General features: G+C 51.0%; 1 protein-coding gene and 1 non-coding gene across 6 annotated transcripts; both read right to left on the bottom strand.

Moving 5' to 3' along the window:
- Positions 1-5,181: 5,181 nt before the first annotated feature.
- Positions 5,182-229,785, bottom strand: GRK5 (G protein-coupled receptor kinase 5). 5 transcript variants are annotated; one of them, XM_067709251.1, is made up of 17 exons: positions 229,499-229,785; positions 125,371-125,466; positions 73,237-73,293; positions 71,917-72,029; positions 60,076-60,153; positions 35,870-35,970; positions 34,085-34,177; positions 27,993-28,056; positions 26,954-27,094; positions 25,207-25,397; positions 22,472-22,509; positions 20,675-20,764; positions 18,860-19,068; positions 14,097-14,234; positions 13,143-13,280; positions 12,418-12,549; positions 5,182-9,729 (listed from the first exon to the last, which is right to left on the bottom strand). In XM_067709251.1, exons 1-17 carry the CDS (start codon positions 229,548-229,550, stop codon positions 9,631-9,633), a joined length of 1,830 nt encoding a protein of 609 aa, XP_067565352.1. In that variant the 5' UTR covers positions 229,551-229,785; the 3' UTR covers positions 5,182-9,630. The 5 variants fall into 5 exon arrangements, with proteins under 5 accessions (XP_067565352.1, XP_067565355.1, XP_067565353.1 ...); XM_067709254.1 differs by lacking the exons at positions 73,237-73,293; positions 229,499-229,785 and adding exons at positions 74,912-74,970; positions 164,959-165,279; XM_067709252.1 differs by lacking the exon at positions 73,237-73,293 and having other exon boundaries at positions 229,499-229,784.
- Positions 199,514-199,586, bottom strand: TRNAR-UCG (transfer RNA arginine (anticodon UCG)). Its single transcript has one exon. It is a non-coding gene; the product is annotated as a tRNA-Arg (tRNA).
- Positions 229,786-235,799: the final 6,014 nt, after the last annotated feature.

The raw sequence follows: 235,799 nt of genomic DNA on the forward strand, positions 1-235,799 counted from the left end.
AGATGGGAAAGCGAGGAAAATAATTTTTAAAAAAATGTCTCCTGGATGCCAGGCGCATTATCAGATGAGTGAGAACATTCTCATGCTTGAAGTGGTGTGAGGTTTTTCTGTAAAGTAACATGGACAAGACATCGAAGATTCAATGAGCCTCAGGCCCTGGCATTTCCTGTCTGAGCTTTTGTCTCTCTGAAGTCTTTGCCTTTGGCTGGGCAAAGCAAAGAGTGTCTTCATTATAGCAGTTGTATGACCCAGTGGCCAAGCATACAAGTTCTGGAGCCCAATGGCCTGGTTCAGGTCCCAGCACCTCTATTTATGTAGCTGGGAGAGCTTGGTTAAATTATTCTCTCAAGGCCTCGGTTTCCTAATTTGTAAATGGGCATCATAAGAGTATTCAACCCTTTCTAGGTGGCTGAGAGAGAGAATGCGGGACATAAAGTCTATATCAATGCATTCCTGGCATAAACTCTATTGGACGATAAATGGGACTTGATTCTTTTCCATTATTTATTAGTTTTCCAAAAAATGTATTAGTTCTCTAGAATCCTCCAAATGTGACTGATGGGGAGTTCCCTGGCGGCCCAGTGGTTAGGACTCCACACTTTCACTGCGGAGGCCGTGGGTTCAATCCCTGGTTGGGGAACTAACATTCCACAAGCCGTGCAGCTAAAAAAAAAAAGACTGATGATGTTTTTCTTTAAAAAAAAATTATTGAATATTATTATAAACTCCTGGATTTCAACATGTTTGATTGTTTTAATCTGTCGTTCTTACTAATATTCCAGTTATCCCCTATTTGGCCACTGGGAACTCCTTCAAGTTGCTCCTGAGTACTTTGGACACAACCCTAGCAGTCTTTGATAAATTCCTTGTTTTCTGGGACAACAAGATACTCCAGGTTTCTCCTGGGCCTTTTCTCCCCCAGCCTTGGAGTCGGCCATTTCCCCAGGAGCCCTGGGTCCTTTTAGTGGGAAATGGTATTTGGAGGCCACGGTCTGGGTCCCACAGGACTCCCTGCTGTGGTCAAACCCAGGTTTGTGTGCCCGACGCACAGTGAGGCCAAACAACCAAAATGTCAGAATCTGGACAGAAAGGTTTACTTCGGGGCCGAGCAAAGGGAACAGGCGGCTGGTGCTCAAAAAACCCAAATTCCCGGCGGCTTTTAGGGAAGACTTTTAATTAATTAGTTTATTTTTTTCAGCCGTACGCGGGCCTCTCACTGTTGTGGCCCCTCCCATTGCGGAGCACAGGCTCCGGATGCGCAGGCTCAGCGGCCATGGCTCACGGGCCCAGCCGCTCCGCGGCATGTGGGATCTTCCCGGACCGGGGCACGAACACCCGCGTCCCCTGCATCGGCAGGCGGACTCTCAGCCACTGCGCCACCAGGGAAGCCCAGGGAAGACTTTTTAAAGGTAAAATTTGGGGTGGTGGCTGCAGGGCGTGTGACGTTCTTCTGATTGGTTGGTGGTAACAGGGTGATGTCCCCAGAATCTCAACCTTCTGGTTCCAGCCAGTCTGGGGTCTGCGTGCTTGTGGTCAGCGTGTAGTCACCATCCTCCCCTTGGGTGGGTGTCTTAGTTTCTGCAGAAAAACTCAAATATGTTCTAGATTGTTATCTACATCCCTTCAGGGGAACCCAAAGTCCTGTGACTCCGTCCTTTTAACTGCCTGAGCTGCTCTCTGGAGCTTGGGGAAGGCCTAGGAGACTAAAGCCTTTTTTCTGCAAACAGGGGACATGGAGGGGCTTTTGTAGCTGGGAGGGCCCCACGGGGTCCTGTTCGGTTTCAAAGTCACAGGAGCGTTCTCTGTGTGATTACGCCACCAGCTGCGTACCCAGATAGGTTTGTTTTGTCTTTTGATTTTTAGGGAATGCTTTTAAAGATATTAGTTTTGTTTTATAATCATCTAAAGCGTTTACAGGTGACAGTGTTGAATTTTATCTGAGCCCCTGGGCTCTTGCAAAACAGTGACTTTAAAGAAATTAACCCCTCACCCTTTTGAGTTCCGGAAAAAAAAAAAAAAAAACAGCTCACTGCAAAGAACCTCCCTTTCCATATGACTTGGATAAGACCCATGGATGTCCCCCTCGTTTGCCTAGGACAAGGCCAGATACAGACCCTCCAAATTCCCACCCTTTGCCTCCTAAATGAATAGTTGAACTGTCGGTCCTCACTGGCCCGTCGGAACGGGCCAAATGCTTGTCAACCCGGCTTTGGTTACGTTTGTCTCCTTCCTCCAGACCCGGAACTCTGTCCCGCCCTCAGCCTGAGCCAGCACGCAGCCCCTTGGACAATACGCTGGCCTCTATAGTGTTCTCTTCTGGAAAGAACGAGGGTGGGGAAGTGGGATGGGAGGCGGCGTGTTTACTCTCCTCCAGAACGAAAACCCCTGAGTCCTTGCAGATCTCAGGGTCAAAGCGGCCTCTCTTCTGCGATATTCTCCATCCCCCTGTTGGCAATAACCCCTTCTTTCCTCCTTGGCAAGAATCCTTTTGAATAAAAATCTCCCCTGAGTTCAGATTTATTTTATGTTTGACCCGTAGCTTTCAAAGTCAAATCTACGAGACAGGCACATTCAAAGAAATCTGCCTTTTATATCTGTTCCCCCACCCCACGTCCCTGTTGGCTACTTCTCCCTCTAGGTAATTTTTTCTCTCTTTTAGTGTTTGGCTTATCCTTTCATTTTTAAAGAGATAAGGCAGTACGACCACATGTTACATCCTCGCTCTCATTTTTGAGGAACGAGGGCAGCCAACCACACTCACCTTCTCCCACTTATAGGTATGAACCTCACCCACGTGAACCCTCCACCGTCTCAGCTTAACAAGCTGTCCACAGGGAGACCGTGGGCTTCAACAAGATTTTAAGGAGATGAAAGCACTTTGTAAATCAGCCTCCCGCAAACTTGAGTGTGCCCCCGAATCACCTGGAGGGCCTGTTACCAGGTCCCACCCAGAGTTTCTGATTCAGTGGGCCTGGGGTCAGGGTGAGGATTTGCACGAGCTCCCAGGGAGGCTCCTGCTGCGGGTCCGGGGACCAGACATTGAGAACCACTAGCTTGAGCCCCTCTGAGGGCAGGGCAGACACACTCGAGTGCTCCTAAGATATCTGTACCTCTGAATGCAGGGCCTGAAGGGGACAGCAGTGGGAACGCAGGCCCTGGCTTGGCCAGAGACCTTGGCCTGACTTCCCAGTTTGAGGTTCTCTCCTCAAAGATAGCCCGTGGGCCAGCAGCCGTTCCAGGGAGCTTGTTAGGAATGCAGACCCTGACCCAGGCCTAGTGAATCAGAATCTGTAGTTTACAAAGCTCCAGGTGAGGCTATGCTCCCTAAGTGTGAGAGGCACTGGCCTGAGTCTCCACAACCCCTGGTTTATCTGTGTGTGTGGGGAACTGATGCCCCTGGAATACAAGCTGGACAGGCAGGGCCTTTATCTGATTTATGGCTGAGAGGGGGGAGCCCTCGAGCCAAGTGAACGGCCTCCTTCCTATAGTTCTGCCCGCCCTGTCCCCCCCGCCGACAGCCAACCTGGCCTGGCAGTGCTTGGCTTGAGGGACAGCCAAAGTGGTACCAGGAGCCCTGACCTGCTACGGCTCGAGTGCCCATCCCCGAGGGTCCCTTGTCTCCTTCCTCTTCACAGTCTCCAGGGGTGGCAGGTAGACCCCGCCCCCCCGATAGGCCCCCTGCCAGACGGATAGCGTCCTGAGGCTCTTTGGTGTCCTGGGGGTGCCCACGCTGAGCCTCGCTGAAAATAAGTCAGTTGGAGGCCATTTCAGCCCCCACTTACCACGTCTACGGCTGTCCATAGTGAGAGGAGGTCAGGGAGGGGCCGCCTGCCCCTGGCCCGCCCCTTCTGCCTGGGAAGGGGCCCAGAGGTATCAGGGGCGGGTGGCCGATGTGCGGGGCTGGAGTTTCTCCCTTGGCCCCTCTGTCCCAGGAGGACGGAGGCTCTGTCTGCCTGGGGGGCCGGCTCAGGTGGCGGAGGGTCCTGGGACGGTGGGAGAAGGTCCCAGAGAAAGCGCTGGGGCCACCGAGATAACAGCCCCTGTGATGGGACCCCTGTCCAGAGGCTCAGAGCACTCCTCCCACCCCTCCTTTTTCTCCAGGAGAAGTCCCCCTCAGGCCCTCAGACAAGCAGGTCCCCACGCCATCCCCATTGCTCACCAGCCCCCCTCCCTCGAGCCCCTCAGTGAGCAGACTCCTCCTCAGTCCTCCAACGTCGTTAGGAAAGACACCTGCTCCGGGAGCCACGGGGCGACACGATTCCAGTTCCTACCTTCCCTGTGAGGTGGGCGGCTCCAGCCTCGACTCCCAGCTCAGGGCCTCCCTTGCCAGGGGCTAGGACTGCCGCCAGCTCCCGGGCTGGGCCCAGGGGCCGATGTGTGTGGGTCTAGGACCCCTGCCCTGTCAAGGCTCAAAAGGGGTCCAAAGACAGCCAGGGCGACAGTGTCCTCCATGGCAAAGGCCTCTGTGCTGGGCATCACACGTGTCCCCCTGAATCTTCCAGGAGAACCCGCACCCCGCACCGTACAGGTGTTACCCCACTGTACACACGAAGCCACTAAGGCTCAGGGTTAAGTGGCCGCTCAAACTCACACAGATTGTCAGGAAGGGGTTGTTTGAGCCCAGAGCCCTATTCATTGTCCCACTAAGCCAGGCAGGTGAAGGCGGACTGGTCGGGTCTCGGGTCCTAGACTGGGACTCCAGGTCCTGAGGCCATCCTGCCGTGCTGGTGAGCACTTCTAACATGTGGCTCCGTGAAGGCTGGACAGCCAGAAGAGGCCCTCTCTGTGGAGCCCACATCCGAGTTGTGGCCTCTGTCAGGTAAAACCTGCCAGGTGGAGGTGCCCCCTCTGATCTGGGTGCCAGCACCCACTCAGGCCCCTCGCCCCACTCCTGCATGGTACCTTGTGGCAGGAACACTTCTGGAGCCGTCTGCTGGCTCTGCGATCAGAAGCCCATCAACCTGGAAAGGGCTCAGGTGGTCTCCTTAGACCCTGCCCCCTGGAGCTGGGCCAGGGCAGGTCGGGTGGTCAACATGGGGGCCAGCATTGGGTGGGGCTGAACCGTCCACCTGAGGAAAGGTTAACTCAAAGACTGAAGCAGCACGTCCTGGCATCTTGGGGGCAGCTGGCATTGGCAGAAGAAATAGAACAGCTCAGCAGAAGGGAAGAAGTGCAGCCGTATTTTCATTAAGGAATTTATTTCTCTTAAAAAAACAACAACAGTGGTTCGATCTAGATACAGCAGCACTGTGACATATCGAGGGAACATACAAAGATTCAAGAGCAGCAGGAGAACAGAAGCCGTTATCCTCGGGAATGACTCCAGAATGGAACTATTTTTACTCATCAATGTTAAAATTTCCCTGAAAAAAAAATAGCAACCTTTGGATACTAGAAGGATTGTTATTTTAACACTAATTATTTTAACAGCCACTAAGCTCTTCTAATTGAGAACATTTGCTTTTGATCTATTACAAAAATGACTTAGTGATGGACCAGGGAAAGACATCTAGATTCTTCTTTTGGGGAGTGTCTTTCCCTCCTAAGGAGAGCTAGTGTTTCAAAGGTTTTAGCCACTGTCCACAGCACAAGCCTTTAAAGTTAGACCAGACGAGGTACCTGCACCTGAGCAGGGTCTGACCCCTACACGTTGGAGCTTCAAAAGCTGGGCTGGTTGGTCCTAAAAGTAGGTACAGAAGGTGCCTAGGGGGACGAGGTGTCACCATGTGGTCTGTTGTGATCAGAAAGCGAGCTCTCTGCCGTTCGTGACTCACAGCTCTGCGCTTGGAAATGCACAAAGATTTCACACTCTTTCCATAGAAAGGCTAAAAAGTTAGGAGGTCCTACCTCAGAGTGTGGAGCTAGAGAACAGGAGACAACCAGAGGGGTTGCCCATGGATACGCAAGCACACAGCAGCCCCAGAGGAGAGCTGGGTGTCACCCCGACTGGCGTTTCCTCTTCATCTCGGGGGACTTGGTGGTCCGCAAGGCCGCTGTTCCCTTCGGCAAGGCCTGGGCTACCAGGCTCAAGGAGGCTGCAGTGCTCCCTCTGTATTGAGGTCTGGGTCAGCAGTTTGCATGAGAAAGTTAGTGGGAAAAGTCTGGGGGAAAGGGCAGGGGTGTAGAAGGATAGGGGGAAGCTTCCACGGAGGGCTGGGCTCCTTGACCCCTGGCCTCTCGGAGGCCAGGCCCTCAGCATCACCAAGGATTGCTAGATTCAAGGGCAGGCAGCCGCATCTCACTTGTGCTTTCAATGCCAAGGCCACGTCCACATACGTGTCCCCAGAACTCACTGCCATTTGCCCCCGTGGGCTGCCTGAGAAGCGTGCATACCCCAGGCCACACCGCTTGCTTCCGTGCTGCATGGCCTCCAAGACTGAGCGCTCCCCTTTGTTAAGAGCAGTGCATTTCGGGCAACAAGCCCTCCTGGGGCGGCTCAAGACAGGGCAGCCCTTAGCTACTGTGCAAGTCAGCCGCCCTCGCGAGAAGCCTCGTGGTTTAAAGAGCGATGTTCCCGGCCTAGAAAGATCAGAGGATGAGTTGATGTGGGAGGTGGTGCCATCCTCCGTGAAGGTGGGGTTGGGTCTTTGTGATCTTGTGGGTGATAATCATGGGAGCCGCCCAGGGGGCTTGAGAAACACTCACAGGTCATGGTGATCACGGCAGAGACCACCCCCGTTTCACTGGGGACAGCGGCTTGGCTCCGGAACAGGGGAAGCAGAGGTGCTTCTGCAAGACCCTGCGTCTCACCTCAAAGGCACGAAGTCAGAGAAGGTCCGGTGAGAAAAACGTCATGCTTGGAGGAAGAAAGTCTCTTCCGTGAAGAGTTCAAATGCAGTAAAAAGATTTAAATCCACTGGCTGCCCAAATAGGCCTCCTCCTGGACAGGTAGATGGTGGGAAGGTTTGTTTTTTTTTTTAAGTTAAAAAATCTTTTTAAAAACGCAGCCATAGAAAACAAGCTGGAGTAGAGGTTGGCGGCGGGGCGGGGGGTCCAGGGACAGGACCTGTGGCAACTGGGGACCCAGAGGGGAGGGGGCTGGCTTTCAGGCACTGTTCCAAATGAAGACGCCCCTTCTCTGTACAAAGCAATGGACCGAAAGGAAAAGGAGGATTGCAAAGGCCAGTGACTCTGACCCTGTACACTTTGGGGCGCTCAGGGGACAGGTGGCGAGGGTGAAGGAAGACTCCCGTTATCCTGAGAGCCACGCAAAGTCCTGTGCTTCTGTGCTCTCACGATGTAGAAACACACTGAGCAGATGTATGTTTTCTTTCTTGCTTCTTGATGATTCTCTACCGCAAACGGACAGTGCGTTGGCTTTGAGGTGTAAAGAGACTGGTTGCTCCCCACCAGTCCGTTTGGAAAGGTTTGAGTTGCTGTGAATCGGGCAAAATGAATGAAATTTCTGGACAGGAGGGTGGTGGCGTGGACTACTGACTGTCCCAGGAAGATGACTGTCCTTTTCATTGAGGAGGGTCAGTAAGAGCGTGAGGATCTTAAAATACTGGTCAAAGAGCTTTCCACTTCCTCAGCAAACACTGAACACGGCTGTTTGTATTAATCTTGTACTCAGCTCCAGAGAGGTAACGGAAGCAGCCTCGGAGACGAGAGCTGGTCTTGAAGAAAATAATACTGCACGTTAAAGGGATCTAAGGGAGGCCCAACTGTTTCTTTTCTTCTCTTTCCTTGTAAAATGACCTCAAAATGGTCAGTTGCAACGGTCAGGCCTCTGTCTAGCCTCAGGACCCAATGGCAAAGTTTGGGGAAGGAGCATGGAAATTGGGACACAGGCTGACACGCTGGCTTCTCTCTCCTCCCTAAAAGCTCAGGCTCCAAAGTTGCCTGGTCACCTAGAGAAATAAGTTTGGGAGGATCACATCAAAAGCCCCACCGATGGCCTAAGGCAGTGGTTCTCACACTCCAGGGTGCATCAGAATGACCTGGCGTGCTTTATAGAGATACAGATTCCTGGGCCCTACTCCCAGGGAATCCCATTCCGTAGGTTTGGGGTGGAGCCCAGAATCTGTATTTTAACAGGAGATGCTGCTGCAGGAAGTGCAGGGCCCGCGCCGGGAGAAACCCTGGCAGCTGCCCAGTGGCTGAGACCAGGTCTGACTGAGGGTGACCTGGCAAGCAGGGGAGCCGGGAATTCAACTGTTCACCCCGTCCCGGAGGGGAGGCAAAGGCAGCTTTGCTCCCTGTCACCTTGTGAAGGCGGCAGGGGGGAGGCTGGCCGCTCCCTGGGGCTGGAGAGCCCTGCTCAAAGGGCCTGGGGGCTGCCTTTAGAGACCCTGGTCTGGCAAAGCCACCAAGTTCTCCTGGGGCTACTTGTGCCTGGAGCTTTGAGATGCCCGATGAGAGCTTGCCTCTGCTTCACCTCTCCCGGAAGGGACAGTGAGTTTTTCTTGAGCTTCTGTGGGTGGCCCGGCCTCTCCCATTTGCTTGGAGAGCCAACCTCAGGCATCCATGCCACCTGAGCCAATGAATCTGCGGGGCCCCAGGAAGCTCTCAAGGCCCTATGACCCCGTAAACACTCAAGGGACATGCCCAGAGATCCTGGAGAGCCACCTTCTCCTCTACAAGCCCAAGACCTCCGCTCCCTGATGTTTCTATGGGCTGTAAGCATTTGGGACTCTTGGGGTTCCATGACTACTCCTCATCGTTGCTATGCGTCTCTTAAAACTAGAATAAAACAATCCCCAAATGCAAGCCTCTTGAAAACATACTGGCTTTAGCAGTCAGAACCTACTCAGAAAGAAAGAGGCCTAGACACCCTTGAGCTGAAGACCCTCAGCTCCACGTACCGGCCGCCTTCCAGAAGGAAGAGGAGGCCAAGGCCAAAGCAACAGTGGCATCGTGTGCCCCCAAAGGAAAAGTGCACATCTTGACGGAGTTGGGCCCAGGCAACTCCATGGACCCCAACGGAAGACATCCTGGCTGGGGGTGAAGTCCCAGTCGGTCTTTGAGCATTTAATTCAGAGAGTTACAAGCCAACAGAACGGTGATACCAATGCGAGGGAGGGAAAGGTTATAGAGATGGATACACTCAATCCTTTAAAGGTGAAATGGGAATCATTTTCTACATTTAATAAAAACATTTTCTCATTTGAGGCTCTGGAAGTCTTGAGTCACATTTTTTTTTTTTACACCCTTCCCCGCCCGCCACCCCTCTAAAATGTCTTAAAACACATGGCTTAACAGTGGCTGCACAGAAAATATACACCCTCAAAGTCTGACTTTCATTTAAATACAAATATACAAAATGTAAACTGAAACAATAGAGAAATTTACAAAACTTTTCTTTAAAAATAATAAAGACAAAATTCAGTTCTAGTTATGACGCTGTTAAAACACGTGCAAGTTGTATCCAATTGGATTTCTATTGCAATGTTCGACAGAGACACAGCCAATCCACCTTGGCTTGAGGGCCGCCTCCGAACACAGACCTGAGTGGAAATCTCTTTGAGGAACCTGGAGGCTCCCCATCTCGGGGCTGGACGGCCTCCTTCCCCGGCTCCTGGAGGGCTCCCCCGCCTGCCCGCCAGGGCGGAAGCTCCACCGGTCACAAGTCCGCTTCTAAGGAGGAGGGTCTAGGCTGGTCCCACCGTGGGCTTCAGGCCAGAGCTGCAGCTAGCTGCTTCCGGTGGAGTTTGAACTGACATGGTTTGAATTTATGTGATGGTTAAAACTGGTCTTGGAACTGGCTGAACTCTTGGAATTGTTCTGATGCTGGGAGGGGGGTGAGCAGGGAGGAGAGAAAGAGGGAGAGAGAAGGTCAGTCATCGCAGAGTCGAGCCCTGGGGACCTTGCATCACAGGGGCCTCTGAATCTGAACTGGAGGGGAGCTCAGCTGACCGGCTCCCCGCCTTGCTTTCTGCGGCCTTCTGTTCTCCCCCTGCAGACCCAGGTCCGGAGGCCACCCCTTGGGGCAGAGGGCTTTACCTGATTAACAGACGCCCAAGGCAGAGAGGAGGTGGTCCCTCCTATAATATCTATCTACATGGTTAGGCCTGCAGGCCCAGAGTTAGGCTGCCGGGTTCGAATCCTAAATCCGCCACTGCTTAGCTGAGTGACCTTGAGAAAGTGTCTGACTCCCTTGGTTGCCTGGCCCGTGATGTGGGTTAGGAGCCACTTCTGCGCAGGGCTGTTGGGAGACGGAAACAAGGCTGTGTGTGCAAAGGGCTCTAGCAGGTGCCCGGCTTGGGAACCACGAGCTGCTCGCCCTCAGTATCTCTGGCACCCTCTTGGCACCCCCATAGGCGCGGGCCCCTCATGTCGCAGAAGAGAGCTGGCGTGTCTGCTCCCTTGGTGGCAGTCGTGGTGCCAGGCACTGTGCTGAGGTCACTGTCCTCCACCTCACTCACCCTGGGCAGCCGGCATCTCCATCCTGATTTTTCATGTGGGCAAACAGAGGCTGGGGCGGGGGTTGGGTTCAATACGCTGCCACCCAACCGAGAAGGGTCAGGGCTGGATTTGAACCTGGGCCGTGAGCTTCCACAGCAAACGCTTGTCCCAGGATCCCGGGCCGTCCTGGGGGGCTTGGCCACTTCGGGGGTGGAGGTCTTTTCTTTCTGGAACTTCAATTTTACTTAATGGAAGCATTTGAAAATTTTATATATATATATATATATATTTTTTTTTTTTTTTTTTTTGCGGTACGCGGGCCTCTCACTGTTGTGGCCTCTCCCGTTGCGGAGCACAGGCTCCAGACGCGCTGGCTCAGCGGCCATGGCTCACGGACCCAGCCGCTCTGCGGTATGTGGGATCTTCCCGGACTGGGGCATGAACCCGCGTCCCCTGCATCGGCAGGCGGACTCTCAACCACTGCGCCACCAGGAAAGCCCGAAAATTATATTTTTATAGTAGATGGATATGAGTATATTATGGAATAGGAGGTGAAACTCACATGAAGTTTTTAGATAAAACCGCAAACTCAGGCCTCAGTCTGCATTTTCTCTCAGTGTGCCTGATCCGTGCTGCCCGCCCTGTTAGCCCAGATCCTCCGCAAGGGCTCACTCACTGGCTGTGTGACCTTGAGCAAGTCCCTTAACTCCTCTCAGCCTCAGTTTCCTCATCTGTGAAATGGGCTAATGGGAGCACATCCTGGGCTCACACTTCACTAAGATGCCCCAAAGGAGGGATGCAGTGTTGCTTGCTGATGCATCTTAAGTCCTCAGGTAACAGTCTAGCATGGAGTAGGTGCTCAATACATATTGGTGGAATGAGTAGTTGAATGAAGGCCTGGGGTTTTGTGAAGATTAAATAAGAGACGCCTTCAAAAAGCACCCAGCACAGTGCCTGGCCCACAGTGGAGTGCCACGAACAGCCACCTCTTCCCTGTTATCTAAGCAGGAGGGAGCTGGGATGCCCGGGGCCTGGGTACAGAGCTGCTGCTACTCCCTTGGGGGGAGGAGGAAAGTAAGGAACCAGGGGCCTCCCAGGCCTCAGGATGGGGCCCTGCCTTCTTGAAGGGCCAGGCCAGGAGGCGGCACTATTGTGGCCATCTTCTTGGTGGCAGGGATGAGGTTAGGGGTCTCTCACTCTAGAAAGCCTGCCGGGTCCTTCCTGGGACATTTCTCCCACGTGGCCCACAGCAACCCTTGATCCAGGGACAGGCTCTGAGGGAAGAATACCTTTTCCTGAGGGCCAAAGTCTCCTCTGGCTGCCAGCTGCAGGGCACAGCATCAAACTACGGGAGCCATGAGGTTCTTTGGGGATCAGCACCAGATCCCCCTGTTCTTTGTCAAATCTTTACCTACATAACTTGCGTCGTCTTTACAATGGCTCTCGACTAGGGGCGTTTTGTCCCCAGGGCCATTAGGCAGCATCTGGAGACATTTTTTTTGGGGGTGGTGGTACGCGGCCTCTCACTGTTGTGGCCTCTCCCGTTGCGGAGCACAGGCTCTGGACGCGCAGGCTCGGTGGCCATGGCTCACGGGCCCAGCCGATCTGCGGCATGTGGGATCTTCCCGGACCGGGGCACGAACCCATGTCCCCTGCATCGGCAGGCGGACTCTCAACCACTGCGCCACCAGGGAAGTCCTGAGACATTTTTGATTGACACACGGCAGTGGGTGCTACTGCCATCTACTGGGCGGAGGCTAGGGATGCTGCTAAGTTCCCTCAACGCATAAGTCCCCGTGACAATGAATTAACCCAAAGCATCAGCAGCACCGAGGCTGAGGAACCCTGACGACCGGTTAACTTTGGGCTGGCCCTGCCCCTTCTGCTCTGGGGACCCCATCAGCCAGTGGGTCTCAAGGCACTTCAGACAGGCTGCCTCTCCCTTCCAGGCTGCTGCTGCCCCCAGTCTCCCCAGCCTGCAAGTTGGTCTCAGTTGTCTGGAAGGCTAAGACCTGGGGGGTTCCCAGAGCTGAGGCCAGGACAGCAGGGTTGAGGTGGGAGTGAGGGTCTCACCTGACGCTTGAAGAGCCTCTGGAGCAGCCCTTTCTTCGGCGGTTCTGGAGGGTGGCTTCTGTTCAGGTCCGGCGAGAGGGTACCGTTAGGTCCAAACACATTCAGTTCCTTAAAGCACTCTGTTTCGATCATCTGGAGAAGCCGTCAAAACACGGGTGGTGTCAGGGGCTGCGCTGGTCATCTTGGGTGGACAGGAATCCCAGCAGCCCAGCCCTGGGCGACACTGCCCCGAGCCCGGTCCTGCCAGGCTCTCCGCCCGCCCTCCATCTCACAGGGCAGAGAGCCAGGCAGCAAGGCCCGCCCACCGCCTCTCCCTGACGGCCCTGCAAGCCGCCCTCTCCGAGAAGACAGTAGCCGGCCATGGAGGGCAGCGGCAGGGAAGCGCTCATCTCCCAGCCACGGGACTCACCCCCAGCGCTCCGGACCCTCCCCCTTCCAGCGCTGCAGGCCCACTGCCCCATCACTGCCATCTCACTCGAACCAGCTCGAACTTGCCCCACCTCCAGCCCCCCCGTGCCTCCCACTGCTGCCCCATTTCTCCTGTTTCCCAGCCACGCTTCTCCAGAGAGCCATTGAGACAGGCCTCCTCTTCCCGCCCAGCCAGCTCCTGACCCAGCACCACACCACGCCCCAGTCTGCCCACAGGGACGCCCACCCAGCTGTCCCTCTTCTGCCCTCGTTGCACCCTCCCCTCAGGGTGAAGCTGAGGGCCCCGCCGTGCTCACCTCGCTTTGCCAAGGGATGGGTACGGAGCCCGTGGAGAACTTGGAGTAGAAGTCGTCGTCTGTGTGGTCCAGGTTGACGCCCTTCACGGTGGAGAACTGCTCGATGTCCAGCACGTCCTTGCAGTACACGGCCCGGGGCTGGGAGGGCAGGGCGCTGGTCACCAGGAGCCCTGCCTGTGGCTCTGGTGGGCCCCAGCCAGGCCCGGAGGGTTTTGATGGAGAGCAGCGGGGGTCTCCCAGGGCCACCCCCGCTGCGGGAACCCGGGCTGCCCTTCGCTCAGAGGGGCCAAGGGGCCCCCAGCTGGGGTGAGGAGAGCTCAGGGCCCCTTCCTGCCATCACTGCCCCGCACAGTATGCAACGGGGCGATGTGCCAGGAGGACCTCCCTGGCCCTTCTCGCATCGGAGGCCCGTCAGGGGTGGTAGGTCAGCACACAGGCTCGGCAGCCACACAGACCTGGGCTGGGGTCCCAGCTGTAGTGCTTAGGTGCTCTGTTAAAGTTACATATCCCCTGGAGGCCTCAGTTTCCTCACCTGCAAAATGGGGCAGTCGAGGCACCAGGCCACGGGGCTGTCGTCAGTGCTGCTCTGGCCCCGGCGCCGTAACCATAGTGATCTCTCTCATCTCATCCACCAAACATGCTCTGGGGCAGCCGTGCGGGGACTCACAGAGACAAACCCGCGCCCTGCCCTCTGGGGATTCTAGGTCAGTGGGGGAGGCCTCCCAGGGGCTCTGGGAGCCTGGGATTCTGGAGATGAGGACTTCATAGAGGTGATGATGCCAGGGTGGGTACAGAGAGACCCCCAGACCGGGCAACACCCTGCTACTGGAAGACGGGGGCCACCCCTTGCCCACAGGTCTCAGCCTCTGACCCGGGGCCCAGCACAGGTGTTTAGTGAAGTCGAAGGTCATAAATCAATGCACAGGCTCAGTCTAGGCTGGGGAGGCTACTTACATCTGGAATGAAGGGAGGGTCCAACATCCCGGCTTCTAAGCGCTTGAAATTCATGTTCCTGAAGAAGGGGTGTCTCTTGACCTCTGCTGCCCCTTCCTCCTGGCAGCCCAGCCTCTGCTTTGCATCTTTGGTGAGCAGCTGTGACAGGAGAGCCCCATGAGGACTTGCCCGGGGGACTTTTCCTCCTGCCCAGAGGCCCGAGGGGCAGAGGGGCTTCGGAGAGCTTGTGGTCACCTCCCTTTCACACGAGTGTCCCTGAGCCCTCCCGAACGTCCCTCCTCTCTCCTCCGCAGTGCCTGCGCTACCCCAGGTACCCAGCGGACACTGCCTGCTCAGGCCTCAATTCAGGGTGGCCTCCTGAACCACAGTGTGCTTTGTGGTCCCATGTTCCCAGCATGCTCAGATGCCCGGAACCCCCAGGAGAGCAGGAATCCTGTCTGCTTCTCCAACCCAGCATGCACTAATGTTTGTTGAATTGGTGTTAACTCTTCTGCTCCAGGTAAGCTACAAAGGGCAAGGGCTGGTCAGTGGGTTCTTTCATTCATTTACTCCGTTCATAAGTACATTGTAGACTTGTACCCAGTAGGTCCCGAGAGAGGATGCTAAGGGTCTGGCCTCAGGAAATTCATGTTCAGAGGACCCATCAAGGCAATGCAGATATGACACCATGGTGACAGAGGAACAAGAACTGGCTGCCAGCTGAGGCATCGGGAGGTGTCCTGGGGAAGGGGCGTCTGCGACAGGCTTTCAAAGGTGGGAGCAGATATCGGAGGGACCTGTGGCATCATGAGCAGGGCGGCAGGGACACTCAGGGCGTGTTTGGGGAACACCTGTCTTTGAGTCTGAGAGAAGGATGAGGGAGGTGGGTCGGGGGAAGGGGACTGGTTGGGGAGAGTGATGGACGGTCCTGAAGGGCAGGTCCAGAGGTAGGATTTTAATACAGGTGTAGTGGGGAGACAAGGATGGTTGGGGTAGAGGACTGTCCTCATCACAACCAAAAGGCAGGATGGTTAATAGGAGAGGAAGGGGCTGCAGGAGCAGAGACAGCTGGACGGGAGGAAGGTGTGAATGAAAGAGAGGAAGGGGGGAAGGGGAGGGGCAGGCCCCGGCTGAAGATGGGGCAGGGCCGCCACGTGACCGCAGGGCATCAGTCCCTCCCCACAGTCCCAGTGTCCCCACCCCACTGAGCACTGCACCATAGACGCAGCTGGAATCTACTGTCTGCTTTGAGACTAAAATCAAAGTGGGTGGTCTGCACCTTGGAGGGAGTCCAGCCCTTTCCTTTACCAATACCCTGGCGACCTCTGCATGTGCTCATTTAATCCACATTTATGGCTGCCCTGAGAGCCAGAGGGCAGGGGGGCCTCCTGGGGCCCAGAGTCTGGAGGGGAGGCTTGCTGGGACTGCCCACCCCCCCCAAAACTAAGGAATGAAAGGTGGCAGTGGGGCAAGCACCAGGTCACAGCCTTGAAGGGACTAAGCGATGAGATAGCCACTCACAATGTCACCCTTTGGTCCACCGACCACCCAAGAGTGTTTTGCCCAGTGGGCTGGTGGCTCGGAGCCTCAGCTGCTCTTCTCCTGGGGCTTTGCTCTGCTCTGAGTAATCCCAAGAGGCTGCAGACCCCAAAGCCTGCAGGGGCTGGCCAGACAGATGGCACAAGTGAGAGCAATAAGGTGAGGGGTGGGCTGGGCTGGGTGGGCCGTGCCAGGATGCCCGTCAGCTCCTGCCAGGCAGGGATGCTGGCCAGTGTCCAGGGCTTCTGCTTTTTTTGAGAAGCCAGAAAATCCAGGTTTTTACGTGAATTTGCCCCATTTAAAAATCTTGGCAAGTAACCCACTATTCACCTCTCTCTAAGACACTGTGCAGGCTGAAATAAACACCCATCTACATGCTGCCTGTCTGCAACCTGGGCATCAGGTAGAGAGTTTACACATGTAATATCAGTATAAACCAGAAGTGAGGGGGAGAGATAGTGTGAGCTGAGGTGGATGGGGCAGGCAGAGAGGGCTTCCTGGAGGAGGAAGACTAGCAATGGGCTGGAAGGACCGGAGAGACTGAGAGGGCTACAGGGCCAGTGGGGAAGAACCAGTGCTGGGACTCAGCAGGGGCCTCAGAAAGGTGGGGGCTGAGGTCTGGGCCTAGGTACGACTGGACCCAGGGGACAAGGCAATGAGATACATGCATTTCTGGACACCAGGGGCAGTGAAGAGGGTCTTGTGGCTGCCAAGATGGAATGAGGGACAGAACCTGGGGGCCAGGGACCAGCTTCCTTGCTGTTTGTAGAGAGACTTTCCTCGGCAGGTGGGGCTGGAGCTGCCCCGGGCCTCCATGGTCTCCTTACGGTCAGGCCCTGCTGTGTCCTGAGCTGGTGTCCCTTGGTGGTGGCAGCCTGGCTGCCAGACCAGATGGGCTGTGGTTAAGGGCTCAGAAGAAGCCCAAGACCAGAATTCCAAGACCCCAGGGTAAGGAGGCAGAGGAAGGCCAGAGAGCTCCAAAGGTTCTTCTAGCTGAGAGAGACAGGAGACCTTGGTTTGACACGTACACCTACGGACCCAGGTCTGCCTGGAGCCCCAGGCTCAGATGCCACCTTTCCTTCAGTGGCCACCAGGGGACAGCAGAGGAACAGCAGTGCCCCCGGTCCTGGGGCCCCAAAGCCGGGCGCCAAAGCCGATGACTGTGGGCAGGGAGGGGGCGCTCTGTGCCTCTCTGTCCTCTCAGCACATCCCATGCTGCTGCTGGACGTTTCTCAAGACCTGCTTCTCTGAATTCCCTGACCTAGGACATTTGGTGATGCTGTGACCTCCTTCTTCCCTTGTCCAGTTGGCTCCCTCTGGACAGATACCTGACTGTGACACAACTAAGTATCCTTGGCACCCCCCAGCCCCCGGCTGTCAATCATCCCTAGGACCCCACATTTCCACATACCTGCCTTTTGCTGCCCTGCTCCTCTTGCCCCCCGACCCCAGCTCTGGCTGCCGTGACTACCTGTTTTCTTGGAGGTCCCCCAGCCACAGGCTGGCCCAGGCCTGTGGTCCGGGCGTGTGTTTGCTTGTGTACACACCACACCTCCCTGTCTCTCACACATGCCAATGGCAGATCTATGGTTCCTCTTCCTTTGGAAGTGGTCAGATGGCAGCTCTAGCCCAAATCCTTCTTCCCATGCCTCTGTGACGTCAGACCGAGGCTGGTAAGAGGAAGCGGTCACCCAGCAGGCGGACGGCTCCAGGAGGGTGGCCTTCTGGGGGTGGGAACTATGCCAGATGGTTTCTGGGCCCCTAGCAGTGCAGCCTCAGGTTTTCTAGAAGTGGAAACTCTGCTACTTTTCATCAGCTCTCCGGGCCTGCCCTTCTCTGCACTCAAGCCTGGTTTACGCCCATGATTCAGATCTGAGGGTCCGCCGGCCTGTCCGCTGCTCCAGGCGCAGCGCGCTGCAGGGAGAGGAAGGGGATCTGTGGATCCCCGGTGCCCAGAGCCAAGCGCTCAGGCCCCTCCTGTCTCCGAGTGGCTGGTATAAGAGGGCAGCTGCCTGCAGTGGAGGTGCTAGCACAGCTGGGCTAGCACCAGAGGGAGGAGGGCCCTGGGGGGCACAGGTGGGCCTTGGGAGCCTACGAGCCAGGCAGGAAAGGAAGCGGGCCCACCTGGGCCGAGAGGAAGGGCCGCGGTCCAGGGGCGGACTCTCTCCAGCTCCACTTTTTTTTTTTTTTTTTGCGGTACACGGGCCTCTCACTGTTGTGGCCTCTCCCGTTGCGGAGCACAGGCTCCGGACGCGCAGGCTCAGCGGCCATGGCTCACGGGCCCAGCCGCTCCGCGGCATGTGGGACCTTCCCGGACCGGGGCATGAACCCGTGTCCCCTGCATCGGCAGGCGGACTCTCAACCACTGCGCCACCAGGGAAGCCCCCACTTTTTTTTTCTTTAAGATTTTTTTTTGATGTGGACCATTTCTGAAGTCTTCATTGAATTTGTTACAACATTGTTTCTGTTTCATGTTTTGGTTTTCTGGCCGCGAGGCATGTGGGATCCTAGCTCCCCGACCAGGGATCGAACCCGCACCCCCTGCACCGGCAGGCAAAGTCTTAACCACTGCACCGCCAGGGAAGTCCCCCAGCTCCACTTTTGATGGCTCCTGTCACTCCTTCCTCTATCTGGCTTCCAGCCCCCGAGTCTGGCCCCGTCCACCCAGCCTATGTAAAGGTCATTCCCCGAGTGCGCCCTGCCTGTGGCCAGGTCAAGTTCACTATCCATGGATGCTGTCACACAGGGCCCCAGCAAGTGTGACCAACATTCCATACAGTGGGTGGAAAACTCGAGTATAAGAAACTATCACCACCCCCCACCTGCAGGCCCTGGCCTCAAGCCAGCACCCAGGGGTCCAGAGCTGGAGAGACAGCAGGAGGCCCAAGGTCAAGGGTAGGGGCTGCCTGGATCCCTCTGTGTCTTGGGGGCGAGCCAGGATCAGCCCCTTTCTCCCCATGCTAGCTTCCCCCACAGAGCTGGACGTGAGGGTGTCTCCCATTGTCACGCAGCCCCCTCCCTTATCACAGAGCCGCCTTGCTCCACCCCAGGCTCCCTCCTGGAAGCCTTCACCGCCCGCCCCAGTCCACAGCCTGCTCCTCCAGCCTGGTGGCTTCATCGCCCACACCCTAGAGTGCCCCGATCCTGTCCCCTTCAGCCCATTTGCTGTTCTCGGCTAAGGGCCGGGAGGGGAGCCAGCACTGGACACCAGACCCGGGGCAGCGTCTGGCTCACCGGGAGCTCACCATTTTGCAGATGCACTTGGCCTCCTCGGAGAACTTGTGCGAATATACCTCCTCGGTCTCCAGGACCCGGCGGTCCACCTCCTCCCTCTTCACCTTCTCCTTGCGGCCGCGGAAGGGCGACTGGCCCTCGATCATCTCATAGATGAGGCAGCCCAGACCCCAGTAGTCGGGGCTCAGGCCGTACCTCTGGTTGTTCAGGACCTCTGGAGCTGGGGGCAGAGCAGGGAAGCGAGGAGAGGTGAGAGACAGCTGGTGGCAGGTCAGAGCCCGGGCAGACGGGGCCAGGACTGCGATGTCAACGGGGCCTCGGGACGTCCTGCAGCCAGGAGTGCTGCTGCTGCTCACAGAAGGCCTGGAGCTTGATGGCTCAGACCTCTTCCCTCTGCCAACCCTGGTCTACCAACTGCTGTAAATACCACCTCTTCCTGGGAGCCTGCCCTGGTTGCTCTTTGCTGTGCTCCCAGGACCCTGACTGTGGCTTCAGAAGCCTGACCACAGTGGATGGAAACAACCTGTTCCCTTGATGTCTCCCCCACTAGACTGTGAGCCACCTTATTCCCTGCTGTGTCCGGTGACAGGTACGACGCCTGACACACAGTAGGTGCTGCACACATATTTGTTACAATGAATGGTGTGTCCACCCAAAGTAAAACGATTTTAAATTTAGCTGGAATTCAAATAGCTTCTCTAACATTTTGATAAAATGAATTATAGATTCACCATAGAAATGCAAAAAAGATAGTTTCAGGTCATCAGGCAGGCCACATTCATCCAGGGAGGCAAACGCATCCACACATGTGCTGGTATGCACACAACACTATGTGCTGTGCAGACACTCTGTGCAAGAGGAGAAGACGCAGATGCACAGGCAGACACACACAAAGGTGCACAGATGGACCTATCTACCCATCACCCATCTATCATGCATCCACCCATTTATCTATCCACCCATCCATCCATCTATCCACCCATTTATTAATCCATCCATCCATCCATCATCCATCTGTCATCTATCTATCTATCTATCTATCTATCTACCTATCATCTGTCCATCCATCCCTCAGCATTCACATGGGTAAACATACCCCCAACATACACACAGATATACACCCCAGAGGTCCTCCAATGTCGTGCAACCTGAAAAGGACCCTCGAGCACCAGAGACCAAGTCTAGAACCCTAAGCATGTGTCACTGGCAACAGCCCGGTAGAGGAAAACAAGGTTCCCACACCCCCAGAGCTTTCAGGAGTCCTCTACCTCCTGGTGTGAGTGGGCTTATGAGTGGGAGGTGTGCAGAAGGAAGCCCAGGGAATATCCCTTATTGGCAGGAGCATTCCAGGGGTCGGTGTAGCTCTGGGGCTCTTCCCCGTAGCTCCCGGGATGATGGTCTCAGAGAAGCCTCAGGGGATGCAGCGCAGGGAGCCCGAGGCTGGTCTCTCCTTAGAATGGTACTTGTGACACAGTAGGTGGGGTGCTCCTCTCCTTTCTGGACCCTTCCTAATGATCTCCCCCCTCTCGAGGTCACCCTGAAAGGCTGTCTGCCAACTCAGCAGACCCCTACTCCACCCACCCCCAGGCAGCGCTGCTTGTCAGCTCTGCCACTGACCTTGGGAGGGGCTTGCCCTCCCAAGAGATGTAGCTGGGGCTAGGGGTGGGAGCTGCAGAGCTTAGTGAAGTCAAGTTGCGCCCTGGTGCCCCAATGCTCCCCGAACCCTGGCTAAGACCTCCCACCTCCCAGCATGACTACTTCTAGTTGCACTAAGAGGCCAGTGGCTCTGAGGGTGGGGCTTGGTGAGAGGCCGTGCCTACACTTACCCATGTAGCCGACAGTGCCCACCCGGCCGCGGATCAGGTCTCCCTCTGGGATCTTCACAGCTAGGCCCAGGTCCGAGATCCTAATGTGGCCTGAGGGAGAACAACAGAGTCAATAAGTCCCTGGGATGGTCATGTGGACATCTGGTCTACCCTGGGCAGGGCCCTAGACTTGCCATGGGCCCCTGGCATTTCATCTGTCCTAGAAAGAGTGGTACCAAACCTACCATGGCAGGGTGACTGCAGACCCTTGGGAGAGTCCAGGTGTCAGAGGACAGGGGTAAAGTATTACTTTTTCGGAGAAAAACTTAACGATGAAAAGGATGCCTGGATTTGGTTAGACGATTACAGACCTGCCTCATAAAATGCCCTAATGGGCTTCTTGGAAGGCTGATGTCACAAAGTTTAAAATGCCTTGGCCGGATTCTGGGATTGCTTCATGGGAAAACGTAAGAGTCTCCTGACATTTTGCAACAATTTGCTTAAGGGGAAAAATCATAAAGCAATTTGGGAAGCAACTCCCTGTGCTGCCTTTTTGGTCTTTGGGGGTTGTTTTCTCCCTTTGGAGACACTGACACCCAGGCTTAGCAGAGACTGTGGGGAGGCACTGGAGCTCCTGGACCAGGACCGACCCCCAAAGGCAGAGACAACGTGGTGCTGAGAGCTCGCCTCAGTGCTGTCTCTCCTAGTGGCCCAGCTGGCAGGGTCGTGGCCTCATCTGACCCTGCAGGGAGGAACACTACCCTCCTTCCCAGCCTGGACCTCAGCAACGCCCAATGCCAGAGACCCCGCTAGGCTGCAGCTGAGTGGATTCCCCTGGCTCAGTGGCCCCTGACAAAGGCAGGAACGGTAGGGGGCAGGGGAGAGAGCACACAGATTCCAGCCACTGGGCCACAAATCAGTGGTGGGCACAGTTCTGGAACCAGCAAGACCCCCTGCGGGCACTGGGCGCATCCAAAGAGGGGCGGTGGGCCCTGAGCCCACGACAGTATCACACGACAGTATCACAATCAAACCTCTTCGCTTGGCCACGAACAACCTCCCTCCCTCCCTTCCCTCTCTCTCTCCCATCAGCCTGGGGCTGCCTGACGTCTGGGGCGTGCTGGCAGGGAGAACTGGTTTCTGGTCTCAACTCCCCACTGATATTGCTGGGTGAGTGACCCTGGCAGGCTGGCTCCTCTGAGCCTCAATCTTATCATCTGTAAAATGGGCACAGGGGTGTCGGCCCTGCCCCCTCTGTAGAGATGAGAAGATCTAGTTAGACAGAAGATGTGACAACCCCTTCCCAGGCACGAGAGGCTGAAGGGTCATGAGGGGCTGCTGTGGTGGCTCCTGTTATCCGTGCATGCGCGCAAACACACAAGGAAATCACAAGGTGACAGACAAGTAATAACGCCCAACACATTCATAGCTGGCTACAGTTGATAAAGCAACTTCTCCTCAAGCTATCCTGTCAGAACCTCACCACCACCCTCCACCGTCTGAAGCAGGCAGGGCAGGACCCACTGTTTCTGTTTCACAAACAAGGAAGATGAGGCGCAGGGAAGCTGGGTGAGAGTTAAGTACTGGCCCAGAGCCTCTGGAATTCTCGACTCCTCACTCACTGCTCGCTCTCTCCCTCTCCTCCCTCTCGGCTGCTTCTTTGCCGGGTGGGAGCTCTGTCCACGCCCTCTGCCCTCCCGTGGACCCCGGGTCAGTGTCTCTGAGTCTCCACTGGGGGAACCCCTGCTCCCTTTGGGTTGCGACGCTCACCTCAGCTGCAGAGCAGGAGAAGGATCCCCGGGCCGCTGCCTGACTTACCGTAATCGTCTAACAGGATATTTTCAGGTTTCAAATCTCTGAAAGGGAAAGATCACCAGCAAGTGAGTGCGGCTGTTCTGGGAGGCAAGGGCACACCAGCATCTGGGTGGGCCCCTCGGGCCAACCTGGCCTGAGTGTTTCCTTCCCGACTCTGGGCTCAGGAGGTCTGGTCTCTCTCTGGGTCAAGACAACCTTGTGCTAACTTCTCTCCCTCCAGTAATTTAAAACAAATGCTGCTTTTTGCCATAGGTGCCTTCCTGACCCTGGAGAGTGACTGAAAAGGAAGTTAGGCAAAGGCTAGTCCTGGCACCTGTCCACACACTGATGGCCCCAGGGCTAAGAACACTTCTGGCTAGAGTGGTGACAGACTCCTCCAGGCCTGAGAAGACCCTGAGGTCTCAGGATGCCTTGAAGGCAGAGCAGGGTCTGGGAATGAAAGAAGTTATTGAGGACAAAGAACCAGCCGCAGGATTGGGGCAGAGGATTGTAAGGGAGAGAACGGTAACCTCCAGGACAAACACCCCCTTTGGGAGGGGGCCCCCAGGAGCCTGGCACATCTCCCAACTCCAGCTGAGCCACAGCCTGGGAGAGAGCACCGCCGGAAGGCACGGCTGTAGACACAGCCACCTCCTCCTGTCCCTAACATCTCTCTTCTCTTTGATGAAATGATCGTGCTCATGTGAAAGGGAACCTCTCCACTCCCACTGTGGGGGGGGGGGGAGGCAGCAGAAGTGTCTGTTTTTATTTTAATTAATTAATTAATTAATTAATTTTTGGCCACGTTGGGTCTTCATTGTGCTGCGCGCAGGCTTTCTCTAGTTGCGGCGAGTGGGGGCTACTCTTCGTTGCAGTGCGCGGGCCACTCATTGCAGTGGCTTCTCTTGTTGCGGAGCACGGGCTCTAGAGCGCAGGCTCAGTAGCTGTGGTGCACGGGCTTAGTTGCTACGCGGCATGTGGGATCTTCCCGGACCAGGGCTCGAACCCGTGTCCCCTGCATTGCCAGGTGGATTCTTAACCACTGCGCCACCAGGGAAGCCCTGGTTTTATTAATAAAAGGTTTTCTCCACGAGTTAAAGAATAACAGGATAGTGTGTGCAACTCAGTTCAGCCATCGGGCAGACGATACATGGCATCTAGATCGAGGATTCGGTTCAGCTGGCTTTGTTCATCAAACGGAGGGCAGCTCTCCTCGTGGGGAGCAGTTCCTGTGCCCAAATCCAGTGGTGCAGCGTCACAAAGTGATAACTGGTGTTTGCATGTAGTTATTTATTACGACATACTTTTGTTGCTGTTGTTAACTTGCATGCTTTTGGTGTGTTAACCATTCCAAATAGGGGCAGGAGTCATCACTGCAATTAATCAGCCCCCACCGACCACCGGGTTGGAAAGACAGCTGGCTAGTGGGCACAAACCCACACCCCCAGAGAGGCTCTGGCAAGTGGTCGGGGCCGGGGAGGCACCATGGTTCCCTTCCTCCATAGAAGAAGGGCTAGAATTTGGAGGGATGCCTTTTTTCTTTTTTTAAGAGAAAAGCAATCAAGTGGAGGATTCTTTTTTCAACCCTCAGGGAACATTTTCTGACTCCCTTCCCACTTGAATGAAAACAAAACAAAAGCATAAACTGGGAGATGGTGTGGGGGGAAGGGCACGTCATCAAGACCATTCCTCTTGCTTTCAAAACCTTCTCGGGCTCCCAAGATAATCTCCGACAAGAGCCCCATGGCAAAGGTCTTCAAACTGGGGTGTGTGTCCCCAGCGGCTGGGGGGCGGGGGTCCCCCACGTGCTGGTGGCTTCAGTTGACAGAAGGAGAGCAGGTTCCTCCCCACTCCTAAATGTGACTATGGCTCTGGAGCCAGTCACCATAGATCCCAATTAGAGGTGGAATCTAGTAATAATAATTATAAGGTCAACTCAACAGAATATATTATCTTAACACTTAGAGCCTTATGGTCAAAGGAAATTTTAAAAAAATCTTACATACATCCACATATTTCAGAGTGGAATGCTAATCGATAACTTTTATGCAAAAAAATATTACATTATAATAACTATTCTGTCGGGGTGGAGGGGAGTAGAGAAGAAAATGATAGAAAACTCCTCACCATTAAGGAGTTTTCATGCACTTTTTTAGCTGCACGATGGTGGAAATCAATTTGCTACAGCAATCAGATTCCACTGGATACTTTTAGAAATGTGATGTCACTTTAGCTCCATTTCAAAATATCAACATTAGCCACTCTTTTAACATATGATGGACAATTTCAGATGTCTACTTAAAATGTATGAGGGCACACAGATTTTCAAAATTCTGTGAGGAGGCCTGTGAGGAGAGTCTGAGGGCCACCGCGCACACAGAACCTGGACACCTGGTCCTAAAAAGCTGGATGGTGTGGGAGGGAACGGGGTCCATTCTGATGCCTGCTGCGGTGGTGATCCTACTAAAGTCTTCCTGGGGTTTGTTCCGGATCAGGCCACCAGGCCCCACTGAGCTTCGCAGGCACTGGTTGGGAAGGGAACAGTGGCCCAACCTCATCAACTCTTGAGGGAACACTTGGCCTCCCTCCCTTACTCGGTTCCTGGGCAGGAGCCTGTCTGACTCAAGGGCAATGCCCAGGCCTCGACTCCCAGGGTGGGGTCGAGCATCCAGTCCAGGGCATGGAAGGGTCAGCCTCACCTGCTCAGACTCAGATGGGGGGACCGGGGTTGCGGGGCGCTGGGAGGGGAGCCCACTCACCTGTAGACGATGTTCTCACGGTGGAGGTCCTCCAGGCCGCACAGGATCTCTGCCGCATAGAACAGGGCACGCTCCTCCTCGAAGCCCGGGTTCCCCATGTTGTAGATGTGGAACTTCAGGTCCCCCCCATTCATGATGGTCAGTACCAAGCACAGCGCATCCTTGGTCTCGTAGGCGTAGGCCAGGTTGACCTGGGAGCACAAGACAGCCCTGCGGTGGGGTTCCGGGGACCCTCTGACCACGTCCACTCCTCGTCCCGGGCCTTGAAGCTGGGCGGGAGGGCTAGGGTGCAGGAGCTGCAGCAGCTTCACGCCACCCCCTGCGCCCTGACAGCCTCCTGGTGCCCCTGCTGCTGCCCCTCCATCAGATTCAGTGGTTCTAGGTGAGGGGGCAAAGCCGGAAGGGGCAGGCCAGCACCTTTCAGGGGTCCCAACAGGACGGTGTCTGCATTTTTACGTCACAAAACATGTGTGTGCATCAGGTGGTTAAAACTTCTGCCCCCTTTGGGTATCACCTCGTAAAGCCCAGCCCACTCTGGGGGATGACAGTAGCACCACGTGGATGGCGTGGCCCGCCCTCACGCAGAGCTGGTGGGAGTGAAACTGGGGGCCGTGCACACACCCTCTGACACAGCAATTCCTCCACTAGGAGTCCATCCCACGGACACCCTCACAGAAATAGGCCAAAGGGATGCTGAAGGATGGACACGGTAGCCTTATTCGTTGCGGTGGCTTCAAAACCAGGAACAACTTCTATCGTGGGGACGGGCTGCACAGGTCGTGGCCTAGCTCTTCCCTGTGCATCTGGGGAACGGTGCACAGCTTTAAAAAAGAGGTGCAGCTGTTGGTCTGTTGTAGGAAAAGCTCTACAATTTAAGGGGGAAAACACTGCAGCCTAAGATTTGTAGTAAGATCGCGTTGGCTAAAAGTAATAAAATCTGTACATGAATCAAACACGTCTGGAATGGTTACTTAGAGAGGGAGGCTTTTATGTTTACTTTGCGCCCATCTGTGCTGTTTGACTTTTTACCGGAGCATATATTATTTTTTATAATAACAAGTGGCAGTGACACTGAGAGCCGGCCAAATACCCAAGTCCTCCTCCACATTTCCCAGCCTCCCCTGCGGTTGGCTGGTCCCTGGCCATGACCGGTTCTGGCTGAGGACTGTGGGTGGAAGTGAGGGGTGTCACTGCAGCCGAGGCAGTGCAGAGCCCCCAGCACTCACTCTCCACACTCCCGGGAAGGGTGTGGCTGGAAGATGAAGGAAGGTGGTCTGATCTGATGGGATTTGGGGTGAGAAAAAGGACAGCCTTTGCCATTTTCAGCTACTTCAAGTTGGGGTTGATTTGTTACCGCAGCAGAGCCTAGCCTGGATGCAGTAACACACGAATATAAACCAGACGGGCCTCTCTAGGATCCTGACACTTCGGTCTCCTGTGATGAAACCAGCCTACAGGGGTCTGTGGAAACAAAGCTCCTTGGCCGGGCCCCGCGTGGGCCTCTTTCGTCCACGGAGGCGCTCAGAGAAGCCTGGTCTCACGCCCAGAGGGGAGCCAGGCTAGCTTGGTGACCACTGTCAGCCCCAACTGACCCCCAGGTGCCTCGTGATGGAGCGAGTGTCGGGCTCCTTTCTGCAGCCCCCCCCCCACTGCATCCCATGCCCTGGGGGATGGGGACCTGTCACACTTAAGGGACAGAAGTCCCAGTCACCAGGAGAGGGCCTGTCCCTGGGGCCCTGACACTCACCACAAACCGACTGTTGACCTTCTCCAGGATCTGCTTCTCATTCAGCGCCATGGACTCCCCTTTCCGCTTTTTGATCCTCTTCTTCTCCAGGCGCTTGCAGGCATACATTTTACCCGTGGCCCGAACCTGGCAGGCACAGACCTGAGGGGCAAGAAGGAAGCCAAGGGCACACGGCACGTGAAACAGGGCCAGTGTGAAGCTCCCTCAAGGCCAGGATGCTGTGTCTCTGGGGCTTGGAGGATGCCTGGCCGTGGACCCACTGCTCCCAGGGCCCTGCCCTTGAGATCTGGCTTTGGCGGCACCTTAGGCAAATCCTAGCCCTTGGAGGTGCAGAATCAGCCACTTACACCAATGCTTAGATGGCTGGCTGAGGCCTAAAGAACTGTTCCTCTCTCAGGGGCAACTAGATCTGCTCTGTCCCAAGCTTCCAGCCAGATGTAGCCATTGATAACTGGGGACTTGCAAGCACCAGCTGCTGGTAGGAGAGGCTTGTTTCGGGGGGGGAGTGATGGGAGACCCCTGCGAACCCTGACTGTATAATTCAGAGGAATGGAAACCAGGACATTTGGGTCTGGTCTTAGTTCTGCCCCTATTCAGCTGTGTGACCTTGCCTGGGTCACCTAGCCATTGTGAACTTCAGCTTTCCTCATCTCTAAAGTGGGAATAACAAGGCTTGGGAAGGTCAGATTAAGTACAACAGCGCATACTAACAGCATGGTGTGGCCAGGATGCTTAAGCCCCTCACGTCCTCCCTTCTCCCTCCAAACACAATCAAGAGGGCCCGTTTCTCCTCTCCAGACGTGACTCCTGCCTGAGGCTGGCTCCAGCTCAGCTGCCCTGCCACAGACACCCTCCTTCCTCACCTCAGACACAGCAGACCTTCTCAAGGCCCCGGCCTCACCCTTCTTCTCCATCGGGGGCGCGTGACCAAGCCATTCGCTCGGAAGCCATGCTTAGAACACTTCAGGCCAAGCCCGAAGGGACAGAAATGGTGACAAGAGTCCAGAAACTTTTCACGAATACGTGGATATTCACTTACCTCCCCAAAGCCCCCTTTTCCTAGTACTCGGTACTGCCTGAAAGTGTTTTTGGTTACCGGTTGCCTGGAAAAAAAGCAAAAATCCAACATGGGACTTGTAGTATTAAGATGCAGAATCCAGAAGAAACAGACAAGGGCAGCATTGAAAAGAGCCAGCGCCAGGCACAAACGGCCAGACCAGGCCCCGGGGACCCCCTGGAACCATCACTGCAGACGGGACCCTCGAGGACTTGCTCTGGGGCTGGGGCCGGGTGTTCAAATCCCAGGCTGCCGCCCTCAGGACGGCACTGGGAGGGAAGAGCTGAGCGGAGGCTGTTTCACCACACTTTCCCTGTGGTTCCCCTCTCTCTCCCAAATGCAAATCATGCGGCTAAACTCAGGAGGAAGCTGTGTCCTCAGTGCAGGGAGAGGGGAGGGGGCCAGGAGCCACAGAGGCTTGGTGTCCCACGGAGGCCACAAAGGAAACCGCAGCCCTCCCTCCCACACCTGCAGGCAGGACGGCAGGAGGGCAGGACGGCTGCACCTCCCGTCCTGGGGCGCCCGAGCTATTCCTTCCTGCAGACTTGCCCCGGGAAGACCCGGCCTCCTGTGGGCAGAGACTGCTGGTCCCCAGGTCCAGTCTGGTTACTCTCTCACGGCAGTTCCCAGGCTTCCCGCCACCGAGGGCGCTGTGCTATATGTAACCCCCCTGAGCCCCAGAACACGAGAAGATCCTGTCTGCCAAAAGCCGTATTTATGACTAATCTTTTTGTGTCTCCCGACTCCCCATTTTAATTAGCCAAAGCCATTCTTTAAAAAATATTTATTTATTTTTGGCTGCGTTGGGTCTTCACTGCTGCGCACGGGCTTTCTCTAGTTGCGGCGAGCAGGGGGCTACTCTTCGTTGCGGTGCGCGGGCTTCTCTCGTTGCAGAGCATGGGCTCTAGGCGCGTGGGCTTCAGTAGTTGTGGCACGCAGGCTTAGTAGTTGTGGCACGCGGGCTCAGTAGTTGTGGCTCGCGGGCTCTAGATTGCAGGCTCAGTAGTTATGGCGTATGGGCTTAGTTGTCCCGCGGCATGTGGGATCTTTCCCGACCAGGGCTCGAACCCGTGTCCCCTGCATTGGCAGGCAGATTCTCAACCACTGCGCCACCAGGGAAGTCCCACCAAAGCCATTTATAATGTCTAATGAGACAAACCTCTGATCGGGAGCCAAGGATGGGACTTGTGGGGTAAATAAGTAAATGGCCATTTAGTTGCAGCAAAGGACTCCACCTTGCAGACAGTGTGTGCTTTTTCATCGCTGGCCTGTTTGGCTAAGGAAAATCAGGTTTTCCCCCTCTTCTTTTCGGCTTTAGTGAGGTATAATTGACAAAGAGTGTACAACTTGATGTTTTGATATATGTATACATTGTGAAATCATTACCCAATCAAGCTAATTAACATTCTGTCACCTCACAAAATTAACATTCCCCCCTCCCTCCCTTTTTTCCGTACTTTCTTCCTTCCTTCCTTCCTTCCTTCCAAGAACACTTAAGATCTACCCACTTAGCAAATTTTAAGTAAATAATACAGTACCGTTAACTACTGTCCCCATGTTGTAAAGGAGATCCCCAGAACTTATTCATCTTGCATAACTGAAACCTTGTGCCCTGGACCAACATCTCCCATTTCTCCAAGCCCTCCCCACCCCTGACAGCCACCACTCTGCTCTCTACTTCTATGGGTCTGAATAGCTTAGATCCCACATGTAAGTGAGGTCATGCAGTACTCGTGTTTTGTGTCTGGCTTATTTCACTTTAGCACAACGACCTCCAGGTCCATCCACGTTGTCATTAAATGGCAGGACTTCCTTCTTTTTTAGGCTGAGTAATGGCCCATTTATAAACGTTAAATATTTTACTCCTACATTCATTGCAGAATTATTCACAATAGCCAAGACATGGAAACAACCTAAATGTTCATCAGTTGATTCATGGATAAGAACAAGCAGCTTTTACGACGTTAAAATTGGTTCTTGGCTCTCTAGGACTTTTTTTTTTTTTTTTTTTTGCGGTACGCGGGCCTTTCACTGTTGTGGCCTCTCCTGTTGCGGAGCACAGGTTCCAGACACGCAGGGTCAGCGGCCATGGCTCACGGGCCTAGCCGCTCTGTGGCATGTGGGATCTTCCCGGACCGGGGCACGAACCCGTGTCCCCTGCATCGGCAGAAGGACTCTCACCCACTGCTCCACCGGGGAAGCCCCTCTAGGACTATTTTTGAGCATGCCCCAACCCCACCCCAAGAGTCTTAACCAGGGCGGGGATTGGTGTGAGACTGAATTGGGCCAAAGAACTGGTTTTGCTCGAGAAAGAGCAGTGAGCCTCTGGTCGCCCAGCAGCTGTTGAATGAATCTTCCGTGGAAACTCTTCTCGCTGCTGGGTCCTGAAGAGGATTTGGGATTCACCAGAAATCACAGCTTCGGCACCACTCTGTTCTCTTAGGACAGCCCTGAAACCTCCGGAGCACTCCCTGGCACGCCTGTCTCGAATTCATGTGCTTCGACTCACTCTCTCTTCTCCGGTGTTTCTTTAGGAAGCGGGGCCCAGGCTGCCCCTGGGCAGAACTCCCCCTTGCTCTGCACCTTACACATGAGTAGCCGGCCTAGAGCAAACCTGCCATGCGCCTGCATCTGCCATGTGGCCCTGGGAAGCGTTTCTTCCAGCTGCCCTCGAAACCACATGAAGGCGTCCAGGCCTAACAGTTTACGATACGCGGAGAACAAACAGTCGGTCGACATTACCGCAGAGCTCCTCTGCTGGGGGAAATGAGTGTAATACAATTTCCGAGGAATTTCTTGGTTAACCTTGGGAGGGAAAAAAAATCCCTTTAATATTTCAACAGTACAGCACCAACAGGCCATGATCTTTTTAGCAAGAAAAAAAAGGGAGGGGGGGGAAGGCGGGGTGCTGTCAGTCACTTAGGGCATTTCTAGGCCAGGGTCCTGCCCTGCTGGCTTCAACAGCTTAACGCCCTCAAAAGGGCATAACTTCTTTGAAGTCAGCACACAGATTTTAAAAGTCCATTTCTCCATCTCATGTGTTTGGTACCGACAAGTAAAGTGAAAGCCAGTGGCCACAGCTAAAGGCTTCCATTGGAACAGGGGTGCTGGGTGGGCTAAGAGTGAAGGACTTGAGTGAGGGACCTGGGCTTCAGGCTCCACCCTTGCCAGGCCATTGCTGTGTGACCCAGGGCCAACCCATCAACCTCTCTGAGCTTTGCATCTTCAGTAAAAGGGTATATGCATCTGAAGGCTTTTTGTAAGCTGCTGAGTGTCAGATGTCATTATTAGAACTCTTGGGATAAAGGACACAGCCCCTTCTGGGGGTCTCTATGGTAACAATCCCCATTGCTTGAAGCAGCTTATACATAGACTCATGTAATCCTCACACCAGCCTCAGGAGGTGAGACTATTACTGTCCTCATTCTGCAGATGAGAACGCTTAGGCTTTGAGAGGTGAAATGAGATTCCCAAGGTCACGGCTGGTAAGTAGCTGGGTTGGAAGTGGAGTCCAGGAAGCCTGCTGCAGAGCCCACTTTCGGTGTCCTGACTCTGCCACCCCAGGAAGGTGGGGTTGTGTTACACAGCCCAGGGCTCCAGAGTGGCAGGTGGGGCAAGATGAATACCTCCCCACCAGACTGTCCTCCGCAAGGGTCAGCTGCTCCCTCCAATATCAGAAGGGGGAGGAGACGGCAATGGTGATGCCAATGTGCTCAGTGACGACTCATCCCAACAATTACATTCAGCAGTTTACTTCCCAAGGCCCAAAGGCTGGCTTTGTTGATGTGTGCGGTGCTATCTCACCTCACCCTCACCCCATGCCTATAAGGCAGGCAGTGTTATTATCCCCACATTACAGGTGAGGAAACCAAGATGTGGAGAGCATCCCTCCCCCAGCCCCTAGGGAGGAGGCAGAGCTGGGACTCAGACCCAGGCTGTGGGCCCCTGGTGGCCCACGCTTGGCTTTTCCATCTCCTGGAGGCATGACGTGCACGGGCAAGGCGGCCAGTGGCAGGCAGTGCACCAACAGAGAAGACCGTCCACTGCTCTCTCTGTCACCCCCATGGGTCAGGGTGGAGAGAGACGTCCCCCAGAGACTACAGGGCAGGGTGTTTCCTCAGGGCTTCCTGAAGTGCGCAGGGAGTGCTGTGAATTCGGCTTTTCGGGGGTTCATGTCCCACAGGTATGTGTCCTAAGCGTCTGCAGGGGACTTGGCCAGCACAGATGCCGATATACATGCAGGAGCAGAAGGGCTCCTTGCTTTCTGACCACAGCCCAGATACGCAGATGGCAGTGAGTGCCAGGCCCCTGGGGCACAGGAACCTTGGGCAGTGGGAGGGGAAACTCCCACCCTCACCTACCAGCTAACCCAGCATGGATTTAATGTAAGCATTGCCCTCTCCTGCAAATCCTGGGACGCTGTGGTGGGCAGAGCACCGCTCTGAGGGTCCTGGGCCAGGGTCCCCTCCTTGGCTGCACTAATCCCTGCCGGGTGACCCAGCAAGCCACATCCTCCCTGCCTCTCCTTCCTTGTCAGTCACACGGAGGTCACCTCTGCCTGGCCAAGTCATCACCGTGTGTGTGAGAGCACTTTGCAGAGAATAAGGCGGCAAATGGAACACATGAAAAGATGCTCGGTCTCACCCGTGATTAGAGGTGAAGAGATAAACAAGAAGGAAACCCGGCTCTCACGCACGAAGAGGAGTGTTGCTGAATCTGAGGACAAGCGAGCGCCCAGGCACCGGCAGGACTGGGAATCGGGCAGCAGTTTGGGAGGGCAATCTAGCAGTCCCTCACAGCGGAAAACCTTGCCCCTGGAATTCCTCTGCTAGGAATTTCTTTCTTTCTTTTTTTTTTTTTTTTTCTTTTGTGGCCACGCTGAGTGGCTTGAGGGATCTTAGTTCCCCGACCAGGGCTTGAACCCAGACCCCAGCAGTGAAAGCACCGAGTTCTAACCACTGGACCGCCAGGGAATTCCCATCTGCTAGGAATTTCTATGGATGTATTTGCAAAAATAAAGACGTATGTACAAAGTTATTCACTACTTCGGGAAGGCTGCACACAAAATTGAGGGAAACCTCCATGTCCATCAATAGGGGGCTGGGTTACATGAGGGATGTGCAAATCTTTCTAAGAACATGGCAGCTCCCATCATCAGATGAATGGATACAGAAGATGTGGCACATATATACAATGGAATATTACTCAGCCATAAAAAGAAATGAAATTGAGCTATTTGTAATGAGGTGGATAGGCCTAGAGTCTGTCATACAGAGTGAAGTAAGTCAGAAAGAGAAAGACAAATACCGTATGCTAACACATATATATGGAATTTAAGAAAAAAAAATGTCATGAAGAACCTAGGGGTAAGACAGGAATAAAGACACAGACCTACTGGAGAACGGACTTGAGGATACGGGGAGGGGGAAGGGTGAGCTGTGACAAAGCGGGAGAGAGGCACGGACATATATACACTACCAAACGTAAGGTAGATAGCTAGTGGGAAGCAGCCGCGTAGCACAGGGAGATCAGCTCTGTGCTTTGTGACCGCCTAGAGGGGTGGGATAGGGAGGGTGGGAGGGAGGGAGACGCAAGAGGGAAGAGATATGGGAACATATGTATATGTGTAACTGATTCACTTTGTTATAAAGCAGAAGCTAACACACCGTTGTAGAGCAATTATACCCCAATAAAGATGTTAAAAAAGAAAAAAAAAAGAATATGGCAGCTCTTTATTTGCTGTCAGAGAAAGAATTCCCGAAGACGGTGACCCCAAAAAGTAAGAACAGGAGGCTGAGTGTATGCGTGTGTCTGCACGAGCGTGTGTGTGTGTGATGTTAATAAGCATACAGCATTTCTAGAATACACAAGAACTTAATTAACAGGCAGAGAACGCTGAATTTTATCTGAACCATGGGCCCATGGGACGTAACAGACTTCTACAGGACTTAGGTGAAAAACCAATACCCCCCGCGCGCGCGCGCACACACACACGCACACACACAATGGCACACACTCGTGTGTGTGTGTGTGTGTGTGTGTGTGTTGGGGGGCTGTGCCCAGGGAGCACTCACCTTTCCAACCACTTCCACTGGAGAAACCGATCAAAATACATGCCGTCCAGGTACTCGTGGAAGGGTTCTCCCCTCAGGTAGTCGTGGACAGACCTAGCTCAGAGGGAACAAACAGATGAACATTTTACAACCCTGACCTTGGAGCAGGTGGGCAGAGCCATAACCAGCAGCTTATAGCCTGGCCTCATCCACTTCCAGACTTTGGAAATGCAAATACACAGGGGCCTCCGACAGATGCAGCAGGAGTGGAGAGAGGCTCCACCATTCTACAAAGGTTGTTTGAGATTGACCGACCCTGCAAACCTTTAGTAAGCAGTTGCCTTGGGGGTTTGCTCTAGTTCCGGGATACAGCAGGGAGCATGATGGGGGACACACACGGCAAATAACAAACAAACAAACGACCCCTGGGGCATGTTATCGTGAAGTGGGGTAAGCGAGGTCCCGGGGGGTGTCTGGGAGATCTCTCTGAAGAAGGGACAGGAGCTGAGATGAGAACAGAGGAATATTTAACTATGTGCAATGGAGGGATTGGGTGTCTTGGGAAGGGGCAGAGGGGCGCAGGCCCTAGATTTGGTCGGGACCAGAGAAGACCCTGGGAGGTTTTCAACCCCGCAGCAGAATTTACTGGTCACCTGCTGTGGGCCAGGCTCTAGGCCAGGCCCTGGAGGGCTCTGAACTGGGCTTCCTCCCTTTAAAAAGCGGCCACGCTGACCAATCGAGCCTAGACACTTGGGACCCGGGGAAGGGAGGCGACACGCAGAGCTGGGGCTCGTTGGAGGCTGTGCCCTGCCAAACCTGAACAGGGGCTGGCGTCGGGGGCCAGGACGGCCACTCCCTCAAGGTCAGGGGGCAGCCCAGGGACCTCACCCGCCGTCAGAGCTGACCCTCGGACATCTCCAGGAGGGCAGCAACCAGGCTTGTTTCTGCTCACGGTGGGCCCTCTCCAGCACCTGCCACAGGGCTGGGCCCCACGTTGGCGCCCCTGAATGTCCCAGCTCTTCCCATGGTGAGCTCATGGGGCGCTGGCAATACGCCGTGGAGGCAGGACTGGGTTCTTGCTCGCAAGGCCTCCCCTACGCAGCGTCGTGCCAGGCACACAGCAGGCGCTCAACTAATGTCTGGGGTGCAGAGTCTGAACACGGTGCCGTCACTCCAGCTGTGATCTTGGCACGTACGTATGTTCGTGCGGCTGCACGTCAGCCTACAGGGAGGGTGCGTGTGTGGGCGCAGGAACGGGTGTGAGCCTAGCTGCCTAAGCCTTCATGGTGGCGCTTAATGGGTGCACGGCTCGCCCCACACCCACTGACTTGTCTCACGTCCCATTATGGTTGCCGTACAGCCTGCAACAAGGTGATGGGGTGTGGCTGAGAGGGCAGCCTGCAGCCCAGCTCCTGCAGCAGCGCTGGTGGGTGGCAGTGATGGGGGCAGGAGTGGGTGTGGGGGGGACCTGGGAAGGATTTCCAAACCACCCAGACTGGGTCAGATCCGTGCACATTCCTCTGTCTCCACAGCCTGGAGACCTACTTGCTTTCGACACCATCTGAAGCAGATGTTCTCTTTGGACTTGGCACCCTGGTATCTTTTCCCTTCATGAGAAGTGTACAAGCGCTGGGTGGCTTGGCTGGGCCCTCAGGCACTGAAGACCTGCCCCGGGTGCCCAGCGCTCTGGTGGAGGCTAGAGGCAGCCCCTTGCCTGGTGACTGTGTGGCAGCCCGAGGGGAGGTGGAGGGGCCTGATGCCCCGGGCCGGGAAGCAGGGAGGGAGGCCGGCGGCCGGAGCACTTACTGCACACAGGCAGAAAAGAGTTCTTTGCAGGGTTTCTGAAGGAGCTTCTCCTCCGTCTGGGAGACCAGGTCCCGGCCAACTTGGGCGATGAAAACTGGGGACTGCAGGGAGGAAGAGGAGAGGAGGTATCAGTGAGGGAGGGGGCAGGGCGCCAGGTGGCCTCGGGGGCCCCTCCTACCCACACCTGGTCCTGGGCCCCTGCACCGTGGTAGGCGGTCTGGCAAGGTGGCTGGGCTGGAAGGTGGTGAACCAGCCGGGACTCAGGGTCAGATTTCGGGCTCTGCCCCGGACACCGCATGTGACCTCGTAAGGCTACGTGGCTCCTCTGAGCCCCGCTCTGCAGAACATGGATCACGACATCCCTGCGTCCTGGACTGCGGTCAGAACCGAGTGGGAGGTGTCAGCCTCACAGTGTAGGGAGCCCCTCGGAGCTGCCCCAGTCCCTTAGCCACTGGGGTGGGGGCTGCGTCTCCAGAGGGCAGACATGAGACGGCCCCCTGCCCGGCCTCGAGGCCATGTGTGAAAGGGTCTGGACTAGGCAAAGGGGCAGGTGGACGGACGGCTCAGCGGCGAGGGGAGGGATGTGACACCGGCACGGCCTCGGCGTTGGTAGGTCTGCGTGCCGCTCCCACATCTGCCGCTGTAGCTCTGGGACCCTGGTCTTGGTACAGCCTGGCTGTTATCAGGAGGATGGTCAGTAATAATTGTTCCTCCAGGAATGAATCAATGAAGCCTTTGGGTCAAGCATTTGGCCCGGATCCTGGCAGGCAGCAGAAAGCGTGCAATAGATGTCAGCACTGTCATTTCGTTCTCCTTCCAGTTAAGCTGCCTGGCCTGAATGTTTCAAGTTCGAAGGGACAGTTCCAAGAGGTTCTGGTCCTACCCAGGAGCGGCAGCCCCCTTGGGAAGGTGCAGAGACAGCCAGAGGCAGCCCGGCCACCCCTCCCCTTCCCCGCTTCATTCACCGTCTGCCGGCTCTTTACTCACCAGGTGGGTCTTTAATCAACTACAGGGATAACAGAGAAAACTGCCAGGAGTGGGCTCCAAAGCACAGGATGTAGACACATCTTTCTCCCCCTAAAGATGCTGAAATCTGAAAGGCTTGCTTTCTCTTCCCAGCTATTGAACTGTAACTTGGGGGCTGATTAAGCCCACCGGGTGGTGTCTCTGGGGGGTTTGATTCTGGGGCTGGAGGGGGTGCCCACAGCAGCCTGGCATGGCTCTGGTGAATGAAATCTCCCCAGTGTTCTGAATGCCCCCATTCCTGAGTTCTTTCCTTCTTCCTTTCTCCCCTAGCCTGGTCCTCTCCTCTCTGGTCCTCTCTGCAGGCTTTCACCTAGCCCCTGAGCGGGGGAGGCCTCAGGTGTGTGTGTTGGGGGCGGCCGCTGTGCCAGTATATGCCGCCTGCACACCCAAGCACAGGCAAAGCCCATCACACGACCCCACAGACTCAGAGCGCATCTCCCCAGGGCTGCTGTCGCCAATCCTGGGGGGCGGCACCTTCGCCCCACCTTCCATCCCACTTTGCCCTGGACCATCCCCCTCTCCCCACACTAAAAACTCAATGAACGAGGGCTTCCCTGGTGGGGCAGGGGTTGAGAGTCCACCTGCCGATGCAGGGGACGCGGGTTCGTGCCCCGGTCCGGGAGGATCCCACGTGCCGCGGAGCGGTTGGGCCCGTGAGCCATGGCCGCGGAGCCTGCGCGTCCGGAGCTTGTGCTCCGCAACGGGAGAGGCCACAACAGTGAGAGGCCCGCGTACCGCAAAACAACAACAACAACAACAACAAAACTCAATGAACGAGACATCAGGAGAGCGACAAGCAGAGCGCTGGCTTCTGGAGCAGCTGCTGCGCGTTTTGCAGAACGGATGCGCACTGCTGGGGAAGAAGTCCCGAGCTCTGCTCTGCCCTCTGCCCTTGGCCATTTCATGCCTCCACCTCCTCCTCTGTAACAGGAGGGAACAGCTCCAGAGATGCCCTACAGGCCCTTCAAGATTTGACAATTGGGGGTTGGTCATTTTTGCTTCTGAGACTTGGGGAACTTGCTTCGAATCCTGGCAGCTGTCTCTTGGGGATCAACGATTCCAGGCTACTTCAAAGCAATCAAATATTAGCACAAGCCACCGAGGCCACGGGTGAACTGGCTTCAGGAAGAGACCTGACGGCTGGGGCAGTTTTGGTTTGAAGGGCCCCGTGCCTGGCACAGAATTGGTGCCCCGCATATATCTGTTAGTAAGCAAGATGAAACACAGTATGCCAGGGTGTGGCCTTAACCCTGCCGTGAGTCAGCAAAGCGCAGAGACGCTGGGTGGGCGTGCCATGGGGAGAAACAGAACCATTTCTGGGACCTCAGAAAGGCACCCGAGTTGCCACCTGTATGCACTCAGACGCACACTTTGTCATGGAGTTCAGCCAGGGAGGACCCACCCTCACGCGCAGTGGCCCGGCCTGGTGTTGGGCACATGCAAGGGGAGGGGTGTTAAAATGTGAACCCAGGTGACCTCAAAGCACTTTTTCTCCAGTAAGACATAAATAAGGTCATATCCACACAGAAGAGTTCCTTTGCCTCTTTTGGCTACAGGTGATGTATAAAATGAGCTGGATGGATGGAACTCAATGGCTCTCAAACTTTTTTATCAGCAAATTTCTTTTCTCCTCCACCAAATGAAATGTTTCTATAGGCCCCATATTTAAAACCAATATAAGTAATATAATGGGTAGCAACGGTTTCCATCTATTGAGGCCAACACATCCTTTCATTCAATATTCCTTCTGGCTCTGTGAGGTGGATACTATTATGATGTTCATTTCACAGATGAGGAAACTGAGGTTCAGCAAGGTTAAGACATTTGCCCAAGGTCACCCAGCCAACAAGCGGCAGAGAGGGGATTTACACCAGGTTGGGTGGGTCTAGAGTAAGTACAGTTGGAGGTGGTGGGGTGTCTGGGCCACCTGTGCTGCCGTCACCCACCCCCATCTCCCAGGAGTCCCCTGAGGTGTGACCCTAGCCGTGGGCTGACCTGGCACCTGCCTCCAGCAGAGGCAGATAGAACTTATATAGGAGATTTTGCAGCTCAGGGCCGTGAGCCACTGGGCTCAGAGAGGGGGGGATCATTGCTGGGGGGCAGGGGTCATCTGGGAAACCTTCCCAGAGGATGGGGTCAGAGGCAAAGCAGAACATGGCCTCAGACCACCCACCCCTTCTGGGCCCTCCCATCAGCCAGCGGGGCTCCCTGTCAGCCACACTCCTAAGCAGATGGGAGGGGCTTCCAGGGTCTGGGGGCAGCCCAGCTGTGCATGAAGTTGCAGCACTCTCAATCCTTGGGGCTGGCTGGCAGGAGGGCTCTGGGGAAGCTGCCCACACTCAAAGTCCTGAGGGGAGTCAATAACGCGTTTGGTTTAATGACCACGGGTTTAAACTCAGTCTTTGGCTCGACATGAAGAAACTAAGTGATTCCAACCAAACCTTCTCTCAAGTGACTCCGAGAAGTGACACCTTTGCCAATAAGAAGGGAATAAGAAGCTGTTGGCCGGTTTAAGTTGGGACCTGACACTCAAACCTGCCAGGAGGGTGGGCAGAGCCGCTGCTCAAACGGACATTTGCTATTTGCATCAGTGGAATCTGAGGGTATTGGTCCTTCTCCTCCAGTTCAGAGAAGTCGATTTCAAAGGCAGACCCACAGAGAAGGCTCTCCCCAGTCCACAGGTAAGGTCTGATGCGTCACGTAAGAAAAAGGGCCCTCAGACACTGAGAAGGCTCTGGGGTCCCGGTAACCACAGTCCATCCTCTGTGGCTTGAAGGCAGAAGAATTCCACAGTTTCAGATCTCTTTCCAGGAAACTAATCCCTTCTGGTCCCAGGAGGCCTGTGAGGCCAGCTGGGGAAGGGAGAGGGGTGTATCCTACAGGCCAGGTGGGCTCTGGCCAGGAATGTCACCCTCGCTGCACTGAAGCCTCCGAAACGCCAGGAGAGCTACGGTGGGCAGCGCTGTGGCTCTTTCTAGCGGGGACTGTCCCTCTGGGATGAAGCTGAGGGTCAGCATGGGGAGGAAGGATTGGGGTCATTCTCCTCCATGTCAAAGACGTTCCCCTAATTTCTAACCAAACAGAAAGGACCTCAAGGCCCTCAGATATTTGCAGGACTGAAAGCAGCCCGGAGAAGGGGTGTTGGTGGAGGTGGCCGGTAAAATTCCCCCTGGGGCCTGGGAACCCCTCAGGCCAGCCGTGGTTTGAAGTGACAGTTTCTTTGGTCGCTGCTCCCGCCTGCAGGCCCAGACTTAACACAAGAGTGTGAATTTAGGCACCGAGTTTCCTTTGAAATGTGTGCTGGTGTTGCTTTGGACGAGGCCCCACTGGGAACACTTGGCTTCCTGATGGCCCAGGGCAGCTGAAGCCAATGGCTGGTCAACCTCCATGTGACCAGTGTGCCTGGCCCCGCCAAGAGGTCCACTCTGCTGGCAGTCGGGATGAGCCCCAACTGCCCGTAAGGAGGGTTCTACGGCCAACTCCAGGAGAGCTTAAAACAGCAAGACGTGCCTCTGGGACACGGCTATGTACGCCCTGGGCTGCTAACCACAGAGCTCTCTCCCCTCCAGGCTGATGAGATGGGACTTGGTTCCCTGAGGAACTGTAGGCTCAGGGCCACCTGTCCTGCCCCTGAAATCACACATGGAGCAAGGGAATAAACCTCCCCCTCCTCTTTGGCTAAGACTCCTCCCCATTTCTTCTCCCTTGAGTCTGGCAGTGGGAACAGACGTGGCATTAAAGCTCGGGTGTGCTTTATCCACTCTCTGTGGGTCTGTGCCTCTGGATAAAAGCCCCTGTCACCAGAGGGAAAAGAACGGGCTCCAACCCTCCCTGTGGAGCATGAAATTGACCTTGAATCTGGTACCAGAAGAACTTGGGGCTGCACTTGGATGGGGCCAGGTGGCCAGCAGGCCCAGATGGTAGGACAGACTCAGCACACTTGCCCCTTTGTACCTCCAGCCCCCCTATGGCCCAGACTCACTCTGCTGTTGCTGATGCGTGTGCCACAGGTTCTAGGCGTCCTGCTACGTGTTAGCCAGAAGGCACACTGTAGGCAGCGAGCGGTGAAGGCTGCGTGGGTGTTTTTCTGGGCACCAGAGCACACTGAGAAGAGCCCTTTGTGTTGCTCTGAATGTGAATGGGGCAGGCCAGTGAACTGGGTGCAGGGGCCCAATGGGCTTTGCACCTTCACTCCTCCCTAAGTCCTCTCCTCCCTTTTGTCCCCACTCCCCTGTTAAGTTCTCAGTGCCCTCATGCTGCCTCACTGCCTATGACCCTAAACTTCAACAAGTGGCCTAGGCCAGACTTCTCATCCTCTGCTCCATCAACACGGAAACCTCTGCAATAGTCAGGCGTGGACGGTATTGATGGCCAGTAATGATTCAGTGCACTGGGGTTTCTAAAGAGGAGAGAGTTGGCTGGAGGACTGTGGGTGGGAGGGCGTCTGCTTAGTCAGAAGAGCTAGGACTTGTCCTGAAGCTGCATCTGCATGGCAATGGATTAAGAGGGAGCATGTGCTGGGTCTGGGGTGACATACCGGCTAACAGAGATTACCGGGGTGCTTCAGGGACCAAGGCTGGGGAGCAAGGGATGGTGGTGGGGAAGGCATGGGCCTGGTCCAGGCACGAAGCCTCCCGTGGGTGCTTCACTCAGCACTCTGCCTGCCCCAGAGAACTCCAGCGAGAGGGACGCAGCCCCAGAGGCAGGCCAACAGCCCAAGCCCAGCTCGGCCTCCACAGGTCATCCAGCCTGGGCCGGGCCAGCTGTTGGTCCACCAGGTGGCACTATGGAGCCCCTTGCTGCAGACACCCCCCAGAGGACCAGCCTCCCTGACCTCTAGAGTCGGGAGCGACTGATTACCAAGTGCTGCATCTCAGACCTGAGGAGGGCGGCCTTTGCAATAAGAATTTCGGGTTCGGGGGGAAATGAGAGAGCAGGTTGGGAGGGAGCCTTCCCTGGGGAGGGAAGACTGGAACTGGACCTTGAGGGAGAGGCGGGATGTACACCAGGGGAGGGGGGCCATGCGGGCAAAGGGTGCTGCCCCGAGTGCGGAGGACTCATCCAGATACGGTTAAGTAAGCGGGGCGGCTGACAGGATCAGGTCTTGCCAGGCTGGTTCTCACCGGCTGCTGAGTCACCAGCCCGATGGCATCATGAGGGTGAGGGCGGCTGCTCTGCTCTCCCTGGCACCACTGCTCCGAGGGGACCAGGAAGATGAAGGGACCTCATTTCCTGCATCGGAGAGAAACTCCACGTGTCTGAGGACCTTATTCCCGAAGCATCTCCTGGCTCCCAAGTCCCTTGTTTCAAGATGTCAGAGTGGAAATGGGATCCACTGTATGTGGCCAGCGCCCCTGGCAGCGCCCACGGATCGAGGCACGGTTGGGCCTCCACACCTCCTCAGTAGCCAAGACTCCTGAAGCAAGCACCTCTGCTGTCGCCCTTGGAGCCTCCTGGAAACACACGCCCTACATTTGCTCAGAGGTTCAGGACCGAGAGGAAGCAGGAGGAAAACACAGAGGGCTCTTCTGGGAACACCCCCGGGGCCTCACTGATCCAACCCACTCCTGGCACCGATGGGCAACCAAGAGAACGGACCCCTACGAGTCACAGTGCTGGCCAGGGTCAAGCCGGACCGACACCGGAGGGGCTCTGTAGCGGGCAGAGTTCGGGGAGTGGATCCAAGCTGCATGGGCTCTAACCAGCTGTCCTAAGCCAGCTCTACGGAAAGGACACAGCCTTGGCCTCCCTGGCCCCACTCGAAACCAGCTTTTCCCCCACTTCACAGACGGGGACAGGCACACACGGCTATCTTAGCTCTGCTATGTCACCCACCCAACCCCTCTCCATCCCACTGCCCTGGTTTCAAGAATTCTCTTCTATCGCCTGGACTAGCCAGTACGCCCCTCACGAATCTCTGCAACCACTTGCTCTTATGTTGACACAACGGCCTCCAAGGGAGTTTTCCGAGAGCACACAGCGGAAGTGATCTCCACGGCCAGAGGACCAAAATCCAGTGCCTTCTCGACCTGCTTCCCCATCATGCCCTCTGCTCGCCAGGGCTCTCACCCCATACTTGTGATTTCCTGGGCGAGCTCCGGCTTTCCAGCTGCTGAGCCTTTGCTACTGGAAGGAGCCCTTTTGGCCCCCTCACAGCACGCTGTCCGAACCCTACCCCCTCTTCAGGACCTGTTTCCAATACAACCTCATCCAAGATGAATCTTTGAGCAGGCAGGGCCTTTCACCCAATCCCACCTCCCAGTGACAACTGTGGTCACCATTGCTACTTCTTGAGCACCTAATATATGTTAAGTCCTAGGAGCTTTACGTGGGGTTATCTTTTTTAATCCTCTCAAAGTAGGTTTTATTATCTCCATCTTATAGATGCAGAAATAGGCCCCAAGAAGTTAAGTAACTTGCCCAAGATCACACAGTGGGAGCATAGACAGGATTCAAACCCAGGCAATCTGGTCAGAGAGCCTTATCCCTAAGCACCATCAGGTCCTCCAAGGACGCCACAGTCTTTCTCGAATAGTGAAGAGGAGGTGACTTTTGGCCTTTGGAGGCTGGATAACGAGGTGAAGTGGACTCTGCATGTTTCGGCAAGTGCTATTTGTATAGCGTTGCCACACGTATCTCACACACACACACACACACACACACACACAGGCTAGTGGCCAGCTTATGCTTCGCTTCAACATATGAAACCATCCCTCCGAGGAGCTCCGCACTCATTAGCAGCAGTTCCATCAGTGAACAAAAGGTCAGCCCAGGAGACTGTCCGCTCTATCTCCAGACGCAAGCACTTAGGACTTAATGATGTGTATATTTTCATACGTGGGCAGCTGACATTCCCCATGTAAACTATTTGCAATTTCTCAGTGTGGACAGACTAGACCTTCAGGAAAAGCTGAGCAGGAGAGAGGCAAGACACTCTGGAAACAGGGCTTCCGGGGGGTCTCCTTCCTTCCAAACAAGGGGCTTACTGGGGGTTTGCCTGTCCCACCCATACCAGGGTGGAGGCAGCTGTTTCTTGGGGGGCCACCCCGTTTCTCCTCCAGAACAGGAACCGGGAGGGGCACTCCCACAGCTGTACCCTGGCCACCCTTTGACCCTTGGTGAGGGGATCTGTGTCAGCTGCAGGAACTCTGCACACGGGGCTGCCAAGGCCTGGCTGGGGGCAGGGGTGGGAATCAGCCTCCAGCAGGATCCAGGGCCAGAGGCATCGTGGGACCCTGGGAGAGGGGCTGGCTGATAGTCACTGGCCCCTCCATGTGAGTTTTCCTACAAATTCATACTTCTGTTGCTCCCCGGAACGATGCCATAGGTGGGGCTTGTTCCAAGGTCACAAATGTCGACGCTGAGCCTTAGAGAGCTCTTTGAGGGGCAGGAATGTTGTTCATTCCTGTCTCATCAGAACTAAGTACAGCGCTTGGTGAGCAGCTAGTACTCCGTACATGCCCCTAGACACAATAATTAGTAAACAGAGGACCTGAGATTCAAATCCAGGCCTGCCCGGCTCCAAAATCTGTAATCTCTCCACTCTGCTTGGCTGATATGAACTTACGATGTGCCCTGCATGTAGTAGGTGCTCAATATGTTTGTTGAACCAATGTGTGTGCACATGCCTCTTCATAGCAGAAGAACCTTCATGAGGTCATCTGGTCTACCCCCTGCCTTTGGGACATCAGGGCCAATCAGTTCTTTGGGATTTTCTTAGTTACAACTAGTTGGAGTGCTTGTCTGGGGCAGAAACTGTGGGCTGGAGGCTTGGGGGTGGCTGGGGGAGGACCTGGAGCTGCCTTGAGTAAAGCGTCCTGGCGCCAGGGGTTCCTGAGCCCACGTACAGCCGTGTCTCTCTCACGGTTTCATTTAATCGTATCCCCCACCCCTCCAATACATTCCTCCTTTGTTTGAGCAACTGGGAGTTAAGTATCTGCCACTTGATGCCAAGAATCCAGACAAATGCACCATCTGTAAACTCAGGAGCTGGGCCAGGTGGCGAGGAGGACCCTCTAGAGGCGTCCCCTCCACTCGCTTTTCTCTCCCCCGGCTCAAGTTGGCCGGTTCCGAGTTCCGTAAACTAACTCAGCCCAGCCCGCCAGACTCTAGGAACAGGAACTGGGTGAAGAAAGCAGGACAGGCAGGAGGTGGGCAAAGGAGGGTGCTCATTCCAACCCCAAATCCTGGCTTGAAATGAAACCTGCTTGTACAATCACAACTGGCAGACAAAGGAGAGCATTTACTGGACGGCAGCGTTGGACAGCATTTCCTCACTCCAGGGTTGACTTAAGGTCTGGCTGACAGGAAGAAAAAGAGCCATTCTTCCACCTTTTAATCAAAACCTTCAGTGCCGTGTGGCAAAGCCACGGCCACGCAGCCTGGGTCCATCTGGAGCAGCTCGTCTTCCACATCAACCAGGCAGCAGGCACAGTCCACAGGCCCCAGGCGAGAACAGAAACAGAGGAAAAAGCAGGGTTTTGTTATCTTGGTCACTGGGGAAAAGTCAGTCAGCCAAGTCAAGCGCTCGCGAGCAAAGGGGCTCCGGCTCCTGCTACGCTGGGCCCATGTCTGGGTCCTGCAGCTCTCGGCCCGAACGCCAACGCCTCCCTGAGCGTCCACGTGGTCAGCAAGGCTGCTGGACTGCACGGCCTGAGCACAGTGCCACATGCAGACCCCTTGGGCAGAGACACATGCTGGACAGGCAGCTGGTTGCTGGAGGTCCTTGGGGTAGAAGCTGGGAAAACGACAAGTCTCATGGCACCTGACTCAAGCTCTAAGGAAATGTGGTGCTCACCGGCAGGTACCCAGTCAGAAGCAACTCACCCTGAAGCAGAGGAAGCTGAAGCTTTGGGGCCCTTTACTTGCAGTCCTAGGAGCTACAGAGTTTTCTAGGTGAGAGAGGAAGCATTTCCGCACAAGCACTTCCAGTAAATTGAGATCTCAGGTGAAAAAGACCGAATCTCCAAGGCTCCAGGCATTGGTTGTGGTTTCTTTTCTCATTCTCAGGAAATACTTTTGTACCTAATGTTCTGTTCGTTCTTCTTAAACAGCATACTTCCCATGCTACTTAAGCTTCAACCCCTACAAAACCTGGATCTTCCCTTGTCTCTGACAGACAGCACTCGGTCTTGAAGGGGCCTTCTCTAGGGGGACATCCAGGGGTCCACCTCCTGCCCGACTGCCACTCTGCACCTTTATCTTTTTGTGATGAACAGCCAGAGACCCAGAGTCCAAGGGACTCCCGGGGCTCTCTGGGGCTTCTCATGGTAGGAGAAGGTGAGGAAGGCCATTGCCCTGACACTGTGCTGGGAAGCAGCCTGGTGTCCTATGTAAGGCCCACGGTTCCATTATGACGCAGACACACACGGCCACCCTGGTGATCTCCTTAAGTCTTTGGGCAACGATCTCTTACACCAATTCGGGGGTGACCCTGGGGATAGCGGGTTACTCTGCCAGGCCTGGAAGACACCGCAGAGCACAGAGCTGCCTTTGTGAGCTGACCCAGAGGTGGTACCACTGCTGTGACCAGTCGGAGAGCAAGGAGCTGCTTCTCCCGCTGGGGCCCGAGCTGATCCAGTCTGTCAGCTACAACAGGGTCTCTGAGTGTCCACTCTATGCCCAGGTCATGAGCTCCACCCCAGTGACCTCATAAACAGACTCTCTTGGCCAATGGCAGGAGTTCAAGGCTGGTGGGGACTGAGGGTGGCCGAGTGTGGAGCGGCCTTTCAGCCCCTAGAAGGGCAAGCTCAGACAGGTGGCCTCATGGCTGAGGTGAGGTCTGATCAAGGCTCAGAGGACGAAGGGCGTTTGGCTAGGCCATGAGGAGGACCCTCCAGGTATCTGTACCCTGGCAAGTATTCTGAGAAGACCAGGGCTCTGAAAGAATCAACTTTATCCTATGGCAAATCGACACTTGTCTGGACAAATTTAAGATGGCAGAGAGCAGGTTCACAGAGACCATCAACTGCGTGAGGGGCCACAGGGCCAGGCAGTCTTCTGAGCAAGCCTGCTCTACAGGGGGTTCCAGCCCTTTCCAAGGGTGCCCCTGCTGACTGGGCCACCCCGGGTCACAAGGTATCACATTCCCTGGGTCAGCAAAGTGGAGAAGCACAGCCCTTGAGACATAGCCACGACCCTCCAAGAAGGGAAAAGCAGATAGGGACTGAAAGGGTCTTGTCCCTTACTTCCTCTGTTCAAGTGGCTTCGCAGAAATCAGGACGAAGGATTTTTAGGGGTCAGGAAGTGAGAGAGAACATTTTTAAACACTAGCAGAATTTAGCCAGAGGCCCTGAGAGCTGGGCAACTTGAATGAGAAAGAAAGGAAAACATACAAGTGGCCCTGACCCAGACCATGACTCTTTACGTCAAAAGCAAAAAAGGATAATTAACAAAACAAAATCTGCCTGGACGTGGAGTGAGAGGCCAGCCGGGCTCTGTCAACTTGATAATCTCCGGTCAAGACCTGTGGGCCCAGAGTGTGCGATGGGAGAAGACTCGCTGTTTACACAGGCGGTCCTGGCTCTCAGGACCCAGAGAGGCAGGGTTTTTCCTGGCAAGCGGTTTGAATTCGGCCAACTCTGCTCTGGGTCAGGGCGGCCACGTGCAGGTAATTCACGGGTAGAACTTGGGTCCTAAGGGGCTGAGGTGCAGAACGCTCACGGCCGGGAGTGTCCCTCGTTCCTCGTGCATGAGAGGTGAGAGCACAGCAAGCTGACTCCCCACCTTCCAGAACACCCTCCCGGTCCACAGCCTCCAGACCGGCTTCAATTTGAAGCCGTGTTGGAAATACCTTGGCACGGGAAGATTTTTCTCCAGTCAAGATTTCATTCCACGCGGCTTGGGAATGAAGGAGGGGCAGGAATCTCCTAAGATCCAGGGAATTCGACTGAAACCCCCATGATGTCATTTCTCTGCCCAAGGCCCACGGTCAGGGAGGGCCTGTCAGGCCACACGGATTCAGCCGAGCACAGGCACCACAGAGACCTACCCAGGGCTGCCTACCCAGGGCAAGGCTGAGGGGAGGCTGTCCTCAGGAAGCCTGTGGCTGGTTTCTCTATCTCCAGACACTCTAAAAAGAGGAATCCTGGTCAGGAAACACTACACACACACACACAGGAATGGGGGTCAGAGGTAGCGCCGGCTCCACTGGCATCGAAGGAACATCCAACTTTCCGACCTGGAAGGTCACAAGAAAGGAAGAGGGACCCCAATGGGCATGCTCCGGCCTGCTCTGGGGAGCCCCGGCTGGCAGAGCAGCCTCAAGGATGTCAAGAGGGGCCCAAAGACATCAGTCAAAGAGGATGTGTTTTCCAGGAAAGGTTGGGGGAGCGAAATAAATGTATCTATTTGAAGGACAATTACACAGTCTTTAAAAATGTTGTGCAGGGAGATTGTGACATGGGAAAAGCTAATGACACGGCGCAAAGGTTTGGAGCCAGAAGGTGGACCCGGCACAGGAGGGACCAGCCAGTGTGCACATCCTCCAATCCACCTGCCCTCCCGGACTTGCTACTTCGTACAGCAGCTGGGAAGGTGATTCGGGGGGGTTTTGTCTTTGGTTAACCTCTGAGAAGAAGACACAGTGGAAAAGAAAGACCCCAGGTTCTAGAATCGGACAGACCGAGGTTATATCTCATCATCACCTTTCTTCTGTTGTTGTTCTTTTTCTTTTATTGTGGTAAAATAGACATAACAGAAAAATGGCCATTTTAACCACTTGTAAGCGGACGATTCCACAGCATTAATTACATTCATAATGTCCACTATCACCACCATCTTTTCCCACATTTTTTCCATCATCCCAAACAGAAACTCTATACCCATTAAGCAATAACTCCCCATCCCTCCCTCCAACAAGTCCCTGGTAAGCTCTAATTTACTTTCTGTCTCACTGAATTTGCCTATTCTAGACATTTCAGAAAAGTGGAATCACACAATACGTGGCCTTTTATGTCTGGCTTCTTTCACTTAGCATAATGTTTTCAAGATTCATTCATGCCATAGCATGTATCAAGACTTATTCCTATTTATGGCTGAATAATATTCCACTGTGTCGTTACACCACATTCTGCTTATCCTTTCATCCGTCAATGGACACTTGAGTTGTTTCTACTTTTCGGCTATTGTGAATAATGCTGCTATGGATGTTTGCATACAAGTATCTGTGTCAGTCCCTGTTTTCAATTCTCCCAGCTTTCACTCTTAACAGCTGAAGGCCTTTACCCAAGGTAGAACAGGGACAAATGTGTCTACTACAAATGAATGTCATGAAGACAGGATGCGATAAAGATGTAAAGCACACAGCATACAGTAGGTGCTAAAATCATGTCACTTTGCCCCACCTCCCCCTTTAACACCCACCCTTAGTAAAGGAGTGTGAGAGGGTTAGATTCAGTGATGCCCCTCAAGGGCATCTCCATTTAAAAAGTGTGGATACTTAAATGGTAGAACTTTCGGCACCAGCAGCCTTCTCTGCTTTGTTGGCACACTACCAATGTCTCAGCATCTAGACAAATACTGACGCAAAGAATAAGAGCCTCGGGGGAATTCAGGCCCAGCTGCAGGCCAACCAGGGTGGGAGGTGGCGAATGGAGTCAGGAAGCACTCCTTTTCGTGCCTTTGCGCCACACTTGCAGCACAGGGGTGTGGAAAGCCCAGTGAGGAACGTTCCATTCTCCTCCTCCAGCTGTACGACCCTTCAGGGCTCCAGCTCCTCTTTGAGCCTCAGTTCCCTCATCTAGGAAAGGAGGAGTTTGGCTTAGCCCAGTAGTTTTAAAACTGGGTTCCAAGGAGCCACAAGTGTTCTTCTCAAAGCCAGGGCCCAGGACGGGGAAGGGAGCAAAGGGGGCCCTGCCCTAAGCTAGTCGACCACAGCAGACCTGCGTGTCTTTGCATCTGGAAATCTACAGCTAAAACTGCATGCAAAGCCTTGGACCGGGTGGCCCCTGAGATCCCCTGGGTGCTGTAGCCTACTCTCGGTGGTGTCCTCTTTCCCCTTGGGATGAACTAGAGGAACAGTCCCTGAGGATGGGCTATGGAGTCATCTCCCAACGTACCAGGATTGCTGGCTCAAGCAGCAGGGGCACTCCATGGGGAGCCATGTAGTGCTGGGTGCTGGGGGCAAAACTTGAAGTGACCCAGGAGCCCTGCTGCTCTCCAAACGGCACTGGTTTGCCAGTCTCCAAAGGACTGGTCATTAACAGTCCTTCAATCAAGAAGAGATGTGAGTGGAGCTCAAGGCAGGGAGCCAGGTTAGGTTATCTTAGGAGAGCAGGATGGGGAAGGGTCAAGAGCACAGACCCCGAAGTCTCAGCTTCCTCCATCCCAGCTGTGTGACCTTGAGCAAGTTACTTAACCTCTCTGTGTCTTCACCTCCTTATCTTGAAAATGGAGATAATAATCTATGGGGTAGATATGAGGATTAAGTGAGTTATTTAAAGCCCTGAGAACAGTGTTTGGCACACAGTAAGAGCTGTTCCCAGGAAGTTCCTTTCTTAAGTTTTCTTTTCAACCCTCTTCCAGCCTTGAGACGTCTTGCAGTGCTGTGGCAGGAAGTGGGAAAACCTGGGGTCCATGCCCCACAGGTCCTTCCAGCCAGACCCTGCCCAGGAGGGGTTCAAGCAAAGGTGGATTCTGAGCTCACCAGATTCACTGACAACAGGATGGAGATGCCGTTTGGGCTGCAGGGAGGCAGACAAGAGCCAGGTGATCTTAGCAGAGATGAACAGCTGGCTCTGGGGCCAGAGCAGGGAGCTCAGACCCCTGGAGGGCAGGCCAGGCACGTGGAAGGGAGGCATTACCCGGGCCACCCGTATTCCATGGCCTTGGGTCCCTGGAGACCAAGTGTTGGTTAGATGGTTAGATGGATGCTAAGCTAGCTCCTCAGGGCCCCAGATCCCAGGAAGGGAGATCCAGGAGCGAGCCTCAGTCCTAGTGCCCTTTGCTTTAGGTCATGCTGTCTCTTCCAACAACAAGCCAGCATTTCTAAAATGCATCATAGCTGGGAAGTAAACAGCCCAGCATTTTCTAAAGATGATGAAGTGGTCTTAGCCTCGAGGTACAGGGACACAATTAAATAATACTGAATCACTCAGTGAAAAAAGTATTCCCTTTTCAATTTTCTTTCAAGTCTCCCATCATCAAGAAGAAAGTCTCAGTGTGATGCTACCTACCATCTTGCTAACCTGTCTCTAATACTCGCTACTTGCCCTTCAGAAACAAAGAGAAAGGAGGTTCCGAGCATTAGGTAAGCAAAAGAGTACCCAGCTAGGATAACTTTTCCAGTTATCTTTATGTACAGCAAATCAATACTGTCTTTCCAGGTAATTCCTGATAACAAAGTTTCCTTTTGAAACTCATTTATTTCAAGTTAAAAGATGAGTTGATTTAAAGAAAAATGAGCCCATTTGAGCACCACTGTTATCATCCCCATACTCAGATGGGGAAACTGAGGCTCTAAGCATGCCCCACTGGAAAGTGGTAGAACTGGGCTCCATGTGCCCCTGAAGACAAAGATTGAAGCCTCTGACTGCCCCAGAGGCCGAGGAGCTGTCCCCTTTCGAGAAACCAGCTGTTTGGTTTAGCTCAGATCCTATGCCACTGCCTGGGTGGGGTAGGGGGAGGTGTCAGTGAAGTGAGGCTGTGACCGGGGGCCAGAGAAAGAGGAACTTGGAATAATTATTATTTCCTTTCATTCAAGCTCCTTACTTTTTGAAAAGTAGATGTTTCCCGGAGAGCCAAACAAGCACTAGGAATAGATTTCTTTTGTGCAGAAACTCAGGTTGATGGGTAGTTTCCCCCTTAACAAGAACAAACTTCCCTGCCCTAGCCTACCATTGTTTTCAGAAACAAAGAGGCCCGCATCTCTGGAGGGCCCAGAGAACGCCATCCTGCCAGTGGACCTCCGGCAAGAAATGCCCTCCAAGAGCTGCCTGCTCTGGGGCATTCCCAGGATCCCACAGAGGATGCCAGGCGGGTTCACGTCAGAAGCCTGTCCCAACCCACCCGCCCACCTCATTGTCGGAAGAAGCCCACGCAGGCCCTTTCAACAGGACCCTCTGCCAGGTCTGAGCTTCCGCCTGGCATCCACTGACACTTCCTAGCAAAACCACATTGAAACTGGGTGCCACCTGCCAGGCCTTAGTGATTGGAGTGGAGACCTGGCAGAGCTGCTGATGGGCACAATGAAAATGAACAGAGCAAGATGTCCTACAAAGCACACTGCCGAAGCAGGACACTAAGAAGCTCCTTTAAAGCCCCGCCTCCGCTATTCTAAGCCAGCCTCTTCCCTTCCCAAACCTCAGGTGCCTGATCTGTAAAACAGACGCACTAATACCCATCTTGGGGAGTTGCTAGGAAGATCCAAGAGCAGGTCGTTGCAGTGCTAGACCCGGACAACAGCCTAAAGAATGTGGTCATGTCAACCAGGAGAAGGCGTGGAATATTGGTGGAGGACCAGACCTGGCCCTGCCCTTTACCACAGGCGATGGGGCTTTGGTTTTGCAGAGGAAGAGAGATTTATGGGCCTAACGTGTCTAACAGGCCTATTTATGGGCCTAACAAAAATGAGTCCGAATGTCATCAAAATGAAAAATCTTTGTGTTTCAAAGGACACCATCAAGAAAGTAAAGAGACAACCCACAGACTGAGAGAAAGTATCTGCAAATCACATATCTGATAAAGGACTTGTACCTAGAACATAAAAAGAACGCTTAGGGGCTTCCCTGGTGGTGCAGTGGATAAGAATCTGCCTGCCAATGCAGGGGACGTGGGTTCGATCCCTGGTCCGGGAAGATCCCACATGACTCAGAGCAACTAAGCCTGTGAGCCACAACGACTGAGCCTGCGCTCTAGAGCCCGCGAGCCACAACTACGGAAGCCCCTGCACCTAGAGCCCGTGCTCTGTAACAAGAGAAGCCCCTGCAATGAGAAGCCCACACCGCAAGGAAGAGTAAGCCCCCGTGCAGCAACGAAGACCCAACACAGCCAAAAAAAAAAAAAAAAAAAAGAACCCTTAGGATTCAACATTAACAAGATAAACGACCCAATTTAAAAACGGGCAAAGGATTTGAATAGACTTTTCTCCAAAGACGATATACAAATGGCCAATAAGCATATGAAAAGGTGCTCAACATCATAAGTCATTAGGGAAATGCAAATCAAAACCACAATGAGATACCACTTCACACCCACTAGGATGAAAAAAGAAGAGGGAATATGCCAAGCGTTGGAGAGGATGTGGAGAGATTGGAACCTTCATACACTGCTGGTAGGAATGTCAAATGGTGCTGCCACTTTGAAAACAGCCTGGCCATTCCTCAACTGATTAAATATCAAGTTACCATGTGACCCAGCAATTCCACTCCTAAGTATATACCCAAGAGAAATTTAAAAATATGCCCATGCAAAAACTTGTGCATGGATGTTCATGGCAGCATTATTCATAATAGCCCAAAAGCAGAAACATCCAAGTGTCTATCAATTGATGAGAAGATAAATAAAATGTGGTTTATCCATTAAAATGGAATATTATCCAGCCATAAAAAGGAATGAAATACTGATACCTGCTACCACATGGAGGAACCTTGAAAACATGCTAAGTGAAAGAAGTGAGTCACAAAAGTCCACATACTGTATGATTCTACTTATATGAAATGCCCAGAACTGGCAAACCCATAGAGACAGAAAGTAGATTAGCGGTTGCCTGGGGTGGGAAGAAAAGGAAATAGGGAGTGATGGTGATGAGTACGGGGTTTCTACTCAGGGAGATAAAATGTCCTGGAATCAGAGAGTGGTGATAGTTGCACAATTCTGTGACTATTTTTTTTTCCTTTTTTTTTTTCTGTGACTATTTTAAAAACCATTGAACTGTGGACTTTAAAAGAGTAAATTTTATGATATGTGAATTATAGCTCCATAAGCTAATATTTTATTTTATTTTTTTAAACTTCATTTTTTTTTTTATTTGTTGACTGCATTGGGTCTTAGTTGTGGTGCACGGGCTCTTCGTTGCAGTGTTTGCACTTCTCTCTAGCTGCGGCGCGTGGGCTTAGTTGCCCCGCGGCATGTGGGATCTTAGTTCCCCGACCAGGGATCGAACTGGCGTGCCCTGCATTGCAAGATGGATTCTCAACCACTGGACCACCAGGGAAGTCCCCATGAGCTAGTATTTTAAAAATGATGTCTGTAGTGATGAATGATATATAATACTGTTTTCAGGATCATCCATTATTATTATTTATTATAATTAGGAATATTTCCTGGTCCATCTCCAGCTCAGAGCAATCCTGCACCTGAATACCTGCCACCTGTATCACCTCTGATCTGTAGGTACCTGGAAAGTGAGCTGCCCAGATCTCTACAGAGCCCAGCACACATGTCTGATTCGACCAGCTTCTGAGCAGCTTCTCTGAGCTGTCTCACCAGCCCTAGAAATTAGCCTGCCAAACAGACAATGTTTTCAGCTTGGGGTTGAGGAAACGTAGGCAGGAAGCAATTTTCCATATGCTCCCCTGAATCCCCCAGGCTTCCTTGCTGGTCAGTGGACAGAGAGAAAGTGATGTGTCACATCGGGACCAAGGCAGTTAAAGCTCATGTCCGTCTTTCACTCCTCTCTTCCCCTTTGGTGGCGGAGACACCAAAGCAGCCAGGACCCCTGATCTTCATCCAGAAGAGACCCAGGCAGAGCATGCATGAGAAAGAAAGAAATTTCTGGTGTGTGAAGCCCCTGAGATTTGGGGTTTGTTTGTTGTGGCAGCTAGCATTAATCATCCTGACCAATGCATTACTGTTGGCCAGTCTCTCTGGCCAGCCCTCTGAGGCCGAGGACCCTGTGGACCCCTCCTTGGCCTCTCACAACTCCACAGCTGGAGTTCATGTCTGAATGATTTCCTCATTCAACGGCCTGAATTTGAAAACACAGACTAGGAAGAGGGAAAGTCAGATGAGAGCCCCTGCTTAGGGAGAGTCTTATTCGTACCAGCTCCTGGGCTCTGTCCTGCTGGTATTTATGACCCTCGCCCACTGGACAGAGGAGCAGCCTGAGGTTCCGGGAGGTTAAGTAACTTTCCCAAGGCCACTCAGCTAAAAGAGGCCAAGCCTGGCTTCCAACCCGAGTCTACCAGGTCCTAAAACTCACGTCCTCACAGCACTCCGCTGCCTTTGTGTCACATCTCAACAGCTTTCAGCCCACCCCAAAGCCCACCCCGGGCTGCTGTCCTCTAACTGCCCCCAGAGCAAGGCTGGCCGTGTACGGGCAACTGATGCAGGATTCTGGGCAGTGTCCAAAGAGAGGACTTGGTCTCTGAGATGGATGCCTTCAAGCCAGGGTTTGGAGAGCATCATCGCACGGGGAGCGAGAATCCGGCTCCGGGCATGAGCTTTGACTTTGAGCAGGATTTTCAGCCAGACTCTCAGCAAACACACTCTGTCAGACACTGGGGGACACAGGCCAGCCACGTGTCAGCTCGCCAGAAAGAGACTTCAGGTGGGAGAGGGAAGGGGCCCATAGAGGGAAGCTTCCCAGGGTCCCTCATTGTCTCATTCAAACCAACGCACAATGAATGAGAGCCATGTGTCCAACACTGTGCACGGGGCAGGGGACACAGAGAACAGATGCCATCATATCTGCCCAGTGAGCTACTAGCCTGGCCACCTATAGCAATGGCTCTCATCCTGGGTACCGTGCCTTTCCTGGGGGCACCTGCACCCGCTCAGTGACTTGAGATGGAAACCAGAGAGTCACTTGGGATTCCTCTTGTTCCCTTTCCTCATGCCCCACACCTGCCACCACCCCCCCCCCCCCGAGAGCTCCTTCCCCCAACATTTCCCAAGGCCCTTGTGTCTTCCCCCTCCGGTTCCCCCCCCTCCTGCCCCAGCTGCGGCAGCAGCTCCCGGGATGGCCTCCTGCCTCCAGCCCTCCCCCTCCCCTTTCTCCTCTGCGTTGGGAGAGAGACCATCCTAAACTGCAAATGGCATTCAGAGCCCTAGGGGCTCCCCACTGCCCTTAGGATGGTGTCAGACTCCCCACCATGGTTTTCCAGGTCCTGCCACCCAGAGGGCCCCTGTAACACTGACCTCTCCCCCGCACACACACCCTTTCCCACCTCTGCACCAAGGCCTCTCACCCTCAGCGCTTCTGACATTTGGGGCCAGATAACTCTTCGTGGTGGGGGCCATCCTTGCATCGCAGGATGCTCAGCTGTACCCCTGCCCATGTGCGTTAGATGCCGGTAGCACATACCCCCAGTTGTGTCCACCAAAATGATCTCCAGATACAGCCAAATGTCCCCGGGGCGGGGCGCGGGGGAGGGCAAAACGTCCCCAGGTGAGAGCCCCTGCTCTAGACCTTTGCGCATGAAAGGCCCTTCTCCTTTCCTTTCACTTGCACCTGGCTTCCCCTCAACATCACATTGAAATTCGATTCAGCTGCATCCACTCCCAGACGGCTCCCTGGCTCGCCCAGGCCGGTCTAGGACAGCCTCCGCAGACCTTCCCACCCTCACACTTCCCTGTGCACCGTCAGCCACTGCTCCCATCACACTGCATTCCACCGATCTGTTGACGTGCTGTCACCCCCTTTGGAAGGTGGGGTCCTCAGGAGCCACCTTCTCCAGGGCGTGGAAGCACTGACCCCACGGACCTGCAGAGGCACGACAGAGGGGCGAGCTGGGAGACCACCCAGGTGGGAGCGATGGCTTCTGACCAGAGGCAGAAGAGGCTCTGTGCGGAGAAGCAGAGACACAGCGGCAGAAAGACGGGGTGGGGTGTGGGGGGCAGAAAGACGGTGGGGGGGTGGCAGCTCCTTCCGGGTGCGGGGCCTTGCAGGGAACAGATGGACAAGGGTGACGAGACGGGGACATCAAGATGAGGCTGGGAGGTGGCGTGGCTGGAGCCCAGCGTGGGGCCTTTGGGAGAGGAAACTGGAGGCCAGGTCGTGAAGACCCCTGCATGTGTTCTGCAGCCCAAGATGTATTGAGCAGGATGTGAAATTGAAAAAAAGAAAAAGTTTGGGAAATGCTTTATTAGCAGTTAAGCAGGTTTCTTTACTGAGGGACTTCTCAGAGCCTTTAACATGCTCACAGGCTGGGCGAATCTTTACACGGGAGAGACCCGGCGAGCAGTGCTGCCCACAGGTAATTGTCCTGTGTTTTTTTTCCCAGAGCCTCTCGAATGGCCAGTGTTCCACCTTCTACCCTTTGGAAAATGCCGCCTGGAGCCGAGACACATGAGCTGCACCTTGAGGAGTGGGTACAAGGTGAGGACTACCTGGGTTTGGGGACAGGGGTCCTGGGCGTCATTCGAAGGCCTCAGAGCCAGTGCTGGGGCCTCAGCCACGTGGCTCCTCTCCCAGCGCTCGCTCCCCAGCACCCGGGGTATCCGCAGCGCTGAGAAGTAACACAGGCTCCTGGGAGAGTGACTGCAGGAAGGACTAGGAAGGCAGCGCAACACTTATTATTGGAAAACAGTCAACTCACGGGACCGCTTCGACCACCTTCCCCAGGCCCCTGGGCCATAACATATGCTGTGGTTTAAATTTTTTAAATTGAGGAACTTAAGGAAAAAATGCTGGCAAGCTCTGAGGCACCTGTAAAACGGTCTGAGCTGCCGGGGAGGCTGGGCCCCACCCCTCCAGGAGATAGAGGCAGCGCTGAGCAGGGGTAGGGAGGGGTCCCGACTGGGGTCTGTGAGAAGAGGCTTCTGGTCAAGGTCGGCCGGCGGGGGGAGAGGGAAATGGCCCCTGCAGCAGCCCTTGGATAGGCCAAGCGAGGCAGCAAGGCCAGGCAAAGGCACAACCTCATCCTCACCACAGATCCTGGCCAGGCCAGCAGATGCGCGGGGGCGGGCGGTGGACACAGTGCAGCACAGGGCCAAAGCCAGAGGCTCTGGGATCACCGCGACCTGGGCTCAACTCCCAGCTGTCGCCTGGGACAGCGACAGCACCTCCTGAGGCTCCGTGTCCGCACAAGACGGAGCCAATAGAATCACATCACACGGTTGACAGCCAGACTAGGTGAGACTGTGCCTGCACACACTGGGTCCTCAGTATATGTTAGCTGCCACTGTTTGAGAGGGAACCCCAGCAGGTGGGCAGCCCGAAAGGGGGGCGCAGATGGAGAACCGGACGGACAAAGCTGAGCCACTGTGGAAACCACCTTGGCCGAGGGCAGCAAGAGTCTATCAGCTGCGCGGCCGTAGCAGGTCACTCTCTGCTCTGGGCCCCGGCAGCCGCCTGTAAACAGGGCTGTCTATCCACCTCTCATCTCGTGAAGGCCGGAACCGTCACAGATAGCGTCTAGTTGGTGTCTGGCTTGCTTTAGGTGCTCAGCACTGAACTGTTCTCTTCCCCCGGGTGTGTTTACGCCCCTCAGGCCTGTTATGCCCGGAGTGGACTCCCTGTGTCAAGTGGTGGCCAGGAGACCGAAAACATCCCTGCAGCCTCTCAACAGGTCAGCGACTGCGACTGCGGGCAAAGGGGGACCCTGCTCAGACACGTCTCCTCCTTGACCATTTTCAACCTAAAGACTTTCAGGCCCGTACCTGGAACAAAGCGAGGCCACGCAGCCTGGTGGCCCTGCAGATGGAGAGGGCAGCCAGGTGTGCCCAGGCCCACGCCTTGTGCAGAGCGAGCCAGCCCTGTCCAGCGTCTGGAGGAGTTTATGAACATGAATCCACTCGCTTCTGAAAAGTGCAAAGGCCCTGGGGTTGCCCGCCATTCCATTAAGAGATGTGTATGATTACGACGGCAGCAGAAGCAGAAAAGGGAAGCAACTGGGGGTGGTGTCTCAGCAGGAGCAGGGGAAAGGGACACGGAGACGCCTGTGGGGTGAGGCTGGGCTGGCCACCGGCAGGCGATGGAGGCGAGCACACCTGCTACAGAGCAAGGCTCAGTGTGGCCTGGGTGGTCCTCGTCACGCACTCAGGCCCCTGGGACCTCCCTAACATCCCAGGGGGCAGCGAGGGTGTGAGGTGGGAGCAGAGCTGCCAAGGACCTGTGACCCCTGCTGAGAACGACAAGGTGACTCAAGGGACTTCCGTGCCATGTGAATAAAATATATAAGACTGTGCAGAGGGGCTTCCCTGGCGGCGCAGTGGTTGAGAATCCGCCTGCCAATGCAGGGTACACAGGTTCGAGCCCTGGTCTGGGAGGATCCCACATGCCGCGGAGCAACTACGCCCGTGAGCCACAACTACTGAGCCTGCGCGTCTGGAGCCCGTGCTCCGCAACAAGAGAGGCCGCGACAGTGAGAGGCCCGCGCACCGCGATGAAGAGTGGCCCCCGCTCGCCACAACTAGAGAAAGCCCTCGCACAGAAACGAAGAACCAACACGGCCAAAAATAAATAAATAAATAAATTTTTTCTTTTAAATGAAGCTAATTAAAATGAAGCTTTAAAAAACAAAACAACAAAAAAAAAAACTGTGCAGAAACCATCCATATGTACAGGGAGAGGAGAAGGCCTGGCTGTAAACTCGGAAGGAGCTACTGTGGGTTCAATCCCCTCGTGTCACCCTGGATGCCTTCAGCAGCCCACCTGCTGCTGGAGGAGCTGGTGTGTGTGAGCTGGACTCCTTGTGTCCACAGTCCCGCCTCTGACTCCTGAGTGGAACTCAAGCTGAGGAGCCGTAGCATCCATGTTTAACTGCATCCAGCGCCCGTGCCACCGTGAGTGCACACAGGCCACGGGGGGGACCCCAGTCCTGAGGCCCTTGAGCGTCCTCCAGAACACTTCAGAGTACGCTGCACCCTGCTGTGTGTTCAGCTGACTTTGCCTCTGCCGGCGCGGCTTCAGCCAGCCCCTTTCCTTCCCATCAGCCCTGGCCCCTTCCTGTCACGCTGACCTCTCAGAGCCACCCCTGCTGTGCCCTTTCTTCTGGGCACTCTGATCCCTGCCTCAGCCGAGCCTCCACCTGTCCTGCCGCAAACGCCTGGGTGTGAACAGTGGGAAGTATGAGGGCCCCTGGAGGGGACTGGGCCCCCAAGCAGCGGGCCTCCCCACCCCAGGCCTGGTGTGGCCTGGACCACTGCCTTGGCCTGGCCAGGCTTGGGTGCCTCTGGAGGAGGATGAGAATTCTGGATCTGGAGACCAACGGCACCAGCGGCTGGGCACTCCTCACATGGCCTGGCACAAACCTGGGGGCCCATATTCCTCCTGCTTTGGGGTTTGGGCAGCCTCTTACCTTTGGGGTGAGGTACTTGGTCATAATTTCCTTCCCTTTTTCTCCCAGTTTTTCATCCGGAGTAACTTCATATTCTGCCTAAAACAGAAGAAGGAAAAGAACAATAATAGACTTGTTCACGACCTTCTCATAGTTGTAGAACCTTAGAGGCCCCTGGAGAAGACACCCTGGAGGTCACGTGATCAACCCCCTCCTTCTACAGGGCAGGGACTGAGGCCCAGAGAGGGGAGGAGCCCTGACGTCCAGTCCAGCCCACGCTGCTCCACCGTGGACACATGCTCAGAACTGGGGCGGCACATAAGAATCACGGGGGAGCCAACGATGGTGCTCGGGCCCCGCCCCATGCCCATGGAGTCAGACCCTCTGGCGATGGAGGCCGGGCACCCAGGCAGCTGGGGTTGAGAACCACCGGCTTAGGAAAATCAAAGGAAGCTGCTGGAAAGTAACTGGGGCCACCAACCTGGAAGATCCTCGAGAGAGGCTGCCTGAGGTCACACACCTTACGAGCCATGTGACCTCGGACTGTTTCCTCGACCTCTATACAGTGCAGATGGAAAAAGCACCTACGTGTAGGGTGATTGTGCAGAGAGAACGTGACAGAGACGGGCACATAATCAATACTCATTGTAATGACTACATCTTGCAAGAGAAGACAATAATATGCACTCCGTAGCTTTTCAGTTTACAAAGGGAACATGCAGAGAGATTTCAAATGCTCTTATATGAACCTAAAAGGAGCCCAGGTAGTGACACAGGAGGGCAGGGGCTGCTGTCACACCCCTCCATCTGCAAACAAAGAGCAGAAGGTTCAGCAGAGTCGCCCAGGGTCACTGGGAGGTGGGCGGGGGCGGGGGGCAGGGGCGGGGGCTGCAGCGAGGCGGCAGGGCTGGGACTTGGACCTCCAAGCCCAGACCTCTTTCTCAACAACACCAAGGAACTTAGGACCCTGATGGCTGGCCAGGCCAGTGGGACCCGGGCTCTAAAGAAAGAAGTGAGGCCTCATAAGACAGACCGTGTTATCTTCCTTGACCCGAGAGAGGCTCCTTCACTGGCATCTGACCCACTTGCTAAGTGGGTAAAAGGCCTCCTCGAGTTAAGGAAGAGCTTGGGTGAGCTTGCCCTTCTCATTTAAACAAGGGAACTAATTGCAAATTGTTTATAACCATTTCAAAATCCACCACCCAAGGACTTGTCAGCCTCCGTCCAAAAGTACAGCTATTTCAAAAGAGACAGGAAATGACATCAGCACAGAGGGACTGAAACTCCTTTCCCAGCCACTCGCTGTGAAGTCAGACCCCAACCTCCGCCCCCCACCCCCTGGCCTGGTTCAAAGCAACCTCTCAATCCAGTGTCTAGGGTCCAATTTCTCCCCAGCCCAGCCCGGAAGACCCTCCCGGGCTGGAGCTGCAACTCTAAAGGGGCTGAGGGTTCTAGAGTACAACTGCCCCCCTATTTTCCAGCGGGGAGAAGAGAAGCTCCCAGTGTCCAGCCACCCTGGAAACCCCTCCTGGTGGTCTGGCGCTATGGGAATTTACCCAGACTGCTTTGCAGGGCCCAGGCCACAGGCAAATGCCCGACTACCTTTTGGGGGTAACTCAATCCCATGCAGAACCCTGGATTTGCACCGTCCCAAAACACATCTGTGAGGAAGGCTCTATTTAACCAAATGGAGGCCTAAGGCTCACTAATCAGCCTCAGTAACCAGCTGAAAATATTATTGCTCTGGGTACTAAAACCCACGTTAAAAAAATAACATCCCTTTCAGGTCAGCTCCCTCCCAGCAGAGGCCCGGCTGGGCAGCTGGGCGCCACAGTTCCACAGGGCGGCAGCCGGGAGCACGCGGGGACAGGCATCCCCGGCCCGGCATCAAAAGGCCTTTCTTTGAGAGTCCATGTCAGGTCGCCACCACTTGAAGAGCATTTGTGTTGGGAGGCAGAAAACCAACAGAAGGCTTCCAGCTGGGCTTTCCACACCGATTAAGTCACCTGGAGTGACAGGCCAAGTCTCCACGGTGACCTCCGAGAGGGGCTCACGGGGGACCCGTCCTGAGAGGCCACCTACAGAGAAAAAGCACCATGGCAGCTCGGCTGGGCAGGGCTCAGGCCGATCACACAACCAGAGGCGGGGGACCACCCGGGAACCCGCTGCTACGGGAACACCCTTGCCCAGGTAGTCGGCCAAAGCTGCTGAAATCAGCTTCAACCAGAAAACATAGACAGCGAATAAGAGGCTGGGCTGGGCCAGCAGCCTAGAATTTTACTATTAGAGTGGGCTCTGGAAGCGGCAGCCCGACAATGACTTCAACGAACAGAGAGGTGAACCACATGCCAGGATGCCCCCGTGACCTCCATCCGTGAGAATTCCCTCCAACCAGGGAGGGTGGTGGGCTTGTCCCCTCCTCCCAACAGAGGGGACACACACTGTCCTCCCTGCCGTGTTGCCCATCTGAAACCTTCTCCTGCCCAGAGCTCAACCCTAACAGCCAGAGCGCCAAAGAGCTCCTGTGCCAGTCCACGCGGAGGGTATTTCTCTTCCCCAGATACATCCATGGTGCCAACGGAGGCAGGCATTTAATGAGCCTTCTCTTTGCACGGTGATTTATGCCAAACACAGGAATGGCCTTTGGGGAGGAGATGCTGTAACACAAAGAGCAGAACACTGCATTGAGTTTAAGGCGAAAAGAATTATTTACGTATCTGTACTTGCCAAAGAGTATAAACATCTGTGTACATCCTAGTTTATAAACCTAATATTTCATTCTCTCTCTTGGCTGGCTCTAATTGCATCATCCATCTCAGAAAATGCTAATAAAAATACGTCCTCTATTAAAACACATTTCCCTCAGATGAGTTTTTAAAAACATGAAGACTGCAAACCGGTGCAAGGGGCCCTGCCACGTTTCCACAGAAGCCGGCACTGCTTTACAGAGCAAGTCTGAGCTGAATTCCTCTCGGCCTCTGACCAACTCGAGATGTCACCTCCTCGTCCCGGGAGACCTTCTCCTGCCCTGGCAGGAAGATGAAATCAGAGAGGCTGAGGTCTCGCCACCTCCGGCTTCTGTAATTACCGATGTGGTCAGCTTTTCCAGAGTCCTCGCGGCAGGGACAAGTGACACGCCCGGCTGGCAGGGCTGCTCCCCATGGCTCTTTCTGGAGAAACACCCGGCTCCTCCCACCTTGGCCTCAGCGTCTTGCTGGTGCCCGACCATGGGGGTGGGGGTCTCCGTTTGCCCCTCTGGAGTCACTCCCCACCCTGCGGGCTCCCTCGCCGCCTGGGCACCCGGGTTCCTGGACCCCCTTCTGAAGACCCAGCTCCTGCAGCTGCCTTCTCCCACTCCTTCCTGTATCGGCCCCTCCCCTGTCCCTGCAGAGCTGCAGGTGTGTACATCAGCCAGTACTGCTTTCCCTGCTCTGCCCAGCACTCTGTCAACCGTCCTCATTAAACTCTAGTTCATTCACACATGAGCGAGCCATCCATCTCCGGCCAGGCCCCTCACTGATGCCTGAACAATCCTTCAGATGGCTGGCATCGCCTACCCCCTCCCAGCGCCCCCAGCGAGAATGAAGAATGGGGGTGAGACTGCAGATGGGGGTGTCCCCCCGGGGCCCCAGCATCAGATGGGTCTGGTCAGTTCCACAGCCTGTGCCCACCTGGGCAGACAGAGTGTTCTCTGGTCTCTGGCCGCCATGTGAGGAGCCCTCGGGCCTGGGTCAGGAAGGGATTCCATGGCCCAGGTTTCAATGGGATGGGCCCAGAGAAAGAAGGGAGGAAGGAGAGGACCCCTGGCCACGCGGGGTACAGACAGAATGGTAGGAGTGACCCCAAGTGGGCGGCACCACGGCCACCAGCTTGAGAGACATATCTTGGCGGAGGCAAACTCAGAAAAGAAGTTAGGAGGAAAGGGTGCTGACCCTCTCTCGGGGCAGGGGTCGGCGGGAGGTGACAGATTTACCAGCCGCTGTCAGAGAGCACAGAGGGGCTGTGCTCTCACCTGCTGTGTGCCCATCATTCAGAGAGCCTCCGCCCAGAGTGGCTCTGTGCCACCCCCGCACCGCCCAGCTGGTCCTCCTCCTGCAGCCCCTGGAGTTATTTCTCTGTCCTTACTCCCTCCCATGCTCATAAGGCCACCGTGCAAAGGTCTTTGGCTCTCCCTGTTACTCTTTCAATTCTAAGTGAAAAGAATCCCAACCTAGCCTAATTCAGGCAAAACCGTATTCTCTGGGCTCCTGGAATCCAAGGATGGGTTGAACAACCAAATTGTGGGGAAAATGGAAATGCAGCCTGGCCCAGAGCACCAGGAACCAGGGACATGAGCACTTCTGGAACCCACTCTCACCAGGGGTGCGTGTGTGTGCGTGTGCGTGTGCGTGTGTGTGTGTGTGTGTGTCTGTGTGTGTGTGTGTCTGTGTGTGTGTGTGTGTGTGTGTCTGTGTCTGTGTGTGTGTGTGTCTGTGTGTGTCTGTGTGTGTGTGTGTGTGTGTCTGTGTGTGTGTGTGTGTGTGTCTGTGTGTGTGTGTGTGTGTCTGTGTGTGTGTGTCTGTGTGTGTTGGCCTCATTCTCCCTCAGTGCTGCCTGGCTTGCTCCAGTGGTACAAAACCTAGCAGCCAGGTTTTTTTTATTCTAAGCCTCCTCTACCAGAGAAGGACTTCCCCTCAAATCTATAAACCCCAGAGAAAGGACTCATTGATCTGCACTGGCTCACAGACTCATCCCTGCTCCAATCAGCTGTGGTTTTCAGGCAGCAGCATTAAGAACATGGCAGCTTCTACGACAGCCATGTTGTCTGGGAGTACAGGTGGGACACCCAGGAGACTGGACAATCCCACAGATGTCCAGTATATGAACCTACTTTTTTTACAAGTGGTACTTTTTCAAGATGACCCTGCTCCCAGGCTTTACCAACTGCTCTGAGGGTCTTTATGTCCACCTGAAGAATGATTACCACCCTCCACCCTCCCTCTTTTGGGAGATCACAGCAGTGATAGAAAGACAAAAATAAATACTGGGTATGATTCAAAAATAAGAGAAGCAGAATATTTAGTTCCGCTGGTGAGGCATTTCAATTCATTTTACAACAAAATTCCAGGATAACCGGACATATCTGAAACCAGGTGATAGCCCACTAATTTCACATGCCATAGTTCTGGGCTAGAGTGACTTTTAGCATTTCCTGATGTGAGACTCCATTTGTAGTCCATTTGTAGTCAGTCATATTTGTAGTTGCCAGTCTCCAAAATGCACACTTTAACAATCCTCACATCCTGCTATTCATGTTCTTGAGAAGGTTCTCTCCATACTGAACAGAGGGCTAACCCCCGTAACCACTACAGTATCAGGGATATGGCAGTATGGAACCTCTGAGACCAGGTTACAAAAGACACTGCAGCTTCTACCATGCTCTCTTGGATCACATGCTCTGGGGAAAGCCAGCCATGTTGTGAGGACACTCAAGCAGTCCATGGAGAGGCTCCCATGGAAGACAGCTGAGGCCTCCAGCCAACATCCAGCACCAACCTGCCAGCCATGTGTGCAAGCGTGGAAACAGATCAAGCTTTCAGATGACTGCAGCCCCAGCCAATATCTTGATGTAACCTTTAGAGAGACCATAAGCCAGTAGCACCTCAGTTAACCACTTCCAAATCCTTGACCCATAGAAACTATGAGATGATAAATGTTTATTGTTGCTTCAAGCTGTTAAGTTTTAGGTAATTTCTTACCCAGCAATAGATAACAAATACTTGACAGGTGTCTGAACTTATAGCTAGTATCTCTTAGTTCATTAAAAAATGCTCTTTCTTTCTTTTTCAATCTTGCATTTAATCAGAAAGCAAGCTCCATGAGGGCAGGAACTTACTTCTCCTGCTCACTCTGTAGTTTCCAACTGCTAGAACAGAGTGTGACACATTGGAGACATCTCATAAATGTGTATTGAGTAAATCTGGTTGAGTATCTGCCAAACCTCCCCTAATCCCAAAGAGAAGAGACCTGAAAACTTTAAGTTGCACCCACGCTTGGGGACGGGAGGGTTCCAAATGAGCTGAGATGCCATCAAGGCTCCCAGAAAACAATTTAGAGAAGTACGTCAGTCTTTAAGAGGTCCATGGCCAGACCCTATTGGCCTGTGGAGGTTGACATGAGCCTGGAAGCCCTTCCAATCCCCTGACCCGCTAGGCAAATCTTCTTGGCCCTCCAGAAGCCAAATCTACTCAAGGCCTTGACTTGGGTCACTGACTCCATTTCCCTGGAAGGGAGGGCAATGGGGGAGTCCTTCTCAGGCTCCCAGAAGCTGCTCGACAACCCAGACTAAGGGCCGAATTGCCCCTGCAGTCTGATGAATGATGCACAAACAGCTCTGCTGCCCCCAAATCACCCAGGCCCCATTTTAAAACAGCCGATGTCTTCTGCTTGACTCGAGAAACTCCGTCTTCAGGACTGTGCAGGGGAGCAGCCTTTCCTGGGGGCTACGTCAGAGCCGATGAAGACGGGTTAGTTTTAAAAAACTCCACTTGGTAGAAATTCAGCACAGAGGTGGGAACGGTGTGTATGGCTGTGACTGAGCCAGGGGCACTGGAGCGGCATGCAACACCAAGGATGCCGCCACCTCCTCCCTCCTCGGAGTTCCAGTCAGGATGGAAGAAAAAAGGTATTTCAGACGAGCCTTGCGCCAGCCTTGGAAAACTCAGTAAAGTCTTCATGCGTAAAAGAGGTGTTCCAAAGCCTGTTCATTTGACACGTCAGGATGGGCAATGAAAGGCCTTGCTAATTCCCAGAGATGCAGACAGAAACGCGAGGGGATGGGGTGAGCCTCTCCTGAGGGGCGGCGGCGTTAAGGCATATGTAAGGAGCATCTGACGCGTCGACACAGGGAGCCAGACTCACATTTCCTTTCCAAAAGAGAGATCTTGGTACAGGCCCAGCAAAAGAGAACGTCTGCAGGACCAGAATGAAAATAGGCATCCACTGGATTTTTTTTCCTTCTTCTTTTCAAACTGACTATAAACGTCTAATAAGACACGTGGCTGGAAAATTCCACTGGCTCCTGGGTTTAGCCTTGCCCTGCCCTGCCTCATCGACTCCCCAGACAGGTCCCAAAGCTGCCGATGCCTCATCTTTTCCAAATGGGGAGGAGCCTTTGTCCAGGGCTCAGACTTTGATCCTCAGCTTCTCCATCCACGTTCACCTCCTTGGTGAGCTCATCCAGCCCGTGGCTCCAAGTACCAGCTACATGCTGACAACTCCCAATCTGCTATTTCCAGCCCAGACCACTCTCACAAACTCTGGATTCTGACACCCACCTCCACATGGACATCTCCACTGGGCCATCTGGTAGACGTCGGAAGCTGAGTGTGCCCCAGGTGAAGATCCTGACCTCCCCACAAACCAACCTCCCACAGCCCTACCCGCATTCCATCCTTCCACTGGTTCAGGTCAACACTCTGAAGTCATCACCGACTCTTCTCTCTCACCCCCAGGGCATCAGAAAATACTGTGAGCTCTGGTTCAAAACATGCCCCCAATCCTACCACTTGTCCCCATGGCCGGCTGCTTCCACCCTGGCTTGAGCAACTACCCGCTCTCACCCATCAGAGCTCCCCACTCTGACCCTTGCCCCCCCCCATAGCCTTTTCCCAACACAGGAGCCAGAGGGATCCTTTAAAAACCTAAATCAGACCATGGCATTGCTCTGCTCCAAACCCTCCAGTGGCTCCCCTGCTTCACTCAAAGTCAGAGTTCTCTAATGGCACAAGGTCTTGGATGGTTGTCACCTCTCCTAGACCCCTCTGCCCTGGCTCCCTCCACTCCAGCCATGGACACCAGCTCCCAGTGAGTCCTGAGCATTGATCACCTGTCAGATTCAGTGTTGTGAGGATTCAGAGATGATGAGCTATGTCTGTGCCACCCAGAGACTTCCAGTTAGTGGAGGAGAAAGGCACACAAATAGAGCCCTACTGGCTACATTCATCAGGCGTCTGTGACATGCCGGACACTGCCCTGAGTGGCGTGAACTCATTCAATCTCTCCTCAACACGTCCACCACCATCAGGTACAACTACGGCCCCGCTTACAGATGAGATATGGGGCACAGAGGGGTCAAGCACCTGCCCACGGTCTCCCTGGCAGCTGAGGTGGCACCAGCATTGCCTCAAGGTCTGTCTCAGGGGTCTGCACCCCCTCCCCAATGCGCCATTCTGCCAGCACCGTGCAGTAATGAGGCTCAGGTGTGTGAGGCTCAGGTGTGTGTCGAGGCCTGGAGCAGAGGGCACGTGGGGAGAGAGGGCGGATGGGGAACGCTTCTGAGAGCAGAGTGCAGGGGGATGAGCTGGCACTCACCAGGCAGAGGGGGCCCGGGAGGCATTTCGAGTAGTGAGAGGGAGGGAGTCGGGGCTGACAGGCTTTAACCAGCCTGGCCAGTCAAAGCCTGGGTGGGCAGGGGCCTGCTGGTGGAAGGTCTAGGAGGGCAGCCTCAGAACTTGGACTTCTCTCTGGATGTCAGTGTTTCCCAACTCTGGACATACACACAGTACAGTCCTGAGAGATGTGAAAACTGCCAATGTCTGCTACAAACAGTGGCCAATCCAGTGGGAGGTAATGAACACCCCTAGTGCCAAACTGTAGTCTCTAAGTACCATTGCCCAGTAAAAGGAACCAGGGCTTCTTGGAGAAATGACAAACTCTAGGTGGAGGGCAGGAAACAAACAAGATGAGGCCGGAACACTGCATCACACCAGACAGCAAGGAGGCTGCCAATGACCACTGGGGTCCTCTCAAGGGCCCAAAAGCCAACCTGAAGGGCTCCACAGACCAACAATGAAACCACGGAGCACCAATGCATCAAAATGCCCCATGTTTATCGTTGGAGGATGCTAGTGAACCAATTTGGTACTTTGAAAACATAAACATGGGGAAAGAATCAAGCAATTCCTATATGAACTTTACCATTGGGTAACCAAACAGTAATTGAAAGGAAGTGTTTCCCAGTTAGCAAATGAAGAAGGAATGACAGAATGTCGCCATGTCACAACCCCTAATTAATCAATAGATTTGGGTATTGAATATCTATGGCTGCTGCCATCTCAAAAAGACAGACACCAAATATTATACGTCCCCTAGCAGGGACTTCCCTGGTGGCGCAGTGGTTAGGAATCAGCAGGGACTTCCCTGGCGGCACAGTGGTTAGGAATCTATCTTCCAATGCAGGGGACACGGGTTGGATCCCTGGTCTGGGAACTAGGTTCCTACATGCGGCGGGGCAACTAAGCCCGCGTGCCGCAACTAGAGAGAAGCCAGCGCACCGCAACGAGGAGCCCACACGCCACAATGAAGGAGCCTGTGTGCCGCAGCTAAGACCTGACACAGCCAAAAATAAAATAAATATTTTTTTAAAAAGTCCCCTAGCAGAAGAGCCTGAAACCACTTATGAAGTCAGTCCCCTACCACCACCAGATTGAAACTAAATCTGACCAAGTTTCTAGATTCAATGAGCAATTTACAAGAAGTACAGAGGAACTTATTAAACGACACATGGGGGTGAGAACACAACACTCAGACTGTGGGACACTCTTGGAGAGGGTTATAAACTGTTAAGACATGCATTTACAGAAAGCATGAGAATATCAGAAATTTGAACGCTGATGATATTTGATTATTAACACTGATTATGTGATGAGAGTAATAAATTATTTTTTTTAGCTGTGATAATGGTATTGTGGTTTTTTGGTTGAAGAGCCGTCATCATTTAGATATACATGCTGACATGTTCACAGATACAATGACATAAGTGAGGTCAGCTGCAAAATGTGCCGGAGGGGAGGATGTGGGTGAAACAAGGTTGGCCTTGAACCCATAACTGTTGGAGCAGGGTGCATGGGGGTTCATTATGCTATTCTGTAGACTTTTACTTTTTATAGTTTGAAATTTTCCATAATAAAACGTTATGAAAATACCAGGCCCCATCCCCAGAGATTGAAATTAATGAGTCTGGGCTTCAGCTCAGGCATTGGTATCCTTTTTAAGGCTCCCCAGGTGTTTCTACTGCTCAGCTGAGGTTGAGATCTATGGTAATCACTTGTATGCGTCATGCGAGAGCCTGCGTGGAGACCAGGAGAGAGGTTGTAGAGGGAAGGGAACTGGGCTAGGAGGAGTCAGGAGCCAGGTACATGGTCCTTGATCCGGTTGGGTGAGGAATGACGAGAGGCAGGGGTCAAGAACAATGCAAAGATTTCAGGGGTGGGTGATGGAGGCGTGCTGGTCACTGGAATAGGGAACATGTCAGGGCTGGTAGCCGTGGGGAGCTGGGGGAGGGTGCTGAGTTTGTTAAGGATGACTTCAAGGGGCCCATGTGACTTCCGGTGGAGAAGTTCAGGGGACAGTTTGGCCAGTGGGTCTAGAGATCCACCTTGAGACCCTGAAGCAGACACAGAAGGTTGGGCCCCATAGGGCTGTCCCCCACACCAAGCTGGAGGTCAGGATGGCTGCAGCCAATGATGGCATTAGGGCCTCTAGGAAACAACAGCACCTTGGCCCCCTGCCTTGGAAAGGGGGGGCCCAAATGACCCCATCCTTTCACGACTGACCGTGATTCATCTTTCACCTCCCCACTCCTTCTCTACCTTCCTTGGACAGACACCCAAAGGGCAGTAGGCCAGGCTGAGGTGTCCTGTCCTCCTAAGCAAGTGTTGAGGAACTCCTGTGCGTTCCTACGTCCTGTCCTAAAAGCCCACACAGGTCAATCAGCATTTGTTTTTCGGTTTTTTTTTAAATTGACGTATAGGCGATTTACGTTTCAGGCATATAGCAAAATGATTCAGTTATATATATGCACACATATATATTCTTTTTCAGATTCTTTTCCATTATAGGTTATTACAAGGTATTAAATATAGTTCCCTGTGCTATACAGTAGGTCCTTGTTGTTTATCTGTTTTATATATAGTACTGTGTATCTGTTAATCCCAAATTCCCAATTTATCCCTTCCCCTCCCTTTCCCCTTCAGTAACCTTAAGTTTGTTTTCTATGTCTGCAAGTCTATTTTCGTTTTGTAAATAAGTTCATTTGTATTATTTTTTTACATTCCACATATAAGTGATATCATATGATATTTATCTTTCTCTGACCTACTTCACTTAGTATGATCATCTCTAGGTCCATCCATGTTGCTGCAAATGGCATGATTTCATTCTTTTTTATGGGTGAGTAATATAGCATTTGTTAAACAAATGAACGACCAGTACATCTGAAGGAAGTCCCCGTGGTGTCAGTCACAGCTGTGTATGCCAGCAGCCAGCGCAGCGCAGCCAGCAGCTGTCAGATTGCCTTGAAATGGCCAACACGTGTTCCTCCCACAAACATTTACTGAATGCCGGTATGGGCTGGGCACAATGCCAGGCAGAGGTGAACTGGAAGCCCAGGGCCCTGGCCTCAGGGAGCTTGCATTCTAGTGGGGAAGCAGACAGTAAACAAGCACACAAAGAAACACAAGCTTTGGAATTTTAGAAAACGGGTTCTCAGCTGGAAGAAGGGGGCTGGGAATCCAACACCTTGGGGTGTTGGGAAAACCACCCAACTTCCTAGGTACTACTTCACAATAACCCAGGCTCCCAGAATCAGAGAACTGACAGAACCTCGTGTTAAAGCAGCGGCAACCGAGGCCCAGAGTGGGAGCTGGCCCCGCAGGTCATGCAGCAGGTGGTGACCTGGAGACGAGTCTGCACCGGCAGTCTCTTAAGCAACAAGTTTGTTCTGTATCCATGTAAGCCACGTGGTCTATCTTTTGCTTTGGACAAAAACGATCGCTGATCACAAAGGACCAAAGGGCTCTTCCCCCCAGCGAAGGGACTTACCACTGAGTCCAGGAACTGAATGTAAGACTCCAGCCCAGGTCTGGTTTCGCAGAACTGCCGGAAAAGCAGCCTCCCAATTGGCTGCTTGTCACATAAACTGCAGTAATCTCTCTCTAGAGGTAAGAAAAGAAGAATATGGTGAGACCCCAGAAAGGGCCAGACAGAGCCACCAACCCACACCTGGGTTCTTGCCTCAGACAGATGGAGCAAGGTGATCGGCAAACTCCCAGGACCCTTTATCCACCTCCAGGCTCTGCAGACTCAGAAGAGTCAAGGTCAGTGTAGAAAGAGGAGCCAGTTATGACCTTGCCTCTACTCCCCAGCCCACTCCCTTTCCAGTGTCCTGATTTCTGTACGGAGATGCTAGCAGCTCTGGGGACTAAGGCTCTGCCCCTGACTGCCTGATCCGCATGTCACATTCCGTGGTTACAGGGACTGACTGGATAAGGGTGGTGGGCATGTAACCCAAGCCAGTAAAATCAGCACGAACCACAGACGTCGCCTGGGCACGCTAAGCCAAGGTGCTCCCTCCTCCTCTGGTACTGGGGTGCATGGGTGTGAGGCCAGGGTCTACTGCAGTGTTCTTGACACCACACAGCAAGCTGCTGGGAGGATAAGGTTGACAGACAGAGGAAGTCAGAGCTGGGAAAATTATGAGTAGGTGCTCTGGTGAAGTTATGAACCTCTGGATCACACTATGCCTGCAGTCCAAACCACATCTGAAAGGCTTATTTATGAGCATTATTTAGGGCAATTTGAAAAAACTTTAAAATGACTTGTAATTCAAATATTCTAATGAATACAGTAAACAAAATTTCATATTTGCCCAATTGGAGCAAAGCCCAGTCTTAGAATGCTTCAAACTATGAAAACCCTGTATTTTCCAGCTGAGGAGCTAGAGGCATAGAGACAGGATGTGACCAGACCTCAGCCACTCAGTAGCCAAGAGAGTTCTGAAGAGGAAATAACAGTGCAAGACTCAAAGCACAGAGGCCTAGAGACCAGGGTTCTAGCTAATGACCTGCTGTGTGACTTCAAGCAACACACTTGCCCTCTCTGGGCCTTACTCTTCCTCTCGATAATGAAGATGCATGTTGGAGGTAAGATGGGAGGGTCCCTTCTGCTTCTTCCTGCAATGACTCTGCAAGAGGCTTTCTCTGGGCAGAAAGATGCTCAAAGGTCTGCCTGAGACTTGTTGCCTCAGACCCTCCAGAGCACTGAAAATTAGCCCTTTGATTTTGTGGCTGCACCAGGAAAACTCAGGTGACTTCGTGGGGAAACCAGGAAGAGGGTGAGGCAGACCTCAGTTAGAAGAGCTACCTGGGAGGATGGAATGACTGTATCCTTGCCAACTGTAGAGGAGCCAGGAACCGCCCCCTGGAGATACGGAAAACAAGGAGACAGGAACAGAACCATCACGCCCACTCATTTTCATACCCAAAGAGTTTATCCACAGAGGTACAGCCATTACTTGTAGGGAGGGTGGTGGCTGTGAGCAAGGAAGGGCTCTGGAGCTAAACTCAGATTCAGATCCCAGCCTCACTACTCACTGCCTGTGTGCCCCAGGGCAACTGACCTGACACATTATCCCTCAGTTTCCTCATCTGTAAACCAGGAACAGTCATCGTACTATCTCTTAGGAGCAGTGAGAGCCTGGCACAAAGGAATTGCTTAATAAACGCCATCTGTTATCATCGTGGAAGTGGGGATTTTGGTCTGTTCCATCTCCCTTCCTTTGGGGAACCTCCTCTCTGTAAGTCTGTAAAATACCATCATAGGGTCCTAAGGGAGCAACTCCTCCCAAGCCCCAGGGGTGGGCACGTGACTCAGTCCTGGCCAATCAGAGCCCTCTGTTTCATGGCCACAATGATTGGTTCAGGGCAGGTGACCCAGGGGGCCTTAGAGTCCTTCCAGGGTTTTTGGTAGAACTTCCAGAAAAGACACTTGTTCCTCTCTGGGATGACAAGGCCTTAGGACTGGTCAGCCAAGAGTTGCCACAACTGACTTTCCCACCAGCAAGAGCCCATGGAGAATGAAGCCAGTGCAAGGGAAGGACAGCTGAGTGAGGAAGAGAAGCCTGGAGCTGTGAATATCACAGGAGTCCCAGAAAGGCAGCCTACTGAGGCCCGCCCAGTGCCTGCACCTTTAGCCATCTGTCTTTGCTTAAGCCAGTTGGTGTTGGGTTTTTGTCTCTTGCAACTGAAAGAACAACTGACTGGGGCTGGAAAGTTTTATAGCCCATTTCTCCTTTCATGGGTAAACTGCTTGAGGGCAAGAATGGTTTTTGTAGGAATCCACCAGTGGTAAGTACACCTTGTATCAGAAGGCACTCACAAATTTCTCATTCTCTCTTGAGAGGATACTTCAGTCAAGTGGATGAGGCACCTTGCAAGTCTCCCCTTGGCCCGCTCCTCAACTGGTTTGGGGGCTGAAACTAGCCTTGAACTATTGCCTTAACTCAGCTTACCTTTCCATGCACAGATTGTTCGGGAATAGCCACTCCAACAAGCATTTAACTCACCTCATTGTGTGCCAGGATTGGTGGGGGTCGGGAGTGGGGGGAATGGGACATGGTCCCAGCCCTCAGCGATCTTGGATTCTGTTGGAAAGGGGGTGTGTGGGGAGGTGAGCAGACAAGATCCCAAGTGACAGTAATAAAATGTCAAGTTGTCATCAGCCACAGGAGGGAGTCTGGGTTGGAAGGAGCCAGGAGGGTGACAGGTCTGGAGCCCGCACCTGTTAGCACGATGCCCTACAGACACAGCCTGCGTTCTCACCACCTCCCACTCAGCCTGATCCCCCAAGGAGAGGAAAACAAACTTCCCTGTCCTTCCCCCGTCAGCTGAGCTTCCCCAGCACAAACACAGAACAAAGGAAATTACCTTGTGTGAAACTCCCGTTTTATTCAATTATGGCAGAGAGCGCCACATTGCTTATGTGATTTGAGCAAGGGGCCCTCCCCCATTTCCAAAAGCAATTATGAGATTTCATGTACCATATTGTGATTCCTCAAGGGTTCATCTGACAGGATTTTTTCTCTCCATATGGCGTGTGCTGTCAGTATGGAAACAAAGCCGTTATAAACTCACAGCACAGTAAACACCATGTGATTCCAACACAAGCTGTCAGCACCTCAGTTCTGTGCCTCTCCCAGCTGTACAGAGGATCCCAGGCAAGAAAGCCATGCGTTGGAAGCCCAGGAAGAAAGAAGAGGATCAGTAATCATCTATTTGGATGGCTTCTCAGCTTTAAATAAAGATAAATGGGCTTATCCTCTGAGGAAGCACCACCACCACTAAAATCAAAGTGCAAAGTCTGCAATTCCTTTAGAAATGGAGAACGAGGCCACAGAAGAAAGAATGTGAATTTGGGATTTGACCAAGGTGACAGGAAAAGGCGCAGATTCAAAGTTCTTAATGCGTCAAGGGCAAGTCTGAGGGGCAGGTCACTTCGGGAAAGTCAGAGGACACTGAAATTGAAAGCACAAGTTGCTCTGTAATACATCTTCAGAGCAGATCCTTTCTAGTCGGTTTCTAAGGAAGCCAGCCATGCTGTAGAAATACAGCTTGGAAGTGCCCTGCCCACAGCCCGTCTCCCAAGGGTGTCCTGTTTGGGTTAGTGGGGAGGAGTACCCAACACAGAGGGGCAGGGCTCTCCCTGTCTCTGAATCTCTCTCTCAGGCTGGGAGGCCCCTGGGATGCTGTGTACACAGGCACACATGCACGGTCTACACACAAACATACACACCAGCTCTTCTGAATGTGAAAATCCTGCTTCTGGCCACATCCTTCATTGATCTTTCCTTCCAAGCCAGAAAGAGTCTGTCGTTATGTAAGATATGAGGGGCATCAGGCTCCCTGCCCCCAAAGTATTCACCAATCATCAAATCATTCTAGCCTTATTCTTTTGGATCCTTCATTCATTCAACAAACTCTGTTCCAAGGTCTCTTGCTTTTTGATACTAGAAGGTTCCTTCCATTTTCAGACTCTCTTATTGAATTGAACAACTGGGGGGGGGGTTGTGGATGAGTGGGTGGGAGGAGACACACCTCATACCCATTGGCAGGTTAATGATCCAGAAACAGGCTTGGAGTTAACAGCTGGCGGTCAGCTGAGACCAAGAATAGGGGTGTGGTCTTTGTGATGTGACATTTGACCTTGGCTGCAGTAACATTGGTCTGGTGGACACAAAACTGAAGCATGTCCAGAGGAAGGTGATGGAAAAGGGGGTCCAGAAAGCCCATTATAAGCTCTGAACTTATAGTGCCCTGGATCAAGGGGCAGGCTGCCCCAGGGAGGGCTAGGGCCCACCAGCACCCAGGAGGATGGGGGGGCAGATGTGCTGGAGAGGCAGCTGGGCTCAGACAGGAAAGGGCTGGACTCCAAGGCCAAGGAGACTGGAATGGATTCACTGTCCCACTGGGGCATCAATAATTTTAGAGCACAAATGATTCAAGTGCAGTGCATGGGAAGGTGGACAAAAATGGGGTGGAAGTCACGAGCCTGAGACATTTACGGAGGAGGTCACTGGTTTGGGAGCCATTCCCACCTGTGGTTCAAGCCCTGGCCTTTGGGCAGGGAGGGCGCAGCCCCTGTGGTTGTGATCCTGCTTTGGTGAGAAGCCGAACTGAACTGGCTTTAAGGAAACCACATGTCGTTTGCTTCTTCGAGGGCTTGACGCCTCCCAAGCACGCCCACGGCTGGCCCAGGAAGACAGGACTGCCACTCCTTCCCGCAGCACACCGAACTCCTGCCATGCCTCAGACAGAACCAACGTCCCCTTAGCAAGTTCACAGACACTGGCTGAGCCCCTTCTGGGCACTTCATTCCAGGCCCTGTCGCAGGGGGGTGGGAGGGGCACCCCTTAAAGGAGACAGGCTCCGCAGGCTTTGTCTTTGTCCCAGCAGTTTGCTTACCAGCCCAGGCAGGAGGGAGGCACATTCACAGACAGAGCTGGGCAGGGCAGCCACAAACAAAGCTGCACACGCAGGGCTGCCAGAAATGCCCCGGCTGCAGGGGCACACACGCTGCTCTCCTGGTTTGGATGGGTTTCAGGGGAGGTGCCCAGGGGAGGTGCCCAGGGGAGGGCTCGCTGGCGCATGGGAATGGGAGTGATGGGCTCGCCAAAGGCAATGCAAATTGTCAGCAGGGGAGAGGCTGAGTGCTGGGGAAGGAGGAGAAGGTCAAAGCCAGAGAAATAGGGCCAGAGGCTGGAGAGAGGGGCAGGGAGAAGCCACAGGGCAGGGACGAGCCTAGGACAAGTGTGTTAGGGCAAGAATTCAGGGCTAGATCTGCAACCACTGCAGGAAAGCTTCAAGAACGGCTTCAAGTATACGGAGGTTCCTCAAAAAATTAATACGATCCAGCAATTCCACTGCTGGGTATTTATCCAAAAGAATTAAAATCAGTATTTCAAAGAGGTATTAGTACTCCCATGTTCACTGCGACACTATTCATAACAGCCAAGATGTGGCAACAAACGTAAATGTCCATTGACCAATGAATGGATTTTTAAAATGTGGTATATACATACAGTGGAATGTTATTCAGTCTTAAAAAGGAAGGAAATCATGTCACGTGACAACATGCGTTAGTCTTGATGACACTATGCTAATTGAAATAAGCCTGTCACAGAAGGGCAAATTCTGCATGACGCCACCTTTATGAGGTATGTAAAAGAGTCAAACTTGGACTTCCCTGGTAGCCTAGTGGTCAGGATTCCGGGTTTTCACTGCAGTGGCATGGGTTTAATCCCTGGTTGGGGAATATCCCGCAAGCCGCGTGTTGTGGCCAAAAAAAAAAAAGAAAAAAATTTTTGAATAAAATAGTCAAACTCATAGAAACAGTAAAACAGTGGTTGCCAGGGATTGGGGGTGGGGGAAATTGGGAGCTACTGTCCAATGGATATAGAGTTTCAGTTATGCAAGATGATTAAGTTCTAGACATCTGCTGTACAACACTGTGTCTGTAGTTAACAACACTGTATTGTGCACTTAAAAATTATTAAGAGGGTAGATCGCATGTTAAATGTTCTTACCACAGTAATTAAAAAAAAAAGAGAATGGCTTATAAAACACAATGAAATATTGCCACTTGCAGCAACGTGGATGGACCTAGAGAATATTATACGTAGTGAAGTGAATCAGACAGAAAGACAAATACTGTATGATATCACTCATATGTGGACTCTAAAAAATAATACAAATGAATCTATATACAAAACAGAAACAGATTCACAGACACAGTGTAACAGGGAAGAGCTAAATCGGACTCCATGTTTGATCTGTTTGACTTTAACCTTTGCTTTCCACTGCTTTTGTTATTATAATAATACATAATGGCCTGCCTCAGGGAACCCTGCCCCTCTGTCTGAGATGTTAAACCAAAGTGCCTCTGTTCAGCTCTCAGGAAGACAATCTGACTCCGCCCACCTGCGGATGGCTGCAAGAAAGAAGAAATTAACACATCCCCTCCCCCCACCCTACCCCACCCCCGCCCCCAGGCTGGCCATTCCAGGGGATATTTGCAAAACTTATGGCCTTTTTACTTTCCTACCCCATCTCCTCCCCATCTCTGTGCTATAAAAGAAAGTGGCATGCAAAGCCCGAGAAGATGGTTTATCGGAGACCCTAGTCTGCCATCTTCTTGGTCTGTCGGCTTTCCGAAGAAAGTCGTATTCCTTGTCTCAACACCTTGTCTCTGATTCATTGGCCTGTCATGCGGTGAGCACAGCGAGCTTGGACTCGTTAACAACATGAAACAAATTTATGGTTACCAAAGGGGAGAGGGAGAGAGGGAGGGACAAATTAGGAGTATGGGATTAACAGATACAAACTACTACACATAAAATAGATCAGCAACAAGGCTGTACTGTAGAGCACAGGGAATTATATTCAATAGCTTCTAATAACCTATAATGGAATATAATCTGAAAAAATATATGTAACTGAATCACTTTGCTGTATACCTGAAACTAACATAATATTGTAAATCTGTTATACTTCAATTTAAAAAAAAAAAGAGAGAGAGAGAACGGCTTAAAGAAAATGGACAGAAACTGATAGCTTGCTTGGGGACAGGAGGTGAGGCACAAAGGGACACAAATCAGCACAGTGTTATCTGAGGGGTTGGCAAGTAAATTTACTTGGTAATGAAGGTAACTGCCTGAGAATACACATGCAAAGCATGCCAACATATGCATTTTTGCAACACACATGTCCTGAAGTTTTTAGGCACAGCCAAGCCTACCTTAAAGGTCAGGCACGACACTTAACAAGTTGTCAACCAACAGAGGGCACAACAAGACAAGGAGCCCTGTTCTTACCACCACCTTGTGATGTTTGGGTGTTTGCCAAGAGCTTCCTCTTGTCTCCTATCCTGTTCTTGTAATAAGCCATTGACAGTACCCACACCTCAGGACCGTTGTGAAGGACACCTGCTATACACTAAATGTGTCTCCCCCCCAGATTCATTAGAAACCTAATGTGCATTGTGATGGTATTAGGAGGTAAGGCCTGAGAGGTGATTAGGTCATGAGGGTGGAGCCCTTGTGTATGGGATTAGTGCCCTTTTAAAAGAGGCCCCAGAGAGCTCCCTTGCCCTTTCTGCTATGTGAGAACACAGAGAGAAGATGGTCATTTATGAAGTGGCACCTGGACTTCCAGCCTCCAGAACTGTGAGAAATAAATTTCTGTTATTCTTTTAAAAATAAATTTATTTTTGGCTGTGTTCGGTCTTCGTTGCTGCACGTGGGCTTTTTCTAGTTGTGGTGAGTGGGGACTACTCTTTGTTGTGGTGTGTGGGCTTCTCATTGCGGTGGCTTCTCTTGCTGCAGAGCACAGGCCCTAGGCGTGTGGGCTTCAGAAGTTGTGGCACACGGGCTCAGTATTTGTTGCTCGCAGGCTCTAGAACGCAGGCTCAGTAGTTGTGGCGCACAGGCTTAGCTGCTCGGCGGCACGTGGAATCTTCCCAGACCAGGGCTCGAACCCGTGTCCCTTACATTGGTAGGTGGATTCTTAACCACTGCGCCACCAGGGAAGCCCCAGTTTCTGTTCTTTATAAATCCACCCAGGCTGTGGTATTCTCTTGCAGCAGCCCAAATGGACTAACATGTTATCTAGTCTTGGGCACATCCCTTAACCTGAGGCCCAGGTCCTCACGCATCACACGGGCAATCAGAGTATCAGCAACACACGTGAGTGCCCAGGCCAGTGTCAGCACATAGTGGGTCCTAAACAAATGGTAGCCATTCGGACATCCCCTCTCCTCTATAAGACTCCTCTATAAGACTCTCTGAAGATTCAGAAAAGAAATGGGATGTAGCCGGTGAGAGGGGGACAACTCTGTATCAGCACCAAAGAAGGCAAAGCAAAGGCCACTCCTCCCGGCGAGAGCCATTGACTCTGAGCTCCAGAAGGGCAGAGGGCAGGGCTCTGCGGCCCTTCTCCCCCTCGCTCTGAGCCTCTCTCTCAGAGAGAAGACACATGTATCCCCACAGCACATGGCTGGGGTTAAAATCTCACAACCCACAGTCAATTCCTTCAAGACTCATAACCCCCAGTGGAATTAGAAACAGGAATGATATTGATAGTGAAGATAAATAAATGCTGTCACTGTTTTCATTCTTTTCGAGTGACATGAAATGGGAACATACTTTCTTAATTAAGAGCCTTTGGTATGCGGATGCTTGGAGGGTCACCAGACTTTCCCAACTGAAAGCCAGAACTCAGGCAGCGGGGACAGCATGGCTCCCCTCATGGCTACAAACCCAAGCGAGGGAGGTCGCCACCCCTCCCTCCCTCCCCCTCCCTCCCCATCCCTCCCCATCTGGCGTCAATCCCCAGAGGATAGGAAGCAAGAAGTCCCGGCTCTGGGGGAGGGGGTGTCGACCACCTACCACCGAGATCTGCTTGGGACCGGTTTTTCATTGTTGCCCCTAGGCACTCCTTGAACTTGGGCCAATGAAAATGCACATTCCATTTCAGAAGTAGGAGCAAGAAAGGCAGCTTCCTGAGGAAATGGAAATGCTAACACGGGAGCCCTTGTTTATTGTACACGGAGGGCGGGTGGGAGAGCTAATCCAAAAGTGATTCCTGATTCCTGATTCCATCTCTCTACCAACAGGAGCTTTCTTTTCTTTTCTTTCATTTTATCTTATTTAACACCGTTTCACCAAAATACCAGGTTTTGTTGTTTTTTCTCATTGGGGGCAGGGGTGCTTATAGGTCCTGAGGCAACTGAGGAAAACAGATTGGAGGAGACTGGATTAGACTGAGGCCTGGAGCCCCCCCCCCCCCTTTGCTGTACTCCAGGTCTAAGACAGAGACAGAAAAGGGATTTGAAAACAGCTTTCTCTCAAAAATTCCTGCCAAAGCTGGAAGAAACATCCTGGCGTTTGCTCTGAGGAAAAGGCTCTCTGAAAGGCAAGATAGCATCACGGATAAGGGCAATTCTTCATAGCCCGCCTCTTGGAAGGAGCAGGAGAGGAAAAAGGAAACATTTGGTATTTGGTTCGCAACAGCCGAGTGGGTTCCTATTGCTTCAAGAAAGATGTTTTTATGTGAATAAAAATGACATGTGGCACATTACACGAACACACCCAAACCGAGCCCCATCTTCCTGTGCTTTTTGTTGCCCTCCTGCTGGTCTCGGGTTTTACTGAATGTCTTGTACTTGTCATGTGTCTCTGTAGGATCAAAACTATTAAGCCTGAGTCTTACAAAGGTTAGTGACACCTGGACAAGTCACATGTAAAAACCACTGAGCTGTAGGGTGTTTGGGCCTGGGCTGCCAGGTGGGGGAAGTGGGGACAGGGGTGGGAAAGGGGGAGGAAAGGAGGGTCCGGTCTGTGGATCTGTGAAAGGAAGAGGGGTGGGTGGAAGTCTACTTGTCGGGGGGCCCATGCAGCCGCCCGAATGAGCCCCACCTCTTTGTGAGGGTTCAGGTCTCTGCCCTGAATCCACTGGGTGCAGTCAAAGCCCAGGAGATACCTGGAGCCTAGGAACGGCCTGGGGGCTGAGCTGGAAAGGATGTCAAGCCTCCGCTGTCACCACGGGCCCCTCTGGGCAGTGATGGGGCCCCAGAGTTAGGCAGTGACCTCTCTCTTATCCTTGCAGCCAAGAAAAGCGAAGAATTTAGATATTCCCTTGCAGTGAGAATGGCATGAAGAATCGGGTGGGTAAATGGAGGGGTGGGGTGACGGAGGTGGACCCAGGGAATGGCCAGGGAGGCACGGACACTGTGGGGCAGTGGCTGGGATGCCCGGCACGGTGGAAGAGCTGGGGACAGAACTGGGACCTGGGTTCCAGGCCTGGCTCTTTTACCGGCCATCTCTACTGGCCGGTAGAGACCACTGGGCTCTCAGCCCTCTCCCGGGCTGAAAGTCCCCACTCTGTGACTATAAGCATTCCCTCCACGCGAGCACAGAAGGAGCATGACAGCCACAAGGCATCAGTAGAAAAGGCACCTGGTTCATCACCAGTGGAGGATTTTGAAAATGCCAGGCAAAAAGGAGACGACTGATGTGTGTGACCTGTGGTAGTTTCTATTTCTTAAGATTTTAAATCTTTACAGATGAGGGGAAAACAACTATTCTAAAAGTCTGGCTGTAGAATCACTGAGATTAAGAAGTCCCTGGCAAGCAAAGGAGCTGTGGCCGCCAGACATGTCCCCCTTGGGGGGCAGGGCCTGGGTCACAGGCGGGTGCTCAGAGCCCCGTTTCACCCTGCTGGGCCTGCAGCAGAGCCTTCCGGGAGCTGGAACCCGGCACTGTGGTGCGGCACCTGGGAAAGCCTGGTGGCTGGTGAATGACCCGGGGCCTCCCTTCACTCGGGCTCTGCTCACAACCATCCGCTTAGAGCCACATCCTTTCTACAAGCTTTTTTCCTCCTTGAAAAGAAATTTCCATGTGGATACAGGCAATTTTAGAAATTGAAACACGCAGGCCACACCCAGGCCAACTGTATCAAATTTCTGGAGATGGCGTCAGTAGTGTTTAAAGCTCCCTGGGAGATTCCAAGGTCTAGTTCATCATTTTATCCCCAGCATCTGGAACAGTGCCTGGCCAAGCAAGAGCGCAGGTGTATACGTAAAACAAATGAAGATAAAACAAAACAAATGAACAAATCAGTGTGAAGTGGAGACCATAAGCCTCCAAGCTGGGGAGTAGAAATCCCAGGCCCACACCCCCCCCGACACCTCCCCCCGCCACTGAGTGATTAATCTGCCAGAAATGAAGGTCTCCCCGAAAAAACTAGATGATGAAGAGTTGTCCCTAGCAGGGCTTCCATCTAAGGTTAACAAAAGAACCCGTGAGGCTTGCAGGGCTCTGGGTACCCAGGCCGAGGCGAGGCTGGGCCAGGCCGTCTGCTGCAGCTGTGGTGGGCCTCGCCTCCAGAAGCGAGAAGGGCCTGAACACAGGCCCTGCCTGACTCACTGTCTTCAAAGCTCAGCCAGGGCCATGGGGCTGGGGCCAGGGGACTGGACTCTGCCTCCAGCTTCTCCTCTGACCCATGTATGACTTCAGACCCATCATTCTGCTCTCTGGACCTCGGTTTCCCCTTTTACAAAATGAAGCTGATGAACTAGGGGAGCGTAAATGTCCCCGCCTCCCAGTTGGGTGCGTCCACAGGCAGGAGCCTGGTGGGGATGGAGAGACCAGAGGGCATGGCCTTTCTCCAGCATCAGAGCCCCAAGCAGAGTTCACGACTGTTGGGGTCTTTAAGGCCACCCGGCTGCGGCCCCTCCTGCACCTGCACTGTGGCCAGAGCGGGAGCAGAGCAAGCGGGAGCTTAACAGCAGCATCTCCCCAGGGCCGGGGAAGCGCGCTGCTCCGTGGGCTGGGTCCCCGGCTTCCACTGCAGCCCTGCCGGTTTGCTGCGGGACCCCGGCACCGTGACCCCCGCTCTCTATGCGTCAGTCTTTCTCGAGCGTTTTTCCAGTTTAAGCCTGGATGACAGCGCCTGACGCACCCTTACTGTGGGCTGCCCTAGCCTGCCCGGGAGGAGAGCAGGGAGGCGTGCAGGCTCTGCAGCCTCGGAGGCTGTGCCCACTGTGCCATCCAGGGCCCCGGGGCCTGGCTTCACCTGGAGCTCTGAGCTAATGAAGCAAAAGCCACAGGAGGGCAGGGCCAGGAAGTGGCTGGGCAAGCAGGGGCCAAGGCAAACAGCAACCTCCATGCAGAGGCAGTCCTGCTTCTTCCTGGGCCAGTGGCCAGGGCCTAGCGAGGCTCACGGTTGTGCTGGTCAAAAGCGGCTTAAGAAGTGAATGCCTGGGAAGATGGAAGCAACTGATGGTCTCCCCAAAGTCCTGATGTCTCAGGTTCCAAAGACCCCCCCAACCCCCATCCTCTGGGTATGATCCCCATTAGTGGCTTAGCCAGCCTTAACTTGTGCCATTCCAGGGACAGTAAGCGCTTCACCTACAAGGTGTCCGGTACTCTTTATCAGCACCATGTTAAAAGTCATTCTTATTTTGAGACCAAACCTTTCTGGAATACCTGTCCCTTAGTCCTTATTCCTGAGATAGGGAGGGCAAATATTTGGTGGCAGTGTTTCTGTGTTCCTGGAGGCCTCTCTCAGATACACGTCCAGTTCCGCCAGCTGCCTCATCACGGCTCCTACAAGACTGGCCACGTGATACACCTGCACTCTGCTTCCTCAAGGAACAGCGTATGGAGGGCTTGGCCCACTGGTACCTGATCCAGGTCTCTGGTAATTAAATATGACAGCATGTCAACTCCTTCCTTCAAGCCACCTTTGCTTAGCTTAGCCCCAGACCCAAGAGGGGCTAGAGTCGGGAAGAGACGAACATATTCCCAGGCACACAGTTCACCCGGTACCTACGCTGCAGATGAGAAACAGGGGAGATGCTTCAGCAGAAACCAACAGAGAGAGGTGGAGCCTCAATCCAGACTCACTTAGCAGAGTTACAGCCCAGGGTGGGTCGGGATTTTAGACATGAATTTTCATAGAGTTCAGCTAAGCTAGTTTTCAGAAAGACATGACTTTTGGATCAGACGGTGACCTTCCGACTTCGCCACCTGACGTGTCATAATAATAACTGAACGATAGCAGTTAACACGAATGGGGCACCTGCTGTATACCAGGCACCGTGCGACACACTTCACATGCTTTTCTCTTGCATCTACGAAACAGACGCTATTAACAGCCTATTTTTCAGATGTCAAAAAATGAGGCACTGAGAAGGAATTAGCATAAGGTCCCAGAGCTAGCAAGAGGTGGAGATGAGATCTGAACTTATCTCTTCCTGAAAAGAGAACAGCTCTTCTGCATTTCTTAGCTTCTAGGGAATCCGCAGCGGCAGCAGGTGAGGAACTGGAACCCTGAGAGGTGGATGGCGTCACAGCAGTGGCATCATTTGGCAGACTCCGGGAGTCCACAGGGGAGAGAGTCACCCTGGTAACCTGGACGCACCCATGACCTGTCATTCCAGTCTCACGGGCCCAGGACTGCTCTGCATACAGAGTCCAGGGCTCAGCCTCCAGAGACTAAGGCCTGGGAAAACCGTGGCAGCTCAGGGGCTGGCTGCCAGCTGGACCGGCAAAGGAGAATGGTATAGAATACCCTTCTCTCCCCTTCTCCTCCGGAACGCGCCCTCCCTGGAGCTCCTTCAGCTCTGCGGCCAGCACCACACCTGTGATCAAGTAACGTTCGTGCTGTCTCATTCCTTCGGCCACTGTCCTCAGAGTTGGCCTTCACACTCACTCACACTCTCACACACACACACACACACACACACACATCCATCCATCCCCAGCTGAGCTGTAAATTCTCTGCATCCCCGGCAGAGCCTAGGACAGTCTGGACACTTAAGAGATCACCAATAAATATACAATCGATTAAAGCAGGAGCAGCCATGAGAAATATTATTCACTAGACTCCTGTTTACACTTCCTTTGTCAAAACAAATCCCTTGTTCTTTGAAGGAAGAAATCTTAAAGTCCTGGGTGTCCAAAAGTAAATGCTTGGCTTTAAACAGGCCGTTAGAACTGCACTTCACATCTCATTCCTGTGCTAGGACCGACATAGAGGCAAGTCCTTAAGCCAACAGGAGGGGAATCCAAACGGGACTAGACCCCACCTGGAGCAGGCGGGGCCCAGGCTGCCTGGTTCCCTGCACACCCAGCTCCCCATTCAGAGCCTGGCATAGAGCTGGCACAGTAATATTTGAGTGCACAAGTATGAATGAATGAATGGATTAACGACCTATCTCATCAATTTGCTAGCTGTTGGCTACATTCTAATTTGTCCCTGGGCTGCGTCAAGTTAATGAATGGATCTGCCACGTGGGAAAGGGAGCCTCTTCCCAACACTGGCATCCTCATTCTTTATAACGCAATCATAGGACAGAGCAAGGGCGTGCCGGAGGGAGCAGGGACACAGACCCTGAAGAACATCCGAAGGAAAGCCAGTGTGATGCCCTCATTGCTCAGACGGAGAAACTGAGGCCCGGGTAGGGGCAGGTCTGGTTTTGTTCCTCACCGCGGGGCTTGCTTAGCCGCTCAGCTGCTCTAAGGCCCTGGCTCAGCGTGAACAGGGAGGGGAAGTTCTTGATTAAAATTCAAAGACCCTCACCCTAGGGTCCCACCCAGGTCTGGCACAGAGACTCCCGGTCAAGCCTGTCAAAACTCCCTCCCAGGACCTGGCATTTTGAACACCGTGCAGGGTAGCTGCTTCTGTCAGCCTGAAGGCTGGTGCTGGATGCCACACAGGTGTCTCATATAAATCCTCAGGGGCCATCTCTGCCTGGAGCCAAGTAGGCGCTTTTAATCATCAAGAGGGAAAAGAAGCAAAACGCCTCCTGCATTTTCATCTCAGTAAAAGAGCGCAATCAATTTGTCAGCAGGCAGTAACACTTCTTGCCAAATACCACTTATCGCAAACTAAAGCCTTCTCAGCTATACAGCTACAGAATAGCAGCACGCAGAACCCAAGACACATGTTTTCCTTTCTTCCCTTCTTTCTTTTCTAAGAGTTCCACATATCTTATAACTGTCTAGACCTCGTAAGCTCCGTCTCAGCCTGAACATCGCTCTCTGGGAACACTTTTTCTCTTCCCTCTGACTGCCAGGCTCCGAACAGACGTTCTGACAGACACTTAACTGAGGCTAACCGGTATCCTCTTCAGTTACTCAGCACAAGAAAGACAACTGCGAAAAAGACCAAAAAACCATTGGGATGATCAAAGAATACCCTCTGTGGCTAAATGGTCTCAAAACGTGACCTATAATGGCTGTTTGTTTTCAATCATTCCTTGCCAAGAACAATGTTCAAATGATTGAAAAATTCCACGCTGGAACATCGGATGCTCACTGATTTTTCCCTTCTGAGCACCTGCATGGAGAGAAGCTCTGTTCAGAAGGTGTAACTAATAACAGGGACCGGAGAGCTCTCAGCTCCCCACATTCAGTGTGTCGTCTCAGAAAGCCCTCCAAGGACTTCGGAACGGGGCCTGGGTTCTGAGAGGTTGTTCTAGCTGAGTCAGGGCCAGTTCGAGCAGGCAGCTGGAGCACAGAGGGAGAGAGGCAGAGGCCCTTCCTCGCAAACCAGGGGCCAGCAGTTGACAAACCCAGACCTCCATGTGGCCAGAAAAGAATCAGGAATGTACAGGGCACAGCCCAAGAGACCACCGCTAGGGGAGAAGCCACTCAAAGCGGCCAGTTCCTCCCAAAGCAGGCACGGAGTCGAATTTCCAGTCTGGAACCACAGCTCATAGATGTCTTCAAAGTTGGGGTTAAGCCAGGGCAGCCAACAGGATACCCTGAACCTCTCTGTGGTCCCAACCAAAGCAGCTGGGAGCTCCACCCTGCAAGGGAATCCTTCTAGGCCCAGCTGCCTCCTGGCAGTTGGTCACTGCAGTTTCCAGCCCCCTTATAATTCACATCCAGATGCGCCCATCATATTTAGCTGGGGCTGGATCTGGTAGGTCAGGTCCCTCTCTACTGCTCTCCCTTTAAGATTGATTTACTGAGCACCTACTTGTTGCCCTGCGCTGTGCTCCCCCAGAGGATCAAGGGATCGGCAGAAACACCCACCACCGTAAGCACCCGAGGAGCTGACGGTCCAGCTCTGGGCTCCTTTCCTTGGAGCTGACCTTGAACTCCTCGGAGATGAGAGGTGGTGGACAGGTAAGGGACATGAACTCTGTGCACCACCTAGACTCATCCCAGTCACCTAATGTCCATTCATCGTGTTTTCTGTTGTAATAGATCTCCCACTTTTAGCCAGGCACACGGCCACCCAAAAGAAAGACTACATTTCCCAACAACATTTGCAGCTAGGTGTGGCTATATGACCAAGTTTTGGCCAATAGAACATGAGCAGAAAGGTCCCAGTTATCTGGGTTACGTCCTTAGGAGAAAGGGCATGTCCCCCTTCCCGCATTCTAGACTAGAATGCAGACATGTGGGGTGCCATCTTGGACCATGTAGATGCAGGCAACATCCTAAGGACAGAAGAGACTGGGAACTAAACAGCCACAAAGATAGAACTTCCACAGCAGCCCCAAACCCCTACCCGAGCACTGTTCCATGAGAGAGAAAGAAGCTTCTACCTTGTTTAAACCAGCGTTTGGGTGGGTCTTTGTTACAGCAGCCGAACCTATACTCTGCTTGATCCAACCACATACTAGCTGTATGAGCTTTTCTGAGACTCGCTTTCCTGGACCTAAAATAGAGATAATAACAATACGACCTACCTCATAGGGACAGATCAACCAAGGGGTTTATTAGCGCAGTGCCTGTCAGAGGGAAGGCCCTCAGTAAGTATCAATACTGTCTATCCATCATTATTATAAGGAGCAGTCACTGGAGATTCCTGCCAATTCCCCAAACCCACCCCCTTCACTGCCCAACCAGGGGAGAGCTGAGCACACACAGCCAATGAGGGATTAATTGTGGAACTGATGTTCACCCACCTGAACCTCATCTACTAAATCAGGCAGTTTCAGATGCTCCTTTGCCACTGAGAGGGAGGCCGAGGTGTCCCTTCAAATGCGATGTACCCACCCGACCTCCCTTGGCATGATCCATGGTGCTGTGATAAGGCTCCCAGGGTCCCATGGTCCTCGAGCAGCCCTTGGACTTAAGCAAATAGAGAACTGCTTCCCTGGTGGAATTAAGGTACCCAAATCTCAAAAAGCATGTGTTCAGTTCTAAAAATTGTGACCTGGAGGCCTCCCTGGTGGCGCAGTGGTTGAGAATCTGCCTGCCAATGCAGGGGACATGGGTTCAAAGCCCTAGTCCGGGAAGATCCCACATGCCATGGAGCAACTAAGCCCGTGCACCACAACTACTGAGCCTGCGTGCCACAACTACTGAAACCCACACGCCTAGAGCCCGTGCTCCTCAACAAGAGAAGCCACCGCAATGAGAAGCCCGTGCACTGCAACGAAGAGTAGCCCCCACTCGCCACAACTAAAGAAAGCCCGCGCACAGCAACGAAGACCCAATGCAGCCAAAAATAAATAAATAGATGAAAAAAAAATCCCCTTAAAAATGGTGACTTGTACAATGGGTATCATCAGAAAATCTACAAACAACAAAGGCTGGAGAGGGTGTGGAGAAAAGGGAACCTCTTGCACTGTTGGTGGGAATGTAAATTGATACAGCCACTATGGAGAACAGTATGGAGGTTCCCTAAAAAACTAAAAATAGAACTACCATATGACCCAGCAATCCCACTACTGGGCATATACCCAGAGAAAACCATAATTCAAAAAGACACATGCACCCCAATGTTCATTGAAGCTCTATTTACAATAGCCAGGACATGGAAGCAACCTAAATGTCCATTGACAGATGAATGGATAAAGAAGATGTGGCACATGTATACAATGGAATATTACTCAGCCATAAAAAGGAACGAAATTGGGTCATTTGTAGAGATGTGGATGCATCTAGAGACTGTCATACAGAGTGAAGTAAGTCAGAAAGAGAAAAACAAATACCGTATATTAACGCATATATGTGGAACCTGGAAAATGGTACAGATGAACCGGTTCGCAGAGCAGAAATCGAGACACAGAAGTAGAGAAAAAACGTGTGGACACCAAGGGGGGAAAGCGGCGGGGTGGTGGGGGTGGTGTGATGAATTGGGAGATTGGGATTGACATGTATACACTGATGTGTATAAAATGGATGACTAATAAGAACCTGCTGTATAAAAAAATAAATAAAATTTTTTTTAAAAAACGGTGACCTGAAATGGAGAGTATTTTCTCTCCCTGTCAAACACAATTTAGCTTTCTGTCCCTGTGATATCCCGGGTAATCCACATTTTATCCACTGGATAAAAAATCCAGTATTTTAATAAGTTATAGTTTGGAAGCCACAAGGTTCTGAAGTCACTAGAACTGTTTTTGCTGTATATTACACAAAACAAACACTCTGGTTCCAGGAACTCAAGGCAGCACACTGGGAACCACATTCGTTTTCCCAAGATACAGGCGCTGTGCGAACTGCCTCGTCCCGGTCACATCAGGCTCAAGTGTCTCTGGGGTTCCTGAAGCGCATGGGCAAGGAGCAGCCCCCAGATGGCCATACCAGCACCTGGGATGGCACCACCTCTCTTACAAGGGCCAGGAAGGTGGGGGATGTTCGTGCACTCAAGGGGCAGACATCCAGGTGGCCTCTGGCCCCCGGCTACAAGTAACTGGCTAAACACAAGATTGTATACAGGGCTACTAAGAGCTTCCTAAGAACTGACATTCCTTTTTTTTTAAATATTGACTTTGACCTTGCAGTCTGATTGCCTCTGATGGTCACAGAGCCCAGAGTGGGAACAGCCTACAGCTGGTGCCCACACTTTCTAAAGGCAAGGGCTGCCTTGCAACTCTGAGTCCCCTTAAGCCTCACCCAGAGCTGGGCCCCTGTCACCCCTCCTCTCTGGCACTCAATACAGGTGACCTTTAAAATCTGCTTGGCGGACTTCCCTGGCTGTCCAGTGGTTAAGACTCCGCACTCCCAATGCAGGGGGCATAGGTTCGATCCCTGGCCAGGGAACTAAGATCCCATATGCCCCAAGGTGCAGCCAAAAAAAAAAAAAAAAAATCTGCTTGGGTGGTTGCTTGGTTAGTGTCCCTCCCCAGCTTCAGTCTGGAAATAAGGAGCCAGCCCTGCTATCTTATTTCTGGTTGTGGTCCCCAGTACTCAGAGCAAGGCCTGGTACAGGGCAGGTTCTCAGAAACAGGAGAATGGATGAATGAATGAATGGACGAGGGCTAGGGCTTGCTAAATAGGGATTTTTTTTTTTTTTAATTTGGTTGCGCCAGGTCTTAGTTGCAGCAGGCGGGCTCCTTAGTTGTGCCTCGCTGGCTCCTAATTGTGGCATGTGAACTCTTAATTGTGGCGTGCATGTGGGATCTAGTTCCCTGACCAGGGATCAAACCCGGGCCCCCTGCATTGGGAGCATGGAGTCTTACCCACTGCACCACCAGGGAAGTCCCCAAGGGAATGGTTTTAATCATGACGATGAGGCCTTCCCACGTAGGCAGTCAGAGAGCAGCCAGGGCCAGATTGATAAATGGGAGACGGGCATCAGCTCACATCCCCCACGCGGGCAGGGACCACTCACACGGGAGCTCTTGCACATGCGCTCAGCACCCACAGAGCCCCAGGCTTGAAGACTCCATTCTCGCTCTTAATGCCACCCTGGGGGATTGAGACTTCTCCCCCAGCACTGAACAGAAAACCACACATCACTGGTCTAAGGAACTCGCTGAGGTCATACAGCGGCAGTGGAGGAACTGGGGCCTGAGTCCAGGTCTTTTTGGTTCCTAAGGCCCTATGCTCCCAGCGAGCACTGGGGGGAAGGAGGCTTCCCAGGAGGCCCCTCTGCTGTCCCAGAGAGACTCACCCTTGGGAATCGGAGGAAGGGAGGACAGCAAATTGCTCCTCCCTCAAGAGGAAGCCACCACTTCCCACCAGAGAAGCGATGGGCCTCCCTCAGGGAGGAAGGGAGGGGAGTGTCACCCAAGCAAAGGTCCCTGGGCCAGGTGCAGAGGAAGGAGAGAAAGGGTGGGAGACAGGGGAGGGTAGATACTCCATCTTCTTTTTTTTTTTTTTTTTGTGGTACGCAGGCCTCTCACTGTTGTGGCCTCTCCCATTGTGGAACACAGGCTCCGGACGCACAGGCTCAGCGGCCATGGCTCACGGGCCCAGCCGCTCCGCGGCATGTGGGATCCTCCCGGACCGGGGCATGAACCCGTGTCCCCTGCCTCCGCAGGCGGACTCTCAACCACTGCGCCACCAGGGAAGCCCAAGGGGAGAGTAGATACTCCATCTTCTTAATTAACGGGGTTGCGAAAGCTTCAAGCACTTTCACATGGAGCAGCAAGAGGGGGCTCTTCCCTCTCACACGGGCTGTGGCTTAAGCTCCAAGAAGCAAATCAACACCTTCAGAGCCCGGCTAGGGCCAAGGTGTGCTAAGCTGAGGCACAGACATAAGAGAAGCCAAAGACACCCAGAATGGACAGGCTCACACTCTGCTTTGGGGCAGGGCTGGCACTGTGGTCTTCATAGAGGAAACGTGAGAAACAGGAAGTTCCACTGAAAGAGCAGAGTCCCTCGGCCTCCCTCGGCCTCCTCGACCTCCTCAGCACTCTTTCCAGCCTCTTGACTGAGTACCTACTACAACCCCACACAGAACCCATATCTGCTCCGGACTCCACACAGGACCTGGTGCATGAACCCAAGCCTCTGTCCTGGGAACCCCGCCCTCATTCCAGAAACACAGACACTGCAGAAAGTTAAAATTTCTAAACCTGGCAGCGAGGATTTCCTTCACCAGCCACATCTGGCCTGAGTCTAAGAAGAGAAGGGAGGACAGACACTGGGTGAGGAAGGCAAGAGGATTTACAGCAGGGGCTCCTGCAGGTGATGACATCCTAACAAGGCTCCTCTTTATAGAAAGATCACGCTCCCCAGCAGCTGGGACCACAGCAGCTGGGGCTGGCTGCCACATGCAGCAGCCAATCTGCAGATGTCTCTCTCTGCTGAAGGAGTGCTTCCCAGGTCCTCAGCTCGACTTCTGCCCTTCTTTGCCCACCTGGAACTCCATCCCCTTCCACATTAAAGACCTGGAAATGCTACCTGATGGGCTGCATCAAGCTACAGCTGCCTTGCTGGACCAAGCAAGGACCAGATGGTTCCCCTCTTGCCACATCCATGGAGAGAAAGTTGTTCCTGGAAAATAGCCAGGCTCGTCTGAATCACGGGGTGGGGGGTAGGGGTGGACTCCCTGTGGGGTTGCCCTGAAATGACGCAGATTCCCAAATGGGCCAGCTACTCAAGCCCAGGGTATACACACACAAAAACACAGCCCTCCTTCAGGAAGCCTTCTCAGATTGCCCCTGTCCTCTCCCGGGGCTCCTGCACAATCAGTCGCTCCAAATGACTCCTTTGATGTGCAGTAGCAGCCATTTCCTGGTGTGACCTGGGGGCCCCAAAAGAGTGGAAGGGGCTCAGGGTAGGTTACAGACTGAACTGTGCTCACCCTCAAATTCATATGTTGAAGCCCTAACCTTCAATGTGGCTGTATTAGAGACAGGGCCTTGAGTGCGGTAATTAAAGTTAAATGCAGTTATAAGGTGAGGCCCTAATCTGAGGACTGGTGTCCGCAGAAGGAGATGAAGAGACACCAGAGATGGCGCGCGCTCTGTCTCTCTGCACAGAGGAAAGGCCATGTGAGGACACAGCGAGAAGGCAGCCGTCTACAAGACAGGAAGGAAGCCCTCACCAGAAATCAACCCTGTCACGACCCTGACCTCGGACGTCTAGCCACCAGAACTGTGAGAAAATACATTGCTGTTGTTTAAGCCACTCTGCCTTATCTTGTCGTGGCACTCAGTGGCATTTTGTCATGGTCCGAGCAGACTAATACAAGGTGTACGAGCAAAAGAGCGAGGTTTGAAGCTCAGTTCTACCAATGCCAGGCTCAGTGATCTCTGACGAATCACCTGGCCTCAGTTTCCTGGTGTGTAAAATGGGGTACTAACTCTCTCTGCCCTGCCTAGCTCACTGAGAGGCCAGGAGAAGACGGCCAGGCTACAGGGCAGGAGGGCAGGGCTGGGGTGGGAGATGGACATGGGTTCAGTCCTGGCCCCGCCACTCGCCACCTGGGTGACCCCAGACAAACCACATGATCAGAGCAGCTACTGTCCACAGAGCATCTGCTACGGGCCCGGGTCCGGCACCATTAGTCAGTTTTCCCAGCTGAGCAATGGGGACGAGGTTCCTGCTGCGTGTGGGAGTGACGGCCAGATGCTAAGGTGGGCGCAGCATCCCGGCCAGGGCCAGCCACGCCCCCTGGGCGGCCACCCCAGAATGCTCCCAGCCCTTGCCACACCCCTGGCCTGGCGACACTCACTGATGCTCCAGGAACTGGGACGCACTGGCCCTTTGCTCCCTCTCCCCCACACGATGGGGAAATCAGCTGGAGCCTTGGGAAGGAGAGGCCAAGCCATTCCAGACCGTCCGTGGCATCGTCCAAGGCTTGCATACTTTCCACACTGAGGCCTCAGCCCTTGGGGTGTTGACTGACGCAGTCACCCCAAGAGGACCAGAATCTGCTCAGCAGACGCTGCCCAGCCGCTCAGGAAGCTGCCTCAGCACCTGATCCAAAATCCAGTCCCCGCGGGACCGAGGTAGCCGAGTTAAGCAGTGTGCCCCCCACCAGCCCATCACTCTGCTGATGGCGCGGTTACTAACCATGGAGAAGGCCTGATATACAAAGGAGGAGCAAGGGCCATCACAGGGCTGTGACGGCTGCAGTGGGGAGAGGGGTGGAGAGAGAACGTGGAAAGAAACGCGTGCAGAGCAGTAAATGGTGGGGGCCAGCGGGGGGGCTGAGTTTGCACGGGGATTGCTAGCGTTGAATGAACCTGAACTTTAGTCAGAATTTCCATGGCACGTGGGGACGCAGGTCTCTGGAGAGCTGCCAAGCCAACGTCAATCCAGACTCTGATGCTGTCCCCCAAGGGGCAGGAATCCAGGAGGCGGTGGTCAAGGTGTGCAGCAGAATGGAACATTCCCCCCGCCATTCCCCATTTGCAGCCATGGCCTTTCCAAACATCCCTCTGACCCCAAGCACGAACCGGCACAGTGGGACGCTCCCAGGTCCCACCTCAGCCTGTCTCCCAGGGGACAGATATGCGGACTCCACACAGGTCCCTTTGAAGGCACCTCTGTTGTGCTGAGATGATCTCGAGCTGGGCTCCCGGGAATTTGCCCAGAGAAAGGAGAAGGCCACAGCCCATTCTATATCCCATTTGTTGCTTTCCCTTTGGAGCATAAATACACATCACCTGCATTTATGGTCAAAATGGCCAAATCGCTATTCCTTACCCAGCCCTGCTCTGTCACTTAAAAGGAAAAAAAAAAAAAAGATCACTCATAGATCACTTTCATTGCCTTAGACACGGCAAGGCATCTCACATCACACCGCTCCGCCTGGGCTCCAGGCTCTGTTTGGCCCCTTTCATACCTCACTCATTGTTAAGAACGTTTCCTCCCCTGGCCTGGCCTCCCTTGCAAGCTGTTCTTCGGCAGGGGTGGAAGCTCCCTGTCCCGGGCTGGGTCTTCTCTGACGGTGCCTTAGAGGTACCATGAGACAGCCCAGCACTGGTACGTTGCAAAAGGGAGAGCTGGCAGAGCAAGTTTCGGTCAAGCAAAGCCTTTCGCCTTTTGTCAATTGTGAGAAGCGTCCCCACACGAGAAGACAAATCCTCCCATAGACTGTGTTGAAAACTTGTGAGAAAAGGGACCAACGGTGGCTGGGCTGGGTCTGCCGGATGCTGGAGCATATAGAGGGTTGTGGTTATGCCTCGTTGCTTGCTTTTTATTTTTGATAGTTTTCTCTATTCTTGGCTCTTTTCTCTTGATGGTCCTGAGACACAAATGGAAATAATCCTGGGATCAAAGAAGAAAGATGGAGCTGGAAGAGCCCAAAGGCTGTCTGAGGTTGGATTCAGGCAATGCGGGGAGTAGAAATCCAGACGTGGTTAAGGGGCTGATCTGCAGGGCATCAGGAAGGTAGGCACACAGGGCTCTAGCTAGCCCAACCTCGGAAATCAGATGGGACCCCAGAAATCAAGAAGGCATGAGCCGTGAACATGGTCTAAAGTCTAGGGCTCAGAGCCTCAAACCTGGGTGTCGACAACAGTGGAAGGAACAGGGCACCGACTGGTGGAAGAGCTGGGGGCCGGCACTGGCAAAGATGAGACTCAAAGCTCAGCTTTCCAGCCCTATATGGTTCCTATAAGGCAGAAACCACCCTAGCAGGGCCATTTCTGACCAGATATTGTCTAAAATGACCATGTTCCCTGGAGAACTTTTTCAAAATATAAAATTCTGAGCCCAGACACTCTGATTCTATAAAGCCTTGGAACTATTTATTTCTTAAAAGCTCCAAGGTGATTGATGTTAGCCTCTACCCTAGGCTCCCTGATTTTCCTTCTAACTGTGGAAGAGGGTGTGTAGGCAAAGCAACTGTCATTATGTCCTTTCTAAGCTGCCTTCTGCATCCTGAGAATTTCTGTTTTGTCTAAGCTGATTATAATGTCATACCCTGCCTGACAGAATTTGCTCTTTTCTAGGTCCTTTTCAGTCTGAATACAGCATTTACTCTTGCTGGTTCTTGGTCCCATAGAGCTGGGTTGTAACGCCCCAATTGTTCAGTAGGTGTCACTGTAACACAGGATGCGCATGATCCAGTCTTGAAATTCTTCCAGATCAATGTTTTCAAGTCCTGCAGAATATATTAGTACCTTACTTTATCAGTTCTCTCGATTTTAAAATTTCTATCTTGGGGCTTCCCTGGTGGCACAGTGGTTGAGAGTCCCCCTGCTGATGCAGGGGACGCGGGTTCGTGCCCCGGTCTGGGAAGATCCAACATGCCGCGGAGCGGCTGGGCCCCTGAGCCACAACTACTGAGCCTGCGCGTCCGGAGCCTGTGCTCCACAATGGGAGAGGCCACAGCAGTGAGAGGCCCGCGTACCACAAAAAAGTTAAAAAAAAAAAAAAAATTTCTATCTTGAGTTATCTTAGAATGAAGGATAACTATATAGGACCAATTGTTTCTCAGGGCTCAGGAAATGCTATTTCACAAGAATTGTCTTTTTAAAAATATATATATATATCCATATTGGAGTATAATTGCTTTACACTGTTGTGTTAGTTTCTGCTGTACAACAAAGTGAATCAGCTATACGTATACGTATATCCCCATATCCCCTCCCTCTTAAGCCTCCCTCCCACCTTCCCTATCCCACCCCTCTAGGTCATCACAAAGCACTGAGCTGATCTCCCTGTGCTACGCAGCAGCTTCCCACTGGCCATCCACTTTACATTTGGTAGTATATATATATGTCAGTGCTATACAAGAATCGTCTTCTATGTTTCACTGTTTCTATCTTCCTTTTTTTCCCCTCTACCACAGTGGTTCTCAAGTTTTATAGACTCAGAACAGTGTTACACCGCTAAAAATGTTGAGGACCCCAAACAGCTTTTGTTTATGTGGGTTATATCTATTCATAGTTTCCATATTAGAAAATAAAATTGAGATAAATTTAAAACACAAGAATATACAGGCGGGCTTCCCTGGTGGCGCAGTAGTTGAGAATCTGCCTGCTAATGCAGGGGACACGGGTTCGAGCCCTAGTCTGGGAAGATCCCACATGCCGCGGAGCAACTAAGCCCGTGAGCCACAGCTACTGAGTCTGCATGTCTGGAGCCTATGCTCTGCAACAAGAGAGGCCGCAACAGTGAGAGGCCCGCGCATCGCGATGAAGAGTGGCCCCCGCTCGCCGCAACTAGAGAAAGCCCTCGCACAGAAACGAAGACCCAACGCAGCCAAAAATTAAATTAATTAATTAAAAAAAAAGAATATACAGGCATACATTTCATTAACAGAGTGATGATAGGCTCTAGAAAACTCTATACTCACAAAAGAATAAGAGTAAAAAGGACAAATAACATTATCAGGATTATGTATCATTATGGAAATAGTTCTGACCTTGCTGAAAGGCTCTCAGGGACGCCCAAGGTCCCAGTTCACATTTAGAAACTGCTGTCCTACTAGTTTTGAAGTTATACTGTTTGGTCTTAACAAATCTGAAGTAAATGAACATTTAAAATTTCCTTCTGAAAAAGATATGATAAGTTTGAATGCTTTGATTCTGATCATCCCCTTCCACCTTACATGTTCTGGTTGCCCAGTATTTTAGTTCTATTTTGTTTTGTTTTGTTTTAATCTCTCAATTGAGACATTATTTTATACAACCAGCATTTGTTTAAATATAGCCAAATATTTACCAAAATTTTTGCACATCATTCCATCTTGCACCTTAGACCTTCCACCTGGTATATTCTTTTGCCTGAAATACATTCTTCAGAATATCCTATTATGAAATAAATCTGTGGGGAATTATCCAAGCCTTGTCCTCTATCTCTAATTTTGCTCTTATTCTTTCACTGGGTATAGAATTATAGGCTAACAATTACTTTCCCTCAGCACATTGAAGTTATTTGACCGTTTTCTGGCTCCCATAAACTGCTGCTGAGAAGTCATCTGACAGACTCATCACTGTTCCTAGACAGGAAATCTTGCTCTTCTCTCTGGTTGCTTTTAAAATTATCTCTTTGTCTTAGGTGGACACAGGTTTACACTGATGTGTCAAAGGAGAAGGCTTATTTTCATTTATCATGCTTTATTTCTCATGTTTGGGATTCACTGAATTTCCTAGATTTGAGGTTTCATATCTGTCAAAGACTACAAAATTCTCAGTCATTGTCTCTTAAAATATTGTCTTTTCCCATTTTCTGTATTATTGCCTTCTGAAAACCCAACTGGGTGTATCAGACCTTCTCACTCTATCCTGTATGTCTCTTACTGTCTTTTTTTTTTTTGCTGTACGCGGGCTTCTCACTGTTGTGGTCTCTCCCGTTGCGGAGCACAGGCTCTGGACGCGCAGGCCCAGCAGCCATGGCTCACAGGCCTCACCACTCTGCAGCATGCGGGATCTTCCCGGACCGGGGCATGAACCTATGTCCCCTGCATCGGCAGGCGGACTCTCAACCACCGCGCCACCGGGGAAGCCCTCTTACTGTCTTATTATTTCCATTTCGTAAGTCTCTGGGCTGCATTCTAGTTTACTTATTTGAATATATCTTCCACTTCTCTAATTTTTCTTTTATCCACTAAGTCTAATCTGCTATTTAATGTGTCCCTTGAGTTTTAACTTTCATTTATTAAATTTTCATTTTTAAAAGTTCTCTTTCTTTTTATTTTGCTTTTTTTAAATTGCCTCTTCTTCCTTGCTCATATTTTCGAAACTCTTATACTTCTTGAAATATACATTCACCCCATATGCTCTTCAGGCAATGTGACTGACATCCCTCCCACTAACAGGTGGGGTCTTTGTTCCTTCCCCTTGAATCCATGTATGGACTTGTTACTGCCTCAACCAACAGAACACGGTGAGGGCGATGCTTTGGCACTAGGTCACGAAAAGGGCGTAGCTTCTGCTCAGCTCTCCATCTCTGAGATGCTCATCCTTGGAACCAGCCATCACATTGTGAGGAAGCCCAGGCCACATGGTGAAGCCACATGGAGAGGAACAGAGGACCCATTAACAGCCAGATCAACTACCAGACATGTAAGTGGATTAGTCATCCAAACGGCAAGTCCTACACTGAGGCCTTGAACAACGTGGGGCAGAAATAAGCCACCCCCGCTTTACCCTCTGAATTCCAGACCCACAGAATCCGTGAGCACAGTAAATGGTTGTTCTGTGTCACTACATCACTCAGCCATGGTAACTGGAACATTCCCCAATGTATTTCCAGTGCCTAGTTTAGATCTGGTGCATAGTGGGTGCTTAAATATGTGTTAGGTTTATAACACATTAGCTAACGTATTATTACTCTTCTAGAACCTACAGCCTACTCTTCAGAAAAGTCCTGTGCCCTTCATCGGGTATCTTTGATCCCCGATCGGAACAAAGGCTCACTCTCCTGTTTGCCAGTGAATGAAAGCACCCAGTTCCGAGAGGGCTCCTGCCTTACCCAGTCCCTCAGAAAGCTAAGGGGTGCGGATTCCCTGGGATCCACCCTCAAAGCAAACAAGGCGCTCATCCCCCCTGTTTCCCAGATAAATATTTATATTGCCCTTGGCTGAGTGGCTTTTTGTTTTTACATCTTTATTGGAGTATAATTGCTTTACAATGGTGTGTTAGTTTCTGCTGTATAACAAAGTGAATCAGCTATGTGCACACATATATCCCCATATCTCCTCCCTCTTGCGTCTCCCTCCCCCCACCCTCCCTATCCCACCCCTCCAGGCGGTCACAAAGCACCGAGCTGATCTCCCTGTGCTATGCGGCTGCTTCCCACTAGCTATCTATTTTACGTTTGGTAGTGTATACATGTCCATGCCTCTCTCCCGCTTTGTCACAGCTCACCCTTCCCCCTCCCCATATCCTCAAGTCCATTCTCTAGTAGGTCTGTGTCTTTATTCCTGTCTTACCCCTAGGTTCTTCATGACATTTTTTTTTCTTAGATTCCATATATATGTGTTAGCATATGGTATTTGTCTTTCTCTTTCTGACTTACTTCACTCTGTATGACAGACTCTAGGTCTATCCACCTCATTACAAATAGCTCAATTTCATTTCTTTTTATGGCTGAGTAATATTCCATTGTATATATGTGCCACATCTTCTTTATCCATTCATCTGATGATGGACACTTAGGTTGTTTCCATCTCCTGGCTATTGTAAATAGAGCTGCAATGAACATTTTGGTACGTGACTCTTTTTGAATTATGGTTTTCTCAGGGTATATGCCCAGTAGTGGGATTGCTGGGTCATATGGTAGTTCTATTTGTAGTTTTTTAAGGAACCTCCATACTGTTCTCCATAGTGGCGGTATCAATTTACATTCCCACCAACAGTGCAAGAGTGTTCCCCTAGGATTAAAGACCTAAATGTAAGGCCAGAAACTATCAAACTCTTAGAGGAAAACATAGGCAGAACACTCTATGACATAAATCACAGCAAGATCCTTTTTGACCCACCTCCTAGAGAAATGGAAATAACAAATAAACAAATGGGACCTAATGAAACTTCAAAGCTTTTGCACAGCAAAGGAAACCATAAATAAGACCAAAAGACAACCCTCAGAATGGGAGAAAATATTTGCAAATGAAGCACCTGACAAAGGATCAATCTCCAAAATTTACAAGCAGCTCATGCAGCTCAATAACAAAAAAAAACAAACAACCCAATCCAAAAATGGGCAGAAGACCTAAATAGACATTTCTCCAAAGAAGATATACAGGTTGCCAACAAACACATGAAAGGATGCTCAACATCACTAATCATTAGAGAAATGCAAATCAAAACTACAATGAGATATCATCTCACACCAGTCAGAATGGCCATCATCAAAAAATCTAGAAACAATAAATGCTGGAGAGGGTGTGGAGAAAAGGGAACCCTCTTGCACTGCTGGTGGGAATGTGAATTGGTACAGCCACTGTGGAGAACAGTATGGAGGTTCCTTAAGAAACTGCCGTTCTGTTTTTCTCATAAACCAGGTACTTCCCAGACAAAAGTGATGTAGGGAGAAAAAGACCTTTCCAAACAGCACCTGCACCATCCAGTCTAAAAATAAAGTCAGTAGAATTGGTTTGGGAGTGAGTGATGTCACTGCTAACAATGCTTAGATGTATAACGACATTAGCGGGTAACTGGCCTAGGACCTGCGGGCTCCAGCATCCACCGACATGACATCTCTGAGGAGGTGCCTGCTTTCCGAGCTGCGTCAATTCCTTCTCACCCAGCCCCACCAAGCCTTCATTTCGGGAAGCCAGGGCTGGACCTACTAAATCCAAGAAAAAGGGCTGGCTGAACATAGGGAAAGCCTGGATTTAGAGCTTTCATTAAGCAGTAATATGGACTTTCTATTTCAAGAACAGAATGTCTAACAGTGTTGCCAAGGAGAAGCTCTCCAGGACTTGCTTAAATGGTAAATATATAACCATTGTAATTAGCATATTAATAACGGTTTGATATCTAACGCCATAGGAAAGCATCTCTCCAGTCTCTTTATAATACTATTTGCTTGGAGGTAATTACAGAGCAAAGACACAGCACTGGCGTGCAGAAGCCTGCTCTCCCCACTTCTGCCTCATACTGGCTGCAGCAGTCTCCTGATCATGAAAATGGAGGCATGGGGGCTAATCTCACCTCTTGTGCCCATTTTAGCTCTAACATTCTTTCCACGATCTGATAAAAAGTGAAAGTTTCCCCCAAAGTAAAAGGGGAGCATTTCAGACCCAAAAGAACCCAAATCCCTGCAGAGGGGGCTTCACCCAAACAAGGATTATCTTCTATGAATGGGTCCCCAGGACAACTTCTGCAACTCAGAAAAGAATCACTGATATTAAAGAACCCTCCAAACTTGACATTCCTGGCAACTAGCCGACATACACCCCCTGAGAGTTGAGAAGTGCAAAGCGCGCTTATGTCCCCACGGCCGGGAGGCAGGGCAAGAGGGAGGCTGGAGACCAGGTGGTAAGCAGTTTCCCGCGAGCTGCACAGAACCCCACACTCACCTCGGGGCTCTGCACCCCATGCAGGGCTCTAAATGACAGCCCAGGGTTCAGTTCCAGGCTGCAGTGAAAAGCTGACTCTGCAGCTACTGCTCTAATTGCACTGGAGGATGGAAGGTTGGGAATCTGGTTTGTTTTGCACTCAAGAGTGGCTCTTGTCTTCTCAGAGGGGCTGATGGGATGGTGAGCAGGGGCTGCCTGGGGCAGCCTAATTGCTGCAACTCTACACTCCAATTAAACAACAAACCAACACGCAGAACAGTGCAAAAAAGACCAGGCTTATTGGGACCACTCCAGAAGCAGGTCCCCATTCAGAGAAGGCTTTTTTCTCTCCACACAACTTTTGTCCTCTCCACATCTTCAACCAAAAGCAGCTCACTCTACTGGAAGCACCTTGAGGACAGGACTTTTGTTTTCTATGCACATATGCCTATCACACAGTAGGCAGCCTCCCATATAACAAGGGCTGGCCAACGAGATGAGGAGAAGCTGGGTTAGGTTCAGCTTCTGGAAAACTCCTTAAAGGTGGATGACTCATTGAAAGGAATGTATATTTACCCTTTTCTTCCCTTTCTTTTTTCTAATGCCTGGAACAAGAATGTGATGGCTGGAGCTGCATTAGCCATTTTGGACCATGAGATACCTGGTGGAGATGAGAGATGGAAGGAGCCTGGGTCCCTAATGGCACAGAAGAGCCAACCCGTAGCCTAACCTCGAGACTTCATTTATATGAGGAAAAAACATGTTCAAACCATCCAGCCAATGATCATAGATATCTGATGGATGGGATACTCTGCCTTGCCACCCAAACTTCCCTTGCTAAATCCTGCCCCTCAGTCAAGGCATCCTTCTCTAGGAAATTTCTTGGATTATACCCTAGGGAGGAAATAATCACTTCTTCATTTGACCAACTGCTGTACTTTGTCATTTAGCATAGTGACGAAGAGTTCATGATCAGGAGTCAGACCAGGGTTCAATTCAAGCTCTTCCACTTACTAGTCATGTGGCCTTGGGCAAATCACTTCCCCTCTTTGACCCTCAGTTTCATCAGCTGTCAGTTGGGATGGTAACACTACCATCTCCCAGAGCTTCCTGAAGCTTGGATGATGGTACAGGTAAAGCCCCTGGCAACCCATCAGCATGCAACAAACCTGCACTGAACTTTTCCAGACATAGCCATTCGTGAGCCACTGTCAAGATTTTTTTTTTTGCAGTACGCAGGCCTCTCACTGTTGTGGCCTCTCCCGTTGCGGAGCACAGGCTCCGGACACGCAGGCTCAGCGGCCATGGCTCACGGGCCCAGCCGCTCCGCGGCATGTGGGATCTTCCCGGACCGGGGCACGAACCCGTGTCCCCTGCATCGGCAGGCGGACTCTCAACTACTGCGCCACCAGGGAAGCCCTGTCAAGATTTTTTAACGATACCTTTTACCATAATCTACCACCTGTAATAGTTACTACCATTAGAGTATTTACTTGGTATTTTTCTTTAACTTGGGTTTTAATTGACTCTCCCTCCTACCTTTTTTCAACTTTTTTCCCTAATCAATAACATATGGGAAATTACTGTAGTAGTTACTTTTTTTTTTCTTTTAAACGGCATACATCAAAATAAATGCATAACCCCAGTTCATCCATGTCTCACCTGAAATCACCTCACAACACTAAGAGACGTGCCTGCTGCCCTTCCTAATATGGTCCTGAAGTATTTAGGAATGAAATGTACCTGCATCTTTTAGTCCCCATCAACTAGGCTCCTTGAGGATGGGGCCCGGGTGGCACTTATCTCTGATTAGCCCAGAATCTGGGACATAGAAGGCGCTCATTGAATATTTGCTTGATGAGCAGGCGAACCTTCTCTCGCAGCCATATCAGAGACCTGGACGGAGAGCACAGCTAAATTCCATTCCAGCACATTCCGAGGGCTGGCCAAATTCTTCTGCTGTGCTGGGTGCATGTTCTATCAAAAATTACACAAAAGGAGTGGGCTGCCAGCAGAGGAGTCTGCAATTGTTTCCACAAACATTTCCATGAACCTTCAATGGCTTTGGCTGTAAGGGGACTTGATCCATTTCATGGTACCCTGGCAAGACCCATCCTGGCCAGTGAAACGTGGCAGGAGCTCTACAGAAAGGGGATTCTTCTCTGAGCTGGACAAAGAAAACCTTCTGAAGGAGTTTTATGCCACCTTGACAATGAAAAACATTCTTGCAAAATATTCCATCAGGGAGTTCAGTCCTTACGCAAAGCAAGAGGTGGTGACATTCCAAAAACACTGGATCCCAAATAAAATGTGAGCTGTGACAAGGATGCAGCAGGACCCAGCTTCTGTGTCAGAGACACTTTCTGAACGATGGAAATGTTTTGATGGAAAATAGTGCACTAGGCCTCTTAAGAAGTAACCAAGTGAAATGATTTTTGGCGTACGTAAATGTTTTAGTTGGCAAATTCAAACCAACTCAGACTGAAAGATAATACTTCTCCCACCACCTCACCTTTCTGTGGCCAAATGGAGTACTGAGAAAATGAGACAGGTGTAGGCAGCAGGCTGCTTGGACCACGGAGCCAAAGACCTAGATGCAAAAGGCTCTTGAGTTGGAGGGTCCCCGTCAAAGAGGCAGCTGCCGCTGGTGGAAAGCTTATCTAGCAGGAATGGGCGTGACCCTCCAGGCCCATCTGCACGGCATCCTCACCCCATCCTGGGGCAAGCTGTGTGGCACAACCATGATTAAGCCCCGAGAAGCGGCAGAGAGCAGCCACAGGCCAGGCCTTGCTGGGCAATGGAGGCAACTTCTAGGAGCCTGGTCTGTAAAAGGAGAATGGAAATACCGCTTACCCGCAGGATTGCTGGGGGATTACATGAGCTCAGAGAGTGTGAAAAGAGCTTTGCAAGCTGCATGGCAGCCCAACAGCCTCCATGGAGAGTGAAGACAGGCACGTTCAGAGCAACAGTCAGCAGCATGTGGCGGTTTTGAAGATCATAAGAATCCCTGGAACTCAAAGGACTAGGAGGTGACGGCAGCTGAATCAGTGCCAGACAGGAGAGCTGGCTTTCACCATTCAGGCCTCACTGGGAAAATAACTTGGCTGCTGGCCAATGACCCCAGAAAGGCCGTCTCCAGGACTGCAGAGAGACAGACCACACACCGACCCCCAAGGGCCATCTCGGCCCCAGTGAGAATTGTTCCACACCGGCAGGTGCCAGCGCTGAGTACAGCGCCCTCCCACTTGTGTCTCAGCTGATGCGCGTGGAGACCCCGGGGGGTGTCCTGTATTTACCCCATGGTCCGAATGAAGAACTGCTTCCTGAAGGTGAGAGGCTTGCCCAGGACTACCCAGTGAGTAAATGGAAGAGCAAAGCACTGAACCTGTTTGGCTTTTAAAGATACTGCTTTCCTTCCAGAACCATCGGAAATATAGTCTGATGCAGCATCACCTTGGCCCACCTCCCAGAGCCATGCCGCCACCTTGAGCTGCTGTCCTGCCTTTTGTCTGCAGCTTTGTAACCGTGAAGCCCAGCGAGGACCAGGCTTGGCCCACTGCTAGTCCAGCCCCATCAGCTCCTCACCGGCCCCCACCTCCTTCCAGCACAGACCACAAGCCCCCTCCATCCTCCCTCCTCTCCTCCCTCTGGTCTCAAGCCACAAGTTCTTTTCTGAACACAGCAAATGGGCCACCTAGAGCTCATTCTCCCAAACTCTCTCTTGTGATGTGATGGCCAGGGTGTGGCGAGGGAAGAGGGTGCAGGATGATGGGAGATTCCTCAACCCTCATCTCTCGCCAACATCTCAAAAAATCTGTCTCATGCTGGTGGCCAGGCCCTCAAGAGCAGCCCTCCGGTGGTGGTGGAGGGGCTGAGCAGAGCAGCCCCGTCATCCGGCCACCCCCCAGCCCCGCACTCCTATCTATATCTCTCAGTCGAGCTCTTTCCTTTCTTGGACAATGTCACCGTCTTGGCTCACCGTGGATGCCCTGTCACTGTACCTCTTTACCAGGGACAGAGGAGCAAAGCAAAGCAACACATGAAGTTGGCCTGCCACCAGTGCTATAACTTGGGATGTCTAATTCCCCTCCAGGGCACTTTCCAATGGCCGGTCTAGCCAAGGTCTCAGCCAGTTTCTTCGAAATAGGGAGCTGGTCAGCTGCGCCCAGCCAGGCAAGCCCTGGCCCCTCCAGGCCGGTTGTTCCACAGCCAATTCCACGGAGGCCCCTGGCATCTTCTTGCCCAAGTGGCCTCATCTTCTAGAGCCCCGGGGCAGGCACTGGCCTGGCACTGCCCAGCACCCTGGCCTGTCAAAATACATTCTGCCCATACCTTCCTCGAAGTCAGCAGGGCAGGTGCTAATCGGCCCTCTCTCCAGAGAGGCGGAACAGAGCTCAGACGCACCTACTTCCCAGGTGGAGCAGGGGGGCCTTTTCTCCTTTTTACTTCTAATGACTGGTGTATTTGTTGCTTGCTCACGTCTCAAAAGGATCCACACCATTTTCCAGTAAAAGCACAAGTTCAATCATTCAATGAAAGACAAAGAAGAGGAAATAATCAGCAAAGAGGGAGGGGGAAGAAAACACGCTCCCCCAGGCATCTGACAAAGGAGAGCTATGCCTCTGGCACAAAACTGGGCTGTGGGCTTCCCAGCAGTTTGAACAAAGAGGGATGCAGGTGGGTGGGTAGTGGCAGAGCATAAACGAAAACCAGGCCTCAGGACTCCTCGTTAATCAAACACACAACAAGCACCTACTGGGTGCCGGCGCTGTGATACACGACCGGGGGGCACAGGGAACTGAGGTACAGCCCCTGTCCAGGGGTCGGGTGGGTGAGAGAAGAGCTCACCCGTGGGGTATCACTCTGCCCTCCCTCATGGAGAAGAGAAGGGTGGATGCTGGAACACAACGGGACAGACAGCGCCACCTGGCACCACCCGGCTGCACCCATGGGTACCGGTGAGGCTGCCCTCTTTGCTTGCCAAGCGGCCCCTGTCTCCTAGGGAAGGGCCGGGATCCTGGGAGTAAGCCCTTTCCCAATTCGGAGGCTGCCCTTGAGCGTGGCAGCCCCACGACCTGCCCAGCAAGTGATTACTCAGCTCTACGGCAGGATGGGATGAGACCAGGAGCCAAGGACGGGTCCCTTGTTGCCACAGACCCAGAACTGCCCCTCCCCGGCTCAGACCCCACCCCTCCCCGCACAAGATGCCGCGGCTGGGCTTGCCAGGCTCCTCGACTAAGGCACCTCCTGGGCCCACGGTGCCTGCCATCGAGCCAGCAGACCCAGGCCCCTCCTCGTTTCCTGCCGTCCTCAGCCTCCAGCCTGCCCGTCTGTCCCTCTGTGGGGCCTCGGTTTCCCCACCTGCAGAGTGAGGGGTGCGGCTAGAATGGGACTGAGGTCTTCCAGCTCTGATATTCCAGGAGGAATCTTGTTAGCTCGAAAACGACTACAACTCGGCTCTCCAGCACCCGGCACTGGCACCACACCCGGTCAGCACTCAAGGACTCACTGAACAAATGGATGAAGGGGCCCCAGGAGGGATGTGTGAGCTCGGTGGCCACTGGGAGGCACTGCGCTTTCCTCCCTGCTGCAAACCAAGGCGGCGGAGATCAGAGCTGCTCCTGGGGAGACTCTCCACCCCCCTGAGAAGGCCTTACAAGCCGAAGGTCCCACTCAGCTCGTCCCTCCCCTGCCCACTCACTGCCTGCTTGGACCCCTGCAGTTAGGCTCTCACACTCCCCAGCCAGTGGTCCTGAACAGGCCCATTGTCTCTGAGCCTCAGCCATGTCATCCATAAAATGGGGGCAAGGGGAGGGGTGGTTTCTATACAACCCCCCAGCACAGTAAGAACAAGGTGAGTGTCCATCCCCATTTGACAGGTGAGAAAACTGAGGCTTAGGCAGGGGCTCTATGGGAACTCTCTGTACTTTCTGCTCAATATTTCCACCAGACTAAAACTGCTCTAAAAATAGGGCCTGTTCATTGAAAACAAAACAAAAACCGAGGCTTGGAGAGGTGGGTGATTGGCTTAAGGCACAGAGCTGGTTAGTGGGAACCATGCAGAATCTGGAACTTCTATCTCCTGGCCCAGAACTCTCTCCACTGCCTTCCCTTGCCGGTGTTGTCTCCAGGTCAGAGTCACTCCACCTGATATCTGTTCAGGCAAAAGCGATACAAGACAGCCAACAGCTTGCCTTCAGGGCACATGGTCTGGTGATGGACACACACGCACACGCACGCACATAGTACAGCGCTGGGTCACAAAGGCCAGGCCGAGGACAATCCCCTCAACAAGAGGGAACCTCTGCAGACTCTTCCAGAAAGCTGGAGGGCAACAGACGGCACAAACCTGGTCTCCCCTCAGATGAGCCAGGTGCCAGCGGTACCTCAGCCCTCAGGACTGAGTGTCAAAGCAAAGAGATGGAGAAGAGGGGTGTAGATCCAACCAACTGGGGACAGAAATTCTGAGGTCTCTACCTAGTAAAGTCATTGCAAGAAACAGGAATCCAGGAGGGGTGCAGGCTGGGGATGAGTGGGAAGTTAACACAGCAGCAGGCAAGCACAGCTGAGAACTACTCCTTTCACGTTAAAGCCAAACACAGACAGAGGGTGGCAAAAGCCCCAAGAGAACGAATCTCTTGGCTGACTAGCCAGGGGAGGAGGCCAGAGGACTGTCAAGGGCGGAGAGCTCCCTCTGCACCCAAACCCACGTTCTGATGCCCAGTCGGCTCAGGTCTGCAAGCCGCACCTGGACCATGCCCGAGGTGATCTCCCAGCCGGACCCCAGGCTCATCCCGGCCAAAGACGGCCAGTGTGACATTCCTGCCCATCTGCCACCTTCTAAAAGGTCCAGCGGGGGAGGAGGGAGAGAGGACAGACAGCAGGGGAACGAGAAATCACCCCCGGAAAGAAGGGGAGAGACAGGTGGGCAGCGGGAAGAGCTGCCGGCTCGGAGACCTCACAGGTGATGTGAAAGGCATCCCATGACCCAGCATCACAAAGAGAAACCTGCTCCCAGACTGACGCTGCGGGTGAGGAAGCTCCAGCCACCCCTGTCCCCTGCGGCATCACCTGAGCCACGGCGTACTGCCATCAGAAGTGGTGGCCCTTTCTGGGACATTCCAGGTCCTGGGCTGGGTACTTGAGAAACACTGTCTCATTTCTCCCTGGCACACAGTAGGTAAAGGATAAACATCTGGAGGAGTGAAGGAATCTCATATCACCCGGGAAGCCCCGCCTGCTTCCCTTTGCTCTCTGCTCTCACTGCGAATGGCTGCAGGGGCTGTCAGAGATGGACATTCAATGGCTCCCTACTACCTGCAAGACAAAGACCTAACCTTCCAGGCTGGAGGCATGGATGGTGTCTCTGGCTCGACCCAGCCTCTCTTAGCCTCTTCTCACTCCTGACTTCTCTGCACAAAGCTCACCAAAGCAGTGCACCATCACCTTCCAAATGTGCCCCATGCTGTCCCACCCCCATGGGGAAATCATGGCCAACATGGTGGAAATCACAGCCAGCATGGCCTTGACTCAGGCCCAGGTTTGAATGTGGGCTCTGCTTCTTCCAGAGCTCTGTAGCTTTGAGCAGTTTATTAATCTCTCTGAATCTCTGCATCCTCGTCCATAAAATAGGAGGACTTCCCTGGTGGTCCAGTGGTTAAGACTCCGTGTTTCCACTGCAGGGGGCACGGGTTTGATACCTGGCTGGGGAACTAAGATCCCACATGCCACACGGCATGGCAAAAAAAAAAAAAAAAATAGGGGCGGGGAAAACAGCCCCTGGCCCATAGGGTTCTGTAATGCTTCGATGAGTGTGTGTCTGTTAGGCAAGCAGCCTGATGTCTGGCCAGAGTAAGTGCCCAGGAAATGCTTGCTGGTTGGATGACGCTGAACCTGCTGACCCCAAAAGTCTTCCCTTTCTGCCACGACTCAGCTGGCTCCTTCCTGTCCCACACAGACATCTCTGTCCCCCTTCTCCCCCGACCTCTGGGCACTTGGTACTAAGGACAGATATCTGACAGTTGCCCACTTCACGTGGCTGTTACCCAGCACCATGTGTGTGCTTTCTGCCCTGTCTCCCCGACCAGGGACAGCTCTTTAAGGGATGGAGCTGGCCTCACATGCCCCCTGGGGACCCTCTGCTGGGCCTTCAGAGTGAAAGCTGGACAGGGGTTTGTGGATGAACTGGCTCTCACTCCGTGTGTCTGAACTGGTTGAGACCCCTCCTGCCTGGAGCCAGAGGGATGGGTGAGATGAGATGGCCTTTAAGAAAGGAGGTGTGGAGGGCAACCATCTGGAACCTCTGAGCCTGCTGAGAGTTAGTAAATAGAGATTTGAGGGCTAAGGGAAAAGGGTTATATCCAGGTTATGTAAAGGAAATACACGGCCTAGTCCATGCTACCAAGAGCCACTCCGGAAAGCAGCTCCCCAGATCCCTGCCACAGAATAAAGACTTAACAGATGAATGAAAGAATGAATGAATGAACAGATAAACTTAAAACCAGCAGGACCTGGCAACCACCACTCAGGGAGCCAAGAGGCGAAGCTCTGAACTGCACCAACTGTTGACAACAGTGAGATAAAGAAGAGGAAGGGGTTGAAGCGGCCACCCGTGAGCACCCACTGTGAGCCCAGCCCTGTGCAGAGCTCTCCCCACACCCGTCCCCAGGTAATCCTCGCAACACTCCTATTCCCGTTTTGCAGATAGAGAGACTGAGGATTAGGGAAGTCACATCACTTGCCAGTAAGGAACAGAGCCTGGCTCAAAACCAGGTCCCTCACACTTCATTGCTGTCTCTGTACCAAACCGACAGAGCTGGGTTAGCCCCTCCAAAGCTTTGCCCCAGTTGACCTGCCTGAGGCATATGCACAGTGCCTACAGCTGCCGGGTACTTGCAGAGCTGCTGCCACCCAAGCCTGATGATGGCGTCTCTTGGCAAAGCCGTTCCCGGCACCTTGCTCCGCCTCAAGCGGGTCTCAGCTAAAGGCGGGGAGCAGCATCACCTCTGTGTCCATCTCTGCCCACCAACCAGAGGGGGCTGGCGGGACAGCGGGCCTGGCAGCACACACCCCTTCCTCCCACTCTCCCACGCTGCCCCTTGAGTCAGAAAGGGAGAGAAAAGTGGGGTCACTGCCCTTGGAGGGGACAGTTGGACACCTCTGTCCTGAACCATTTGTGACGAAAGCAGCTACTTCAGAACGGACAAGGTGAAAGCCGTTCTCGATCCACATTTCCAGAGCCTTTTAAAAGAACTCAGAGAGAAAAATTCCACCCATCGGCAATCAATCGTTCCAGGATTTGGGAAGATTAAGGCAAAAATATCCCAGCAAGGAAAGAAAATGAAGATTCTAAAAGGGCACGGTGCAGGGTAGACACTCGTGTTGGATGCTGGGGAAACAGTGCCAGGCAGATCCAGGCTCTACCCTGTGGTCAAGCCGAGGAAGAGGCTAGTCATCAGACCGCCACAGGGTGAGGACCAAACCCAGACTAGGTCAGGTCACCAGGGAGAGCTTCCTGGGGGAAGTGACCTGCAAGGTAGAAGACCAAGGTTGAGTCAATTACCAGGCAGAGTGAGGGACGTGTGCCGGGCAAAGGCCTGGAGAAGGGAGGAAACAAGAAGGAAAGGCTGGGGACCTCCCTGGTGGTCCAGTGGGTAAGACTCCGTGCTCCCAGTGCAGGGGGCCTGGGTTCAATCCCTGGTCAGGGAACTAGATCCCGCATGCACGCCACAACTAAGACCAGGCACTAAAAAAGAAGGAAAGGCTGAGTCGGGGCACAGTAGGAGGGGTGAAGCTGGAGCAGTGAGAAAGGGCAGGTAAGGCAGGGCCTGGACAGCTTTGATAAGACCTTTGGAGACCTTTGGGCTCCATCCTGACCACAGTGGAAAGCTATTGAAGCAGCAGGTGGTAGCGTGATCAGATGGATGTTTTAGAAAGAGCCTCCTGGCTGTTGCGTAGAGCTTGGTAGGAAACACGTGAGCCTGGAAGGAGTTGGCAGCAACACAGGAGTTCAGGCAGGAGAAGGTAGTGCCCAGGACGAAGGGAACGGTGGAGATGGGGAGAGAGGGGCTGCCCCAAGAGAGACTGTGGAGGCAGTTACCTGGACTTGGAAGGGACTGGCTATGTACACAGGACAGGGACAGGGGTGGCAAGTCAGAGGGAAAGGGAGGATCCCGGGTCTCTGGGCAGGCACAGGGAGGGTGGTGATTGTCATCAAGATCAGACACAGGGGTGGCTTTAGAAGAAAGGGTCACACGACCACATTGAAAACGGCCAGAATCAATCTGCAGAGCTCACTATAAAGACTTTCTACCAGTAACTCCACTGGCCACTTGATCATCCAGTACGGTAGGAAAGATTACTGGATCCCCATTTTAAAGATGGGCAAATTGAGGTTAAGCAACTTTCCCAAGGCCATAGAACCAAGAGAGGAGCACAGGAAGCTGGGTCTTCTGCCTCCCAGTCCATTGGGGATTCTACAACCATATTTCTCAATTTAAGATGATACCTGACTTTTGGGCAGGGCAACAAAAGACAGCTGGCACAATTCTCTCTCTCTAAGCAGAACAAACTATGAAAGGGCCACAGACCGGAATGTCAACAGTGGTTATCTCTTTGGCAATTTTTATTTTCTTCTTTTTAGATTCTATTTTGGAAATGTCATCAATGGGTTTATATTATTTTTGTAAAGACAAAAAGAACTAAAAGATAATTTTAAAAATAATTTTTAGGAAATTCCCTGGCAGTCCAGTGGTTAGGACTCTGTGCTTTCACTGCCGTGGCCCAGGTTCAATCTCCTGGTTGGGGAACTAAGTTCTCGCAAGCTGCAAGGCCAAAAAATAATAATAATAATTAAAAAAATAATTTTTAAAGACAATGCAAGGACATCACAACCGTGAAACAGAAAAAATGAACAGATGAAAAGCTGCGCTCGATTTGCGTGTTTCTTGATTTTGCATTTTCCTTCCTAACACTAGCTGGGAGGGGCCGCAGAGAGAAGTCAGTAGGAGCTCATGCCCACAGGAGCCCTTTAGGGGATACATTTTTTTGGTGTTGTCCTTTTTTTTTTTTTTTTTAATTTGAAAGTTTATATTGGCCACAAATATCCCTCCGCCCACATTTTTTTCTTCTCACTCTCCCTTGGGTGCTAGCTCTGGGGTACTCGGAACAAGGGGTGTTTAATACGCTGAGGCAGAGGCTGGGGCAATACTGCCAAGGTGCTGCTGAACAGACAGAGCCCGGGAAATAAATTCTGTAAATAGTCTGAGCAGAGACCATCAGGAGTGTTGTCCTAGTGTCTCTTTATGGGGCAGAACTGTCATGCTCAGCCTGCTGCGGGTCGGCTGGCCTCTTGTGCTGGTCTGAGGTCCCCGTTGCTGCATAAACCAGCTTGTTTTTCCCCTGTTTTCAGCAACAGGCCTTAAAACAGACAGAAAAGCCCTTCTCATGCCCGCGACTGCAGTGAATTGGGGCTGGCAAGCGGGGCCAAGGTGCTCACCAAACCTCGCTGGCTTTGTCCATCAGAGGCACATTTCAGGTTAATGGCATCTGCGGACGCAAGCATGAGCGGGAAACAGAACATTCCAGAGGAAGCAAGGGAGGCAGAGGTCATGGCGCAGGCTACTCGGGTTTAGCTACACGCGTCTGCCTTTAAAAAGACAGCGTGAGGGGGCTTCCCTGATGGCGCAGTGGTTGAGAATCTACCTGCTAATGCAGGGGACACGGGTTCGAGCCCTGGTCTGGGAAGATCCCACATGCCGTGGAGCAACTGGGCCCGTGAGCCACAACTACTGAGTCTGCGTGTCTGGAGCCTGTGCTCCACAACAAGAGAGGCCGCGATAGTGAGAGGCCCGCGTACCGCGATGAAGAGTGGCCCCCGCTTGCCGCAACTAGAGAAAGCCCTCGCACAGAAACGAAGACCTAACACAGACAAAAATAAATAAATAAACAAATGTGGGATTTAAAAAAAAAAAAAGACAGCGTGAGGATTTCCCTGGTGGCGCAGTGGTTAAGAATCCACCTGCCAATGCAGGGGACATGGGTTCGAGCCCTGGTCCGGGAAGATCCCACATGCTGCAGAGCAACTAAGCCCGTGTGCCACAACTACTGAGCCTGCGCTCTAGAGCCTGAGAGCCACAACTACTGAGCCTGCGCTCTAGAGTGCGTGAGCCACAACTACTGAGCCCGCGTGACACAACTACTGAAGCCTATGCGCCTAGAGCCCGTGCTTCACAACAAGAGAAGCCACCACAATGGGAAGCCCGCGCACCACAACGAAAAGCAGCCCCCACTCGTCACAACTAGAGAAAGCCCATGTGCAGCAATGAAGACCCCATGCAGCCAAAAATAAATTAATAAATTAAAAAAAAAAAAGACAGCGTGGGCTTTCTCACCTCTGAGCAATGTCACAATGAAGTACAAAGATGCTCATCTGAACACTAACTGTAACGGCAAAAACTAGAGGGAAAAACCCCCAAAAGTACAATATATACATGGGATAGATAGGAAGCCTTGAAAAATCAGGTTCATTGGAGGCTAACGGGAGAGGGCTTCTTTTCTTTTCTTCCTTTCTTTTTTTAAAAATTATTTATTTATTTGGCTGCAGCGGGTCTTAGTTGTGGCATGCGGGATCTTCAGTTGCACCCTGCAGGCTCTTTTAGTTGTGGCATGCAGGATTTAGTTCCCTGACCAGGGATCAAACCCGTGCCCCCTGCATTGGGAGAGCGGAGTCTTAACCACTGGACCACCAGGGAAGTCCTGAGAGGGCTTATTTTCAAGATAACTTAAAGGAAGAATCGCCCTCAGGAAATAAATAAGCCACAGGTAGGGAAAGATCGGGGGCCTGGACCAATGCTGGGAGGAGGGCAATAGGCTAGTTCCCCACTGCCCACTGGTGTAGACACTCAACCCCCTGGATGGCCCAAGAGAACAGGAATTTTGTGTTTTGTTCACTGATGTATCCCCAATGCCTGACACTCAATAAATACGCACCTAATGGAAAAACATGAATCACGTTTATGGAGGTTTTTAATGACCTGGGAAAATATTTTTGAAATTATATTAAGAAAAAGATTAAGAAACAAAACCATGGTATGTACACAGGGAAAAAAAGCTAGAAGGAATTACATGAAAGTATTAACTAGCTATAGCTGAGTGGTAAAATTATGGGTGGCCTTTCTTATGTTTTTTAGCAAAGTAATTTACCAATTACAATGACTTGAACAATAACAACAACAATAATAAAAAGAGGGAACAAAAAAGCACCATGCAGCATGGTTTGGAAAGCAGTTAATTGTCTTGTAGACATTCCTGTGGCCTGTGGGAAGAAGTCATCCTGGGCCTGCAGGGGTTAACCCCAAGCTGGGGTCAGGAAGGAGGGAAGGATCCACCCTCAGACTTGGTCAGATGTGGGATCCTCTAGCCCCTTGAACTTGAACTCCAGAGACCATGTGAGAAGGTGATAGTAGGGGTTGGATTGTGACCCCCAAAGAAGACCCCCTAGTACTTCAGAATGTGATCTTATTTGAAAATAGGGTCTTTACAGAGGTAACTGAGTTAAAATCAGGTCATTACGGTAAACCCTAGTCCAATATGACACCAATATAACTGGTGCCCTTATAAAACGGGGAAATCTGGACAGACACAGACACAGACACGAACAAGAACGCCATGTTAAGGCGAAGATGAGATTAGGGTGATGCTTCTACACGCGAAGGAATGTTGAAAATTGCCAACAACCACGAGAAGCAAGGAGGAAAGCCTGGAGCAGGTTCTCCCTCATGGGCTCAGAAGGAAACAATACTGTCGACACCTTAACCTTAGACCTCCAGCTTCTAGAACTGCGAGACAATAAATTTCTGTTGTTTAAGCCCCCATAAATGTCTGTGGCATTTTGCTCCAGCAGCATGAGTCGACTAACACAGTGAGGGAAAGCCTGCCTTGGAGTCAGGTCACAGGGAGACCTCGGCATGTCACTTGTCTCTCTGGGACTCAGTTTACTTACCTGGAAAATGGGAGACCTGGCCTAAAGCAGTGGGTTTCAAACTTGGTTTTCACTCTGGAATAAAATCTTACACAGGTAAAACCTTCACTCTGGAATAAAATCTTACCAAATATAAAAGGTAAAAAGAAACCCTGTTCAGATAGAAGTCTGCTCTGGATCTCTCATGCTCCCTGCAGGACAGCCTTTGAAAACCACAATCTCAGATCATCTGTAAAATCCCTATCAGTGCTCCATTCTAAGAATCTCCAAACACAAAAGCCACCAGCTAGGATCACTGAGCATCTTGCTTGCACCCAAGCCCAGGCTGGGCAAGCCCTTGCCTTCCAGTGCAAGGGCTGGGCAAGCCCTTGCCTTCCAGTGGCTGTTCATCTTGGTATAGAGGTGAGACTAACACCCAGCAAACTAGCCAGGCCACCCTCTCCCTCGTAAGAGCTACAGCTGCAGACAGGTCACCTGATGTTCTAAATCCGCCACATCTAAATTTATCTTGCCCTCCAAGGACAAGCAGATGCTGTGCCTTATCAGAGCACGGCAAGTGGCAGAACGACATACATGACGTGCCCTTATCACCCCAAGGACGAGAATGACGTCTGTAGAAAGACTTGGCTCACCTGGCGATGAAACCAAGCGCTTACGTGCCAGCCTGGAAGGCCTGAAGGGGACCAGGTCATGCAGACCCTTGGGTGGGGTGAGACCTGTCCCAGGAGCCCATACTCCTTTCCAGACCCTGATGCGTGCCTGGCAATGCCAGGGAACCTGTAGCCCTTGAACAGGAACGAGCAGAAAAGCAGGCTGTTTTGCAGCACAGCATGGACTAGCCCCTGTCACATCTCTGGGAAAGGACCCCGGCTGCCCATTCCACTCAGTGGACATCGACGATGTGCAGGCAGGAGACCACCGTGGGCTGGATAAGGGGGACCCCGCCAGTCAGAGCGCAGAGCTGAGCAGCCCAGGAGGAGGCTGGAGACTCCAGGGATGGGGTCCAGGGTCAGGCTGAGCTGATCCAGGCTTGGGCTTCCCCCAAAGCCTTGCAGGATTGAAGGCCCTGAGACCCTACCTGCTGAAGGCAACAGGGTGGCTCCTGCCTGCCAGCATCCCAGCAGAACCGGGCAGGAGCCACACAGCCACAGTCCTGCTGGATCTGCAAAGACGGAGAGACTCTGACCATCTTCTCGGAGACCACAGACTCATCAGGGGACCCAAAATCAAGTAGGAAAGAGGGCAATGGTGTCACCAATCCCACTGCCCCACTGTGGAACCAGGCAGCAAATTCCGTATTTATTCATTCAACTTTCACTTACACAAATAACTCACCAATTCATTCTCCTTTAAAAAAAAAAAAAATCACCTTACAGATAAAGTTAATATCTCCTCTGACCTCTATGCCTTCCCCAGGGGTAACCTTTATTAGTGCTCTGGGGTGCAACCTTCCATATGTCCCTGCAAAGAAACCTACAAGGTCAGGGATCTGGGCACAGTGTGATGCCATCAGCTTCCACAGGTGTGCTGTGGGGCTGAGGGGAAGAAGGAGGGCTGAGGGCTGCAGGGATATCAGGGTGGCCTCCGGGAAGGGGAGGCCAGAGGCAGGGGCTCAAGGAAGGGTAGGTTTCAAATGATCCCAAGGCTGGAGTCCCTGGGGCACTGGACCCACGAGATGTCAGCGCAGAAGCAGTTAGCCACATTCATCGTTTGCAGCCAATTCGGCTTCTTTGGGAAACTCTAAAGCCCTCCCCAAGGGCCTTCAGCCTTTGCCACACACCACTAGCACCATGATGATGATGGTGACAAGGATGGCTTCTTCTAGGCACTCTGCTGGCCCTCCCAACGGTTCTACCAGGTTGGTAATAGTGTCTCCCATTTGATAGACAAAGAAACGACAACCCAGAGAAATTAAGCAACCTGCCCCATGTCACACGTCTGGGAGCAGCAGAGCCACCGTTTGACCTTAATGCCAGTGACTTTCCACAAGATGACCCTGCTTCTGCGGCCAATGGTACAGCTCCTGGGCCTGTAACAATGCCCAGCACCCAGCAGGAGCTCAACACATATTTGTAGGCTGACTTCTTGTTCAAAGACCATGAGCAATGCTGGGTGAACAGTCAAAACTAGGCTAGTTCAAGGCATCTTCACATTATTACAGTATTTTGGTTTTTCTTCTTAAAGGTTAAAAGTCTCCATTTTCTTCCAGGAATCCCCCATAGCCTAGAGCTTCTGCTCCTGGAAAGAATTAAGACTTTGGCAAGACGCTGTCCCACAAGGCAAATGAAATCTCTCCCGTCCCGTCCATCGGTGAGTGTACAGGGCACCGCGGCAGCTACTTGCTGCGAACAGCTTCCTGGTAAATGTTAGCCTCACCAGGGGGTGGGGAGGGGCCTTGATTTATTATATAGCTTTTGGACAGTTCCTACAGAAATATTGCCAAACAGTGGAATAACCAACTCTTTCACTCATACTCTTTTTTTTTTAATGAAAGAAAAAAGCATGCAATGAGCCTGAGCTAAATAAATAAAAATGCCACACTTTTTGCCCAACAGAATTTTCTGCGTCACTGAGAAATATTTGCAGACCTCAACAATCTTTTATCTTCACAATGACGTTCCAGCCTTCCAAGTTTTGGACATTCTGAGAACTTCTTTGATTTGGACCCTCTAATTATCTTACAATTAGCTTACTAACGAATGCCATTATTTGGTGTTTCATCAAGCAGATATCAAAGAATGCTTCTTCTCCCACGATCTGTCTGCTCCCCTCCAGGACTGTCTAAAATCAGTTACTCATATCTGGGGCTCACACTGGAAGTAGATGCATGTGGCAAGGACTCTCTGTCTTAATACTCGTTACTGCCAATCCCAGTTATGGTTTCCAGGCTGAGGAGGAGGGCAGCATCCATTCATTCAGTCACTTCATCCATCCATCATCCACCCATCCATCCATCCACCTACTCACCATGCCAACGATGGAGACCCCAAGATGGAGAGCACGTGGTCCATGCCCCCAGGGAGCTCACACAAAGAGATGCCCTGGGAGGCTCAGAGTGACGTCACTTCCTCCAGGGAAGTTCCTGACGGGTGGAAGACCCTCCACACTATTATCTAGCTTGGCAACCTGTCCCTCCATCATGGACCTTTCTCAGAATTTGTTATCACCTCTCTATTTCTGCCAGTCTCTTGGGTTCAGCCATGAATGAGCTCAGGGGGTGGGGGCAGGAATCAGGCCTGTTTCCCCAGTGCACAGCATATCTTAAGTGCTCAATAAACACTTGTTGAATAAGCAAATGAACATGCTACCCATACTTAGAAGATAAAAGAAAGAAAGAAGAGACAGAAATGTCTATCCCTCCGAGTACCTACTGAGTTTCTCTGCCGTGGGTACTGGCTGGGGGCTGATGCCAAAATGTTTATAAAGTCAATAGGATGCTGGGGAGTGGAGAGCTGCAGCTCAGGATCAGGGGCCTGGACTGTCCTGGGCAGGTCACTTCTCCTCTTGGAGCCTAACAGGCTCTGAAATTCCGACTCAGGTCTGAAAGGGGTGGCTAGACGAGATGCTCTCCAGTTCCTTGAGTCGAGAATTCCGTCAAAGCCTAACATCACTGTGAGAATTACTCCAGTTGCAGCCTCAGGGGAAACGGGCCTGGACCAGGAGCCACCAGGGCACCTGCCCCTCTGAGTTGCTCATCATCTAGTAGGGAGTGGGGGAAGGGAGACAAAGCAGATGCTTTCTAAGGTGCCTCCTAAGTCTGAACTGTTATGACTTTAAACCACTAGCTAAATTAAATGTGGGTATGGCAAGCATATGTCACAGAATTTTTAAACAGAGCCCTCGTTTCCAATATTTCACTTCATTCATTCCTTCATTCACTCTCCCAACGTGTAGTGAACCCCTATTGTGTGCCAGACACTGTTCTAGTGGTGACCCACACAAGACACAGTCAGTATTGTCATGGGACATCCAGTCCAGTAAGGGAGAGAGAAAATACACAGGTCAACAACTAAACATAGGATGACGGCAGCTGGGGGCGCAGGCCAAGAACATTAATAAACAGCACAGTGTGAAAGACAGCAATTAAAGGGCAAGTATAGTTCCTATCTAAAGGCTGGTTGGGAAGGCTTTTCTATGCAGGTGATATCTGAACTGAGACCTAAAGGCCCCCTAGAAGAAGTGTGGGGAAGAGCATTCCAGACAGAGGACAGCAGGGGCAAAGGCTCCAGGCTACAGACAAGCTTGGGGTAGTCAAGGGACAAAAGGGCAACCAGCACGGCAAAGTGAATGGAGGAGGAGGGAGTGACTGAGACAAAGGTGAGGGCCGGCTCACATAGGACAGGGTAGGAAGGGCATTGCCAAGAGGTCCATGGATAGGATTCAGGGGGTCTGTGAACTTGGATGGAGAAAAATGTCATCTCTCTCTTCACCAGCCTCTAACTGGAAATGAGCACTTCATTGAGTCACAAATGTTGACAACAACCCACAGTAATGTTAGCGGTGCTGGGACTTGTCAACGACAGAAATCTCAGACCCATTCATATCACCATCATTGCAGATATCTGGAAATATCACTTACGCTCTCACTAATTCAAAATTACAGTAGCTATTAGACCAGTTGCTGGGCCTTATTAAAGTATTCACAAGAAAGCACATATACTTCAAGATCATAACATTTTAAAGTATCTAATAACTATTTGAAAAGAACTGGTTTCCTTTGCAACCCTGCGTCTTTTATTTTCTGTATGTTAAAGCATTATTCTGAGAAGGAATCCCTAGCCTTCACGCAACGACCAAAGAGCTCATAAGCCGCGGTGAGAAGTTTGTCTTTTATTACAGGTGGGAGCAGCTGCTGCAGCGGTTTCAGCAGGGGACCCAAGGGGTGCCGTTTTCATTTCTCAGAATCCCCCTGGCTGCTGGGGGAGATGGCCTGTGGTTGTCAGGGCAGTGCTGGGGGCGAGAGGGGGTGTGGCTTTAACAGACCACTGTTCTGGCCAGTCAACGGGGTCCTTGTGGTCTCCGTCCTCCCCTCTGATCAAGAGCCTTTCCACGGGGCCCTCTGGGCCCATAAGGGCCTCATCACCCTGGCCCAAAGCCTGCTCTGGGACATCCTCCCAAAGAGCTTCAGAAAGTGAGCTCATGTGTCCACAAGAAAAATAAATGTGGCATTTGCCACTGTTTGGTTTGTATATTGGTCTAGAAAAGAAATGAGATTTTTATTTAAGAAAGCCTTCCAGCAGGACCCCAGCAGAGGCTGGGCAAACACCAGGGCGACGGACTGTAAACACACAGGAAGGCCCGAGCCCTGGGGCCGGTCCCCACAAGCTGCAGCCCCTCGGTTTATGGCGGCCTTCCTGTTTTCCCGGCCTCTCTTCACACTGCACTCATACACAGAGTCTTTTCAATCCCTCTAGGAGAACAGAAGAATTCATTTTCACACGCCAGCGTGCACGTTTCTCTCACCCTCCCAGGGGAGGGGACCCTGACAAGAGGCCCGTTTATGGACCTTGATGGACAGATGGGGATGGGGCCCATGGGGTGGAATCCACGGACATAGAAAAGCTCAGAGGCGAATCCTAGGCTCCAGGGGGTCCCCCGTACCGGAAGTGACGAGGGTGCGGCCGGGCCGACTGGAAGGAGAGAGGCATTTGGGGTCCTTCTGGGGCAATGCCTGGAGGCCCCATGGGGAGCAGGGCTAGAGTGGGGGGCACTGAGAGTTGGTTTCGGGGACTGAACCTCAGCAGAACTCGCTCACCTCCAAGTATCAGGATCTGTGTGTCAGAAAGGAGAGACGTGGAGAGGGAGGGAGCCCTGGGTCTCTGAGTCTGGCACTAGGATAGGTGAAAAGAAAGGTAGAGGGTGAGGCGTCCACATTGCTGGAGTGAACTGTGGCCGAAGTGTGACCGTTCTGGAGGGGCCAGCTCAGCTCAGCTGTCCTTTTCCCAGGCTGCTGGCTAGAGAGAACAGAATTTTTTTTTGGGGGGGGGTGTCTTTTCTTTTGCACCCATTGGCATCTCCGGGTAGTGAGTTTCTCCAGCACCTTGTCCCTGGGATTTAACGGAGGCAAAAAAGAAAAGCCAGGAGCCCACTGGCACATCACTCCTCACATCCTGAGATCCCAGCCAGTCTGCCTCTTCCTCCATTTTTAGGAATCTTCTTTAAATGCTTGTTTTGTTTTTATTTTATTTATTTATTTATTTATTTATTTATTTATTTATTTATTTATTTATTTATTTTTGGCTGCGTTGGGTCTTCGTTGCTGTGCACGGGCTTTTCTCTAGTTGCGGCGAGCAGGGGCTACTCTTCGTTGCGGTGCGTGGGCTTCTCACTGAGGTGGCTTCTCTTTGTTGCAGAGCACGGGCTCTAGGCGCGCGGGCTTCAGTAGTTGTTGCACGAGGGCTCAGTAGTTCTGGCTCATGGGCTTAGTTGCTTCGCAGCATGTGTGATCTTCCTGGACCAGGGCTCGAACCCGTCTCCCCTGTATTGGCAGGCCGATTCTTAACCACTGTGCCACCAGAGAGGTCCCTTTAGGAATCTTCTTATATTTTTTTATATGTGATGTCCAGAGCTCTGGACTGCCCATGGTCGGGGGGGATAGGAAACCGCATCTGCTCCACGTTGTCTGGAACTGGAAGTCCTATAGTTGACGTTTGTGTTTTCCATTTTCAAGAGACACATGAATCAAATATAGAAAAATATTAACATTTCTTTAATCCAGGTGGCAGGTACAAGAATGTTCCTCATATGACTCTCAACACTCTTCCATTTATTTAAAACACTGCAGAAGCTCAGTGTTCACTCCTTCATACCACTTCATTCATTCTTTCCTTCACTCGTTCATCCAACTATTGTGCTCCTCCTGTAAGCAGGCACCAGGCACATGGTGGTGAATTTAAAAGATCCTTCTCGAGGAGACTTTCGCACTTGAGGGGCAAACAGACATCCAATAATAACTGGGGGTGGGAGGTGGGGAGGTGGGAGGTGCCCTGACAAAAGGGCAGGATGCTTTGAAAGATCCTGGCCAGGAGCTAATTTTAATTCTCTGAGGAGGTGGCCTTCAGAGCTGGCTGGGTCCTGAGGACCATTCCAGACACCACCACCTGCAGGCAGTTAACCCAAGGCAGAGAAGCAAATGGGCTCCACCTGCCGGGCCCCTCCCAGGTGATACTGGCCCTCACGCAGTTACCCTGCCTCTCTACACAGCTCCCCACTTTGGAGGGTCCTTTCCTCCTATTTCAAGTTCTCTCTTCCAAATCAACACCTCAGAAGGGTCTCTGGGATCAGCCCTATGGCTCCGAGGTTGAGTGGGAGCCATTCCTGGGCCTGTTGAGAAAAAGCTGGGCTCAGCATCCAGGAGAGGCATGTGGTAGCTGGTGAACGTGCTCGCCCTGGACCAAGAGGATGGAGAAGAGGGTCTGGTTCCCCAGGGGTGTGCGGAGACCATGGCATCTGAGCTCCCCACCCCTCCCCACCCCTAGGCCCTACTCTCTCCAGGCCTAAAGAACCAGATGGCCCCGGGAGGGTGGCAGCAGATTCCAGGGACTCTCCTTCCTCTCCCCTCTCTGAAGGCTACTTGTGAGTCGTCAGTGGCAAAACCCTCCCTGACATCCTCCCAGCCCCAGAAGAAGAGCCCATCTTCTCTCCCCCCGCTGCCCCACGTACCTCCAGATCAAGGGCAAACTCGGGCACCCCCAACACAAGAGCGGCCCAGCAGAGTGGGAGCTGCTGTGCATTCCAGGAAGAAAGTCAAGTGCTAAGGGGAGTGGTCCCGGGCTCCAGCGAAGCCCTTCACACACCTGGTCTCACCGGACTGGGTTCACGAGCACTATTTTCAGCTGAGGAAACTGAGGCTCAGCAAGATTAAGTAGCTTGTCAGGTGGCTGGAGAGCGGGTGGGGTTTGAACCCAAGTCGGCCTGGACCCAGAGGCCCTGATCTCTTAGGCCACCTGCACTCTCAGCCCCAAGAACACCGTGGGGACTCCGACCTGAGGTTTTAAGGACGGAAGGTGGGTCTGAGGTCATTTCCCCACCACTCAGCACCCTACTTCTTCCCTGGTCACATCTGCCTTTGTGGGATGCACGTGGCTCCCTTCCACTTCATAAACACCAATTAAGGGAGCTCCTCCTCCGTGCTGGGCATGTGGGGCGCACAGAGGGAACAGGTCACCTGCTGTCACAGCACAACGGAAGGATCTGGAGGGGGGCGCCCGGCGAGAGGACTGAGCAGGCCTGGGACGGCATGTGAGTCCCACCTGGCCTGGGGAGCTGGCGGAGGCCAGGCCACGCAGAGAAGCCATTCAGAAAAGCTAAACGGCCACGAGTGGCCTCACGTCCCACAGCAGGCGCAGGGCAGTTCACCCAGTGCCCCGGGCAGAAGTCTCAAGAGCAGCTGGGCCTGCGGAGTTCTGGGTAACAGCATCATCTATACGCGCGCTCACAGGATCTGAGTGTAATAAACACAGCATGGCCCAGGAAGGAAAGGCGGAAAGCTGCGGGGGGGGGGGGGGGGGCGCTCAGGGCCAGGTGTGGCCCACCTCCACCACCCTCCCACAAGCTGTGCAACTTTGGTCCAATTACAGAATCTCTCTGTGCCTTGGTTTCCCCAGCTGAAAAGTGGAGTAAAATAACAGCCTCAAAGGGTAATGGGGAGATAATCCTGCCCAGCACACACCAAATACTCGACGAATGTTGGTTGCATCTTTATATCAATTAGCAAAGGCATCAGCTTGGAGCGCCTACCTGGCATCACTTTACTGCATTAATCGATTTGTACCTGACTCACCGTTCAGACGGTTCCGGTTAATGGGCCGCTTGCTCCCCTCTCCGTCCCTCCCCGTGCCCCCTCGAGGCAGGAGAGCTTACCTATGGTCCTTCGGAGGTCTTCACACTGGCTAATGTGAGGGAACTTCAGGATTTCCTTCCACTTCTTGCTTTTCCCCTTGCGCTTTCCTCCGCCCCCTGCAGAGATGGGGGAGAAAGATGGGGAGCTGATGCTGGTGTTGTCCAAGGCTCCAGAGCCTGTGTCCCAGCCCAGTGAGCCTGTGCACGGCTTCCTGGCTGGGAGACAGGGACACGCCCCCTCCCCAGTCGGCATCAAGCCTATGTGTTCTTCCCGCAGGCTCGCCCGGGCCTGGGCCCCCGCCACCACCAGCAGCAGCGGTCCCTCCCATCCTCCACGCCTGCACCCACACCGGGCACCCTGTTCTTCCTCGGCGTCTCCCACGGCTGTGCAGCCCTGCCGGGTGCCTGGTGTTCACCCCAGACTCGACCACAACCTTCCAATGGCAGGGGCCAGGCCTGTCGGCCTGGGAAATCCTGGTGAAATGGATTCACAAGCGGGTGGACTGCAGCCCCCTCACCACCTCATTTTACCCCTTGTTTCCCGGGGAGAGTCCCCATCCCCAGCTGGAGGCCAGGTGTCGGGGACAAGGACTTCAACTCCCACTTGTCCTGGGTAGCCCCTTCTTCTCCCGCCTCACGAACCCCAGGGTCTCAGGGGATGCATTTCTCAAGGCTGGGAGGACTCCTGAAGGACCCCCGTCAGGCCTTGCATCCTGCCCAGTGTGCACACGTAATGAACACGCACACGCTAGGGACACACACATGCAATGGATATGCACACATGATAGACATACAAACACAATGAACACACATGTAACAAACACACACAATGAACACGTACATGCAATGAACACACGGAGCTACCTAAGGCGCACACACAGGTGTTCCCATCAGCCCTGCCACACCTTATCCGTGGACAGATGTCAGAACGCTCAGGTGTGCAAACGGCAAGGGGGGGCCGACTCCAGCCTACGTGTCCCTGAGCCCACCACCATTTGGAGCCCACCACCCCAGAGTGGCCCTTAAATTCCACTGGTCAGTGACTCACCAAAGATCACATAGTCCTTTAGGTCCCTCAGCGTCTCAGAATCTTAAGGGCTTCTTATCCTCCTTCACGTGATCACCACCTCAAATACCCACGAAGTTTGGGGCCAGTTAAAGAGATGCCAGATCTTGGCCAGGCCCTCAGCACCCCGGGATGCTCCCCCCAGCCTCTGACCCCCAGAGAGGGTCTGGGCAGGGCAAGGCCCCTTTCTTCAGCCAGCCAACCCAGGGACACCCGGAGGAGCTCGGATCTGGGCCCGCCCCTGGTCCAGCGTGTGCCGGCACTGCCACAGAGCTGATCTCAATAAAGGGAGATTCCCAACTCATCCAACTGCCCTGCAAAGCTGAGGCCACCTTCCTGAACAGCAAGTGGGTGGGCTTCTGAGGATGGGACCAGGACCCCCACCCGGGGGGCCAGGAAGGAGGGGAGGGAGCTGACGGCAGAGGCCCAGGACACGGTCCATTTCCCAGCTCTCTGCTCGTTCTGTCTTCAGCCCAGCCAACCAGCCCCAGCCCCCTCTGCTCAAGCCTCCACAAAGGTCAAAGGCCCCAGCTTCCAAGGAACAAAACAAATGTGTATGGGGCTCACGTTGTAGCCAGACACTGTTTGAACATTATCTTACTTAATCCTCAGAATGACTTGTGGAGGAGGAAATCACTGGGCATATCACAGATGTAGAAACAGACGTCCGACGTTGCGTAACTCACCAGTGGATGGCCTGTCCGACTCCACTGTGCTCTTTGCTCCAGCGGCACCAACACACCATCACATGTCCACACACACCTCACAGCCCTTCTGCTGCCCTGCCCTGGTCCCCGCTCTAACTCTCCCAGGCATAACTATTACCATTGCCACTTGACAGACAAGGAAACTGAGGCACAGGGAAGAAAGAAGCAAGTCACCTATAGCCTCACAGCTCACAAATGGCAGGGCCAAGACCCCAGCCTGAGCAGAATCCAGACCCTATAGGCATTCACGCTCACCCTTCTGTCTATAAAGCTCCCTTTCGGGAGCACCGAAAGCAAAGGAAGCTCCCAGGTATCAAAGAGGAAGCTGGCATCGGACCTCAGAAGTGATACGGCGTCCGGTAGGAGGAAACAGAACTCAAATCTCTCCAGCTGAAGCCCAAGCCACCGGGAAGAGACGCCACCCCAGGCCCGAGGCCTGAAGAGCTGCTCTGTTGGACCCACGTGTGGCTTGTTGGTTTGTTTGCCTGTTCATTGAACCCGGTGTCAAGATTTAAACATGGAGATGTTACATATGAATCCAGATTTGGGACTTCTCTTCCTGCATTTCTCTTCCAGGATGAGCTGGAGCTGGGCGGCGGCTGCCCTTGTGGACAGGACAGTGGCCTCCAGTCGGCAGCTGGCCCGGCCCCTGTAAAGGTTAGTTACGTGCATGCCCCAGGGAAGAGCCGCCGTCTCGAGAAATCAGCCAAGTCCGATGCTCCCATCCCCATCAGCTCCGGCTCTGAGGCTTAAAAGGGCCATTAGAACTCATCCAACCATAAACAAGACCAAAAGACAACCCTCAGAATGGGAGAAAATATTTGCAAATGAAGCAACTGACAAAGGATTAATTTCCAAAATTTACAAGCAGCTCATGCAGCTCAATAACAAAAAAACAAACAACCCAATCCAAAAATGGGCAGAAGACCTAAATAGACATTTCTCCAAAGAAGATATACAGACTGCCAACAAACACTTGAAAGAATGCTCAACATCATTAATCATTAGAGAAATGCAAATCAAAACTACAATGAGATATCATCTCACACCAGTCAGAATGGCCATCATCAAAAAATCTAGAAACAATAAATGCTGGAGAGGGTGTGGAGAAAAGGGAACTCTCCTGCACTGCTGGTGGGAATGTGAATTGGTACAGCCACTATGGAGAACAGTATGGAGGTTCCTTAAAAAACTACAAATAGAACTACCATATGACCCAGCAATCCCACTACTGGGCATATACCCTGAGAAAACCATAATTCAAAAAGAGTCATGTACCAAAATGTTCATTGCAGCTCTATTTACAATAGCCCGGAGATGGAAACAACCTAAGTGCCCATCATCGGATGAATGGATAAAGAAGATGTGGCACATATATACAATGGAATATTACTCAGCCATAAAAAGAAATGAAATTGAGCTATTTGTAATGAGGTGGATAGACCTAGAGTCTGTCATACAGGGTGAAGTAAGTCAGAAAGAGAAAGACAAATACCGTATGCTAACACATATATATGGAATTTAAGAAGGAAAAAAAATGTCATGAAGAACCTAGGGGTAAGACAGGAATAAAGACACAGACCTACTAGAGAATGGACTTGAGGATATGGGGAGGGGGAAGGGTAAGCTGTGACAAAGCGGGAGAGAGGCATGGACATATATACACTACCAAACGTAAAACAGCTAGTGGGAAGCAGCCGCATAGCACAGGGAGATCAGCTCCGTGCTTTGTGACCGCCTGGAGGTGTGGGATACGGAGGGTGGGAGGGAGGGAGATGTAAGAGGGAAGAGATATGGGAACATATGTATATGTATAACTGATTCACTTTGTTATAAAGCAGAAACTAACACATCATTGTAAAGCAATTATACCCCAATAAAGATGTTAAAAAAAAAGAAAAGAAAAAAAAGAATTCATCCAGTCTGCACCCCCTGTGCCCCCATTGATTCCCACACTATTTGTTCCCAGATCTGGCTGGGATTAAGCACTTTTGTGTGTGTGGTAAAATATACATAACAGAAAATGTACCATTTTAACCATGTGTAGGTATGCAATTCAGTGGCATTAAGCACATTCACATTGTTGTGCAACCGTCACCACCGTCCATCTCCAGAACTCCATCATCCCAAATGGAAACTCTGTACCCATCAAACACCAGCTTCCACTCCCTTCTACCCCTGGCAACCACCTTTCTACTTTCTGTCTCTCTGATTGGACTACTCTAGGGACCTCACGAGTGACATCATACAAGATGTGCTCTTTTGTGACTGGCTGGTTTCACTTAGCATGATGCCTTCAAGGTACATCCATGCTGTAGCAAGTGTCAGATTTCACTCCATTTTAAGGCTGAATAATACTCCGTTGTGTGCATACAGCACATTTTGTTTAGTTATTTGTCTGTTGATGGATACTTGGGTTGTTTCCACCTTTTGGCTATCGTGAATACTGCTGCTCTGCATATCTGAGTCCCTGCTTTCAATTCTTTTGGGTATTTGCCTAGGAGCAGAATTGCTGGATCATATGGTAATTCTATGTTTCCCTTTTCTGAGGAACTGGTGAAGCCCTCTTGACAATACAGACTCCCAGGCTGCACCCCATCAGCCTGAGCCCCAACTCTCTGTGATCGGAACCCAGGAGTCGGGCTACGTAAAAGGCTCCCCAGGCGATTCTTAGGTAGCCAGTCTATGGCAACAGGAGTCTATTTAAGACACACACACACACACACACACACACACTTCTTTATAGGTTAATTTATCCATTAAGAAAATTAACACCAAAACTTTAAAAATAAAGAAAATGAACAAAATTCATTAATTCATTAAACCAGTATGTGTAGAGCATCTAGTAAATGCCGAGCACTATGCAGGTGCTGGGGACGTGGGGACGGGCAAGACAGACGGGGTGTCACCCTCTCGGGGCTTCCTTCTTTGGGTGCCCAATCTAGTGAGGAAGACAAACATCAAAGGCTTGATTTCAGTGGTTCTCAACCCCTGGGCAATTTGTCCTCCAGGGGACATTCAGCAGTGTCTAGAGATATTTGGAGTTGTCACAACTGGATGAGGGTGCTACCAGCATCTAGCAGGTAGAGGCCAGAGATACAGTTAAACCTTGCCTAATGAGCAGGACAGCACCCCACAACAGAGAACAATGTGCTCAAAGTGTCAATAGTGCTGAAACGGAGAAATGCTGCTTTATTTAATGACCATTATGACCAACACTCAGAAGGAGTGCGAGGTTTGGGAGAGACTCGCTAGTAATGGGGCCACAGTGGTGGTAGTAGGGAGGTGGCAAAGGTGAGTCAAGGCTGGAGGATGTGACCCAGAGGCTGGAGTAACGAAGGGCCGGTGGGTACCACACAGCCACCTGGGGCTTCCTTCGTCCTTCTCCTCACTTCCTCATCCCCCAGAACAGGGCAGGGACTATGGCAGGCAAATCAATGCTCCTCCAAAGTATCCCTTAATCCCTGGCACCTGTGAATATGTTAGGTTATGTGGCAAAGGAAATTAAGGTTGCAGACTGAATTAAGGATAATGACAGGGACATTATCCTGGATGATTTGGGGGGACCCGATGTAACCAGAGTCCTTAATTTTGGAAGCAAAGGTGGGAGAGTCAGCTCAGAGTGATGTGATGTGCGAAAGACTAGACCAGCTGTTGCTGGCTTTGAAGAAGGAAGGGGCCACGAGCCAAGGCGTGCAGGCGAGACCGCTAGAAGCTAGACAAGCAAGAACACAGATTCTCGCCTAGAGCCCCCAGAAAGGAAAGAGCCCTGCCAACACCCTAGTTTTAACCCAGTGAGACCCAGGTCAGACTTCTGACCTCCAGAATTGACCCCTCTGCCTGTTGAAGTCCTGCTCTTTCTTCAAGCCCCCAACCTTATGCCCCTTCCAGGGCTGCCCTTGAGAGGCAGATCCCTTGTCTGCCCACAGCCCTCTCCCAGCTCAGCCCAGACCTGCTCCATATCCTTCCAGAGGGTGGGGCAGCTAACACAACTGGCCTGGACAATTGCAAGCTTTTGTTAAGTTATGCTGACTGACTGGTTAAGTGAATATTTGCTTAGCACTGAACTAGATGCTACACGCTTGGTCCTCAATAAGGCAGTTACTAGCCCCATTTCACAGATGAGAAACCTGAGGCTCAGGGAGAGGAATTAATGGGGCCAATGGATGAACCACACCGCAAACAGGAGCATGTATCTTCTCCAACCCACACTGACTGGCAGCCACTTCCCGTCTTGAGCATCCTTGGGCTTTATTCTCTTTACCAACCAGCCTACGGTTGCTCACAGTTTACCTTCCACAGGCTAAAAATGAGACGGCCAAGAGGACAGAGTGCCTACCTTCGTGGACGTCCAGCTCATTCCACGCTTAAAAGGGCAGAGCTGAGTGAGACCACTGGGGGTGTGGCTAGGCAGGTGGGGGCTGCATGGAGGAAGGGCGCCCCAGCCAGGGAGGGGATGCCAGCAACACAGGCTGGGAGCCAGACAGGAGGGCTCCTATCAGAGGTGAGAAGAGACCAAGATGTCAGGCTTGTGGACATGGGCTGAACTCTACCCACTCATGGCTCTGGGGAAGGCACCAAAGGACCAGGGCAGCAGGTCTCTCTCCTGGGTGGGCAAGAGTCCAAGCAAAACCTGGAGAAAGGTGGGCGACAGGAAGATGCAGCCTCCAGAGAGGAAGTTGCTTACCAAATCACTTCTGCTTTCTCCAGCCCCCAGGGTCTCCCTTGGCTGCCAGCAATGGCCTCGTGCAGGTACACCCCAGATGGGCCGAGGGAAGTGTGATAAGGGGGTGGCAGGGCAGGAGGAGGGAGAGTGGCCAGCAGGAGGGCAAGTCCTAGCAGGGATGGAGCGCAGGACTTGGGGGAAAAAGCAAAGTAATAAAGAGCTACTGTGTCTTAAGCATGGGCCAAGTGCTCATAACAGGGTGAGCTGCTGAGAAACGAGCTGGCATTTCTTTTCCTCCTGTGGATGCGCCCAGGGAAGAATGAAAAGATCAGGACAGAAAACTGCCATGAGAAAACTGTCACTGTGGGGGAAGAAACTGGCTGTTATTCTTGTTGCTTTTACTGTTTTCCAGGGAGGTGTTCATGCTTTGCAGGCTGAGGACTGAAATGAGAACAACAGGGAGACAGTACGGTGGGGAGGCCTTTGCCCCTGCTGGATCCCAGGGACAAGGGGCTCTGAGCTGTGAGGGACCCGGGACCAGCCTGACACAGGGGAGTGGAAAAGCGCAGAGACCTCTCCTCCAAAGGACACTGACAAAATCGGCAACAGCAGTGACCCCGATGGTGTGAGGTCTTATTTGCTGGATTCCTTTGAGCCCTGGGGCTTCTCGTGCCATCCATGGAAGGGAGTGGGACAGACCTTTGCAAAACAATTGACCTTGAACTTCTCATCAATCTTACAGTATATCTGATTTGGAAGTTAGAGAAATGTGGCATTTCCTGTACTACCAGAGTCAGGGAGCTGTTTGTTAAGACGCCCTCTCATCTAATCCTCACATCAACCACACAAGGTAGGTCCTCTTACTGGACCCATTTGACAGGTGAGGAAATAGAGTCTCAGAAAGGCAAGAACCTTGGCTCAAATCACTCAAGCGGTTTGTGTCACACACCCAGGCATCCTGACTCCTACTCTAATGTTCTCTTCCTCCCTGGTCAGAGAAAGGTTCCTTGGGGGAAGCTGAGAAAGGCTCTCTGCATTTGTTGGAAAGACCTTCCTTCACACCCTTGAATCAGTGGTTCCCAATGTGGTCCTTGGACCAGTTGCACCAGCATCACTGGGGAATTTGTCAGAAATGCAAAATCTTGGGCCCCACCTTAGATCTACTGAGTCAGAAACTCTGGGAGGGGGCTCAGTGGTCCGTTTTAATGAGCCTTCCAGGTTGATTCTGATGCACAGTCAAGTTTGAGAAAGCCCTTGAGCATCATGTGGGAAACGGGACAACGATAGGACCACTCTTTCTGGAAATTTCTCTCTCTGACTTATTTCTGCCCTGCCTACTTCTTTTCTAGATCTGAAAAAATTCACAGCAGTTTGGACCAATTTGGTGATGCTGGGGTCCGACTCTGACAAGAATCCCGGTCCCTGTCCCCATAAAACCACTTACCCGGCCACTCGCCGGTGTAGGAAGGCAAACTGGATGTGGACCCAACTGTTTCCAGAAATCCAGAGGGAGACACTGGAGAGAAGCTCACCAGTGGCCATGGGGGAACAGGTTGGTGAGATGGCCTCAGGGGCCCACCACACCCGGCACCAGGCCCAGGTCTGGCTCCCTACGGAGCAGGCGGGACCCACCTCAAACCCCACCCGAATCATCAGTGCACACACCCTATACTTCCTGGGTACCTCTTCCCATTCTGACCTCTTCCCTTTGGACCTTTATTGTTCTCTGGAACCCAGAGAGAAGAGCATCATCCCTGGAGATAGGCACACTGGGATCCGGAGAGCACCTGATTCGTTTTGTGGGCCCTGAGGAAGTGGAAGCCGGTCTTCCCATGGACCACATCCTCCAGGACAAACTTGTCAACTCACACTGGAAAACTGTGTTGGTGAGTGCGGTTCTAACGAAGGTGAGCAGGAAGAGAGAATCATTTAAGCTGACCCACAAAGACAGGGATTATTACCAGGATCACTGGAGCCTCTAGGAATCCAAGGAGAGGCAGCCAAGAGCAGCTGGGTTTGTGGGAACAGGAAGGCTGTGGAGACACAGAGAACCCGGGGCTGGGGTGTCTCTGCCTCTCACTCCGCCATGTGCCTCTCTGCAGACCATGCCAGGCTTACTCACCTCTTTGCATGGAACCCAATTGGCTGTTGTTGTATAACGAAGAAACTGACTTTGTCCCTGGTTCCTGGTAGGTGATCTCCCAGTCCTGGGGATTTTCCGAGTGATGGGGGTGTGGGTTTTATTCGTGGTGGGCCCCCGGAACCACACCCGAGCTCATGCTAAGGAGACGACTCAAGCTGGGGCTGGCCATGCCAGAATGACCAACCGTGGGCTTAGAGAGTTGGGGCTTTGAGCCAAATGGTGGTACCCAAACTTCGGGGAGGGGAAGGGGGCTGGAGACTGGGTTCAAACGCGTGGCTAATGATTCAATCAATCACGCCTAAGTAATGAAAAGTCCAATAAAAACTCTGGGCACCGGGCTTGGGTGCACTTCCTGGTTGGTGATCATACACTGGTGCCGGGATGGTGACGTGTCCCTAGCAGACCTTGCCCTATGCATCTCCCACTTTCGCTGGTTCAGATTTGTATCCTTTCGCTCTGATAAAACTGTAAATATAGCGCTCTCCTGAGCTCTGTGAGTCGTCCTAGTGAATCATCAAACCTGAGAGGGGTTGGGGGAATCCCCAAATTTTTAGCCAGTTAGTCAGAAGTATGTGTGGCCTGGGGACTCTCAAACTGGTGGCTGTGGTCTGAAGTGAGGGTGGTCTTGTGGGGATTGCGCTTCCTCTGCGGAGTCTTTGCTCACTCAGGGTAGTCAGTCTCAGAATGGTGTTGCAGCCGGCAGGCCCCAAAGCCCCCTCCCTGCCCATCTGCCAGAATCCTGAGCCTAGAGTCCCAAGGAGCAAATCTGATTGGCCAGCTCACCTTTTCTCTCCAGGCACGCCACATGTCGTGGGCCAGCCTAGGCTCTGAAATTACCCAATCAGCTCTGGCCCTTGTGGATGGGGCGAGATGGAGGGGCTGAGCGAGCTTTGCCCGTTCAGTGCAGAGGCCCCCAGGTGGTGCCAGATGTAACTAGAGGCAGCACAGGCGAAACCACAGAAACAGCTGCCCTCTCTTCCAAAACGGTTTAGGGCACTGCTGGTTAAAGGCACAAGGACACAGGATGGAGGGGGGCCCGGGCTACAGGGGCCCCAGGATTCCCAGCAGGGCCTCTTCCTCCTGTCACCTCAGAGCCCCTTCCTCGGAATGGCTTGTGGGTCACCAAGCTTCCAGGAGGCTGGGAAAGGTCATGTTAATGCCAGGGACCAAATCTGTTAGAAATTCAAATTGTGTTGTAAAGCAGGTCTTTAGACCACGCATCTGGGGGCTGGGGGGTGAGAACCATGAAAACTGGAGGAGCTGCTCTCAGCGCATTTGGATCAAGGTCTGGGAGGGTCTCAAGCATCCTGGTGACTGACTGTACATGGGAAGGATCTCTCTCTGTGTTCCCAGCCACAGAAGCTGATGACTCAGCCACTCCAGCCGGTCAAGTGGAAGGCACTATGACAATTTTGCCTGTGACATCTGTGGAGCTAAAGAGTCTGTTCAATTCCTTTCTAACCAGGTGAGTTTTCAGGACTCAGTTTCCACAGCACTGCCAGCAGGGTTGGTTTTCCAGAAAATATCGCCACGGGGAGGCCGTGGGTGTTCTCAAAGGCCACAGGCAATGCGGAGGAGGCCAGTTTTCCTGGTGGGGTAGGTGGACCCTGTGTCTGCTTGTTTCTATGCTCGCCCTCCCTGCCACCAATATTTCTGTCCCATCCACCTGGGCTCTGTCCCCTTTGCCATTGCCAGAGTGGCACCCGCAGCTGAAGCTGAAGAGGAGGGTGTATCTCACTGGTTCAGAGTCTCTTTTCATACAGCCCCAAACAAGGCAAGATCCCAATTATAGGGCCATTCGGGACTGCGTCACTGAGTGACTCAAGCCTTTTCAAAAGGGACATGACTCCAGCCAAATGTACTTGAGGTGACCTCAGCCTGCAGGGGACTTTCTCCAACCCAATGCACTTGGCAACCACTGTGAAAGGGAGACGGGCCCACCCCTCTGGCCTCAGTTTCCTCACCTGGGATGGGAGGGGGAGGAGGGGGCGGGGGAGGGTGATGCCAGGTCATGGCAGCAGAACCCTTTTTTTTCAAAAGAGTGTTTCTTTAAGATCGCATTAGTACAGATGAGAAGGGAGCTGATCGGGTGCGTGGGGCAAGGGGGATGGAGCTTGCAAACCCAGGGCCAGGGGCCTCGTTCTATTTTTGTAGGTCTCACTTTCTAGAACTATCCAGTACCCACAGGGTCTCTGCCTCAGGACACCCTCTCTGTGACGTTTCCTGGACGCCCCCTGCATCTAGTTGACTCCCCCCTCCATCCTCCCCTGTCCTCCACTCCTCCGTTACCCCACCGTCCCAAAGCGCTGGAGCTGGGAGGTCAGGATCTGGTGGCGACAAGTGGAGACGCCCCCAGAACTACCCGCTGATGGAAACGTCTGGAAGAAAACACAACACGAGGGGCTACCAAAGGCACCTCTGGCCCAGAATCTCCTGTGATGGGAGCTGTGCCATTTAAGCGGGGCAGCCGAGTCCACGGCTCCTCGGGGCAGGAAGCATCCGGCAGCCCTGGTGTCTTCAAGTGTGTCCAGCGCCATCCTAGCTGGCAAAGGACCCCAGGAGTGGGCAAGAGAGGGAGGAGGGCAGGGCTCGGGGCACAGAGCCTCTTCCCACCCAGAGGGGCTTGCTACCTTCACACCACCACCACCTGAATTCATCAGAATCCAGGATGAAGCCCTGGGCTCCAATCAGAAGGCTGACACTGGTGCAGGCGCAGCCAGGCCGGGGAGCACCTGCCCACACTCAGCGAAGCAAGGAGGACGGGACAAGACCGGAGGCCTTTCCGGGGCCTGTCTACCCGCCTGGGAGCTGAACTCCGCGGCTTAGTTGGGGCTTCCGTTGTTCACAGGGACCCCACCAGGAGGGTGGGCAAAACCACGGTGGGCAAACAGAAGCAGTGCATTCCCACACCCCAGGCCTCAAGGCCGGCTGCACCCTCCATGGGACCAGACATGGGGAGGCAAAGACACACAGGGATCCTGACCACGGAACGTTTCGTGGTGCCACAGCTGTCAGCTACCAGAACCTAAAACCTCCAGGATGTTCTTCAAAGGAAGCGCGGTACTGAAGCGGCGAGAGGTGGGGAGGGGTGGGGAGCAGCACGGGGCGTGTGCGGCCTGCAGGCAGGTCCCAGCACCTCCAGGCCCCACCCCATGGCCACGCCGCAGCCGGGTTTCCAGGGCAGAAAAGCCTCAGCCACAACCAGAAGGATCCCACAACCTCAATTAGGAAAACCCAAACCAACACCAGGCCTGGTAACTGGTTGCCATGGGGCTGGGGGGACGCGGCCCCTCCCCATCACACGGAGCCTGAGAGAGGGGAGGCCTCCGGTGTGGCTTTGCGGTGGGAGTGGGAGGGCAGGGGGGCCCGGGGACGGCCCCTCCAGGAAACCCTTGCTGCCAGGGGCAGCACTGAGACTGGGCCACCTTGACCGGAGGCTGCTGCCCTTGTGCTGGCTGCGCTGTTTACCAGGGGTTCTCACGCCCACGGCCTCCGGCCTCTTCACTGGAGTATGATAAGTGGCTATCACAGCATGTTATCTGAGCCCTGCCACACACAGGGTCTTCCCCAGTCACTCAGTGTTTTCTCTTGCGAAGGAAGATGCTGCTACCCAATCTGCACCGCTGCGATAAGAGTTAGAGTCAAGTGTGCAAGTGCCCAGCACACAGTAGGGGCTCACTGGATGTAGCCATTATCAATACCACCACCATCATCACCACTGCCACCCCATCACCACCATCCCCACCCCCCCAACCTCACCATCAACATCACTGCCACCCCCCCATCGTCCCCACCACCACCCCCATCCCCACCACCATCGCCGCCGTCAACATCATCCCCACTACCACGATCACCCTCACCACCACCACCACCATCACCATCCCTACCAACACCACTACCACCATCATCATCACCCGTCACCACCACCACCATCACGACTTCTGTAAATGAGATAACTGAGGACACAGAGCTGGCGAGGGACAGACAGCAGGTCTAAAGCCCAGGTGTTAGGACTCCCAAGTTCAGCCATCTCTCCGCCCTATCACTGCCCCCACCCAACACACACACACACACACACACACACACACACACACACACACTTCCCCATCAGCATGATGTCAGCCTCTGTCCTGACATTTACCAGAGGTGCCACAGGAAAGCCATGCAGGAGGGTTACCTGATTTGGTGCCCGTGACTTCTCTGACCTCACCTGCTTCTACTCCTTCCTTCCCTCACTCCAGCCATCCTCTCCTCCTCTTGCTCCTCACATACCCCATGGACCTTCCCACCTGAGGACCTATGTATGCTCTACCTCAGGAGTCAGGAACTTTTTCTGTAAAGACCCAGGTGAAGTCCCTGAGTCACAGACAACATAATACGTAAACAAATGAACATGGCTTTATTCCGATAAAACTTTATTACAAAAACAGACAGCAGGCTGTTGGCCCGGGGGTCACAGTTCACCTGAGTTCATCTGTTCCTGCTACTCCCTCTGCCCGGAGCCTTCCTCTTTCTCCCTGGGAGAAAACATCCCAAGTGTTAACACCTTCCCCTCCTTTAGCCTTTTGCACAAATATCACTCTCTCCATGAAGCTGACCCTGCCCACCTTTTTTTCCCTAATAAACATTTTTTCCCTAATAAATAAAATTGATACTTTAAAGGGAACAATTCAGTGGCATTTAGGACATTCACGACGCTGTGCTACCTCCACCGCTGCCTAGTTCCAGAGCATTTCCACGCCTCCAAGGCAACATCTGCTGCTCACCTGTTCTAACACTACAGGCTGTACCCACCCACTGCCTGCCTCTCCGGATCCCTCTACCCTTCTTTTACTTTGTAGGTTTAATTTCGACTGCACATATCACTTTGTAACATTCCACGTGGCTTATTGCCTGTGTCCACCCCTCCTTCCATTAGAATGCAGGCTTCACAAGGGCAGGGATCTTGGTTTTGTTCCCTGCTGTCTCCCAAACACCCAGAACAGTGCTTGGCACATAGTAAATGCTCAGTAACTCGTTGACAAATAGACTGATAAACAGATGGAGAGGCAGGACCACAAGGGAAGAGATGGTTTCCAAATGAACTTTATTATTTTATTTTTTATGTTTTGGCCGCACCACACCACACGGCATGCAGGATCTTAGTTCCCCGACCAGGGATCAAACCCATGCCCCCTGCGGTGGAAGCTCGGAGTCTTAACTGCTGGACTGCCAGGAAAGTCCCCCAAATGGACTTTAAAACAATAAAACCACATCACACACCATAGTCTTTCCCGAGCCTGAATTTTTTTCCCCTGAAAATGGGAACACAACACCATCTATGGGAGGGACAGGGCACACACCGCCTCCCCAGCCCTTCCCCTCAGGTGTGCCTCCTCCCATCTTACCATGTCAGTTATCCTGACCCCGGACCAAGAGCCCTTTCTCCTAGGGCAGCATGGAAAGAGAGGGGGCTCTATCAGACGAGCAGCGTTGGACTTCTGAGTCCTCTGTCCACCAGCTGAGTGACCACAGGACACCTTCCCAATCTCTCTGAGCCACAGTTTCCTAACAGGTGTAATAACCAAATGCCCTTTGTCAGGGTCAGATAGAGAGTGTGCTTAGCACAGCGCACCGGGCGGGCGCGAACACGATTTTAAGCCGTCCTGCTTCCCATCTCGGCTCCCCAAGCATCCCCTCCCCGTGGCTTTCCCCGTTCCCCCCTCCTCCTCTCTGTCTCTTCACGAGTTGAGTGAACATTTCCTTCAGGAGAAAACAGATGCCCCTGTCCTCTTGCAAACACTAATGACCTTCTTTAAAATGTCCTTTCCAAGGAAAATCATTTCCCAAATGTACTTTCAGGCTTACTATGCTTTTGCCCACACTGGTTTTCACAGTTGAGAAAGTCTGGCCACAAAAATTAACTTCTCACTGCAAAAGTAATCCCGTTCTCTCAGCAAAGCCCAAATTTGGTCACTTTTGTCTTCACTATGTTTCCTATAGGTTAAAGAAAAGAAAGTGTGTGGGGGGGGGATTGGGGAGTGGGAGGGAGGTGAGCTGACCCCTGAGAAAAGCCACTGGCATTGAAAGTTGGCCCCTGCAGCACAATTGTGGCTATTTTGTTAGAGAAATAAACAGGACTGTTTGCTCATGAAGAAATGCCTCAATTTTTCAGAAGATACTCATAAAAATACTTGCATTTTCCTGTGAGTAATAATTACTTCTGCTGTCCCCAGAATTTCTGCATCATCTACTTAAAAGAAGCTGAACAGACTCTTTAGAAATCCTTCCCAATCAAATCCACCTAGCGACCTGGGTATGTTATGATGTAGCTATGACTGTGCACACAGAAAGGCTGGGAATCTGAGGTGTAAAGAGGCCAGGGCGAGCCAGGCCCCAGCCTGAGCGCTACAGCAACATAATTTCTGAGTCTCATGCTACCATAGCGAAGTGGATTTGTTTTGCAGATGCGGAAACAAGCCCAGAGAGGCCAAGAATCTGGCCCAGGGTCACACAGCCACTAAGTGGCTAAGCTGGAATTTGAACCTAAGAATGCCTGGTTCTTAATTCCTGGTCCTCGAGGCTGACATGGGATTAGTTCAAGGGACAGATGACAACTAGGCCCTGAGAAAGTTCCCCCCAAGTCTGAGGCTATGGAAGCCCCAGACCAGCACAGCACAGCAGCACCTATAGACAGAAGTTTGCAGTGCAGAGGTGAAGTCTCCCAAACTGGGGTCTAGAAGAGAGTTCTTGATCCCCACCTACCTTCCCCCAAGCATGCGCTTCTACCCCTCGGTAAATGGTACCACCATTCACCCAGCCACTTAGGCCAAAAGCCTAGTGTCATCCCTGATCTCACCCTCTTCATGGCCCCTGTGGTAAACAGCCTCCATGATGGCCCAGTGATTCTTGCCTCCTGGGATTCACAGCCTGTGCAGTCCCCTCCCACACTGAACCTGTGTAACCAAAGGGATGTGGTGGAAATGACAGTATGACTCCACGGCTAGGTCGTGAAAGTACTGTGGCCTCTGCCCTGCCCTCTCTTGGATCACTTGCTCTGAGGACACCTATGGAGAGGCCCACGTGGGGAAGAGCTGAGACCTCCGGGAAGCAGCCGGCATTGATTTGCCAAGCCATGTGCAGGAGCCACCCTGGAAGCGGGCCTTCCGGCCCCAGTCAAGCCTTCAGGTGATGGCAGCTCCGGCTAACATCATGACTGCAACCTGAGACCGTAAGCCAGCACCACCCAGCTAAGCCACTCCCCAATTCCTGACTCACAAAAACCATGAGTTAACAAATGTTGATTGTTGTTCTAAGCTGCTAAGTAACCTCTTACACAGCGACAGCTAACTAACAGTCTTTCACCTGCAACCATCCAGCAAGTCCTCCAGGTTCTCTTTCCAAATGACATTTTCACTCTGCCATCTCCCTGCCCCTCCAAAGTGGGCCACCGCCCTGATCCAGGCCACCATCACATTTCACAGGACGGCTGCAGCAGCCTCCTGACGCCTCCCTGCCTCCATCTGGTTCCCGTCCAATGCACCGTCCATCTTGCAGCCTGTGTCATTCTACAAAAGCAAACCACTTCCAGTCTCTCCAATGGCTCCCCATGGTCCTTGGGGTGAAACCTGAACCCTTCGCCGTGACCAAAAGGCCTGCAGGCTGAAGCCCACCTGCCTCCCCATCCTACCTCATCTCCTGGTTCACTCCGTGCCAGTCGCACTGGGCTGCCTTTGGTTTCCCAAATACACCAGTTCCTCCCCTCCCCCGCAACTCCGAGTCCGTGTGCCCGGCTGTTTCTTCTGCCTGAAACATGCTCCTCATGACTCTTTTCTTTGGTTTCCATCTGAGAGATCACCCCCTCCGAGAGGCCTTCGCTGATTCCCTTGTCTAGCAGATACTCCCCATCACGTCTTGTTTATTCCCCTTATAAACTGTAATGACCTTGAATTATTTTATTCATTTATCTTTTAGGCCTGCTTATCGTCACCCACCCACCCCACCCATTAGAAGGTTACTCCTCAAAAGCTGGCATCATGACTATACCTAGTGCCTGGCACCGAGCAGGTACACAATAAAATGTTCTTAAATGAATGAGTGAATGACTCCCCCGTCTTCATGTGACCCCAGGAAAAATCCCTGTCATTTCAGAGCTTGTAATTCCCAACAAGGAAACTATTAACTAACTTCCTGTGTGACCCTGGGGAGTCCCTTCCCCTCTCTGGGCCTCAGTTTCTTCAGATGAGGAGTTGGGCCCATGAGCTCTCAGGGCCCATGGGTCCTTGCAAAGGACCCAAGAGCAGTTAAGCCACACTCTGGGAAAGGTAAAAAGAACCCCATTTTTTGTGCTACTGGACTGGACCAGAGGGCCTCACCTTGGGTTCTACAGAGCCGGCACGTTGTCCTTAAAGCTCAAAATAGCATCTCTACAGGAAGAACTGCTTTCTTTAAGGACTGTCTAAATTCCTGACCCAGTAAAGCGCACAGGCTACTTCTACCATGAGCACAGGTACCTGGGGATGAACCAGAGCACCTGTGTTCTCTGCAGGGACCTGGGGAGAAGCCCACCACTCGCTGCCGCAGACCTTGGCCCTGACCTTGCGTGTTCAGCCCACAAAGATGTGCTGGGCATCTGGTGCAGACCCCACTGCAGGCGATCACTCACAGAGGATCAAAGACGGTGCCTGGAGAGGTGGAGCATCCAGCTGCGGACTCACAGAGGCAGAGTCTGTGCTGGGGTCCCATGACCCTTTCCCTCCTAATTCCCATTACACAGCAGAGACAATGGGAGCAAGGCGGTTGGCCTTACAAAGTCTTTGTCTAAAATGCTTCTTTAGTTGTAAAATGGCCAAGCAGAGCTCTATTTGGCAGATCAGATTTCTACCCCTAGGAATTCAGAAACAAACTTGAATACAGAAAGGAGAGCCAGCTGCAAGTGAGTAGGACATGGTTGTTTTAATTTCCTGTTGATGCTATAACAAATTACCACACATTTAGTGGCTTTAAATAACATGAATTTATTATCTTACAGTTCTGGAAGTCAGAAGTCCGCAATCAGATTCACTGGGCTAAAACCAAGGTGTTGGCAGGGCTGATTCCTTCTGGAGGTTCTAGGGAAGAATCTGTTCCCATGCCTTTTCCAGCTCCCAGAGGCTGCCCGCATTCCCTGGCTCATGGTCCCTTCCTCCAGCTTCAAAGCCAGCAACCACTGGTTGAGTCTTTCTCAAGCTGCATCGCTCTGACCTCCTTTTCTGTAGTCAGATCTCCCTCTGCCTCCCTCTTACAAGGACCCCTGTGATGACATCGGGCCCACCAGGATAATCCAGGCAAACCTCCCCATCTCAAGATCCTTTAATTAGTGTAATTAAGCCAAAAAATCCCTTTACCAGGTGGGTAACTTATTCACAAGTTGCAGGGATTTGGATGTTGACATCTTTGGGGGCCCTTATTCAGTTTGCCACAGTGGTGATTAAGATGACACGTTCCAGGGTCGGACTGCCTGGGTTCACATCCCAGCTGTGTCCTTTATTAGCTGTGTGACAGACTCTGGGCAAGTACTCAACCTCTCTGAGCTTCAGCTGACTCTTTTCTGACCTCACAGACACAGGAGTCCTGAGTTGATGCATGTAAAGCACTTAGCACAGTGAAGAAAGCTCAATGAGAACGGGCTGTAATTACTCCCTCCTCTCCACCAGACTCAGAACTAATGGACGCCAGATCTGGGAGGGGCCTTGGTGATCACACAGCCCTGCCCCTCAATGAATAGCTGGGGATACAGAGGCCCAGAGAGAAGTGAGTCATGCAGGGCGCACTGCATTTTCTCAGGCAAAGCCCCAATACCCTCTAACAACCACCTGGCACAGACTAGCCAGAAGAAGCATCCAGCAGGACGGAGGCCATGGCCCCCCTGCACCCAGCACACTGCCCTGCACCCAGTAGATGCTGGCGGATGCTGCAGCCAGAGAGTCACACGGAAGGGGGAGGGAAGTGCTCCCTAGCAGAACGCCAGCAGGAAGCACCTGCAGGTGCAGTGCCCTGGCCAGAATCTCACACCCGTGGTTCCCACCCTACCCACCAGGCTCAGGGGCCAGGGTCAGACAAAACGCATCTCCCCAGGAGAGGTCAGCAGGACTCATCTCAGCTAGGGACATCGAGCCCCATGTTCCGGGCCAAGAGAAAGCTCTGGACTGCAAACGTCAGCCGGGCCCCTTGCTTCCTTCCCGCTCGGCGTGACCTCAGATTGGACACCTCCTCTCTTTGGGCCTCTGTTTCCGCATCAGAAAAGAGAGGTCCTGGACCAGATTACTGATCCTCAATCTGCAATCCCTGCTTCCATGGATTTCAGAGAGTTCTAGAGAGCCGTCCATGGACGTAAAACTGAAGCACGTGCCCAGCTTGCTCGTCCAGATGTCCAAGTTCATCAGTGTGTGCGGTTCAGACTAAACGGACGTGTTTGGAGGTGTCTGCGATCAACAAAATGGGGAAAACAGTGACTCACCTCACACAGATGCCCTAGTTAGCAGGCAAGTTCCTCCACAAAAGGAGAGAAGAATCACCAAGGGCCCTTGGCAGAAGCTCAGCTAGGCTCTGCTGCATCCAACCGAAGAAGGCTGACTCACCCCCAAAGGTTTCCCCTCCCACTAATCTAGCTTACGCAGGCACTGCCCCCGATGGTCCATTTTCCCCCACCATCATACTGTCTTCCAGCTGACACCCAGGACTCCTAGAACACCTTTCCAAGGACCTTTCTCTTGGTCTCAGGGGCAGCTGAAAGCAGACTTTCAAACAGAGAGGAGGTGGGGTGGCCTCCAGGGCAAAAGCCAGGCCTTCACTTGCTTCCTCACTGGGGAAGAGTTCCTGCCTCAGGGCCTTTGCACACGTCATTCCCCTGCCAGATACACACTTCCAGTATTTTTTTTAATGAAATATTTCAAGCTTAAAGAGAATTAAAAAAATTTAAACATATATCCACAGGTTTTGTGAAAATAATTCATTCATCCACTCTTTGTTGAGAGACATGGGTTATTTCCAGATTTTTACCATCACAAATAATGCTGCTCTGAGCGCTCTGACACATGTCACCCCCACTTCCCCAGACAAGTGTTCAGGTCTCAGCATCACATCATTCCCTGAACCCCCTCCCCATCGATCCAAGAGTTATGTCTCCGTGTTTCTCTCCCACTGCTCCCCAGAGTCCTTCCTTCAAAGACTTATAATTTATGTCTTAATTAGGTCCCATCCGAGGCCACGTCGCTTTTGCTTACCAGCACTCAGGGACTAGGACATGCTTCCAGGCCCACGGCAGACCTCAGTTAGTGTCTGCAAATGAGTGAGGGAACGAATGAATGAGTGAGCAGAGGCAGCGCCTCAGAAGCAGGCTGTGCTGTGCTCCTTTCTACCCGGGACTCTGAGAGGTGACCCTGGCACATCTTCTGCCTGCCCCTTGCTCTGCCCTCAAAGGGATGGGAAGGGGCCAAGAATCCCCTGGGGACCTTGGGTTCCTCAGGCTTCTGAGAGCCCTGAGCCCTGAAGCAGGGAGCCCTGGGAGCTGGAGGGTCAGAGGCTCTAGGCCAGGCCCTCAGTGCCAAGCTCAACGTGAGGTTCAGGAGACCTTCACCTGGGCTTTCCCAGGGCTCCTAGCAGCCAGGCACCCGGTCCAGCTCCACCTCGGCAGGTCTGGGGAACACACTTCCATGGCCATGTCCAGTTGTGGGAGGCAGCTGCTCTGGGAACCCTGATAGCTGGGCCAGGGGCCGCACCTCATTCCTGGCATCCCTGTGCAGCTGAAACAGACCAGCCCCCACCTGTTGGCCACACCTGACCTTGGGTCAGGTCAAGGAGCAGGGCTGGGCAATGCACCTTCACTTGCTATCAATCACTTAGGATCTCTGTTTCCAAAGCTTCAAGAGGAAGTGCTGGAAATAAGAGAACTGGGTGGCAGTCGAGGCAACAGTAATAATAACACCCGTGAGCTGCTGTTGCTGAGCAGCGTCCTCTATAGGCTGACCTCGCTCGATCCTCCCCCTCCACTCAGCGAGGAAGGTCCAGCTGTGCCAGATGAGGAAACTGAGGAATGGTGAAGCATTCTCCTCTTGCTTCAGGAGGTGCCGGGGCCTTAACCAAGCAGGCTTAGGGACCAGCCAGTGAAGCAGACTGGAGACAGACGGACAGACCATGACACTGTGAATGGTGATATTCTAAAAAGACAGGCAGCACAAGCCTCCCTGCCGGTCCATCCGGGCCCCTTCTGCTGCAGATTTCTGGGCGCTCTGTCTGAAGTCCACCCTCCAAGCACCCAGCGCAGACCCACGTTCAGCTCCTGGCCGCCCACCTCTTTTCAGGTGTGTGGGCTTTGACAAGTTGCTTCCCTTCCCAGCCTCCATTTTCTTCTCTGTGAAATGGGCTACTGCTCGCTGGATTGGGAGGAACAGCTGAGGAAATGCATGGGAAGCATACAGCACCGCATGAATCCTGGTAGCTTCCCAGGTGGCCAAGGGAGTGAGGGTGGGGGACTCGGAAACTCCCTCCTGGTCCTGAACCTGCCCCACCACGTTCAAGGGACAGACACCGAACCCTGGGGACGGGGGTGAAAGGAGTAACCGCCACACACACACACACACACACACACACACACACACACACACACACACACACACACACACACACACACACACACACACACACTGGCCTTGTTCTGAACACAGAGGCTACTGAAAGGCACCGGAACACCCCAGCACCACAGAGTGGCGCAGACTGCCTGGTGGAGAGCACCCCAGGGCCCCGGGGTCGGGGTGACAATCACAGCCTGCCCCCTGCTCCCTGAGTTCCCTGCCCTGGGGCTCAGGGGTCCTGAGAGGAAGCCTGCCTGCCTTCCTTTCTCCATCCTTCTGACATTTCTGCTTCCTCGGGACACGGTGACTTTCTTTTTCTTTTATTTCACTCTCCTCCAACTCAGCATCACGGCCTGTATTCTGAGTCCCAGGAGCAGGGCCCAGTCGTGGCCTGGCCCCAAACCCCCGAATCAGAGCCGCCTCCTTGAGAGGTGGAGGGAGCAGAAACCCCCGGGGCCCCATACACAAGGCACTGCTGTCTCCTCTGGCTAATTCTGACCGTGAGGTTTCACTCAGCATCCCCATTTCAGAGGTGAGGAAACTGAGACTCAGAGCCCTGCACCGGCAACACCGGCAGGAATGGGAGACTTGGGATTCCAGCCCAGGTCTCTTGGCCTTTCAAGGACAAATACCTCAGCCGAGGCCAGCGCCGTCCAAGAGGAATAGAACATGGGCCACATGGGCAAACTTAGACTATCTGGCAGCCACATCAAAAGAGGAAAAAGAAATGAGTGAAATTGACTTTAATAACATTTCATATTTAACTCAATATATCAAATATCAATTCAACACATAATCAGTATAAAAAATTAGTAATGAGACACTTCACTTTTTTTGGTCATACTTAGTCTTTGAAATATTATATACACTTACAGCACAACTCAGTTCAGACTGGCCACATTTCAGGGGCTCCATGGCCACGTGTGGCGAGTGGCTACCAGCTTGGACAGCGCAGGTCTAGAGCAACAGAGAAGCACTGAAGACCAGGGGCAACCCATTCATTCATTCATTTATTCACTCATTCACTCAACCTACCAACCAACACTTACTGGGTACTTACAGTGGGCCAGGCGGGGGGCTAGGGGTAAGGACACAGTTTGAATGAGGAGGAATCAAGCCCTACCCCCACGGGTTTACACTGGGGAGCAGGCGGACATGGAGAAGGGAAGCCAGCCAGGGCAAGCCACACCCCACTGGCTCAGTCCCCAGAGTCCCAGGCCCTGTGCCTGTGAGGACACACATGGATGGTCACCTGCCAGGCCAGGGCATCTGACATGAGGTTTGGGAAATGTGGGCACATCACACCCTCTTCTTCTGGACATCAGAGTAACAGCCCCTCCCCCTCCCTGCTAAAGAAAACTTGGCACAATAATGTCCTGGCATGACTTCCATCCTCAGACCCCGAGGGAGTCCTTCGGATTCGTCCAAACCTGATGGAGGAGCTTCGCTCCCCACCCACTGACAGGGCCAGGCAGTGGCAGATCAAGTGCAAGTGGGTCAGGTGTGCCCCTCAGGTGCTGGGGAGGAGGCGGGCGGGGCCCAGGCAGCTGTCGCAAAAGACGAGGCTGACGGCCCCTGCCCGGGCCCAAGGCTGCTCTGCCTGCAGCTCCCACCTGGCCTGAGCCCCGGCAGCAAACCTTCTTGGGAAGGAAGGGAAGGAAGGAGAAAGGGAGACGGGGTGGGAGGGGCTGCTCTTTCCGCAAACTCCCTGCGGTCCTCTCCCGCATGCGCGGAGGAGCAGGGGTTCTCCGTCCCCCGGGCCTAGACAGGGACGGGCACAGAGCGGGCCCTCGGTACACAACTGGTGAGGGGACGGTGTGGCTCACTGGCGACAGAGCTGGGTGCTGGTAAAGGACTTAATACCTGGAGTCAGGGGCCTGTCGGTGAGCTGGGTCGCTCACTACCTGGGTGACCTTGGACCAAACACTCTGAGCCCCAATCTCTGCATCTACAAAATGGGGATAAGATCGTCTACTCTGCTGCTCAGGGTTGTGAGGAATACCTGAGAGAAATGCGTGTACAGCTCTTGGCACACGGCAGGGCAAGCACGCAAGCAATAGTAGCTCTCAACGTTGTCCTGAAGTTGCCGTCACCGGGGACCAAACACATCAGCCAGAGCTGCCCAGGGCTGCCTCTCGGGCATTAAACCCTGAGTTTTCCAACTTCCCCAGACTCTGGGTAACATCACACCGTCCAGCCTCCTGGCTCCAGAATGGCAGGGTGGAGTCTGCCCTTCCAGGCATGGTAGTGGACGCCCGCAGGAGCCAGGCACTGAGTGGCACCTTCAGGTAAGCAAGGACTCCGGCTCTGCCAGGGGAGGGGACCACAGACCATGCAACCCTAGGTGGTGAGTGCATCGGAGGAGCCCTGCCGGGTCCCAAACCCAGGAGACACCCAGGATTCTTCACTTTCGCTCCCCCACTTTATATTCCACACTGGGTCCATCCCCAGATCTGTGGTTTCTACAGCAAAACACATGCCTGTCCCCTCCCTGTTTCCACAGCTGCCACCTTGGACCAGGCCAGCATCAGCTCTTGTCACTCGACTGGACCAGCCTCCTCCCTGCTCTCCCACCTCTGTTGTCCCCCGCTTCAAACCATCTCGGCCCAGCAGCCAGAGCTATACCAACCCAAATCCAATCCTGGAATTCTCTCACATAAAGTCCTCCAATGACTTAACAACGAGCTTGGAATGATGTCCAAGGGCCTCGCACAGCTGGCCCCCACCACGGCCCAGGCCTGCACTCCCCTCCAGACAGCCTGACCTCCTCTAGTTCCCACGGAGACTTTCCAGTTGGTTCCCACCTCTGGGCCTTTGCTCCAGCTGTGCCCCCTGCCTGACCATCCCGTGCGGGCCCCTTTCTGACACCTCTGAGTCACGTGAGCCCCGTGGCGGCTCTGTGGGCCCCCCTCTACAGTAACACTTCCACCCGCAGAGTCTGTCTCATACTCATCTAATCCCGCTTCATCTCACTGACTCCACAGTTCTCATCACCATCGGAAATTACCACTGTTTACGTATTTATAGATTATTTCCATCTGACATGATCTTGTTTGCTTCATGGTTTACTGTCGGGCCACCACCCAAGCCTGAGGGCAGGGATGGCATGTGCCTTGGTCACTGCTGACCCGTGGAGTTCAGAACAATGCCGGATACACAGCCCTCCATCAATGCATGTGACTGACCTCCTACTCACTGAGCAACCTCGGGAGAGCCAGAGACCCCCCTCTGGGGAATGCCACCGACTCCGAGGGGTTGTAGAGGCAGGGGCGGGGGGGGGGGGACCAGGGAAGGAGGACGCAGACGCTCTTGCCTCCTGAACCTTTGCCCCATTGACAGTGTCTACAAGCAGTGGTGGGGCAGGTGGGGCACTGTCACCCCGGGGGATAGCGGATCCTCCAGAGACCCCTAGCAGGGGCCCCAGGGAACCCCCTGCCTCAGTGTGGAAGGAGCCCGACAGGCCCCGCCCCCTCCTCAGGCTCCAGGCTCTCCAGCCTCTGCTCAAACACCTGGAGGGACCTGCTTTCTGGCCCTAAGAAGTATTTACATTTTGATTAAGTCTGGTTTTAAACCACCAGGTAGGCTGGCCTGAGGCCGATACACCCCAGCCAGTCCCGCTGTAATAACAGCGCACTGAGGGGCAGGTAAGAAATGTGGGCCCGAGGGAGGACTTGCCCCTGCTCCCAGGGGCCTCCTAACCCCACTCTCTGCCCTAAGCTGCCTGCCAGAGACAGGGCACCACCGGCTCTGTGAACAGAAGCAGTAAGCAGTCTGGGGAGCCCCGAAGTCCTGCCTGGGAAATAAACACGTGGGGCAAGGAGCAGGGGCACCCTGACCAAGCTAGACTGCGAGGAGAGTGGCCCTCGGGCTGCCCTGCCCCCAGCCGGGGCCTCCCTCCTGCCAGGTGGTGTCTCACCCAGAAAGCAGGAAGTGAGTCTATTCCTAAGTGGGGACTTGCACAAGTTACATTTTTCTCCTGTTGGATGTACTCTGAGGACTCTAGCAACAACCAACCACTGTGAGACCTCAGGAGGCTGGAAGAGAGTCCAGTTATTTATTTACAACCTTCAAGTCTCCTTGAAAGTGTGATTCTGGAAGCAGCAAATGACACCCTAAAGGAATGTGGACTCCTGAATTCAAAATATCCACTGGGCAAGACATGCCACCACACCTACTCCCTGCCACCCCACCTGCAAAGGGAAAAGGTCTAGGCAACTAACGAATGCTTCAAAAAGGCGATTTCTTTCATTTCTGGCCCCTTTCATAGGAAATCAAGCTTCCTCGGCACAAAACAGGATTCTGATTGTACCACCTGGAGCTGTAATGGCAAAAAGATTTTACGCCTGTGAGCTCCAAACAGATGGAAGTGGCTGCCTGGAGTTCCAGAACTCAAGACGGTTCAGGCTCAGTGGACAGGAGTGCAACAATTGATTAGCAATGTCTGCTACTGGCACGAGCAGGGGGAATAATGCTATACATACTACATGTTTGCAGTTTAGGGCTTAGCTAAAAATAAAAAGCAAAACCAGCAGTGGGAATTCAGAAAACCGGGGATTCAACTGGTAAGGAAACACGGTCAAAGTAACTCAAAAGGAGAGCCAGAAGCTTTCGAAGGACCATAGAGAGAGCCAGTGGTAATTTCTAGGGCAAAGGAACAAATCACTCCCAGAAGGATCCAGTCACTTCCTCAGCAGCTGTCATGCAGATGGGACATGTCCCAGAGCCGCCCCCATCTGAGCTGTCAACCCACGATCCACTCCCAGCTCCTCAGCGTCAATCCCAGCCTTCTCACGAGGCAGAAGGGCGTTTGACCTCTAGGGTGCAGAAATAAATACCCAGAGTTATGAACAGGGTTTGCTGCTTCCGTGGGGATGGGGGGGTGTCTCCCTGATGACAGGCGTCCATTTAAAAACAAGGGGAAAGAAAGAGCCGGAGCACAGAATGTTCCATCACTAGGCTTCCCTCAGGCAGGGCTGTGCAGGAGTGGGGTTTACAGTGCGGTGGGGAAAGGACAGGCCTACCTAGCAGAGCACCGTGGGCATTTTTTCAGGACAAAGTCTGCACCTCTGCCTGTATGTTTCTACCTCCACACGAGGCCAGAGGAAAAGGCTCCCAGCATGACTGCCTGAGGAACCTTCCTGGGAGGGCCAAACCCCACTGGGGGTTGCTAGCTGGGTTCCCGGTTTGAGAATCACAGCTAAGGAACGGCTTATAGGCGAGTAACCCAGATAATTACAGGGTTGGGAAGAGGGTGAGTTCAAGGAGGCCACATCCCTCAGCCGGCCGTCCAAGGGTGACTTCCAGGGAATGCAAGTCATTTCCCAGAGGAGCAAAGAAGAGAGTGAGTGTCCATTTCTACAGAACAAAAGAAGATGTGGGAAGGAACTTCGTTGCAGCACAGAGGATTGACGTGAAACTGGAGGGGAAAGTTCCAGAACACGTTACCCTAACTGGGAGGCGAGGCTCAGTGCAGTGCTGTGGGGTCTGGGGTGTGGGGATCCAGGGCAGAGCTCTCGGGGGACCCCCGGCCCACCTCTGCCGACCTGTGTGACCTCGCAGGCCGCTTCCCCTCCCTGACTCTGGGCTTCCTTCCCCATCAGGCGGGAGGAACGGTCCCCAGCCCGCATACCTTGCGGGGCTGTCGTGACCGTCAAATGTGTGTGGGAGATAGTGGAAGACCGTGCGAAGGAGCCGGCTACAAGTGCCTGCAACCACGTGGCTGAACCTTGAACGCGGTGGTGAGTCAAAGAGGCCACAGGCGCAAAGAAGCGGGTGGCATGTGACTCTGCGCATCCAGGCTTCGAAGGTGGGCAAAACCACCCCCTGGTGTTAGCACCACCTTGGGGCAGGTGGACATTGCAGGGGGGTCCCAGAGGGCTTCTGGGGCGTTGGCTCTGCAATGCGTGCACTTTGCAAAATCCCATCCAGCAGGACGTTGATTGTTTCTGCCTTTTCTACATGAACAGTACACCTCAATAAAAAGCTTACTCGCCCCCGCCAAAAATGTCTGGAAGTCTTTTGTAATCTTCTAGTATCAATATAAGGGAGAGTGCTGCAGAACACACATGCTATCTATCCCCCAGAAATGAAAGGCAGTTGAGACAATTTCCCAAGGTCTCAGTTCACCCTGTGACTGGGGAAAAACTGAGGGAACCTTGTCCTCCTTCCAGGCCAATGAGCTTCTAAATTGGGCCACTATGTAGGTGACAGTGGGGACAACTTCTGCCCTTGGCCAGCGGCACACTGGCATCTTTCTCCAGACGGGATGGCCCCCACCCCCCCCCTTCCCATCCTCACAATATACAGAACCCTGTGGCTCATGCTTTGGAAGCTAACACACTACTCTGCGAATAAACCAAACGTCAATTCTGCACCCTACAAAAGGGAATATTTATAGGCTCCTTCCTTGCAGGCTCCCTTCCTGTGCACCTCTCAATTTTAACACACAGTTGCCAACTCCTAGAAACTTGTGGTGCAGTGGCACCCAGGCTCAGCGGGTAATGCATGGTTTTCCACTCTTCAGCAGCATTTTTCTTTAGGGAGAACACTTGATGCTTAAAGAAAAATCTTAGCAACTGAGCTTCTGCAAAGCTCAGTACCAATGGACCTCACGTTGCATCATGAGGATAAGGGGCTGCTCCCCCTTAGAACGTCTGCTTGAACGGGGGACTCGGCGGCACACCGGAAAGGGCTCTGTCACTAGCCACCATGAAACTGGAAGCGCCTTCAACCCACCCCTTCTCTTCTCCAATCCTCACTGATACATGAGAGCTTGGCTAGACCACTGGCTTTCAAACTGTTTCACTAGGACCCTGTAGGGTGCCCTGGGGACCTCCTCAGGAACCGTTAGAGTGGAGCAATTTCATTTGAACAGGTTTCTAAGACATCTAAACAAGTTTGGAAACTACAGAATTAGATGAGCTTAAGGCTTCTTAAAGGAGAACAGGATTCTGTCTATCATGGTATGAAGGATACTCCCAAGATGGACATCTCTGTCAGAGATCTAATATTCATCTACATAGCACATCGGTCAATAAACACCTACCATTCTGGGCACTGAAGATGAAAAAGGAGATGCGGCCTGCTCCCTGAACCCCAGGAGGCCCCAGGGTGGTAGGAGGAGGTCAGGCCAGCCTTTAGAAGGTCAGACTGGAGCCGAGGAATGTCCTAACCACAGGAGGCATGGGGACAGGCGCACACGAGTCTGCCAGGAGAATCAGGGAAGGCTCCACAAAGGGCGTGTTTGAGCAAAGACTGGACTTTGCCAGGAGCGGGGAGTGTGCCTGAGGGTAAACGGTGTTCCTGGCAGGAGGAACAGCATGTGCAAAAGCACGGTAACCGGAAAGCAAGGCTGAACAGGTCAAAGCTGGAAGCAGTGTGGGCCTGAACCTCGGCAGGGGCAGTGGGTGTGGGGTCCTGGAAGCACAACACAGAAGCTGATCTCACTGTTCTGGTTTTTTTTGCGGTACGCGGGCCTCTCACTGTTGTGGCCTCTCCCGTTGCGGAGCACAGCCTCCAGACGTGCAGGCTCAGCGGCCATGGCTCATGGGCCCAGCCGCCTTGCGGCATGTGGGATCCTCCCGGACCAGGGCATGAACCCGTGTCCCCTGCATCGGCAGGCAGACTCTCAACCACTGCGCCACCAGGGAAGCCTGATCTGACTGTTCTTGATAACAGGGGAGGATGGGAGGGGGACTTAGGGAGGGGGGTCTGGACAGTCTCCCGTTTGTTGAGGCAAGAGGAGCATGTTTGGAGAGACCAAAAACCACAAGGCCCATTGGAAATGTGAAGTTTGCAGTGCCTGGGACGTCCAGACAGAGACAATGGTGTCAGAGAGAGATCTGGGCTGGAGGTGGAGAGTGATGCGGTCAGGGCGGGGGACAAGGAACAGGGCGTTCAGAAGCACGTAAGAAACCCCAGCTCTCTGCTGCTTTCTGCTACATCCGATGCCTCTCACTAGGGTGTAAGCTCCCGGAAGCAGGACTCTGTCTGCCTTGTTTGGCACCTGGAGTCGTACCTGGTACACAGGAGGAGCTCAATAATCTTGATGAATGAGTAAGGGAACAAACGAGCAAACAGTACTGACCTCAGAGACCTGCACTGTGAGGACCGAACAAGACGTCACAGGTACAGTGCTAAGTGGAGCACATGCATGCAGTAAGTGCTCAATAAATGTTAGCTGGGATTTGAACTTGGGTCTGTGCAATGTTCTCCCACCACCATACAGGCATCTCTCCCAGAGTCAGACGCCCTTTTCGCCCCGCGGGAAGGGTCAGGAGTAAGTACAAATGCATCTTCTCAAACCATGAAGCCCGAGTCCCATCCCCGCCCCACCCCGATTCCGCTGCTCCCCCGCCCTACAAAGTGAAGGGGAGGGTGAAGATACAGCTGCTTCCAGACCCCAGGGGATTAGCAGGTGATTGTCAAGCATCTGAAAAGACAGCGTGCTCTTGTCATTACTAAACCATAATAGACGCATCTCACCCCCTCCAACCGAAGGTGTCTATTTCAGGTTTAACATAACAATAGAGTATTGTTCCCACTCCCTGACTTGGGTACCACCCTGCAGAGACGGTTGAGTGAGGGACCGCTGCCAGAGCGTCTAGGCACCACCCACTCCTCCCACCCACTGTATCACCAGGGGCAGGGCGGAGCCAGCACGGCAGAAGGAAGCCTGCCTTGTGCCTGGCACCGGGAAGGTCGACACAGACGGAACGGATCTACGGTCACCCATCGTCAAGAGCCACTGGAGTGACAGCCTCGCGGGAGGTGCTCTGGCACGGTGAGGGTGGACAGGAACAAAGCCACTTAGCACACGGAGCATTTGCTGGGTGCCCTGCTGCTGCTTCACTGAAGGCAACCCCGCACTGGAGCCTTACAACCACCCCATGGGAGAGCAGCATCTGTCAGCTAAATAAAGAATACAGCAGCATGGCCAGAAGAAAGCGTACTGGACCCCAAGTCAGGAGCCTGGGTTCAGGCTGGATGTGCCTCTGTATGTCTCTGCGGGCCTCTATTTTCTCATCTGTTAAACGGGAGATAAAAATACTTCCCCCGCCTTGGTTCACAAGATGGCTGTAAGAGTCAAAGGAGAGTGTAAGCAAGTCCCACATGCGGTCTCTTGACCTTGAACTATTATACAATTGATACCTAATTTCTCTAGGGCTTCGTTTCTTTATCTATAAAATGAGACAATTCTTGCTCATAGGCTGTCGGAAGTATGACATGGGCTGACGTCCCCAGGCACTTGGTTCAGGGCCTGACCCAGAGCTAGCGGTCAGTGTCACCAGGATTAAGTTATTAAAGGCACTTTGTAAAGTCAATATGATTGGAGAGCCCCACCCTGTCTCGGCTGGCAAAAGGCATCCTTAAGTTTGTGTACAACTTCAAATGTACTTATTCCCTGAGGGTAAGAACTAAGTTTGGGGCTTACGTACTTTTTTTAGCATTCTCTGGAAGACCCCCAAAATAGCCACTAGTCTGAGGCAGCAACCCAGAAACAATGAGCGGATGAGCGCCACGCGAAGGCACCGGGCGACTGTGAAGGCTGACGGGGGCGGGGGGGGGGGGTCAGAGGAGGCAGCTCCTTCCTGGCTCTGGCAGGCAGCTCTACACCCACCAGCGCCCCCGTGGTCACGCCCGCCACAGCAGATGCTGCTGGGTCCACCCATCCAGCCACAACCCCAACGAATGACCCCAAGAGGAGCCTGGGCTCAGATGCCTGCTTCTCCAAGGATACCAGGCTGAACCCCCTACACCTCAGCGTGTAGCTAAAAGGGCAGCACAGATTTCACCGAGTTTCCTGCTGATCTGTGTTACTTTGGAAACCCAAGGAACCCTCCTTTGCCGCTGATGCCAGCTTCCAGAAAGTGGAAGAGATTAAGCCACAAGAAACTTGAAGGTCATAGAAGAAGACACCCCCCACCATAGGATCACCCCCAGCCCTCAATGCCCACCTGCCCACAGCCGGCTCCGGGGGCCTCCACCACGTTGTTTCCAATGCCTAAAGACCTCCCCCCACCCTAGATCCACCCCCAACCTAATGTCTATCACCCCTCAAGGGCCAACGCAAGGCTCACTCCTCGGCAAAGTTTCTCCTGCTACTCGCCCCAGGCCCGCCTCTCCTGTCCCTCTTGCTTTCCCCTGATCCTCCCCACTCTATCCTGGGCGCATTTACTGAATAAACAGGCTCCCATCTCTGACTTGTACTGCACCGGGCTTGCCGCTGGGAACACAGGGATGACAGCCCCCTCCTTAGGGGAACCCGCAGTCCAGAAGACAAGACAGGCCAGGAAGCAGATGATTATGCCCAACACCAGGGACTACAGGACCCAAGTGAACAGAAGGCTGTAGAAGCACAGAAGGGGAAAACCAAGGCCAAGGAATCTAGAAGGTCCTCCAGAGGAGGGACGTTTCATCATGCCCTGGAAGGACAAGTAGGCGCCCTCCAAGCAGAGGCGGGTGAGAGGGCATTCCAGGCAGAGAGGCTCCAGAGGGTCAGGGGTCCCTGACAATGGCTGGATCATGGGGTCTAGGACAGGACGGGAGTCTGGGGAGAGAAGTTAGAGCCAGTCTGTGGGAGGAAAGCCATGATCAGACGCAAGTTTGAGAGTCGTCATGATGTTGGCAAGACCAGGAGGTATTTCAGGGGCTACTGCAAAAGTCCAGGCAAGAGAAGGAATGAGTCTCTGAACCAGGATAGTAGCGGTAGAGGTGACAGCAAAGGACGGAGGTGATGAGAAGGGCCACAGGTGGAAAGAAGCGGGGGACAGAGGCATCTTCCAGAAGCCGCTCAGCACTTGGGGGTTCTTAGGCTTCAACCTCCCCTGCTAAAAAAGCAAGTGCTCCTTTTAGGCAGCAGCCAGCTTTTCTACTTTTCTTGAGCACAGAGCAGCCTCCCAATTGGTAAGTACTTGCTGAACTAAAAGTTTTAAACTCTAGAAGGATCCCTGAAATGTCGGTATTTGACATGCCTGACCCTGATCTGAGTGGAACAAAGAGCACGGTTGTACAAACTGTAAACAAGAGAACCCTATCCCAATCAGGTCAAAGACAGTTCAGCTGGAGCTTAATGAAACTGCCTCCAGAAGTCCATCAACAAACCGCTGCTGGGTCGTGGGGAGACTCGGGCACGGGGGGCATCTGGTACAAAGGCCAAGACACAGGGAAGACACTCTCTTCCAGGCCTCCACTCATCACTATCCGGGACGCTGTGTGACCATGGCCAAGTCACCAACCCTCTCTGGGCCTCAGATCCTCAGATCACCAGATGAAAATTCAGAGGCTACAAATATGTCCACAGGCTGCTGCCACCCTTGACCCCCACAGGGGGAGAAAGCCACAAGCACAGCAGGCCCCGCCTCCCATCCTACCCCACACTCTGCCCAGAATACCAGCTCCTCAACGCAAAGACATATTAAAGGACTTCCTGCTGTGGAGGGAGATGCTTGTTTACAGCCCTCAGTGGGTCCAGTCCTAGGTCTTCAGAAGGAGAGGAAAAGGTGCTCAGAAATCCTTGATCACAACAATGACCAAAACAGCTGCAGGTTCAGTTTTCAAACACCTCTGCGAATCTTTGAGTAGGGGCCACATACACATGGTTCTGGGCAGAAAATAGCTCCAAGTAGCCTCCACAAAAACAAAAAAACACCTTACTCTCCCCATTCCTCAACCCCTTTTCTTAAATTAAACTCTTTTAAAATGACAGTTCTGAAAAGAAAATATGCTCTCTTACCATATTTTCTCATGCAGTTAAAAATACAAGTGTTTCAGGGGAAAACGTTTTGTTTGAGGTCAGAGGGGGAAAAAAAGGCATGTTTTTTGAAATCTTGGAAAATAAACAGACTCAGCCCTCATCTGCAGGCTCTCTGGGAATGTGACCTGAAGTGCTGCTGGGGGTCGGAGAGCTGTTTAAAGGAAAGTTCAAGGGCACGCCGGAGGCCAGGAATTAGTAGCTTGGACACTGTGTCCCCCTCTCCAGATGACCGGCCTGCTAGCCAGTCGGGATATGAGTGTCCAGGAGATGAGACGCTGCGTGAGCGGGTGAGAAGGCAGGGAAACAAGGGCACCGCCGGAGGGTCCTCATCTGACCGGGCCAGGCTGTGGGGATGCACTGTAGGCGGGCAGGAGAAGTGACACCAGTGAGGGGTGGTAGAGCTGCTGTCTACCCAGGGGACAGGGTCACACCGGGTGCCCCCTCGGCCTGGCCCACCCACTCTTAGCAGCAGCTCAAGAAACCACAACAAAGCCAGCCCTGGGGAAGGCCAGGAAGCAGGGCTCGGAGGTGACTCATGCTTTCCATACGTACTTATTAAGCACCTACTGTGTGCTTAGACCAAGCAACACACACTGCGACTACCACTAGCAAGACAGCCAAGGCCCTTGTCTGCATGGAGCTTACACTCGGGTGCTCAGAGCCCCTCCACTCTCTCCTCCTCATTCCCCACCTGGCAAGCCCACATCAACCAGGATGGAGTGAGCCACGCCCCTGCCCTCAAGGCTCACAAACTTCTGGGGGGGATCTGCAGGCAGTCAGGATGGGGAGAACAGACCCCGCACCGAGGGTGGCCAGCCAGAGAGATGTGGCCCCAAAGGCGCTGCACACCTCCTACGTCCCCAGCTCTGAGCTAACCATGAGAGCAAGGGACACAGGCACAGGCTCCATTCCTACCTGTGAGGACCACCCAGCCCAGAAAGGCAGAACCGAAAGCCAAGGATTCAGATGCACCCGGAAGCAGCAGGGCTCCGAGCAGAGCTTTGGACTCAGACAAGGCTCACTTTGGACGTAAGGCTCACCGTTCACGAGCTGTGTCTACCTGGAGAGTCCCTTTGCCTCTCTGAATCTGAGTTCTCTCTGGTGATGTGGACATGACAGTGCCAACCTCCCAGTGACCAACGTGCCACTGGCACCTGACGAAGCAGACCCATCCTCCTATCTGGGCTTTAATGGAGGTGTGAACAGCAGTGTGGGTGACAGCAGAGGTGGCCATGGATTTTGCCAGAGAAAGTCCAAAACATTTTAAAAGATGAAATGTCATCTGAGCTAAGTCTGAGATTAGAATACAATCTCTACAAGAAGAAAAAGTAGAGAAGGCATTCGAAGCCCAGAGGAAACAGGCATTTTTTTTCCTGGGGGCCTTCTAATGACATTTCTTTGTCCTGAAATGAAAGATTTGCGATGAATTATTAATAATAGATGGATGGATGTAACTTTTCCTGCCCTCCTCCCTTCCTTCCTTCCCTCCCTCCTGATCGTCAACATAAATTTACTGAGCACGTACTATGTGCCACATACTGTTTTAGGTACAAGGGACAGATTAGTGAGCTAGACAGACATGACATCTGGAGCTGACATTTGACCCTCACAACCACCCAGAGGTGGTTTCGCCAAGTTAAGAAACTTGAATTACACATAGCAGCTTTGAGCAGAAACAGATCAAAGGAAGCCCAATCAGCCTTCACCCCCGACTCCCCCCCTCCCCACCTTTCCCACCGAAACTGCCACATGGGAATGGATGACCGTGTGCGTGGCGGGCTGAAATGAGCAGAGACAACAGACTTCCCGGCCCCCTCAAAACTCCTGTTAACCACTCCCCAGCTCCTCTTGTAAATAATCATTTAGACTCCAGAACAACCTTTTCCCTTCAAATTATAGCAAGTTGAAAAGGAGAGTCCTCAGAGGCCCGCAAACTCCTGCAAGAATTGATCTTGCCCTCGTGGCTTAAGGAAGGGTGAGGGGGCCCCAGAGGCCCCAGGTGGGATTCCACACAGTCCACTGATGAGACGTTGCTGAAAAGCCCATCACTTGCTGCGGCAAGCATGTTAGGCCAAAACGCCTAATACACAAACACACTCTTTCTCCCAAGCGAGGGGTCAGATTTTACTTCAAAGGACTTAAAGCACTTCGGGAACTCGATTAATGAAAGAAATTATTCGGTGAGCTCAAAATCGCCCTGATGAAATATTAAGAATTGTTGAAGCGGGCTGAAGGGCACAGGGGCCTCAGTATGCCATCCTCTCTATGTCTGAGCACACCTGAAATTTTTCAAAATGAAAAGTTTTAAAAATTCAGATGAAACAACAACACAATACCTAAAGGCTATAAGATAGATAAAAATAAAAGATCCACAGTAGGGTTAATAAAAATAATAACCTCTGGATTTCTGCGATGCTTGGCTCTACAAACTGCTTCTGCATGTACAGCATCTAACTTGAACTTGCAGGGAAAGTAGGGATTGTTAGACCCATTTTGCAGACGGGGATGCTGAGACAGCCTTGCCTGAGGGCTTTCCACCAAGAAGCTGTAGGTGAGGTGAGAGAACTTGTTGCCTGGACTTCATCCCCGGCTCTGGCGCAGCCTTAGTGGCTCCCGGATCCTCCACTCCTGCCTCAGGGGATGTGGACTTATCGACCAGTTGTTGTTACTTTTTATTATTATTATTCTTTTTTTTTTTCTTTTTTTTTGGTCGTACCATTTGGCATGCGGGATCTTAGTTCCCTGACCAGGGATCGAACCTGTGCCCCCTGCATTGGAAGCGCGGAGCCTTAACCACTGGACCGCCAGAGCAGTCCCACTGTTATTTTTTTAATGTTAAAATGTTTTGCCTGCCATCATTCCTTTTCCCTGGCCACCTAGTCCTATTCCTGAATCATAGGGCAGGATTTTAAGAACTGTGCCATGGCCACCTTGTCTGGCGGGGAGACTGGCCACAGATTGCTCTGATCTCTGCCCTGAGCCAGGAATCGAGACGGGGGAGCCTGGCCCACGGAGCCCTCTTCTCCCCACCAACCCTCCTCTCGCTACACCTTAGGACCATCCAGGAAATGTTTTAAGTGACAGTCTTAACCCCTTTCATTCAAGACCCATTTAAGAAAACACTAGTGCATTACTGTCTCCCCTTCCGTTTACACACCCTTCCCCACCCCCCGGGTCTGTAATTTCCAGTCTCCCCTGCTACAGGCCGCCTCCAAGCCCAAGGTGCCCTAAATGCGTCAGCCAGCGCCGACCCCGTGATGTATGAGTCTGATGACTTCACTCTTGACACTTGAAGACATCCTCTATTTGTATACTCAGAACCTCTGTTATGTCTGAAACCTCGTAACCTTTCCTGAAGAACACACCGTACCTGTTCTGAGCTCCGGGAGTTTTGCAACCGCCTTTGGCCAAAAGCAACACAGCTCAGAGCCAGATCCCCACGCAGACTAGCAGGGCTTCCCCGCAGCTCAGGGCTGGAAGCGCAGGGTGTCTGCGCTCTGCACAACCCTGCCCACGCCCCGTCCCAGAATGTGGGTGAGATGCTCCATTCTCAGGGGCAGCCCCTAGTGGGATACTCCCTTTTCGAGGTGACAGCTTTCACCCAGCATACACACCTGAGGAGAGACCCAGCGAGTGCTTTCTGGAACCCAAAACACATGCTCAGGCCTGCCACGCCCTCTCTATCTGTTATTCCCTTTGACCACTTCCTCATGCTTCCTCAGCTGCAAATGGCAACAAACCCCAATATTCATTCATTGACGAGCAGAGTGAGCCCCGATGCCCAACACAGAAACCACTGGACACGACTAGCTACTGAGCACTCGAGATGTGGCCAATCCAAAGTGAGATGTTAAAATACACGCTGGATTCTGAACAGTCAGCATGAAAAGAACCTGCAAAATATCTTAGTAATAATGTTTACGTAGATGACATGTTAAAATGATAATATTTTGCTTAGAGTGGATTAAATGAAATATATTATAAATGTCATTTCAGGTGTTTCTCTTTTGCTTTTGTTTTTCTTTTACTTTTTTTTAATGGGATGACTAGAAATTTTCAGTTTCACAGAAGGCTCACATGAATTTCCTATTGGACAGCAATGGTCTCGACAGTGACCCTGACCCACAACCTGAGTCCAAACGTCAGCTCCATTCACTAGTTATTTGACGTTGGGCAGGTTTCTTTTCCCATCTGCATTCCAGCTTTCCCACCTGCACACAGGGGATAAAAGTACCTACTGCCCAGGGCTGGAGGAGGATTCGATGAAACCATATAGATTTGCAGTTACCGTAATTCCTGGCGTTCAATAAATCGTGGCTGCTATTATTCATTCAACAAAGATTTGCTGACCTCCTGACATGCCAGGCTCCATACTAAGTCCCGGGGACAAAAAGAGGAACCTTGAGGGCTTCCCTGGTGGCGCAGTGGTTGAGAGTCCGCCTGCTGATGCGGGGGACGCAGGTTCGTGCCCCGGTCTGGGAAGATCCCACATGCCGCGGAGCGGCTGGGCCCATGAGCCATGGCCAGTGAGCCTGCGCGTCCAGAGCCTGTGCTCCGCAACGGGAGAGGCCACAACAGTGAGAGGCCCGCGTACCGCAAGAAAAAAAAAAAAGAGGAAACTTGAAACATTCTCCTGCTGGAGGCATTCCCCCTCCCACCCCCCAGCCCCAAGTCAGGCCTTAAGGAATCAGGTTTACCTCTCAGCTTTGCTACTAACTGTGTGACCTTGAGTTATGTATGTCATCTGCAGAGTGAGGGGTAGGATGTGCAGCTCAGACAGACACTTGATGACTCTGAGATCTCACGGAAACCACCAGCACAGGCGGCCACAGAGAAGGCCCGTCCCCAGAGGGCGGGCATAGAGCTCACTCCACCCCAGGAACAAGCCTCCCTGGGTAAGAGCATCTGTGCCCGAGGCCCCACTGGCACTTGGCCAGGGAGCCCAGAGATGGGGCATTCCAGAAACCGGCAACTCACAGCCCCAGGAATGTGTGTGAGTTGCTCCCTCCCCCAGGCCCCACCCCATGTCCTCATTTCCCAGCCTTGGAGAAGGACTTGCAGGGCCTGGGGGTGGGAGTGGGAAGGTGGGGAGGGGGAGGGAGGTGGGGCTTGGCCTCACTTTCATAGAAGCTTCAAGATCAAATATTTTGTATGATCTTCAAATGAGACTACGCTCAGCCTGAGGGAGAGGGGACACTTCTGTTTGATCCCAGCTCCCCCACGCCTGCAGCGCACTATGAATCAGTATTTCTTCCACGTCCTCTCATTACCTGGTACCCAGAGCTGCTGGCAGTTTTTGTTTTAAAAGCACCATCTTAGTAAAGGTAAATCGTTTTAAATACCATAATGTTTGTAACCTTCCTGTGGAATTTAAAAATTCTGGGGGACTTCCCTGGTGGCACAGTGGTTAAGAATCCACCTGCCAATGCAGGGGACTCGGGTTTGAGCCCTGGTTCAGGAAGATCCCACATGCCATGGAGCAACTAAGCCCGTGAACCACAATTACTGAGCCTGAGCTCTAGAGCCCGCGAGCCACAACTACTGAGTCAGCGAGCCACAGCTACTGAAGCCTGCACGCCTAGAGCCTGTGCTCTGCAACGAGAGGCCACCGCAATAAGAAGCCCGCGCACCGCAACGAAGAGTAGCCCCCGCTCACCGCAACTAGAGAAAGCCTGCGCGCAGCAACGAACACCCAGCACAGCCAAAAATAAATAAATAAGAAAGAAATAATAAAAAGACAATTCTTCAATAAAAAATTTAGTTTAATGAACTCGTAGCCTCAGAACGAAACAAAACAACAGAAGCAGGCCAAGCCCCTTGCCACCTTTGAGAGGCCCTGAGATGCATCCACCTTTGCAGAAGGACCAGTCTCCATGGGCACCTGTGACTGTCCAGGCTTAGAGGAGGGATTGGACCCTGGTCAGCAGGCTGCTCATGCCCACCAGACCCTGCCACCTGGAGTAACTGCAGGCTCCCCCTGGCCCCATAGACCTGCCTTCTTAAAAGAACTTGCCTTGAAGATTAGACACTCAATCTTGTTTGCTCACGAGATAGCAGCCCAAATGCTTCTAGAAAGCCTCCTCAAAGCCTCCAGAGCCTCCACCAACGCTGGACCCTACTGACAACTCCCAGAGCACTTGTCTCTACTCCAGTTAGATCTGGGCCCGACCACTGGACGTGACAGCAGGAAGCTGTCCCAGACCCCAGGGCCAAACTTATCTGCTCCAGGTGAGAAACCTGGACCCCCAGAGGGCCTCAGTCCAGCCTCCCGGGGGTCTGTCCTACCCCATGACCCACATTTCTCCAGCAGCCTCCGTGCCCAGGCCCTGGTCGAAGGAGCTGGGCACACAGTGGCATGAGACTGGCTGAGTTGGTGAGGGGGCCAGGTAAGGAGACCAGACCATGCTAAGGCTGGTGAGCACAGGTGGAGGAGGGGAGAGGGAGCGCAAACCGCAGGGACAATCGAGCTGGGGTCAGAGGAGTGTCTCCCAGGGAGCAACGTCAGGGCCGAAGCCTGAAGCACGAGTGGGACCTGCCCTGGCGAAGAGCTGGGAGAATGCTCCAGGGCCAGGGAACTGCACACGTGAGACAAGACAGTGAGAGGAGGGCCTGTGCACACCCAGGGAACTAAAGTAGTGCGGGGGCCCGAAATCCATGCAGGGAGGGGCTGTTGGTCACTCACCAGGGTGGCGGGTGCAGCTCGATTTGAACTCTAGGAAGGCTGCGCTGCATAAACGGGCAGACTGGAGTGGGGGACAAACCGGAAGTGGGGGAACCGCGTAGGAAGCCACAGCGATCCTCTAAGCCAGAGACGATCCTCTAAGCCAGAGACGTGGACGGAGAGTTCAGAGGGAGAATCGCCAGGATTCATGAGAAGTAGGCCGGGCTTGAGAGTCAACACCGGGTTTCTGTCCTGGGTGACGGGCCACTCAGGCTGTGTCTGGGCAATGAGACGGCCCCTGAGACACCAGAGGCTCCACCAAATCCGCCCACCAAGTCCAGTAACTGGCTGCTTGCTTCTCTGTGACTAACGCACCGTCATAGTGTTCAGCCAGGCTTCCTGGCCCCCCTGGGGGATCGGATGACCTGATGGCCTGGTTCAGGGACGGCGGTACCCGAGGGCATGCTTCCAAATGGGCAGGGGCCCAAGAAAAAAGGCAGCCAGGCCGCACCCCGGAAACCTGAGGCAGCCTGCCGGCATGGAAGGCCCAGCACGCTCATGTCAGGGGCCAGCCAGATCCCTCCCTGTGAAGAGGATATGCCACGTGGAGCTTGGGTGCAGAGCACCAGCTCGCCCGCAGGCTGGCAGTCACAGGCCGGACATACAAGCACAGGCTGAGCCACAAGGAACAGTCTGTGTTGCCTTCGGTGCGCTTGACACCTAGCGGGAGCTAAGGAGCCAGAGGAAAGGGGCGAAACAGTAATCTCAGGGCACAGACTACCAACCCAGAATTAGTTTGCAAACCGGGATCTGGATCACCGAATCAGACCCACAAGAGCTGCCTTGGGAGCAGCAGGGAGGGGTGAATTTTTTTCCAAAGGAGGTGTTGAAGGCAGGATTTGCAGTAAATCTGAGAGGGAGGTGAAGGGGTATGCTAGGTGAAAGGAACGATCCAGCCCAGGTGTGGACACAGGACATGATGGCAAATCAGTCTGGTCAGAGCAGATCCTTGTAGTGAGGCAGAATGATCAAAGTCCTGAAGGCAAGAGGCGGGCATTGGGCTTTATCCTGCAGGCAGTGGGGAAATCATTGCCTCCAAAGTATTCTGCGAGGAAAGCAGCTTTAGCAGCTCCTCAAAACATTAAACACAGAATTTCGTTACCATCCAGCAATTCCACTTCTAGGTGTATAGCCCAGAGAATTGAAAACAGGGGCTCAGACAGATACTTGTACACCAGTGTCCACAGCAGCACTATTCACGACAGCCAAAAGGTGAAAACAACGCAAGTGTCCATCGACAGACGAATGGCTAAACAAAATATGCTATATCCATACAATGGGATATTATATACATGCCACAATGTGGACAAACCTTAAAAAGATTATGCTAAGTAAAATAAGCCAGATACAGAAGGACAAATACCGTACGGTTCCACTAACACGAGGCACCTAGAGTAGGCAAATCCATAGAGGGAGAAAGCAGAAAAGGCGACCAGGAGCTGAGGGGAAGAAGGAATGGGAAGTTACTGTTTAATGGGTTTAGAGTTTCTGCTTGGGATGATGAAAGAGTTCTGGAAATGGTTCGTGGTAATGGTTGCACAAAACTGTGAATGTAACTAAGACCACTCAGTTGCACACCTTTAAATGGTTAAAATGGTAGATTCTATGCTTTGTGTTTGCCCAACACCTGGAGAGACCTGGTTCACTCCCGGGCAAGCATGGCGGAACTGGACAGAACACGTTTACTCCCTCTCCTTCCTGAGACCCCTAAAATGACAAGGAATAAGACGGGTATCAACCTACAAAGGCAGAGGGAACTGGAGAGCGGATGACAGCGGACCAGAGCTGTTAGAACCACTTTTGAATGATGACAGAGGGATGGATGGGAGGGCACCGGCCTGGCAGGCCACAGAAACCTGACATTCACATCCCTGCAGGTAGCAAAGCCAACAAGAAAAAATATGTAAGCTGGGGGCAACGAGGGTGCTGGCCCACAGGCTTGGAGTATTGATTTTGTGTGCGTCCTAGCGTGAACTGTTACCGTCACTCAGACAAAGCACGTTTGGGATATCTCATTACCAAACATAACTTGTTCCCGCACCAATATTTTTAAGTCACTCTTCTTCACCTTAAGTACAGTTGCTCTGCACAGACAGGGAAAAGCCTCTAGTCAAAGACGCTAAGGCTTCCAACTCCCTGGGCACAGCGCAGGGGCGTGCCACTGCCTACAGGTAAAGTCCCAACACTGCTCTTGCATTTAGGGCTTTTCCCATCCTGGCCCCAGTGCCACTCAAACATGGGACTTGTGGGGTCAGGACAGCAGGAATCCAAGTGAAAAGGAGGCCACAGGATCAAAACAGCCTGCGTGGCCAGGTGGTGGGATTCGTGCCCCTCCATCACCACCAGCCCAAGGAGTGTGCAAACTGACCACAGCCTCTCCAGGAGCAGAACCAGGACTTCACAGTCTCCCGAGGTTGCTCTATTTTTCACATGCTTCCCTTCCACTTCACTGCCCCCCAGAAAATGGTGTGAGTGAGCCCAGCGAGAGCACGTGCTGCGCACCGAGCAGCTATGACGTGCATGAGCCTGGGCCCTGGCCCGCAGCCTGGAACACCTCGTCTCCTCCTCGCCCCGCAGGGCTCAGGGCGGCCTTAGCCACAGAATGCCAGGGGGCCGCGGGTCGTCGCCATCCACTCCCCAAGAGCCCTCAAGAGTCGTCTGTGCCGTGAAGGGACACGAGGCCCTTGCTGTCGCCATTGGAGTGAAGTCTGGCTTAACCACGCCCCGGCCCCTTGTCCACCCAGGAGCAGCGAGCCTGCCCCCTCCTGGGCCTGCTGTCATCAGAAAATCTGCCCCTCCTGGATGCGGAGTCTAGCAAGGACAGAACTACCCTGTTCATCTTTCTGTGATGGGCACCTAGCTCATGGTTTGGTACCTAAGGGGGCCCGTAAATGCCGGGGGATGGGCAGAAGCGCTGGGAGGAAGCAGGCAGGAGCTCTGATTCACTGCTCAGTCGTGCCAGATTCCAGGCTGTCTCTTCAGTGGGCTCATGTCAATCCAGGGGTCAGCCGACAAGTGAACCCTGAGGCATCCAAGCATGCACGAGGGGGTCATGGGAGCGTCCACCTCTTTAAGGCCTCTGGGTGGGACACTGTGGCACTGAAGGCGGTTCCTTGCCACGTGGCTTGTCGACCCTAGAGAAAGTCAGTGCATCTGCTGTGGCTTGGGTGGGTGGGAGGCATGTATGCACGGAAAGAGTCTGAGCTTCCCCTCTGCTCCCCAGGGGCATCTTGCACAGAGATGCCAAGTCCAAGCCGGCCATGAGAGAACAAGTGGAGGTGATGGGCTCACGAGGCCTGTCACTCAGGACCAACCACAGGCCAATAGGTGATCGCAGGAAGGAAAAGGCTATGGGAGAATCGCTGGGGAGGCTTATTTAAAAATATAGATTCCTAGTACGGTGGTACCAGGAACTGACAGTTTGTCAATTTCCAGAAAAGTTAAACCTATACCCACCATATCCAGCCATGCCATGCTAGGTGTTTCCTTCTAGGCGTTGACCCAAGAGAAAAGGAAAAATATATGTCCATAGAAAGACGTACACACAATGTTTCCAGCCGCTTTATTTGTAATAGCAAAAAAAACTGGAAACAATCCAAATGCCCAAACAGGTGAGTAGATAAACAAGGAAGGAAGTATTGATACATACAACAGTGTGGATGAATCTCAAAATACTTAACACTGTGTGAAAGAAGCCAGACAAAAAAGAGTGCTAATTATATGTGATTCCATTTACAGAAATCTCTAAAAAATGTCAACTCATCCATAGTGACAGAAAGCAGGATGAGTGGTTGCTTGGGGTTGGGGGGGAGGCAGGGAGGGATGAGAGGGAGGGATGATAAAGGGGCATCTGGAAACGGGCAGGCGTGCCAGACAGGCTCACTAACTTATTTGTGGCCGTGGGTTCACAGGTGTGGGGATAAGCCCAAACTTTTCCAATGGTGTGCGTATTATAAATACACAAAGTTTACTGCCTGTCAATTATACCTCAATGAAGTGGCTCTAAAAAGAATATAGGTTCCTAGGTGCCAGTCTGGAGAGTGAAGGCCAGCCGTGTCGTGGAGGGGGTGTTACAGAGAAGAGAAAAGGGAGTGTGGTGCAGGCCTTCCCTGACACCCCGGAGCAGAGCAATGAGGACCAGCCCCAGGGACCCCAGGCTGCCATCTTCCACTTGCCACTGCTGTCCATTTACAGGATATATACAGGGACCATGTCTCAACAGCATCAATTATCCCTCCAGGGAAAGTGTGTGGACATTATTATTTCTATTTTGACATCTAGAAATCCCTTCATGGCCCCCAGAACTAGTTTGGAGAACCACTGGGAAGGGAAAAGTGCACACAGTCAGCTGGTTGTGTGGTCTCCACGCCCCAGTGTGGCGGTCTGTGAGCTCTCTGGGGTCTGGCTGAACTGATCCAGGTGTCAGTAACCCATGCTCAGTGTCTAGCGAGAGGATTCCAAACAAGCTACCTTCTGAACTATCACCACCTAATTCTTCACTTGAGAACATTTAGGTTAAAACTTTACTCACCCAGGTGAGGCTAAAACTTGGTCATGTTATCCAGAGATTTGGCCAAGGAACCATAAATTTTCCCAAGTCACAAGGACAAGCGATGGAAATATGGCCATCAGGGGACTCCAACTCAATTTCTAATAAACTTCAAAGTCAGGCTAAATGATAAGTCTGACATTATTACAATGACTTCTGCTTGTATATTTACTTTGTGGGGCTTTCTTTTTCTTTCTCTCCTCACTCACATGCTCAGGCACAAATGAAGACAGGAAAGAAATATGCCAAAACATTAATGGTTGGTGGACTTTGTTCCTTGCAGAAATTTTTCCACAGTATGATCACATCACTTTTTAAAAAAGAACACATCGTAAAATATAAATTTCATCTGCCAAAGTACATTGGTACAGAAGTGACAAACAGCACCATCACAGTCGACCACTGTACAGGACTTGTGAACTGCAACAAGCATGGGCCAACCACAGAGGAGCCCCAGATGAGAAGTTAAGACGTGGGTTCAGGTCTCAACTTGGCCCTAACTAGCTGTGTGCTGTTCGGCCTTCCACTCACCCTCTCTGGGCCTTTTCTCATAAGTAAAAGGAGCACTTCATCCTCCCCAAAGTCCCTCCTCTCTTTGAGGTCTAGGACTCCTCCCACATCCTGTTGGATCTCAAATCCTATTGGAGTCTTCTACCCCTGATCTGCTAGCTGTGTTGCTAAAATGTCAAAGGTGACTTCAAGAAAACCAAAAACGCCCTCTGATTTCACTCAAAACCTCATCCTTTACAGCGGAATCTCAGCTGCACGTCTCTCCAGCAAAAGCCCAGTATATCCCACCTCTGTGGCTAAATGTGTGGAAATGTTAATCTGGCAAATAGAGGAGGAAAGACACAGACTTCCTTCAAACCTCAAGCAGGGAATCCTCAAAACCCACTGCGGTGCTGGGACAGCCGTGGACAATTGCATCTCTGTCTGCATCTTCAGTATTGCCCAGCAAGACGGTTCCCAGCTCCTGCAGCCCTTCTTTTCTTGTCTGACGTTGACACTAAGTACCTAATACCCATTTTTATAATGCTCGGCCCTCTCCCTGAACAAATGTTGCCTTTTTACTCCAATGAGTAATATCTGAATGCCTTCCAAAGGCACCCATCTAATTTATTGGCATCTCGATCAGATCATCAGGCAGAAGGAGCAACAGTCAAAAGCACAGCATGTCGTGACTACAAAACCACAGCAGCAAGAAATAATTCTGCCTTGGAGAATTCAGACTTGACCTCAGTTCCAAAGGTCATCATTTATCACAGGAAATAAAGGGTTCACCCTATGTTTTTCTTCCTCTGTATCAAGTCTCCATCACAGGAAAGTTTACATAAAACTGAAAGGACTGCCTGTCTCCAGGAAGTGGTAACACGATCCATGGTCACAGATCCAATCCTGCCCAGTGTAAAGGAAGCTCTCTCAGGTTGCCCTCATCTGTTTCTAACAGGTCAAGTGCAGGTCACAGTCACGCAACCGGTCCAGGTCACTGCTTGGAGAAAAGAAACCAAAGATGCTGATCAACCGTATGCCCTCCTCACTTCACTCTGGGTGCTTATCTGGGCTGTAACCCCAGCAAGAGTCAGGAAACTTGCTCCCCATCCTGTGTGAGGGTCACACCCGTGATGACGGTGATATGAAGTACTGGCTGCCACCTACTGAGTCTTACCAATGTACCAGTGACTGTACTCCGGTGTCTATCTCACTTCATCTTCCCCAAAAGCAGCGAGACAGGGACCATCATTAGCCCATTTTACAGGTGAGGAAACTGACAACCTTAGGAAGCTAGCATGTGGCCAAACCATAATTCCAATCCCAGGTTCTGAACCACTTTCCAATATTGCTCTCTGAGAAATTTTACATTAAAAGGGTCTTTGCATTTCCACAGCAACTCCCATGTAACAGCAGGAACCTGCAGCCCCCAGAGGCCAGGAGATTTGCCTATGACCACCTAGTGAGGAGCTGCACCCGAGGCAGGAACCCTGGCGTGTTGATTCCCCGCTGACAGCGTTCTTGGGGCTGCAGCCCGGGCCGCAGAGCCCACCCAGAGGGCACCAGCTCCGTTAAAGGATGCGAGGGACAATCAGTGAAGGGGATGGAGAAACCTGAACTATAACTTTCCTCCAACAGGCAAAGATGCAACCCCCCGTCTCCAGACGCAGACAGCGGGCTGGAGAGGAACATATCCAGCCTTGCTTTAGGAGACACCAAAGGAAAGAGAACCACCAAAAACAGCCACATAAAGAGACCTGTGCTGAGTCTCCCAGGACCACCCAGACACCACTTACAACACCAGCGTGACACTCGGAATCAATGATCACCTTCTGAAGTCAGCATGGTGGGTAAGTGCATGAGGAAGCCGCACAATGAATGTTACCCCTGGGATCTCTCCGAACATCTCCTGCTCTCCTGCTCTCCCTTCCACATCGTGTGCGGCCCCAACCAGAACTTTCACCATTCGCTGCCTCATCTCTTCCAGCCTTGTCAGGGTCAGACATCTCAGAGATAAGTGTAGTGTGTGCTCCTGTGCCCCAGGGGAAACCTCTGGCCTCCCTGGGTCAGTGTTATAATCTCGTGTCGGCCAGTCAGTCCCGCTTCTCAGCTCCTCAACGGGATGGCTGAGTTGGAACCCGTCCCCCATCACATGCCAAAGGCCAGCCAAGCTTTGCTATAAACCAAGCACCTCAGGGCTCTTTCATTCATGACATAAACCCAGCTCTAACTAGCTAAAGAAAAAGAGAACACATAGGATCAAGGGAAGGCTACCCAAAAATCTCAACAAGAGATGACAGTGACTCTGATAACACCACTGAAAAGTCCTAGGCATTAGAAGATAACATAGGAGAAAATCTAGATGACTTCAGGTTTGTCAATGACACTTTAGATACAATAGCAAAGACTTGATCCAAGAAAGAAAGAATAGATAAGCTGGACTTCATGAAAATTAAAAACTTCTGCTCTACGAAAGATAACGTCAAGAGAATGAGAAGACAAGCCATGGACTGGGAGAAAATATATGCAAAAGACACATCTGATGAAGGACTGTTATCTAAAATGTACAAAGAACTCTTGGGAATTCCCTGGAGGTCCAGTGGTTAAGACTCTGCGCTTTCACTGCTGGGGGCGCGGGTTCAATACCTAGTCGGGGAACTGGGATCCCACATGTTGCGAGGCCAAAATAAAAATTAAAAATAAAATAAAATTACGCAAAGAACTCTTAAAACTCAACAGTAAGAAAACAAACTACCTGATTAGAAAATAGGCCAAAAGGGGGCTTCCCTGGTGGCACAGTGGTTGAGAGTCCGCCTGCCGATGCAGGGGACATGGGTTCGTGCCCCGGTCCGGGAAGATCCCACATGCTGCGGAGCAGCTGGGCCCGTGAACCATGGCCGCTGAGCCTGCGCGTCTGGAGCCTGTGCTCCGCGACGGGAGAGGCCACAACAGTGAGAGGCCCGAGTACCGCAAAAAAAAAAAAAAAAAAAAATAGGCCAAAAACCCTAACAGTTACCTTGTCAAAGAAGGTATACAGATGGCAAATAAGCATATGAAAAGATGCTCCACATTCTTTGTCATCAGGGAAATGCAAATTAAAACAACAATGAGATACCAGGACACACCTGTTAGGATGGCCAAAATCCAAAACTCTGATAACACCAAGTGCTGACAAGGATGTGGAGCAACAGAAGCTCTCATTCATTTCTGACTGGGATGCAAAATGGCACAGCCACTTTGCAAGACAGTTTGGCAGTTTCTTACAAAACTAAACGTACTCTTACAGTATGATCCAGCGAGTTGCACTCCTTGGTATTGACCCAAAGGAGGTGAAAACTTTTGTCCACACAGAAATCTGCACACAGATATTTATAGCAGCTCTATTCATAACTGCCAAAACTTGGATGCAACCAAGACGTCCTTCAGAAGGTGAACGGATATATAAACTGTGGTGTACATTCACACAATGGAATATTAGTGCTAAAAAGAAATGAGCTATCAAGCCATGCAAAGACTTGGAGGAAACTTAAATGTATATGACCAAGTGAAAAAGGCCAACCTGAGAAGCCTACATACTATATGATTCCAACCATATGACATTCTAGAAAAAGCAAAACTACTGAGACAGTAAAAAGGTCAGTGGTTGCCAAGGGTTTTGGGGTAGGGAGAGATGAATAGGCAGACCATGGAGGATTTTTAGGGCAATGAAACTATTCTATATGATATTATCATGGTGGATACATTTGTCTAAAGCCACAGAATGCAAAGAGTGAACCCTAATGTAAACTATGGACTTTGTATAATTACGAGGTGTCCCGTAGGTTCATCAACTGTAACAAAGGTACCACTTTGGTGGGGGATGCTGATAAAGGAGGAGGCTGTGCATATTTGGGGGCAGTGGGTATATGGGAGTTCTCTGTAGTTTCCTTTTAATTTTGTTGTGAAGGTAAAACTGTTCTCAAAACAATAAAATCTTTAAAAAAGATTAAGTATATGGCTCAGACACTTTCCCACCATCAAACAAGCCCCAAAACCACAGTCAAAACGTCGGTGGCCAATGTGAACAAAGCCTGGGGAAATAAGTCCTGCCCTGTGGGTCAGAGCAGTGGTCCACCTGCACCTGTGGTCTGAGGTACCAATGCCTAGGGCGCCCTGGACGGGCCTGAGAAAGCCTGGGGCCAGGGTGCTGAGGCTGGCACCCTGCCCCCGACATCCAGTAATGACCACCATGGATTGCTCATGGATAAATAAACTTAAAATCTTTTTTTAAATGGTCACGTGGAGTCTGTACACTCTTGAAGTCACCCACTCCTGATCTTTACAACCTGCTGTACCAAGGCAGACAGCGGAATCCCACAATGGAGCTCCATCTGGAAGAGACCACATCAAAGTCCCCTTCATGCCAATGGTGTCCAGCACGGCCTCCAACACTACTGGCCTCAGAACAGGTGCCAGTGGATGCATCTCAAAATCACTTCCTTTGAGCTTGGAGTGGAGCTGCCAAGGCCCCCTTCTGGAAATCCACAGTCTACCCATGACCTGGTGTAATCTCCTCTCTGACTGGGCCTTTAAAACTGGTTAAAGGTGCCCCATTAATCCATTAGTTGCCCTCATATTCTGAGGCGGGGGAATGACATGTGTGTGGTATTGAAGCGGAACATTATCTCTGGTTCTGTGCGAGAATCCTAGAATATCCAGGGTGGGAAGGACTTTGAAGGCTATCAAGATGGACCACCACATCCCTGTCCCTCCCAGGCACCATCCAGCTTCTGCCTGAAGCCCTCTGAGAACAGGAATCCACTCTCTCTGGGGCGGCTCAGGTCCCTCCGCAATGGTCTCGCCTCCTGTCACTCCAGTTCTATGAGCTGGGCCACAGATGACCTAGACAATCTGATGGGGTAAAGCCTTGAGAAGTTTAAAGGCTGTGATCACCTCCTCTGCTCCCCACTCCCCACCACTCCACTTTCTTCAAGATTCTCTTGTATTTCCAATGCCCTTTCTAAGGATACCGAACTCTGGCCTTTTCAGATGCAGCTCATCAGTCAGGGCAAACCCCCGACCCACCATGTGCTGGCTCTGTGTCACCTAAGCACCTTACAAACATAAGCGCAGTTCAAGCTCACGGCCACCCTGTGAAAGAGGGATCTCACAGGCTCAATTTCACAGGTGAGAAATGCCCAGAGAAGATACGCAGCACATCCAAGGTCACACGGCAGTAAGGGCAGTCACAGGGGTGCAAACCCAGGGCTGTTCCCATTCAGCATCTGTGCGTCCTGTACAAGGTAGAAGTTCAGAACATTCTGAACCATTTCTGACGAACAGACCATCACCACCACATCCAGGAGATCACATCAACCTACAGTGATAAACGCCTCGATTCCACTTCTAAGTGAAGTGGGTCCTCTGGAAAGCCTTTCCCAACAGGATTTCTGGGGAGAGTCCAGTAACGGGGCCCAACAGACAAATAACAAGTGCAGCTAGCATATATTAGCCCCAGGCCCTGCACCAGATGGTTTCCAAATATTAACTCCTTTAATCCTCCCACCAAGGTAGGTACTATTTTCACAGATGAGGAAACACACAGATCAGGTAAGCAACTTCCCCAAAGTCACATAGCTGCTGAAAGTGCTGGAGCTGGGACTCAACCCTGACTAACCTAGTTCTCAAACATAGGTTTCCGCCTGACTAGTCAGAGGCCCGATACTGCCCTCCACGACCGCAGCCAGCAAATGAACCTCCGCACACGGGCCAGCGCTGACAGTATGAGTCATTTACAAGTTCTGGACCAGCCAAGGTCTTCAGACTCAGAAGAGTCAGTGACTCAGTGCAGCCACCCGGTCCAGGGCTCCAGATTTCTCTTTGTCAAGTGCAGAGATCTGTATATGCTAAATGGCTGTTTACTAGAGCAAAACAAAGAAGTCAACGCAGGCAAACAAAATCTGTAGGAAACACATGGTTTCAGCAAGTCACTGGGGCAGCAAACAATAGAAGGGAAAGGCCACAGCAGAATCGCTGCAGAGAGAAACTGCCTCGCACGTCCCAAACCTGCAGACCCCCTAACTTGTGCCAGCAGCTCGGGGTGGTGGGAGGGGGGAGTAGAAAAGCCTCTGAAGAGGCAAGGCCAGTGTCTGAGAGGCCACGGGCCTCCACGGCGCCTCTCCGAATGACCAGAGCCCCAGAGGGCGTGGAGGATGTGGCAGAACACGTGTGACCAGGGTGGAGCTTCCGGCTGAAATCGCCATCCCTCCCGTTGTGTCAGCGGAGCCACCGCCCCCCCAGAGTCCACAGTTCTGTCTGACGGTGAGCTTAGGAAAGCGCCTGTCTGCTATTATTCAGCAACTTCTAGGCGGGTCCTGTTATTATTATTAACAAAGATAAGATTACAACTAATAATAACGCGCGTGACATTTAAATGCATTTTGTCCTATCGCTCCAGCCTTGCTCTCTGAGGCAGGGTAGAGTTCAAATTCCACATTTGTATTGCTCCAGAGGCCTTGCGTGCCAATTCGCCCAAACGCAGATGAAATTTCCAGAGCCTTCTTAGGAACTAAGTGATTTTTTTTCCCTTTGAACGAGTATGCCAGGTACTCTGCAGTTGGTGCTGCTGGAGAGAAAATGACTATTGTCTTACTTACAAAACCTGTACTTAACTCTCTCCTTCACGCCTCTCAGAAGAAACCTCTGAAAATCTCCTCGAGATCCCCCAGCGCACACACACTAAGCCGTGCCTTCACCCAGCGTCTGAAGGTCTCTGAGAAGGTCTGTTCGTGCTGCGGACTCACTTGAGTCCACTGTGGGCAGCATGAGCCAGACCTGCACCAAGCAGCCCACGGTCCAGCTGGAGACGGGACAGCACACAAGAAAACCAGCCAATGTACAGTTACACGTTTTGGTGAGCAATGGGAAAGGAAGAAACGAACAGGGGGCTGTGGTTGAGAACAACGTGGATGGCATGGTCCGCAAAGGAGCCCGGCTACTCAGGACGGCAAACGAAGGCCTCCCTGAGAAGGTGAGGTTTATGCCAAACCCTGAAGGTCAGAGAAGAATCGAATGGGTGAAGGGCTGGGAGAGGAGGGAAGAGGCTCCAGGCAGCGGGACTGGCGCACAGGAAGGTCCACTGAAGGAACTAACAGGAGGCCAAACGGCAGAAGTAGACCAGACAAGGAAATCGGTGCGAGGGGCCACTGGCAGGGCGGGAGGGGCAAGGCAAGCCAAGACCCCTCTCTCCCGAAGCTCAACATCCCTGGCGTGGAGCTGGCGAGCCCCTTCCAAGATGGCTCCAGGGAACAGGCCTGGACAACAGCATTCAGCACCTCCATCAGTCCTGATCACCTCCTCTGGATCATTCATTCAAGTGTGTGAGGTCTCAGAACAGGGCCCGCCTATGGGCACCCTCAATAATGTCAGCCCTGACGGCTCTCATTACAGGGCCAACACGTTAGGGGGCTACAGGATGCTCTCAGGAAATCCCTTCCTCCGGACCCCCACCTGTGCCCATTCTTCGCTTCTCACAGGAAGCAGGCCACGACTATTGTCTATTGTTCTCAAGCAAGTCACACACCAATTGTCAGTGAAGAGGCCACGCGCCACAGCAAGCAAGAAGGTGTCAGGTCTGCAAGCTTCCTGTGAAAAGTCCCTCTTTGTTTAGAAATGATGCCGGCTCATTTCTACCATTTCCATTAAAGAACACGCAGAAACTTGCCCGGAAGAGTGTGGAATGAGGTACAGTTATGATCCGCCTGTGACCAAGGCCCCAGCTCTACCCTGAGGAGGGGCCAGAACATCCTCCCCCTCTGGAGGGGGCCTCCAGGCCCACAGGGACTCAGCTGCCAGGTGAGGACTCCCCCTCTCTCATCCACTCCCCCAGATCACCCAGGAGTGAGGCCAGCTGGGGCCCAGGCCTCTGGAGACAACTGATGAACCCCACCTTCATCCAGGCCTGGAGACAGGACCAGGACCGCATTCTCCAGGGACTAAAGAGACAGTACACCCCATCCATCCGCTACTCTACTCCATGTCCTGAGATGATGATGAGGATGATGACCAAGATGACAAGGACAACACTTAGCATTTATCATGCGCCATTTGTCAAGGATTTAAATGTCAACGACCCTATTATTATCCCTGTTTTACAGATGAAAATAGAGAGGTTCAGGGAAATTAAATAAATTAGGTCACATCCTAGTTGGTAGAAGAGCTAGGATTCAAGCCTAGGCCACTTGACTTAGTCCAACCTCGAAATCATGCCCCCTCTATGCAACGAAAGTCACCAAGGGGGTCTAGCTCATTGATGAGGCAGATCCTCAGACATCAGGACCAACTGCTGACGCCCACACATGGGATCTGCCCGGAGACGGAAGGAAGCTACATTGGCACTTCCTCTATAGTATTATAAAATCGCTTCTTTGCACGGAAAAACAGTACATCCAAAAATCAGAAATATGCTGTGTTGGATTTTGTTTTTAAATAATCTAATTATTTCTACTTAATTAACACAAAGGTTGTTTGAAAGCTGCCTTTGCTAATTCCGTTTTCCCATCTGCTGCTTCAGAAGCAGGTAAGAGATAAATGACAAATACAAAGAATTTCTCCATCTGGGAGCACACAGGCGGGTGTGGATGAGGCCAGCGCACAGAACAGGAGTGGGATTGGTGCCAGTGTCTCTACCTTATCCTTTGCCACCTGGTGACACACCCTGCAGGTACCAAACCTGGTGGGCTTTAGACAGTACACTCATTTGGGGATCAGCACAAACAAGGGCACCCTGTCCCCTTCCTCACATCTGCGGAAATTCCACTGGCTTTTATTCCCATCTTCAGGGGACCCTGTTTCCTGTGAGGCAGCATCTAGGGGTTTGGACCTGGCTGGGCAGAGGAGTGGGGAGGCTGCATTTTCTTTTTTTTTTTTTTTTTGCGGTACGCGGGCCTCTCACTGTTGTGGCCTCTCCCGTTGCGGAGCACAGGCTCCGGACGTGCAGGCTCAGCAGCCATGGTGCACGGGCCCAGCCGCTCCACGGCACATGGGATCTTCCCGGACCAGGGCACGAACCCATGTCCCCTGCATCGGCAGGCGGACTCTCAACCACTGCGCCACCAGGGAAGCCCGAAGATGCCTTTTCTGATGCCCGAGCAGCCTCCCGGTCCCACATCACCATTTGTGTGGCTGAGCCGAGGCAAAGCTCCACAAAACCCATAGCTTTGGAAACACTCCCAGAAGCCTCTAACCGGACCCCTTCATTTCATGGAAGGCAAAACTCAGGTTCACAGCAGGCACTGGAGCTACTTGCTGTAGAATCCAAGAGTGGCCAAGGGCTTTGTTTTCCTGTACTGCCACAAGCACCTTCTAAGAGCAGCAGCATGAGTTCAAAGTGGTTCTACCAAACAGCTGAATGGCCATGAGCAGCTTCTCCTGGATGGGAAGGGGGGCGCCTAAGCCATCCCGCCTTACCCTTGCCTCCACTCCTGCCCATCTTGCTTTGTCAGTTACAAGTGCCAATGATGTGCCTACTTGGACAGGAATGGACGCCTGACCCAAGAGACTCCCATCCCTTGGCTGGCTGGTTCCTGTAGCCTGGAGAGGACAGATGGGCTCTCTGTCCAGGGACCCCAAGAACTTGGGGCATTCAGCTGTGGGGACATGAGAGCAATGAGATCACACAGCCTGGGGGATGAGGCTGCCCTGTTGGGTCCGGTGCTAAGTCAGCAAGCAGCTCCTGAAATATGGAAAGAACAGCCTCATTCCTTATTTTATGGTCCATTTCGAGTCCTCATGGGGCCTGTCTCGAGATGCCTGTTGTATATGTACAATAAACCCCCCTTTATTGGAAATGGCTTTTATGGGGCTTCTCTCCCTAAGACCAAACCAGCCTAAATAGAACTCACTTATTCCACATCGGTGCATAAAAACCTATGGGTGAGTTCCACGCAGTGAGCAAAACAGAGAGGCAAGTTGAAAAGAGCACGTGCAGTCCCTGTAGGTCAGAGTCACATCCCAAGTACAGCCCCTGCTGAAGTAATCGCCAACAAGAGGGCCTGGACCACTATCACTGTACCTAGATCTGTACTAGAGAGGGGGTGAAAAGTTTGAGACATGCTGAAATCAGAGCAGTATGCCACAAAAAGGAAGAAAAAGGCTGCCTCACGGTTTGCAGCGTGTGGGTCCAACCCCTTGCGGTCCATGATATTACCTGGGGCTACCAGTCAGCTTTCTAAACCACGAGTTGCTCCTGCATCAGCTCCTTCTATGGTTCCCTAGTGCTAAACCCTCCCACCTCCTCACTAAGGCACCCAGGCCCTGGGCTGAGTCTTCAGCCAACTCACTTCCTTCTTTGCCACCTGGCACCATGCCCCACCTCCACCAGCAGCTGGAAGATCCCTGAACAGCCTAGCTCTTTCACACCACAGCTACAAAGAGAGGGCACAAAGGCCACCCACAGGTGACCTGGTCTAAGACTTTGCCTCTCAACTTACCACCATCCTCAATCCCTAACTCAGGACACAGTCAGCTCAGCCTCGGGCACCTGCCAGCCTAGGAACCCCTTGCAGCCCAAGGCCCAGCTTACAGGACAATCATAACCTCCCACCCACCCACCCCCGGCCCCGACTGGTAAGCTGGCAGAAGAGGCCATCCAAACCAGCACCAGATAATAAAACACATCTCCCTTCCCTACTCCAACCCCGCCAAACTGGCCAAATCCAGGTCCCATGGGAAAGCAGCAGCACAGGCCCTCTGGTTCCTCAACCAGCCGCCCAATAGGAAAAAGCAGCTATAGGCCTCTTTGGCTCCAGGTAGAATCCACTTTCCCTGTTTCCTACCCCAGCCGCAAGGATTAGAGAGCGTGGTCCTTTGGCTGACCCTACGGCTTTACCATTTAAACTTCCTCACCTTTAAAAACACACAAGTTATAAAAGGGAAAGCTCATTGGATGGTGGCTGAGCACTTGGGAAGGGCTCTCCTGGGTAAAAACAACCAGCATTGTTTCTAAAAGTAGGTTAAGAATCCAGATTGCTCAGGCGCACAGCAGCCTCAAATAAACCTCCCTAAGACGGTGCGCACAGCTCTTCCACCTCAGGACATCCTCCTAGGAGAAGCCAGGGAGGCCCTCTGTCTCCAGGTGGTCCCCGGCTCAGCTAAGGACACAATTTCATCATGGGGCCCCACTCCCAGGACCTTATTTAGTTATTTGTTGTTTGTTTCATTTTTTCAAATAACAGGATTTTTTATTTTATTTTTCTGGCCCCTCACAAGGCATGCGGAATCTTAGCTCCCCGACCAGGGATCGAACCTACACCCCCTGCAGCAGAAGTGCAGAGTTTTAACCACTGGACCGCTGGGGAAGTCCTTCAGGACCTCATTTAAATCTAATCCCCTCCCAAAGGCTCACCTCCTAAATATCACTGCACTGGAAGTTAGGGCTTCAACATATGAATTCTGGAGGACACAAACATTCAGTCCACAACGCCCACTTTGAATTAAAATCCTTGCTCTTCCACTCACCTGCCCAGGAGCCTCGGCAAAGGCCTGCTCTACCCTGAGCCCCAGTTTCCTCATCTGTAAAACAAGGCTGGTGATGCCTGGCTCACAGAGGAGTTAAGAAGATTAAGGAAACTGAGGAATAGAAAGCAGGGAGGACAGAGCCCGACATATGAACAGGGCCCCAAAAATTATGGGCAGGAGGGGACCAGACACATGTGCTTGATTCACAGAGGAAAGGCTTCCTGGTTCCCAGCAGAGGGGGTAAAATGGGTAAAGGCTGCCACTTGTCCCAAGAGGTTGCAGTGAGTCCCCACTAGCCCAGCACAGAGTAGCACAAAAGGATGGAAGGCATCTTGGAGTCTGTCTCCCAGCTAGACACTGAGCGCCCTAGGACAGGTCTGCACCTTCCTCTTTGGACCCTAAGATCCTATACAAATTATTGTTTGTGGTCAGTAATAGCAACAATTAATTTTTTTTTAAATAAATTTATCTTTTTATTTATTTTTTGGCTGTGTTGGGTTTTCGTTGCTGTGCGCAGGCTTTCTTTAGTTGCAGCGAGCGGGGGCTACTCTTTGTGGCGGTACGTGGGCTTCTCATTGCGGTGGCTTCTCTTGTTGTGGCACATGGGCTCTAGGCACACGGGCCTCAGTAGTTGTGGCACGTGGGCTCGGTAGTTGTGGCTTGTGGGTTCTAGAGCGCAGGCTCAGTAGTTGTGGAGCACAGGCTTAGCTGCTCCGCAGCATGTGGGATCTTCCCACACCAGGGCTCGAACCCGTGTCCCCTGCACTGGCAGGCGGATTCTTAACCACTGTGCTACCAGGTAAGTCCCAACAATTAATATTTAAGTGCTTGGTATGGGCTAGGCCCTGTGTGCAACACATCCCATGCATCATCTCAATGAAGCCTCAATATTCTTCCCATTTTGCAGATGGGGAAACTGGGTACATAGTGGTGAAGGGAACTATTCAAGGTCAGACAGCTCTTAAGTGGCGGGTGGAAATTCAAACCCAGGTCATTTGACTCCAAAAAGGACCCCAGCCTCCACTCAACCGCCTGCCAAAGGCATATTGCTCTGCTTTCATCCCTTTTTGGTCCTGTTCTATCTTTCCCCTCAACAGCCCAAGCTACGAATCTGATAACCTCTCCCAGGCTTCCGGTCTTCCTGGTAGACCTCACACCATATTGTGGAGCTGGCTTACATGGGCACATGCCAATTACAAACATCTTTTCCCATCTCCCTGTTGAGTGATGTCAGGTTGACAGCCTGAAATCAGCTATGGAGGGAATATTCACACCATGGAAACACAAATGCTACAAATCACGACATTCTTCTTTCCAAAGAGCTGGTTGTTAAATGTTTACCAGCACACGCCTGGCCTCACAGCTACGCAGGTGGTCGAGCTCTGTCTGGCCTCTTGCTCAAGAGGCCTCCGTTTAAGTTGTAGCCTCAAACCTAAAATCGCTCTTTCTGTCTGATCAGGTTTTGAATTCCAAAACCCAACTGTGAAAACTGAAGATCAAAGAGACACATCACACCATGACGACTCAGGGTAGCCCTGGCCACCAGGAAAAGGGAGTAGGCGCTGTGAGTGGATAACTATCGTTTCAGTCCACCCAGGGCCCCTCTCTCTGCTGAAAAATTGTCCTGCCCCCACTTACTATGCTATGCTGCCAATCAGTGCCCTGCCACCTGCATGACTCATAGGACCCCAACCCCTGTTCACAAGTGTGGACACAAAACCCAAGCAAGGCTGATCAGAATGTTTTAATGACATCTGATATATTGGTGCTGGCACAGGAAGTCTTTCTTTGGGGGGACGGCAAATCTTAACGACAAAGAGCAGCTGGCCGGGGCTTCCCTGGTGGCGCAGTGGTTGAGAGTCCGCCTGCCGATGCAGGGGATGCAGGTTCGTGCCCCGGTCCGGGAAGATCCCACATGCCACGGAGCGGCTGGGCCCGTGAGCCATGGCTGCTGAGCCTGCGCGTCCGGAGCCTGTCCTCCGCAACGGCAGAGGCCACAACAGTGAGAGGCCCAAGTACCGCAAAAAAAAAAAAAAAAGAGCAGCTGGTCATCTTTCCCGTGATGGTGAAAGAGATGAGCTGTGTCAGGAAAGAAAGAGGCCAACACACCAAGAGAATCAGAGCCAAGAGCTTTGGAAGGCGGGGAGACAGGAAACAGAGAGGGACCATCACCAGATGACATCATTTGAGCCCCACCCAGAATTAAACCAAACTAAACTAAGCTCCCTAGGATTGATTTGTTTCTTGTTTGTTTCACTTAAGCTAGTTGGAGTTGAGCTTCTGTCACTTGAAATGTAAAGAGACATACCTAATCACAGTCATTTTGGTGAAATTCAGAAGAACAAGGCTGCAAAATGACACAGGAACAAGTTGAAAATGCCAATGACAGCACCCAAGGCAGCATGTGAGCAGCACATTTTGATAACAAACATCGAGCCTCTTGGGGCACATGGCATTTGAGAAAAGCAACACTGTGATTCTCTGATGTGTCCAGCCATCTCTCTCAGAATGTGTGTTACAGAAAAAGTCCCACAATTAGTAATCAACCAGGTTTTCAATACTTGGGGGACAGAGGGGAAGAGAAGGAGACAAGAAGTAAAGATTGTAGAAGAAAAGCTAAGAGCATAATGGAAAAGAGAATTTCCTTCTTAGCCAAGCGCTCAGACTTTTAAGCTAGAAAAGTTTAAGAACTGCCTATACCTGTTTCCTAAACTAAAGGGTCTACAGACCAGTATCCTAGGAAATGCCAAAAAAGAGATGGCCCATTAAAAAAAAAAAAAAAAAGGTGGATTCCATGTCCAAATAATTTTGGAAAACCTGATTTATACAGTGAAAAAGAATATTTTATTCCTCTGCAGGACTTCTCAGAGCCTTTGATATAAGAATGTGCATTAAGAATATCCAAGAGGGCCTCCCTGGTGGCACAGTGGTTGAGAGTCCGCCTGCCGATGCAGGGGACACGGGTTCATGCCCCAGTCCGGGAGGATCCCACGTGCTGCGGAGCGGCTGGGCCCGTGAGCCATGGCCGCTGAGCCTGCGCGTCCGGAGCCTGTGCTCCGCAACGGGAGAGGCCACAACAGTGAGAGGCCCGCGTACCACAAAAAAAAAAAAAAAAGAATATCCAAGGAACCCTCCTACGCTGTGGGTGGGAATGTGAATTGGTGCAGCCACTATGGAAAACAGTATGGAGGCTCCTCAGGAAACTAAAAATAGAATTACCATATGATCCAGCAGTCCCACTCCTGGGCATATAGCTAGACAAAACTCTAATCCAAAAAGATACATGCACCCCTATGTTCACAGCAGCTCTATTCACAATAGCCAAGACATGGAAACAACCTAAGTGTCCATCGACAGATGAATGGATAAAGAAGATGTGATACATATATACAACGGAATACTACTCAGCCATAAAAAAGAACGAAATAATGCCATTTACAGCAACATGGATGCAACTAGAGATTGTCATACTGAGTAAAATAAGCCAGAAAGAGAAAGACAAATACCATATGATATCACTTATATGTGGAATCTAAAATATGACACAAATGAACCTATCTACAAAACAGAAACAGACTCATGGACATAGAGAACAGACTTGTGGTTGCCAAGGGGGAGGGGGTTGGCGGAGGGATGGAGTGGGCGGATGAGGTTAGCAGACGTAAGCTATAATATATATAATGGATAAACAACAAGGCCCTGCTGTATAGCACAGAGAACTATATTCATTATTCTATGACAAACCATAATGGAAAAGAATTTTTAAAAAAAGAATATCTAAGAAAAAGCTATAGTAAGCAATATTTCCCAAAATATTTGACCATAGAACCTTTTTTCTTGGATATAGCTCTTAACATTTCCTGTAATGGTGTTTCACGGAACACTTGTCCTAATTTGGTTCTGACTTAGAAATGCACACTTAAGCTGCCATCAGGAACACAACTTGTACTTCCAAGTTCCAAGAGACAACTTCAGCCCTACTCCCTGGTGGGTCAACCACCTGCCAAGTGTCTCCATGTGTGAGGGGGGAAATCAGTAACTCACACGCAGACATCTGATAACACAAAATAGGGGTAGTACAGAGGTCAGAGTGAGTCACAGAATTAGAGAACTTCTGAGGATAAAATGTAAATATATCAAAGGAGGTTCATAACAGAATCATACCCCCCCAAAAATCACTGGGTCAATTTTAACTTCATTGCCTAAAATGGTGGTACTTCCCATTCTTGCAGCAGATGGGGGAAACAAGAGTTTAAAAGATTCAGAATCAGAATCCCACAGATTCTGGATCAGATATCATTTAGCTTTTTAAAAAACTGACCTCTAGAAAAGGTTATATCACATATCACATTATATGCTAGAGAAAAAGGTCAAGGCCACTTCGTGGCCCATGGTCTAGAACTGTGCTGTCCAGTACACTAGCCACTATCTGAAGTTGAATATTAATTAATTAAAATTAAGCTAAATTAAAAATTCAGTTCCTCCGTAGCACCAGCCACATTTCCAGTGCTCAATAGCGCTCTGTGGCTAGTGGCTACCATACTGGGTAGCACAGATACAGAACATTTCCATCATCACAGAAGGTTCTATTGGACAGCGCTTCTCCAAACTCTCTGACTCACCTCCCTGGTCACAGCTGAGTGGCCCAGACCAGGCCACCTAACCCAAGGGCCGTCGAAGGATGGCCAGAAGGTCTATAGGATGATCTAAACTGAGGACTTTGCCCAGTAAAAAGGCAGTGACTAACTCACCAGCCAGTTTCTCTCTTTGGGGAGTCTGAACTCAACAGAGCCAGTGAGTTGTAGTGGGAACATAAGAAGAGACACAACAGCAGGATTACAAAGCAGAGAGGGAAGCCACCAGTGGCGAGAGCCACCAGTGGCGAGAGCCGTGCTGAGAGAGGGAGATGGGGAGCGGCTGGAAGGAAATGTCTACTATCTGAGGAGCGCACACCTTGACTGTCACAGGTTAGCCTGACTTCCAAATACCCTTCACCTGTGACTCTGTCTGCCAAAGCCAGCTGTCCCTGTACCCGGGGCAGCTGCAAGCGCCATGAACAAGACCCCAGCAGCAGCCTTCAGCCCGTGACACGGGAGATGGTCTGCAGAACCCAGCTGTCTCGCTCCTCGTGTGGGAGAAACCTCAGGCGTGTGTTCTGTACTGGTTCTCAGAGCTCCTAGTGGGACAGAGCATGAGCTGCCCCAAATGGCAAACTGCTCGATGGAACACCCTTTTTTGGCTTCCTTTGTTTTCCTCTCACCTCTCCACTGCCCTGCTGGTGTTTCCTGGGACCATCCCCCAAATAAGCCACTTATACTCGAATCACTGCCTCAGAGGCTACTTCTGGGAGAATCTGAACTAAAACAGGTAAGGTAAACAGAGTAGGTCTTTGTACCTTGCAACGAAAAATGCCAAGCGTATATTGGCTCTGATCAATTTGGAGACTAGAATGTAATAAAAGACAATGAACGTTCATACAACCCTGGTGAGAATGCAAAATGCTACAGCTCTTTGGGAAACAGCTTGGAAGTTTCTTATAAAGTTAAACATACACTTACCATATGACCCAGCAATCCCACTCCTAGATATTTACCCAAGGGAAATGAAAACTTATGTTCACACAGAAAGCTGTTCATGAATGTTTATAGTGGCTTTATTCATAGTCACCAAAAATTGGCAACAACCCAAATGTCCTTCAACTGGGGAACAGATAAACAAACAATGGAATACTACTCAGAAATAAAAGGGAACTTATACACATGGCAACACAGTGAATCCAAATACATTATGCGAAGTGAAAGAAGCCAGACTCAAAAGGCTACATTCTGTGTGATTTCATTTGTGATATTCTTGTAACAACAAGACACAGGGACAGAAAATAAATCTGAGGTTACCAGAAGCTGGGGCTGGGGGAGGAGATGACTACAAAGGAATCTGGGGGAATTTCAGAGGGTGACGAAAATGTTCTTCATTGCGGTGGTACTTATATGACTACATGTATTTGTTAAAATGTACAGACCGTGCGATTTTAAAAGGTGAAGTTTACATCTTAATGAAATAAATGGGGAAAATAAAAGATAATAAAGACAATACTCTAAGCAAGGGCCCCAAACATGCTCTTGGACTGGCTGCACCATAGCCCGTCACGGCAGCTCAGGTGAGATGTAAATAAAGACATGCAGGCCAGTTGGTCAGGCAGCCCAGCCCATCTACAGCATCCCCTCATCCACGGACTCAGCCACTCTGCCCCAACACTCTCGAGATATGACGTACTCCCACCTGTCACAGTGCCCCCGGGGGAGTCATGTCAGATTTGGGGAGCTGGGGGAGAGGACATTCCCCTTCCCAATTCAGAATCACTGCTTTAGCTTCTCCTTAGGCCAGTACAGCCAGCCTACCAAGGGGAGAATGTTGACCAAAGTTTCCATTAGACAAATTAGAAACAACTTCCAAACACTCACCAGAGAACACAAGTAGACATCGGAGGCTGTGATTAGAGTTAAAATGAAAGGGGCATCAACAGATACATAAACAAAATGTGATACATCCACCCAACGGAATATTACTCGGCCACCAAAAGGAATGCGGTCCTGACACCTGCTACCACATAGATGAACCCTGAAAATGTCAGACTAAGTGAAAGAAGCCCAACACAAAAGGCCACATATTGTATGATCGATTTATGTGAAATGTCCAGCAAGAGAGGACACAGATTGCCAGGAGCTGTAACGGGCAAATGGCGAGTGACTACTCACAGGTGTAGGGCTTCTTTTGGGATGAAACTGTTTTGGAATGAGATAGTGTTGACGGTTGCACAACATTGTGAATACACTGAGATTCACTGAAATGTACACTTTAAATGGTGAATTTTGTGATATGTGAATTATATCTCAATCTTTTTAAAAAAGGAAAGAAAAGGAATATGCTCAAAGGCCAAACACTCATAACCAGAGACACAGCCACTAGGCCAGAGTCCAAGGAAAGTGGCTCAGAAGGCTAGGGGACGGGTCGGGGTGGGAGTGGGGAGGAGAGGGGTGTGCTGCGGCCCGGTGTCACCTCCCCAGACCCACAGGCCTCGACCCGGCCATGCCGACCATAAGTAAGTTCCCTAAATTCTCCGATACTGAGAGCCTTTCTGCAAAGAGCAGAGAGGGCCTGGAGGATGGAAGGTGGGGTCTGGGGGGTGACGGGTGATTCCTGGAGCTGGGACTCTGCTTCTGCTCTCATCTCACATGTGGTGTCTTGTTCACAGCCGTTTTCCCCGTTAGACTGGGAACCCCCCGAGCACAAGGACCAGGTCCGCCTTGCTCACCTCTATGTCCACAGTCCCTGGAGCACGCGTGATGCTCAGAGTGACTGAACAAATGAGACCAGAGTGGAAATTAAAATCCTGTCTAAAACTTGTCACAATATATGTCTGAAGACTCGAGTAGCACAGGATAGACAAAACCTTCTTTTGGGTTTCAAGAGACAGGATTCAAGCTCTAGTTGTGCAACCCTGGGTGGGTCGTAGGTCTTCCCTGGCCTTCAGTTTCCTCTTCCTTTAAAAAGAGTTATTTGGCCAAGATGACCGTTCGGCACCTCCCCCAAACTCAAGCACTGTATGGTTCTGAAAGCATTTTTCCAAGGCGCTTTAGTGCCACTGCAGAGGGACAGTCACCAGCCCAGAAGGCTCCATGTGTGCCTCATCCTTTCTGGCTGAGGTTTGGTTTAGTCTAAAGGCAAGAGTCAGAGGAGACACATCAGCTCCATTGACTAAGGCATAATATTTTCCATCAGGTGTCACAGCATTCTGTACTTTTTCCTTTTCCCCAGGGGACTCCCAAAAACTGTCCACACAAGCATCTGAAAATAATGTGTCCTGTGAAAAAGCATGCACACATGCACACACACACATCCCCCCTGGGGCAAAGAACCGCCAAGAGCCCAAACACGAAAACTCCTCCAGGCCCCCCTCCCCAGGCCAAGCTCCAGAAGCTGGATCCGGGAGATGCTGCATTTTTCTGGAATTGTGTCATTATCCACAAAGAAGTTCACTCTCAGGCCTCGCATCCACCCTAAAGCTGGGTTGGGCTGCCCAGAGCCACAGTGAAGAAAGAGCTGGCCACTCACACCATTTTTATGGTGAGCTATATGACCTCCAAGCAAGCTGGGTGTGCGCCAGGGACAGAGCCGGGATGCTGGTCCAGCCTTGGAGAGGCCACACATCACACTTCGGGGACCAGGCTCACGCAGAGCTTGGACTCAGTCAATGGGACACATAAAACAGAGCAGCTGCCTCGAGGACTCCAAGCTTCCAGTTAAAGGGGGAACACAGAGTGCAGGCTTGTCCCGCTCCTCCACAGGCCTCCAAAGGCAGGGTCCAGGGGGCTGTGGAGACCATGACGCCGAGAGGAGCAGATATCAGCGACCTGGTGTGGCAGGTTTTCTGATGCACCCCAGAACCTGAGATAGTTCATGGTTGGCCCAATCCCCCACGCTCTTCCTTGGAATTTGGGAATCCCACCAAGGGCCAATGTAATCTACTCCACTACTGAGCTCTACCACTGAGCTCAGAGGGGCACTGGGTGGTGTGGACACCACTGCGTCGTCCCTGCGCTGTCACCACTGAGCTGTCTCCAGGCTCAGAAGGACATGACAGCAGTACTCCCTCACCAGCAGGTCAGGACAAGCCAGGGTCTGAAACCAGCCTGGAGCAATGAGATGGTCAAGGAAAGCCAGGCCAGCATCCCCTACCGGGCATAGGACAGGGCATTCACAGTCCACACTGACCATGACCCTTGCCCTCCAATGTCCAGCACTTTCCCTAAAAACTCCTGGCCTTTGGGACACTTGATTTACTGGCTCCAGGGGAAGAAGATGACTTACTTGATAAATAAATCTGGACAAGTTCCAAAGTTCAAAGCCGCAACCAGGGTCTCATCTCTCAATTTCTTCAGGAAAGAGAAACGCTATTTATTGGGCTCTCCTCCAAGACCCCATAAACATGAGGCAAAAAACAATGAACGAGCCCCCCCCAAGCCCCTCACTGAACCCCACTAGTCAGGAACTCACAACTAAAAGCAAATTCAATGAGGCCACAATTCCACCTGTCAACAATCCCACCTTTGCCTGTAAGTCAGGAGAAAACAGAAGTGAAGAATGTTCTACAGGAACACAGGAAGGTGGCTTTATGGGAAACATGAGGACAGAGGGAGGACTCTATTTGCCTAAGGTCACACTGCTACTCGGAGTAGAATGGAAACCAAACTCAGGCCACGTGACTCCTGGACCAGTGCTCTTCCCCCAGTGCCCCAGTGTAGCCACTGCACCCAGGTATCTGGGTGCTCTGGGGGCCGGTGGAACCATATGTCCCAGAGAGAGGCACTCATAGAACCTCCCGCCCCTCGGCCCTGGGAAAGGGCTGTGTTCCCGCTCACTGGGATCCAGCCAAGCCTCTCCCAGGAGTTTCACCATCTCTCAGATTCCAAAAGGGGAAACAGCAGGGCAGCTCTCTGTCTATCACAGGCCTGGGCTGCCAGGGAGCAGAGCGTGGTGATCCATCAGTTGCCCCCGCCATCAGGACCAGAAGCTGGGGCTGCCAGGCTCCACCCCACACCGACCAGATAGTTTCCCTTCCACACACCTGTCTCCAAGACGGTCTTACTACTGACACACCTGCCCATCAGCACACCTTGCAGCACAAGCAGCGACAGGGACCTGCCAGGGAGAGTGCTGGCTGCAGCACTTCAAGCGAAATGCCTTATTCCAGGTTCCCGGGCCTGGGCGAGCTTGGCACACCTGTCCAGATGTAACACTATCTCAAGGCAGTAAGGGTAGGATGAAGAAAACAGGTTCCTGCTCATGGGAGAGCTGCAAGTGGGAGATGCACAGGGCAAAGGAGCAGGATGCAAGTTCAAGACCACCAAGATCAAGGCCAGTGGCTCTCAACACTGGGACACCTGGCAGTGTGTGGAGTCATTTTTGGCTGTCGTAACTACAGGAGTGTTACTAGCATCTAGGGATGCTGTTAAACACCCTCCAGGACTTCCCTGGTGGCGCAGTGGCTGAGAATCTGCCTGCTGATGCAGGGGACACGGGTTCAAGCCCTGGTCTGGGAGGATCCCACACGCCGCGGAGCAATTGGGCCCGTGAGCCACAACTACTGAGCCTGCACGTCTGGAGCTTGTGCTCCGCGACAGTGAGAGGCCCGCGCACCGCGATGAAGAGCGGCCCCCGCCTGCCACAACTAGAGAAAGCCCTCGCACAGAAATGAAAACCCAACACAGCCAAAAATAAATAAATAAATAATTTTTTAAAAAAACAAACAAAACACCCTCCAGTGCACAGGACAACCCCACAATAAAGGATTATCTAGCCCCAAATGTCAATACTGATAAGGCTGACAAACACTGTTTTAGGCACATACCTTCTGGAAGGCTTTTTCTTTTACTTTTCCCCAGGCCCCTTTCATCATCGCTGTATAAGACAGCAAGAAAATAACACGGGGAGCCTGACAATTACAACTTCAGATAAAAGTTCACAGCCTGTCAGAATGGAAGTTTGGGCTTTTCATCTATTACCATGACTATCAGTCACTGGGATGCAGGAAGGAAGGCCAGCCTTTGCGAAAATAACTCAGAGCAGAGACAGCTTTAAGAGGAAGTTCTCAGTACGTTCTTTAAAAAGTTTAAGCATCACAGAAAGGCCCTGGTGATGCCATAAACATCCAACTTGCGCTACCTTTTTCATCTGATTAAATAAGCAGCCCTCTGCCAGGGGCTTTTGGATATGGCCTGATTTCTGTCGTAACGTGGTTTTAATCAAGGGATTGTGGCTCTTCATTCCTTCAGGAAATTCTGTCAAATGTTTCACATTCCTCATAGAGAACAACTGTCTGTACAGGTTAAGATCCCAAGTTTTAAATTGTGGGGTAAGTGGCCTTCTGTTGTTTCTTAATGTCAGTATGAGAAAAAATAAGAAGTGAAGAAGGAAAGAATGCAAATGTTCGTCAGGGAAAACACACACAAAACCAGAAACATTCTTCCCCTCATGTACAAGGTCAACAATATCTGGGTAAATTTGCTTCATGTTTTTGCAGACCGCTGATGGAACATGAGAAATGCTATTGCAAAGGCCCCTCACAGGAGCGCCGGGAGACGCCTAAAAATAGCCATTTTACCCAACGGGGGGTTATCTATTAGAACTGCACCATTCCCAGCATGACTGAGCAGCACAAAGTGTGACACTGGGGCATGAAAAATATAGTAACGTACGCTATGACAAATTCTCTTTACTTAGAACGGGAGGAGATAAACTCGGCCGTGACTAAGCCACTCCCTTTGAAGCTCACTGCCAATTTTCCACGTAGCTCATACCCAGTTATCAAGATGCGGATTTGGGAAAGTGAGGGGAGCGGATGGAGAGTCTGACACCTCCTTATCCCTTCCTGGAAGTAAGGGAGTGGCATCAAAAGTTTTGTGAACCTTGTGCAAGTTAATTTCTCTGAGCCCATCAGTTTTCATCTGGAAAATAGAGGTGGCTGTGAAAACTTAAAATGAGAATGTACAGGCCCAGGGCTCAGCACAGAGGAGGCCCTCACTCAACAACTGTGAGTTCATGCTGATTGGAGGGGACACCTTTCCAGGCACGGTCGACCCAGAGATCTGGGCACAGCACTCAGAGGGGAAATTCTGCCTCTCAAGAGTGTGTTTGGAGCCCAAAAGGACCCAACTCTTTGCAGACTCGGTTTTTTTTAATCTACTCCGTGAGTCCCTATCCAGCTGGTCAGAAATGTGGGACGGCAGGGACTCCTGGGAGCAAAAATTGGTAAAGCTGTTCTGGAAAGCAATTCGGTAGCACTCACCAACATCCCTCCACCATCAAGTCCACTTCTGGTGTCTGCAATGTCCCTGCACACGTGCACAGAGTTATGATAATGATAATAACGATGGTATAATAGTAGCCAACCTTTATGAAGCATTTAAAGAGTTCTAAATGTTTCACATGTAATTTATACACATACATTTGACACATTATAATCTGGTATAATCTACATGTGATATTTATTTGATATAGATAAGTAACTTCACCCTACAAAGTAGGTCTTGTTTTTTTGTGTTTTTTTTTAACTATATTTGAACAAAGTAGGTTTTATTATCTTTATTTTACGGTATAGAAAGTGGAGACACGGAGAGCTTAGTAATTTGCCCTAGGTCAGGGGTCAACAAATGTTTTCAGTAAGAGGCCAGATGGTAAATATTTTAGGTGGACCAGATGGTTGCTGTCACAACTATTCAACTCTGCTGCCGCATCATGAAAGCAGCCCCAGACAACAGTAAACACGTGAGCATGGCTGTATTCCAACAGTAAACACATGCGCACGGCTGTATTCCAACAGAACTTTATTTATGGACACTGAAGTTTGAATCTCATATAATTTTCATGTATCAGGAAACATTTATCTTTTGATTTTCTTTTTCAACCATTTGAAAATAAGAAAATCATTCTTGCCTCATGGGCCATACAAAAACATGAGGAGGGTAGATTTGGCCAGAGGGCTGCAGTTTGCCAACCCCGCCCTGGGTCGTACACCCCTGACCCCCGACCCCTCAAGTGAAGTCCCATTTCAAAGCCAGGCAGTCTAGCTCCAGAAGGCAGTCGTGATATCATGCCTTCATTACTTCATTTAACGGCAAAAGGAAGGATATATAAATGGTTCATTAAGTTACGCATGCATATTATGAGATGTGTTGCAGCATTAAAAGTCATGCACACATGGACTGACCAGCAGCAGATCTGGACACGTGAAGTGAAAAAAGCAAGTTGTCCGTCAATATATATACATCATGACCCCATACGTGTATTAAAAATAAAAGTAATCGTGTATATTATGTATACATAAATACACACTTATTGGTGGACATATAAACAGTGAACATAAAGAAACAGTTCTAGAAAGAACAGGAAACCTCATGGGCAGTGAGGGCGGCGGGTTGGTGGCGGTGAGGGGAGTTTTGAGCTCTCCTGTGAATGTATGCTGCTCTGTAATTTGAACCTTTTACATCCCAAATGCATCCTTCTATTTCTTGCATAATGAAAGGAAAAAAAAATTGAGGTCCTAGTTACAAGGCACTACTACTGACATACTTTGAGCTCTCTGAGCAGTTTCCATGTACTTGGATCTAAACAAAGGCTGGTTATAATTAATTACTGAAGGACAAAGACATTCTTTCCAGAAGGGAAAACAAACAAGCCAACAAAGGTGGCATAAACTATAGTAAGTAAACACAGCTATGTCTCTCTCTATCAATAGTGATTTTTTTTAATTGCACATGTGTACAACCTAACCTTCTCTAGACACCATTAACCTTCAAACCAAGGATGTCGGTTGTAAACAAAGCTGTCAAGGTTTTCATCTGGTGTGTGACAGTCCAGGCCTAGCTTTCTTCCCTGCATAAACTTTAATTTATGAAGTTATTTTGGTTTGCTCCGCTGGCATGAGCACAGCTAAAGGGGGAGTCATCGACTGGGGAAACGAGATTTCCCCCAGTGCCAATTTTTAAATCCAGCCTCTAGGTCATCTTATTTTTTGGATGCTTCCCACAGTCACATTTTTGGTTTGTTTTACATGAAAGAGCACATTCCCTTTCCCCAAGCCAGGTTTATCATTTCCCGTTGTTCTTATTAAACGCATCTTATTCAAGTGGAATGTTCTCAGAGTTTCTGCCTTTCCCTGGCCCCGGAAGGAGGCGTGGAGTGGATACCCCAAGACGGTCACATGGACTCTGCACTCCAGGTTGCCTCTGCGTGCCATGCAATCACATCTGCAGAACGTAAGAAGGTCCAAGATCCCACTCTGACCCCAGGACCCCAGACTTTTCTCATCTGGAACAGACCCCCATGAGGCCCTCAGCCACTCCCTCTGTGCCCATTAAAACAGCAGCTGCTGAAGCAGACTCTGATGGTGCTAAAATGCAAACCTGGGAGGAGCCCAGTCCTACGCAGGTGACATTCTCATCAGAGCTGTGAGGGCCTTCAGTTGACCAAACGATGAATGTTTTTAATCCTGAGCAACACCTGGCTTGGAGGGTCCAGGAGGGAGCTTTAAACCTCAACTAGGCATGCCATGCTAGTCTCAAATCCGTGACACAACCGTATGAATTGCTAAAACTGGCAAGAAGAGCTATCCTAGCCAGCATTTGAACCCAGCCAGCCATCTTGCAGCCTTCAGACATCGTCTCTTCCGATGTGGCCATGACTGATTTCTTCAGCTGACTGATCCGAGATGGATCATCACTTGCCCCTTTGAACAGGGCAATTCTAATTCCTTGCTTTTGTGGTGGGATCAATTTTATGTTTTCCAAATGTTCTCCCACCACATTAGGAACAGAAAATAAACTGTTATACAATCTACTTTAGGTATATAGTTTTTGTTGTTGTTGTTGTTGTTGTTGTTGTTGTTGTTGTTGCGGTACGCAAGCCTCTCACTGTTGTGGCCTCTCCCGTTGTGGAGCACAGGCTCCGGACGCGCAGGCTCAGCGGCCATGGCTCACGGGCCCAGCCGCTCCACGTTATGTGGGATCTTCCCGGACCGGGGCACGAACCCGTGTCCCCTGCATCGGCAGGCGGACTCTCAACCACTGCGCCACCAGGGAAGCCCCGATATAGTTTTTTTTTTTTATGATGTTTACCCTCTTACTCTTGTTTTAAAGACACATTCACCCCAACCTTCATTGTGGCACTATTTTTTTTTTTTTTTTGGCTGCGCCAGGTCTTAGCTGCGGCACACAGGATCTTCGTTGCCACGTGCGGGATATTTAGTTGTGGCATGTGAACTCTTAGTTGCCGCATGTGGAATCTAGTTCCCTGACCAGGGATCGAACCCGGGCCCTCTGCATTGGGAGCGCAGAGTCTTAGCCCCTGGACCACTAGGGAAGCCCCTACCCTCTTACACTTTTAAGTGCACGATACAGTATTGTTTATTGTTAACTATAGGCACAATGTGTACAGCAGATCTCTAGAATTATTCTTGCATAACTGAAACTCTATACCTATTAAACAGCAACTCCGCATTGCCCTCCTCCCCTCCAGCTCATGGTAACCACTCTACTTTCTGCTTCTATCAGTTTGACTATTTCAGTTTCCTCATATAAGTGGAATCATACAGTGTTTGTCCTTCTGTGAAGAGCTCATTTCACTTAGCATAACGTTCTCAAGATTCATCCACGTTGTCTGTCGCATGTGGCAGGATTTCCTTCTTTTTTAAGGCTGAATAATATACCTGTGTGTGTGTGTGTGTGTGTGTGTGTGCGCGCGTGCGCGCGCGCATGCGCACCACATTTTCTTAATCCATTCATCTGTCAAAGGACATTTAGGTTGCTTCCATCTCTTTGCTATAGTGAATAATGCTGCAATGAACATGGGTGTGCAAACATCTCTTTGAGATCCTGATTTCAATTCTTTTTGATAAATACCCAGGAGTGGAATTGCTATCATATGGTAGTTCTATTTTTAATATTTTGAGGACCCTCCATACTGTTTCCCACAGCAGCTGCACTGTTTTACATTCCCATCAACAGGGCACAGGGGTTCCAGTTTCTCCACATCCTCGCCAACACTTTTTATTTTTTGTTTTTTGATAACGGCCATCCTAACGGGTGTGAAGTATTATCTCACTATGGCTCTGATTTGCACTCCCCTGATGATTAGAGATGTTGAGTATCTTTTCATATACTTGTCAGCCATTTGTATGTCTTCTTTGGAGAAATGTCTATTCAAGTCCTTTGCCTTTTTTTTAATTGGGTTATTTGGTTTTTTGCTATTGAGCTCTAGGAGTCCCTTATTTGGGGGGGATATTAATCCCTTATCAGATATGTGGTTTGCAAACATACAGTTTACTTCAGAGCAATGTTTTATAGCCTATTTGAATACAAGATTTTCAGACATCTATATGAGGAGTCAGCAAGATAATGCCTGTGGGCCAAATGTGGCCCACGTTCATTTGTTTAGGCATAGGCTATGGCTGCTTTCAAGCTACCATGGTCAAGTTCAGTAGTACCACAGAGGCCACCCAGGCCACAAACCTAAAATATTTACTATCTGCCCTTTTCAGAAAAGGTTTGCTAAACCCTGGTATACAGGATCAAGGCTTAAACGCAAATGTCTATTTTGGCCCCAATCATAATGTAACAGGAAGGACAATTCTGAGTCAGACTGTTCTCTTTAAACACTGTGATTTTTGTGACTGGAAACGACTTTAAAACCCAAGCTCCTACCACCCAGGACTACAAGTTACTGAGGAGTCTCTGGCACTACCAGGAGGTGCCTATTCTTAAACAGTTGGGGTGGACAGTCGTGGTTTTCACTTTGTGGCCCTCCTTCCTCCCCTCCTCCGACAGCCATTCAACCTGACCCCCTGCCATCATTCCTTCCCTCCACTCCAGGCATCAGGCAGGCAAGAGATACCGTGCTACCAAAAAGTGTATCTTCCAGGACTTTCCGGCTGCTTTTCCAAAAAGATGCTCTCTTTGCACTGCGGTTGCTAAGAGGGCTGCTATGGGACCCCCTGAGCAGCCAAGAATTAAGTGGAGGAGAGACCAGCAGAGCTGCGAGGGACAGAAAGAACCCCAGGGACATTGTTTGAATCCTGGACCCAGAAATCCAACAATACGCTAGATTCCCAGATACATGAGGCCACAAATTCTCATTTTTGTTTAAGCTAGTTAGATTTGCATTTCTGTCACTTGCTACCCAAGGATTTCTGAGTACTGCAGTTGTGATCTTTTCATGTTCTACTCCTTGCAGTAAGAGTTCACAGATTATTTTCCATGTTTCTGCATTATCTTAAGAATTTTCACCTTTAATGGGTATATAACCCATCAGATGGGACAAACCTGACCTGGCTACCCAGCCTACTGCTACAACACAGACCCCACTGGGTGCCACAGTCCAGACTCCACAAATCTTGCACACGGCACAAGACACAACCGGCAGAGTACCATGATGCCATGGGCAGCCCCTGTCATGCAGGAGACCACCTCCAATCAGCCAGGTGCCCACCTAACCAACAAGCCCAGGTATTGCCTGGGCACCAAGGCTCACGAGGCTATCTTCCTGGTGTCAATGAGTTACAGCCTGTGGGCGTTTAGCTATGAAAGCCCGACAGCAACCCTTCCCCTGCCTAGACCTCGTCCCCCACATCCAAGACTCCACGCTGTCGGATTCCCCACTAAGCAGTAAAACTTTCCCACTTAGTGCTAAATCTTTGGTCTCTTAGTCTTTATTTTTTTCTTTAACAGAGTGTAAGTTACTTGTGTTATTTGAAAGCTTTTCCCTCAAGGAGGCAAGTTCCAGATCAAGGCAGAGACCATGTCTGCCAGGCTACCCCAGTCGCCCCAGTGCCTGGGACCAGAGCAGGGCTCAGTGCCTGTTTGTTGGTGGATAAATTAAATGAATGAATGAATATTTCCTAAGTGCCAGTCACTACAGCATTTTTCACAATCATGTATATATAACACTGCCTCTTTCTACAGTTACGCCAGCTTCATTCTGGCAAAAGACGCTCCCAGAGAAGTGTGTGGTCAGCAGCGTAGGACGGAATTTGAAGAAAGACCCGTGTTAGGAAAGCTACATTTTGGCGAAGCCTCATTGGACCCGTCAGCCGCTGACAGGGCTGGGAAGAGAGTGCACTGTAGGCCACCTGTCACATGGCCCTAAAGCGAAGTTGCTCGAGGGTTACTACTCCCTTTTGCCCACAGGAAAGAGCCCTCCTTGTGACCACAAACGGACCACAGGCCAACCCCTCAGGTTGGCATGGCCCAGCCCAGCCTTGCCCTCCTCCATTTGTTCTCACAGAAGCCCTGGAAATAGGTGGTGGTACCATCCCTAGTTTATAGGTGAGGAAACCAAGAGAATGATTCGGTATAGGTCACCCCGCCTAGGAAGTGCTGCATTGATTTTTTTTATTTTTTTGGCCGCGCTGCGCGTCATGCGAGATCTTATTTCCCTGACCAGGGATCGAACCTGTGCCCCCTGCAGTCGAAGTGCAGAGCCCTAACCACTGGACCGCCAGGGAAGTCCTTTTTGTTTTTTTTGGTGTTGCATTAATTAAGAAGGAGGTGGTTAGGCTGAGGCAGCCTACATAAACCAACCAAAATCTAAGCCTGTAAGTGCTTCGAGGTTACGAAATTAAAAGGCTAAGGACAACCAATCACAAAGAGCCAACTGGGCTTTACACTTCAGTCAACTGAATCATTTCCTTTCTTTGCTTTCGCAGTTTCTCTATATAAGTCCCCCCAGCCCCCAGTCAGTGGAATACTCCTAACTGCTTCTGGTTTGGCACTGCCCGATGGGAACTGATTTTTGCTCCAATGAACCCTTAAAATTTTTAATATCCCTCAGTTTATCTTTTAACAGAAGTGTCTAGAGCCCAGATGTTTTTCAATCCCTAACCCACACTCTTGCAATCAACCGTGGTCACAGATGGACCAGTGGCCCCAGCAAAGGGCTGAGAGTCTGGCACCAGCCTGCTCCCTCTGACCTCAGGGCCCTGTGGCCTGGGCATCTGCATCCTGGATGTTCCAGCTGGCCAGCATCAAGTCATGAACCTCTCTGCATCCTCTTTCCTTTCAAAACCCTGCTTCCGAGGGGTCTGCCCACGTGGACAGAAGGCCCTGCTTCTGAGGCGTCTGCCCACATGGACAGAAGGCTGCTACAAGCCCCCTTTCAGCCCCCGCAGCCCCTGCATGGTTCAGGCCTCTGATGAGGAAGCTCCAGGTTCCTTTACTTCATTCTCCTTGGGGTTTTTTGTTTTTTATTTGTTTGTTTGTTTTTCTGTTTGGTTTTAGTCAATGAGCTTTCTCAATAACAAATCTTCCTTCCTCTCTTTCGAGCAAGAAGTCAGGCTCTGAAGGTTGCAGACATCATTTAGATTTTACAAAAAAGAAATAAATATATATATTTTTGGGGGGGGGCTGCGTTGGGTCTTCGTTGCTGCGCACGGGCTCTCTCTAGTTGCGGCGAGCAGGGCTACTCTTCGTTGTGTTTCGTGGGCTTCTCATTGGGTGGCTTCTCTTGTTGCGGAGCATGGGCTCTAGGCACACGGGCTCAGTAGTTGTGGCTCGCAGGCTCTAGAGTGCAGGCTCAGTAGTTGTGGCGCATGGGCTGAGTTCCTCCACGGCATGTGGGATCTTCCCGGACCAGGGCTCGAACCCGTGTCCCCTGCACTGGCAGGCAGATTCTTAACCACTGCGCCACCAGGGAAGCCCTATATATATTTTTAAGTGGAAAATCATGTTTTTCAAATGGCTTGGTTTCAACATTGCCTCCCCAAACAAAGTTTTCTACTGAGTGTCTTCTGCTCTTTCACGGTAAAGTGACGATGTAACTTATTGTCCAAACAGGGACCCTTTTAAGAATGAAAGGGGACACTATGAATCCTAACACTGGCCACATTATCACCCTTCTTTGCAGGGGTCACCACTTCTCGACGGGGCCCAGGAGAACGTGGCGAACCACTTCCAGACAGCAAACTGCATTCGGTTATTTAATGTCGGGCCCTGGAATAGTCATCCGCCATGCAGTCCACTTTTAAATAAAGAAGAAGATTCTCTTCACTCTGCTCTATGACACTGGAGCTTGAGTGTCTAACAGAAGGGAGGTGTTTCTCTGTTTGCTGCCCAAGAAGCCAAAGGATCCAGCTTTAAGGATCTTTATTTTCTAGCAGTAACTCTAATGTGCTGCGACTAAACCTTTGTAGTCCCCGAATTTTCTCAGGCGGTGAGGAGTGGGGTGTCTAGTCCCAGAACAAAGAGGGCTGGGAAGATCATTGTGTCCATCCCAGCCGCCAGGCACGGCCACACCCATCATTCCAGGTGGAATCGAATCTCTGCCCTTTATTTTAAAACTTCAGAGGAAATCGTGCCACCTCCCCAGGGTGAGCTAGTCCAAATTTTCACTGTGATCTTCAGGGCTAGGCACCTCTCCTTCCAGTTCACCCTCCACCCAGGAAAGCAATAACATCTGATCTTCCAGCCTGTCATCTGGGCAGCTTCCATCCACTATAAGGGGCATCCTCTCCTCTGCAGGCCAGAAAGTCCTCTCTGCACCCAGAAAATACTCAGGACATGAAAAAGGAACACACACACACACACACACACACACACACACAGAGATCCCCCTTCCTCCCAGCTCAGCAAGCTCCCCTCCTGGCCTTTTAATCCCCAGGCAGATTGCAAATGGAAAGACAGGAAATGCAAGATTCAGTGCTTGAGCCATTTCCATCTTAACTCCAGCCCTCCCCCACCCCAGCCTCTCTTCCCTTGACAGACAGACAACCCATTAAGAGCTCGCCCATAATAGTCTTTCCTGTAAGAACTTGTAAACAGCATCCTTGGAGCTTCAGCTTGGGTATTTCCCAGCTCACTTGCTTCCATTTCCTTTGTCGTGGAATGTTCCCATGGGGAGTGGGAGAAGCTGATGGGAGGGTCTCTCCCCTTCCACCTGCCTTCCCCGGCTCCCCACCTCCTTCAGTATCCCAGAAGTTTAAGGGTTTCCCCTTGAACACTGCTGCTGTCACTTAGCTTTGTGTGTTACTTTTTGTTTCCTTGAAGGAAGCCCTTCCATTCAGTATACTGGAGACTCCAGATAATGCCTGCCATGGCCTTCACTCCAACACATTTCGACTGCTAAGTATTCACACAGCGTTCTTGCCAGTTCTCAGCATTAAATGAACAATATCTGTGCCTGCTGAAATTATGTTTTAAGTGAACCCTGTGCCTGCAAAAACTGTTTTTTTAAAAAAAAAAAAAGAACTTGTTTTTATTATATAACTTAAAGTTTTCAAGGCAAATATATTATGGAAAAGGACAGGGGTCCCAAACTGGGGGTTGGTCAGGTGACATAAATGAGTAAAGGGGACTTGGTAGGAGGCAAGAGGGAATAGTGGGGTCTATGGTGAAATGTAGAGCCTGAAACCTTGCCCCAAAATAGACAACCAATATACAACTGTAGACAGATGCTGCTACGTAAAAACTCTTATTTCATATTGCCAAAACTTCCAGTTTTCACTTTTTATTTTCGAATTTTATTTTATTTATTTTTTTATACAGCAGGTCCTTATTAGTCATCAATTTTTTTTTTTTTTACGGTACGTGGGCCTCTCACTTTTGTGGCCTCTCCCGTTGCGGGGCACAGGCTCCAGACGCGCAGGCTCAGCGGCCATGGCTCACGGGCCCAGCCGCTCCGCGGCATGTGGGATCTTCCCGGACCGGGGCACGAACCCGCTTCCCCTGCATCGGCAGGCGGACTCTCAACCACTGCGCCACCAGGGAAGCCCCTTAGTCATCAATTTTATACACATCAGTGTATACATGTCAATCCCAATCGCCCAATTCATCACACCACCACCCCCACCCACCCACAGCTTTCCACCCTTGGTGTCGATACATTTGTTCTCTACTTCTGTGTCTCAATTTCTGCCCTGCAAACGGTTCATCTGTACCATTTTTCTAGGTTCCACATATATGCGCTAACATACAATATTTGTTTTTCTCTTTCTGATTTACTTCACTCTGTATGACAGTCTCCAGATGCATGCACGTCTCTACAAATGACCCAGTTTCGTTCCTTTTTATGGCTGAGTAATATTCCATTGTATATATGTACCACATCTTCTTTATCCATTCGTCTGTCGGTGGGCATGTAGGTTGTTTCCATGACCTGGCTATTGTAAACAATGCTGCAATGAACATTGGGGTGCATGTGTCTTTTTGAATTATGGTTTTCACTGGGTATATGCCCAGTAGTGGGATTGCTGAATCATATGGTAATTCAATTTTTAGTTTTTTAAGCAACCTCCATACTGTTCTCCATAGTGGCTGTATCAATTTACATTCCCACCAACAGTGCAAGAGGGTTCCCTTTTCTCCACACCCTCTCCAGCATTTGTTGTTTGTAGATTTTCTGATGATGCCCATTCTAACCGGTGTGAGGTGATACCACATTGCAGTTTTGATTTGCATTTCTCTAATAATTAGTGATGTTGGGCAGCTTTTCATGTGCTTCCTCGCCATCTGTAGGTCTTCTTTGGAGAAATGTCTATTTAGGTCTTCTGCCCATTTTTAGATTGGGTTGTTTGTTTTTTTAATATTGAGCTGCATGAGCTGTTTATATATTTCGGAGATTAATCCTTTGTCCATTGATTCATTTGCAAATATTTTCTCCCATTTTAAGGGTTGTCTTTTCGTCTTGTTTATGGTTTCCTTTGCTGTGCAAAAGCTTCCAAGTTTCATTAGGTCCCATTTGTTTATTTTTGTTTTTATCTCCATTACTCTAGGAGGTGGATCAAAAAAGATCTTGCTGTGATTTATGTCAAAGAGTGTTCTTCCTATGTTTTCCTCTAAGAGTTTTATAGTGTGTGGTCTTACACTTAGGTCTCTAATCCATTTTGAGTTTATTTTTGTGTATGGTGTTAGGGATTGTTCTAATTTCATTCTTTTACATGTAGCTGTCCAGTTTTCCCAGCACCACTTATTGAAGAGACTGTCTTTTCTCCATTGTATATCCTTACTTCCTTTGTCATAGATTAGTTGACCATAGGTGCGTGGGTTTATCTCTGGGCTTTCTATCTTGTTCCATTGATCTATGTTTCTGTTTTTGTGCCAGTACCATATTGTCTTGATTACTGTAGCTTTGTAGTATAGTCTGAACTCAGGAAGTCTGATTCCTCCAGCTCCATTCTTTTCCCTCAAGACTGCTTTGGCTATTCGGGGTCTTTTGTGGCTCCATGCAAATTTTAAGATTTTTTTGTTCTAGTTCCGCAAAAAATGCTATTGGTAATTTGATAGGGATTGCATTGAATCTGTAGATTGCTTTGGGTAGTAGAGTCATTTTCACAATATTGATTCTTCCAATCCAAGAACATGGTATATCTCTCCATCTGTTGGTATCATCTTTAAGTTCTTTCATCAGTGTCTTACAGTTTTCTGCATACAGGTCTTTTGTCTCCTTAGGTAGGTTTATTCCTAGGTATTTTATTCTTTTTGTTGCAATGGTAAATGGGAGGAATTCCTTAATTTCTCTTTCAGATTTTTCATCATTAGTGTATAGGAATGCAAGAGATTTCTGTGCATTAATTTTGTATCCTACAACTTTACCAAATTCTTGAGTAGCTCTAGTAGTTTTCTGCTGGCATCTTTAGGATTCTCTACGTGTAGTATCATGTCATCGCAAACAGTGACAGTTTTACTTCTTCTTTTCCAATTTGTATTCCTTTTATTTCTTTTTCTTCTCTGATTGCTGTGGCTAGGACTTCCAAAACTATGCTGAATAATAGTGGTGAGAGTGGACATCCTTGTCTTGTTCCTGATCTTCGAGGAAATGCTTTCAGTTTTTCACCACTGAGAATGATGTCGTATATGGCCTTTATTATGTTGAGGTAGGTTCCCTCTATGCCCACTTTCTGGAGAGTTTTTATCATAAATGGGTGTTGAATTTTGTCAAAAGCTTTTTCTGCATCTATTGAGATGATCATATGGTTGTTATTCTTCAATTTGTTAATATGGTTTATCACATTGATTTATGGTATATTGAAGAATCCTTGCATCCCTGGGATAAATCCCACTTGATCATGGTGTATGATTCTTTTAATGTGTTGTTGGATTCTGTTTGCTAGTATTTTGTTGAGGATATTTACATCTATATTCATCAGTGATATTGGTCTGTAATTTTCCTTTTTTGTAGTATCTTTGTCTGGTTTTGGTATCAGTGTGATGGTGGCCTCATAGAATGAGTTCTGGAGTGTTCCTTCCCCTGCAATTTTTTGGAAGAGTGTGAGAAGGATGGGTGTTAGCTCTTCTCTAAATGTTTGATAGAACTCACCTGTGAAGGCATCTGGTCCTGGACTTCTGTTTGTTGGAAGATTTTTAATCTCAGTTTCAATTTCATTACTGTGATTGGTCTGTTCATATTTTCTATTTCTTCCTGGTTCAGTCTTGGAAGGTTATACCTTTCTAAGAATTTGTCCATTTCTTCCAGGTTGTCCATTTTATTGGCATAGAGTTGCTTATAGTAGTCTCCTTAGGACGCTTTGTATTTCTGCGTTGTCTGTTGTAACTTCTCCTTTTTCATTTCTAATTTTATTGATTTGAGTTCTCTCCCTCTTTTTCTTGATGAGTCTGGCTAATGGTTTATCAATTTTGTTTTATCTTCTCAAAGAACCAGCTTTTAGTTTTATTGATCCTTGCTATTGTTTTCTTTGTTTCTATTTCATTTATTTCTGCTCTGATCTTGATGATTTCTTTCCTTCTGCTAACTCTGGGTTTTGTTTATTCTTCTTTCTCTAGTTCCTTCAGGTGTATGGTTAGATTGTTTACTTGAGATTTTTCTTGTTTCTCGAGGTAGGCTTGTATAGCTATAAACTTCCCTCTTAGAACTGCTTTTGCTGCATCCCATAGATTTTGGATCGTTGTGTTTTCATTGTCATTTGTCTCTAGGTATTTTCTGATTTCCTCTTTGATTTCTTCAGTGATCTCTTGGTTATTTAGTAACGTATTGTTTAGCCTCCATGTGTTTGTGTTTTTTACGTTTTTTCCCTGTAATTCATTTCTAATCTCATAGCATTGTGGTCAGAAAAGATGCTTGATATGATTTCATTTTTCTTAAATTTACTGTGGCTTGATTTGTGACCCAAGATGTGATCTATCCTGGAGAATGTTCTGTGCGCACTTGAGAAGAAAGTGTAATCTGCTGTTTCTGGATGGAATGTCCTATAAGTATCAATTAAATCTATCTGGTCTATTGTGTCATTTAAAGCTTCTGTTTCCTTATTCATTTTCATTTTGGATGATCTGTCCATGGGTGTAAGTGAGGTGTTAAAGTCCCCCACTATGATTGTGTTACTGTCGATTTCCTCTTTTATAGCTGTTAGCAGTTGCCTTATGTATTGAGGTGCTCCTACGTTGGGTGCATATATATTTATAATTGTTATATCTTCTTCTTTGACTGTCCCTTGATCGTTATGTAATGTCCTTCCTTGTCTCTTGCAACATTCTTTATTTTAAAGTCTATTTTATCTGACATGAGTATTGCTACTCCAGTTTTCTTTTGATTTCCACTGGCATGGAATATCTTTATCCATCCCCTCACTTTCAGTCTGTACGTGTCCTTAGGTCGGAAGTGGGTCTCTTGTAGACAGCATATAGATGGGTCTTGTTTTTGTATCCATTCCGCAAGCCCGTGTCTTTTGGTTGGAGCATTTAATCCATTTATGTTTAAGGTGATTATCGATATGTATGTTCCTATGACCATTTTATTAATTGTTCTGGGTTTCTTTTTGAAGGTCCTTTTCTTCCCTAGTGTTTCTCACTTAGAGAAGTTCCTTTAGCATTTGTTGTAGAGCTGGTTTGGTGGTGCTGAATTCTTTTAGCTTTTGCTTGTCTGTAAAGCTTTTGATTTCTCCATCGAATCTGAATGAGATCCTTGCCGGGTAGAGTAATCTTCGTTGTACGTTCTTCCCTTTCATCACTTTAAGTATATCATGCCACTCCCTTCTGGCTTGTAGAGTTTCTGCTGAGAAATCAGCTGTTAACCTTATGCGAGTTCCCTTGTATATTATTTGTCGTTTTTCCCTTGCTGCTTTCAATAATTTTTCTTTGTCTTTAATTTTTGCCAGTTTGATTACTTTGTGTCTTGGCATGTTTTTCCTTGGGTTTATCCTGTATGGGACTCTCTGCGCTTCCTGGACTTGGGTGGCTATTTTCCTTTCCCATGTTGGGGAAGTTTTCGACTATAATCTCTTCAAATATTTTCTCAGGTCCTTTCTCTCTCTCTTCTCCTTCTGGGACCCCTATAATGCGAATGTTGTTGCGTTTAATGTTGTCCCAGAGGTCTCTTAGGCTGCCTTCATTTCTTTTCATTCTTTTTTCTTTATTCTGTTCCACAGCAGTGAATTCCACCATTCTGTCTACCAGGTCACTTATCCATTCTTCTGCCTCAGTTATTCTGCTATTGATTCCTTCTAGTGTAGTTTTCATTTCAGTTATTGTATTGTTCATCTCTGTTTTTTTGTTCTCTAATTCTTCTAGGTCTTTGTTAAACATTTCTTGCATGTTCTCCATCTTTGCCTCCATTCTTTTTCCAAGGTCGTGGATCATCTTCACTATCATTATTCTGAATTCGTTTTCTGGAAGGTTGCCTATCTCCACTTCATTTAGCTGTTTTTCTGGGGTTTTATCTTGTTCCTTCATCTGGTACATAGGCCTGTGCCTTTTCATCCTGTCTATCTTTCTGTGAATGTGGTTTTTGTTCCACAGGCTGCAGGATTGTAGTTCTTCTTGCTTCTCGACACAGAACTTTTAAATTCTGCCAGTAGTAGCGGCCCTCAACAGATGTTGCTACATAAAAACTCTTATTTCATATTGCCAGAACTTCCAGTTTTCTAAGAGAAGTCTTAAGTCAGGAATGTTTTGTGAAATATTCTGATTTTTAAAATAGTGTGTGGGCTGAACAGTTTGCAACCCCTGGACTAAATGATAAATATCCCCTGCTACAACCTGGGCCCCAGCACTATTGGGCACTGTGACCATCTGCACAAAGGAACACAATACCGGCGGCCTTTTCTCAATAAAAATATACAAGATACACTGAGAATAAAGCTCTTAACTAGTTTGCAGGCCCCTGTGATGGAGCAGAAACCAGTAACTCAAATAAATAGTCCTACAAAACAAAGGCCTATACGTTCCTTCCCAAACTCAAAGCAGGGGAGTGGGCCCTAGACCCAACAGAGCAGAAAAGTGCATGTAAGAATCATCTTCGCTTGCTTGGTTTAAACAACTGAGAAGACACAGGATGCTGGGAAGTTATTTATCCTCTTTAAGCCTCAATTTCCTCATCTGTGAAATGGAGGTAACAATAGCACAATCCTAATAGCATCCCTGTTAGGACCAAAACTGTTCATCAGCCTTTGGCCAGCAGCCAGCCTCAGGAGCTTCCTGGTGCTCCTGGGTTCATAATTCATCCCAAAAGCATTTATTGAGCACCTTCTGTATACTGGTACACAACAAAGAGCAATAAATAGGCACAGGCCCTGGCCTCCCCAAATCCACTTTTAATTCTAACAGTAAATCCTAAATATAACACATTTTCAAAAAGAAAAAAAAAGTGTCAGAAATTACTCAAGTATATGTCCTTGTACCTGCATATTAAAATGATTCATACATTTTGTTATTGAACCAATTCACGAGTTTGGAGGAGTTTAAGTAGCCTGAGTGTGTCTTCTAATGGGCCCTCAATGAAAAAAAAAATTGTCACATACTCCCACTCCACAGCATTTGTAACACGTCTAGCTGGCCCACAAACAGTAGTACATTGGGTTTTTTCTTCACCGAGGAACTAATTTACATAGACTTAATGGTGTGATTTTGTTTTTAAATCTTACCCTTTTGCTTTAACATTTTCCAACTAGTTACACATTAGTGAATCCCAGGACATGGTTTTCCAATGATAAGAGACAAATCAGGTCACGATTATTCTCTGTCCACAATGTTCATTCTCCTGATTTATTTCTTTAAATAAATGAAGAACGTCACAATCGATGAAAGCCAGATTTAGGAAATAGTTCTCACCCATCCTGGGCTTCCAAATTAAATTTAAGGCATACTAGCATTTCAAGTCCATCTGAAAAAATCAACCTCAAAATATATTTCTGCCTCCTACTGACTGTGGGACTTGGCTAGGATTCCTAAATGGTCTGTGCCTCAGTTTCCTCGTTTATAAAATGGGATTAACCAGCGGTACCTACCTCATAGATTTGTGACAGGGACTCAAGGAAATAAGACATGCAAAGTAAGTATTAACTACTTTTATTAATATTTTTTTCAACACCAAGGTGGGATAGTGGAACATGGTGATTGAAAGGGAACAGACCCTGGGACCTGGGTTCAAATCCCAACTTTTCCATTAATAGCTGTGACCTTGGACAAGTTGAGGAATCTCTGTGAGCCTCTCCTGTGGAACTGGGATTAAAAAGAGTATCTACCTCGGGCTTCCCTGGTGGTGCAGTGGTTGAGAGTCCACCTGCCGATGCAGGGGACACGGGTTCGTGCCCCGGTCCGGGAAGATCCCACCTGCAGCAGAGCGGCTAGGCCCGTGAGCCATGGCCGCTGAGCCTGCGCGTCCGGAGCCAGTGCTCCGCAACGGGAGAGGCCACAACAGTGAGAGGCCCGCGTACCGCAAAAAAAAAAAAAAAAGGAGAATCTACCTCAAAAGGCAGTTGCCAGGGAGGGCCCTGGCAGGCATAAGCACTGTATTAAGTTTATAGCTATTTTAATAATGATAAAACAAAGGCTTATCAGAGATGTTATCCTCTCCAGGGAAGAGCTGGCTATGTAATGAGTTTATGGACATGTCCAGGCTCCCACAAGGAAACCGATTTGGGACCAATGTCTGTGTAGACAAATCCACTTCCGGACTCACACACAGCTATTGTTCCTAACACCTTGGGTTCACATTTCCATGGTGACCAGCATGTTTGTTTACTTATTTCCTGATTTTTTTTTTTTTCTACAACTGGAGTCCCATTAGGGCAGTCAGGTGGGAGACTGTATTGTTTGTGGCAAACATCAAACGCACCTGCCCCTATGCTCAGGCAAAGCCCGGGACAAATGTTCACCCAGCCTTCCGTGACGCAGAGGGTCCTCCTGATACATGCCCCATCCCTCTGGCCACGCCTTCTAGGGTTAGGTATCCCCTAAGGACATGGCTTCTAACCCGGAGTGAGTCAGGACCCTTTGACTGTTAGTGTCAACTCACGGGTCACCCAAACAGGAAGCCTAGGGTATACATCTGGCTCCCAGGATGGCTGGAGACCAACATCAAATAAATGTGATGAGGAATCCATCTCTCTCTCTCCCTCTCAGGTTGGCTTTATTCTCAAGCAGCCTGTGGCAACAGCCACCAGCAGCTTCAGGATTCCCTTCCACCAGCTCGGCAACCCCAGCGACAGAAGGGCAGCCCTTCCTGGACCATGAATCACAGCTTTATCTCTGGTCCCTGAGGTAGAGAGAGAAGCAGTGCTCTGATTGGCCAGGGTTGGTCACATGCTCACCAACAGAGCCAATGAGAAGTCACTACCACCCAACCTCATGGATTGAATATGAGGGAGGCGCGGTCCCCGAGAAAAATGGAGGCGCAGTTACCAGAAGGGGGAATGGGTGCTGGGCAGAGAAAAACAACAGAGCCACCTGCTCCCATGTCTCTTCAAAGCTGCTGCTTGCCGGCACTTGGCCAAACCTCACCTCTGGCCTGGAGGCTCCTACAAACTTCAAGGCTCCGTCCCGGCCATTCCTCCACTCAGTGAGGCCCGAACCATACCTGCATCTTTTCCCAGAACCAGCAACATCTTCCCAGCTGCTCTGCAATGTCGCCTGCGTTCAAACTTAATAGTTTTGTCCTTCCACACACCTCCATATCCCATCAGGTGCCGCGTTCTGTAGATTCAGCCTCCAAGGCCGTGCCTATCCACCCCCTTCCCTCTTTTGGGGAGGAGCCTGGTCAGCCCCTACATACTTCTCAGAACTACTGGGCGTTTGGCCTCACAGCCTCTGCTGCCAGATGCAGGGCCTTCCAGCTCAGCCAGCATTAGCCTATTGGCCTATGCTAATGTTCAAAAACTCCGTAACTGTTCAAAAACTCAGTAACTCCAAATGGAACTCTCAGCCTGGCATTCAGAGACCTCCTCGTTCCCCACGTGACTGTCCACTCTTCCAGGCTTCCTGCCCTGCTACCTTGCAGCTAGTCCAGGCACCAGGCAAACAACCACCCGGTGCTATTCCCCCCGGTCACCACCATTTAGCTCTACCCTCCCCACTGCCAGGAACCTCCGTCTCCACCCTGTAACCTCATGAGGTGGAATTCTTCCCACAACACTGCTTTTAGGGTCAGATCCAAGCTACAATGCTTACCGGCTGCAAGACTTCAGACAGTAGCCTTTCTGTCAGATTTGTCATATGCAAATGACAATGACACCTAACGCACTGGATTGAAAACTACATCTCTGTAAAGTCCCCTTCACAAAGCCTGGCACCCGGCAGGGGCTCTGTGAATGGTGGCTTCACACTATCAGCCACCAGCCTCCGTGGTCCAGCCAAACACCAACTCTCTGTGAAGTGTTTACTGAACGCCCCCATCGAGACCACCTTTGTAGTTATGGTCTACCTTGTGATGTAGTTGGCCATGTATCTGTCCTTCCCCAACTACACTGGAACATCCTGAAGACCAAAGCAGTCTCTTTCATCTTGACATTCCTAAAGCGCCTCACCTGGCCTTTCACACCTGGGAGGTGCTTGAATCATAGCAGTGAAACTGACTCCAGTTGTGTGCATACCAAAGTATGCCCGCTCATTAGCTGGTCATTGGTTCACTAGATTGAGCTGACAGGATGCCAGTGCCCCGGGCACATCCCTGGTTACAGGATTCCAGACAGTCACAGTGTCTCTTCATCAGTTCCCCAACTTGTCACACAAGAATTCAGGTGCTCACCTCCCACCAACTGTCACGTGACGATAAAACAAGCAAGTTGCCTTACTGTTGAGGCAAACACAAAGGGCCTGCACACCCAGAAGAACCCAGCCTAACAAAGCAAGTACCCTGGGGGGGATTTAGATAAACCCCAACCCTGCCCAGGGTACTGGGAAGAGTCCCGTTCTCCGCTCTTGCCTCCTCCTCAGCTCCAAAACTGCCACCCAGAGGGGCCGCTTGCCCTCATGCACCAAACCCAACAGTAAGAATGTAAGCTTTTCCTAAAAATCAAATTCATATTTGCAAGACAAAGATGCTTCCCCACCCAAAAAGGTGTTCTAGGTGCACTAAGGCATTTATTCACAGATTCAATCAAGCTAGTCAGTCAAATGATGGGGCCAAGGGAAAATTTCTAGAATCATTTGAGCAAGATGGCTGGAATAATCTTATGACTTACCATGGTGAAATGCTAAGAAGGACAACCCCTGGTGAGACCCAGAGGGCCTGGCATGTTTTGTTTTGTTTTTTTATGGATTTTATTTCTTTATGTTCCCATCAAAGAATAGAAATTGTGCCGTACAAGGCACAAATTGCCATTCCCCCCTCTCCAGATGGAAATGTCTTTGTTTTTCTAAGTATAATGAACACTCACTGTACAAAATCCAGGTTTTCCTAACTTCCACCCACTATGTTATGATCATCTCTCCATGTCAATAAGAATTGATCTCCATAATTCTTCATGGCTACGTATGTGTCCATTTTTTGAATATGCCAAAATTCATTTTATCAAGCCTCTACTGAAGGTCACTGAAATTGTTTCCAATTTCTCTCTATTATAAACACCCTCTACTCAACAACCTCCTGCATAGCACTTGTGCATTGATTTTTCCTTTTTCCTAAAAAAATATTTTAGAAATAGATTTTCAAGACCAAGGGTTACACAATTTCAAGCCTTTTGAGACATATATATATATATATAGCGCCAAGCTGTCCTTAAGAAAGACTTATTAATTTACACTCCTATCAGCAGTGGAAGTATAATGTTTGAAAGAACTTATTTACCCACACTTCCTTAAAGAGGCATTATCAATGTTTAAAATTTTTGCCAATGTAAGATTATGCATATGTTTAAGATTCTGCTTACTAGTGAGATTGAGGATATTTTCTTGTATAGCAAATCCCTCCATACTGCCTGTCTGACCATGACCCTCTTTTTATTTCCCCCCTAGAAATGACCTCCCCACTTAAAACCCCCATCCTCGCTGGCTGCAACCAGAGCCACCATGGTCTTACAACTTCACCCCAATGGCCTGCAACCTAAGAGTCTAAGAATTGATGCCTGCGATCTATGTTAATTGTTCCAGAGCGATGAAGGCAGGCCAACGGGAGTCATTCCTTAGGATTTTTCGAATCAGAATTGGGGAGGGAAACACCAGTCTCGCTGGAATCTAACATGCCTTCCCCGATGACTAGTGAGCTAGTTACCTCAACATCGTTTCCTGAGTAAGCTGTTCTTTACCTATTGATTCGAATGCTTCCTTTATTACGTACTAAATTTTTGCATAAACTTGAGTCTGTATCTGAACTTTGTATTTTATTTATATCCTTTCTTTGGTCTCTGTAATCATTAGGGCATTATGTAATGATAAAGATACAGAAAGGCTAAGTTACTAGCTTTGTGACTAGTCAGACAAATTAACAACAAAGCAAGGACAGAACCCAAATTACCAGTCTCCACCTTGTACCAATTCCAGCTGTAGAAACCTTACACAGAAGAGGACCACCAACCCTCTCAGCATCACCCTAGTCTATGAAATCTGTGCCACCAGTCGAGATAAGGCAGACGTCTAGACTGCACGTTGCAGGGGAATGAAGAAGTGAGTCAGGATTTGCCAGGAACCCACAAGAGTGCTTGGCAGGGCCCATTCCCGTCTGAGTCTCTGACCTCTTTCCCTGCGGGTGACAACAATGTCCCCAACCACAGCCCTGGAAAGTAGGTAATGCCTATCAATCTCTGATTCCTTGCGGGATGTCACCAAGTCCACATGAAAATGTTTCCATCACTCATGTCTAGATGGAAAATTCTTATTTTCTCAACACTATTTACTTACTGTATTTTTTGGCCAGACAGAGCACTGTGTCTTTTTAAACTTTCCAGGAAGACGGTTTATTAAGATAATACAGTGCAGAACAAACGGTTTACTTTTGATTTTTGATTTAATTCGCCTTTCTATAATCCACTAAAGAAGATACTAGAATCGTGCATTTGCCTTTCTTAGATTGCAGGCTTCAGTTAAACTAGCAGTGATGGGTTTTTTGCTTTTTCTGTTTGTTTCTATTATACACACAACCCCTCCCAGCTCCAATTCTTTCCTTGGGGTACTTTTCATTTTAATATGTAATGCTTGCTCTCGAAATTAACATCGACTCTTATCATGAAGTACCCACAGATGAATTCCTATCAGTGAAATATACACCAGCAAATTCTCAAGATCCAAAGGGTGAGAAGAGCTCTGGAAATCACCTGGGCCAAGGTACACATTTACACAGCCGAGGAAAGGCTCAGAGAGGTCAAGCAATGTGTCTAAGCTCACACAGCCAGGGTGTCGGCGGCACAATCTCCCTTCCCTTCAGCCTTTTCACTAGAGGCATTAATAGTGCTTTCAACGGAAACTGCACATCTTGGCTTGGTGCACTTAACAGCAAGAGAAGATACCATATTACCTTGAAAAGCAAAAAAGTGGGTGTCTCGACCCCGCCTCTAGGAATTTATTAAACAGCTTTTCCTTGAGCTGTGCCAGGTGTAAGCAACACCCCATCTGCCAGCAGATTCTGACCCTTGGTTGAATGTGTCTGTTATTCGAACGTGATGTACAACGAAAGCACAGACCTGGGAATCTAGAGGCTGGGGTTCTGGCACCAGTTCTACAGTGGGCATTACAGCTGTCTTCTAACATCAGAAGGGCCTCTTCAGCAAAGGGTGCTGCACTGATTCTGGATGCCTCTAAAGAGCGGAACCAGGACCCGGTGGGTTAGCACGGCACCAGGCACACCTGGGCTTGACTGCAAACTGGGTTTGCCATTAGCATTTGGTGAGGCCCAGGGAGATACAGGAAAGAAAAAACCTAGTCTCCGCCCTCAGGGGAGTTTAGTGGGTAAAGCAAAAAGCCTATCATTCATATATATATGAGTTCCTCTACACTAGAAAGATTTGAGCAGGGGGCAGAAACCTACTGCTAGGGAAGCTGCAGAGGGTACTGCTTGGGGAGCCAGGTTGGAGTTGAATCTCCAAGATCACCTCAGAAGAGAGTGAGAAACCTTTTAGAGCAGTGGTTCCCCAACCTGGCTGATCCTGGGGAGTTTTTAAAATACAGATGCTCAGGTGCTCCCCAGGAGCTTCTGAATTAGAACATCAGGGGCAGGGCTTTGTGTTACAGGTTGCACTGTGACCTGCCCCACCAAAAAAAAGATGTTGAAGCCATAACCCTCAGAATGTGACCTATTTGGAAACAGGGTCTTTATAGAGGTAATTAAGTTAAAATGAGGTCGCTAGGGTGGGCCTCAATCTAATATGACTGGTGTCCTTATAAAAGGGGGAAGTTTGGACCCCGAGACAGACAGGTACAGAGGGAAAAGCACATGAAGAGACATAATAAAGAGAAGACAAGCATCTATAAGCCAAGGCACGCCTGAGGCTACCAGAAGCTCGGAGAGAGGTCTGGAAAAGATCCTTCCCCAGCACCTTCAGAGGGAGCGTGGCCTGCCCACAACTTGATTTTGGCCTCCAGAACTGTGAGACGATAAATTTTTGTGGTTCTAAGCCGCCCATTTTGTGGTACTTTGTAGCCCTAAGTGGCCCTAGGGAACTAATGTAGCCTGGGAATCAGTATTCGAGCAGAACTGCCTCAGAGAGGGGCCGGTCCTACTCTAGAGGCTGCTTCTGCTCTGGCCCTGCACTCCACGCACACGTGGGCTTCCTTCGGTCCTGAGACCCCTCTTCTGGGGAAGGAAGGCGCAGGCTCTGGTTGGTGGAGCTCCTTCCTGCACTCGGAGATGACAGTGAGCCCACAGCCATGTGCAGACTCATCATCCAATTAAGGGGCCGCCTTTCTCCGTTCCCTGCGCTTCCAGGCACAGTGAGTCTCCACCGGGCGAGCCAAAAACCCACAAACGCTTCCAGGAAGAAAATGCCACTCTCTTCTCCAACTGTTACAAAAATATTCAAGACCCAGGACCTTGGACTATGCCCTGGAGCCAAGCTTATCTCAGAGGGATATAGAGTGGGGAGGCAGGGCCAGGGGTTTTTTTGTTTTATACTGTTTTTACCTGAGCTCTGGATTCTCAAGGTGGGACTCACAGAACCCTCCCCCAGGTAAATCACACGCAAACCTGCAGTCAAAGCAGTTACCCGTGGAAACACCCCCAGAATTCCACAGAGGAGAAAGCCATACCAGCTAAGAGACAGGAGGCAAAGGACACTGTGTGCAACCACCAGCAGCACATGTGGCACCTTTGAAAGAATTAGGAAAGGGTGCCCCTTCCCCAAGATACATTTATAACTCTACTCTCTCTGAACAATGAACTCCGAACTCCAGGTTCAGATGACTCCCTAGAGTTACGCAACATACAAACAAATGTGGAAGTCCTTAGAGATGGGAAAAGATGCGGTGAGTTAGCACCAGAGGAGGAAGGGGGAGAAGTGCGTCCTTGCTGTGTGACCTTGGAAAATCACATCACCTCTCTGAGCTTGATATTTTTCTTTCTCAAATTGAAATAACAATAATAATAGCTTCCAAGTCTGGCTTGTGGTGATGATCAAGAGAGAGGAATATATGGGACTTCCCTGGTGGTCCAGTGTTTAGGGCTCTGCACTTCCACTACAGGGGGCATGTGTGTTCGATCCCTGGTCGGGGACTAAGATCCCGCAAGCCACACAGTGCAGCCAAAAAACAAAACAAAACAGAGAGAGAGAGAGAAATATGGGCTATTATCTGAGCCTGTGTTCCCTGCCAGATTCACACATGCAAAACTCAGGGGCAATTATAAAGTCATCACCAAGGAAAGTCTTTGACTGAACTTGATTTCCCCAATCCAAGCTTTGAATAGCATAGAAAAGATGACTGAACACTCAGAGGTGCAGGTGTTAAACACCAAAGGTTTCAAAAATATCGTATCACATGTCCTCACGTGTATCATGCTTCTTTCTCATAAGAAAATGTACTTTGTACATCCCTAGGATCACTTAACTCCATTTCAGAAATCATCACTCTTCTTCCCAAGGTGGGGAGTGAGGGATAGTATCTATTAGGCAGATACCACCATGGGGAGTCGGGGGGACTAAGTCTTTAAATAAGTGTATAAAGATGTTATAGAATGGGTAGACGATTCCCACACTGTTTACAATATACTTAAAAATTGGAAAACCTAAATGGCCCACTATAGGGGCTTGGTTAAATACACATTAATAATGCAATAATGTAGCTACTCCAAAACAATCAAAGACACAGACCCGTTTACAGCCCGATAGCCCTTCAGGGTCTGCTAGAAAACACCCAGCATTCCACTGCAACAACACTCCATTTACAAAGTCTTTCGCAATTTTTCCTAACACACCTTCGTTTCATGGGAAACTATAAACAGAGATATGGGAAGGCACTACAATTTATTGTTGACTGAAAACAGCTGCAGAAGTACGTGGATACTAGGATCCCATTTGTGTCAAATGTATCTGTATGTTCATGAGTGCACATACATAGAGATCTGGGAAAATGTCCATCTAAATGCTGACAGTAACTATCTCTGAGGGATGGAACGGGTAGCAGGGGCACATGGGAGGAGGGAGATTTTGACTTTCTTCTTGATGTTGTGCGCTGTTGTTTGCATTTTCTTTAGCAAGCAAGTATTGTCTGTGCAAATGTTTGAAAACCTTCAAATTTAGATAGAATGACTCCTATTGAATTGTGAGTCACAGCGGCACACTTGATTCTTTTGCAAATGTCTCATGCACGTTAGTATTGATGTTCCCACTAGCTGGTAAGATTATTGAGGGCAGCAGCCGTGATGGAGCAGAATGTCAGGGTAGAGACTGGGCTTGGCGCTGGGTCCGGGCTGTGGAACTAGCAGGATGCTCCAGGACAAGGCATTTATTGGGTTGGCCAAAAGGTTCTTTCTGGTTTTTCTGTAAGAAGTTACAGAAAAGCCCGAACGAACCTTTTGGCCAAGCCAATACCTCTCGGAGCCTTCGATTCTTCATCTATAAACTGGGGAAGAACAAAACATACCTCACAGGGCTGTAAAGAGCAAATGAAACCATGGGCACCAAGGATTCTATAATTCCTAAACAATTCTGTTAAAAGGAAGAAGGCGGGAATCCCCCGGCGGTCCAGTGGTTAAGACTGAGCTTTCAATGACGAGGGCATGGGTTCGATCTCTAGTCGGGGAGCTAGTCCCACAAGCCGAGAGGCATGGCCAAATAAATAAAAATAAAAATATCTTTATTAAAAAAAACAAAGAAGAAGGGAGGCTCCATTGCTTCCTGTCCTCCATTCAGAGCCTAGCATGGTGCCTAGCACATAAGAAGACCTAACTAAATACTAGATTTACGACCTAGGGAAGATGCAGAAGCCAATCTAGGGCTACCGCCCTCGGAATTCTGCTTGCAGGGATCCCCAAAGCTCTATATTTTAGGAAGACATTTAGAATGCAGAGGCCCACCGTGGAAGAATGAAATTATAAGCAGACATAGGTCCACTTCTCTGAATAGGCCTCTCAAATCCTCGACCCCCTCACAGCCACTCCTGAAATGTTTGTAAGCTGCCCAAAAAAACTAGCAAAAGCACGAGGCACCAGGACGTAAAACAATTAGCCACCCAACAGTTACCAAAACGTACACTGAGACGCATCCTTGAAGGGAACCTGAAGACTAACCCTCACCTTAGTCACCCATTGAACCGACGAGGAACCCAGGTTTGCTCTTCTTTAATTTGTATTCTGCTATGTTATAGGAGAATTAAGCTTTAATTCTCAAAAGTCCTCTAATTGGATACTATCCATGGGAAGACATCTGGGGCAAATATCTAGGCCTGGTGCATTCCACCGCAAGTGATGGTTAGTGGTTTGGGGAATGAGTGTGAGGCAGAATAACCAGTGGTTACTAATTATTATATAGCACAGGGTTTGGCATCATCCATAAAGCCCCGTCAGGTCGACCCCTTCCTCTTCAGAGAGGATTACAGGATTGACTGTTTAGAAATTTCTTCTCTGAGTTAACATACGTTTTCCTTGTCTTAATTGGATCCAGCCTCTTTGCCCATGAGCAAACAGGCAATTTTTCTATAAAGATTCTATCCTTCAAATGCCAGGTCATCAGCCATTGCTGGATCTGGAAGGATCCGTGTTTGGCTTCCTATTTTCTTTCCATTTGCTCAGCCTCGTTCTAGCAGTGATGTGAAAAGCGTGTGAAGACTGTGTCCTAAGCTACCTTCAGTTTAACCAAAAAAGGTATGAGTGTTATCAGCATGAAACATCTCCGACCCACACAGAGCCTCAGAATTGGGGAGAACTGTTTGCCCCGAATGTTTGGACGAATGCAAATATTTATTTCTTCCAAAACAAGTAAAAACAAACCACTTCCAATTTGGGGGTCGGGGTGGGGAAGTCTGCCAGACATTTTTCACAGTTAAGACAAACATTTGGAAAACATTTTCCAATTTGCCCTATACCCTTAGTTAATCTTTCTTAACCGTGTTGAATCATCTCCTAATTTACCATCTACTGCGACATCAAGGCCACTTCTTGAGGACCTTAGTTTCTTGGCTCTTCCCCCTCCTCCACAAAACTTAGATATACATCAGTCATTCCCAAATCAAGGTTTGTTGAACACCTACTACGTTCCAGGCACACACTCGTCTGACTGACAGCCTCCCTAATCTGTGACTGTAGGCTTAGTGGCATCAACCCACTACAGCACTCGGCTTGAGAAAAGTGGGATTTTGAGACATCTTTGCCATTCAAGCCTGCGGCCCAATTCTTTGTCCCCATCCCACCCCTATTCGTCCTAGAGCTTGGGGTTCCTTCTCGGGGGATGTTATCTAAGCATCCTAACAAGCTGTTCCTCAGCGCCCAGACACTGTTAGGACGGAGCAGAGTGCATTCCTGCAACAGCCATCAGAAAGCCGTTTTTCATGGCCCATTTGTTGACCCTCCTCCAGCTTGTTTCCATTTCACAAGTGGTGCTAAGACCTGTGCCAAGATGGAATTCCATTTTCAAATGAGGTTTCATAAGACCTTTTATCAGATATGCAGAGCAATTACACTGGCTGGGTTCTCTCCACCCTGTAGTGGGTCATTCTATCCTTCACCCCCCACTTCCCTTCCTGAAGCGGTTAAGTTTGGAGCTTCACCTTCTCTGCAGGAGCAGATCAAAGGCTTGACTCCCTGTCCCCTCATTCGTGCTGCCTCCTCTCCAGCAGGATGTCTCAAGTTTGACAGCAACCCCCAAGGAAGAGACTCTCAGCTCCCAAAGATCCTTGAAAAGTAAAGTTCCTAAGTTAATGCAAAATGCACCCACGCATGCATGGTCTGGTTTCTAAATGCAAATACCCACAAGGTTACCCTTGCGACATGGAAAGGGTTAACTCTGAGAGAGCTTTTCTGGGGGAAAAGGCTGCTTCACACATTCTCTTTGGGAGGAAGAGGGGGTGTGCCCTGCGATGTGGCCGAGAAACCACTCCAGTAGGTAACCCCCATCCCAGCCCCCTACTTTTCTTTTAGTAAAGAAAGCTGCAGAGGGCTTCCCTGGTGGCGCAGTGGTTGAGAGTCCGCCTGCCGATGCAGGGGACACGGGTTCGTGCCCCGGTCCGGGAAGATCCCACGTGCTGCGGAGCGGCTGGGCCCGTGAGCCATGGCCGCTGAGCCTGCGCGTCTGGAGCCTGTGCTCCGCAACGGGAGAGGCCACAACAGTGAGAGGCCCGTGTACCGCAAAAAAACAAAAAAAAAAAAAAGAAAGCTGCAGAGACATAAGCATATACCTAAGGTGCATCAGGCAGAGCTGCACGGGAACAAGGATCTCCCAAGGGGTAGCAAGCACCCAAGGAAGGGGAGCTCGGGCAGACGTGACCTGCACGTGGCAAGCCAACATCAGCAGGAACTGGCCTGTCCAGTGCCCATGTCTTGGCCCTGCCACGGAAAGGGAGCAGGGCTGCCACCGCTGACATGTCCCTACCACCGCCCATCTCGTTTAATCCCGTCCCTCAGGGGCAATTCTTTGGCTACTCAGGATTCTCCCCAAGCCCTGCCAGGAAGAAGAAGAATGCCAAGAGGCTGACCTTGCTCTTTGGTTGTGCTGGTATGTGTCAGGGAGGGGGGAACGCAGGTAGAACACAGGTGATGGGGGCTTCAGAACGGATCGCAGCCATGTGTGCACACATGCACAGGTGCAGGCACGTTCGTATATGTCTCCCCCTTGTCAATCACAGATGCAGTCGAGCTGATAAACAGTTCTACTTTTAAAAGGGGAACACCCACTGTGAGGACTCACTTTATGGTAGTCATTCATAGCCTAGCAGGAATTACTTTATCCAACTGCTCTCAAACTGGCATTTAGCTGAAGTCAGGGTCTGGAGGGCAATTAGATTCCCATGTTGCCCCTTTTCCACAGGAAATCTGTAAGAGACCCTCTTTCTCCTCCACAAGTGCAACCTCAGGGCATTTACATTTAGAAACCATACCACCCAGAGAAATGGCTTTGGTTTTTTGGTTTTCGGTTTTTGTGGGAGTTTGGGGCTTATGTTATTACAGGGGAGGGGAAAGATTTCTTTTGGAACGTTAAAGGATTTTGAAGGGCTTCTCTAGAAAAGTCTGCAATTCAAGTAACCTTGGACAAGTGACTCCCTTTCTTTCCTCTCACTTTTCCTCATCTGAAAAGCAGGGGTGACCTCTATTCTGGAAAGTGGAGAACAGATCAGTAGACCCACCGAGAAGCCTTGGGGCAGCCCCGGCCCTGGCCGTCCCGTGGACCTCTGCCACTTCTCAACCTATGAATGTTCTTATCTGTTTATCTCCGTTTCTTTTACTTTCTGCACAGGCCCCAGAAGTTCTCCTTTAAGGTTTATTTCATCATTGCCTTTTAAAAAAATACTGATACTCCACCGACCACAAATTCCTAGAGACAAAACAGGCCCTATGGAAATGAGCCTAATTTATTGCTGACTTCTGCCAGGAGGAGGTTACCAGCCGACTCCCTGGCACAACTTCAGACAGAGTTCTGTGCTTCCGACCCCAAAGAACAGCAGCGCACTGTTTCATTGTTTCAAATAATCATGTTGCTTTCTAAGTGTGTTCTAACTGGGTTATCCTTAAAAGGTTTCAAATCGCACAGGAAACAGTTTTTAAAGAGAAATCATTTTAAACCGGGTGCAGGAATAGTGTGTTCTTGACATCTTTCTTCATGATCTTCTTTCAACCTGGCATGTTCAAAAGAAAACGGAAACCCTTAAACTTGTTTTACCTATTTTCCCGCTCATTTTAGACTGTCTTTTTGAAATCCATAGAAAGAGGCTTTTTTTTCCTTCTTTCTGAGGATTTACTGTACACACAACTTTTTGTTTTTATTAATAAAGTGATGGTTTTAAAATATCCTCACCTCAGGAGTTTCGAGAAGGAACATGTGCGCATCTATAACATGCACTTAATTTAAATCATGGGGCTTCCCTGGTGGCGCAGTGGTTGAGTCCGCCTGCCGATGCAGGGGACGCGGGTTCGTGCCCCGGTACGGGAGGGTCCCACATGCCGCGGAGCGGCTGGGCCCGTCGGCCATGGCTGCTGGGGCTGCGCGTCCGGAGCCTGTGCTCCACAACGGGAGAGGCCACAACAGTGAGAGGCCCACGTACCGCAAAAAAAAAAAAAAAAAATTTAAATCAGGACAGTCAGTTGCTCAATCTAGGCAAATTTCCCAACAAGATATGAAAAAACACAAGGGGGGGAGGAATATGGATGGCTTACTATCACCACCAACATCTATGATTGTCCTCGAACTGCATTTTCCTCTGATGTGACTCAGTCCTAATCCCTGATCCCCCAGCCCCCCAGCCCCTCCTGTTTCTCCCCCTCCTTCCCCTCCCTTACCTTCTCCCAGTTTTCATGTCAGAAGTTATGGGGCTATCACACTCATTTAATTCAAGGTGTAGAACTCTAGAGAACTCTGTCCAAGTGAACTTTCTGCAGTGCTGGGAATGCTCTACATCTGTACCATCCAACAGGGTAGCAGTAGCCACACGTGACTGGTGAGCACTTGAGACGTGGTTGGCTTCAGGAATGGAGTGTTTCCCTTTAATTAATTTAAATGTAAACAGCCACATGCAGCTAGTAGCTACCATGTTGGACAGCACATCTTTAGAGGACTAGACAGACGCCTTTAACACTTTCAGGTCATTCCAGGCTCCACCAGAGGACATGCTCAAACCAATTCCAAGAAAAAGCCAGAAAGGAAGGCGGCCTCCACCATCTTTACCCCTGAACTGCAGCCCATCAGCCCTGCCCAGGCTGCTGCCCTAGGAAGACCACCAAGGTCCCACCTGGGAGGCACCTCCGCACACCACTTTCCTCTTGGATCTTCTCATTCCTCAACCAAAGGGTCCTCTTGCTATTGTTTTGAGTGGTTTCCATTTGTAGGAACTGACTGTCATAAAAGCAGTATCTTGGAAAATTAGCAGTTGTCTTCCAGATTCGGGCCTATCCCTCAGGTATGACTTCTGAATTATCCTTAAATTGTGTTTTGGTCCCTCAGGCTAGTGTTCAAGTTCTAGGCACAGTAGAGTCAACAGAGAGTTCCCAGCTAAGCGGGTCACACAACAGACAGCTTCAGCTCTTCGGGGGAAAAATCAGGTTCTATTCAGATCTGATTCATCAGTTTAAAAGCCTAGGAAGATAATAATGATGCCCAATTCCATCTCTTCACCCACCTCCAGCTGCATCTCGTCAAGGCTGAACATCCAAAAAGTCACCTCCAACAGGGTCCTTCAACAATCAAATGCTGAATGAATGAATGATTTTTACCCTTGTAAGAACTTCAGAAGACAATTTAAGAATGGTTAACCCAAAATGAGAAACTGGCGGAGGGGGCAAGGTCTAGTCAGGACATAAATGCTTTCTCTTTAAAAGGCAGCACAATTTATACCAAATGGGGTGCTTCCTCCAGTGTCTGAATGGTACCAGATGGAACAATATTGTCTTTACCCCCAAAAGATAAAATTTTAAGTTTTACTTATGGATTAAAATCTTTTCAATGTTTAGGATATTTTTAAATAAAAATTTTCACTGAAATGTAATAGGATGTGTTTCAAAGTAGAAATCACTCCTATTATTTAAGCCCACATAATCTATTTTAATCATTTAAAATCACATCTTAAAACCCTTTATCTTCACTATTCTATTTTGAAGTGAGGTGTAGGGGCTAGGGGTTGTAAGACTGAAGAAATTCCTGATTTCCTTTTCTATGTGTCACCTGTTTTTAAATCACTATTTTTTTCTCAAATTTCATCTCTGAATTGCATGATCTACTGCAGTGAAATCTTTTTGTAACCATAAGCCTTTTTTATTTCAAAAATGACTAGATACTATAATACTTTACCTTGAGCTACAAATATACTGGCAACAAATATTAACGTTAAGTATTACCTGCAGTCCTGGAACCATTTCACTAGAACACTGTAAATTCCCAGGTCTGGGTTGAATGGCCCTTGGTAAAGGTGAATTTGGTCCTATACTGAGCTCTTTCCTGAAATTCACTTGGATATTACCGAAGTCTTCGGCCCACACCCAAAGGGTATCATTTGGCAAGCCACTACAAGAATTATGGCTGGGATTCCCTGGTGGCGCAGTGGTTGAGAGTCCACCTGCTGATGCAGGGGACACAGGTTCGTGCCCCGGTCCAGGAGGATCCCACATGCCGCGGAGCGGCTGGGCCCATGAGCCATGGCCGCTGAGCCTGCGTGTCCAGAGCCTGTGCTCCGCAACAGGAGAGGCCACAGCAGTGAGAGGCCCGCGTAACACAAAAAAAAAAAAAAAAAAAAAAAAGAATTATGGCTGCTGAAGATATAATTTAAACAAGGATTAGTTTGGGGACTGGAAGAATCAAGCGTTTTGGAGTGTAGAATCTGACAAGAAGCGGCTAAGCTACCGAAAGACGAGAGTCTTGTGGGCATTTATCTGATGGTTTTAAAAACAGGCAGCTAGATTAAGTAAAATCATCACTGGAAATCTTTCTGTAGGAAAGCAAGGCCTCTGAAAACAATTGCTTTTGGTTTCTCCACCTCCAAGTTGTCAGTACTGAAAAGAAACTCAGAAAAAGTAAAAGGCAGTTTCATTTAATGACAGCTTGGTACTTAATAGGCCCAGCAGCTTTTACACACGCTGAGCAGCCTGCACCCAGGATGCAAAGCTGCCGCTCTTCTGTGCGGGAAGATTGAAGCGAGAAGCCACGGGGTGGATTAAGTACGCCTGCCGATAGCAGTAGGAGGGCTGCGGGCTTCAGAGACATCCCGATGTTCTAAGAACGGAATACACTGATGTTTTGGTTCTGTCATCGTGAACTAGGGTGCAAGGGGAAGAGGGAAGAGGGGCAACAAGGGCTTTCAGCCCCGCTGTGGAATGCTGAGTCTGTCTGGGCAGAGACTGCCCCTCGCTGGCTGCATGCGGGTCCCCTCTCCTCTCCAGCCCTCCCCAGCCTCTGCTGTCACCTTTCCCCAGGTCCCCAATCTTAATCATCAGGAAGAGCCGGGCCAACAAATTTACAGAGATATCTGAGTCAAAGGCTCTTGCATATTCTGGTTTTTGACATCCAAGGGCAAAGTCATTATGTTTTTGACTTCTCAGTTCCTGTACTCAGTGCCTGCTAGTATCACGCTCAGGAAAATGTGATCAATACTCCCTCTCTGTCGTCTTTATTGATCAACTATGGCTACTGCTGGCCTGTGAAGAAAGGAAAGGTGGGCCTTTACAAAATTTCTGCTCCACACCGTTCACTCAGGAGTGAGGCAACAGATCTAGAATATGACAAAAACACAAAAACCTTTACTGCAACAATAAAACCAAAAGGAAACACACAAAAGGCCCTCTGCAAACACTCCTTCTCACTACTATTATTTCAGCACTAGCACGCTTGCCAATTTTCTGAGATTCTGAAATGTAAATAGATAGACAGATAAAGTTAGTCTGGGTCTCTTTTCATTAAATGCTTAATCACTTAGCTCATTTCCATAAATTGGCATGAATTCAGTCTCAACTTCTTTCTTTTTTTCCCTAACCACCCACTTTTTAGGAGAGTAAGCTGAAGTTCCTAAGGGTGATCAAGTTGATGTTTTCTCATGAGACCAGAACAAAATACATTTGGGCGGTTTAAAATTTTGAACCCAGATCTCTATCTTATTTCAAAACAACTGTCACAAAGGTGCAATCTGCCTTCCTATGTTTTCTAATTACTAACGATAAATCATTTTTACTCTAATTCACTTATAGATTTTCTATCTTATTGCTATATTCATTTTTCCACTTTATACATGTATTATTATGGTAAGAATCTGAACTTACAATGAATTTAGAAGACATCTGCCTTTAAGAATGCGTAACAATAACAAAAGATAGGCCCCAAAATTACCCACCAACATGGACAACTACAAATTCCTTCATAGCATTTGCAAAGTATGTCTGTCTTTCTTCAAGGCCTGTTTCTCTATTGTTTGGGACAAATGTGACTTTTACTTGAAAGCCACATTTTAAATTGTTTACAGTGTATTTTGTTAAGTGAACTAAATTAAATTTCGTATTTACCAATCATATTTCTCATCTATAACCATTCACAAGAATCTTCAAGAAGTGATTTTAAACATCTAAACAACTCAGATTTTTAAAGATACTATAAATTTTATGTTACATCTTTCACTAAACTGACTAGAACTTTCATTTCTGAATATTTGGGTAATACGATTATTAGGAAAATTACTTAATTGAAAAGAATGACTTCAACTACATGAGAATCGAGAAGAGAAAAATTAATTGCTTTTATTTCTAAAAGCTTCTACATTAATTAGAATATATGTACTCAAATCTTCAATAAAGACCCAGCAAGAAGAAAGTGGAAGCACTTAAAATCATGGATTCTTTTTAGACATATGAGAGAAAGGGGGGGAGAAACGCAAATTTCAAAATGAAGTTTCCATGTAAGCGATTAATTTTTCTCATTCACGTGTCAGTTTCTCTGTATCCTTAGAGGCAAGGCCCCCTCCATTTCAAAGGCGTCAATCAGGAGCCTATTTTCTCACCATGAGATGACTACCAAACTCTCAAAGAGAAATTGAAAAGACTTTAAAAGGAAAAGGAAGTGAAAGGCACATTCTGGGGAACTTTTAATCACTGTAATTCGGTCATTCCATATAAGCCTCCAGACCGTAGCCCTCTTTCCTAAGCCTCTGAAAAAAACAATTTGTTAAAAAAAAAAAAAAACAATTTGTTAACCTGACAGACAAAATTATCAAGTGGTAAATTCATTTTGGTGAAAAAAAAAAAAAATGGGGAGACCAAACTGGGGGAGAAAATTGATAATACTTTGCCCACTCCAAGCAAAACATTTTAAAAGAAGCAACCAAATGCTGAGAGAAGAAAAAAGCAAGCTCCAGGCAAACGAATGTGTAGAGCAGCAAATCTAGGCAGCCCAATTCCCCAGGCAACAGGAGACACCAGTGAAACTTGCGAAGCCTCCAGTACCATCATATCCAATGATTTCCCAGGAAAAAATTTCAGAATGGAGAGAGGGTGAAAACTTTCCCAGCCCGCGAGCCCTGAGATGTACAACCATATTCCACCACTAGGTGGCGGCTGCTAAGGCTGGGAGCGGGGGAGGGGGGCTGTTTTGTCCGCTTTTCCCCCTACAGGACTCACTGCCCCGTTCAGGAGACAGCCCACCAGCCCCCACCCTGATCCAATTTGCTAAAATGTCCCGTTAGGAAAACAGAAAACATTCATGCTTTAGAACCTGAAGTCACCAAGTAACAGCCTCCCTTAAAAGTCTGTTCACACCAAAGCTGAGCAATGGGAGGGACAGACCTGCACATTTTCAACTCTGCTGGAGTTTTCAAAGCAAATCTTCCAGGCTGCTGCTTTAGAGACAAGTGACACCGAAATTACGACGTGAGTTGCTGAGCTGTGCATCACCTACTCACACAGCGTGTACAGTGCCACAAGGTGATGGAACCGTCTGGATAAACATGAATCGTTTTATTGTTGGCCAGAAAGTCTTCCTTCATTCATTAAAGTGGGTGAATGAAAATATTAAGAAGTAAATAAGGCGTTTTCGTGGGCTGCTCCCCGAGTATCCTTCTGAAGTCAAGACCTTACGTAGACTGCCTACTACCTTGGGTGTCAAATAAAGCCTCCTCCCACGAAAGGGAAAACCACTTCCCCTTTCATAAAAAGGCTGCACCCAGAGCTCAAATCCTGGCAAAAGAGATATTACATAAATTCCAGGTGTTCCCAAATATGTATGTTTACACGCACGCAATCATTTTAGGAAGCATGTAAGTTTCTGGGCCACTTTCTCTCTTTTTCTTTTCTTTCTTTTTTTTTTTTTTTTTCCATCTCAAGGAAGAGTCAGAAAGTGTGTTTATAGTCTCGACTTAGGTTCTTACCCACTCCATTTAGACGATATTTCCTGATAGCCTAATGCAGAAAAATCTAATGATTTCCATCCAAAACGCATCTAAACACTTGGCACACTTACCTTTCTTTCCTTAATTGAGCCCAAAACCAAAAAATTCACTTACCTCTCCTCCTCCCCAAAAGGCGGGGGGGGACCCACCCCTGAAATCCTGAATTATTTTCTAGGTGAGTTGTACAGCCATCCTCTCGTTACTCTATGAACAGGCTAATTCCTCAACATCTTACTTTGCCTTTAAAAGGCTTCCTTCCACACGACGGGATTTCCCTAAGAAACATTCCCAGCGGATGGTTTCCAGCAATAGCCTATATCAACTCAGCCTGCGCAAGCAAAGACTGGCTTCTAATAATTCCCCCCCTACCCCCCCCCCCGAATTCACTCACAGAACCATCCCGGGCCGACTCGGAAAAGCTATTTTATTTGCATGTTTTCCCATCTCTTCCTGAAAGCCTTTCCAACTGACCTTTCAACAGCTGCCGAGATGGCACGATCTATAAGGTTAGAGCTGGCTGGAAACTAGGGGATATTTTAGCATCCTAATCCCTGCAACCTCGACGTTTCTCCTTCTCTGCCCAAGTCCAGATTCCCTGAGCACAAGGGCAGGAACCCTGAAACGTTTGCAGAGCAGCTCTCCGAGGTGTCCTGCTCCCGACCAACTCACTGCGGGCATCCTGCACACGCACAGCCCCAGCCCACACGCCGCCCGACACCGGCACCCCGGCCCGCGGCGAATGCGCCAGGCTCGCACCAGCCCTGCCTCTTACCTTCCCTGGCTTTCAGCAAGACCGTGTTGGCCACGATGTTTTCCAGCTCCATTGACAGTCGGCGGTCAGCGAGGGAGCCGGCCGGCGGGGCTGTCAGCGCCTGAGGTGCTGCCGCTGCTGCTGCCGCTGCTCGGGCTGCTGCCGCTGCTGCCGGAGCCGGGAGCGAGCAGCCCGCCTAGCCTACCGCATTATTCCTGCTCTTATCCCTCGGAGTTTCCACCTCTGCAAAGAGGAGCCGCCGCCGCCGCTTCTTCCTCCCTCTGTGTCCCCCCTCCCCCCTCCCTCAACAGTCTCCCCCCCACCCCCCACCCTCCGTGTTTCTCTGTCACTCCATTCTCCTCCCCTCGGGCTCCCTCGGATGCTTTAATGCCTCGGATGCTTCTGCCTCCCCTCGGTCCCTCCCGGGGGTGTGGTACTAGCAGGCTCGGGCGGCCGCACTGCGCAGGCGTCAGGCCGGGCCGCGCCTCCCGCTTCGGCGCTCGCGGCGCGGGGCCTGCTGGGACTTGTAGTACTCCCAGCGCCCTGCCCTGGGGCCGGGCTGGCGCTTAGCTACCAGAGTCCAAGAGCCGCCACGGGACGTGCCCTCGGAGTGAAGGCGGGGGTGCCCCAGGGCTGCTAGGGGCGGCGGGCGAATCAAAGGCGGCTCGGCCGAGCCGAAGCCCCCAGCCTTGGGGCCCGGACTCGCACGTCCACGCCTGGGGCTCCCGCTCGCCCGCTTCCCGCCCTGCCGAAAACCCAGAAATAGAAGTGCACAGGCCACGGCGGCGGCGGGCGAAGCGCCGCGGCCGGGCAGGAGTCGGGGCGGGTTCTGGCCTCCCCTCGTGGCCTGCTCGGGGTAGGAGGTCAGGCGGGCCCGACAGCGCGCCGCAGCCCGCTTCCTCTGGGGCACGCCGGGCCCACGCAGGGGCTGCCGCCCAGAGGCGGCGAGGCGCGCCCGCGGGCCCCGCACGCGGCGGCCGGCCACTGTGCGCCGTAGCACACGCACACGCGCTCGGTGGCTGACAAAGGTGTACTTTGTTTCCTCCGAGGGCGCGAAGGGGTCTGCGAGTCGGTGGTGACCCGGCGCTGGCGGCCGCGTCGGTGGCCGCGCAGTCCGAGCGCCCCCCGGCGGCCGCGGGGTGGAGGCGCGGCGGCGGGTCCACGCGGATGACGGCCCCACCCCCCGACCCCCTCTGCGCCCGGGACGCCCGGCTGAGACTTTGGGGATCCGGGCGTGGGAAGCGGCTGGCTTTGCACATAACCTGCCTTCCAGCACGCGGGGCCCGCAAATCAACGATCCTCATTACCACCAGACTCATTCAGATTAATAAAAATGCAGACGGAATCGCCGGAGTCAGGAACGTTAATAAGTAACAGCACCCAGTCAGTGTTGGAAATTCGTTTTCAAATTCCGGGATTATTTATCTTGGAGCTCTTAGTGCCTTTCCACTGTACCCTCAGAACATCAGACCCCAGATCTGCACTCAGCGTTGCTCCCTTGCTTCCTCTGAAGGCTCCACTCCTGGGAAATGGGCCCTGGGCCACCCAGGGTCTGCGACAAGTGTCCTCCGATCTGGGGGAGGGGCGGGCTGACCCCAAGGAACAATGAGGCCTTTGCCTCATGCGCATCTTGCTTGCCGGATATCCGTTCAGAAGCCGGCTCTGGGCCTTCTCTGTCCGAAAGGAGGAAACCTTCCATCCCTAGGGCTGACAGGAAGTGGCAGGGAGGTGCCGAGAGAAACGGAGAACAATTATTATGCATTGGAGAATATAAAGAAATGAATAGACTTTCCAGGCCTTGGAAACCAGGATGGTCGCCTATTCTAACAGCACAGGATTGTCGTTTTCTGATGGAATGTATCCATCACCACCATTTCTAGTGTCTGGATTTGGATCAGTGGGTCTCCCTGTGCCTCACTTATCTTGTCTGCAAAGTGGAGAGGAACAGTAACAATTTACCTGTCAGAAGGCAGAGAGCTGAGCAGATGATTTCTTAGGCATCTTCCACTCCAGGATTACTATTCTAAGCATCCCGGGCTTGGTTTGGGCTGCATATCCAACTGCCCAGAGCCCTAACTTACAATGAAAGAGTCTGGAGAGATGGAGAATCCTAGAGCTGGCAGCATCTCAGAGCTCAGCAGCTATGGTGGACCCTTGGCACTTGCTGGCAGCCTAAGGCCTGATGCAGCCCAAAGTTTACTTATTTGACTCACAAAAAAAAAAAAAACTAAACTAAAATTGAACGCCTTTAGATGGCTTGTGCTCCACAACAGCCTTCTAAAGCTTTCATGTGCACACAGATCACCTAAGGGATCTTGTTAAAATACAGGTTCTGTTTTGCTTGGGCTGAGGAGGATCCTGCGAGTCAGCTATTTCTAACAAACTCCAAGGTTCTGTCAATCCTGCTGGTCCGTGGACCACAGTTTGAGTAACTAAACTGTACAATTAACCGTAATCCCCACCATTCTTTATTGTCTTATACTCAGCCCAAGTCACCACTGATTTTACCTTTCTGGCCTCCACAGACTATTGAGTTTGCAATCCTGGAAAATTCCTGCCTTTCCTTCCCCCCTCCTCACTTTACAGTTGCAAAACAGACCCATAGAGAATAAGTGGGTTCAGCATGGTCATTCAGCAAGTGAAAGTCTATCTACTGCTCTCTCTGCTACAAGGCAATATGTCCTGCCTACAAAATAAATAGCTGTACTTCAAGTACCTGTGCCTCTATGAAGAAATTAGGACATTCCAATGCAAGAATGAAACGATAATGGCTAGCTTTACTGGATACCAGCTGTGGGTCAGGTGCTGTGCTAAGTGCTTTATGATTAATTTCAGTAAACACAACATCCAGATGAGGTAGAGAACACAGCTCCATTTTATAAATAAAGTCACCAGCTTAGGAGAGGTTTTATAACTTGCCTAAGGTCACACAACTGATAAGCAGAAGACCTAAGATTTGAACCTAGCAGTCGGACTCAGAGTCTATGCACTTAATTTCTGGCTAGCGGGCTGGCTGGCAGAGCTGGGTTGCAATTGTTCTGTTTGGCTGCCAGAGTGAATTTAAATTGTACTGTAAGAGGCAAAGCAGGCAGCTGGCTAAATGATTAAGACGTAAGTGGTGGTGGGGGGGGGGGTCCATTCCAGTCCATAACACCACCATTATTGCTTCATTCCTTTCCATGAACTGCACTAATGACTCACAGTCCTCTTGAAAAACGGGTTTGATTCAGGAAGAGTTTAAATATCAATAGGTAAACTGGGAATCTTGCTGGCTGAGAGGAAGAAGAGAAATCCAAATGGAGGGTGGGTGAGTTCGAGAGGGATGGGAATATGCCATAGACTAATGCTGACTTCCCAATCCACTCAAGGTCAGCTGAGCTGGAAATGCCAAAGAAACAGGGTATCTTCTTGTTCTTCTGTCAGCACCTGTATTGCGTGGATAAAGCTGCTCTGTCAGAGTTCTTGTAAATAGAAAGCAACTATTCTGAGAGTCACAAACCTATCTTTGTCCCCAAATATGGATTGCTTTGCTTGAATAATCAAACTGGCTTTTTCAATAGTGCTGCAGCTGGAGTTTCCATTCCTTTCCTTGCCTCACAGCTTTCTAATCATCAGGAAACAGCTGGAGAGACAGTACTTTCATTCTCCCACTTCTTCTCTCCATCTTCCAAGTTCACCTTTATGTACCAAGCACTGCGGGGAATACAAAGCTGATTTCCCAGGAGAGCTCACACTAGGAGAGCAAGCAAACTGGGAGGAAAAGCACTGAGATAAACTGGAATAAGAGCCACTGTGGACACAGGCACAAAGGACTTTGGAAACAGAGAGGAAGTGATTTCAGGCACCTAGGAAGATTCTAGGAGAGGAGAAATGAGAGCTGACCGTGGGATTGGAGGCACGGGGTTTCCTGTTATGTTCCCTCCCCTCTGAAAAGTCCCTTCATCCATGGACCCAGTGGTGACCAAATTTGACATTAAAAACTTTGCAATGCTGTAGACCACCTACTCTTCTTCTCTTTACTTAATATTTTTCTTTAAAGTCAAGTTGCTTTAAAAAAATTTTTTTTTTATTATCCTAACCCAACACATTTTTGAAATGTGAGTAGTAGTAGAAATATCACACTTTGGAAAAAACTAAACTCCAAGCAACTCATGGGACCGTAGCAGCCTTTGGCTTCAAGATAAACTGGCTGATCGTAATAAGTCTGCTGGGAGGCTTCACCCAGATAATTATGATCTATAGACATCTAAACGCCCAGCTCGGTAACAAGACTTTACAGGGTCATCAGTGGGGCTCTCAACTGCAAGCTCAGAAAAAAGATTCCAGCCACACGTGACCTCTGTGCTCCTGACACTATAGCAGTTTAACGTGATCTTCTTTAGTGAGAAGGAAAGGCCTCTTTCCTGGTGCTATGTTCTGTTAGGAGGGTCCCCACAGTAGACTTACTTGGGCCCTGAGTTGTTACAAAGTTGTTGCCTCCACTGCATGGAAAGGAAACTGAGCCTGGGAGAATTAGGTCAGTTGATAAGTGGATGGCAAGGCTAGTTTTTTAGGTAAGTGTCTGCCTTCCCTACTCAAAGGCCTGAAATGTGTCTTTTTCATCTTTTGATTTCATTCTCTGTAGAACCTAGTAAGTACCTTATGCACAGGTTTTGGCAATGTTTGCTGACTCAGAGCACATACGCCATGACACAGCCCCACCTGGGCCTCTGGGGTGCTAGTTATTCTGTACTAGTTAACTATCAAAATTCCTACATCACTGCCAGATCAGAGATTAAAAGGGAAAAGTAGGGGAGACTGGCCTCCTGGTATCAGAGGTCAACATCTTAGAAAGCCATGACACTCAGTCCCTGGAATGATTCCATCCGTCTGACTGTACCTCCATCCTCAAATCCAGCTGTCTCCTGCAATCAGCCCAGTGGTTAAGCCAATCACACAATTTTAAGGAAAACTAAGCAGACAAATTTCAACTCACTTTTCAGACTTGAATAGAACACAAGCTATTTACCCCCAAAATGACAGGTGGAGAGCTGGGTATTTTTGTTTGGTTCAGTGCCGAGCAATCAGATAGATTTAGATGGCAGAAAAATGTTCAAATTGGTAAGGAAATTACACAACAAAAGCATAAAAATTAATTCAGAGTGGGAGGAGGAAAAACAGACTCTTTTCTAGTAATCTACTTAAAAGCCAATGATTTTCTGTTAATATGGATAAGGAAAGAATCCAAGCCATCACTGATGGTCTTTATATGACGAGCATCTGTCAGGCAATGACATGACCGAAGCCAGGTTCATTTGTTTGAGCGTGGTAGCCTACAGTGAAAATGTGGATAAAATCTTGACAACAAAGGTAGAATTGCTTCTTAAGAGAAAAAGGAGGTGAGCTGAGTTAAATGCAATGTGAGGAGCCTTTAAAAGCAGATGACTTGCAGGTGAGAGGGCTCCAGCAATTTCGACATTAATGCTGCAATAACAAACTTTCTCTTGCTCCAGAGACCCTGAGCCTAATTAGCTTTGAGACCTTAATATGAAGCTTTTACTGTCCTAAGATAGGCCACTGTGGGCAGGTGAATATTTAATTGACCCAATAAAAGGAGGGCATACTTGCTCCTTCCTTGAAGTCTTAGCTAGTCAGTTGTATGATAAATGGAATCTAACAAACACTCGGAGTTTAAAAAATGTAATGCTTTGCACAGATCTTTTTTTTAATATATACTTTTTTAAAAAATTTATTTTGGCTGCATTGAGTCTTCGTGGCGGGCTCTTTATTGCAGCAGGTGGGCTTCTCTAGTTGCAGTGCGAGGGCTTAGTTGCGGTAGGTGGGATCTTAGTTCCCTAACTAGGGATCGAACCCAGGCCCCCTGCATTGGCAGCATGGAGTCTTAACCACTGGACTACCAGGGAGGTCCCCAGATCACTTTTTTGACAATTACATAAAATAGAATATAGTGTCTAATTTGGAGCAGCTTAATCCCCTCCTGTAGGAGCAAAGGCGTGTGTTCCCTGCCATAGAAATGAGTTTGTGCGGGAACCTGACAGGTTGGAGCACTCATTCCGCTTAGCTGTCATTGTCTCCTCCATAGAGAGAGGATGCCATCTAGCATGAACTCTGGAGAGCTGCAGCCAGCCCCCACACGGAAAAAGTAAGCCTCAGGTTCCACATTTATGGGCTAAAATGAGGCCATGAGTGTGCTAGGTCACTCAATGCAACGCAAACAGTCCCCACGTGCTGCAAAGGGAATTCTGCTCATGAAGTGGTTACTGGGTCATAGAACGTTTCTATTACTTGTATCTCAAGCTCCACAACCCTCATGTGCTCCAGG

Source organism: Pseudorca crassidens, chromosome 16 (assembly GCF_039906515.1).
Source record: "Pseudorca crassidens isolate mPseCra1 chromosome 16, mPseCra1.hap1, whole genome shotgun sequence".
Taxonomy (NCBI): Eukaryota; Metazoa; Chordata; class Mammalia; order Artiodactyla; family Delphinidae; genus Pseudorca; species Pseudorca crassidens.

Excerpts from the sequence above, each read along its gene's own strand:
- GRK5 (XM_067709251.1), bottom strand. The coding sequence starts at position 229,550 with ATGGAGCTGGAAAACATCGTGGCCAACACGGTCTTGCTGAAAGCCAGG. Across the intron at positions 19,069-20,674 it reads GGGCACTGTCGGCTACATGG|CTCCAGAGGTCCTGAACAAC; the intron begins GTAAGTGTAGGC and ends CTCTGCCCCCAG. Across the intron at positions 9,730-12,417 it reads AGAGGCTCTTCAAGCGTCAG|CATCAGAACAATTCCAAGAG; the intron begins GTGAGACCCTCA and ends CCCCCCTCCCAG.